Here is a 243,574-nt window from a genome sequence, read left to right as displayed (position 1 = left end):
TCCACGTAAATATTTAGTATTTCTAACTCTATTATACTATATATTAAAATTACGTTATTATTTTCTTAATTAATTTTAACTTATGGTTATAAGACTAATAACAAAAATGTATTTATTTGTTGAAGACTAAATTTAAAATAATTTTTTTATAAAAAAAAACGTATTTTTGAGAAAAGCCATAATAATTATATAACAAACGTGTTTGACCCATAACATAAGAGAGCTAATTATATAACAAATTAATATAAATTATTTACTAATTATTCGTCAATACTACTATAATAATTGGATTTATCGACTCACCAATTTGTCGAAAACCCTTTTTTTTGTCTAATAATGAAAACTTAGAAGTGTTTTTATTATAATAATGTTTTTTTTTTGTGCTCTCAATAAGTATGATTAATTATTCATATATTTATTCGAATGGTTGTAATAATATTAATTTAGTTAAAGAAGGGGAGAGAGTTTACTTTTTTACTCTTAACAATAAAAAATAAATACAGATAAATGAATAGAATATGAATTTACGGAATAAAGTTATAATGCATATTTTAAAAATAAAAATTGAGACCTTCTAAATTAAAGTAATAAAAATTGAGAAAAATAGATGTGACGGGTATAGATATGCAAATCAATATTTGAAAAATGAAGGTAGGTTAATTAACAATAAATATGAATATTTTGATTAAATCTTTTCTCAAAATTAAATATAAAAAATAAAATAAAATAGGATAATTATGAGATTATAAATGAGAAATATTATAAAGTTAGAGAATCCTTCCATTTTGGAAGCGTCTTCATAGAAGAAAGCATCGTTATACTTTTTAAAGAAATTATTTAAATTATAAATTATTTTCAACTTGACATATGTCAAAATATTAGTTATATAAATATTTGTCAATAATTAAATAAATATTAAAATTTAAAAATTATTAATTACATAGGTATGTAATAAATAAATAAAAATTATCAATCATGGAATATTATATCTAACATAAATATAACTCCTCATAAAATATTATAGATTATAGATTTGAATTTCTTTTAACTTCAACTCTTAAAAAACTCTCCTTTCTGATGGTGATAGCTAAGGGGTCTTCTAAACAGGACTCCTGGGTCGTAGGAACCCATCCCTAAGCGTGGGACGTGGAGCCACCTAGGATGACTCAGTAGCTGACCGGCACACAGGGGGTCGCACCCCGTTTAGTGGATGTATGGTCCTATGAGAGGGTCGTCAGCTAACCTTCATGGATGATGTTCAGACAGAGTCACGTTTTCAAATCCAGCCATACAATCCCCCTCAGATTTACTTATGAGGTCACGCCTCACCTCAGGACACTGATCATTTCACTGCTTAAGACGGGTAAGCCTCCTAAGATACAGGAAAGAGAGAGTCGCAGCTTAGATCTCTCTCCTTAGAAACTCAAGAAAGACCGTGGTTATACTCACCCCTTTCTCCTTTTTTTTTTTTTTTTTTTCAGGTACCAGTCGATACCGGAAGGTGTTCGAGAGCTGCACTGTCACAGAGGGGTGTCGTTCTGGAGCGTCAGTCCCTTGTCGGTCTTTTAGAGTCCTTTGTCCTTTTCATATTTAGAGTCTTTTGTATTTTTCTTCATAATTGTATTTTCCTTTTGAAATATTTGATTTTAATTTTGGTGACGTTGACTCCTATTTCTTGTTTTAAATTTTATCAAAATTTTCATCTCCAATTTTATCTTATTTCTTTTTATTTGTTTTCGATTTCGTCTTTTTAGTCACGATTCGGTATTTTCGAAACCTCGAAAATCAGGTCGTGACAGATTGCCTAATTTTAGAGGTCCTCCAAATAACGGTCCAAAAAAATTTAGTTAACCTACGGTACAATTAAATTGAATTTGTCTTTTATTTATTTATATATATATAATTTGCAACATATTTGAATATTTTTTAAGTTGAATATACATTTAGATGGAGATCTCAAATTTCTCGTATGTGGCCACTTTCATTTTTTAAAAAAATTAATGTTAAGATTTATTATGATTTTAGGTTTCTATATAATAATTAAATAAATACCAAAGTTTCCCATCCTATTATTATTATTATTTTTGTCTAATTTGCAAAATTTGGGGGATTGAATATAGGGTTTTAAGTTCTTCTTTCTAACCTTTTGACAAAATTATTTAGGATAGAAAAAAAAAAAATACACAAATTTTCTAGTTTGGTTCTCGGTGATGACATTAAAATTCAACGATTAAATTGCGAATTCGTATTTAATAATTAAAAAAGTTTACTTTTAAAATTGTCACGTTGTATCAATTTTCATTCGCTAATTCATTCCACCATTTTCAACAATTTTTTTTACAACATATGCTTAAGTTTGATCGATAAATAGATTAATCATTGAACAATTTTGTCAAAACCAACGAATTCGTATGAAGAAAAATTTGATCAATTTTGCACCTATAAGAATGTTTTTCTTTAACGAATTTTCAGACAAAAAAAAACTTATGAAAATGTAAAAATTGTAACATTCTTTTAACTTCGAGGTAGAAACGGCAACGTTTAACTAAATATAAAATCTAATCTCATGAATCGAAGAGTTTTATGGTAAAATTTTATATAACTTAATAATTTTAAGATAACATTATTTTTCTGTACGATGGACCAAATTCTATATGATCGAAATTAAATACGGAGATCCCATGCCTACTTGGAGGTCTCAAACAGAAAAAAAAAAAAAAAAAAAAATAGAAACTACATCATACATACATATATATATACATATATATATACATATATATATATATATATATATATATAACCAAGTAAGCTTCTTAATTCCCATGCAAATTATAGTAACCCAAAAATGGTAGGTACCTAATATATTCTTAAATTTAAAAAATATTTAATATATTTTTAAAATTTATATCGGGAGAATATCAATTAAATAAATGTTATACATTGTGACATTCATATGTAACTCTATCTTGGTATAACATGTAAACAATTTTTTTGTTTCGGTAACTGTAATAACATTTACCAAGTTTTTTTCGTACCTATTGCGACAAACCATACTTAACTACAAATGCGTAGAGGAGGAATACATAAACAAATCAAAACCACTTATAAATGAGAGCGATCTTGAGGATAAAACGATTAATTTTTTTTAAAGGAAATGAAAGTTACTAACTATATCAACGAGATACATTTTCCTTCTCGGTGTCTCAGTTATAAAAACTTTATAGTTAAACGTGCTCTTCACTTTTGAAGAGGCGAGAAATAAGTAATATGACCATATCGTAGGGGAATGTCGAGGTACACAGATTTAGTGGACAGATGTTCATTGTATTATAATTTAATAATGAAAGATAAGAAGTTTAACTTACGGTTACGGTTGAGTATACGTTTTCTAGAAGTTTCATTAAATTGTAACGTATGGAAGGAGTTAAAAGATTAATAAAATGATACCCACTTTAGCAACCTTCCATTTTTAAGCTAATTGAACCAAAAACCAACTTACAAGTATAGACTGATGGTCCATAGAAAGCAAGTTTAAGTAATTTCTTTAAAAAAAGAAAAATATTGTATAAACATGTGACTGTCCAAAAACTCGCCGATCTGGAAAACCGAGTGCCGATATTTTCAACCGCTGAATTCAGAAGCGCTTTGCCCCTGGGGCCCTACCTGCCCAGCTCGATTATTGTTGTTTTTATTTAATTACTTCATTTATTCCATATCTCTTCTTTCTCTTAAAAACCCAATTCATTTGCATCAAATCAAAGTCGCCTCCATTCATGTTTTCTGGAATTCTTATTAAATTCCAGAAATAATTAATTAATTATAATTATTTTTTTTTCTACTAGCGGCGACGGCGAGAGATTCGATCACGGGAACTCGGGCTGGATAATTAGTTGGATGCAGAGAAAAAAATAAAAAAAGAAAAAGAAATTTGTTACTGGAAAGCCCAAATCTGAACCTTCATCGTCAATCTCCATTTGGACTGCAACCTGAAATCCATCTCGATTCACTTTTCTGTGTGCTTCTTCTACATCTATTTTCGTTTGGAGTTCGATTTTAGCTTCCTGGCCTAACCCTAGGTACGTTTGACATTGTCGGAAAGTCAATTTCTGTGGTATTCTATCCTCGTCTGATTGTAATCTTCATCTGTTTATTGCAACCTGTTGTTGAGTTTGTTTTTTGTTCGTTTTAGCTGTTTTTTCTTGTGTAATATGTGTTTGTTTGTACTTTGTATTAAAGGAATTATAGCGCTAGTTGCTGTGTAGTGTTAATTGTGCATCGTGGAGTTTGAATTATGTTGGTTGTTAATTGAAGTTGAAATTCGTTGGGTTGTGGCATTTAAATGTGATTTTTGGATTGGGGAATTGGGTTTTTTTTTTTTTTTTCTTGTGTAAATTTGTGGTTTGAAGATTTGGAAATTGGAAGTTAAGTCTTTGTCGAAATTTTATTCATTTCTATTGTTGTTCTATCGGTAGTATGTATTTACTAGTTAGTTATTTTGAAAATCTAGCTTTGGGTTAGGGGCCATGGCCGAATTAGCATCTTAATTCTTGTAGCGTGCTTTTAGGAGAGCGTGTCGGAGTAGCAGTTCATGTCTAAGTCTGCTTCTTGTCTCTTGCATGAGATATCCAAGAAGGATTAAGCGTTTTTCTCCTTTTTTTTCCCTGCCTATTGTAATTAATATGAAATGAATGAAAAGGGGGTTCTTTCCCAAGATGAGTTCTTGCGATTTCATTTTGATAGGAGAAACGAACAGGCTTTAGTTGCGAACCGAAATCAGATCTCTGATTGACTGAAGTCGAAAAAAAGCCTATTTGGGGGAAGAGGCCAATTCTCATTTTGTCTAACTTTGCTAATGAACAGATGTGGAAAGTGGCCTATCAACCAATGAAAATTATTTGGACAAGTATTTGACGATTAAGATTTGCTAGAAACTATTTTGATCCCAGAGATTTGGGCCGAAGATCAACACAAATTTTGTCTTCTTTGGTCGGTGGCGGATGGAGAATTAGAAAAAGCATTCTTTAACACCTTCAATTAACAATGGAAGAATATAAAAAGAGGGATAGGATTTTGGTTATAAGTGAAATCAGAGAAACTTGTTGGGATGGGCATTTTGGTCTTGGATCTTTGGGCTTTACAATGTAAGAAAGAAATTACACTTGAGCTGTACGATTTGGGCTTAGTTATGATGATCAATGCTATAATTAGGGTTTGACTTTCAGCTTAAGCGGGAATTTAGCAACGCAATATACTACCAAAGGTTTGAATGAAGTTGAGGTTTCCACTTTCCAGGTGAGATGGATGCCATTGGAGGGCGTGTAGTGAATTTTGCAGGGGGTAGTGAATGTAAAATTAGGGAATCTTCCTAAGCAGGCAAACATACCAGGAAGGGTGGAACTGGGTGGGTTTCCAAGAAGGATGGAAGTTTAGGAGTTTGTGTTGGAAGCTTTGTTGAATTTGCTGTCTTTCTTTTCCTTCTGAGTTTGTTATCAAACTTGTTCCTTTTCCCTCTATAATGTCTAACCATTCTTTCTGTTTGTATGTGCAGAATTTTTTTCAGTGGTCTTGGGAGCTTTGTTGGTTGTTTGCTGGTAGATGGTCTTAGAATTTAACATGCTCGAGGCTAAAGAGATGGCTTGCTTATTGATATCAAATTTTTGGAGTTCATTGGATGTGCTCATTTTCCATTTGTCTTGATGCAGTTACAACTTATTTACAGTGTCCTGCTGATCTGAGAAAAATGCTATCAAAATGGAAGATTCCTTACATGGGTTTGAAGATTATTTCTTTGGAATATATTTTATTTAGTTTTACATCAGTTGGGACATCTTTGGGCAAAAAAGTTTTACTTCTGTAATGTAAAAGGAAAAATATGGAGATTCCTTCAGAAAAAAGATATCCAGTGAATGCCAAGGATTATAACTTGCATGAAGAAGTTGGTGAAGGCGTCAGTGCCACTGTGTACAAGGCACTGTGCATTCCACTAAAGGAGACTGTCGCTATAAAGGCTCTTGATTTGGAGAAGTGCAACAATGACCTAGTATGTTGATCAATCTCCTGTATATTTTTTCTTTCATTTCAAACGTTCCTGACATTTTTTCACCCTTTCAGTTCTTTTTTTTATATACTACACACACACACACATGTATATATATGGATTTTATATTGTACTTTAAGTGGTTTATTTTACCAAGTGGAGCTACCGTTTCTCAAGTAATCAGTGTCTTCATTTTGGGATCAAAATTCTAAAGGGCCATAAGAGCTGGGATTATTTTGTTCTACATTGATGGTTTTGTTAAGTTTACAGTCTACTATTGTTCCTCCTTCCACTTATTGTCTTTCTTGATCTGAACTGGCATTAGTGCATTATCCATTCAACTTACTTTGCAGAAATTTCTATGGTCACTGTATTAAGATTATCACTTTGAGGACATCATCTCTCTCCTTATTTCTTTTCTAATTTCCTCAAGTATTCTTCCTATATTTTTATATTTACATTCGGAACCTATTTGTAGACTTACTTACACAGTTTTATCAGATGTCCCCAAAGGGACTGTAGACTCACCTACTCATAATTTGGCATATTGGACAAACTCATTTTAAGCAAGCAGCTAGTGTGATAAATCGTCTTTATTTATTTATTTTTATATTTATTGTGTCTTTACAACTAATGTTGGAGGAAATTTGTTCAGGATGGTATTCGGCGAGAGGTTCAAACGATGACTTTGATTGATCATCCAAATTTGTTAAAAGCACATTGTTCCTTCACTGCTGGTCACCACCTCTGGGTTGTGATGCCATACATGTCTGGGGGATCTTGCCTTCATATTATGAAATCTGCTTTTTCTGAAGGTTTTGATGAGCCTGTCATAGCTACCCTATTGCGGGAGGTTCTGAAAGCTCTTGTTTATCTTCATGCTCATGGCCACATCCATAGAGATGTGAAGGTTGAGTATAGCTCCTAGATCTTATCATATTTTGACAAAAAATATTTTTAATAACTGCAGAGTTTTTTTCACTCCTTACTTGTGCTCTGCTGTATTCCAATGCAACGTTCAGTATAAGAAATGAAACAATAACATCATAGAAACTAATGTCCGAAGTATTTAATATAAATTGTTCAAAAAACATGCGAAGTGTTTGCAAGACTACATGTCTTCATTATGGAGGATGCAAAACTCTTTTTCTCTTCGAAATTTATTTTTTCAACTAACAAACTTTTTCTGGAGAAGAGCTAATTTCCTTCTTCATCCATACGAACTCCAGTAAGAAGGTGGGAGGTGAAAGACACAGAACCTTCTCATGTTAGAGATGATATAATTTTCAACTCCTTCCCACCTAAGATAACTGATGCCTCCATTGAACTACATCTCGCAATTGCTAGCAACAATGGTCGTTCCACATAAATCTAGCTCATTTTTGTAGTTTGTCCACTGGATGGCATTGGAGTTTCTTTTCCTGCATATCAAGACATTACACAGACATAATGTTGTTAGGTGATTTTCTCCTTTTTTTGGTTAAAGACATTCACAAGCCTTGTTTTTTTCGCAGGCTGGGAATATCTTGCTTGATTCTAATGGTACAGTAAAACTAGCTGATTTTGGAGTCTCGGCTTGCATGTTTGATACTGGAGATAGGCAACGCTCAAGAAACACATTTGTTGGAACTCCTTGCTGGTACCCTTCCATTCCTCACTTCTGTGCCTTGAGATTTTGGGGTTGTTCTGTTGTCCCTTGATCTAGATATAGAATTAAAAAGAATTGGAAGTGATTGTGGACAATGTTTTGAAATCCTCAGGATGGCACCGGAAGTTATGCAGCAATTACATGGATATGACTTCAAGTGAGTAGGTTGCTCATCTGCATGTGATGTGATATGTCATCACGTATATTATAGTATTTCTTTTCTTTTGATTTGTGTCATGCACAAACGTAAGCTAGAAGTTCTTTCTGCGATATGTTTTCTTTTATGTATCTTTTTCTTCCTCTCTGCAATAGGGCAGACATTTGGTCATTTGGAATAACAGCGCTTGAACTGGCTCATGGGCATGCTCCATTTTCTAAATACCCACCAATGAAAGTATGTTTTCAATGTCCTTATAAGTTTTTCCACGTGTAAACTTGTGAAATAACTGATGTATATGACTGGTGTAGTTGTCAAAGCTAAACTTCCTTATGTCACTCGTTCTTTGGCGTTATCATTTTTTGTGTGAACATGGAAACCTTATGAAATTAGTCCACGACTGCTGTAGTTGACCAAGTTGAACTTTTTTATGTCACTTGGTTCTTTGGCATTACAGGTTTTGCTAATGACATTACAAAATGCTCCTCCTGGTCTTGACTATGAAAGAGATAGGAAATTTTCTAAGGTATGTAATCTCGTAGGGAGCTTTAAGTACCCACCCAGTTGTATAGTTTTGTTAATTCAGGAGCTTCCATTTTTTTTTCTCCCTTCTCTTGCTTATATCTTCCTTTTGTAATACAAATTTCTTATACAACATGAGCATAGATCAACGGGAATTGATATTTACTCTTTCCTTGGAGGTCGGAGGTTCAAATCCCTATCCATTGCATTTGTTGTACCCAAAAATAAAAATTTCTTATCCAAAAACAAAATATTTATTTTGACTTCAGTCATTCAAAGAAATGGTCGCTACATGCCTAGTGAAGGATCCAAAGAAACGGCCAAGTTCAGAGAAGCTCTTAAAGCACCCTTTTTTTAAACATGCCCGTTCAGTTGATTATCTTGCTCGAACAATCCTGGATGGCCTTGATCCATTAGGGGAACGCTTTAAGAAGCTAAAGGTCTCACTGCTTATCTCAGGCCTTTCTTTTACCAGCTTTGATTACTTTCAGAAAGGCATTGATAGTTTGTTTAACGGTTCGTCTTGCCTCATCTTCTTTACAGGCAAAGGAGGCTGATCTTCTGGTGCAGAACAAGGCTTTGTATGGAGACAAGGAGCATTTGTCACAGGTGCTAATTATAAAAACTCATTACCTGAAATGTTGAAGGCATTACATATAAGTTTTCTAAGATGGTTTAAGATGCATGCTTGTGCTATTGTCTGGAGCCTTCGGGCTTTGGCCCCTAGATTTCAAGTGTGTTGCACCCAACACAAAAGCACATGGTGGATCGTTTTTTTTCCCCCTGTAAACTTTTCTTCCTATTAAATAATATTTCATTAAAGTGAGAAGAAAGTACCTAAGGAATGAAGACATCAACCCCAAGCTGCCTAAAGGATTACAAAAAACTCATCCAGTTGGTTTATGTTGAAAAGTGGCCAAATTAGAAGGAAGATTGGGAAAAAGAAAACCCTCATAGGATTAATGAAATGAATGATGTCCCTACACTTCTCAGAATTTCTAGAAGCATATTGAAGATTCTACAATTCTTTCATGCCACATCTCTCAAAACATGGCTAGCCCCACATTCTCTCAAATGTTTAGCTTCTTCTAAACGGATGTCCTTGTACAAGAGTTGCTCAATACAACTCAATAAACTTCTTTGGGAAGCACCAGGACATGCTAACTGTTCAAAATTTTCTTCCAACACCTGTATGCAAATGGCTCTTCAAAACATGGTCCAAAAGGTGGTGTTGGCTCCCCAGCTTATTTTTACACTTCATGGCATTAGGTAGAATGTACCATATCATGTTTTTGTGCCAAATCAGCCGTTTTTATCCCCTCTTGGATAAAAGTCCACGAGAAGAATCTCAATATTTTAAGGCTATTGTTTCCAAAAATCTTCTTCACGAATGTGTCACTGAAGATTTTCAGTTTTTTTGTCAGTTTACAGAAAGAGATGCTCATAAAATGTTGGGTAGGGTCTAGCTTTAAAATCCCTCTGTTTTTCCATACCATCCATCTCAGCTAGTGCATTTATTGCCTGAGATTCCCTCCTGGAAGGTCTCTGAAGGTAGCTTTGTTTCGTTCCTTAAGCTTATGTTCCAAAATTCTCAGCTTTTGGAATAATAGCCCTGTCCCATCCCACTACGTCACGAGTGTATTGATTTTGGGCAGAGGATGCCTTAGCCGGAAATTCTTTTATATAAAAGTAGTTGGACCACAGGAACATGACCCATGTCAAGGAGAACCCTAGTGATCCAAAGTAGTTCTTGTTTTTCTAGTAATTGGAATGATGAAACTTATTAGAGCATTGATGATAAACAAATTTTGTAAATGTAAGAGAAAAGAAAGGATAAATTAGTTATAATCCTTGATTTATTTATGCATCTCAAGTCCTTGCATTGAATATAGTTCTTGCTTTTCTAGTAATTGGGGATGATGTAATTTATCAGACCATTCATTGGAGAAATAATTTGTCAAAATAAGAGCAAACAGGAATGGCTAGTTTTCCAATCATTGGATTATTTGTACATCTCAAAGGCTTGCATTGAATGGGCATCAGTGTGTTAATTGTAAAAGTTAGTATCTGCCGTTTTGGCTTTGTGTCATTATCTAAACTCCGTTATTCTGTACAGCAAGAGTATATTCGAGGAATTAGTGCCTGGAACTTCAACCTTGAGGATTTAAAGAATCAGGCTGCCCTTGTAAGTATCATATTGCCTGGTTTAGTGTTTACATATATTTATTAGTTGCTTTGGTTGCAGCAGTATTCCTTTCATTTTGACTCCCGAGTTTCTTGCAGATTCAAGATGATGATATGTCAAACATGGAAGATCTAGATGTACATACAACAACGGAAAGAAACAAGAAGAATGATTTTAGCTTTCCAGTAGAGGGTTCATCCCTTGGAAGTCCGAATCACCGAACTGCTGCCGCTAGTCAGGAGGTTTTACTGTCTGTGATAACCTTTACTAAAATCTTTATTATTGACGTGGAAAAACTAGCATTGTTCCTTGAATCTATAGCGCTCAAATAGTCCTTTGACTAACTAACATTTTCTGGCATCTTTTTTCCTGTTATTTTGTTTTAGGATGGTTTCAGTGATCTTCATTATTTGGAGAGTTCCCTTGCTTCTTTCCCTACAAAACCTCTTGAAGCACTCAAGTATGGTTATTTTAAACTCCGAACAAATTGTCAGTTTTCCAGTTTATATTGCATTTGTATTTTACTTTATAGTTTTTTAAATTTTGAGGTGGATTTTGATATGATAATTTAAGGAGAAATTATGTAATTTTATGTCTTGATGCTCCAATGCAGAGATTGTTTTGACATCTATGAAGATATAAGCACGGACAGTGTAAGGCCAGTCGATAGGGAAAATGGAAGAATCGAGGGTGAGAGTTCAGGGCAAAGTGGTCCCCTACCACGTCATTACATGTCAGAGAATAAGAGGTCTTATAGTGGTTCATTAATTTCTGACAATGCTGTTTCTCCTAAAAAGATTGTTGTAGATGGTGATAGGTAAGATTTATTCTGATTAATATTTGTGTTTTTGTCCATGCATTATGTTTTTCTGGTCGTGGGAGAAGTCAACGTCCACCTTAGATGATAAGCTTGTTACTTGATGATGGGTTTTTTTTTCGTTCTTCTGGATATTTAAATTTGTGCTTCAAGTTCAAGTGGAATTTTATATTTTATGTTCTTTATCTCAAGTGTGAGGGATCCTTGACCATCTCCTCACACAACAAACGCTATTGATGCCAAAGACAAAACGCGGCCAGTATCTTAATGGAATCTATGGTGTTGCTTTTAGTTTTAAATTCGAAAATTAAATTTATCAGTCCAAGATACATGTTTTCTTTTGGTTGATTAAATGTTTCTGTTTTGGATGTTCACAATGTGGTTTAGGCAAGTCTGACATTATTATTATTTTTTTTTCAAACTTCAACGAAGGGATTATGTGCAGTCAAAATTTCCATCTGAACGTAATTTCAGTGGTCCATTATTATATCGCCAAAAAAGAGATACAAATAACATATCATCTGGTATGTCTTTAGGCTTCTATTTCTCTCTGGGCTTAAATTATTTCTATGCTAACAACTTTAAGGTCATAATATTCTTGCTTATCATATTCAGTTGAGGATACATCAGATGGAACAGTAGTTCAATGCAAGGGGCGTTTTAAAGTTACTTCAGCGGAGCTTAGTCCGAAGGTATTTTTGCATTATTTTGAAATCTTGTACAAAACAAAATCTCCTTTCTGGTTCTGATCATGTCAAGAAGGGAAGTATTGTAGAAGATATAATTTTAGTAATTTGCAGAGTGCTTATATGTAGTGCATTGGCCTATGATAGAAAGCAAACCAACTGTTATCTCAGTTTGTTTTTCTTCGCCGTCAAGTTTTATCCCTATTTTGTTTGACCAATTATGTGACCATATTAGGGAGAAAAAAAACTCAGGTTAGGTGGTTCGGTCTCGTTCTTTCTTCTTGTGCTTTCTGATTATTTTCAGAAAGATGAACTCTGTTTTTGCAAATTTTCATTATGCTCGTGAAAACATGCTAGCTTCTCAAGTTTAAGATAATTTTCCCCTAATTGTGATTTGTGAGTGATTTATTTGAATAATTTTAACAAAATTTTGACATTAAGATATTTCTCTTTACTTTGAAATTGGGGTTTATTCTCTTCTCAAATTTCTTTGTTTCCGTGAATAAATGTTATCTTTGGTTTTGTTGCCTGTTATTTCCATTTCATGTCACTCATGCTGATCACGGCCAATTGATATCTTTTGTTTGCTTCTGCATTATTGACTTTAGTTGAGGCTCTGGTACCTTTGATTGGTTGAAATTTTTCCCATCAAATCAATCCCTTCTTTTAAGTGAATTTTTCATCGTATCAATCTTCAATTCATTGTCCACTTTATCAAATTGGGTTTTGTGCAGCAACGTAGGATATGGCTACTGTAAACAAGTTGAGCAAATTTTTGTAACTTTAAACATGTATCATACACAGAATTTTGAGTATGTCATCTAAGTTTATATGTTATAATGAAGAAGTGGTGGCACCTCTGGATGGATTTATTACCCGTTATTTTGATTTTATACCATGCATGCATTCATTTTCACATTCGAGATTGGTCCCCTTTGTTCTGCATTTATCGACTTTTGGTACTTTTGGCTGGTAGAGAATTCTCCCGTCAAATATACCATTGCTTTTATGAGTTTTAATCTTAATTCCTATCTAATTGATTTAGATATTGTATGGCTTAGGATTTTGTGCATTCTGATTTCTCATATAACCAATGAACTCAGACATTTACCTTTTAGGCAATGGCCTTGTAACCATTGCCATTCTATTTCTGTATTTAGGGTCCTATGACGGGTTCATTTAGCCCAATCTGTGGAGGGACAATGAGCCCAACATCCCTGAACCTTACGCCTTCTTTACTCCTCCCATCAATGCAATGCATTCTGCAGCAGAACATCCTGCAACGGGTCTGCTTTGCTTATCCTTCTTACTTGTATTGGTAATGCTTCAAAATAAACATTTATTTTATTCATTATTGCTGACAGGAAGAAATCGTTAAATTGATCAAGTATTTGGAACAATTGACTGGTATTTCTCCTCTTTTTGTTTTTATACTTCCTCTTTTGGCACCTTCTCTTCTATTATATTTTTGTTGAGTCCTTGACTGACACAGGCAAGAATCCAGATGTACCAGAGACGGCCACTAATGACCCTCTGCAGGTATATAGATGAATTTGAATTCTTTATTAATTTTGCAAAAAACACTACTGGTACATAATTGAGCTTGTTTTTATAATTCCTGACCTCCTGCTGGTATATAGATGAATTTCATTTATTTATTAATTTTGCAAAGAGCTGCTAACTACTGGTACATAATTTAGCTTGTTTTTCTAAAAAAGAAATTATAAAGAAACCAACTTCCATTGAGAAGAAATAGAATACAAAAAGGAAAAAAAAAAAAAAAAAAGGAAATCCAATTACAAAAGGAGCAAACAACAAACAGCAGAGGGTAACAAACTATGCAATTACAGACAAGGCTCCAATTTAAAAGTACAAGAGATTAAGATTTTAGTCATAGAAATCCTTAGAAACTACTAAGAACAAGATATCTCATGCCAAAGGCTGCCCGAGCATGGCCATGGCTCATTGTTGAATCCAGTTATTTCTGCTTTTTATATTACATATTCTAGGCTACCCCATCAAGTGATGGTTTCTTTGATGTCCAGACACCACCGGCTTCCTTGAGGGAAAGAGAGTTACAGTCTCAGGTCGTCCATCTGCAGCAGAGGTGTAACTTCAAGTCCGATGAATTCAATTTGCCTTTTTACTTCAAAACCAGATTCTCGTGGAACTAATTATCTTTTATTTTCTAATTTCAGGATTGATAATCTCAACGAGGAATTAGAGAAGCAGAAGTTGAAAAATGCCGAGGTCTTTTTTCTTTATCATATTTGACTGGATATTCGAGTTAATTCTGTTTAATTGCCTTGAACCTGGTAGGATATGTGATGAAAGCAATCGGTCTTTATGTGTTTTCTCTTTTCATTTTCACAGTTTGAAAGACACATGATTTCTATGGCAAATAAAGAGAGAACATAAAAGAAAGCAAGTAAAGCGCAATGGTTAGATATCACCCTGATGCCTTCGCTCCTTGGTTATTCTTTAGTAATTCATGTGTGGCCGTCTCTGAAAGCAAGAAATCCCAGTGGATGATATGAGCCAATCTTTATTGTATTTGTAGTGTACTATAAATGTGATGTCAAAAGGCAGACACCGAAAATTTTGTGATGTTCTTTTATGTATTTCCCATGTATCTTGTAATGCTTATCTTGTAATATATTGCAATTTCTGTTTTCTTATAAAAATAAGTCAAACTTAACCTACAGTTAATTTACTGAATATTGAATGATATTCTTCTGTTCTTTTCATTTCAAATGATTGCTTATGACTTACATTCAAGATCATAGGTTGTACCAAGTATTTGTACTCTAAACAGCATTGGAATGTAATAAATTGTCCTCTCAAGAACCTGTTATGAAGGGCAACATTTGAAGCCAATAGCACGGCTATCATAGACAAATGTTACAGTTGGAGCTCGACCTTAAAACCTTGAAAATACCTTGAAAATAATTAATGTCATCATAATGGTTTGATTGCTTAGTGTATTGAGTTATGTTCAAATTGGTATCAACTATATTAACTTTGAAATCAATGAAATTTGTGTTTTTTTCCTTTGTTTTCTCCCGAAAGAAAAACTGTCCCAATTTTTTTAGCAGCGTTTCAAGTAACTAAACCCGGTATTTCTTTCAATCCAATTGTTTCATTGGGATAGTACTTTTAAATTTAATCAAAATCGGTAAATTTTACATTTTTCTGATTTATTTTTAGATTATGAATATCTCTATGTTCATACTTGAAATTATTTAGTAGTTTGAAATTTTTGGCTTTGGAACCTTTCGATTGTAATTCACACCTAGATGATTAACAACCAACTTCGGCATATTCTAGTTAGAGGTTCAAATTTTCATCATTGTTAAACTAAAAAAACAGCTACCTTGTACAATGTTCCATTAAAATCTCCTCCTTGTCTATCATCTATCATCTTATTGGTCGTGAAAAAGTCGAACAAGAGGGATGATTTACCAATAAAAGCTTCAAAACTATCCCTGCACCCACCCACCCACCAAAAGATATGCTAAAAGGTAGAAATATAAATATTAACTTACCAAAGGTGAATATGGTTCTAATGCAAATATCAAACATATTCTTTTCCCTTCTCTCTAAGGAGCAAAAGTCAAATACTACCAAAGTCTATTCTCAGACACAGCAGAAAGTATGCCTCTCATCGTCTCCTGCAAAGCAGAAAGAATTCATTTAAAACACACTCAGGTTACTAAAGATGGAAGAAAAACATGGTTGACTAATTACCACAGAATGGTCTTTGAGGCCAAGAGAGATTAATAATGGCTTGTATGAACCTGATAAACTGCAGAAACAAAGAATAATTTCAGCATGTTATATTATTTTATAGGAAACAGAACCCATTTCATTGATTGATGAAATAGATTACAAAAGAAAGTCTCATTCTAGCTGTAAATAATTACCTAAGAAAATACCTCCATTAGTCACGAGGGTCGATAAGCTATAGTTACAAAAAGGTGGAGAAAGTTTACTCCAAGATAAAACAAGAAACAATAAAATGTATGCTTTGTTGCGTATCAGTGAAGATGTGTGTGTTCCATTTCAGCTATAAATTCCAGTAAAAAGCAGAGAAAAAGTTGCATCAAAGGATTTTCTTCTCCTTCTTGAAGGAACTGCCAATGAGGGACATGTTAAGGAGGGTGAAGATCTCTTCGGGTCTTGTTACAAACAAACTGAATGAATCTTATAGGAAAGCTCAAAAAGAAGGCAAAGGGACAGTTGCTGAGAAGATGAATACAGAGTTTCTTGATCCTTAATACATAGGTAGCAGCAGCTCGGTGAAACAGCAATCCATAGGAACTTTCGTTGGAGTTTGTCTCCAGTATTAATGCAAGTATCACTAAGTTCCCAAATAAAGAATTTAAACTTTATGGGTGGGTGCCCCTTTGATTGTAAGCAACAGAAATTTCCAAATTTCAAGTGGATGCAAGCTTCTTAGTTCATGAGCTTGCAGTAAATATTCTATCCATCTCTAAAGCCATAGCCCAGTAGTCCTCTTGTTCCTTGAAGATGAAGGTTGGTAATAGATGGGAAAAGGATGCCCGTTCTCTAATATGATTACATGGTATTTGAATATCCATCTTGATGGGGCGTAAAAGTTCTAAGCTTCCAATATTCAACACATCAATAAATGCATCCTAAAAATCATACAGGTAGCTCTACTCCAAGTAAATGTCGGTAAGTAGCAGTCAAAATCCCTTCTTTCCATAAAGTTCTCCCTCCCAGAGAAACTGGAATTACCAAGCATCACTACAAAAAGATCCTACCCCTCTAGTTTCTCACAGTACCCACTTAAAAAGGTTAAAACCTCGGGCTGTTATGCCTCCCCGATCGCACAAACTTACCATAGGAGGGATAAGAATGGAGATTTACAGAAGACAGTTTGTTAGTGGGCAGGGGGGATTGTTCGTTGTATGGAAGAGGACGTTCAGTGAGTTTTTGTGAGAAACTTGAACTCTTGTTGGAATGTCTCAATAGAACAAATAACAGTGTTGTTTGTGTCCATTGTTGTCTTGTACGTGTTTTATCGACATTTGCAGGAAGTTTCAAAGGAGGGAACCAAGCACTCTCTCACTAAGCCTCAAGCCAGTTAAGGAAACAAATCTTTTAGATGCATCTCTTGAAGGACAACCAAGAAAGCTCAAAGCTCCCACATATGGAAAGAAGCATTTCCATAAATCAGAACCAGACAAGTCGAGATCCCAAACTTTTACAAGTAGCTATTGCTTTCACAGTAAGACAGGCTATCTATTTAATAGAAATATTGCATGTTTTGGTTATCGCAGATTCCAAAGTCCACGCGTATACATGTCCAGAAGTCAGATCTTCATATTCAGACCGTAAAGTTTGACAATGTTGAATTGGAAGGTTTACCTGATTTGTTCGATCAACTGACGTGCACAAGCGATCAGCATTGGCTGCAAATTTCATGTATCAGTCACAGCATAATCCAGTAACAAACTACAATAGCGTAACGGACTTGCCTCATTTCTTTTCCCAAAAACGGTCGACACTGAGAAGGTTGGATGAATTGCCATCCCCTCCTCCTTCCTGAAGAAGGTAACATATAAATGTCTAAGAAGCATCTAATGTAGCATAATATTTTAGCCTTTATTGCAATGTTTTATGTGTACCTATGAATCTCAATGTACTATTGTAACAGCTCAAGGCTACCGATAGCAGATATTGTCCGTTTTAGCCCGTTACGTATCGCCGTCATCCTCATGGTTTTAAAATGCATCTACTAGGGAGGGGTTTCCACACTCTTATAAGAAATGCTTTGTTCCCCTCTCCAACCAATGTGGGACCTCATAATCCACCACCCTTGGGGTCCAACGTCCTCGTTGGCACACAGCCCGGCGTTCGGCTCTGTTACCATTTGTAATAGCCCAAGGCTACCACTTGCAGATATTATCTACTTTGGCCCGTTAGGTATTGCCGTCAGCCTCATGATTTTTAAATGCGTCTACTAGGGAGAGGTTTTCACACCCTTATAAAAAAATGTTTCGTTCCCCCCTCCAACCAATGTGGGACCTCACAACTATCAAGTCATTAAAGCATGTCCTTCTCTCATACCATCTCAAGCATTTTTTTAGTTCAACAATTGTAGGGGTGGAGAATTGAACAAATGATCTTTGAGATGGTAATAAGCGTTTTATCTATGCTCAACATTTTATCACAAAAACCTTAAAATAGAATTGCTCACCTGGCTTGCAGCATAGTCCCCATTGCCCCAATTTGAGTTGCAATAACCTTAAATTTAGTTTCAAACATCAGAGATGGAAATAACACAAATCCCAAAAACCCATTTCCCCATCCACCCCCAACAAACATATGCACTAGTAGTAAAAAACCAAACTCCTACTGACGAGAAAATGATCATCATGGCGACAAATGACTATATCTGTTTTGATTCCCTGAAAGCAGAAGATATATGAATGAGGTTACTTACTGCCTGAGCTAACCAAAAATGACAAGTAAAATGCTTTGAACTAGAACTAGAACATAGGCACTGGAATCCACAGATGCCCAGAAAAATAGGGATACGATGTAAGTCGTAGAATATTGCAAGAGATGTAATGCTTCATCAAAATCAAATAACCATAGAATCGAGCATTTTCTTCAAAACCCCTTTACCCGATTCTACAACAACACGCAGGAAGAAGCTATCTACTTCAAATTCGTTTCTATATCATCAAAATTCAAACTACCCATCCGCAAACAGGCGACTCACTAGTCTGCTTGATAAAAGCCTAATAAAACTAGCAGCGGCATTAAAGCAAACAGGTTGTGGGCAAACGCGAATTCCTTTGAATTAACCCTTCAGAAAAAAGCTTCTAGTGGGGAAAATGAGAAAACCCAAATCCCGAATTCCTTCAAGAAATGTAGAGAATGGATTAATTGAATCCGGAGCAAGTAAACCATACCTTCATCTCCATTGACGCCTGCTTGTGGGAGACCGGAAAGCGGGCACCCGAAGTTTCCATGGGGAAGGAAGAATCAAAGCTGGGTGACTGGGGTCAATTGAATCGAGTTGCTTCCCGCACTAACTTACAAACTTTGAAGTCAATCCACCTCCCGCTCCCAGTTGCTTGTTTTTAGGCCCATTGCAAATACTAATTAAGATTGAACATAACCGTCCATTTATCAAATAATAAAATAATTAAACTGTATTAAAAGAAATTAATCAAGAAAGCCTTTGGCTAGTCAACGTTGCAAATTAATCAAGAAATAATAAATAAATAGTTTAAGTATTTATTTATTATTTATTTATACTTAAAAAATGATTAATACGTCATTAATCTATTAAATATATTTTAATTTTCATGTGCACAAAAGCACGTGCCTAAATTCACATAATTTTCTGTATTTATTTATTTATTTATTTATTTTCCTGCGCCTTCCCGGAAAATGAGTCGAAGAAGATTGGATTGAGCCGACGCCTAATAATTCCAACGACTTTTTAAAATATTTAATTTTAATATTATTTTCCCGCAGTCTAAATTGAACGCCCCCAAAAAAAAATTTTCTTTTTTTCTTTTTTTTTTTTTTTCCTTTCTATAAATAAGTGAATTCCACGCACTTAACGACCGCGAACAAATTTTCCCTCCCTATCTCACTCTCTCTGTCCTCTAGATTTTCAGTGTAATCGGCGAAATGGGTGTTTTATTTCGTCCCGAGGAAACCTTGGTATCGGAGTTGGAGCAGCTCCGCCGCAAGCTCGTTGCCTGCGGCGGCATCCAGAGGAGGAAGGACGGCGAAGAGTTCAAAAGTCTCAAGTCGAAGCTGATTGACGATGCAGAGGAGAAAGTCGTGTGTGTAACTAGCGGCGTTTCGTTTCTTGGTTCCGCCATCGTTAACGAGCTCTTAGTTCATGGATACTCTGTTCGAGTCATTGTTGATAATCCTGGTGAGTGATTGAAGCTCTTTGAGTATTCGATTTGAATTTAATTTCGTGTATCTTGTAGCGTAATCGATCAATTTCAATTGGTTTATGATTGATCGGAGTAGTTTTTTTGGATTAATAGACTAATGGAAACCCTAAATGGCAGAGGATGTGAACAAATTGGACGAGACGACGAGCGGCCGCCCTAATGTGACGGTAGTTGTGGCGAAGCTTACAGATGTAAATAGCTTAGTGGAAGCCTTCAATGGCTGCCGTGGCGTTTTTCACACCTCTTCTTCCATTGATCCTGCTGGTCTTTCTGGTTATACGGTGAGGGTTTTTTCCTTTACTTTTTCTTGGAGAGAAATTTGCTGCTATTTGATGAATGAACCATCCCTCCCCGTCGTCCTCACATCTGATAAGATCGTTTTGAATCTGTTTTCTGCATTGAGAGCAACGATTGCTTTTTATACTTCAAGAACTATAGATACAAACTTCATATTCAGCCTAATATAAGAATACATTTGTTTGATGAAGAAATTAAAAGAACATTGAATGTTGCAAACACTTATTCTTAGATATAATGCGATGAAAGTGATAGTTTAAGGTGAAGTTAAGTTTAGAGATTAAAATGGGTTAATTGTAACGGCCGTAATTCTTAGTAGATATTGTCCTCCTTTAGACTTTTCATTTCATGCTTAGAGAGGGTTTCACACCCTTAAAACGGGTATTTCGTTCTCCTCTTCAATTGATATGAGATCTTACAATCTACTCCCTTTGGGGTCAGCATCCTCGTTGGCATACCGCGCAGTGTCTACTCCATGTCGTTCTCCTAAGCTGAACCCTGAAGAGGAGTGGATTGTGAGATCCCACATCGATTGGAGAGGAGAACAAAACTTTTTTTACAAGGGTGTGGAAACGCGTCTCTAGTTTTAAACCTTGAAGATGAAAAGTCCAAAAATAATAGGTGTGGACTTTAAGGGTGTTATATTATTTCTCCCGAAACTATTGAAAGTTTTCTAAAGCTATTTGGGGATTGGACTTTTGTACACAGAAAGTAATGAGCGAAGTGGAAATGAGGAGCACTGAGAATGTGATGGAGGCGTGCGCAAGAACAGAAACAGTACGAAATTGTGTTCTTACATCTTCTCTCCTTGCTTGCATCTGGCGGGACCAACCTGAAAGTACTGGAACCTCACGAGTTGTCGACCATGGCTGCTGGAGCAGTTTCCAGCTCTGCCAAGATAAAAAGGTCGCTCCCTTTCTTTCTCCTTGGTCCACCATTATGAATTTAATTACTGTAGAAAGCTTTAGAATTGAGATTAGATGGAGCTCTAACAAACCAGTTGATGATTATGCAGCTATGGTTTGCATTGGGGAAGCTAAAATCTGAAAAAGTAGCATGGAAAATAGCACAAGAAAGTGGCCTAAAACTAGCCACCATCTGTTCACCTCTCATAACTGGCTCCAACTTCCATTCCAGAAATTCAACTCCAACGATGGCTTATCTCAAAGGTAAAACTTCAAGAACAAACAACCCAGCAGAAGCTTTCATTGATTCCATTTTCCATTAACAAGAACACATTATGCATATCAAACTCAAAGTCTCCATCGATATCAATGCAGGAGCTCGAGAGATGTACAAAAATGGTCTACTGGCAACAGTGGACGTGACCAAATTGGCCAAAGCACATGTATGTGTATATGAAGAATTAAAGGAAAATGGTTCCGGCAGATACATTTGCTTCGACCGAGTTATCTCAACAGTCGACGAGGCGACGAAGTTGGCAGCAGAGATCAGAGTCCCTGTCGGGACTATAGTCGAAACCACCCTTCCAATCGACTCGCCAATACCGTTTCAATTGTCGAACAAGAAGGTATCTGATCTAATGTCTAGAAGTAACGTTGGACGTAGCTGTTTGAATGTAAACAGATTTTATTGAAGGGAAGAAGAACTTGCAATCTTCACTTACTGTAGATTATTATAGCAATGAGCTTCTTGATGAGGAAGTATATGCTTTATTCTTTCTTTTAAATATCATTCATATAGAATGTAAAATGTATACCATTTTTTAAAATATCATTAATATAGAGTCCCTGTTGGGCTTACCTTGTTCCTGCTCCCTTTCCGTTGCTATCTCTGGTGGATGTTCTGTCTCGAGGGAGTCGTGCGCTCCCTACGCTTACTAAAATATTCATCCTCCTCTATTATAAATCAAATAAGAATTTCTCGCAAAAATTAATGATCAAAAGATCGGATCACTATGCTTATGTTGGTGGAGTAGCCTCCATCAATACTAGTCTATCTGCCTCTTCTTCATGTCTTTGCACGTTCTTATATATAGAACCTATTACTAAAATACTCCCGTCGGGAGACAGGGCTAAATCGAGAGAAAGATCTCTTTTTTATGACTTTCACATAGAATAGTTGGATTGAGAAAGAGAGGGTACTACGAGGGATCAAAAGTAGTGATGAGTTAATCAAAAGGAGAAAATTTGTAATTCCGTAGGTTTAGGTTTTCGTAAGGTTGGTTATAGACGTTAAATATTCTTAATATTGTTAAAAGTAGAATAGGGTATTGGGTTGGTCGAGTTAAACCTTTATGATTTGAATTGGGTACTTCAAATTGGTCGAGTTATTGAATCATATGAACACCCCTATGTACAATTAAAAAATCATGGTTCGATTTCACTAATCTAAATCTTATATAGAAAGTTGTCTCTAATAATAGTAACTCTAAGTAGAAAGGTCTTGATCGTTACTATTCGAACTTGCATTTTTTTAATGAAGGTTCGGGATCGAATTCAAATGTTGCCCAACACAATCCAATCAACAATTTGGGTGTAAATTCAAATGTGAAATACTATAATTATGAAAATGAAATGAATAGGAAAAGTTTTGTCATTGTTTTGTGTTACAGACACACCCATGTTGGGTCTGTTTTCCATATAAGTGGTCTTCATAACACCACATTTCATTATTTATATTTTAAAACATTGAGAGACTCAAATTAAAATGAACTTTTATAATAAAGTTGACATATTATTATTAAAAATAATAATTTGATTGGCTTAAGATTGAAAAGATATTTGACTTTACATTTCAACAATTTATGAAAACTACATTTATTATGCATTAATTATAACATAATGTCTAGTGAATGGTCTTATTCGTTATGGAACAATTTTGATTTGCTCTACTTTCTGTCTAATTTTTATGAATTTTAAAACTCTTTTGCATAGGGATTTGTTTTTTTTTTTTTTTTTTTTTTTTTTTTGTGGTTCAAAAATATTATTTAATTTTTTTCCCATTTATGAAAAATAAAATAAAATAAAATAAATAATTCAAAATATTTTTTACTAATAGTACTATATTAAAAAAAAATACTTATAAAATTTTAAAAGTAACGTTAACCCATTTGTGTTTATAATAAAAAATATTTTAAAAATATAATTGTCACGTACTTTGATATTACTTTAAAAAGTTTATGAGTATTTTTTTAACTATTTTAGTTCAAGTATATTATTAAAAAAAAATTTATGAGAATGGTATTTTTATTAATTTAAATTATTTTATTTTATTTTTATTAATTTAAACTTATATTATATATCAATATTTGTAGTAAATTTTTTAGCATGACTTTAGAAAGAAAAACAATTAGTGTTGAGATAATGTTAATAATTTATTATTGATTGTTAATGAATATATAAATATATTAAAGATTTAAATGTTTGTATGGGAAATCCACACTAATTAATAATTATTAATTAAGAAAGCTGTAAGTACCGATTTAAGCAAAGAAAAAGAGTGGGTCAAAAAAGCAAAGGCAAGGGGGTGGGTTGGCTGTGGGCGCACGTGCCGCGGCGTACCCTCCGAGTGCATCAGCCATGCACACTAAAATAATTTAACCCTCAATTACTTTATTTACATAATTAATTCTCTTACCTTACTTTTTTTAATCTTCATCTTTAATTCTTCCTCCATTAAAATATTAAATATTAACCGACAAAATATTTAAATCCCATTTTTTTATTATTTCAAACTTTAACCCATTAAAAATTAAATAAATATCTCTGATTTCACTTATTCGACATTAATTTATTTAACAAAAAAAAATTAAAAGATGTCATAATTTTAATATAGTCTAGCCTTTCCGCTCGAGTTTACGAGGTTCAGTCATGACTTAACCTACCTTAAAACACGACAAAATGTAGGCGAAAATTCAGTTAGGTGTTATTTGTAATGGTTTTTTACTTGGATGGTGGGGGAGTTTCAGTTATAATAAGTCCCCGAGACTCAACCCTTTTTCAAGCCGCTCATTTTCTCGTATAGCCTATCTTGCGGGTAGATCATGTCCCTGAGATTTGATAAAAGAAAGGTGCATTTGAAAACACATGCTACTTTTAAACGTAGAATAGATCATATCTGTACATAGTAAGATAATCTAGTGATTTACTAGTTTATTACCAAATTTATGAATTACTGGTTTGTTACCAAATCTATGATTTACAATGTAATCTTCATTATACACATTTATAAATACATGAGGTCGTAACTCATATAGGTCATAATGTCATTCAACCTAACATGGTATTAGAGTCATGCCGTAAACTTAGTCGTGCCAATAGATTGATAAATCCTCAAATGTCGAACAAAGGACTCCAAAAGAAAAGGAGTCAAGCCTCCTCGAAGGCAATAAAAAATGACTATGACTCCAAAGGAGTCTAGCCTCGATTAAGAGGAGACGTACTTTGTTCAAGGGGAAGTGTTAGATGATGGAAGTCCCACATCGACTAATTTAGGGAATAATCATGCGTTTATAAACAAAGAATACTCTTGGTACGAGGCTTCCCGAGCTTATGCTCAAAGTGGACAATATGTAACACTGCCTACATATAATTAAAATTTTATTATATTTACAGAAAATATTATTACTATAATTACTAGGAACTAAAAAAAAAAAAAAAAAAAACTAGATTCTCCTAAAATTGAGTGCATTTAAATTTAGAAAATGAATTAAAATGTTAAAATAAATAAATTAAAAGGAAAAAAAGAAAAAGAAATGAATCCGGGAGTGGAAGAGAAGTGAAGAGCGGGTATTTGAAGAGAGAAGCAGTTCCCAATATTCGCTGTCACTGCCCATCGGTACTCATGAATATCAACCCCAAAGATGCTTTTTCTCCTTCTTCTTCTTCTTCTTATTTTTTTTTTCCCCCTCTCTCTGTCTTCTTCAGTTCTTCAGTTTTTTAATGCAGCCTTCTCTTATTATAATCCCCAACCCTTCCTTCCTTCATCATCGTTTTAAAAATCCAAGAAATGCCTCTGATCAACATCAATTTCGATTCCATTTTTCCTTTTATTTTATTTAATTCCCGCACAGGGCAGACAAGCGGACTTCAGATTTAGACCAGATTCCACATTACTTACTTACTTATTCATCCGCAAACCACGATCCATCCATCCTCCATTCCAGATCGAACCATTTCCCCATCGACAAACCTCGCCGCCTTCATCTCCTTTCCGGTGAGTTCTCCGATCGCTCTGTTTCTTTTTTCTTTAACGATTTTCTTCAATTGTTAGGTTTTCGTGTTTGTGCGTTGAATTGTGAATGAGATTTGTTTCTCAGGAACGTTTTTGAATTTCAAATGAAATTCAAATTTCGTGAGATTGTTTCTGTTCTTTGCATCTTTTTTTTGAATTTGTGGTGTTTGGATGTTGGAGTGTTTTCTTCTCAAATATAGAAATGCTCGCCATGTCCAATCAATTTTTCTTTTCTACATTTTTGTTTATTCAACCATTTATTTTCTTATTTCCTTCTTTTTTTTTTTTTAAATTTGTTTTCTTTTTATATCTTATGTAGGAGTATTTTTTTTTTCTATATTATTGTTTATTGAATAAATATGTAGTTTTGAATGTATATATATATATATAGTTATCAGTAGTTACATAGTATCGAACAAATTAACCGAATAATAATAACAATAAAAAAGTTAAATTAATAAAAGTACCTAAAAATTATTATTTTTTAATCTAAAAATAGCTCTAAACTTTCAAAAGTTTTAAAATATACTTACGGTTTGTTTTGAAAGTAAACGGTTACTAGTGTTTAAAAAATATACTTGAACGTTAAAAAATTTTCATTGTTAAAAAAATTTAAAAGTGCCCTTACTATTAGTACTATATTTAAAAAAACATTAATGAAATTTTAAATTTAGCATCAATATCTTTACATTTATAAAATATATATATATATATATATATTTTTTGTCCGTTGATACCTCGTAGATTATTTCTAAATTTTTTAATGATATTTTTGAAAGTTCATGAGTATTTTGAAACCTTTTTAGTGTCAGTCTGAAATATTTTTGTTTTGAAAGTCAGGTATTTTTGAGACCCTTTTAAAAGTTAAATAGCATTTTTAAATAAAGTATTAACTATTTTAATCTCAATTATTTTTTTTTTTTTTTAAGGTTAAAGGCGTTATTGAAACTTTTTTGAAAATTTAAATAATTTAATTTTTTATATTTTGAAAATTAAAGTTATAATGGTTTGACCCCCATCATCCCATGTGAATAAGAAGAGAGCAGAAGCCAAGGCTTCCTCTTTATTCTTCAATGTTAATCAACAAAACCCCTTGTGTGCTGCTGCCCATAACAGACAAACTATCCACTTTAATTTCTTTTTCTTTTTTTTACATGAAATTCATAAACTATTTTTAAAAATATAATATTAAAAGTCAGTAACAATATGGTAAGAAGGGTAAAATAATAATTGCATTTACTAAGTAACAAAAGAAGGAATATTTTTCATAAACTTAGGGTCTGAACTCAACTGTGTGGTCTCACTCATATTCCCTATTTCATACCTCTTCTTTTTCATTCATGGAAATTTGTTATTAATGTCTTTTTTTTTTGGTTCTTTATATTAATTTCAGTGTCTTCATCGCATCTCACTTCATCTTCTAATTAATTAATACCTTAAATTGTTTTTACCCCCCCCCCCCCCCCCCCTTTTTTTTTTCTTTTTTTCTGTTCAACTGTTGGGGTAAAATTAGAACATCCATGGGCCCTCTTTCTTTTGATGGAACTATGCTTTCAATTCCTATACTTTCACTTTAAATATCATCATCAACCCATTTTCCTAGGGAATTTATGTTACTCCCCAACTCCCAAAACTTTTCAGCTAATCTTCATTTTCCCTTTCTGTTTTTTAGCCTTTAATCAAGAAAAATAACGTTTCACAACATGGAAGAAAGCCCATCTCCACCCACGCGCCGTCGGAGATTCCCCGTCGATGATGGGGTCGATCTAATTGACTGCTCCGGCAAGCATTGCCGGTCTTGTACTGCTGGCTTGGTGGCCGATTGTGTCGCTGTCTGCTGCTGCCCCTGTTCCGTGGTTAGCTTCTTGGCTCTGGCCCTCGTCAAATTGCCGTGGATGATTGGCCGGCGGTGTCTGCAACGGGCGAGGAAGAAGAGGAAGTTGATTCGCCGGAAAAGGGAATGCGATGGCGCTGCTGCTGCGTCGGAAATTGGTTTGGGTCCGGCGAGGGAGGAAGAGCTGCCGGAAATTATGCCGGGGTCCGGCGAGGAAGAAGAAGAAGAAGAAGAGGTGGGGAATTTTAGTGCGAGATTTGAAGCAGAAAGAATTTGGTTGCAGTTGTATCAACTGGGTCAGTTGGGTTTTGGAAGAGTTTCTTTCACTGGGAATTCAAATCAATGGCCAAATTCCAATTAAATCAAATTTAATCACTAATTTGTATAGTTATAAGGTAAATTATTAATTTAGTATCTTATTTTTCACCTTCTTTTTCTTTTTATTTATTTACTCCCTAAATTTTTTTTTTTAAAAAAAAAACATTTAATTGCGTTTTCAAAATCACAAATTTGTTTTTCTTTATATAAAAAATATTATTAGAGATGTCCATTTTTTAAAGAAATTTTCTTACTTTGTTATTTACTTTTATTAGAATGTGTATTGTGTTGTTTCTTATTCCAAGAGGTTTGATGATGTGAGCAACCAAGCAAGCATCTTCTCTTGCCTTTGAGTGTGCATTTCATCATCCAACCTTATTTTTGTACTTCAACAATTATTCGATAACATCACTATAATATGTCCAACAGTTTTATACGATTATTAAATTTATGAACGAAAAATAATAATAATAAAAAATACTTCAAATTTAATATCAACTATCATTAAGAGATATCAGTCATATTGTTTCAATTTCAGTACTTAGTTCTCTTTTTTTATTTTTATGATGTTTTTCAAATAAAATTGCTCGTGATAAGATTATGAATGAAGTTGTTTACTACTGAAAAAGAAATGTTTCTATTAATGTTAACTTTCGAGTTTTTACACTTGAAAAATTATTTTTTCTGTTATATTATGCATCATTTTCTTATGTATGAGATAATAGCAGGGACAAAGTGGACCAGTGTTGCACGTTACTCTTATTACTTATAATTGTCCAAATTTAAAGCACTAATAAACTTTTAAAGAATTTAAAATATATATATTTAAAATTGAAAATTATTTAGGTTGGGCTTAAAATAAATATACTTGGAACAAGACAATAAGTAATATCACAAAATTTTCCAAAATTTATTAGGAGTTGAAGTTTCATTAAATGTTAAAAAATGAAATTAAATATTGAACATGTGAAAGGATTAAAATAAAAACAAAATTGTTGGATAAAAGAAATGTGGGGGGTTGTCCACGTGGCAGAAGGCAGGGCATTAGGCATCGAGACTGGAGGGAAACAGAGATCGTTAGAAGAGAGAGGGGTTATCGCGAAAAATCGATTACAGAGACGACAATGGAGGGAGAACCGACTCGAATAATGCTTGCTGTGAATCAGTCAACCATCAAGGGCTATCCACACGCTTCCATAAGCAGCAGTAGGGCCTTCGAATGGACTCTCCAGAAGATCGTCCGTTCCAACACCTCTGGTTTCAAGTTTCTCTTCCTTCATGTTCAAGTGCCCGACGAAGACGGTTTGCTCTCCTTCTCTCGATTTCGTTATTTTGTGGTCTCTTTGCTTGATGCTGATTGACTTTGTTGAGATGCGATGTTGTTCTGTTCGTTGTTTCTTGTTTTGCTGAATCTTGAACTTGGTTAGATGAACTCCGACTTTTCATATGACGAAATATTGGCTGATTGGAAGCATATAAGGGAATTGTTGTTTTATTAAGTGGTGTACCAGGGCATTTAGTTTCGTATTTGATTCAAGAAGTGCGGCTTATATGTCTTTGTTGTGATCTATGCCCTAGAGTTTTGTTTTCTCCTTGATCTGAACTTGCAAATTAAACGCTAAAAAAATATAGAGATCGCACTGATGACTGATTTCGATAATTAGCATGTGCATGATGGATTATCTGCTTTAAAATTTCTTGAAGTTTCGAATCTACAAATAGGAAACGAGCTTCCTCTATCTTTTTCTTGGTGTATTTCACCGACGACTTTGTATGGTAGAGCGATCCAAGTTTTCTAACTCTTTTGAAAGTATCAGACTTTTGAACAATGATTTGAACTGTAGACTAATGCAAATTTTTACATTTCACTCGATCACATCTCTGTGAAATATCTTTTATATAATTATACACAACAAAATTCAGTACAACCAGTAAGTATAATACATGTATTCACGTTGCAATATTCAGTTTTAAGCAACTTTATTCCTCGAAGGAAGCGCTCTCCCCTACTTATATAATCATATGTCCTACAAATAAATAACAAGCATCTCAAACAAAAAACTTCCTGATCTAATATTACGGCTTGTTTGAATTTAAGTGTTTAAATAAGTGTTATGTGGAAAAAAAGAAATCTTTTATGCACTTAGAAAGTTTTTGAAACATGCTCTTAATCTTCAAGTCTTATCACACAACGATTCTAGTCCTTTGCCCCCTGTTTCGTTTCTACATAGTGTTTATTATTTCTCAGTACTACAATTATTAAATAATTGTTAGTGACTCCTTCCTTCATTTCTCTCCTGAGCATGTCTTCTATGTGCCTAAATGTGCCGGAGTTCCTTAGAACTTGAAGACACATAAACAGAGGTCACCTGTTATCCTGGTCTTGTAAGATCATGACATGCCATTTTCAAACATTCCCAAAATTTAAATTGAAAAAAGAAACAAATTAAAAGACATGCATCCAAATCACATGTAGAGCACGTTTTGTCTTATAAATATTCTGTACAAAAACAATTTGATGTTTGTGCTTCCCTCAACTCCTATTTGGTTTCTAATTTTTTTTGCCATAATTGGATGTTTTTTCTTAGAATGAGTTTGGATAGCTTTTGAGACGGTGGGAAGTACTTTAATCATTTTTAGTTTTTTGTTTGATTATCAAAGTAACTTTAAAAATTCTCGAAGCACTTGTCTTTAAGATAGCACATAATTATGCTCGAGGTAAATGGCGAATAGACTATTTTCTTGTGTGGTTTTATACATATATATGCACACACACATGTAGTTATGTATGTATAAACCATTTACCATCTTCTTGAAAATTTTAGATTCATTGCCATTTCTGAGAAAGATTATCTCCTTTTTGACTGTTTCATAATAGTTGTGAACATAATGTTTAGTGGTTTTGTTAGAAGGTACTATACTATACTATGACTCGAGGATGTGGATTATATTTTGTACAGTATTACTATGATGCTATATTTCTTGAAATAGTTTCGATAGTTTGACCTTCTTGATGACTTTTCCCATCTCTCTGATTTTTTCTTCTTTTTTACAAGGGAACTGAGGTGTGGGATGGCAGTGTACGCACCATATTTCAAAATGATACTGATTCCACATATCACATGTTAGAAAATAACTAGTAACCGAAACAGTACTCTGCTCATTTTATTTCTTGTAGGTTTTGACGACGTAGATAGTATCTTTGCATCACCTGATGATTTTAAAGACCTGAAGCAAAGGGACAATGCACGAGGGCTTCAACTACTGGAGTTCTTTGTCAATAGATGTCATGAAATTGGGGTAATCCTTGTTTATACGACTTTTTCTGCTGGATTGATCTATCAATGTAAATATGCAAAATTATGATCACACTTTACCTACTGTTGGTACACCAGAAAAATCAAACAATAATATTGTCTGTTTAAACACCAAAAAGAAGGCAATGTTAGGATAATCTTTTTTGGATAATTAGACATACTATTTTCTTTCCTGACATAGTTCTATTGCAATTGGTCGTGTTCATTGTTTGTTGCAATACTTTTTTGTAGGTTGCTTGTGAAGCTTGGCTTAAGAAGGGCGATCCCACTGAAGTAATTTGCCTCGAGGTGAAACGCGTGCAGCCTGATTTTCTAGTTGTGGGAAGCAGGGGCATTGGCCGGTTCAAAAGGTGTGCTTGAGTTGTATTAGCTCTTCGACATTACTGTTTCTAATATAAGACTCAATTTATCATTTCTTAGCCTGTTTTTACTTAATACCTTTATGGCATTGGAAGCCTAACTGCCTGGAAAATCCGCTTGTCGATGTCTGCAGGGTCTTTGTAGGCACTGTAAGTGAATTCTGTGCAAAACATGCCGAGTGCCCTGTAATTACAGTCAAACGCACGGTGGACGAGACACCTGAAGATCAAGTCGACGACTGACTTTCCAGCCATCATAACATGTAGTCGTGCCATTTTGATTTCATTTTATCTTGTTGATAAATAAGAAACTATTGGTGAGCGTGGTCGTGTGTATTTAGTGTGCAAAAGTTGTCAATTCGCCGTTGATTTGCATTTGTGTTGTTGGTTCATTGTTTGTTCAATTGATTGATGAACAGTTGGGAATTGGTAACAGACTTTCATGGGAGATAGCTAAACCATTCTCTCTGGAAAAAAACAGGTCTTTTGTATGAAATTTCAATACAAGTTTATGTAGTTTTACAGACCTGATGATCAAGGAATAAGAGGAAGACAACGATTTGGCGAACAGCAGCAACATAAAGCAAGCAATATGATTCTAATTGGAAATATGTCAGAACGACGAGTTCACAGTTCACATCAAGTAGAAAAAAAGGGGAAATTCAGCAAAGACTGAGTGAGTTAATCTAAAACAAACACTTCTTCCCCCAGCAGCATTAAACAATGGCGATTTTAGCTCCAGCTTCTTCAAGCTGTTTCTTGGCATCCTCAGCCTCTTCTTTCGAAATCCCTTCCTTGAACTTCTTGGGCAAACCTTCGATGAGTTCTTTGGCTTCCTTCAAAGCCAAGCTTGTCAATGCCCTCACTGCCTTAATCACTGCAATTCTAGCATTGCTTGGCACGTCCTCAATGACCACATCGAATTCCGTCTTCTCCTCCACCGCCTCCGCGGCCGCGTCCCCGGCTGCGGCGCCGGGTGCTGCGACGACGGCGGCGGGGGCGAATGCGGCAGCGGAGACCCCAAGCTTATCTTGAAGAAAGTCGACCAGAATGCGGGCTTCTTCGAGAGTGAGGTTGGAGATGTCGGCGCCGAGCTTTTCGATTTTCTCAGGGGCTGACACGGCGGCAATGGGACGGAGGTAGGTGGCACGGTGGGAGGTAGCGGTGGAGGAAGGGTTAAAGGGAAATTGGAGGGTTGTGGAAATGGAGGACTGAGTGGAAAAAGAGGAATGGGAATAAGAAAGGTGCGGTGGGGAACGGAGGGTGGTGAGAGTGGAGAGTGTGGAAGCCATTTTTCTTTCTTCTTCTGATGCGGAGAAGGAAGAAGAAGAAGAAGAAGAAGAAGATAGGATAAGGAAGTGGTTGGGAGAATTGGATTATAGATGGCGTTTTGTTTGATATTTTATTTTCCTCAAGTACCCCTCTTCTTTTTCACTTATTACTCCCAAGTGAGGGTTTGCTGCTCTGCTTCAGTTGAGGGTAAAATCGGTACATGGTCCTAAATAAAAAGTTGAAAAAGAAAAGGGGGCATTCCGAGAATCGAACTCGGGACCTCTCGCACCCAAAGCGAGAATCATACCACTAGACCAAATGCCCGATCTATGACAGAGTATTATATAGAATTTATTTATATACTAACCATAAAAAATAATTGCATCAAAAGTAGTATTCAATTATTAGAACCAACAAGTAATGGAACTCCCTGTTTCAAGTTAAGAGGAAAAGTTCGTTCACACATGAGAGAAGATGCGACTTAAAAAACTATGAAACTGAATCATCTTAAACTGTGTGAAACTCTTCATGGAATAAATGAATACACCGTCAAGTAAATTATAACTTACTATTTCTATAATTGAATATAACATTCAATATTCCCTACTATTATGAATGATACCAAGAACAAGATTGGTACATCATCACAACTTTAATGCTTGATGCTTCCTCAACTTGGTAAACGACTCTTCTTACCATCGGCGACGTCTCCTCCCGTACCAATATGCAAATGCAGCAATCGATCCAGCAAGGATAACCCCGGCAGTCGCATGCCATCTATACATTGGTGTTTCTAGAACAGGGTAAGGACCAGAACCAGAACCAGAACCAGAGCCAGAGCAAGAACTACCAACGTTAATGACTTGTGATGGAGGAGGTGGTTCGCGACTAACCGCCATAGCATAGCTCAGTCCTTGGCTTTCTAACTTGGCCAAATCCTCAATTGCAGGTTTCAGACTGGTGATCATCGCTATAGCTTCATACTCTTCTTTTGTTCCACCTTCAAGAAAAGATCCAACTAGGTGACCTTTGTTTACCCAATATGCTCCAAATGTGTTCCCTGAGAAATCCCCAAAATGTACAGCCTCCCCAACGTTGTCCCCGTAAAATTGCCACGAGAGTGTGAATACCCTGGAGTAGAAAAATGGTACATCGTCAAAGTCACCGGTTTTTTCTGGGTCCATAATGGCAGAAACCGCATGTCTAGCAGATTTTCTGGCAGAGTCGACATGCTCAAGTCTCCGGGTTTCACTGAAAAGCTTGACTGGAAATGCTGCTACATCTCCAACTGCATACACCGAGCTGTTACTCGACTGCATCTTTCCGTTTACCTTGATTCCGCCCTTTTCCATGGTCAGCTGGCCTTCAAAGAGGCTTGTGTTTGGGCGAATTCCTATTCCAACAACAACCATGTCTACAGGTAGCCGTTTTCCATCTCTTAGGTTGACAGCAACAACCTGAAAATGGTTAGATAATCAGTCAAATCTACAACTACACCGAAATCGGTATTCTGAATTCACAGTGTCTAGCCTGTCTGTCATTCATTCTCAAGGAATCTTCAGGAAAAACTTCAAGAAACAAACAATTCTATGGAATCCAGGATCAAAGAATGCTACAAAATTTTCATTGGGATTGGTTCCTCTTCCTCTCATCAAATGCATAATGTTTCACCTCATTATATCCTAATCACTAAAGAAGCGTCTGTAGTACCTTTCCATTAGAATCCATATCAAATGATGTCAAGACAGTTCCTTTGACAAACTCAACTCCTTTACCCTTGTAATAATCTTCATAAAAGCTTGCAATCTTGGGGGTAAATAGACGAGGCACTATAAAGACAAAAAGATCCTTAAGCTTAGGAATAATCTATAGTACAATGTAGGGCAAGATCAATAGTGCATACATCAAGAAGGGTTAAATGACTAAGTAATAAAAGAAAGCATCATAATTAAGTTACTTACTGCACTGTGCTTCAGGGAAAACCATTGTTACATTAATTTTGTTAATCACTAGAGATGCAGCACACTCCATTCCTATGTAGCCACCACCAATTATAACAGCATTACCCCGTGAACACGAATTCATCGCATCGACAAGCCTATTTGCATCCGTTAGGTTTCGTAGATAACATACATTTTCTGCATCTGATCCATTCACTCCAAATTCTTCTAGCTTCAAAGCCTTAAAAAAGAAAAAAAAGGACTTGAGCCAAGAACTATGATTCTATGAATATTACTAGACTACCATGAACTTTGAGATCTATTTAATTGGTGAAATGCGTCTCCATGATGCTTAACAAGTTTTGACCACTTAAACTCAGATATTAACTGAACAAAGGGAAAAAATTAGACTATCAGCAAATGTTAAAGGTGAATACAAGGAAATTTGTGTTATCGTTAAAAGATTGGTTCTATACCCGAGCACCTGTTGCAACGATGAGAATCTTGTAACTAATAGTTTCTCCAGCTGCTGTTAACAAGGTCCTACGCCTAACATCAGCTGATATAACTCGGGTCCCAAGAACTAATTCAATTCCTGAAAAGAAGACAGAAACATACATCTTACAAAAAGAGAATTGGTACCAGGCTGTACAACTTATATCTGCCTGAATCAAGAAATATACTAATGTCTACATGAAAAGGCAGAAAGGAGAACAAATGATCTAAACAATCGTATTCTCCTTTGATTTCTGGTTCTAAAGTCGCGTGCATTTCAATATACAAAGGGTAAAAGGTATAAATAGATATGAAATGACTCAATAAAAGGTGAACAGAAGTAAAAAATGATTAGCATGCTCAAATGGTTCGTAATATTTCTTCATCTACTTATATTAGAATTGCAGATCTAGCAAGGTAGATACGAATTACTTGCCATGTTCTTTGTACCATTTTGGCGTTAACCGTTCCTGATTAGCGCCAACACATGTGTGGAATGCTGGAAGGCGTGCTGGAGCTGCAAATTAGCATAAAATTCCACATTACAAATGTGTCCTATAGAGCAACAAACCAAAAAGCAAAAACACCGGCAAAAGGTTATTTCTGATGCCACTCAAGATGGAATATAAAAACTAGCATCCTGCTGAATGATAGATAGAACAAGGCTAGCTAGACAGAGCAACTGGCCTATGCCTGAGGAAACGTCTTGTTTTCAACAATTCTAGAAGAAATGTATCCTTAAAGGCCTTAGTCGTCTCAAACTTAAGACGTTTGTTCTATTTCCTTTTCTACCCTATGATACATAAATAACCAGCGATACAGCAAGATTAGAAGTCCTACCTTCTGGAAGTAAATACCCTTTACTTAAAGCAGGCCTCTCATAAGGTGCGACCTATCAGAGATTCAAAGAAACTTTGTGTCATAAAAAATGAAAGATAATTCCGACTTGACACACAGCTACCAGATGAAAGAAAACAACAAACATGCATCTTTTAATATAACCTTACTGCTTTTATAAAAAAAAAAGAAAAACACCAATTTATCCTCTAGTTACATGATTAATCCAACACAGATGCTCCACTACAACAGGGAATCAGCACTCAGCGGAGAAATTCCGTGTCATATATGGTAATTATTGATAATCAATCATACGGAAGAATTACGAGTACCAAAAACAGTCAAATCTGTAATCTGTTAGTTCCATATTAGGCTATAAAATTTCAATCAAGTTAATGGAATTTACTATATCTCCAGTTGATGACAAATACATACATACATACAAAACAGTATAAGAACAAAAACGATTAAATAAATCTTTCCATTTACAAAAGGAAGGCTGAATGGGTGAATTGAGTTGAGAAAAGTCGACTCCTATTTTGAACTAAAAGTGGAATCTCGTAAGTGCGTCCCTAAGAAACGCGATAATTCTTAAATGAAACATTGTAAGCAATAAAAGGAAATAGAGAGAGAGATGGAGGAAAGGAATTGCTGACAGTTTCCTCGGAAATTATGCAGAGTTCGCCATGAGAGACCCCCCTCTTCGTAAATTCAAGGGCTGCATATCCAGATGCTACACCTCCACCAAGAATCACATACACGAACGCCCTTCCCATCTCTCCCTCTCTTTTTCGTTATTGGTCTTCGGAGGTGCAGCCGATTCTGGACAACATAGCCCTCCCCTCCCTTGGAAGCACTCCAACAAACAAGATGATAAAAATACAATATTTTATTTGTTTTCTTTTCAAGCTCAAATTACCATTTTAGTCCCTCCAATCTCTCTCTACATAATCACAATTTATTATTTTATTATTCCATTATATCTTTCAAAATATCCTGAAAAACTTGCCATTATTTACTTCTTTTATTTATTTATTGACCCTATCTTCCAGATTTCATATTGGATGTCGAGGAGAATAAAATATATTTCATATAAGAGGTAAAAATTCATGTATTTTAAAATTGTGAAATTAATGATTATATGTAATGAGCTAAAACAAATAATATTTACTAGTAGTGGGATTGAATTGTTACTTTGGTATCAGAGCCAATCATGGAACATTGTGCCAGCCAAGACACCGAGTCTCCAATGGACACAAACCTACTTTATAAGGGTGTGAAAATCTAACATATGCGTTTTAAAATTGTAATGTTGATGATCATACGTAATGGATTAAACATACAATATCTACTAACGGTGAACTTAGACTCATAACTAATTAACTATATTTTAATGCCATAATTTCATATATATATTCTAATAAATTGATTAATTTAATTAGTTTTATGTTGAATAATTATCGAAATGTTTGGAGGTTACGATTTATATGAAAGAAAATAACTAAATAAAATTCGAGGCTAAAATGGTAATTTTACTTTCTTTTAAATATTATAAGGGATAATCGGTTTCCATTTCCAGCCATCCTACATTGGCGACATGTGGCAGTTAATGAAATGACTGAACTACCATTTTTATCCTTCTAATCCAGTGCTTCTGAGTGTACCAAAAACATAGATGATAGAGCAATCTCAGCCATCGATTATTTTTCAGGAGTGAGATTCCTTTTACGCCAAGAAAACCCGCAGAAGTGGGACCAAGGGCAGGTCAACAAAACAAAAGATGCCACGTGGATTGTCAGTAATTTAACGGATAACAAACGTCGTTTAAGATGGGCGCCGTCAGAGATCAAATCGAAGCATGGGCCCGAGGGGAAGGATAACGATACGGGGCCGACCACTGCCACATAATACCTGTCACTTTTGAATTAATATAATTCCATGAATAAATTGGTTTAAAATATTAATTTTTGTTCAGGAACAATAAATTGGGCCAAGCCCAACCCAAACGAAGATTGGCCCATTTATATGGAAAATAGGTTGTAGTATTTCTTGTGGGCTTTCTGTATTGTAGAGTTTCGGGATCCAATAAAAATTGGGCCAAGCCCAACCCAAAGGCAGATTGGCCCATTAAGGTAAAAAATGTTGTAGGGCGTCCTCCTAAGCATTTTAGGACACGACAGCATGGAGGACATGTCTGTACACATATGGCCGACCATAACATGTGAAGGAATTTTCCAAAATGTTCCACGTGCATGTCATGTATTTCATGGTTTTTATTTAACATGTGCTTATATAATAAGAGACAAGCACACTTTCACATATTTGCTTTATCATAGATCTATATATATATACACACACATATACATGCTTCTCTAGCACGATTTGCTTTTGAAGACTTTTTGCATTTGTAATTTTTTTAATGTTTGGCTCGTGATTTTAATAATTATAAATTTAAAATACAATGCAAGCAAAGGAAGAGAGTCGAGAGTTGCACAGTTAGGTAATGAAGTCAAGTTTACCTTCCTCTGCAACATGGTCAAGCTACTTACTCCTTACTTCTAAGAGTAAAGACTATTCTCACAAACCAACACGAGTCATTCAACTCACATGGATCCTAAAAAGTCACCCAATATATAATTTCTCAAAGTAAAACACGTTTCACCATGAAATTCCTATGATCGAGCCACTGAAAAGAAAGTTGCACCTTGTTAATATAAATAGAAATTTTCAGTTCTTTTCAGTTTTTTCTTAGTTATACTATACTCAGGATTGCTCTCGTTCAGATATGGTATTGGTTCATTCATGTATTACTCTTTTACTCGAGTATCACGTTAATCTCAAATCACTGTTTAGATAAATTTGAGTATCGAAATGAACCCAAACATAACTAAACTTTTGAGAGCCATTCTATCCTTTGATCAAAGGTGGTTGGTTTGATGGAAGAGAGTACGGTGTAACAACATAGGAGCACTTGTACAGGAACATTTAACTAAATTTTAAATTAATTAGTACTGTGTATATTTATTATCATTAAAAATATTAATTAAATGAGATTAAATTAGTCCAAAATGTAGTAAGTGAAGTTGTAGCATGAAGCTATGCTCTCATATTTTTCTCACATTTAAGTAAGGAAGTTGACGAAAATCTGTTTTCACTATAATAATTTATTTAATGTAAATTTATTTTCTTACTTTTTATCTCTATGGTCCCTAACTTTAAAATAATTTCACCTTTATTCCTTTTTTTTATTCCCATCTTTAATTTTTGCTTTTTCGAGTTTCTATACTTTTTAATTTGGTCCTTCAATATTTTACGAGAGTAATGATTCTTTTAAATTCACTTTAATAATATACATCGATTTGAAATTTAAAAATAAATAATTTCGAGTCCCATGTCGACTTCATGTTCAAAAGAGCTATGAAATTGTGATGAGTAAGCCACTTATGAACTTCTAGCTATTAGCAGGTTTCTTTTATATATGTTACCCGAAAGAAAGTACTATTCATTATTTGTTTGCCAAAATCGAAAGTAAAAATTTTGGTCGAAATAACAAGTCTCGTATAGTCATTGCTAGTTAAGTAAAATTTTGCTACTAGTAATGACACGTGTGAATCGAATGAGACCGCTCGGTTTGGCCGAGCCAAAGAAACTCATGTACTGATGAACATCCCATAAAAAAGATCAAAACTATAGAAGGAAAATTTTTATTTAAGGTTAAACTATACATAATTTAAACACAGCTCTTGTTCCTCCCTGCAAACATTTCAATTAAGTAATTGCATGGACCAGAGATCCTCCATGCTCCAGTAGTTGTCATTACTTGCCCCATTCTCACGAGGCCAAGTTGTGTGCTCATAGGCCATAGCCTCAATATCTCCTTGAGATGATGGGAGGTAGTCATGGCTGATCTCCATCGGCTCTGCAACATTATGAATGCTTGAAACTTGGCTACAAGGGCTGATGCCACCATCGTCGTTCGTCTCCAAACCGCTAGCGATCGATATCATCAGCTCACCAACTTTCTCGCCTTCCTCTTGCTGCTTCATATGCTTGTGTATCCTCGTCCTCCAGTAATTCTTTATCTCGTTGTCTGTTCTTCCAGGAAGCTGTCTCGCAATTTTTGACCACCTGCCAATTTTTGATTTTAGAATACCATGTTGTTATGAGTTTTCCACTATATTCATATTCTCCTTATTTGATCATGAAAAGAAAATGCTAACAACTGAGTAAAAATGGAAAGTTTTCATCACTTTAGTTTTCTTTTTAGCAGGTTTTTAAAACGTGCAATAAAGCTGTCCTAAATGGAATCTTGTACAGAGAGATGATCTTGCTTCCATGTCAAACATTCCAAAAAGAACATTCATAATCATCAGAGATATGTGGACTAGGAGCTGTTCTTAAAAACTTTTCTTTGTTTTCAGAATAGAATGTCATAAAGAATTCAGGTAACTTCTCTTTAAACATGACCACAAGATCAAGAAACTGACCTGTTGCCCCATTTAGAATGCAAGTCCATGATCAAGACCTGCTCTTCAGGAGTTATATTGCCTCTCCGAACGCCAGGCCGAAGATAGTTCAGCCATCGGAGGCGACAACTCTTCCCGGTACGTTTGAGACCTACAAATGCAGAAAAATACCATTCAGCATAAGAAAGCATGAAGCCAAAACATCCCATCTACAAGATTGCTGTCAAAAAGAAAAAGGAAGGTAAAAGAAACAGAGAGAATTTACCTGCAGCTTTGGCCAGTGAATTCCATACTCCTTCACCATGATTGGCAATGTAATTCATCAGAATCAAGTCTTCTTCCATTGTCCATGGCCCCTTCCTCAGTTCATTATCATCCTGAGAAGAGCTTAACCTCTCTGTACCCATCCTTTCTCACTACCTTGGAGTGGGAAGCTAATAAAATGTAAGGATGGATGAAGGCTTATATATAGTGAAACGGGCATGTTTATATGTATGTATGCATATATGTATGTATGAGGAATATAGAACATGTACATTGTTTTCCATTCTATGCATGACATGAATCAATTGGTCAATGAGGGGAATGAACATTTAGGGTAAGTAGAAGGGGAGGTGAGTTTGAAGGACAAATATGACTTTTTGATGTTTTTTAATAAAGTTATGGACCCAATCAATTTGTAATAGTCTTAGGTCACTAGGGTTTTAAATAATAGCTTACAGCAATCGTTTTCAACACTTGTGTATCATGATGCTTGTTTATGAATTATAAGAAAAGGGGATGGAAGCGATGTTAATGCATGGATATTGAATTCATTTGTAATAAATGTTGTTTAAATTCATGGACACCGTTTTGAAAAATAAATAAATATTTGAAAAATAAATAAATATAGTTTTTAAGAATCTGCATCAAGCGATGAGCAACACATCTTGGACAAGCATGATTGTGACCTATACACAAGAATCATCTGTCCAATTAAACACTCTAATAAGCTTATGCAACATCAAGAGCCACTAATTGAACTTCAACCTATATGGAACATAGCTACTGTCCAATTTTGTAGCTGGTTGGCTTCGAATTCAGAAAATGGAGCTTGTTAAATATCTATCTCCAAAAGTGCTACCTGATTAACAATTGGATATAGAATCATAATATTTGATGGGTCAAACCCAGATCAATCCGAAACACAAAAGTATAAACGACACGGGGTTGAATAAAGACAACGTCCTCATCTGTAGTCTAAAAAGTAGACGATATTCTAATATGTTTTGTACAAAATCTACTAAATCATGAAGCTCCCTAGGCATATATGGCTGTAGTTAAATGAAGGAAATAGTATTCAAAAGCAAAGGAAACCTGTGTTCTGGTTTGTAAATGACTCAAGGTTCAAGGGTTCAACTTCCTATATCCAATGTGTGTGGTGGCTATCTTTCCATGAGCCGAAAAGAAAGTGATCTTATGTTAAAAGATAAGAGAGCATTGGCAACAAGATCAAAATGGGACAACTTCGGATTGTACGTTTAACCGATCCTTGAAATTTCCTCCTATATTATTACACTTCAAGCAAAAAGTGAAAGCAAACCCATAAAGATAACCATTTTTCACTTGATTTTAAAACTTCACCAATTTTAAGGAGAGGGATGAGTTGAGGGTCAATCGGCCAGCATCAGATAGCCGCCAACCAGCCTAGCACAACATTTTGTAGAGGCGATTAATGATCCAGATGAGATTGTCCGACTGAACTCCATAGCCAAGTAGAAAGACAAAGGAGATCTCAAAAGGCAAAATAATATGATCACAAAGAAAATTATAACAAGGTTGACTTCTCAGAGAAACTATAACATGGTTTTGATCATTTTAGATCAAGTCACAAGTATACAAATAGAAAATACATATAGAAGTTTCAAACTGTTCTGCTGCTAATGACACTTCTTGAGAAAAGTGAACCATACCCCTATCATCGCCAAACTTTACCCACAGCTCAGTCTGACATTCAAGAGCCTCAACCGCTTCATGCCTGTAAAAAGAAGGGAGGCTTCCAGATTTACAAATGATCTTCCAAGTGAGTATTGCAGCACAGATTTCATTGATAAAATGAAATAAACAAAAGAGAGGGAGAGATAGAGCTCTCAAAGCAAAACGGATTACAAGATTTGGTTCTTTTAACAGTCTTTATTGGTGGTGTAAGTGTGTTATCCCTTTACTGCAAGTGTTTTATCCCTTTTTCGGATTAGTCTCAAATTCATCCGGCCAAGTGGAAATGTTTTTTGTGATTTTCAAAGTAAATACGCAGTTTCTACTATTCAAACATGAAGAAAAAATTTAAACTAAAATGTGGAAAAATGAGATTTCAGATCATGTCAACAGACTTTTGTGCTTACCTTGCTAGCAATATTGTTGGAAAGCCAGTCTAAACCCTCGTATAGACCCTCTCCAGATGTTGCACACGTGCTCTGGATGTACCTGAAATGAAGTGTCAATTTAAATATTAGCACAGCTGCTCAAACCACTTCTTTTGAGTGTAATTTATAGTCTTCAATCACTTCATTTCCAGTTGAGAAATTGTCAACCGTTCGTAAAATGCAATTTAAATAGGTTGATATGGAAACTTCTCTACCCATTTCTATAGTACTATCCTTCTCCCTTAAAATACTCTCATCAAAAGTACACTCAAAAGTAGAATTTTGATGGCACATCCATGCACATTTAGCAACTTCTGAGGTAGAAAGTTCCTAAGTCAACATTGTGGACAAATTTTTCAAAAGACCATACTTCCATAAAGAAAATGAAAGTATAAACTATGGGCAACACACACACACTCGCCTACAAGTTCAGTCTCCCACATCCAAAAAGGGAGCTGTCTTCTAGACAATATTTAGAAAGAATGGGTAGTTCAAAGTTGAAAGTAATCGAGACTAAAGTTGCTAGCAATTGGACTTTATATTCTAAAACTGAGGATGCTTATGAGGTTGGAGGATTTCTGGAGCTAATGTATATCTTTCCTAACCTAATCACACATGAAACATTTGTGAGAAACGAACTAGAATACAAGTGTATATAAAAGCTGATGAAATTCTAGATGAACCTAAAAAGAAGAATGAAAAGGAAGGAGAGCTTCATCCATGCAAGCCCTCTCCGCCCTTCTTACATTCCAAAAAAGCCAAATGAAAAGCTCATATCAAGTTTGGTCAAAGAATCTAGTTCCATCTTTAAACAGATGTTCTCTAAAAAGAAAGTAAAGTGATAATGCTGCTCGGAGTAGGAGAAGACAAGCCAAATTTCAAAACATGAAGCAAACTAGTGAACAGATGACACTGAGTCACATTGGCTTTGGTTAGAAAACAAAATAGAAGCATCCCCGATCAGTCTCTTTAATCCAATCTATGCACAACAGTAAGCATAGGTAATAGGTTCTGGAATATTTAAAAAATTGAGCCAGTGAAACACATAATTGAATAAAAAAAAAATCATATGCAGAAATAAAACAAAGCTTCAGAAGAAATAATAAATAAAGAAACAAACAATAATAAAAGAAATTTACCAGTGTCGTTGACGGAGTGAATGAAGACCAAGCTTGTCGGTAATTTCTGCAGCATTCATCGCATTAGGAAGATCTTGCTTGTTGGCAAATACGAGCAACACAGCATCTCTCAGTTCATCCTGAAAGCAGATTAGTTGGGAACTCAGCGTATATTTTCTATAAGATTGGCAGATGCCCACAAATTATGTATAAAGCTAAAAACAGAAATTTTCCATTTCTTTGGGGGAGGGTGATAAGAGAAATGCTTTAAATATTACAACAACGAAAGAGAATTCTACATCAATAAGAGGCTAAAACTGAAAAAATAAACGATTGGGTGGCAGGGGGATATGTAGAGAAAAAGAAAAGATAACAGATACAGCATCACCCAGTTTCCATTCGGTATAATATTAAGACCAAAAGAAGAAACATGCAGATCAGTAATTTCTAAATTTCCCATCATTAGCACCTGATGTGAGAAAGATGAAAAGTAACAATAAATATAATTAATATTGCCAACTTGAACATAGCTCAACTGGTTAAAACATATATCTTAAACTAAAAGGTTAGAGGTTCGAATCCCTCTACTCCTTGAACTCCAACAAAATAATAATAATAATAATAATAATAATAATAATAATAATAATATTACATCAGTACACAGAAATTTATCTTCACAAACAACAGGAAACAACCTATGATATTATAGCAAATACATTCAGTCTACTATTTTTATTCTAAAACAGAAAGCAGGTTCAACTGTATGGAAAGAAAAATCGAACAGGGCCACACCTCATTCAACATTCTGTGCAACTCATCTCTTGCTTCAACAACACGATCCCTGTCATTACTATCCACAACAAATATAAGACCCTGTGTGTTTTGGAAGTAATGCCTCCACAGCGGACGAATCTATTCAATTAATAAAACAAATAATGAATAAATCAGTTTCCATCAAATTTACCCGAAACAAAACAATATCTCATCATAGTCATGTAGAAAAATCAAACACATGAAATTAAAACAATATATAAATGGAGTCATCCCAAATCTCAATTATGACACTGACTAGCAAGTTGCAACCTAGAAGCTTGAAATTGACGCATAATGGATCCATGACACAAGCATTGAAAATTCCAAGCAATTATGAACAGCAACATCTTTTACTTATAAAAAAACACTCCTAAAGAAGAATTAAAGATTACAAAAAGGTGATGCAAAAACATAGGCAAAACAAGCCACGAAATATAAATTACAAGATAAAAAAGCCACAACTATGGAGGAGTACCAAAAACAAAGGAATAACACACACACACAACCAAAAAAAAAAAAAACCCAACAACTCAAATGAAGGCATTAAAGGAGGTCAAAATTCAAACAGCCTCCTCCAAGTTCCAAGACCCCTTGACACCCTAAAAAAAACCCTATGCTTTTGAGCCTCAATCTCCCTGCACGTGCAGGGGAGGGGAGTCTTGTAGCTCCTTTTTCCATTCTCCTGAGTATATCTCAGAAGTTAAGGCATACCTACTTCCTTTAAGAGATCTTAGGGTCAAATTCACTCACTCACATGTAATGTAATATTCTAAAACAAGAAAAATGTGCATCCGATATTTTGTCGGGTAGGAGATACTGCCATATCTAGATATCAAAACTTAATCTATACTCGAAGAGAAGGAAGATATGATAAGATGAACAAAATACTTCCAATTAAATTATTCAGACGTAATCAGCACAGCAGCACCAGACTGCTGAACACAGCCAGCAACCCCCACCAAGTTGTATATTCAGGTCCCTAAGGCCAAAGCCAACAACGCTGACAAGCACACATGGATGACAAGAGAGTAGAGAGAAAATACAGGTGTATACTTTGTCCTGACCACCAACATCCCATACGGTGAAGCTGATGTTCTTATATTCCACAGTCTCCACATTAAATCCTGAAAAAAAAAAAAAAAACACAGCACCTTCATGATCTATCTTATATTATTTGCTATAGTTTGTCAACATAATGCAAGGAACACATCGAGGGGCACACAATTAACAGCAATCAAAATGAGTAACAATAACTCGAATTAAGCAATCAAAATTTGACATTTCATGAAAAAGTCTTGCAAACCAAAGAACTCACCGATTGTAGGAATGGTCGTGACAATTTCTCCGAGCTTGAGCTTGTACAATATCGTGGTCTTACCGGCAGCATCAAGACCAACCATCAAAATGCGCATCTCTTTCTTAGCAAAAAGCTTGCTGAAGAGCTTGGTGAAGGTCAACCCCATTTCTGCTTTGCCTTAGCTGGCTATCTCTATTTGTCTGAGGAGCTGCACAAGAAACCGCAAAAGTGATCAAAACAAGCAGACAGTACAACAACCCGAAGAAGCCAAAAAAACAAGACATCAGGAAGGAAAAAGAAAAATGAAACGGATCAATTAGAAGAAACGTATATTTCGGGAAGATGAAATTGAGATCCTCATCTCAACATCCGCAACAAATCAAACAAAAATCCAAACAAAGATCGTCTCACAAACTACCAACATGAGAAAATCTGATCAATAAATCCCACTCGATTCCCCCTCCTAATCAAGAATACAAAATCAGTTTTCAAAAATTGAAAAGACAAAACAAAACAATCAACACCTCAAAACCCTGGAACAAATATCGCAAGAACATGAAATATTCTAACAGATTTCACATGCGATTACAACAGTCAAGGCATCAATTGGAAGAACATGTACAAAATCAATAGAGAGAGTTGAGAAAAATACTGGAGTTGGAAAGGTGGCGCTGTGGAAAGCTCTGAATGGGAGGAGGAGGGCCGAAGGGGCGAACAAAAGTTAACCGCGGTCCGTTTTATGCCCCCGCGGTTCCACTTTTTATTCCCTTTTATTCAGGTGTTCAGTTGAACAACTTTCGCTATATTATATTACCTTAAATTATATATTTATTTATTTATTTATTTATCTCTTTTTTTTTTTTTTTTTATAATTAAAATAACAATTTAATTGGTAAATATTTTTAAAAATCAATATCAACTAAACTCAAGAGATGTCTCTCCACCGTCCGATCATCCAGCTGTTTTTATAACTCTTTTTATTTATCATAATTATCAAATTAAGTTGCGATCTTAAGGGGGAAAAAACAATTATATATAATAATTATTTTCAAAACATGAAAGTTAACGAAGAACATAACAACGTCTTCCACGTCACCTTGGACATGCATGTCCCACAAATTTTCCTAAAATACAATAATTTATAACGACCTAATGATGATTAATTAATTAATTATATATTTTATATTTTTTCGCCATTTTAATTATTGCTTAAAAATACTAAAGAGAGGGAGCTGAACAGTCATAATCAACAAGCAACATGAACCGTTGGATCAAAAAGCATCCAATGGCTCAAGATCCAATGGGGTCCACTGCCTTTGCCTTTCCTCACTAATAAAACCCTGTAATAACATTACATTACATTACAGACATTTTCATATGAAAAAAGAGAGAAAAAATCAACCTTTGAAGCTTTCAACTTTTCTCTCTTCTTCTGCTTCTACCTTCGCTTCTGCTGCATGGAGTTCGATTCCAATTTCAAAGATGATCTCCCGCTCCTCTCGAGCTTCTTCTCCGATAAGCCAGAGTCGAAGCGGAAGCTCAACGACGACGACAACGACGATGACACCGGCGAATTTTCCGCCATGGAATTAGCCACCTCCCCATCATCATCCAAGGGTTTGTTCCATAATTTGCAGCTCCACAACTTCGATCGTGATCATGATCGTGATCGTAATCATAATCATAATCATAATCGGTATCATCAATATCTTCATCACTTCCCCATCAATGGATCTGATTCGTCGAGCCATCACGAGCTCGATCGTCATCAGTTTTCAATTGACGGGTCCTTACAAACCCTTCTTTCAGGCATGCCAAACCAAACCTTTGATCCAAATTTTCAACCTTTTGGCAATGAATTCTCTAAAGATCACACCTTTGAAAATGGGGCCAAGTTCATGCATGGGCTTCTAGGCTCAAGAGCCGTTTGGACAAATTTTCCCGGAAACTTTGTGCCTCAATTTTCTCAGCCGCCAAACAGTAATAGTAGTACTAGTAGTACTCATTTAGGGCTGGGACCAGCAACTGCAGGGCGGTGGTTTCTTGATGAGATCTCTTATAATACCGACAATGGATACGATCAGAACAAGAAGAAAAAAAGAATTCAGTCGAGAAAGGAGAACCGCCCTCCTCCGACCAAGCTGCCGAACATCGTAAAAGGACAGTGGACTCCTCAAGAAGACAGGTACCTTAAAAATTGAATTTTGATTTAATTTTATGTTCTTGAGCTAGGGTTTTTTTTTTTTTTTTTTTCTTGATGAGATTTAATCATGGCCGTTGATTGCATTTCCAGATTGTTGGTGCAGCTGGTTGATGAATATGGAGTCAAAAAATGGTCACAAATTGCAAAAATGCTGGAAGGGAGAGTTGGGAAGCAGTGCAGAGAGAGATGGCACAACCACCTCAGACCAGACATCAGGGTTTTTTTCTTTTTTCCCTCTCTTTTTTTTTTTTTCTTCATACATACATACATGCATACATACATACATGCTCGAGCGTATTAATTAAGAAATGTTAATAATTCCGTGTTTTGTTAGCGTAGAAAGCATGTCCATCACACATTACATGCGTATTCCTACCGGCATACCATACATTTTGCATATATGTCAACATGCAGTTTATAGCATATTATTTAATTTTCAAAACGAATGATTCGCTATCTCAACGCGTGTGGCGCGTTGTTTTGAGATATAGCGTGACGTTTTGGTCTTTCTTTGAAGACGCATGATCTTTTTCGACACATTTTTATGGATTTTTAAGTACTTACCATGTCTACCGTTTGTCTATATCTAGTTGACAACTCAGGAAGAAGCGGAAATTAGGCGCTATTTAATCAGAAAAATTGCCTTCATTTGTTTCTTAATTTGTTTATATAAGCAAAGAAAAATATGAGTGATTGAGTGATTATGTGAGTTTAATTTCAATTAGTGAAGATTTTATGTGAAAAATCCAATGATTTGAGCAAAGTTTTGTAACAGTAAATTGAGAATCATCTTTCCTTAGTTAATTAGCTTTTTTTTTTTTTTGGCATTTGGCCTTCATAAATTTTGGTCTAAAAATAAATAAATAACGCCCAAAACCCATTTTATTTTTAGTTATTAAAAATAAATCTATTTATTCATTAAATTTCTTTCTTTTCTAAATTAGTTTCTCTTTAAATGTGGTCAAAATTTTATTTTTTTAAATAAATTAAAGTTAATATAGTAAATTACCAGCTTAATTTTAAATTTTTTAATATTTATGTTTATGTCTATTTATTTATTTATTTTTGAACTGGTAGAGGTTTTATGTATAATGAGTCCCTAAATTTTTTTAATGAATTTTTAAAATATATTAAATAAGTTAATATAAAGTAAAATTTTGAAGTTTTTATATTTATTTTTTAAAAATTTAGAGCTAATTAAAAAATTCATTAACATTTCTTTGTTTGTTTGTTTGTTTTTTTTTTTTTTTTTTTAATTTATATTTATTTTTTTGGTTTGGGCTCTAAATTGAATTTATTATTGTTTATAAGAATTGTGATGAAAAAATGGTTTGTGGGTGCAGAAAGACACATGGAGTGAAGATGAAGACAGAATATTAATAGAAGCTCACAAAGACATCGGAAACAGATGGGCGGAGATTGCCCGGCGGCTGCCTGGAAGGACTGAAAACACCATAAAAAACCACTGGAACGCCACCAAACGCCGCCAGAATTCCAAGAAGCTGAAAGGAAAATACCGTGATTCCAATTCCAACGGCTCCATCCTTCAAAATTACATCAATTCCGTCACCGCCGGAGACCGCAAAATATCCGATTCCATGCCGCAGCTTGTGGACAGCCACAGCCCTGCGGCGGTGAACGGCGGAGGGTTCTACTTCGAGTTCGGGTCGGGTTCGGGTTCGGGTTCGGGTTCGGGTTCCGGTTCCGGGACGGAGATGGAGTGTTTGAATCTGATGCAGAATGATGCGATGAAATCGGAGATGGATCTGCTGGAGCTGATTTGTCAGGGAAATCTTTGATCCATATTACTATCTATATGTATCATCTAAATACAATACATGTTATAATATCATAATAATTAGGGTTTAAAACTGCAAAAACAAACTCGAAACTCCCGTGTGACACATGGAAGGGAAACTCTTTTTTTAGGGTTTCATTTCGGAGTTCAACTTTGAATGATCTTGTTTATGTTGGCTTGTATTTGATCTCGTGTGGATTTTTGTTTTCATCTTAAATGTTGAATGAGATATAAAAAATGTGAAGGTCAGGTTCGGGAACAGGTTGAGTTTATCTTTGGTATATAACTTGTAGATTACGTTGTTACTTAATGTTTAAATTTTAAATTCAAAGTGAAGTTCAGGAACAGATTGAGTTCTTTGTAATAGAACATGGTGAATCGGGCGTGCTACTTCCCAACTTTCTGCCTCAAGCTTTTGGGTACTGATTTTTGCTTGGGCTTCTCTTTTGTGCATCGGATCCTACGTATTATTTGCTATTTGAATGATCTTATTTATGTTTAATTTGCTGTGGATTTTTGTTTCCTCTCCTAAATGAGATTAAAAATGTGAAGGTCAAGTTCGGAAACAGGTTGAGTTTATCTTCAGTGCATAACTTGTGGATTAAGCTGTTATTTAATGTTTAAATTTTAAATTTAGGGTGAAGTTCGGGAACAAATTGCGTTCGTTGTGATAGAACATGGTGAACCGAGCATACTACTTCCCAATCTTCTACCTCAAGCTTTCGAGTGTCGATCTTCGCTTGGGCTCGCTCCGAGGCTTCTCTTTCGTTCATTGGATCCTACATACTATTACTATTTGTTACTAGACGACTGGTAAATTTCTTGAGTTCAATTTTGAATAATCTTGTTTAGGTTTAATTTGCGGTAGATTTTTGTTTCCTCTCCTAAATGTGGAATGAGATTAAAAATGTGAATGCCATGTTCAGGATCTTCAATATATAACTCGTGGATTACGCTCTTACTTAATGTTTAAATTTTAAATTTAAGGTCAAGTTCATGAACCGGTTAGGTTAAGTTTGTTGTAGTAGAACTTGGTGGAGTGGGCACACTATTTTCCAACCTTCTACCTCAAGCCTTCGAGTGGCAATCACTGCTTGGGTTGGTTTCGAGGCTTCTCTTCCGTTCATCAAATCCTACGTACTATTGTTATTTGTTACTCGACCACCGACAAATTTCTTGAAATAATATATATAAAAAAAAAAAAAAAGAGGAACAAAATTATAAATACAAACACAAGAAAGGAAAAAAAGAAAAAAAAAATCTAATCATAAACTAAACTGTGTTTGTATTTAGATTCATCTATAGAGTCTTCAGCTTAGAGTTCATACGCTTAGCCCTTGAATACAAAAAGACTCCCATGAGAGCTATCCCAGTTCCTGCAACCAAAGATTCTCACGCCCATAAGCCTTCCATTTCCTTTCCCTAATAACAATAATAATAATGCTATGGTCATCAGAAGCCTTCCATTCAAGAAGGGTATGAGAACAATACCGAGGGCGTTTAGATGTGAGACGGCTGTTTGGAAGAAAATAACAGAGGACACTATCACCACCACCCGCTTCAGAGAGTTCCCTACAGCATGGGTTACTGGTGAAATTTCCTGTAGTATTGAATAAGAAACCTGCCCACCAAAAACCCACCAAAACGCAGCCGTTTTTAACGTTCGAAGTTTGAATCTCTGACCTCTTAGTCGAGCGTACGTGACAGTTAACGCTAAGTTATGTCTACTTTATTACTAACCTGCTGGTAGCTATGAAAACAAATGCCAGATAGAAGCAACCTAATGCATAACTCGCTGACATTCAATCCTTGATTTGCCTGAAATTAAGAAGATTAGGGACAGACCCATCAATGGCAATGTTGTAAATGAAGCATGGAAACTAGTTTAATGTATGTTTGGTGACTTACAGCTAATTGCAGGTATGAAGGACTGAATTTAGTGCCTTCAAGGAGAAGAGCTGAGGGAACCAGCAGGATAAATGAAATGATAGTAATTACAGAGAAGAGATTGATATTGTCCAGTGCCTACTCAACAGCCAAAGTCAAAGAGAAAAGACATTCACTGATATTATTGTAAATACTGAAGTGTAAGCAGTAGAAGAACGAAATGGTTGAAAGTTGGTACCTCTTTGTGGACCATGAGCTTTTTACTGAAGATATTACGTGATTGATTTGTGAGATTTGAAGCCATGGCACTGCTGAACCCAATCCTGTAACCAAAGCTCAATGATATGCAGCCCAAAATGAGGAACAAAGTTATGCAGCCCAAAGAAATGATATGACATGTGATCTTACCAATTAAATGAGGCTTCAGTAAAAGATGCGAGTGCCACTCCTCCTACAACGGGTACCAGCGAAAGAACAACCCAAAATGTTGGCCTCTGCGTATGGATCCAGTGGAACAATTTATGTGTAACAGCTCAAGCTCAAGCCCAAGCCCATTACTAGCAGATATTGTCCTCTCTCGACTTTAAAACGCGACTACTAAGGAGAGATTTCCACATTCTTATAGGGAATGTTTCATTCCCCTCTCCAATCAATGTGGGATCTCACAATCCACCCTCTGGGAGCCAGCGTCCTCACTGGCACACCGTTCGGTGTCTAGCTCTGATACCAATTGTAACAACCCAATTCCACCATTAGCCGATATTGTTTTCTTTAGACTTTCTCTTCTGGGCTTCCCCTCAAGGCTTTAAAACGCGTCTGCTAGAGAGAGGTTTCCACACCCTTGGAAGAATGCTTCGTTCCCCTCTCCAACTAATGTGGGATCTCATAATCCACTCCCTTGAGACCTAACGTCCTCACTGACACACCGGACAGTGCGAGACACTGGTTGGAGTAGGAGTAGACTCCTTCCATAATAGACACGTTTTAAAGCCTTTAGGGGAAGTTCAGAAGGGAAAGCTCAAAGAGGACATCGGCTAGTGATGAGCTTGGACGGAAATAGAAAAAATAGAGGAGGATTGAAGTTGAGGTACCTCAGCCAAGAAAAAAGCAGAGAGAAGGACAGTGAAAAATGGCTCCATTGCTTTGATGGTGTGAGTGAAGGAAACCGCAACTTTGCCAAGACTCACATTGGTCAATATGTTGCCCATGGTGTGCGCTACAGCCAGCGGAAGGATGGCAGCAAACTGAAGAACAAGTATTGAATACAAACCAATTCATCTAATACGTTAAGAGTACTAGTTTCACATTACTCAGTTAAAGGTAATATAAGATAATACCTGGGAGCGATTGACGTTGGGTCTGGGATGAAAATTGAGAGCCCACATTAAGCTTACTATGACCGTCCCACACGCGAATTGAAAAGCGGTCACCGTAGTTGGAAAGGGGAAGGCTTTCAGAACCTGCACATTATAATATCTTTTTTTTCATTCAAATATATATATATAAAAAAAGAAGATATTTATCACATTAATTAATTAATTAATAGTTTATCAGTGTTTACATCGAGCCTAAAATCTTTTTCTTTTTTTTTTTTTTTCAATTATGAATATTTAGTGAAATTTAATTTATAGAATTGAAAGTATTATGGTGCAATAATAACGACCTTTCGTAGTTCAATGTGTAGCTTTCGATTAGTGGGGTTATTATTATTATTTTTTTTTTGGTGGACGTTGACCTTACAATTATCTTTTCAATAAAATTATGAATATTTAGGAATTCACATATTTTTCATATGGAATATTATATATATATAACACTTCAAATATTTAAAATGAAAAAAAAAAAAATAGAAAAATAGTAAATTGACCGACTAGAAATATTCTCCCTCGTCAGTATTAATCCAATCTCAATCTGTGTTAATGGACAAAACTACCCCCACAAACCGCCGACCTTGTACGGCTCCTTAATATTAATGGGATTTTTATCATTAAAAATTTATGACTAAAAGTACTAAATTAATAAAAAATATCTCTATATTTTGTATTTGACTTTAAAAAATATTAACTTTTTTAATTTTAATGATAACTTTAAATTTAAAAAAATTAAAATTACAAACTATTAGTAGTTTGTTTCAAAATAGTATTTTTAAAATATGCTTCAACAAAGTTCAAAAATATATTTATTATTAAAAATACCTATAAAATTTTAAAATTACTTTAAAATCTTTTACTCTTGTATAAGGACGAAAGCTGTCTATCGATACATCATAGATTATCTCGATACAAATTTAAGAGTATTTTTTTTTTAGATGAATAGGATTTTTATTTCTATCCAAAATTAATAATAATTGAACATTTTTTAGTTATTGAAAATTTTGAGAATTTAGGATTATGATTAGAAAATCAAACGAGCAGAACAAGAACAGTGCAGAAACAAAAAGCAAAAAGGAGAATCAGAACCTGTTTGTTGAAAATGTTGTAGTAGATATTCAAAAGGTACCAAACACCAAACATTGAACCAAGCCGCAGATTGTTAACGAAATCGGCCGATTCCTCAGCCTCGCCAGCGCTCTCCGGCAAGGAAGCCGCAGTTCTCGTGAATTTCTGGAGCCTCGAACTGAATCCGGAGCAAGAAACAGCGATCGAGGATGGGAAGGAACGAAACGGAACAATGTGAGGAAAGTGAGGGAAATTAGGGCTTCGAAGTCGGCATGAAATTAGAGGCAATGGAAAAGAAGTAGCCCTAGCAGGAGTGCTAGGGGAAAAACACATGGCCAAAGCCAATACAGCGCTCTGCATTTCTCTCGAATGCCAATGACTCCCAGAGAGCGAACAAGTAACAGAAGACGTTCGTTTATTCCCGTGGAAGGAGGTCCGGTTGCCGGAGAGTGGACGGAGGAATGAAAAGAAGAGACAGAATCAAGATGTTACGGTGGAAGATGTCTAATTGAGATCTGGATATCGGCCATGGAAATTAATGGCTGAAATGGAATGCCGTTTGGGAAATCAAGAGCAGTGGGGTTTGCAAACACGGAATTTGGCGCCATGAATTACTGGTTCAGAAGTAAACAAGGCCCACTCAACAATGACTAACTTCGAAATTTGAATCGAGCTTTCCTAAAACACATCAATTCTCTGCTTACTTCGAACAATATAAAAGTGGTGTGAAAAACAATGAATTATTAACGGATTTAAAAGTTATGTTTCACAACTAAAATAAGTTCCTATCGAATATGGTATTGATATTAGTCTGGTCTACATCTCGTGATTTGATTTTAGAGAGTGGATAAGAATGGGGCAAGAAATTGTGGATGGGATTTCCCCACCTAAATTTCTCTTTTTTTAATTTACATATTTCATGAATTAAAATAATTGTGAGACCGATAAAGTTCGAACGTATCAAATTTGCATATAGACATTGATAAATTTACCCCAAAAAATGTCACATAATGGAAATTTACATGTTATAAAACCTTAACAATTTTATTCTGATATGGATATGACATATAAATATATAAGCTAATTGCATTTAGCAATGTAACCCAATGTAAACGTTAACACATTACACCAATTTCATTGAAATTATTTTTAAATATTATGAGAGATGATGTAACAAGAATTGGTGCAATAAAGTATTTGGTTAAAAAAAAAAAAAAAAAAAAAAAACAACCCTTTTTATAGAACATGAGAATCTGGATAGATACTCACCTCGTGATATCAAAGATTCCTATGAAATAAACAACCCTTGCTCGTGGACGAATATGAAAAGGATCTGCAACAAGAGATTATAGGAACTTGAGAAGGGTCCATCATGGGGTCACCCATATTTTAAAAACGTCCATCAAATTGTTTAATAAAATGCTTCTGGTTTTCAGTTCTATTAACATATCAAGGAGAGGAATTGATTAAACAACATAATGTAAAACCATAAACGGCCATGGAATCAGTCCTACAGCAATTCATTACATTCATAGCTAAGTATTCAATTATTTTGAAATCATTCAGCCATTCATTAACTTCTGTTTCTGTAGAAAAGGTAGTAAAGAATCTTTGTACCTGGAAATCAAATCTCCATCTTCAATAACTAGTCATTTAGTTGACCATTACAGGAGGTCGCTGGAGTTTTGCCACCAGATTCTGTGCTACGGCATCAATAAATTCCTCTGTGTTTAAGTAAAACTCCCTTGATACCCTGCAAGTATAGTACGAATCTAAATAATTCTAAGCTTGAAAAATGAGAGTAGTGAATGAGATGAAATGTTTAAACTGTTACTTGGGTCCGTGTATCAGTAAGGCAAGATCCTTGGTCATTTTCCCAGATTCCACTGTCTCAACGCATGAAGCCTCCAACTTCTGAACAAAATCCAGTAGCCTCTCATTTTGATCTAGCTTGGCCCTGAAACCATTTAATCATAGTTAAAAATGGTCAGTTCCTACCTAGTTTACTACTTCACAATTCCCCATTACAAATATGTATCCAAATTATAGAGTTGCAGCAGTTCAGTTAAACGATGGTTGGTTTAGGTGCCTCTAGTGAAGACAGAATTAGATTCCATAAACGCTACTTAGAAGGAACAAGAAACACAAATTTATGCACACCATTGTAAACCCCGAGCAATATTGGGAACGAAGAAATATTTGTCAGGATTACATTAACCCTACCTCGAGAAGGGAAAAAGGAAGAAGAGATCGCAACTTACCTCGATACTTTAAACCAAGGTTAACTACATTGAAGTATCAAATAATCGAAAAAACAACTATCATGGATTGACTTAGTAGTCAAATAAGGACCATGAGATTAATAAAGGGCTTAAAAGGAATAAGTCCCATCCATGGTGGCTACCTACCTAGGATACCATAGCAACCAAATGTAAAAGAGAAATGATTGCCAAGATTAGTTGAGACACTCATGGTCATAAAAAAAAAAAAAAAAAAAGATCTAAAACCCTTGAAAGGAAAATACTAGAGAGCAGTAACAATGGACACTTTCAACATCATCCGGGCAAAGCTACAAATTGGGATAATACCTATGCTCAAGCCCCCGTGACCATGCAAAAATAGAAGCAATACTATTTGTACTGGTTTCTTGTCCCTTTTGATGTAATCGGTAGTGCCGTGTTACAGTGCCATGAGCCGCCTCAGCTTCCAACGTCTTCCCATCAGATGACAACTGCAATAAGTTTCAATTTTTAAGGCGTTTGTCAAGGTTATGAGTCCATAAATTTCATATTCGCAGGTGTTTACCAATACAGAAGTCATTAGCCCCAGAGAACCAAATCCTGCCGATGGAAAAGAAGCATTCATACTCAATACAAACAATAAAGACAAGAACAAAGATTATTTATATTAACAACAAAATACGTGATGTTAATGTCCAAAAGTAACTTGCATATTCTGATCAAATAGAGACATCAAGAATGAAAATGATAGAAGTATGACCGAGTAGAAGTATTTAAATTATTAAAGCACGTGTTATTAATAGACACCAGACAATAGAAAAGTTGATGGCATTACCTTGTGCAAGCAAATCACTCTGAACGTCCCCATCATAATTTTTGCAAGCCCAAACGTATCCACCTTCACTTTTTACAGCATAGGCTACCATATCATCAATAAGCCGATGTTCATACCTAAACGCCATACCAAAATACATTCAGCCATGGGCAATAGATTAGGCATAACTACAGAGAACCGAGTAGGTTAAAAATGTATTGAACCATATCGAATATTCTTCAAACTTCTGCTTCCACTTCTCCTCATACACTTCTTGAAATATGTCTTTAAACCTGCAGGCCAGTACTAAAATAAACTCACTTTGACAATTTCTAGGAAACTGAAAGTAGATATCAACAGTACAATCAACTAGATATAGGGAAACAAGTAAAAATTACCTGCCGTCATATTTCTTGAGAATTGTATTTTTGGTGCTCAAATACAGGGGCCACTTCTTCTCAAATGCCAGTGACATTGATGACTCTGCAAATGCTTGAATAGACTACCAATTGTATAGGAACGTGTTAAAAGGGTAATTTATGTGATGCAAAAATTGAACAAGTTTGATGGAAGTAGACAAAATAACCAACCTCGTCAACATTGTACATAGCAAGTGCTATGCCTGGTCCTTTGAAGTCATAAACCTCGAGCTCTCTTGGTGTCTCCCCATTTTCTGGAACTGAATAGAAACAAAAATAAATAAATAAGAATAATTTTCCCAGAGAAATACATGAGAATGAGTGAAGAAAAGAAAATTTTCTCACCAAACACCATTTTAAGCTTTCCAGGCCCTGGGATGATGGTATCAGTGGCACGGTATTGATCACCAAAAGCATGCCTACCAATACATATGGGCTTCTTCCAACCTGTATCCAACCAAGTACTGTAAAATGTTCCATAATGGATTATGTATTACAAGACAAGATTAGACAATGAAAGTTACCAGGAACAATTCTCGGGATGTTTTGGCATAAGATAGGTTCTCTGAAGACGGTACCTGTACAAAATATATTATTATTATGATGAAGCTCATACTTTTCTCATAATAGGACATTAAAAATATATTAACATAAAGGTAAAAATCCAACATAAATAGAGCTCACAGAAAAGGTCTCCAATTGGTATAGCCACCAAAAGGATTGGAAATTCCCAAAATCCTAAGAATGGGTACCTCAACTAGAAGCCAACCATTTGATCAAGTCCAAAACCTTTTCTCGCCCTCTTATTTCTACAGCCAAAATACTAAGGTCCGTCTCAACCCTAATTTCCCAATTACAAAATCTTAACCACATTAGACTAAGATTTTCGAACTTCCAAAAAAAAAAAGACTGTAAGATTTTTCTTCTTTATTCTTTTTAGGTAGTATCGTGTCCAAATAACACTTGCACTAATTGTTAAGAATGTTCCTTGAAAAATAAGGTAGTATATTTAGCCAACAAACCGTTAAGAATGTTCCTAATTGTGCCATTGGGACTTCTCCACATGGCTTTAAGTCCAAACTCTTTAACTCTGGCCTCATCTGAAAAATGAGATAAAGATCAAGAGAAATCAATTAAAGCTGATAATTATTGCAAATATTACATCAATGAAGAAAATTCAATCGGGATGCTCTATGATTTAGTGACTGTAAAATATCAGATTGGCATGGATACAAATGACGCACCTGGAGTGATTGTAGCACATTTTACAGCAACATTGTACCTGCATTCACAATGTTCGAAGGAGGACAAAAAGAACAACTCTGAGATAAGCACAAGAACTCAAGTAATGTGTACTCCATTATTGAGCGGATGTTTAGTTCTAATTGCTTTTCTAGACCTGAAATTAATGATACTATCTTCACCAACTAATTGTTTCTCCGTCCTCGTCTCAATTAGAAAATTACACCTCATATAAGCATCAACAAGCTATAAAGTATGCCAATCCAGTAGAAACTCATAGCCATGTTCCCTATGCAATCAATTATCAGCTAATTTGTTTGCTTCTTGTCTCAGCCTTCCACCCAAAAATACATTATCTATAATTTGAACAGCTTCTGACCAATTTTGAAAGAACACGCCATTGAGCACAAGCAAATAAACATTGTTGAATCCAAAATAAGAAAATCCCCAAATAAATTAGCTGAAATTCTACCAGTAGAACATACTTAAGAGTGGCTTCTGCACTCTCTACAGTAACTCTGTCATCAGTAGCGTCCCGGTTCAGTATCCCCAAGTCATAATACTTTATATCCAAATCCAGGAACGGGAAAATAAGCTACAATGTAATTGAAAACAAGAAACAGTATCAGAACAAATCATCTCCCTCGAAAAGATTAAAATCGAAACAATTTCGTGTAGGAGTAACCATACTTTCTCTTTTATCATTGTCCATATGATCCTCGTCATTTCATCACCTAATAGTAAAAAATCATCAAAATCAGTCAAGCCGTAACAAGCATCCAAATGAAAAATATAAGTTCACAGCACATGAATCTGATCAATTCAATAATCAGAACTAGATAAAGACCAGACAAGTCAAGCTCAAGTTGAAATATTTGAAGCGACAGGAAACTGAGTTCACATGCAAACAACATTCACTCTGTAATCAACACTCCTAGGTTTTCAAACTGAGTTCTAGCCAAAAAAAAAAAAATAATAATAATAATAAAATACAGCCAGAAACGCATTCCAAAATCATCCTCAATTCAATTCGATTAGAACAGATTGATTAAGAAGCCACAAACACGATATATTACCGTCCATTTCGACAACAGGATTCAAGACGCGCACTCGATCAACACCAGAAGAAGATGCATAGCATCGAAGCGAAACGGCAGGGAAGCGAATTGGGCAGGGGAGCTGATTCTTGAGAAGACGTCCATTGAAAGGAGTAGAAAAGGTGGAGGAGAAGTGGAAGGAAGGGTTCTTGAGAGCAAGAGATGAAGACAACAGTGTGGCACTTGACATGGCGGTTCGAATGAGTCTGGCTTTCATCTCATCGCCGAGGTTTGGGCGTTATAGGGAAGGAACCTAAATATGTGGGGTTTAATTAACCGTCTTTTTTCTATTTATTTAGTAAAGTTTGCCAATGAATTTATATAAATCACTTCCTAAAACATGTTAAACCTAATTAGATGCTCAGACATGGAAAATAAAATATATAGTTTTTTTTTTCCCAGTAAATAACATATTATTTTTAATTTATTTTATTTTATAATAAACGATAATTAACCATTTTAGTAATGAACCTTTTAAACCTCTACCATCTATTAAATTTTCAATAATTTATTACTTATTTACCAAAAAGTAATGTGAAATTCTTAGTAATTCATTAATTTCAATAAATTTAAGGTTGATTAATGCACAAATTAACTCTTCAACAATTTTGCAAGAACTCACAATATGTAACTCAATAGGTCTTTCAAATCCTTACCAATTGTTGTAGGAAAATATATAGGAATATTGGGACAAGTTCAATATTTTTTCAAGTTTGGATTTAAAATTGAAATGCCTATTTTAAGTTCTAAGAAAAAATTAATGAAAACAAACTTTGTGGTAAAAAGATACAACAAACAAATATGGCGGTAAAAATTGGTATTTTTCCTAAATTTTAAAAGATTATTCCGAAACAATTTAAAGAAATGCATCTAGGAAATGACACAACTCTCCATATACGATCAAGCAAGAAGGAAAATAAAAGAATGAATCGGTGTTAAGATAAGAAAGGAGTCAAAGGAAAGAAAAAACGCTCTTAAATCCAACGAAAGGATCTACTTCCCTGGTCTCGGTGGCAGTTTCTAGCGAGCAGCAGTTCTTTTTGGTTTCTACAGGTGGGCTCTGGTGGTTCCAGGTGTTGCTGATATTAGGGCTCGCTGGACGTGGCCGCTTGTTTTCCTTCACCATGGAGATATCAAAAGACAGCATTTGCATGGATGCCACTTCTGCATCTGAAGCCCGATTCAATTTGCTGTATGCACCTGGTGTATTCACACAAATTTGGGATACTACAGGAAAACTGTTACCTTTTCTTATTATATCATCAAATATGGTTTCCTCCGTTATGATGATTTCACTTTCTTCTGTCTGGAGACCCATTTCCCCTGAAATTTTTTTGGCAATCGTTAGAATATGTCTATAACAAAGTATAAGAATAAATTGGAGATGGGCTGAAAAGGCATTCTTGATCCAATATACACCATCCAAGCTATCATAAAAATGTGTTAAATTATCAGTTTTATTTCTATACTCAACTAAATTGTATGTCTAATAGATTAAAAATATAATGTAATCTCATTCAATATCTAGAGATCTACATGAGCACTTTTACAATGAAGATTAGAGGTAAACTTTAGCCGTAGATTTAAACTACATTGAAACTTAGAATGTTAAATTGGGAGTATCAATAGAAAGTTAAATAAATTTTTGACCCAAATAAAACTTTCATTCAAGCTTACTTTTGAGCCAAATAGATACGTACCTTTTTCGTCATCCATGAAATGTGGTCCAGAGGGGAAGTGGTTTTGTAGAGTCGGAAATTCATTTCCAACTTCCTCTCTGAAGCCTGAAAACGACTCCACTTTAGTATGTGGGGAAAGTTCATTTCTCTGTTTCTCTTCCAAAGCTTCAACCTGGAATTCTAGCGGCTGCGTGTTTCTAGTGAAACTATATGTCTCTGGTGCTGGTGAATAAGCACTATTTTTTGAAGCAGCCAACACAGGGAAGCTTTTGGCTTTCTTACGTATGTGGTCAAATACAGTTCGTTCAGTGATGATTCTGCATTCATCTTCGTCGTTGCCAGTTGCAGGCTCGGCTGCAATAATTTTAAGTTACTTTCAGAAAGAAATCAAGGAGAGAAATTTGATACAAAGCACATGAGTTGCGCTCTGACTCTCAGGAATTTACGTACCGTCCTCAAACTCTTCATCTAGGAGGTTGAAACTCGGCCTGAAAAGTTTTGTTAGGAGCAAAAAGTACTAAATAGATTACTAAATTTACGTACTCCAAACTCATCGTTGTATACTTTTTAAACACTCAAATTAAGATACAGATTTCAAGGTCTCCTATTCAGTTCTTGAAGAGTTCAGGGATCTAGGAGAAGATCACTCACATGGAATCTAGTAACGAGTTCGAGTCGCCAGATTTGGGAGGCTCTTTTACTGCAGCTTGTGGTAGAGGTTCACTGTCATTGTCTATGATGTATACTTCCTCTGGTGGAGGAAAGGAGGACGGCGGCATTCTTCCCCATTTGCTTCTCGCGTTTGAATTTCGTTCCATTAGTTGAAGTTTTCGGTGGAGATCAATGCCAACTACGTGAAGAAACTCTTAAAAGTCTATCCAAGGGAACTAGGAATTTTGTCCATGCAAGAGGGTCTATGAACTTTTGAAACGGCATAGATTCTTACTGTATTCATCAAAAATAAGGTCAGCTTTAATCGTCAACTTTCCTTGTTGAGGATGTGAGACAAGAACAACTGCACTGTAAGGGCTGCAGAAAGAGCAAAATAGTAGTGAGATAAGGTTGTATTGATGCTATAGTTACTATTTTCTGGTCAAGTTCGATATATTTGAACAAAAAGGTTGACTTTTCCCCAACAAAAATTCATATGGGGTAAGGAAATGTTTGCCCTCTCAATAACCTTATGGAATTAGGAAAGAAATAGCAACGCTCAAAATAAGCTCAATGTAAACTCACCATTTGATGCCTCTGAATCTTAATACAATGGACTCATGACTTATATGACACATAAGAAAACTTTGTTGGTTAATGAGCTACAAAAAGATTAGTCTCGAGTACCTGGAGAATTCATCTACTCTGCTGCACCAAAAAAGAAATCTAGTTAAACAGAGTAGGGTAATTTGGAACAATGAAATCAAACACGATAAGTTTAAACATACCCAAAAAAGTAGTTAAATTTATAAATATCCAAAGCTCGAAACTCTATCCTTTTTCTCGATTAAATCCACGCCCAGTCTTTTTCTTAAATTTATACATCAAAGTTTCAAAAGTAATCACCTTATTTTTTCATGAAAGAGAATGTGGTTATCTTCTTCTAAGCCAACAATCTGCAAGACAGAGTTCTCTGTTGCAACAGTCAACTCCTAGTGAAAAATAGACAGATATTTAAGTCAACAAACCATTTCAGCGTAATGTCGTTTATTTGGTCGGTAAGACTGGGGCAATCTTGTTAATGTTACGATGAGCTTGGCCTTCCCTTGTCTACCGCATTCAGCTTCCTCGAGCTTCAGGTCCACTTCCGGTGGTAAGGATGATAATGACTCCTTGATATGATTCCCAAATGGGTACTTTCTGCCTGTGACTATCTCTATTTTCCTCGGATCCGCTTCAGCAAGTGCCTCAAATGATTTGATTCCCATAGAATGCAACGCCTGAAAAGAACAATTGAAAGGATTCTCTCACGAGGGAGTTTCACCTACAACCTAATAAACATTTTTCAGAAAGCAATAAAAGATGAAGTAAAAACCTTTGCAGTCACCATTCCAATTCCAGGTAGTTGTTTGAGCAAAAATGGACTGTCATCCCAGAGTTTTTGATATAGAGATTTTGCTAGAAGCATTGAGCTGAAGGTTCCTGTATAGTTCTTTCTGTATACAAAATATTCTTTCATGCATTTGGCAATTCTGCATCCATTTGAGCAAATAGAATTCATGTCCTGTGCAAGGATACCGGTTGTAATGACTTTTTACAAGGACAATATGATTTAAAAGCCGTTTGCTTTATGAGAAAATGAACCTGACTGAGGGATAAATCGTGAATTGAAGGATCACCAGTCAAGCAATCGTTTGCTAAAATAAATATTTTTTCTTCTCTCGTCTGTATACGTTTTTTCTTCTTCCCCTTTTCACCAAGAATGTGAAAACGCAGCCTCCCATCTTTATCATTGTTTACATCATTAAGAAGCTTCTTCTCAGTGCGCCTAAGCTGAATCCCTTCAGTTCCCCAAATTGTTTATAGCCTCCTTCAGCTGAATTCTAAACAACCAGCAATATTCTTAAGGTAAAAGGTCAAAGGAACATACAAGCGATTTCCTCGGCATGGCAAATGATATGTAGCGCCTCCTCTAGACTGCAATTTTCAGGGGCATGCATAATGTGTTTCATGGTATCAAACTTCAAATAATATTTTGTCATCAACCTCCCGGGATCTGCTTACCGAAAAGAAAGGAAATCAGGAATTTTCATTTCATTAAATAGTAGAAAATAGTTGATGTCATTACTCCCTAAAGTGTACCTAGTGGCTTCAAGAGGAAGCCATCTTCATCCATCCAAATCATCTGATGTCGAGATAATTCATTCACTTTCTCAATGCAAATGTCTGATCATAAAATATCATAGATTATAGTTTCTAAAAAGAGCTCATGAGGGGTTAAGTGCAAAAAATTACTTTAACAATTTAAACAAATTTATATCATAGAGAATGTGATAGTACCTTCCATGTGCTTCTCCGTATTGTGATAAGAAATTCCATTCCTGATAGCATATTTCTGCGGATTCTAGCTTGCAAATAAAAAAAACCAGTTAAGATGAAAACAAAAATATCTGGACTATATAATCAAGAGGATAGCATGACAAAACGTACACACCTTTTTCATTCTTACGTATAAATACGAACACTTCATCCATTCAATTGCCTTTACTATATCTGAGATGGTCATTTGAACTATCTCCGCAGTTAAATGCTCCGTCACACACGAAAGCAGTCTAAAGTTGGAAAAGCATATGTAAAACAAAACATTTGAAGTGTTCCGATGTAACAAGTGCACTGAATTAAATACATACTGCGATTCCACAGTTTCACATCCATTTAGGAGATTCTCATACAAATGGACCTGGGATAAAAAATGAAAATGGTATTGTTGAAAACTATTTCGTATAGCAATAAGAAAAAAAAAACAATGCTTAAACCAATAAATTCTGTAAACTTCCAAGTAAACAAAGAAAATTAGAGAAATGAAGCTTAGATATCGTGGCATTACTGTGTCTCTTCTTGTCATGATTATGACAATTCCCGTATCATCGAATGGAGGCCGACCTGCCCTCCCGCACATCTGCGTATAACAAAGCAGACCAGATATGTGGGACCATAAGACAATTTCCAGAAAGATAGAAATTACGAAATATCCATTCTTATATGTTGGGTAGATTGCGGGACTTTTCTGTTCATTCCACCGGATTTCAGAAAGACACCCAACTTACATTTTGAATCACAACAAAACGTGAAAACATAGCCCGGGATGAAAGGATATTGTGACAATGAAGAACCTGTAGTATTGTGGAACGGTCATATTCCATGTAAAGGCCCTTCTCCTTGTTACTGCATTAAGGTAGAAATTAGATGTGTGGGTCAGAAGATTTCAGTTAACTTTCTTGCATGTTTTTCTTCTAGAATCCCCAAAACAAGTAGAATAGAAAGAGGTGCAGAACATACAAGTGCTGAGTTGATTTTATTATTACTGTATGTGCTGGCAAGTTGATTCCATGAGCAAGAGTATTTGTAGTGCAAATAACTCGAATATCACCCTTGAGAAAAAGGCTTTCAATGAGATTGCGATCCTTCAAGCAAAGCCCACCATTGTGATACCCAACTGTCAACGTGAGATGTTTATTTCAACAATACGAGCTTTGCAATAAATGCAGGATGATATGAGTGCATTAAAAAAAGAAGTCGGCCTTCTACCACCATAAAGAATATTAGATTGCATTTGCTTATCACTGCATGATAGTGAAGCTTCTCGTAACCTTTCCAGCTGTTCCTTGCTTTTAATAAAAGGATTTGAATAACCAAAGGTCATTGCTGTTTGCGAGAGCCGTTGAGCTGCTTCTTGCGCTCCTTTTCTAGTTGAGCAAAACACTAATGCAGATTTTCCTTTTGAATATTGCATGAGAACATCTGCGAACTCATTTGAACATCTACATTTCTCAGTATGACAATACTAGAAGGGCGAAAACTGAAGCAAATAAAATAATATTGGTAAAGCAAAATACAATTCATGGTTCCACTGACCAAAAATGTAGTTCTGAAGGCGCTGTAATACACAATGAAATAAAGTTGGGAACTGTTAGATAATTCCAAACATATTTTGTGCTGGTTGTGATTTCTTGAAAACAATCTATTCTATGTTGAATTTCGATCAAATACCTTCTCAAACATGAAATCATTTTTAGCAGGGGCATAGCCTGCAGAAGGATTACATAATTAAGAGTAGAACAGCAAAAAATACAAAATGTGTCATATACTTCACACTTATTCGTATTCCCATTTACCATAAGCACTTAACCATCACAATTCGTACTTGCATTCTACATTTATAAAATAGTAGACTGCATCAGACAAAGAAGCAAACCACAGAACTGGTAATTTCAGACATCAATTACCAAATACTTTGCTGGTTAACTTAACAGGCCTCATTTCTTCTCCGAACCTGATGAGCATTGAAAACTATATGAAATCTGCTTGATCCTGCAATGAAAATACTTGGTGCCTGTTATATCATACGAAAAGCATACCTTTTGACTCCTTGAACAGGGACGTTAAGCCATTCTGCTGCAATGGTTTAAATCGATCATAAAATTTGGAAGTTCACTCACTTTTAGGCGAGTAAAACTAGTAATAACAAACTAAAGTAAATTTACCAAGATCCCCAATGTTTGGGATTGTAGCAGATACAGCTAAGAAACGAACATGAGAGAGAGGACTGGATTTCATTTCAGGGTTGCGAGAAATCATTTTAATTCTACTAACTATGGCTTCCAAGGCTGCTCCACGTGGATCATTCAAAAGATGAACTTCATCAATAAGTACAAGGGCTATGTCACTGAAAAAGCCTAAACCACCATCCTTTATGTGATACCGAGTTACTGCATCAAATTTCTTCAATGCAAAAAATAAAAGGAGTAGGTATTTAGCCATTCAGAAAAGTACTGCTAACAGTGAAACCAATGCAGCTTGGAGAAATCATGTTAGGCAAGAAGCATCACTCTCTTGAAAGTAACGATTGACATGGAAATAATAAACTTACGAGAATTGTGTGACTAATAGTGTTATTAGCATTCAATTGCATGTGGACTTAACTTTGTATGAGCATTGATACATGAAATAAGGGTTCTGCGTTTAAAGTCCTGACCTCAGGCGTTGTTAGAATAATGTCAGCTTCTTGTATATGTTTCATATTGTAAGTTTCATTATCTCCTGTTAGCTCCAAACAGCTGACCCCCCAAGAACCAAATTTCTGATTCCAATCACGGAGCTTCTCCTGTACTAAAGCCTTAGATGGGGCAATATATATCTGCATAAATGTAAAAGGAAGATGGAAACCATGTAATGTAATATCGGATGCACATAAAATTGTAATTTTCCCTCTCAATTATGTTTTAAAACGTGATGCAAATAATAGTTGCATCTTTGTGTATATGTATATGGGATATGCACACAGAATAAAAGAGAGAAGGAGAAATTAAACTTGGAATAAATTGTTGAAGAGAAACGATGCATGCATATGAATTGTATAAACATAATGCAATGCTCTCCAATATTACTACATGAATAAATTTAGCACTCTTTTTACATCTGTCCGATGGCATAATTGCATGGGAGACTTACGCTTTTTAGAGTTCCCTTTTCGTGGATGAACTTCCCCTCGGCAATAAATTTTGAAAGAAGCCTCAAAATGCAAAGCTCAAACAGTACAGTTTTACCACTCCCAGTAGGGGCTGAAATGACCATGTTCGAATCGGAGTTGAAACAAACAGGAAAACATTCACTCTGTAATGAATTGAAGTACCTGAACGTAGAGACTACTAAGTGAGAAAATGGATTAGCTTAGTCTACAACTTGAGTCGGAGAGGACAGCTTATATAAGAGGAAATAGTCGAGTGAGCTGTATCCTTAAATTTCAAATTTCGATTTTATATCGCATCCTTAGAATTAAAAAAGCGTCAATTGTACATCAATTAAGAAGTTAAGATGGTCGATTTTTTCTCCAACTTGGAATTTCCTTATCACTAGTCTCTAATTTTTCTTTTCCTTACCACTAGTTTTGCAACAAATTCTCGTGACAGTCTCCATGAGAAATAATGAGAAAGTAAATACAGGCTCAATCACACAACAGATGCTGCTAAGAAGATTGATAGAAAGCGAGGATCAGCTCATTCTATTACAAGAAGCAAACGACTAAAGATGAGATGCAATAGACAAAATACGAATAAGTCTAACAAATACAAGATTTACAGAGATATTCAAAAATTTAGAAGTATACATATCTTTCAATTTTAGACGCTTGTTCAGTTTGAAATCAATCATGGAAAAATCATAATTGCGATTACTGTAGTGTCTAAAAATACTAGAGCTAAAATTTCTACAGAATTGGCTTGTTACCTAAAACTAAAAGTCGAGCGAAGTGGTGCGGGTAAATCTGATACGGATTTCAGTGAATATGAGTCCATGATCGCGTTCGGACTTCTGGACACTGATGTAGAATAATCGAGCTTGATTGATACTGATGCAAGAAAAACATTATAATCAGTAGTAAGAACTGCACAATTAACAAGCAGATAATTAAATGAATACGAATTGTTTAAACTTTATGAAGAAGAAGTTGACATTTGCACGATCGTTAGTGTCAATCCCGACCACACACATTCAGATATCCAGACGGAGAAGTCTTAAAAAACAAATACAATGTCATAGAACAAGAAATACAAAGAACACAAATGCTCAATCAAGCATAGGCATCCAAATTTAGCAATTAAATCATCACCGGCAAGCTCAAATGCAGAACCGTCCTTCACGAAATCCTTCGAGAATCTCCAGAAAAATTTAATGCACACTTTTGTAATATAACCGAATTAAAAACGATGTGATACCGAACTTGTCCCGAGATAAAAACCTTATCAGAAATGCTTCGTAACAGTGTGATCAGGCATAATCAATGATAAAACTAGCATTCCATTGTATGTGCACCTCTTCTCTTGGCAGTTGAACGAACAGATTCTGAATTGAAGCCTCGATATTCAGATCGTGAACGCGAGTGAAGCCTTCCTAAGCGACGGCAAGAATGAAAACGAACACAGAATTCAACTGAAGCGAGATAACATATAGAATACTTGGCGATGAAAAATGAAATTTGCACCGCATATTTATATGCACCCAAGTTGAAATGGCGGGAATTTGGAGGCCGCGGCGCTTAGAAATCCATTTTTTATGGCATTGTTTTTCTTTTCTTTTCATGGCATTAGAATATAAATTTTATTATTGTCCTCCAAATTATTTATAGTATAAATTTGATTGATTTTTTTTATTTTTTATTTTTTATTTTTTTTATATACTTGTTCATATGGGATGGGATAAGGATTATATGTATTAAGAGAGAATAAAACAAAAATTGAGATACTCACGGAAGAGAATATTCCGCTAAAGGCGGAAATAATTTTCCAATATAAAAGCGACTTGGTGGCACTTCAGAAATATCTCGAATCCCGAGAAATATCTCATCCATTTCGTACTCTTTGATCTTCATTCCTCCACTGGACTGTCGATTGGCGGCGAAGTTGCAGTTTCATTCGTCCTCATGGCCATCTCCATTGTTCCATCTATTCAACGCTCGGTGCCAATGGCTTCTTCATCTTTTGCGCATCCTAATGAACCTAAGCATATCATAAGGTAATTTTCTTTACAGAGATCGATCATATTGTCAAGAGTTCTATCTTCTTCATCTTTTTAGTCTTTTATTTTGGAGTGGAAGAGATCTTTTACATTTGACGAGCTTTGCGGCTCCAATTTTCTTCTATATAATACTTCTGACGAACAATTTTGGCCTGAAGGAAGCCGAGATGGACGGCGATTAGATGCAGCGCAAGAGAAAGAGCGAACGAGACGAACTATTACGAGCTGCTTGGAGTTTCTGCAGATTCAAATGCTAAAGAAATCAAAGAAGCTTACAGAAAGTTACAGAAGAAATTTCATCCGGATATTGCAGGCCAAGAGGTTGTTCATTTGTACCAGAATTCATTGTAAACAAACTACCTTCTGATGATTTTTTTAAAATTGCCAGGGCCACGAGCGTACGTTGAGATTGAACGAGGCTTATCGAGTTCTGATGAGAGAGGATCAAAGGAAGGAATATGATTCTTCCATGGGTGAGACGAGGGTGAGATTTGGGAATTATAACCCTGGATTAGGTTACAGCTCCTGGAAAGGACCTCTGCGATCTCAGGCTTTGTTTGTGGACGGAAACGCCTGCATTGGTATGGTTGTGTTCATCCTTTACTATTCATTTTGTTAATGAACTCTGCCAAGTAACAATATTGCGAAAAGATCTCGAAGCCTGGAGAGACTTTTGTCGATTATGCAGTTTGATTTTGTGGCGACATATACGCATGATTATGATTGGATTTGGATGTTCTTATTGTTGTACTCGAGTTTCTTGATGTCTAAAATTTTTGTGAATGTTGACTTCGAACACGATCTTTTTAGCTTAGATTCATCACTAGTTCGACTTAAACTCGCCAAGTTACATGGATAAGAAATAGTAAAAAGGATTGGAACTCGTTATTATTTATCTGAAACCACTTTCAAATATGAAGATGAGAAGCTTGCATAATTTCTCACAGGTTGCAGGGAATGTGTACACCATGCAAGTAATACATTCACCATGGACGAGACTCTTGGTCGTGCACGAGTTAAGGTTCAGTATGGAGACAATGATCAGAAAATTCAGGTAAAACGGGGGAAAATGTAAATTACGAGTAGAAAAAGAACACTAAACAGCTTCGCTTCATTCTTACAGGTTTCAGTGGAATCATGTCCCGTAAATTGCATATATTGGGTAGAAAAGGAGGAACTGGCTGTGTTGGAGTATCTGATGCAGCCACTGCCCAAGGAAGAATATGGCGTGTTTGGAGGCGGCTGGGAAATTCCGGCCAATGTCTTCATGGCGGCCAAAGCCTTCACCCAGCAGCTGAAACGACAGAAACAGGACACAAAATTTGGTGAGTTATGAAGCTATTCTCAACTGGCTTTTAGTTCAATTCGATCACTTATGTGAAGATTTACAGGAAAGGAAACGGTTGAAGAAACCCCAGCTCAAGCAGAGGCTCGAGCTAATGCGAGCATGAAAATACAGATGGAGAAGATCAGTGGAATTTGGAATTGGGTAAAACAAGTTTTTGGGACACACAGGTAGATTCATGAAAAGCTATGAATTTCAATCACTATATCCAATAGTTTGTTTGGAAAACTGTTCTCAAAACCTTTCTGAGAACTAATATTATTGTGCATATTGTAGTCATTTGTGAAAATAGAATGAAGATCAAGCTTACAAACTTAGATACCAAACAAAGATAGATTCTAAAGCCTTCAGTAGTCACTGATATACAAACCCATCCAATCCTCACCACCGAACACGTTCACTCGAAACGAAACTACGTCGTTTCATCCCAAGTCCCTACTTTCATAGACTCATTAATTAAATCTGCATTTGCCTGTTCCAGCACAAACTTCACATTCATCTGCAACTCCAGCAGCATGACTCAAGCAGTGATTCATTCTATCATTCACAACATCCTGCCAGTGCAAACAGAACACCTCACATTTCAATACTAACAAATACAGTCTTTTTTTTTTTTTTTTTCTTTGATCATTTATGAACCTGTTTCTTCACTATACTGGGAAAAGAAATCTACTTGAGAAATTCCTACCACAAGCTTTTCATGAAGACCAAGAGGAGCAGTTACTATGTATGATATTCCTGGGTGGTCCTTTGCTGCCTCAGCTGTTAAGGAAGGAATATCCTACAAAATTCCAGCCATTGCTATCAATCCACTTACTGAAAGAGTCATTTCATCAAATCAACTGCCTTACAGCAAGTTACCTGTTGCCAATGTCGACCGGGGAAGAGGAAGAACGGGCTTATGATGATGCGATTGGCCCCTTGTTCAACGCACGATTTGAATGCGTCTCTTATCGAAGGTTTAGCCAGCTCCTGTGGTTTTTAGAGCAAAGTAAAAGAGAATTCATTACAGCCCCACAAGAAAAATGCAGTTAAGAAGAACATACCATGTGAGCAGGCTCCACAATAGGGTAACCAGTGTTATCCCTAAACATAGCAACGAACTCATCTGAAATTCACAATGAAATTAGATTGCGTAGAATTTCTAATCTCACCCAAGTTCCAAAACCCTAACTTACTCAGCATGAGGTTAGATTCCTGCCGCCGGGAGCCATGGTCGACGATAATGACTGCATCTCCAGCACCAATCCGATCTCGGCTCCGACTCGAGCCTCCATTATCGACACTCATGCGGAATCGCGAGGTGGAATTTCCGAATCTCAAGTGCCGTCCGATAGGAATGGCAGATTTCTGAGATGTGCTGATTGTGTATGTTCGTCTTCTAGTGTCGCCGGACGAGAAACTTCAATGGCGAAACGAACGGCCATTAGAGGCAGATTAAGCAAATTGAAAAGGGCAAAATTAGAGGGAAGATTTTGCAGACCTCTTCACAGTGATTTGAGGAGTGATGGATAACGATCTCATGGTTTCTGAATCTTGGAAGGACTGTCCCTGCAAACGACGTCGTCCGGAAATCTACTTGGATGGTTTGGCCTATAAAAGAATTATAATTCTGAGGCTGATTATAAAAAGATATTTATTTAATTATACTTTTACACCAATAACTTCAATATTTTAAAACTACCTTTCAATCAAAAAATGTATTCTTTTAAGTCATAACATTTCAACTAATTACTACACAAATGATAATATTGAAACTTATAAAGTTTTGACATAGAGATATTAATTATATTACTTCCAAAAATTGCAACACAATCAGTAGCAGTTGGGTTGCTTGGATTTTAAAATACTACTAACCCTTATTTATGAAAGATTATAATTAAAAAGAGTGTGCTTCAAGATTTCATAATTATTATTTTTTTCACAAGAAACTCCCATGTTCTATTTTTCCTACAATTCTAAGTTTGGCTTTCCATCATTTTCTTTCCATTTCTACTCCTCTCATTTTAAATTAAATATATGTTTTTTTTTTGTTTAAGTACAAATTTAATTTCAATAATTTGAACAAACTATAAGTAATATGAATAATATTTATGACGTGTTATGATGAATGCTGAAACTTAAAATTATAGTAATTTAACTATATTTTTTTTTTTTTTTGATATTATAAATAAACATCTAACACAAAATTATGAAATAAGAAATATAAATTAGTGTAAAAAATCACTTTGTTCCTAAGCTAATTTTTAATAAAGGTATAAAAAAGAATTTTACATTTTTCTCTTAAAAAATGAATGTATTATTTGATGTTGACAATTTAAATAATAAAGTTAAGTCTCATAATATATTTTAACATTTAACGGTTAACCTACGTATATAATAATTTTATAGCTAAATGATAAATTAAATTAATTAGTATTATAATTAGCCCTTATAATTTAATTATTGACTATTTATGAAAGAATAAAATTCTAATTTTTAAATTTTAAGTTTCACCCAAAAGAACAAAAGGGCAAATTGGAAATATAGAATTAGAAAGGAAGGGAATATCCAGCTTTGCACGCAAAGATGAGCATATATAAATAAATACTAAACCAAACTAGAATTTAATGGAGGAAACTAAACTGCCTACACAAAGCACCTAAACTGAAGTTACTCTCTCTCTCTCTACTTTCCCGTTCCCACGCTGCCGCCGGAGAAAACTCTGCTTTCACGAGTATTCTTTCTCTTCTCAAGCATCTCGATCTCTATTACCCGCACTACCACGCAATTTTCTGTTTCAATTTGCTAACAATTTCCACTTAATTTTGCTGCTCGTACGATCCAAAAATTTGCTTCACCCTGTCGATGGATCGCGCTGGGTTTCAATGGGAGAAACGATGATACATATCGCGAAGAGCTTGTTGATGTCCTGCTTTTTCTTCCGTGCTTGAAATGGTGGAGAAATTTGGCTGAACAGGAGAGGAAGCCTCATGAAGCAGAAGGTTGGGCAGCGGAAGGCGCTCTTCAAATGGAAAAGGAAGCTCGCTCTTGCTCTATTGCTTGTATTTTGCTTTGGGAGCTTAGTTATAATGCAGTCTCAGTATGGTCGGGTTATGATGTTGGCGTCGTTGCGTCCTCAAGCGGTGCAGGAACCAAAAATCGCGTTTCTGTTCATAGCTCGGAACCGGCTTCCATTGGACATAGTTTGGGATGCGTTTTTTCAGGTAGTGTTTTTGGTATCGTGCTAAATAGTTATGGATGTTTATTGGCTTTTTTTTTTTTTTTTTTTTTTTTTTTACTGATACTTGGCATTTGATCGGATTTAATGTTCTATCGTTTTTTCGAAATTGTGGAGCACATAGGAACAATTTCATAATTTCTTTGTTTTCACTGCGTAATGAAGTTAGTATACATTTTTAGCAGGAAGGGGAGAATAAGTTTTCGATCTTCGTTCATTCGAGGCCAGGATTTTTGTTTAACAAGGCGACGACAAGATCGATCTATTTTTTGAATCGTCAAGTTAACGGTAGTATACAGGTAACAATTCTTATGATGGAATGAGAAATTCAAAATTGTCAACAAATTGATACTATAGGTAGAGTAATTGGGGTGTGAGTCCTAATTTAGTGGCTAATATATGTATAATTCCTCAAGTATATGTAGTTGTTACTTGTTTGTGCCTTTGCTGCTTACCGAAGATTCCGGCAAGAGCATCAAAGGAATTTCATCATAAGGAGTAATAGTCAATCATTTGCTCGAAAACTACATCTCATGAAATGCGATACAATTGAAGACTTACTTCTACCTCAGCCTGTTTTTCTTTCCCGGAGTACCAAAATGCATTGTTCTACAGCGCTTTGCATTTATTTGTGCACAAATAAAAATGTTTAGAGGGTTATCGAGATTCTTTGGCCTTCCCTTTAAAGTATACGTAAATATATTACATCAATGAGGATAAGGAAATTTCATTTAGTCGTTTGTGTTGCTTCACTGCAAAGTTCATTTCCATTTGTGTGTTTATCTTGATGCTAATGTTTTGTATATCAGGTAGACTGGGGCGAGGCAAGTATGATTGAGGCAGAACGTATCTTGCTTAGACATGCACTTACCGATACTTCAAATCAACGATTTATTTTTCTTTCTGACAGGTGAGACTTGATATGGTTAGCCTGTGTATCCTCTTACGCTGTCATTTTGTCCTTCAATTCATAAAAGTTTTGAGTGCATTTAGTAATGATTTAAGATATATTTTTTAATAATTGAGTGAAGGAAGATTAATGTGTTATATTTTCTTTCCAAAATATTTTGAAGGTTGTTTTAATGGGATTAGTCAATCCTTACAATGTTTCAGTTAATTGATCTTTTCTCAGCTGCATACCATTATACAACTTCAGCTACACATATGACTACGTCATGTCTACTTCAACTAGTTTTGTGGACAGGTAAACGGACTAATTTATACATACATTATAGCGCTATTTCTGCATTAATGGTCTTTCTTGCTCGACCCTTTTTCATCCTCATCTAACGCTATCTAAAATATAAACAGCATTCTTGTGAAAATGTCTCCTACAACTATAGTTAATTGGTTCTGAATCCAACGACCATAATTCTCCTAGTGATTCTAAAGTTGGAAGGCATGTAGAAAATATCGAAGTGTTGTTTTCTATTGGACATTGAAGTTTCGACAATAATTATGTTGTGTTTTATCCTATACAGATTGCAGACTACAAAGAAGCTAATCTACCAGTTTTTGTATTGTGAATCATCCAAATTTTGATATATTCTAGCTTATGGACTTTAAACATGTCATCGTGTATGTTGTCAAAGTTTTATAGCTTTGGGTGGTAAATTGTTTAACAAGTAAATGGTTGAACCAGTTTTGCTGATACAAAAGAAGGGCGTTACAATCCTAAAATGGATCCGGTAATTCCTGTTCGCAACTGGAGAAAAGGGTCTCAGGTAATCATTCTATCTAATAACCCAATTAAATCATATAATTTTTTTCTTGTAATTTCTGCAGACTACAAATGACCTTCATTATCCTCTTGTAGTGGGTTGTATTGACTAGGAAGCATGCAGAGGTTGTAGTGAAGGACAATACAGTCTTTCCAATGTTTCAACAGCATTGCAAGGCAAGTAATCTTGCCGCAGTTTTATCATCCTTTCATATGTGTTCACTTCTATGGTCACTTGTTTTCATTTTGTTGTATATATTTCCATGTCCCTTTTATTACAATTCAGGAATAGTATTAATTATTCAGCTGAATGTTTGATGGTTATGCAGAGGAAATCACTACCAGAGTTTTGGCGGGATCACCCATTTGTAAGAATTTCAATCATAAGCAGTTTCTTGTTATCATTTCGCAAATGTTATTGGGCCTCACATTAACAATATAATCATGGCATGTATTATATAGACATTAGATTTAAAATAAAGGAACTAGTGCTAATTTAGACTGCTTAACTTGCTATACTAATGTCTTGAATACATTGTTGTGCAGCCTAGCGATGGATCCAAGGAACACAATTGCATACCTGATGAACATTATGTTCAGACTTTATTGGCCGTATGATTTTCAACCATTTCAATATATTAAAGCTATTTCTATTTCTAGAAAAACTTGGCTGATTATCTATAGAGGAATAGAAAATCGAACATTCTATAAGCATGCAATGATCCTTTGTTTTACCATTGCATGCACTCTTTTTCCACAAACTGGCTTTAATTCGATCATTCTTCTGGTTGATTTTAATCCCATTAGCTTTTATGCATATTATTTCATGTAATATAATAGTTGAGCGTTATACTTCTGAACATTGACATCATTGCTGGAAACTTGGAACACTTCTTGTTTGCTAATAATCTGAAAATGCAGCTTTGTATTAAAACTTATTCGCGTGGTAATGAATCCTGTGATCCTAACTTTCAAATTTCAACATAAACTATGAGTTTCTAGCAGATAATGAAAAGAAATCCACGTGAAACTTTCTTGAACAACAATTGCCTATGCAGTCAAGATTTTACACAATTCACATAATAAAACGCCATTATATGTATAAATTTGTTGGTCAGATTACTAATCATTTATTTTTAATGATTCAGCAAGAAGGGCTTGAAGAAGAACTCACACGAAGATCACTTACATATTCAGCATGGGATCTCTCACACTCCAGAGACCATGAACGTCGTAATTGGCATCCTGTAACATACAAATTTTCAGATGCTACTCTTGATCTTATACAATCTATAAAGGTGCTTTATTTTTTGTTCATACCACGTTTTAATTGAGTGGTTAGCTCCATTTTGCACCTCCCTAGTAAAGTGGAACTTCCAAATATTGCATCCAATACTGTGTTAATGGGCAATTTCCTCATCTTTTGTAAATCATTGAACCACTCGCTCAAGGTTTTAAAGAACGAAAATTCTTTTAACTGTATTTACCAACTATTCTCCCCATTCCCTTAGGTTCCTCTGTAACACACTGATAAGGATGCGATTCTTCACTTTACTCCTTAATACAAATGAAAGTTGAATCTGATTTATTATTCGTTCAGTCAGCAACTGAAACTGAGTATTCTGCTCATCTTTTCAGTTGACCTTTTCATTGGTTAAAGAACATTCGTCTTGTGCAGGGTATTGATAATATCTACTACGAAACTGAATATCGAAGAGAATGGTGCACCAGTAAGGGAAAACCATCCACATGTTTCCTTTTTGCGAGGAAGTTCACCCGTCCCGCTGCCCTCCGCCTTCTTAATATGGTGAGTTTTGCATCTCTCCATATCTCCTTGGAACTAAAATGCTTGAAAACCATTGAACTGGTAGCCCATATGCTGATCTCTTTTTTTCCTTTGCATACTTTCAATTCTTACAAGCCTCTCTACTTTCATATTTTGACAGTCTGCGCAGGTAGTAAAGCCTCAGTAACATTTGTAAAGGCACCAAGTCTCAGTCAGGAACCCGCTACAATTATGCAGAAAATACAAACTCCCTGTAGATAAAGGGAAAGGCTGGCATTAGCAGTCGCGCTGAATAATTTCTCGATATAGAGGTGTGTGTTTACAATTACCATGGTGTATATTGTCAATTTTTTTTATACAGAAAATAAATGAGAGTGATAGAGAATTGTTTTTATTCACTTTGTTGTGCATGGAACTAACTTCTAGAGAACTAAGAGCAGTAGGAGTTTAGGATGACCCAAAATCAGGAATTCTGTTTTCTGAACATTAAGAGTTTGAAACTATAATGTGATGCATAGTTTATTAGATATCTATGTCCATTGGATTCAAGCTATGGTTTGATTTAGAAGCTCAGCGTCATGCCTTAATCAAGAATGATGGTTATTAGAGTAATTAATAATTTTTAGTCTTTCTTCATTTCTTCATAATCTTCACGTTCAGAGATGCTTTTAGGTGGTAAATATTTAGTGAGATAGAACTGAATGACCCATTTGTCTTTGCATGCTATGAATCCTTAGCTTCATTATTATTTACCATACTATTTTCTATTAGATACAAAATTAAAAGTTTAGCGATCTATGATTACAAAAGTTATCAAGACAGTTTTTTCAAACAGGATTTGAGTGAATAAGAAAGTTTCTTGTCCATTTTGCATGCCAATTAATTTCAAAATTTAGAAACTAAACTTATAAACACGATAAAGTTGGTAGGAAGAAGACCAGTCAACTTATAAACACTTCACCCCTGACAAGAAGTGTGTTGCATTTGATAGAATTTGTGTGAATAGGAAAATCAACCAAATGGATTTTTTTAATCTTCTTTAGTTTTAGACAAATTTGTCAAGAAAAAACCAATGGGACACAAAAAGAGGTCCAAAATACTAAAAAAAAAAAAAAAAAAAAGGTTCAAAGATATCAAGGAGGGAAGAGATTTGAAGAAAAGTTGTTCAAAAGTGATTTGGAGGGCTGATTTATTTAAATTACGATAAAATACATTAATTCTTTTCTAGAACAAAAAAAAAATAAAACGACATAATGTAATTAAGAATTTGATAGGTCTATGTATTGCAAATTAAACCTAACAAGAACGAAGAAAAAGCATATGATATATTTGGGAATAACGAAAATTGTCGATTTATATTTCATGACACATAAAAAAAATATATGAAGTAAAAAAAGTTAGATTTTTTTTTTTTTTTTTTTTTTTTTTTTTTTTTTTTTTTTTTTTTAAGAGTGGTATGTGAATGTGAGAAAAGAAAAGGCAATGGAAGGGAAATAATGTGAAAAATGAACCCCCCAAAAAAAATGCAAAAACACAAAATTAAATAGTTATCAAATCATTAAAAAAAAAAAAAGTGAAATTTTAGGAAAAAGAAAATTTATAATTGAATAAAAACAATGAATAACGTTACCAAAATTTTGAACCAAATTTTGTGAGTTAGTTAATGTGTCGATTCAGTTTGGAGAAGAGGTCTCTCCAAATTCACTTAATTTTTCCTATTCACTCTTTTTTTTTTTTAGGAATATTTTCTGTTCAATACTTAATTCCATGGACCCATATGCCCTCTTTCATGTTTGTTGAAATTTATTTGAATTATTGAATTTCATTTTCTCTTCTCACCTCTACTTTTCTTTCTAATAATGCATTTTCCCATACTTGTCATCTCTTTATAAATTTTAAAATTCTTTTGTTGTATAATTGCATTCTCTACCCACATTAAATCATTGACCAAAAAAAAAAAAAAAAAAAAAAACATTTTCATTTTTTCACACCCGAGTAAATGAGAAGTACATGAATAAACTGAGACCACATCTGAATGAGAGCGATCCCGAGAATAGGATGCCTAATAAAAACTTTAAGGAAATGAAAGTTACCTCCTATACTTACAAGGTGCACCTTCCTTTTCAATAACTTAACTATAGAAACTTCATAGTTAAGCGTGTTTTACTTAGATCAATTCTATATTATGTGACCTCTTATGAATTTTTCTGAGATGCATGTGAGTGAGGACAAACTATGCGGGAATGACTCATGTTGGTTTGTGAGGATGATCTTTACTCTTAAGAAACGATGAGTAGGTAATAAGATCATGTTGCAGGGAATGTAAGGGAACGTCGGGGCCATCAAGTACCGAATCTGAATTTCTAATCATGATCTGAGTCTTAGACATGGGGTGTTCCACCCGTACTTTTTCTCTTTGTTGTCAATTACATACATGAATGAAATGATTTGAAAAGTGATGTGACATTAAAATAAAAAAAAAAATTAATATAGATTTCAAATCTAATAATATGACAAAATTACATCATCACCCCCTTACCAAATATGTTAGGGAACTCCCTCAATTGTTTGGCCAAAATCATGAATAATATGGAACTTATTTTTTTTTAAATATATATATATATATATGTTCTTTAACAAAGTATTATTATTATTTATTTAAATTTAGGAACACTCAAATACAATATTGCCGACATATTATATAATTCATTTTAATAATTGACGAGGGACTTTTTTTTTTTTTTAAAAAAATTATTTGTGGTCTTACAAAAAAACGTATCGTAATCCTGTCCAACTACAAAAACCCATTTTCTCCATTTCCACTAAAACTGAATTAAGGTCACAGAGAAATGAAGAAGAAGAAGGGTTTAAGCTTTAGTTGCAGAGCTCCATTTGAATATGTCGTTTTTCTTCTGCTTCTGCTTCAAATCTTCGCCATCAGCTCTTCTTTCTGTTCCGCCCGCGACCATTTGGGAAGAAGGGTAGTTCTTAATTCCATGTCCCACTCTGTTTCTCAAACTGGTACTTCCGCCATTAAAGAGCCCAAGAAAGCTGTGGAACAGAGCTTCAGAAACCTGCCGCCCACCGGAGCAAATCCCATCCAGAATTAGCACACACCTCATGTCCCGGCTCTAAATTAATCGAAAGCATTCAGCTACTTTAGAGAATAATCATGAGTTTATTCTTTCCATTCGGGTGAGGCCTTTTCGGAAGTCCAAAAGCAAAGCAATGATTATAAAATTATATTCAAAGTGCACAATATCGTAGCATTGAAGAGTCATGTTCGTCTAACAGATCAATAACAGAAGTTTCAGTTCACAATTTTTTTTTTTTTTTTTTTTTGTTTTTAGATTTTTTTAATTGGGTTATTATTTCGTTTTAATCGCATAAATTGAGGATAATTATTCCTATAATTCAGTGAATAATATACTAACTAATATTTTATTTTATTTAAATAATAAATCATTATAAAATTAACATCTAAAATATAAAACCAAAAAAAAAAAAAAAAAGTCGATAATTAGGCCGAGCTGCTTTGGTATGGGCTTGAATTATGGGCCTACTTGAAAAAAAAGCCCATCCGTAATTAATAATATATATTTTTAATTAATTAGTTAATTTTGTATAAATATTAACTCTTAATTAATTAGACTTAAAAGCCTTTAAAAAATGAAATATTGTAAAGTAATATAAAAAAGTGGAATTGTATTCCATAAACTCATTTATATTATTGGTTTAAAGAGGTTAAAAAGTAATTAAGAATCTAATTAAACTCCTAAGCTGACGTGGAATATTAAAAATAGGGAGAGAACAAAATCGGAAGAAAATAATTTTATGCCTCACTTTTTCTTACATTAAGGCATCACTTGCAAGAAGGAATTAGATTCTCCATGAAATTACCCAAAAAAAAAAAAAAAAAAAAAAAAAAAAAAAAAAAAAAAAAAGCAAGTAAAGAGAGAGGTAGGGAATAAAGAACAAAACATTGCTCAGAAAGCAAGATTCTTTCCAAATCCACACCCTTCTTTTTTATAATTTTAAATTTTAAATTTTAAAATTAAAACAAAAAGTATATTAAAATATTTGACCGGTCTATCTTATGTGATCCACTCCTATCACTTTCAAAAGTCTTCGTCCCAGATAAGTTAATTATTTACGAGAGTTTTATCAGATATGAAAATATTAATTATTCGTTGAGATATAAAAAATTTAAATTTAAATTTAATTCGACCCATCACTCCTTTATAATTATAAAATATATCAAATCCGATTTAACTCAAATTTTAGAGGTGAATTAATTAAATTAAAATTTTAAAAGTGTAATTATAATACAAAAAAAAGCAAAAATTAATTAGTCATTCAAATTATGTTCTTAAAAAGAGTAATCTCCAAAATTAAAAAGTTTAGATAATTAAATTTTATAAATTCTACCCGTTTTTTTTTTTTTTTTTTTTTTTTTTTTTTTTTTTAATGAAAAGAAAAGAAAGGTTTGATTGGGGACTTTGTTGAAACAGATTGAGAGCATTGATTGATTTAGTTAGAACAATGTGAAGATGAAAAAGCAATTACTTTAGGATGGTGGAAAAAGATGCCGTAGCCGTTTGCTAAGGCATTGGTCAATGATCTCGAGAGTTCGTTTATAATTATGATGTTAAAAAGAACCGGTCATTTAAGCACAACTTTTATAAATTGAGATCATATGATACGCTAATATAATTTAATTCTAATTATGTATAAAAAAAAATTATACGAACGTTAGTCGAAAATTATTAGAATAACTCTTATTTAGATGTATGTACCTTTTCTTTACTTTGATGTCACATGCTCGATTACTTAAATTAAGGTTTTTTTATGATTTCATTAAATTGCTTAGTCACACTGGTTGTGTGTGTGATTTTGGTTGAAAATGATTGGAATAGATGAAGTGTATCCGAGCATGATTAGAGCTGACGATGTCGTGTGAGACTACTACATCTACACTTACCAATGTATTTCCAAGAAAATAAACTATTAAGACACGTCTATACGTGTCAAGTGGGTGCCTGACGTTCAGAGCTTATTTTTTATACCAAATTTTAGAAAAATGATCAAGATACTCTCACACTCTACCTTCACGTTTATCATGGTGGTCGTCAACGTCCACCGTCCATGCCCACTTAGACGTTGCCCATCTCTAGTGATTATTTGTAACAGTCTAAGCAAACTGCTTTAACCCATCATGGTTTTAAAATGTGTCTATTAAGAAAAAGTTTCCAGAAACTGATATGAGATCTCACACTATAGTCTACCACCTATCTTCAATGACCATTGTCGTTGTCCATTTCCAGCTACTACTCCAACGACTCTCTAATGCCAGATTTTTAATCCGAACATAAATTTATTAGGTTATAACGTTTTAAACTCGTCATTTACAAGCCGAACAAGGGATCAAAAAAAGCGAACCATTAAACAGAACAAAACCCACAGGCAGACTCTGTTTCTCTTCCACTGTCTTTTGATTTTTGGTCACTCTTAAGGCCTTTCCGACATGAGGAATTGTCTGTAGTGTTCAATTAAACGACACCGTATAATCCCAAAAAAGCTGGAAAACAGAATCACTACCTGCCAACCTCCAAAATGAAACTTGAAAGCGATGCATCCATCCAATACTCCTCTCTCTCTCACATTATTCTCTCTATTTTTTTTTTTTTTTAAATATGAAAAATAAAAAGTAAAAGCACAATTTTCTATTCTAACTATAATCTGTTCATAGTATCATCATTTCACTTTTTTTTTTTTTTTTTTTTTTTTTTTTTTTTTTTTTTTTTTTTTGCTTTTTAAATACACTTTTTAAATAATTATCAACCAAATTTCAAAAGAAAAAACAACATATTTTCAAAAAAATTAATAAAGTAATATATATATATATATATATAAAATCAGAGTAAAGTAATTAATTAAGCATAATTTTGGATATAATTTTGGATATAATGATGAAAATTTTAATTCCACCCAAAATAATATACATTAAGACGAAGAATTTCAACCCAAAAAAGAAAAAAAAAAAAAAGAAAAAAAACATTGCCACCCCAACACCATCAAACCCACCTTGTCCCATCAAATTTTCTTCACATGCTTCTTGCCATCATCTCTTGAAATCTTCTAGCGGATTCCTGTTTCTCCAGCCTAAATTTCTCATGGCAGCTTGCTATGAACATCTCCGCCAATTTGTCGATCTCATTCATCTCCGTTGCCATCGTCGTCGTCACCCCCGCCACCGTCTCGCTCTCTAATTTCCTCTCCTCCAACCATTGCAAATACCCGGACAGCTGCGAGCTGTCCGCAGTGGCAGCGTCGTAGTAAAAATGACCTTCCCACACGGGGTCAGGCACAGGCATCACATGGGAAGAACACCAATTATAATGAAGTCTAAACGACCCGAAAAAGATCTTGTTCTTGTTTCTATTCGTGTAGTGATAATTTTTCTTCAAAACCCGAACCACCGTCGACTTAGCTCGGGAAATCGCCCGAGCCAACCGACACAAATGAGAGAAGATGATAGTGTGAAGGAAAGATTTGAATTTGACAAGAAATAAGGTAGAAGAATTAGAGGATTTGAGGGAGAAAACTTGGAGAGAAGGAAGGATGTTTGGTGAAGATGGAGCAGCCATCTTGATTTGAGATGTGGGTGTGTGTTTTTAATTCAAGTGTTGTTGTTATATAGAAAGTTGATTACGAAAATACCCCTGAGCTTTTTGAGTAATTAAAGTGAATGCCATGCACTTTGTGGATGGGAATGGATTATGATGCTAAGCTTTTGCTGCCTTTTTGGATTTAGAATTTCGTTAAGTGATTCTTAAAATACTCAAAAAACAAAACACTTATCCCCAACTTTTCTCCTTTTCTCTATGCTTTAAACGCGGTTGCATGTTTTGAAATCGTGGTATTTCTGTAAATATGCTCAACTACACTGCCTTTTTGGTAATTTACACCCTTCATTTTTAATCGGTCTTTGAACATTTTAAATTAATTTCTAATTAATTAAATTAAAATATGGTTGCTAAATTATATATAAATTATAAAAATCATCGACTTGTGACAATATCTATTAATATATAAATTATAAAAATATGGTGAATTTATTGTATAGTTATATTAAGAAGGAAAAGAGTATAATAATACAAAAACCATAGCTTTCTCGCCTTTAATATATTCCTTGCTATAAGAATCATTTGTCACAGTCAAAGAAAGAGCCCTATTGTTATTTATTTATTTTATTTATTTATTTATTTATTTATTTATTTATTTGAGTTTTGAATTTACTTTTTTTTTTTTTTTGTTGCAATACATTTGGTAGTACAGACAGCTCTTCCAAGGCTCATTGTATTGACCTACTCAAACCTAATTTTCCACACTAACTTTACTGACTACTTGCCCCTTTCGGTTTCGCTATCGTACTTCACAATATTCACGATCAACAAAAAAAAAAAAAAAAATTAAAAATTATTATTTTTTATTTATTATAATAATTAATTTTAAAAAATATAATTATTATTTTTAAATTTAATAAATAAATTATTAATATAAACCCAGCTCAACTGATCTAGCAATTTGGGTAAAGTGGGAGCGCAATGATTGAAAGGTTTACAAGTCATTTGAGCAATGATTTGGAGAAGGACTCTCATTGCTTGCGTTTATCACCAACCAACCCATGCAATCCTTGTGGGCTTCTATTTATACTTTTTCTTCTTTATTTATTATTCTTATTAGTTTACATTAAAGTTGTTGGGAAATAAACACGTCAGACTATACTTTTTTTTCTTTTTTTTTTTTAAATTAAATTTAATTAATTGTTAAGACTATATTATTCTTATTAGTTTACATTAAAGTTTTGGAGAATTTATAAAAAGTTAGATTATTTCAACCAAAATTATCGTTCACAATAAAACGTGACACAATTTCACACTATAAAACCTACAAAATAATAATAATAAAATAGATAATTTTTTTTTAATAACATATCAATTTTCACTTATTTATAATAGTTACTCACGATTTAATTTAGTCCAATTTACTCATAAATTTCAATAAAAATCTATAATTTTATTTTACATGTAATTATAGATTTAATAAATAAATAAAATACTTTTTTTTAATAATACTTCGTGGCTTAAATTGAACACTTGAAGGTGTAATTGGATGAAATTAAAAAAATTTAGAATGAAAATGACAAATTATATGTATAAATTAAATATTTCATAAAAAAAGTATTATGACACGATGTGTAACGAAAATATCATTTGAAAATAAATTAAATCATATTATCTTATTAAATAAAATAATTGTAGATTTTTTTTTTAAAAAGTGTATTTTTTAAATAATTACTGTTTTATTTTTAAAATTAAATATTTTATTAATTGGATTTGGGTTAGTTTGTATGTGTCCATTTCAATTGAAGGAGAGTAAAGCAAATGACCTAACCTTAAGCCACCGGTGGGAAGTATTTTATGTTCCGTCTCGGTGTTTTGCCGATATTTGCGGCGGCGCTCCGACGAGAGAAGAAGAGGTATGGCGGATATACCATAGAAATTCTCCCGCTGTGCCGAGTTTTTGTATTTCTAATCGCGCTCTTCCCTGCGATTTCCTTTCATCCAACACCAATGCATCGAATTCCCGCTTCGAATCTCACCAAACTCTCGAAGCCCTTCTTCTTCCTCGCTTCAATTCCCAAATCAAATTTCTCTTCGGCTTCATCCTCAACATTTTTACAATCAATTCCTCGGTCCGAAACTAAATTAATCGTCAACCCTCTTTACCATTTTCTCCCACAAAACCAAAACCCCTTCAACATCGTCGAACTCGTCTCCTCGCACCTCAAAACCAGCAACACGCACTTATCCCTTCTTCAATCCGACATTAAGGAGCTTCTTCCCCACTTGGGTCATCGTGAAATCTCCAAGATTATATTGAGGTGCCAATCTAATTTCGTCTCTGTTCTTGCTTTTTTCAATTGGGTTAAATTTGATTTGGGGATTACACTTAATTCCCAAAACTATTGTCTTATTATCCATATATTGGCATGGTCCCGACAATTTTCCATGGCGATGAAATTCTTGTCTGAATTGATTGAGTTGTCTAAGGATAATGCCTTAGGTAGTGAGGATGTTTTTCATAATCTGGTATTGTGCACTGAGCACTGTAATTGGAATCCTGTTATCTTTGAAATGCTTATGAAGGCGTATGTGAAAGTTCATATGATTCAGGAAAGTTATGAGAGCTTTAAGAAGATGGTGAAGATGGGTTTTGTTCCAAGTGTGATTGCTTGTAATTGTATTCTAAATGGACTGGCGAAGATGAAGTGTGATGCTCAATGTTGGGAGCTCTATGAAGAAATGGGAAGGATTGGAGTTCATTCAAATGCATATACTTTTAATATTTTGACTTATGTTTTGTGTAGAGCTGGGGATGTAAATAAGGTTAATGAGTTCTTAGAAAAGATGGAAGAAGAGGGATTCGATCCCGACGTCGTGACATACAATACTTTGATCGATAGCTATTGTCGAAGAGGAAGATTAGATGATGCATTCTATTTATATAGGATAATGTTTAGAAGGGGTGTGATGCCTGATCTTGTTTCATATACTTCCTTGATGAATGGTCTTTGTAAGTTAGGAAGGGTAAGAGAGGCCCATCAGCTATTTCATCGAATGATCGATCGAGAATTGGATCCCGATGTCGTATTGTATAATACGCTAATTAATGCATATTGCAAGGATGGAAGGCTGCAAGAGGCAAGATCATTGCTACACGATATGACTCGAATTGGCATTTGCCCTGATAGTTTCACTTGTAGGATTATGGTGGAAGGATATGGAAGAGGAGGTAGCTTGATCTCAGCTTTGAATTTGGTTGTCGAACTTCGGAAACTTGGAACGATTGTTACTTACGAGATATATGATTATCTTATCGTGTCGTTGTGTCTGGAAGATCGTCCATTTGCAGCTAAGAGTGTTCTTGAAAGAATCATTAAAGATGGTTTCCAACCTAATGCTTGTATCTACAACAAGCTGATTGAATGTTTCTGTAGAGTTCATAATGTTTCTGAGGCACTGCTTTTGAAATCTGAAATGATAAAGAGAAATTTTAAACTTAGCATTGATTCATACAAGCCTCTTATATCCTGTTTGTGTGGAGTCAATAGAAGTGTAGATGGTGAAGGTTTAATGGTAGAAATGGTTGAATCTGGAGTGCTTCCGGATCATCAAATATGCAGAGTATTGATAAATGGATACTGCAAAGAAGGGAATGTTTATAAAGCAGAATCATTATTGGTATCATTTGCTAAAGATTTTGAGTTCTTTGACACTGAAAGTTTCAATGCCTTGGTTAAATTTCATCGCGATTTTGGTAATGAAACGGAGTTGATGCAGCTGCAAGATCGAATGCTGAAAGTCGGTTTCGTTCCGAATAGCTTAACGTGCCGATACGTTATCCATGGATTATGGAAATCTGCAAGGCTCGACAAGCGGAGAGTTCAGGCTCCTCTCTGCCAAAGAGGGTGGCATATGGATATGTGATTTGGTAAGTTGAAGCAGTCGTCGGCACTGGAATTGTAGCAGCGACACAACAGGAGGGTCGACGTCCAAGTGACCATGAGAATGCCAGAGAGCTCACAAGTAGAATCACAGCAGTCGCGGGCACACCAGGGAGGGTCAACGTCCAAGTGACCATTTGAATGCCAGAGAGCTCAGAAGCAGAATCACTGCAGTCGCCGGCACACCAAGAGGGGCAACGTCCAAGTGACCATTTGAATGGTGATATGAACCAAGGCATTTCAATCATAGAATATGAGCTTGAAGGAAGTTGTGAAGAATGTTGTTTAAATTACCACAAGATATAGCCAAAGATCTATTAAACTTGAACTCAAGTGCAATTAATTTCGCACTAATTTATGCAACAAGGGTTTCAAGATGCTTCAAATGCAGCTTGTATTTTAAGGCTTATTTACATAGTGGCTAATTATGGTCACAAAGTATCCCTGAAAGTTACAACCTTGGAATGCTCCTGAGGCTATATAAAGTCATGTACGTTGTTTTTGTCCGGAGACTTAGAATATGTAGTAAAATGAGCATGTGTGCTCTCATTCTAGCCAATTCTAGCCAATGATTTAGTTTCTTTGCAAATCTATGTCATTTAAGTTGCTGTATGGAGAATCATTTAAACTTGACATAATCAATCTCAAACAAGTATTTTTGACGTGAGATATTCGGACAAGCCAATAGCGATTCTTCAGTTAGATTGATTCTTTGTTATTGGTAGGCCATTCAAGAATTACAAGACTGGGCCGCTTAGTGTCTGGGCCCAATAAAAATTGTAATGGGCCAAAAGTGTGTGGGCCCAAGAAAGATTGTAATGGGCCAAAGAATGTGAAGAGGAGGGTGAGTTTAAAAGGTGGGCGAGGGAGGGCGGTATGTTTGGAGGCGTCATGCAGCGGCGTGGGTGGGCAGAGGGGACTTTTTGGACGGTGGGCGTGGGAGCCCCACACGCACTTGCTACAATCACCAATCCTTATACATATAATTAGGGTTTAGATTATACCCCTTACACGACTCCCCTTTTCCATCCATTTCCCAAAAAGGACAACACATTCTTTCCTTTCACCTCGGATCTTGTCTCGTTTTAACTTTTTAGATTTAGTCCTTGTTTCATGTCGTGCTGGTATTGAGTAGATTACGGTTCCTGTCCCTGTTCATTCACGAGTTCTACTATTATCGTTTGCTTTTCATAAACGCTCCAAAACTACTCTATACTGTTAAAAGATCGTTCTTTAATACTTTTAATAAGAAAAACACACTTTTTATTAAACGTTTTCGTGAACTTAGCTAAAAAAAACATAAGGAATCTTAAGATTATTTATTTATTTAAAAGTAGAGGAAATATACAATGTAACACTAATGACACGCAAAGAAAGTCGTAGAAAAAAGACGCACCGAAAGCACTTAAAAAAATAAAACTAAATAAAAGAAGGCAACAATTGGATTTAATATTATATGAACAAAACACATTACCATCAAAAGGTTGTGCAAATTTAGGGGGACAAATTTCTTGTGTTCTCACTAACTACCGATTCAAATCCCTATGAATATATTTAGGTTATAAGTTGGATGAGGTAAATGCTGATTTTCAGTCATTTTAACCCCCCCAAAATATTGGATGAAATTAACCCTTTTAATTTCTATGGTTACTTTTTTTTTTAAATTAGCTCTAAAAATGCTTAGCATAATGGTTATATGAAACAATACTAAATTTAGACATTTAGAAAGTATATAGACAAAAATATAACTGTAACGGCCCAAGAACACTCATAGCACTAGTCTTTAGGCTTTTCTTTTCGGGTTTTTCCTCATACTTCGGGGTCCAGCGTCTTGGCACAACGCTTGGTGTCCACCCCTTTCGGAATTCAGCCTTCTCGCTGGTATACCATTGGGTATTCTTCCCTTTGGAGCTCAGCCTCCACACTAGCACATTGTCGAGTGTCTGACTCTGTTACCATTTGTAAGAGTCCAAACCCACTGCTAGCAGATATTGTCCTCTTTGAGCTTTTCCTCCCGAGCTTTCCCACAAGGTTTTAAAAGGTATCTGTTAAGGGGACGTTTTTACATTCTTATAAAGAATACTCCGTTTCCCTCTCCAACCAATGAGATCTCCAAAAGTACTAATTTTTCACCCCTCGTATACTATATAGTATATAGTGTGTGTATATATATATAAACAAGCTAATTTAATTAGAAAAAAGTAATACACCAAAAACACCAACTTTATGATAGATGAAGAGGGGAAAAAAAAGTAGCCAAAAAAGCTTAGAAGAACATGGGATGAACAGATTGGAGAGCTCTCAAAGAAGAGAAGGTTCAATTTTCTTCCTCTTTATCACGGCAATATGGATCATGACGATCATTACTATTCAAGGGGGAAATAAAACACACACCAGACTGCGCTGCTGCCCTCCGTCCATACGGGCGAGCGCCCCCGCTAGCATATCGTACCAAATCAGCATTCGTAGCGTCAAGCTCCTTCTGGAGGCGAATGACTTGTCGCTGAAGGATAGAGATGGCTCCGACGCAGCCATAGACGGGGTCTTTCATACGAGCCTCGGCCTCGTAGGCAAGAGAATTGACGGCGTCCTCGCGCTGATGGGGGTGGACCTCATGGAGGAGCTTGCTCACATTGCTGGCTCCAAAGATCTTGTGAACATTGGCAAATTTGGTGGGCTCTTCGGGTGGAAAGTAGGGCGCAAATATGCAATCCGCTAAGCATTTTCTTCGGAGGAACTTGCATGCTGCACATGGTGAATTGGAGTAGCTGGATGAAGAAGCCATTTTTTGCCTTGTACATAAAATAATATAAATATTTATCAAATGGGGTTTTAAATATTAAATATTTGGACCCAATTGGGGTTTTAATTATATTATTGAATTAGGGTTTACCTTTGTTTGTTGATTGTTGAAGAAGGGAGAAGGGGTAAGTAAGTGATAGTGAAACCCTAAAACAAGGAGAGGAGAGGAGAGGAGAGGAGAGGAGAAGAGAGAGGGGGGGGGGGGGGGGCCTCCAAAAACCTAAGGCAAAAGGTATGGAAGATGAGAGAAAAAAGAGGGACAAACAGAATTTTCAATATTGCAAACCCAAAACAGACAACCAAAAGGTGACAACCACACCCTCCCTTTCAAATAATGTCCAAAACACTGTTCCAATAACCCCACATTCTTATTATTATTTTAATTCAACCACCCAGTCCGAGTCTCCAATCATCACTTTTTTTAATTATAATTAGCGTTTTATTTACTATGTTATTGGAGACAACATGTTTTGCTCTTACGTCATTCTACGTTGCCCTTTAAGACGCTTGTTTTAGTACAATGAATGTGGGTGTACAGTGGTTTTAACTTTTGATTTTTAGAGAGTACGTATCATCCGTTACCATTCCTTATGCCTAATTTAATAAAAAAAAGGTTAAATTCTTAGTATATTGGAAATGTAGAGTCAGTAGTTCCATAGCTAATGACAGTCGCTTAATTTATTTTTTTGCTTTTTTTCGGGTTTCTTCTCTTTCTTCTTTGGCACCCACGATCGCTTAAGTTATATATTTGAGTATAATTTAATGAGTGAAAAATAATGAGTGAAAAATGTATATTTTTATTCGAAAAAGATAATTTGGGGCTAAAATTGTAGCTCATAAGTTAAACAAATTAGTTTAAAGTGCCAATGACATTAATTTTTTTATATATATATAAAATTTCCATGTCATCCAAATATTTATGGTATTTTAGTAAATTTGCATTTTTTTTTTCAACGTGAATGATATACGTGGCTATATGTAAATGAGATTAGGAGGCCCAAAATATTAGTCGACCCGGCCCATTTATTTTCCATTATTGGGCCCTCCGTGAATTAGCCCACGTACAGTTTGCGATTTGCGACTTGTATTGAGAAAATCAATAAATTAGAATGAATCACCAACCTAATATTTCTCCATTATTATTATTATTATGTATAATAACTCCTCAAATTATTATTTAAATATTTTTAATTAAATAGTATTAAAATGGATTTAATTTCTATTTTTATTGAATTTATTTAAAAACATTTATTTGATAATGGATAATAATTATATGCAAAAATTATTTAAAAATAAATTTTAAATAAAATAGAAGCACTAAAAGATACTGTATCTAAAACAAATCACGTGGAGATATGGGTGAATAATAAGGACCGGTCAATGGTACTATTGTAATACAAAATATTTGCGGTGAGGTCCTCCTCCATTTTCCAGTTTGCAGTCAGGCCCTTACTGTTTGGTGGGCCCACCATTATAACAACCATTAGATGTTAGATATTTATTTTAATCTGGTGACGTGGGAAACAAGTTTTCCTCCACGTGGGTTACATCAGTGATGATGTCATATCACGTCAGATTTGAGGATGGGGGCTTTCACATGGTCCTCTTCTGTCTTAGCATAGCCAACCCAACCGCCCATGTGGACCCCACACTTTTTACAAAAAAAAAAAAAAAAAAAAAAAAAGAAATCATCTCGAAGCATTTTTCTTATTATTTCTAAAAAATATTTTAAATAATTAAACAAAATTATTTTTTTAAAATACCGCATCTAACCCTCTCTAGGCATTTTAAAGACATACCAAATAGTTAATCCTTGTAATTATTTATTAAAATTCACAGTATATCTAATTTATAGATCTTGATATAATTGTCCACGTCAGAAGTACAGTGTATTTATATAATTTTAGAAAAATAAGTTACCAAATTTAATTATTTATTCCAATTTTTTTAATAAAATTTTTTTGTTGCAAATAGAGAGATAATTATTATTATTATTTCATTTTTCCTAAACGCAGGACGAATCATGGGCTAGTCAAAATTATAGCCCATTAAGAGAGAAACTGGGCCCAGGCCCATTTTACGATGGGCTGTATTTGGAAGAAAATCCGGGTTTTTATCCGACTGGTAAAAGCCCTGACAAGCAGAGAGTTCCCACTCCCTGAGACCAGAAAAACGACAAGGGATAAAACCGTAAAACAATACCCCCAAAAATATTTAGGCGGGAGAAAGAGCCGTTGGATACCAAAGCCTCAATTGTTGGCGGCAAAACCTCGCGTCTCAGCAGACCTGCCCGTAAAAAAAACGCGGGCAGCCTCCTTTCCAAAAAATAAATAATTAATTGATAAAAAAAATAATTTAAAAAACCCCTCTGTTTGTCCTGCCGCCTTCACTTTCTTATTTATTTTTCCACAAAATCCTCTTTTCTCCTCCATTTTTATTTCGAAGTCCCACTTTCAGTCCTTTTTCCCACCTCCTTTCCTCTGTTTCTTCTTCTTATTCTCCAATTCCTCTGTTTTTTTTTTTTAAAATCTTTTCATCGATTTCCCTTTTGATTTCCCCTTTTGTGGGTTTTATGTTTGGATTTCAAATGGGGTTTTCAAAGAAGTCCCAAATCGACGGCGGATTTGAAGCAGAGACCAAAAAATGGGTAATCGCTGGCTTGCCGGCGAGGTCGTCGTTGAAGCAGATAAACACAAAACCGAAGGTGAAAGACGGCGATGACGACGGCGAGAGGTCGTGTTCGACGACGCCGACAGCGAAAGAAGCAAGAATACCGGAGAAACTGAGCTGTCCGCCGGCGCCGAGAAAGCGGAGATCTCGAAAATTAAGCTCGAATCAAAATCACGTGAGGGAGTTCTTCCAACCGTCGGATTTAGAATCCGTCTTCAAACTCCTAGTTTAGAAGTAGCTGAGAATTTAGGGGTTTCAAACTCTCACTATGTTTTTTTTTTTTTTTTTTTTTGGAATTACTATATTTATGTTGTTGGTAGTTCTTAGGAGTAAGGTGATGATGATGTACAAAGTATATATAATATTTGTTATCTAAATGAGTATTCTAGTTTATCTGTATGTTCAAAATTCTGTGAATTCTTGAATATTTTCCCGGGAAACAAACAGACCCAGATGAGAAAATTTGGAGGAATATGAATGAATGAATGTGCATGGATGGGAAAATGTTTTTGTTTTTGTTGTTGTTCTTGTTGTTGTTTGGAGGGCTTTGACGTGACCCACCTCATTTGGAGGCCTATGGTTTGTAGCGCTTTGATTTATAAAAAGACAGGCGCATATTGGGTGAGAATATATTAGAATCCAATGTGGGGTTGGAGGCTTTCTTTGGATCACTTCAAAATTCTTTCACATATTTTTCAATAAACCTATGGTTCCCAAAATCCCGCATTCAAATGGATAACTTTCAATTATGATTCGTATAATCTTAACTTGTCAATGTATAGTTTGAACGGACAAAAGTAAGATGTTACGCAGGAAATAGTATGATTTAGTGATATTTGACATGTAATTCTTCTTATAACGTTGAAATTTAGTACTTTCGTTCTCTAAATGTGAGATCCCATGTCAACGGACTTGTTTTAAAAACCATGAGACTGTGAGATCCCACGTCGGTTGGAGAGAATGGAGTATTCTTTATAAAGGTGTTGAAACGTGAAGCTGATTACGGTACGTAACAAGCCAAAACGACAACACCCATCCGAAAAGAATGATAATTCATAAAGTTTGGTCAGAAAGTGGAATGATAAGCTTTGAAGTTTGGAAGGATTGGATAAGCATAAGTTTTTGACTGTGATGAGTGGGTTGGATTCCTTTGGATCAGAAAGAGGAACCTCAACTTTATTATTATTATTATTATTATTATTATTATTATTATTATTATTATTATTATTATTATTATTTTGTATTTATTTATATTTATCTTGAAATTTGCATGTGCTTCCTAATAGGAAACAAATTCAAAATTGCTCTATTCTTTATGGGTTTAATATTTTTCAAACCCCATTTAGTTTTATCTAAACTACATTAATTAAACTTAAACTTAGGATACAATAATTATGTAACCAAATATAATATCTATTTATATACCAACCATAATAATATATTTAAAATGTACTTAAACTAAACAGATTTCCAAATATTTCCTTCAATAATCATTTAATTTTTACTTTAATATGCTATTATTATTATTATTATTATTATTTAAATTCATTTAATAAAATTTTAAAAAATTGTTTTGCGGCCCTGATTCAGTACGATCACTGTCGGCTATCGATTGCGGCTTAAGATAGGTTTACGTTGGCCCACTCCAATTATATATATAATTTTTTTTTATTTTTTTTATAATAAATAAAATACCATATGGATAATGAAGTTTATAAATTTTATATTATTTATTAACGACGAAGCACAATTTGCCTAATTTATTATGTTTTCTTAATAGAATTAATAATAAATTAAAGGGAAACATTTTTCATAATAATATGTTTTTTTTTAATTATTCGTGTTGGTTTGATGCATCATGTCATTAAATTAGCCAATTAATTAGATTTTTATGAGCATGCAAATCATGTGTTACGTGGTTAGTTTGACTATGTAATCGGTATACATGTGGTTAGTTTTGGTAATGAACATCATGTAAGTGATACAGAGTTGGGAGTCGACCTAAAAGAAAATCAATATTAGAGGTGATCAACTCGGACTTTCCAATCTAAACCATAAAAATTGGGTCAAATTAATTTTTTTTTTTTTTTTTTTTTTTTTGGTTTGGTTGAATTTTGTAAATACGGGCAAATTCTGGTAAGTTCGTGGGTTGACATCTTTTTAATTAGATCAACTCGACCAATTAAAAAAATAAGGTTACAACCCAATTAAACCCTATCATACTTTTAAATTATTACGAAAATTAAGAACCCAATAAAACTTAGGTCGGATTAAGTTATAAACTCTATTCAAATTGTTCGGAGTCACGAATTCAAAGATGATGAGAGAGAACATGAGACAATGGTTGTGAGGAACATTGTTGTTAACTAGGTTGTTGCCTTTTTCTGACACGACATAATTTTGAAAGATTTTGGTCAATACATTTGTTTGAATGCTTACTAATTTGGTGTGGTGATATCAAATTTTGACTGTCTGTGTTATTACTAAATGCATGTCTGATAGAGCCATTCCTGCAACGGCATCGTAACTAAGAGAAGTATTTTCTATTTTGAGGGAGTGGCAAAGGGTGTGATTCGTAAATACCCATGCATTCATCTTTGCATGTTTTTCATGTCACGCTCTGCCTCTTGTCTAAGAATTAAACATCGATACCTAATGATTCTACGAGTGATGAAAACTATTACCACAAATCAACACAAACGGTAACATCCTAATCCCATCGCTAATAGATATTGCCCACTTTGACACAAATCAACACAGATGATAACATCTCAAGTTTATCGCCAGTAGATATTGTCTGCTTTGACACAAACCAACACATACTGTGACATCTCAAGCCCACCGCTAGTAGATATTGTTCGTTTTGGCCCGTTATAATAAATTTTTTGGCAAACACTTTTAGTATAAGCTTTCTTGGCTTTGATTTGTACTTTTTCAAAAGCCTTCGTACCAATAAAGATAGTATTATTTGATTATAAACTCATATTAAAGAAATATTGATTGATTGGGGGAATTAAATTGGACTAAAGAAAGACTGCAAATTTTGTGATGGAGACGCCACGAAGGCTGTATCATATCTCATTTCAAATTTCAACCCCTTCGCATGGGGTTGGATTATATTCTACCTCACTAACTTTTTCCACTTTTTTCTCTCTCTACTTTTAGAGAGAGAATACAAACATACGTGTAAAATGAGGTCTAGTGAAGAGGGTTGGATAAGATTGAGTTGATGTCGCTTAAATTTATATATCATACACGACGAGACAAGTTTTACAATTTCTAAGCTTAAAAGTGAACGATGAACCGTGTAAATTCAATTTTTTTAGTTTATTATAATTATGAGATAAACAGAGTGGAAAGGGAGCGAGCTAAATCGAGAGAGTAAGTGCTTTCTTACGTGTAAAGTTGAACAAATGAAAGCTGACTTTACATCACATATGACGAATCTTTCGAAAGAACGAAACAACTAAACCCGAAACCAAATCCCACCAAATATTCGATTTAGTTCTTAAAATTTTGCTAAAAGCGGATTACAAAATGGAGAAGAATATATAAAGTTAAATTCTAGAGTTGAGCACTTATTTTAGGACATCTCAATAATCTTAGCTCAATATTTTAGTTTCTTGTCATAAAAAGGTAAAACATCTTAAATAGAATTAGAATTCAAAAGTTAGTAATAAATATACAATATAGTAAGCTAAATACTACACATAAGTACGGTTCGACTAGCTCAACTATATACCTTCGATTAAAATTTTAGAGATTTGAATTATTCCATTCTCGTTAAATTAATAAACAATAAAATCATTATTCTTAATTCTCTTGAGAATTGTTGGGAGTGAGTCAACGCTAATTTAGAGAATGATCATGTGTTTATAAGTAGAGGAATACATCTCCATTAGTACAAGGCTTCTTGGGGAAGCTCGAAGCAAAGTCATGAGAGCTTATGTTCAAAGTGGACAATATCATACCATTGTAGAGAGTCGTGATTCCTAACATGGTATCAGAACAATGACAATAGAATCCTCAAATATCGAACAAAGATTGTGAGCCTCAAAAGTGTAGTAAAAAAGAGGCTTTTGGGAAGCCCAAATCAAAGTCATCAGAGCTTATGTTCAAAGTGGACAATATAAACGGTAATAATATAAAATATTGATTTTTTTTTTTTGAGAGGTATAAAATTATTAATTTAAATAAAAGGAAATATATAAATGAAAAAATAGGTAAGAATAAATATAATAGAGAGGAGGGAGGTGAATTATAAGTGAGTATATAATTTATGAAAAAGAGATATTATTGTAAGGAAGTTGGGATTTGGGTGTGAATTAATTGTCACTAATTTAATATCCATTTTTCTTTTTTTTTTTTTTAATTAAAAAAAGGAATCCAATGTAAGAGAGAGAAAGTGTTTGGTTTGGTAGACATACACACATGGGCATTTAAGGGAATCCAAAGACAAATAAGAAAAATATTCTTTTTTTTCTTTTTAAATAAATAAAAATAATTTAAAATCTTAAGAAACAGACACATCCTTCAATCATCGGTTTTGACCTACCCTTTGACGCTGCCCAAGCTGCCCGGAGAATTTGGCGGGAAAGGAAAATTTTCCTATTTTTTTTTAATAAATTATTTATTCGAAACTATGTTTTTTTGTTGAAACCCTATGGTTTTGGCGCCAAAAGGAAATGTTTAGCCCGCGAAAACCGGGGGCTGCGGCGGTTATTAACCACTCGTTTTTTCGACTTAACACGTGCGTCTCCGTCATCTCCCACGTGTGTCTCTCTAATGGGGTTCCACTTTTTAGTTTTTATTTTGGAAATAATTTTTTCGTTTTAAAAAAATAAATAAGAAAAGAAGTTAAGAAAGGAAAAATAAAAAATAAAAAACCAATTTCTCTCGTAATTATTCTCCGTCTCTTATTTTATAATTTTATTTTCTATCATTTAACCTTAATATTATAAATAACAAATTAAAAGTCAACGGAGACTTATTTTTTGATTGTTTAACAAAAGAATATTTATTATTCCTTTAGTCATTTCTAAGTTAGTGTTCATATTTTAAATTAGTTCCTTTTTTTAATTTTACCTATTTTATTTGGGATATTCTTTTAATATATTAATTAATAACTTAGTTTTAAAATATTAGAGCTCTAAGTAAATGTCCAATCATCTAACCTCAACCTTAAAATAGGAAATAAATAGGTAAATTACCCTCAACCTTAAAATAAGGAAATAAATAGGTTTTCTTAATTAACGCTAGTTACAAGCTCATACAAATACGGGGAATGATGAGTTATATCATTAAAAGTATTTGTATGAGGATCCGAGTTAAAATAGGAAAAGGGCTAACATAGAATTGTTTTAAACTAAGCACATTTAACTTTGAAGTTCATGTGATTGAGCAACCGAAAATGAATTTTCCTAAAAAGCATGTGAGTGATAACAAAACACGCTAAAATAACTCATCGGAATAGTATTCACTCTTAGCAATACTTCAAAACAAAATGACATCGTGATCATAACATAAAGGATGTAGGAAATGTCGGAACCATTAATCATCAAATCTAGATTCTAAATCATAACATGAATTATGGGCACGAGGCATTATAAATGAATTGTCTATTCCATCATCATTTCTTATACGGGATACGTTCATACCCACCTAAAATAAAAATATATGTTGTGTTGTGCTTACAAAATGACATAAAACGAGGCAAGGCCTATTGGCTAACACAAGTTCCAAAACATACATAAATCAAAGCAAATGATGCTTCCATGTGTGATAACCTTACATTAAACGTCATGTCTGAAAGTCTACTGATTTACTTGTAAATTTATGTGACACTCATATTTGTTCCATCTTCCATTCGAAATGATGAAACACTACGGATGAGCATAGTCGACAAAGAATGACCTCAACTGCTAATTTGTTCATCAATTCCAGCACTGCCTATGTGGTATACAACCTTTAGATGCAGTAATTGGAGAAAGAAATTCAAGAGACTGAGCATTGGTTCTACAGAGGGTAATGACCCAATTAATCCTAAAGGAAAAATAGCTAGAAAATTCCAAGAGGGTTAAAGTTTACTGTATTAATCGTACACTATAAACATCAGTAACAAAGTAGGCTTTAAGACCTGCTTACAGGAGCTAACATACAAGGGATGAACGTGTAATTTGTTCCAATACAGTTCAAAGTGAAAACTATTTCTCAGGACTAATGAAAGTTCAATAAACTAGATGTTCAGACTACAGGGCAAGGACAAAAGTTAACTCTTTCCTAATTGGCTGGTCTAACCAAATTCCACACAAAAGACTAATCAATGTACCTCAACAAGAATGAAGTAAAATTTCTGTACATAATACCCAGCATGGCAAGTGAACCATACCTAAGTAGAGGAAAGTAGCACTGTTCCATGCCCAGAGGGTCTCCATCCAGTTCCAGAAGTCGCCGATATGTAGATCGTCTAAACCTTGCAAAGCAGCTTTAAACAAAAAGAAAGTAACAGGCGGAAAAGCTATGAATCCCAAAACAAGGTTACAGGCTGCCCTTGAAAGAGCTTTAAAGCTCCCAGGCACTAGATCAAGCTTCAGGGGATGTACCAACAAGCACATGGACACTACCAAAAAAGCTCCAAGTTCTGCGGTAGCAAAGTTAATTACTGACATGAGGCACAAACCAATAAAGGCCGCTGAGGTGGTCATTGCTTTCAAGAAAGCCCACTCTTGAATCTGCTGTTCAGAAGATTTGGTGGAACTAAGTGGAGAGCACAATACCACTGACAAAATTAGTAGCGTGAGCAGTGAAAGCAGCGCCCAAATAATAGATCTTGTTGTAGGACTGTAACCAGGTATTTGGCAGATGAAGTATGGAAGTAAAGAAACAACAGCACCCCATACATGAACAACAAAAACTCTTTTTGCAGCACTAACCCATTTCCATGATCTTAAAGAGACAATAAGCTCATCATCAGAATTTGCTGAAGCTGCAGGTTCAACCTTTTCCACGGTCAAATTCAAGTTATTGGCATAAGAATAGAGAGAAGCCGCAACTGCTGGTAATGGAGCAACAAGGAGTGCAAAAGCAATCATATATACACCAACGGATACAAATTTGCTGGTAGATACCATAAGATACAGAAAGAATGACTGATGGAACTTCTCCAGGAGGTTGTTTACTGATCGCACAACTCCTTCAATTAGCCTGCACAACCAACTCGAAATCCTTAGCCAAATCACAAGGATCAGAAGAATTTAATTCCTAGTCCATAATTAACTCAGGCTGGGCGTAAATTGTCAATTCAAATTTACTGAATTGAGAAGGACACAGATGTACAACTTATCAAACAGATTCTATTCGTTTTAAAAAAGAAACTCAGTCCAAATTCATTTTAGTGAAAAGGAAGCATTTTCTCTTACCCCCATTAAAACTATTTACAAATGAAAATTTAAACATTTGGCAATACCCGTGGGAAGTGGGAAATGACAAAATAATAGAAAAGCAGAAAATGTAGTGAGCCCTGAAAAGTTAATGGTGGGAGGAGGATGTATTATAAATTTCTTGGGGCATAAATGAGCACTGACCGGCCGCCTCGCAATATGAATTCATCATGCCTGACATTGACACCAGAAGGAAATTTGGGGGACATCTCCACAGTAATTGCATCAATTTGGAAATCTCGAAAAGCCCCATGGGAACCAGTAGGAATACCCACAGCCTAATGGCAAGAAGAACATGGATAATTTTAGTGAAAATAATCTCTGTTGTTAACATAAATGGAAACTAGTTCGTTATCCTAGCCCATTAAAGGAAACCATAAACAACAATCTCTTAGAAAATGAATTAAAGAGAAAACTACCTGGTAGTACAATGAACTTGCGAGTGTGGCGGTGCCATCAACATAGTCAGAAGCTGCCATGCCAAACTTCCATTCAGGGTTCACGCTTCTGATAAATTTTCCTATCGACTCAAGCACTTCGCCCAAAACCTTGAGCCATTTGCAGTCTAGTAAAGGCAAAAACTTCTCAATCTTAATCCGAAAACCTTGCCTGTATAGTGCTAGATAATTCACAATATTGATGAGGTCCAGATTTGGCATCTGACCATTGGATGCTTCAGCATAGACACTGAGACTATCCTCAAAGTGTTCGCTTCTATTTGAAACCTTAATAACTAGGGCTGCACCCATCGTTCCAGCACGTTTAAAATCACCTAGACTCATTTTTTCTGTCATATGGTTTGCTTCAAATTCATAAAGGACATTTGTCTCTGGACAAGCATCTGTGTCAATCATGATGGAACGACCAAATGCAGGAGTGTGATAGTCTCTAAGCCAAGCTGAAACTGCCGCATATTCCCCATATCGTGAATCCGCGATAAGCCATACAATGTCTTTGGCCAACCAAGTTACTTGGGCAAGCAAAGAAAACACTGAATAAGCAATACCAAGAGACAGAGTCTCATGAAGACTAGTCTTAACAGGATTGTAAGGTGTCACCAAAACAATGGCTTCCTTTCCATCGGCTTGTGGTGCTCTTATTATGCCAATAGTGTTAATACCCTGTGTCATGCAACTAACATTGTCCCGAATGATCCCAGGATCAGGGCTAGAGAAAAAGTGCACTGGATGGAACTGACTCAATTGCGGGTGGAACCTGTGGTAATTAACTTCAGCACCCAAGTTCAATATATATTGTGCTATAATCTTCTGGCTTCCACTGAAAAATGAAAAGAAAGACAAATTTCTTTATCATAGGTTAAGTAGAACAAAGAACGGTAATAGAGGCAAGGGGAGCAAGAAGATAATGCTTATGGAAATGCGAAAAATATGCTATTGATAAGTTCGAGGGGAAAGATGAATTGGATAACCATGAAATACATTGCAATATAAGGGAAAAGAATTACACACAATTACGTTTATGGTCATCTCTACACACCAACGCTCCTCCTGACCGACATAAAATGACATGCCAATCCACATGCACAGATTAATGGCCATAGATAATACCAAACTCACGCAGACATCACATCTCAGGAAACAAGACTATATACCACATTTTGATGAAAGCCTTCATTTGATACATGTAACTTGTATGAGAACTTTAGAACTAATTGTCTAATACCTTTCCATACAAGAACTATCCTCAGCAAATGTCTCAAGATTGCAAATGAAGGAGGCTAATACTATATTCAGAAGTTCATATTGAAATCCAAAGTCGGATAATATATCCAAATCTTCCTCCAATTGGGTCCATGAATTCCTTGATATTTTCATGGGAATATAGGATACAAGTGAACTTCAAAGTTCAGCCCTACCACCGACGGATTAAAATTCTTGTAATTAGCAAAATAGTTCACCGAGTTAAAATGCGTAGATACCTTTAAAGCATGCAAATGCACGAAAGCATTAATGTCAGGGCATATAAAACATAAATCACTCGGACAAAATTTTCACTTAATTGGTAATTCTCAAAATCATAAGCATACAAGTTCAGCATAAAAAAAAATTCCATTATGGTTTTAAAGGAGAAAAAGGGGGATAAAGCCGGTGCAGTGAGTGCATACAAGACTGTTGAGCCAGGCTGTGAATTCAAGCTCTTCAGATCCTTCACCAAGTTGTTCGAGTCTGAGACTTCCTGACCCGAAAGCATAGTATTTGCAGAGCCTGTGAGAAAATATATGCCACCAGATAGGATTACTGTCTATCCAAATAAAGTAAAATGAATAGATCACTGCAGAAGAACAAGGATACATAAATTTGATGATCCGATAATTTCAGATACTTCCGCAACTTCTAGTGAATCTTAATTTGTAATTAATCTACCAGGAGATCAATCAAGAAAGCACAAAAATGATGAATAATGAATCAAACAAATTAGATAATGATAAGCAAGCTAAGCAAGAAGCCAAATTGACCTGGCATGAGAGCGTTCTCGGAAATGTAAGTGTTCATGGAGAACATAGGTAGTAGCAGAAGAGCTAAGACCCCTGCGGAGAAGCAAATCACGCTAGAAAACACCCAAAAAAGAAAAGAACAGGGCATTCATCAATGACTAGATTCTGATCCAAACTGTGAGTCAAATCCATGTAAAATCAACAACAGCACACCTGAAGAAAATACTGTGAGAAATAAGGAAAATCCCCAGGCGCACTATTGGCCGCGCCTTCATTTTTGGTTCCTCGGTCTCAGCCATCGGAAGAGGAGAGCTTCACGGTGGCGTTTTAGCTCTGAATCTGCTGCTCAATTGAAAAACCAAGTTCAGCAAAAGAAGAAGAAGAAGAAACGTGAGCTCAGTTAACCCGGAAGTATTTGGGTTGAACGGTCGGTTCGGTTTGTCAAAATGATATGAACCGGATGCTTCGGCTTGATCGGTTCGGGTCTCGCTTGATTCTGCACCACGTACATCAAAGATATTTCTTATGCAAACATGGAAATTGCCCGCCAGAATCTTCGCATTTTCCTTTCTCCGTATTTTCCACCGGCAAAATTTTCTCCTAGTTCAAGCTTTCGATCGTCTGGTTTTAAGCCGACGGTGAAGCTTCAATTCTCGATTATCATCCTCTCTAGCAGTTTTGGAAGTAAGGAATTCAAATGCTATCGTCATCGAGTGCGGAAATCTTCATTGATGCTCCGATACATGGTGCTTGAAAATGACGGAAACGGAAATGAGAAATTCAAATCATTTGGAAATTCGATTCATGTTTCGCGTTCGCTGTTTCCTGGTGGTAGTTGGTGGAACTTAGATGAGCGTATGAAAGTAGAAATTGAAGCTTCGAAGCCGCTTATACTTTATTTAGCTCTTCATCAGGTATGGAAATTGGTTTGGGATATTAATCAATGGCTTCTCCTCGTTCCTTCTGTAGCTTCAACGCTGCTGAGGCGCAGTTACTAAGCTGTTCTGTATTATCACTGTGCTGATATTTAGTTTTAGCGTTCTCTATACATCTGAAATTGATTTATCTTTACATGTTGACCACTGCACTAATTAGAAAAATCTTTCAAGAAAGATTCCATTCCCGCTTCTTCTTTTTTTTCTTCCTTCTTTTGATGATAACAAGAAGCTTTTCATCAGGTAAATTGAAAAGAATTACATCATAGCCAGCCCAAAAAAAGCCTCTCCAATTGGTTGGTCCCAGGCTTGGAAGTTTTCTGAATGGGAAGATTGTTACTCGATTGAACAATGTGGGGTTGAAAGTAGATCCGGGAAGATTGAGGTTAGTTCATGAACTAGTTGCTTATTAAAAAGTGGGATTTGATTTAGTAGGTTATGAGGAATCCTTGTATGTCTTTTGTGGTTAAATTGTTGCGTGATCACGATGGTTATATATATTACTTAATCGTTGATAGCCATGATTAGCACCTTTAGCAGATGTGTTCAATTTTCTTTAGAAGCCGATACCTTAATTTGTCAAGTCTTCCTATGAACACTGTGTATAACAATGTTCGTATGAGATCCCACATCGGTTGGGAAGGAAAACGAAGTATTCTTTATAAGGGTGTGAAAACCTTCCCCTAGCAAACGTGTTTTAAAACCTTGAAGGAAAGTCTGAAAGGGGAAGCCCAAAGAGGACAATATTTGCTAGTGGTAGGTTTGAGCGGTTACAAATGGTATCAGAGCCAGACACTGGGCGATGTGCCAATGAAGAGGATGAGCCTCAGGGGTGGACACGAGGCGGTGTGCCAGTAAGGACGCTGGGCCCCGAAGGGGGTGGATTGGGGAGTCCCACATCGATTAGAGAAGGGAACGAGCGCCAGCGAAGACACTGGACTTCGAAGGGGGGTGAATTGTGAGATCTCACATCAGTTGGGGAGGAAACAAAGCATTCTTTATAAGGGTGTGGAAACCTTCTCCTAGCAGACGCGTTTTAAAAACCTTGAGGGAAAGCCTAAAGAAAACAATATCTATTGGCGGTGGGCTTGGGCCGTTACAGTTCGAATAGTTCGAATTGTCAAAGTATATATAGTATTGTGTTTACTTGAATCTCTGTTGAGCTTCTGGATTGATATCAGCTTACATTTGCTGCTTTTGCAGTTCAGTTGTCTGGTAAATTGCTTTGTTAATTTGTCTTTATTCAAATTCTTTGCTCACTTTTTGTCTGTGCAGCATAGTTGGCATTCGTTTCCATTTAAAAAGGAGAATAGTAGAACCCATAATTCTCTCAAATACAGGTTTGTACTGACAACTTGTCCATTAAGAAACAATAACGTCATCAAACAAGTTCAAATTTGTTCATAAAATGGTCATATCCACGTCTTCCTCTTGAATTGCAATAAGAATCATCTCTTAATTGCTTGAAGATCAGAGGCAATCAAGAAGCGAACCAGGTATAAGCTAAATGACTATGGACTGATTTTTCCACACTTGAAAGGTCCAACAATGGTGAGCTTGGCGAGAACATCAATTGAGATGCTTGCTAAAGCAATGTACAATGCAAAACATTTGCCCCACCTTGCTGTGCTCCATAGGCACGCACATAAAACTGCCTATGGACTGATTTTTTGTGAGATCCAATTTTGGTTGGGGAGGGGAACGAAGGATTCCTTATAAGGGTGTGGAAACTTCTCTCTAGTAGACACGTTTTAAAACCGTGAAGTTGACGGCGATACGTTAACAAGCCAAAGCGGACAATATCTACTAGCAACGGGTTTGAATTATTATATCTTTACTCTGTATGTTCTTATATAGTTCACTTACCAAAATAGTCTTGTTTGTTATCTGTAGGGGGAAAGAAACGTGAATCATTTTTGTCTTGATTTCAATTGAGTTTTGTTTCAGAACTCGCAATGTGGGGGAGATTGTGACAGTAGAAGGCCAGACATACACTATCTTAGCTGTAACTCTAGGGGAAGTATGAACCAAGTGAAGAGAGACTTGATGTTTTGTTCACGGGAAGGTACGTCTTCAATTTGTAAATAAACCAATGATATTTCTAAACTTAATTTTTAGGGAAAAAATTCATTTTTAGTTCTTGAGTTTGTTAGTTTCTGAAGGGACCAGCCAAACCAACTCCTAAAAAGTTGTTGGATCAAAGTATCTCGAACATTCCTCATAGACTCGACGGCTACTTTACCTTCTTCGAGGTCAGGAAATAGAAGTTTAGGTTTTGGTTCAAGTTCAGGTGCTTTACCTCATTCAATAAAGTCGTAAAAGAGAGGTTGAGGTGTAGGGAAAAAGTAAGTATTAAGAATGAAAATAAAAACTAAATTAAAAATTTAGAAATAAAAATGTAATATTTTGAAATTGATGACTAAACCTAAATTAAAAAATTAGATAAAAAAAAAATTAATATTATAAATATATATATATATTTTTTAAAAAACTAATTCTTGAAACCCAAATCTAAAATGTTAGTATGTTTACAGCTAAAAAAATATAAACTTCCGTTGGCGCGTGTTGCAAGCACCACTGTCGCGTGGCTCAAGTCGTTGTCCAAAGCACTCATAAAGCGTCACCAAATGGGATTCAGAACCAGAAGAAATCCGATCCCTTCTCGTTTCCCGCTCCCCGCTCCACCCGCTACCTCCTCTCCGCTATCTCTTTCCACCATTACCACTTTCTTCACTATTCTCATTCTCTGACCTCGTTTCGTCGATCTCTCTATGGCTTCCGATACTCTCGACACCGTTTCCGGCGCCGACGACGAGAAGTTTGGATTCCGACGAGAGGAGATGTATCAGAGCAGCCTCGCTGGCACCGTCAGCGCCTATGATCGCCACGTTTTTCTCTGCTACAAGACTCCGGAGGCCTGGCCATCGCATCTCGAAGCATCTGATTCCGACGCCCTCCCTAGGCTCCTCTCTGCCGCTCTCAAAGCTCGCAAGGATGATATCTCCGTTAAGGTTTGCAAATCGATGCTGTTTGTTTCTGTATTCGGAAATCCTATTCTTCGGAATTTGGCGTTTTCGATTTGGTTTTGTTAGGAGTTGTTGAATGCCGTGGATTTTAGTGGATGCTTTTGTGTGCAACTTTGTCTTTTAATTGGTTTTGTCAGACGAAGCTGACAATGTTCGCTGGACGAGAGGAAACTGGATTTTCGGATGGAGATGTGTTGATTTTTCCTGAAATGGTCAAATACAGGTAACTTTTGAGAATCAGGTGGAATCTTGTTGTGGTTTTCGAAAATTTTCCGGCAGCTGATAAGCTGCTGGAAATATGCTTTGCCACTTCTCAAGGATATAATAATGTATTTATCAAATATTATGAAATTCTTGCGTTCATCTTTATTTCTTCTGGTGTTGACTTTAACTTCTTTGGTTTCCATGCACATAATGAAACTTTGGGTATTCTTCTTTGCTACCTTCCTGGATCGTTATTTTTTTATAATTAATCTGATCGCTAGCAAATTACTACGATTGTGGTTTCTGTATCTAGTATATTTTATCAATTTTGAGGCCAAACAAGTTTTAGATCAGTAAGATTTTGGAGTAATTGGAATGTTCTTTTCCTGTTATTTGTGCCGCTGTTCCGTTTTCCTTCCTTTCATTTCCATTTTCATTTTCATATTTCGTCCTCTTGATTTGATGATAATAGGGGTTTAAAAGAGTCAGATGTGGATGGCTTCGTGGATGATGTGCTTGTGAATGATAAACAGTGGGCATCCGGAGTGCCAGAGGCTTTCACTGGCTCTCACGTGTTTGTGTGTGTTCATGCTAGTCGAGATCGGAGATGTGGTGTCTGTGGACCCGTTCTTGTTCAGAAGTTGGATGAGGAGATTGAGTTACGAGGACTTAAGGAACGGGTTTTTGTCAGTGCATGTTCACACATTGGAGGACACAAGTATGCCGGAAACTTGATCATATATCAACCTGGTGTGGATGGGAAGACAACTGGTCACTGGTAAGGTTCTTCAAAGCTAGCATAAACATTTACTGGAAAACGAAATCCTTAGCTGAATATTTAGTGTCTACTTGGGTTGAATTTGGGGTTCAATTTCCTTGTTTATAGGTACGGATATGTAACTCCTGAAGATGTCTCTGAATTGTTTGAACTTCACATTGCAAAGGGCGAGGTCGTGGAAAGGCTTTTAAGGTTTGTGCTTCTCCAGTTGCATTTTATTTCCTGAACTGGATAGTGAATTTATTTTGTATTGCTGGTATTAATAATTAATAGTGAGTTTTAAGGAGAAGCATTCTTTTTTATTGTTTTTTTGGGATATACATTTTTGTATCAATAATCAATTTTTTCTTCTGAACTTTTAGACCCTGTAATTTACAGATCATGGACATATCATCCTCCTCTCCATTTTCTATATGTACTTCGTATTGAGTATTGTGAACAATTTTTATTTTTCTTATCATCCCCTTGTTGCTGTGGAAAACTTTGAGTAGACCTGAGTGTTTGAGATCTAAAGCTGGAACTATACGTTGTTATCAATTACAAGATCTTAATTGATATCTTGAACCTTTAGGCCGTTGGCTTTTGCCTTACTTTTGAGCATCAGATTCCCCGGTTCAAGTCTTGATGCCTCCTGTAAGAGTGGACATACTATTGTTAGTATTCATCGTTCCTGTTAACTATTCACCAAATTGCAACTCACTTTAGCCCTCTGCATCGCACAGTATATGACCTAAATGTTTGAAATGCAATATGTTCATTGACTACTTGACCGACCTACTTTTGGCTTCACTGTAGCTACCTCAATCACCTTTGCTTGATTGTTGATTCCGAAGAGCTACCTCTTAAACCTTATGTTGTTCCCCAAAGAATAAATTATATATTTAGAAGTGAAATGGATGCAATTGTTTGGTTCTTCTTTGTCATTTATTTTCCACCCAATAGTAGAACATTAAATTGGCATTCCAATTCCAGAGGGCAAATGGGCACAAATCCCGAGGAAGGCAAAAAGGAAGATGAACTAAAGATTCCAAATGGAGAAGATATTAAGAAAAGTAAGGTTGAAATTGAAGAAAACAGCGGTCAAAGCAAAGTGGAAACAATAGCAGGTTGTTGCCAGGGCAGTAATGGATTCACTTGTTGCAGAGATGAAAGTTCAGGGAAAAGTAGTAGAATTGAAAACCAGTCGAAAGAAGCTTCAGAAGAGCAGGTACCAAAGAAAGCTAATAAATTTTCTTGCTGGACAGGACAATGGGAACAAAGTGAAATTCTGGCTGCTGCTGCGATAATTGGAGCAGTGGCCTCTGTCGCTGTTGCCTACAGCCTCTACAGGAGATCAGGATAAAATATAAATGGTATGTCTATGTTTGTTTGCTCATAAAAGTATCTATGCCCTGTTTTCTGGTAGAATATTTGGTGATATTAGTAAAGATAGAGCAATTTGCTGAATTAGATTTATAGAATAGTGTAATGATACCAACAGAACTCTTAGAGCAAAGACTAGACAAAATCTTCTTCTACCTCTATTTACTTTATCTACAGATACAAATTATTTGTTTCTTTCAATACGCATACAAATGATGAATATCATGTTGTAGGATGATGAGGGATTATTTTCTGCTTGTTGCTTATTCAATGTTAAATGATTTTTTTAGTTCAATAAATGTGGTGTGGATGATTTAACTTCCTACCTTGGAGAATGTAATCAATATTTTGTTTAACCATACTATCTCTGGATTGACCATCAATCTAGTTTGAGTGTTTTATTTTGGCTTGGTTTAAGGTCTTGTTACATAATGTGACAATTAAATTCCTAGAACCTAAATTCCTAGAACCTGTCTAGAACCACTCATTCGTATCATTAAATTTCTTTTCCAAATTTCATTTTGACCATTGAGATTGGAAAAGAAATCGCAATCGACACCCACTCAGCTTCCATCTTTTGAATCTGAAGTGAAGTGCAGCAAAAGCAAAATCAATCAAGTGAACATCCTAACTTCTTTGTTTGAAGTTTGAAACTCGAGCTTTATCGAGGTGCGACTGACTTGTTGAAGCTTTGTTTTTCTTATTCCAAAACAATAGATTTGCAATTTTCATATGGGAAAAAGCTTCTCGTGGTAAGATGGTCTCTAGAGTAGTTTGGTAGTGTTTATGTTTCTCTTTTTTTTTTTTGTTAGTTTTTTCTTTTAGGAATGAAAATTGTTTTAAGTGTTAAAATATTATTTTAGGGTATGTTTTGGGAGTAATTAAATTCTTAAAATTACTTTTTTTTTTTCATATTCAAAATAAATTTTAAAAACATGTTCACATTGTGTCATGGAAAAAATAAAAACTAGATATAATTTTAAACTTTTAGTGAAAGGATCAAAATAAAAACTAATTTTTAATATTTGAAAGTATTGAAAACTAAAATAGAATAAAATTTAAAATATATGATCATCCATTTTTTTTTTTTCTTTTTTATTTCTTTCATCCAATAATTTATTTCACGCAAAAGTTTAGGTCCGTCCAGGGTGAAAATTAGCACCAACTGGAACAAAAAAACCGAACCAGATCAGAGACGGTTTGTTCCATTAAATAAACCGAATGCAGTCGGTTCGGATCAGTTTTACTTCCATAGAATCAACTATTAACCGAACCGAACCGAACTTTCGGCCTCCCTTGAGGTGGGTTTTGCTAAACTCCTAACACAACGCGCACGCCCTAGTTCCAGTTACAGCATTCGTTCTGCTTCCTCTGCTTCGCTCTTTTCGATCTCCCCTCTTCTCAACGCGAGTTTGTTCTTCAAGGTTTCCTCGTACAACAATGGTGGGCGAGGGCCGCTCAAGCAAAAAGCGCAAGAGGGCGATGCGTCGTGGAGCAGACAAAAGCCAAGACATCGTTGTTTCTGGTTCTTCCGACGCCACAAAATCTCAGAGGCTTTCCGGTTCGTCTAGTTTTCTCGATAAGGTTCGACTGATTTTTTAAACTAATCTCGTTCTGAAATCAATTGGTTTTGGGAATTTAAGGATTAACTGAATGGTTGGGTGATGTTGCAGATGCGAGCTCGTTTGTCAGGAGGGCATTTCAGGATGCTTAATGAGAAATTGTATACCTGCACGTAATGGTTTTGTCTTCTATTCTTTTATTTTTCGTCTTTTGTTCTAGTTTTTACTGATGAGTTTGTGTGTTTCTTTATGTGTGCACTAAATTTTGAGTCTCAAGTTTATGTTATCTCAAAATTTTCAGTTTTCTATCAGCTGAATCTTGAAACAGAGTTATTGAACTTGAGTTTTATCAATTTATTTTTAAATCAGACCCACATTGTTTGAAACCAATTGATCTTTTTTTTTTTTGTGTGTGTGTGTGTGTGTGTGTGTTTCAGAGGGGAAGAGGCGCTTAGTTATTTCAAAGAAGACCAGGTTCTGTTTGATGTTGTAAGTTCTGCCCGTCTGTTCTTGCTTCCTAAACGTAGTTTCTGTTACTATTTAAGAACTAGTTTCTTCACGCGATGCTCACATCAGAAGTTTATCTCTTTCTTCACAGCAAAGTATTTTCAATAGATGAAGCTTTAATGTTGAGTATATAATCATGAATATGGAATTTCTATGCACTGATCCTTGAGAAAGTTTTAGACGTAAATTGCATGTACCAGGCCTAGGACTAGGGTTAATTAACGTTTTGATGGGTAGTATCATACAGGATACCAAGAGCAAATGTCGCATTGGCCTGAGCTGCCTGTGAATTTAATCATAAAATGGCTGAAAGAGCACGATCCTTCATTTATGGTAGCTGATTTTGGCTGTGGTGAGTGTTAGAAAAAAATCTTTTGTTTGCCTTTCGTTACTAAATATTGATCAAGTATTTGATCCTTTAAGAACATTCATTCTTATTTGTTCATTTATCTCTCTTCTTTCCTTCAAACTGAATTACAGGGGATGCACGCCTTGCTAAAAATGTGAAGAATAAAGTTTTCTCGTTTGATCTGGTTTCCAAAGATCCTTCTGTTGTTGCTTGTGATATGTCAAATGTGCGCACTCTATTTGAACTCATTGTCATCAGATGCATTGAGACATATAACTGCATTTCATGCATGAAAGTTAGCCATATTGTTATCATTTTCCCCTTGCAGGAGATCGTGCAGCTGTCTTATAAAGTAGTATTGGTTTTGCTAAAGCTCAGTTGTTACTTTTTACTTTTTAACAACTAGCAAGTTGTTTTAAAAAAAAAATTACACTCCTATGGTATTAAATTTATTTTATTTTTACATTTGGCAACACATGGTGACAGCCCAAGCTCACCGTTAGCAGATATTGTCCTCTTTGGGCTTTCCCTTTTGAGCTTCCCCTCAAGGTTTTTAAAATGCGTCTACTAGGGAGAGGTTTCCACACCCTTGTAAAGGATGCTTAGTTCCTTCTCCAACTAATGCCCTTTGGGCCCCAGCGTCCTTGCTAGCACTCGTTCCCCACTTGATCTCACAATCCACCTCCCTTCAGGGCCAACGTCCTTGCTAGCACTCATTCCTCTCTCCAATCGATGTGAGATCTCTAAATCCACCCCCTTCGATACCCAGCGTTCTCGTTGGCACACCACTCGATGTCTGGTTCTAATACTATTTGTAATCGCTCATGCCCACTACTAGCAGATATTGTCCTTTTTGGACTTTCTCTTTTGGGCTTCATCTCAAGGTTTTGAAAACATGTCTACTAGGGAGAGGTTTCCACACCCTTCATAGAGAATGCCTAGTTCCTTCTCCAACCGATGTGAGATCTCACAATCCACCCCCTTCGGGGCCCAGCGTCCTCGCTGGCACTCGTTCCTCTCTTCAATCGATGTGGGATCTCACACATTGGTTAGAATCAACCTTGGGAGATGAGTCATGACTCTCATGGTAAATTGCTATTAGTGATTGGAGTGAGACGTAAAGAAGATGATAACTTGTATGGTACATAAATGTCAAGTATCACACTCCTTATTACATACAGCTATAGTTTCGAGTAATTGGATGATATAATCTATTTCATCTCAACAGGTGCAGCTTTAGAATGATATTAGCTATCTATATTAAAAAAAATTGAGGACTTGTCGAGGTTAGTTGGATAATTGATATAACAGTGCTTTGAAACATATGCCATTTATTTCTAATCGTGTTATTTGAGCAACCATTGTTGCTATCCTGTTCTACCAATAATCCCCGTGCTGATGATTATATATATATGTCCATAGGAGCATTACATCATACCCATCACTTTAATTTTTCTGTCCATGAAATTTATATTAATCTCATTGGCTGTTATCTTCGAGAAAGAAACCTCTAAACTCTGGCTAATGTTTATGACCTATGGCAGACACCTCTGGACTCTTCATCTGTGGATGTTGCTGTGTTTTGTCTTTCACTTATGGGGATCAATTATGAAAGTTACTTGGCAGAAGCACAAAGAGTACTTAAACCACGGTTGGTGGGCTACTTTGTGGCCCTCTATTTGTGTAATTGTCTTTCACTTGGCGGCTGAACTTTCTGTTTCTATGCGCAGTGGATGGCTTCTAATAGCAGAAGTCAAAAGCAGATTTGACCCAAGCAATGGAGGAGCCGATCCCAAAAAGTTCATAAAGGCTGTTTGTGAGCTAGGTTTTGTCTCAGCTTTGAAGGTATATTACTTCTCTGTTGCTAATTATCCTTTTCTTTCTTGCTGCTAATTTATAAGTATCAATCATGTGCAGGACTTCTCAAACAAGATGTTTATCTTGTTATACTTCAAGAAAAAGGTCTGTAAATCCTCACGTTCTGCCTCTCATTTGTACTCCACCACTGGGTTTAATCATCATTTTGCTTTGTGTTCTACAGGATGAGAAAATTTCTACAGGGAAAGCCATCGATTGGCCACAGCTAAAACCTTGTTTATACAAACGTCGCTGAGTTTGCTATTATTTCTTTGTCGTGTTCAAAAAATTCTATATTATATAATCTTAATGGAAATCAATCTGTAGTTCATTGTTTTACAGTGGAATGTTTGTCTTAGTTGAGCAATTACTGAAGCCTGAAGCTTTCTTGGGCGGTTCTTCATCTCTTCAAAAAGTGTGTTCAGTGTCGGTGGGCGATTCATCCCTTGTTTGGTAATCTGTTAGATTGGGATTCATCCTTTTTTTAGAATTTTTTTTGTTAGTTTCTGAATTTTCAAAGTTTTAATCATCATTGACGATGATTTTTAAAATTTTAATTAATACTTTATGTACATTTGAATTAAATACTCCATTAGTGTTTTCTTTTTCCTATAATAATATTCATTAAAAACTAGTTTACTCTAAGTAAATATTTAATTAAGACCCCATGTGATTCATAATCCTTTTCTTAATTATAAAAAAAAAAAATACAAGAAAAACGATGAAAATAGGTTTTGTATAATTATTTTAAAAATTATTTTAAGAAACTTCTAAAATAGACTAAATTTAAAAACAACCAATTGTAGTTTTTAGGTATTTGCTATGTTTATGTGAAAATATGAAAAAGAAAGGTAGCAACCATGTCTAATTCAAGAATCTCCTCTCTTCGACGGTGGTAACTTTAATTTATGTCTAATAGATTGCTGCACTTATAATTTGTAAACTATCTTATCGACCAACACAAATTCTTTTGAGCATACTTTGCCCTTCATTCATATGCGTCACCCATCATATAATTGCTCTAAATAAAGTATGTTTAATAGTGCACATGGTTGGTAGAGGTAATAACTTGCATTTCTTTGAAGTTTTTCTTAGTCATTCTATTTTCATTATGGCTCTTATTCGGTTCTTGTTCATTCATTTATTCTTTATTTACTTGGTATCACATATTATACCTTTAAAAAAGACAAAAGCTAAATTTTAATTTTATCAAAATTATAAGGACTACTTTTGTAATTTAACTACCCAAATTAATCAGTGAAATGAATGAGACATTTATAAGGTAGTTTAAGCACACAACACCTCATGTCTAATGCATCCCCCCATTTTCTCATCTACCGCCACCTGCATCCTTTAAATCACTTCATCCTCCTCCTCCTCTCCTTTTCAATTTCCTTGAAACAAAAACCAAGCACGTGAATCCATGTCTTAATCCACATTCCCATTTCGATTTCGATTTTGATTTTTGACCCTTTTCCGCCATTACGTTTTCAAAGAAGAAACTCCACAGTTTACCAAAAATTTGGTGTGGAAATTGTTGTTTGACGATGGAGTTGCGTTTCTCACTTCATTCAACTCTCTTTCGTAATCTCTCTTACCCATTTGTCAAGCATGCGCGCCTCTCTTCTTCACCCAATGAGCTTACTTTAATGCCCATTTATTTTCTTACTTACTGTTCATCTTTTTCCTCTTTTACGTTTCTGCGAGAGTTGAATTTTAACCTACCAATGGTTGAAATGGGTTCCCAATTGGGTGTTTTTCTATTTGTTTTTATATTGATGGAAAAGTCAAGCACCCGGTGGCCAAACCATCTTACTTTCTTTTGACGCATTCCAAGTGTTTGAGAAAATGTCTGTACTAACTTCCCAGCAGGGGGAGACGCTTTCTGAGATATTAATCCGTGTAGTGAAAGCTACCCAAGCATTTTTTTCTCTCTTTTGGGTGCGTTTTGAAGAGGATTCTTCACGGCCCCACTTGAAATTTTTTAAGAAAGCGATCGAATTGATTGAATTATCGCAGAATATTGTTTCATTTCTTTTCAGCCCGTCAGATTTCCTTCCCCACGTATCCGTTGCTCTGTTTCCCTCTCTGTCTTTCTCCCTTTCCTTTCAACATTTGAGTTGTTTCTTACTGTTCTATGACACAGACCCAGTTCCTTCCGCGGTGTTCTTTTGCTGATACAGGGCTTGTCATGTTCCTTACTCGGAGGAGACTTGAAAGCACAAATTTTGGGTGCTTAAGCTCTAGGGACGACTTGGATCTTTCAGCCTTTTTTCAACTGAACTTTGTTATTTTGCTAGCTACCCTTTAAAGTTATTTTATTGGTGCATTTGTTTAGCCTTTTCCTTTCCTTGTTCTCTATTTCGCTTCATTTTTCATCCCTGCCAAGGCAGAGCTGCAAGAATTTCGAGCCTTTGATTTTTCTTTCACAGTATCTACCAAACACTGAGTTGGGTCTTCGAGTCTGGTCCGCGGCGAGTTACAGAGATCGAATCATGCAGAATCAAGCAGATATTTTCATAGTCCTTTAACTTAATCTGCTTGCTGTTTGATTCATCTAATTCTCTCTCTGAAGTAATAGCTGTGCTTCAAAAACCTTTTGTTTTTCTTATTATTATGTCTTAAAGAGTCTTGTTTAGTAAAATAAATGGAGTCCGGTGATGGGTTATGTTTAAAAGAGTTTGATTTGGATGCTAAGTGGCTGGTCGATCCGAAGCAAATCCTTGTTGGGCCAAGGATTGGGGAGGGTGCACATGGCAAAGTGCACAAGGGGAAGTAAGTTGTTCTAACCTTGATACCTTTCTCTTAGCGTTGAATTCTTGGGTTTGAAGCTTCTTATGTTCTATTCAACTCTGATTTCAGAATTCTTGGTTTGTAATCGTTTTGTTCTTTCTTTCTTTCTTTCTTTCTTTCCCTCTTTCTCTATTTTCTTTGTTTAATTACAATCAGGCATGCATATTTTTATGGCTTGTGTTTGTTTAACAGCAGCTCGTCTCAGTGCAATTATATTTCTTTTTCACAATCCAGATACAAAAACGAAAATGTTGCTATTAAAATAATTCGAAGAGGTGAAACTCCAGAAGAAATTGCAAAAACTGAGGCACGCTTTGCTCGAGAGGTTGCAATGTTATCCAAAGTTCAGCACAAGAATCTTGCAAAGGTTGTCGATACAGTGTTTAGTTAATAACTTTAATTGCCGAGTAATTTGATTGTTCTATTAGTTTTTTTTTTTTTGGATTCTCTTTTTTTGGTGCCTTTTGCAGTCTTCTTTGTACTCTTATGGCACTTAATGATTATTTAGTTTCCTGAAAAAGAAAGGGTAGTAATCAGCTTAACGAAATGAACTGAGTTGTATAGTAACTTGTGGGATGTTGGGGCGGTTTGTCTCAGTTTATAGGTGCTTGCAAGGAGCCCATTATGGTGATAGTGACTGAGCTTCTTTTAGGCGGTACATTACGAAAGTACTTGTTGAGTATACGGCCAAGGTGCTTGGACTTGCACGAAGCAGCTTGTTTTGCACTTGATATAGCACGCGCAATGGAATGCCTGCATTCCCATGGTATCATTCACCGCGATCTCAAACCTGGTATACTTCTGCTAACTGTACTTTGAAGCCTAATAAATCAAAATTCTTCAGGTAGTATAGAGTATAATTTACTCTTGAAAAGAGATATGATAGTACAAGGCTGCTGGAATTATTTCAAGATGATTGTATATAGTTTTATTGTCAATATTGTTCATTTCATTTCTGTGCCACTATATGTAACGGCCCAAGCCTACCGCTAGTAGATATTGTCTTCTTTAGGCTTTCCCTTCCAAGCTTCCTCTCAAAGTTTTTAAAACGCGTCTGCTAGGGAGAGGTTTCCACACCCTTATAAAGAATGTTTCGTTCTCCTCTCCAACCGAGGTGGGATCTCACAATGCATCTATATTTAGATTTTAGATTTCCTTTTACTATATACTGGTTTAAGCTTGATCGGACGGACAGCAATATGCTACTTCTGAGGATGATCGATCATTCTAATTCTAAGGATATCGTTTTTTGTCCCCCAGAGAATTTGATCTTGACCGGAGACCACAAAACTGTTAAGCTTACAGACTTTGGTTTGGCTAGAGAAGAGTCAGTAACAGAAATGATGACAGCTGAAACTGGGACTTACAGATGGATGGCTCCAGAGGTGAAATTTTGGTTAATGTATTATTTCATGTCAATGGGGCTGTTTTGTGGTAGTTCTCTATATCACCTATTATACTTTGTGGCAGCTATACAGTACGGTCACTTTAAGAAATGGAGAGAAGAAGCATTACAATCACAAGGTGGACGTTTATAGCTTTGGAATTGTATTTTGGGAGATCGTCCAAAATAAGTTGCCTTTCGAAGGCATGTCGAATCTACAAGCAGCATATGCAGCTGCTTTTAAGGTGATTTCTCTCGAGTATGTATCTGTTGCCAAGTTGTTAGTTAGAGAAACTTAATGTAACAGTTTAAGCCCAACGATAGTAGATATTGTCTGCTCTGGCCCGTTACGTATCACCTCAGTCTCATTGTTTTAAAAAGTGTTTGTTAGGGAGAGATTTCCTCCACACCCTTATAAGAAATGTTTCATTCTCCTCTCCAACTGATATAGGATCTCACACTTAACCCTAAACTGATAAGTAAGCGGCTTGGTTTCCATTTCTTAGGTCTCTCTCGAGTTGAGAAGAAGAAAATTGAAAACAATTGCCACCATCTTCATTATAGCGTAGGAGCAGATTAATGTTACATTACATGTTCTTATTGTTGTTTTGCCTTTTGTTGATTGAATAGAGCTATACGTACACGACTAATAGTTGTATCATCTCCATCATTTTATCCTCTGGACATTGTTGATACAGAATTTCCGACCGAATGCCGAGAACCTCCCGGAGGATTTGGCCCCGATTATAACTTCCTGTTGGACAGAGGATCCGAATACTCGGCCGAACTTCAGCGAAATCATACAGATGCTCTTGAAATATCTCTCCACCATTCCACAGCCAGAGTATGTTACACCACCAACAATGCAGGCACCTGAGAATGCAGTCCTGCCACCAGAGTCTCCTGGAACTAGTTCTTTGATGGCAGCCACAAGACGTGGCACGGGGGATGTCCCGAAAAGCGAGATAGAAGAGAAACCAAGCAGTTTCTTCTCATGTTTCTCTGATTGCTGTTACTGATCCTTCTGTTAAGAAATGAACTCATGGAATTAGAGTTGGAGATCCTTGCAAATTGTATAATAACGGAAGTTTACTTCAAAAAGAATAAGCAGTGAAAGAATAAGCAGTGTAGTTCAAAAGATAAATTGTGATGCAGATTCCATTAGTGATATCTGTTCAAGTTGAATCCATAAGAGAGTGTGGAGTTGGGGTTGCTGTGATGTCAACTGTAAGAACAATGATTCATCCAAATGCCTTCCTCTCCTGCTTGCTTCTTCTTCTCGCTTTCTTTATTGTTCGAGTTTTTCATACCGGAACTTTCATTTGAATTCAGCATTTTTTTTTTTTTTTTAAGTGGGAGCATTCGAACTTTTGACCTTTTAGTCAAGGTTACACGACAATTACGTTTGAACTATGCTTACTTTGACAATATTTATACATGTATTTGACATTTTTTAAAAGAAATTTGTGAACATATTTGCAACAATCCAAGTCTACTCTAGTACATATTGTCCTATTTCGACTTTCCCTTTAAAGCTTCCCTTCAATGTTTTAAAATGCATCAGTGAAAAAATTTCACACTCCTATAAAAAAAAATATTTCGTTATGAACAACTTATGTGGGATCTCATAATTCACCCCCTCAGGGTCTAGCATTCTCGTTAGTACTTGTTTTCTCTCCCATCGATGTGGGACCTCCCAATCCATTTTTTTGGGTCTCAGCGTCTTCACTGGTACACTGCCTGTTTTGTAAGTAACTTGGAACTTTTGACACTGGAGTTGTATGTCTTTTAAAACTGCTCGAAATTTTAATATATTTTCTACATTCTCAAAGTTTTGCTTTATCGTGATTTTGTTTTTGTTGGTGTACGTTCCTGAACTAAAAAAAAATTCAATATATATATACATATATGAGAAAACAAAAGGAACATAAAGAGGTATCCAAAGAGTGGACCAAGTCGAAGTATTTAGTGATATTACTTGGGGCGCAAGTATATCTCTATGTCCCCCCACCTGAAATTTGCCGGACATGACATTTACTCGCTTTTCGAAGTTACAATGCTTCCACTAGACACCTCAGCTTCGTCTTCCATTACTTAGCCTCGGTCCTAGCTTCCGTCAACGTTGGGCCCCACACCCATGTACAACAATTCCCCCAAACCTTCTTCAACGTATTCTTCCGAGCCTATGATCTTGTACCCGAGGCTTTGCCGAGCCAGGAACTCAGTTTTTCCCGCTCACACTGGGCACCGTTGGGACTTAGGACTGCACAACGCTTTCTTTTTCCGCGCACTCTTCTCTTTCACTAAGACTTAGCGTAGCGGACTAAAATCTGAAGCTCAAACGCGCTGAACCATTATATTATATCTCTCCCCTTACTCGCTGAAATGCGATTCCTCTTCTTCTTCCACCACTTCTGATCGTTTTTGTTTTTGATCTCAAGCTCTTGATGATTATGGCGAGGTGAGTCTACTTTCTTCATGTAATTTCTTTAATCCCTGTGGAGTGTTCTTGAGTTCTTTCAATCCCTGATACCAAAATGTGTGTGTGTGTTTTCTCTTCTGTTTCTCTGTTCATTGTGTTTCTGGGTCGATTCAATTATTGTGCCAAGATTATGGGTTTTTTTGTTCATTGTTGCCCTTTTGTTTAATCGAAAATATAAGTCTAGCTCTTGGAGTTTTACCTTCTTTTACTCGTAATGCTCTGCTGATTTTGAGAAAACGCCGATACAGAGGATGTGGTTAATACTCGAGATTGAAAGGGAAACACAACTTAATATCTTTTAAGCTATATTATTACTGTTTGTTGCTTGAGAGCTCGTTTATTCGTGTTAATGGCAGAGCTGAACATGCCCCACTAGCCCAACATGATCCTTTGTGGTTAAGAAATTGGGGGAATATCCTGTTTTCGACATTTGGGTCTTAGACTCAAAATCTTTTGCCATGGTTCGAGTTAACCAGGCGCAAAATAGACAACATATTTAGGATGGTTTTGCTTTTATTTCCTGCCAATGCACCAAAAACCATCGTTTTGGATCATTTTAAGAATTTACTTGACCAACCTGGTAAATGAATATACCATCCATGTTCAAGTTTTCTTTCCTCAGAGACCAATATTTTTCAAATATTTAACCACCACTGTTTGACCTAGTTATAATGGAGTTTGGAGAAGGAACTTGGTGATTTTGGGGGACAAATTCTCAAATCTTAGGTGTAACAGCCCAAACTCATCGGAGTAGATATTGTCCTCTTTGGGCTTTCCCTTCCAGGCTTTCCTTCAAGGTTTTAAAACGTGTCTTCTAGGGAGAGGTTTCCACACCCTTATAAGGAATGTTTCATTCCCTCTCCAACCGATGTGGGATCACACGATCCACACCACTTGGGGGCCCAGCATCCTCACTGGCACACCCCCCGGTGTGTGGCTTTGATCCCATTTGTAACAGCCCAAGCCCACCGTTAGCAAATATTGTCTTCTTTGGACTTTCCCTTTCGGGCTTCCCCTCAAAGTTTTAAAACACGTCTTCTATGGAGAGGTTTCCACATTCTTATGAAGAATGCTTTGTTCCCCTCTCCAGCCAATATGGGATCTCACAATCCACCCTACTTGGGGTCTCAGGGTCCTCGTAGACACATTGCCCGGTGTATGGCTTTGATACCATTTGTAACAGCCTAAGCCCATTAGCAAATATTTTCCTATTTAAGCTTTCCCTTCTGGGCTTCCCCTCAAGATTTTAAAACGCATCTTCTAGAGAGAGGTTTTTACACCTTTATAAGTAATGTTTCGTTCCCTCTCCAACCGATGTGGGATCTCACAATCCACCCTGTTTGGGGCCCAGCATCCTCGTGGCACATTGCTCAATGTTTGGCTCTGATACCATTTGTAACAACCCAAGCTCATCATTAGCAAATATTGTCCTCTTTCGGCCTTTCCTTCCAAGTTTCCCCTCAAGGTTTTAAAACGCATCTTCTAGGGAGAAGTTTTCACACCCTTATAAGAAATACTTCGTTACTCTCTCCAACCCACGTGGGATGTCACACTAGGATAAGTAAAAAAAAAATTGTGTTTTTTTTACTACTGTATGTTGTAGGTTCTTGCAATTTTGTTCGTGAGATTATCATGTGTGTGTGGGCCTGGAAACTCAAGGTACCATAAATGAAAAGTTTGCAAATAATTTAATTCTTCATCTTTAAGGACTCAGTTTCACTTGAATGCTTATTTGTTTATTCCAATGAATTAGATGTTCCTTTTAAAAGCTAAGCGATTGAATTTTAACTGTTAGCAACTCATTCTTGTAGGGCTTGGATCCTTGATAGCCGAACATTTGCAAGAAAAGTCAGAAACATCAGCCAATCCTCTTCCCAAGTAATTAAAGATTGTGATGCCAAACGAGAATGCCCAAACTGTCACTTTATTATTGATAATACAGATGTAAGTTTGAACTCCATTCAGTGTGTTCATAATTGTTCTTATAGTGATAGTTCAATTTAATATGGACTAAAACATCACTCTTCATATGCAGTAAATGGTCCATTCATATTTAAGGAGAAATTTAACGTTTGTTAGAAATCACGGACCTCCATAAGGGTATGATATCGTCCACTTTGAGCATAAGCTCACATGACTTTACTTTTGGTTTCCCCAAAAGGCCTCGTACCAATGGAGATATATATTTTTTTTTACTTATAAACTCATGATCAACCCCTTAATTAGTCGAGGTGGGACTCCTCTCCCAACAATTCTCAACAATCCTCCTCTCGAACAAAGTACACCATAGAACCTCCCCTAAGACCTATGGAGCCCTCGAACAACCTCCTCTTAATCGAAGCTTGACTCCCTCTCTGGAGCCCTCAAACAAAGTACACCCTTTATTCGATAGTTGAGTCACTTTTGACTACACATTCGAGGCTAGCAACTTCTTTATTCGACACTTGAGAATTCAATTAGCATGACTAAGTTAAGGGCATAGTTCTGATACCATGTTAGGAATCACGGACCTCTACAATGGTATGGTATTGTCCACTTTGAACATAAGCTCTCATGACTTTGCTTTTGGTTCTCCAGAAGGCCTCATACCAATGGAGATATATTATTTACTTATAAACCCATGATCAACCCCTTAATTAGCCGATATGAGACTCCTCCCCCAAGTTGTGTCGTGCCTTAATTTGAATATCTCTCAATTGCATTTTCTTTTCAGGTGTCTCCTGAATGGCCTGGTTTGCCTGCTGGTGTTAAGTTTGATCCAACTGATGAAGAAATAATGGATCACTTAGCAGCAAAGTGTGCCGTTGGGAACTTAAAACTACATGCATTAATTGATGAATTCATCCCCACAATAGAAACAGATCAAGGAATCTGCTACACTCATCCAGAAAATCTCCCCGGTTAGGAATTCATCTGTGTTGCTCTTTTCATTTCCCATACTATAATGTTCTCTTACTTAGAATCATAACATTTTCAAGTATTCAGGTGTTAGTAAAGATGGAAATGATATCCATTTCTTTCACAAAACAAGCAATGCATATGCCACGGGCCAAAGGAAGCGCCGCAAAATTGAAAGTGAAGATAGTTCAAGCATGGAACATTTCCGGTGGCACAAGACTGGTAAAACCAAAGCTGTGATAGAAAAGGGTGTTCATAAGGGATGGAAAAAGATCTTCTCTCTGTACCGAAGTTCGAAGGGCGGCTCGAAACGCGAAAGGTCGAGCTGGGTGATACATCAATATCATTTGGGAGTTGAAGAAGATGAGAAGGAAGGTGAATATGTTTTGTCAAAGATTTCTTATCAGCAACCAAAGCAATGTAGTAAGAGCAATGATAATATGCTGATTGAGGATTTTGATGCTTTGGTCCATCAAACTAGTCCTAGAACTCCCAAGTCGAATCCTCCGATACCTCCTCGATCGGGGAAATCATTTGTTTCCAATGATGTTGCTGAAAATGGTCTGCCTCAATCATTTGCAAAGGTATCTTATCGTTTAAATTAGTTTCATTGTCTATTTGTGTGAGATCCCATATCGGTTGAAGAGGAGAACGAAACATTTCTTATAAGGGGGTGGAAACCTCTTCCTAAGATACGTGTTTTTAAAACCTTGAGGGGAAACCCGAAAGGAAAAGTCCAAAGAGGACAATATCTACTAGCGGTGAGCTTTGGCTGTTATAAATGATATCAGAGCCAAACACCAGGCGGTGTGCCAGTGAAGACGCTGGCCCCCAAGGGGTGTGGACTGGGAGTTCCCACATCAGTTGGAGAGGAGAACAATGCATTCTTATAAGGATGGGAAAACCTCTCCCTAACAGACGAATTTAGGAAAGTCCAAAAAGGACAGTATCTGCTAGCGGTGGGCTTAGGCTGTTGATGTGTGTGGATAAGTGGAGTTTCTATGACAACTGCGTTCATGCCTTGACCCTATACTGTGTTCATGTCGAATTCTCACTTTAGTATGCTTTGTTGATTAGGAAGAAGAGCTGACTCCAGAAGCAGCTCATATTTCATTGGAGAACGACGTCGGATTCCCGGGATGGTTGGCCGGAGAATCTCAGGGTATAGATGATGCTGAATTACATTACTTGGAAGACAACTTATTGTGCAATGAAGTCCTGGATTCTAATGTTCTTACAAGTAACAGCCAACTAACTCAAATGTCTTTCCCGCTCTCCGGTAGCAACGGTTGCCACGAGATCGTGAACGATAACGTTACGTGTGGAATTGCAGACCTTGAGAACCTTGAATTGGATACTTCACCTGATTTTCATCTTGCTGTAAGTTAGCCTCACTCCCAAGTTTCAAATGCTTGCTTTCCTTTGATCTATATAACTCAACTTTGATCATTGCTTGCAGGACCTGCAGTTTGGTTCTCAAGAGAGCATTTTCGACTGGCTCGACAGGATATGAAGCGAAATCTCGTAAGAACGACATGTTACAATCTGGCTTTTCGGCCAGAATCTTCCTCAAAAATTCACCATATTTCGTCGTCGAACTCTTTGCTGTCATTTGGCTTTCATTTGTATGGAGAATGCCATGCATATCACCCCCACCTGCATGGCACATAACAATTTACATTCACATATATCAGTTGTTTTATTGTCAAGTCGTCGAATCAAGAACGAATATGACCGATCTCGTGATCGAGCTGGTTATTGCTCAAATTTTGTGTTAAATGCACCATGAAGATGGGTGGCTGGGTGCAAAATGTAGAAACTGATTACTATTTGTTATGGGATGTATGAAAACTGATATTCATGACCGTGTAGTGGTGGTGATGTATTTTGAGAATGGTATTTGGTCTTATATTTATTTCCCTTCTCCATTTTTTCATATCCTTCTATGTTTCTTCACGAATTACGTTTCTATCCTTTAAGAAATCGAGCTCGTGTTCATGACAAGATTTCTTTTTGTCAACTAGAAACGAAGCTATTTTATCGGGTAGAATAGAGAGAAGGTAGAAAAAGTACATAAAGGAGATTTCTTGTCTCTGTACAATCCTAACTTATCGAGAATTGTAACTTGACATTTCTATCAAGAACCTTACTCGTTGACAAAAAAAAAAAAATTAAAATAGAAATTATTAAATTTCGTCTTCAAATTTATATTATATTAATTGTATCTATTAAGAGAATATATATTTTTAATTATTAATATTAATATTTTATTAAGTAATCACTTCAGTTAAATAATTAACATTAAATCCACATTTGTTGTATAAAAACAATAAATAAATAAAGGCAGGGGTAAAATGGTCAAATCTGAAAGAACGTTAAACCCTGCAGGCTGCAGCGCCAAACCCTGATAGATCGGCGGTGTTTAGTAATGGAGATGAGCGATTGATCGTCATCTCTTCCATTCATCAATGTTTTCTGCTACTCGAAGGCTCTGTTTCACTAGGGTTTCCACTCTCCTTCTATCAAATCGCTACAAGTATCGTCTCTCTCTCTCCCTCGCTCTCATTCCGTTGCATTTGGTTGCTGGGTGCTGTGAATTAGGTTCTTGTTTCCATGTTGTGGCTTCAGTTATAGAGTCTCAGGGGAGCCAGTTTGGCGCTTCGTCTCTCCGGCAGTCATTCAATCATCAATTCCTTTTTTTATAATCGATTTGATTGCTTCCTATATTTTCTTTGAGAACCCTAATGAATTTCCTCTCTTTCGGTTTTCTAGTGTGTTTTCTTTTCCCTTGTTAAGAAATTTATACAGCTTTTTGAAAAACTCGCTTTCTCCGTAAGTCTATGCTTTTATTGTTTTTTCATTCCCTTTGATGAACTGCGTTAAAAAAGTGCATCCATTCTGCTATTGCTTATGGAATTCATCACTCTTGCAAATTTTCTCAGCCAGAGCGAAGGTTTGGTTTTCCTAAAAAAAGATCGTGATTTTACCTTTTAGATATGACGCTCTTTCATAGTTGAATCTGTTCAGGAAATATATGACATTATTTAACTTCGTTTGTACTGCTTCTCTCATTTGCCAAGTATCCAATTGAATGCATACTTTGATTCTGTGGGTATTGTTCCTCAGCATATATCCAAGGCATTTAGATGTAATGATAGCATCCACTTTGTTCAATGCAGTTGGAACAAAGATTCTGATAGGATATAATTTTTTTCTTTTTAATGTGTGCAGCAATGTCGTATCATTAGCAGATTTTCATTCAGAGATTGCTTCAAGCAATGTGGCCCTTAGAAGCATTCGTAGTGAATATGTATTGCCTTCTAAGTCAAAGGTTGTTGGTTCTTTCAATGGGTTGTCCCGTTGTATGTCGACATCGAAGGGAAGGAGTATGCGTAGTAAGGTGGAGAGGAGAATGAGGAAAGAGTCTGGTAAGACCTTAAGGGAGATCCGAAGAGCTAAGAAAATTAAGAAAAAGCTGATGACAGAGGAAGAAAGGCTCCTTTACAACCTCAAAAGAGTATGCCATTTCGAAGTTATAATCTATGTTGTCGATTTTGATGACATACTTGCATCTGTTTTTAATCTTGATGAATATTGTGATTGAAGAGATATTTTATGAATTACAGCCTTCTCTGGGAAATCTGAATTTGACATTTGATGTTCAATTTAAGTCACTATACTGCTGCCTTTGTTTTAAATAAAAATATAATTCTACACCCACATAATTTAAATTTGATTGATTAGTATGACCACATTTGTCTCATATCTTTCATAGGCCAAGAAGAAAGTAGCATTACTTTTACAACAACTCAAGAAGTATGAGCTCCCAGAGTTGCCACCCCCTCGTCATGACCCAGAGCTCCTGACCCCTGAACAGCTTCAAGCTTATAAAAAAATAGGCTTTAGAAATAAGAATTACGTCCCAGTTGGTGTTCGTGGAGTGTTTGGAGGAGTGGTCCAGAATATGCATCTCCATTGGAAGTTTCATGAGACTGTGCAAGTGTGTTGTGATAACTTCCCCAAAGAAAAAATCAAGGAAATGGCAATCATGCTTGCAAGACTTAGCGGTGGGATTGTCGTGAATGTACATAACGTGAAAACAATCATCATGTTTCGTGGAAGAAACTATCGTCAACCTAAAAATTTGATACCAATCAACACCCTTACTAAGAGAAAGGTACGCATGCTGGATCACAGTGTTTGTTCTTTCAGTTTCTTTGCCTTGTTTCTAAAAATAAGTACTTCTTTTGGGTTGCTCCCCCACCCCACCCCACCCCACCCACCCACACACACACACACACACACCCCATATTTCTTAAAAAGGGATAGGCTGAATTTTTGTCCCTTAATTTTATGGCAACCTTCATTCTGTATTCTTTTGAAAGCTTGGTTTTAGATCTTAACTCTTTCCTAGCCACTATGTTAGTCCCTTTGGTGAAACTGACTAGATGTGATTGAATAAACTGACTAACTAGATTTGGTGGAAATTATTTCTTCCATTGGGTGAATGGAGATCATAATTAATGTTGTTGGATAAAGGAAGACAAGAAAACAGTAGAATAACAGTTGTTTGTTCTCTTACGTAGGCGTTATTCAAGGCCAGATTTGAACAAGCTCTCGATTCTCAGAAGCTAAACATAAAGAAGATAGAACAAGAGCTCAGACGTAAGGGTATAAACCCAGAGGATCCAGTTGCTATGGCCAGCATCCAGAGAGTAGCTTCAACATTTTTTAATGCCATTGACAAAAAAGAAGGTACCCCGTATGTCTTCTACGGTGATAAGCAGACAGCGACAGAGATCGAGCGTAACATGGAAGAAGAGGAATCTCATAGTGACAGTGACCAGGAAGAGTTAGACAGATTCATAGCTGAGATAGAGGATGCAGCAGATCGAGATTGGGTTGCTGAGGAAGCAGCAGAGAAAGAAGAGCTTAGCCAAATTAGGTATAGGAATAGAGAAGAACACGGTGGGAGATTAAGAAAATCCGATATGCGTACAAATAACAGTTCTGATGACGAGATTGAAAAGCCAAGTGTTTGGAGACAGCGAGATAGTAAGCAAAGATTATACGATAGTGAAGAGGAAGATGATGAACACGCAAATGAGGAGGAATGGGATTCTGATGATGGTCAGAATGCTAACGATGCAGATGATTCTGATGGAGCTCATCGGATTGTCAAAACGACTCGAGGAGCTGGAGGGAGGCATGATTTGGCCAAAAATAGAAGTTTTAAGAGAAATGTCGAGCCCTTTGTCAGAAAAAGGATGGATTCAGAAGGTTCTGAGCCTGAAACTATGCTTAGTGATCTTGAAAGTGCCATGTGGCAATCAGAAGAAGAGGAAGAAGACGAAGAAGATGACATGAAAGTTTTAAGCTGCGCAAATGATGATTACAGGAGCAATGAAGTTGATTTGCATCACATCAAGAAAGATAAGAAGAATAATAAGCTGAATGATTATGACTCTAGCATTGATGAATCCAATGAAGCTTATGAACACACAGACACTAAAAGAAAGGAGAATAGAATGAGAAAATCAAAGAATAGTTACAACTTTGTATCGAAAAATACTGATTCAGGAAAGACATTGTGGGATTCAGATGAAGAAGATGAATCAGGGACATCGAGACCGCAGAGACACGATTACTGGAGTGGTAGTGATGAAGATGATTCTCGTAGAAAATAGATAAATAGACAGTAAAATGGATGAAATTTATGGAAGAAAACCATGGCTGCAAACTTGGTGCAATAATCTTCTGTTGCTTCAATGCCCTGTCTGATTGTGTGCGAGAGAAAAGGGCACTTTTTGGTAACTTTGGTCGCAGTAGCCCCATGAAACAAACGATTTTACGGTAACTTAAAGATGATTCATTTTATCTACTGCGATTGTTCATCATTTTTCAGTTTAGACTTCTTGTGCTGATGCTTTTGATACTATTAGTCCAAATAATTGATGCTGCAATGTCCAAAGATTAGCACCATGGTGCTCGTGCCGGTGTTTGTGCTCGTAAAATAGCCATAGGCTGAACTGAGAGAGACCAAAAAGGCCATCTAAGATCGTTGAATTAAGCTAGAATGGAGAATGTTAAGAATCCAAAATGTAAGAAAAATTACTGTGCTTCAAGGATGTGGCTCTTATTCTAGTCATGGTTTTTTTTTTTTTTTTTTTTTTTTTTTTAATCAATGAATTTTTAATTTTCCTTAACAGCCTATTGGTTTAATGCTTGTGGATGTAAAAATTTTAGTCGGGTCACATCAATTAGCTCACTTGGAATCATGTCTTTTTAGGACTCACTTAGAATCATTTCTTTTTAGGACTCCCCTGAAACGCTGGAAGTAGAAATTCATTGTCGAACCCTTAAAGCAACAAGCAAAAATGGATAAGAAAAAGAACCTTTCCCCTTTTCTAGTAACGTTTTTTTTTTCTTTAATCAAAATCCATCTGTGTAGCCTTTCCGTAAACTAGGTCTAACACTTCAAGGAAATATTCTTTATATGACTTCAATAGTGCACATAAGGAAAATAAAGTTATTTTTTATGTTAAGTTCTTAGAACCGATCTTAATTAGTTGAATTATGCTCTGAGAAGTAAATAGAGCCAACTTATCTATAATCATTTTATACGAAAACTCGACTTTGATGACTATTCTAAATTGGTGATGACTCCATTCAAATCCATAAATAAGAATCCACCATGTGAAGTGCCACCAACCAACGTGGAAGGTGATGAAGTCAACTCATCTCTTATCTACACAATTATTAGATTCTTCCTCCCAAGTAAACATGTTTGAATTTAATATATTTGAGATAAAATATTACAAAAATAACAACTAAAAAATAATTATAAAAGCAAAATAAAAAATATAAAAATACATGTTAAATGATTTCATTAAAATTAATAACCGATATCTATCCGAATAATCAGTTATGAAAATTAATAATTATTACACAAAATAAAAAGAATTGGATTATTATTATATTATAATTATTATCATTATTACTAAAGTCAATAAGTGTTGATCATAATAATCTTTTGAAGAACATTATTCATAGTATTTTTGGAAAAATGGGTTACCCACTCAAAGTTTTAATTTTAATATATAAAGGCATAAAGAGAGTGGAAGATCAATTGAATTTTGAAGTGGTGAGGCTGAAAATCGTTGACCAAAACCCACTTGTTTATTTGAATGGTGACAAATTGTTTGGAAATGAAGTTGAATTTAGGTTTGAGAATTAGAACAATGAAGAAGCATTTTACAGCTATGACTATGATGGTCTTGCATTGTTGAAAAGGTTCTTGGCATAACTTGTGGGAGACTCTAAGCTTTTCATCTGTTCGTCTCTTTCGGGCTAAGTCCATAGTTAGTTACTTTACGAACACTTTGACTTTTATAATTATAATATTTTTCTTTTTCTCAAAATAAGAGGAAATTCAAACATTTACATAAAAATAATACGCTTTAACGAGTTGAATTAAACTTAAGTTTACGGACTGCAGAAAAATGAAAGTGAAAACAGCAGATAATAAAGAAGATTTTACCTCTAGGAACTTTATAGTTCAGGATATTTTTCTTTATTCTGGTGAAATGGAAGATTCTTTGGTCTTTAGGGAGAGTGGTGGGCACCATGATTGAATGCTTAGAGGAAGAAATGTCCACATGCTTCCCACTTTCCATGTTTCATCACAACCTCATATGAAATCCCAATTCGAAATGAAATCCCAATTCGAAGTTTCGTGAGATCCCACGTAAAAAAGAGAACAAGTATCAGCTGACCTCAAAGAAGGGTGAATTGTGAGATTCTATAGCAATTGGAAAAGGGAACGAGTGCCAACGAGAACGCTGGGATCCGAAGAGAACTGGATTGTGAGATCCCCACATTCGTTGAAGAGGAGAACGAAGCAAACCTCTCCCCAGCAGACATGTTTTAATTAAAAATTTTGAGGGAAAATTCGAAAAAGAAAGCTCAAATAGGACAATATCTACTAACGGTGAGAAAACTGAAGAGTAAGCTATTCTTGGCGCTGTGACTTAAACCAGGACCACACAAAATTGATTTGGTCCGTTTTCTTGGTTCTTTAGGTTTAAACTTGCATCCCAAAGAGGTACAGGAAAACAAGAAGAACAGTATGCATTTTCAAAGGTCACACCACAAATTACACATTAAGAAGAGAAAAAAAAGGAGAAAACAGATATCTAAGACCATTAGCATTTCTATTCACTTCCAGAAAAAACAATTGAGAAAGGAACAAATGAGCACTGTGACAGTGTTCTAAGATCAATACAGAGAGAGATGGTGGAAATTACAGTGTTACCTAATAAGCAATACCTATAAGACAAGCTTGGATATGTGATTCAACTTTGAAGAGATATGGTGGTTTGTGCCTAATAACCCAATATAGCAATTACAATCAGTTCCCTCAGCTGCAACAGTATGGAGCCTCTGCCCTCAGTTTCCATTTCAGCCTCAACTTCATTGGACACACAACCTTTAACTACCTCCACATTACAGCCATCAAATTTCAAAATAGGTATCTGTTTATGTTCAACATTTACAAAGTCATTTCTTCGTTCTTGTTCTTTCATAATTTAGCCACTTTCTCTTCTGCAGTTACCTGGTAACAAGTATTTGTACTGCTGAGCATTGTTTAGAAGGAATGATGGGAGATGAACGGCCGAGTAAGACCGAGGGATTGGTCCCATCTTCCCGATTATGTCCCGAAACGTGTACTCTTCTGGAAGCATGTCGAATAGGTCTTCTCCTTTGCATATTTTGTCCTGAATTCTGTTGGGGTTCAAGTAATGAGAAAATCTTACTCTATCATAATGGCTGTATGCTTTCATCTTGAATATGAACTCACTGATACGGCGAAAGCAAAAGCTACAATGCCACCCCGAATCTGATAAGATTTCTTCGGATTGGCGATAATGAGCATACCGTGTTTTACCATGTTTGTACTGATGGACAGAAGCTCTCCAGCTCTTGTCATCTGTATAAAACTCGAAGGAGTACAGGTAGTTCCTTAGTCGCAGATGGAGTATGGGCGGAGTATTGTCGCACCACCTCAAGAGGTTTATCGTGTGAGCGCTTGGGATCTCGTCGACATCAGACATGATCAATAAGTCATCATCCTGTATCCCTGCAATCCTAAGAAGTTGATCCAAAGCCAATCTTTGATATGCCTCTTCAACAAATGGATTCTCTCCTTTCTTAAACCTTCCCCCTATCATCCCATAGGTCAACCGTGGCTCAATGAAGCTAAAGTGCTCCCTGTTGTTTGCAAAAGCCAACTGCTTTGGCAGACCGGTGAACGTAGAGTTCGACTCGAGAAGCACAAACTGAGTCACATAAGGATACAGTTCGTTCCATCTAACGGTCAGGATATCAACTTCATTACTAAACAGAACGGCATCGAAGACTCGTCTCGGCGATTCACGCATTTCCCAACCATGAAGTTTGCAGAGAGACTCCATTGATACATTCTCATGATAGTAATGAGGGATTTCATTAAATGCCTTAGGAGGAGACTCCCATAAGGGTCTAAGGAAATAAGAGATCTTCTGGCCATGGAGATATATGAACAATATCAAGAGTGGAACAGCGAAAAAGAAAGAAAGTAGTGTCTTCAAATCCCATCCTCGAAGAATACATCGAAATCTAGACAAGATAAAAGCTCCACGAGGCCCCTGGTACAACCAACAACAACAACAACAAACATTGAAGAACATAATCAACGATCAAAGGACATGTCGATCTAAAAGATTCAAGACACCAATTCATTTCCAGACGCAAAAACAAGAGGAAAATTAAGAGTGGGGACGACAGGACGTTGAAAAACGAAGCGATTCGTTTGCTAAGGTGAAATTCGAACACCTAGAAAAGGAAATTTTAGCTATAAATTGAAAAGGACGGCAAAATTTGATTGAATCCCAAATCAATGCACACTTCAAATCAAACCATTGTGCTCATAAACAGAAGGAACACGAAGAATAACAATCATTAGACAATTGCAGATAACCGTACCTTTCTCGCCATTCATGGGTATTTCACGAAGGACAAGTTCAATCAAAAGGGTTTAGAAGAAGGTACAAAACAAACAAGTTTCTCATCCCAAAAAGTGGAATACAGCAGATTCAAAACAAGCGAAGAAACAGAAACAGAGAGGATTGAAACTAACAGACCTGGCCACAAACGTCTTCACAAATATCATCGGTCTTCTTGGAGCTGTAATACCCATCAGACATGATAAACAACAAAAATACTCGTAAAATTACAGAAAATGCGGGATAAATCCTCAAATTCTGAATCAAAACTCCACAAAATCAGATCCTAGAGGGTGAGATTAAGAAAAGAAAAAAAAAAAACCCCACAAAAGAGGCGAAGCAAAACAAAAAATGGATGAGATATTTTGGAGCAGTGGGTATATAAAAATGGAAATGGGGCTTAGTTTAAACGCTTTGATTCATCGCCGAAATAGCGCGGTTGTAGCCGTTGGTGGGCCTTTTGATGGCTCTCCGCTGTTTCACAAAAGCAACTCTAAATTCCAGAATTCCAGAGGTGAGAGAGATAGGCCGCAAAAGAGAGAGCGGACTGAAAGATTGATATACAGAAATGGTGCTTAACCTCAATTTTCTTTTTCTTTTTCTTTTCTTTTTTCTTTTTCTTTTTCTTTTTATTTTATTTTATCCCTCAAATTTCCAAAAAAAAATCCCAAAAATTCAGAAACCTTTTCAACAAAAGGGAATAACTTGTGTGCTCTCGTCTTGGTCCCTTTTTAACCGTTGGATCCAATCCCAGATGCTGATCCAATGGACTGCCAGCTATGGGGATATTTGGTAAACCGTTATATATATTATTTTTCTTTTATTCCATTTATAATTAAATTAATAGTTACGAAAACTTTGTTTTTAATTAAATTAAGGGGATATTTTTCTTTTATTATTATTAAATTTTTTATTTGGGGTTGAAATTGTCTTCCATAAATTTTAGGATAAAAAATGTATTTTTAAAAATTTTAAATACTAAATAACAAACAAATTATTAAAAGTGACCATGGTACACGTTGTTCTTAGTTATTATTATTATTATTATTATTTTATAAATGGTTGACATGTGCTTTTTTTCAGTTAAATAAATTATTGAATTCGTGTTGGTCTGTAGAGATTATTTTAAAAAAAAAAATAATTAAATTATGAAAAGAAGTGAAATATTTAACATAAAATATTGTCAAATAAAAAGAGAAACGTGAAACTTGTCGTTTCTTCTTTGTTGGTTGCATAACTCAAGCCTATTTTTCTTTTTCTTTTTTAGGTAACTTTTTATTGTTGCCTTTTTTAAGTAAATTAAAAATAGTTTCGGCCTTCTTTTAAAATATTGATAACTGGTTGTTACTATATTAATTTATTTTAAACCAAAGTTTTTATATGTAAATTTATCATATTGTATAAAAAAAAAAAAAATTCATTTAAAATATATTGTAATTTTTATTTATAGTTTAATTTAAAAATCTATTAAAACTCGTTAATAAAATTTTGAATAATTTATGGGTAAAAACATGAATGCATGTTAAAATTAAGCCGGGCGCATTAGATGCCATGTGGATTCTGCTGACGTAGGATGGCCACGTGTTAGACCCGTTACCAAGAGAAGTTGGGTCCGCTGTGTTTGTGAAGCGAGCTCTTCTTTGACAGCTAAGTCCACATGGTTTTGGCTATCGCGGGGATTGTGAAATCTCAGTACTCTCCCGTTGACTTGTTCTCCCCATTTCTTATCTTTAAATTTAATTTTTAATAGTTAATTAGCTTTTTTTTTTTAATTAATTATTACTCCAAGAGGCACCAAATTTTGTTGGGTTTTTTAATATAATAATTCAACACATTTAAATGAATATTTATGGCTTGAATTATCGTATTATATATGAGTTATTTCTATACTAAAAATATCTAGATTTTTTAAAAATAAATATATAAATTATGCATCATGCATCTGACGTTAGTTTGAATGATGCAAAATTATTGACTTTAAAAGAGACTTTAAGAATATTAAATTTTATTGTCAAAATAACATATTTAATTTTAAATTAAAAAATAGATAAAAATAGAAAAAAAAAAAAAACAAATAAAGGCAAAGTTTATTTATAAATTTAATTCAATTGATGACAAAAGGAGTTTAGAAAAACCAAACTATATTTACCATTATTATATGAAATAGATATACATATGTTTTAATAATAGAAGTCAGCCCATAATTTTCTATTAGCAAAAAAAACATAGCAATCAATGTAAAATACTCATTTTATAAAAGACTCGGGATTTAAATTTTTTTATATTCTCGATTATGTGACCAAAATTGAGTAAAAGTGATATGTGGATAAATAGTGATATAAACAATTATTCAGTTACTCTGTCGAAGATGAATGAAGTTAAGAGATCTTCTGAAATTGTGGGATGTAAAAATGCATCGGTAAGAGAGCGTTATGCCTTAGAGGAAAGCACCCGCACAAGCAGTGGTGGACGAAACGGAAGCAAGATTGTTAGAGTAACACAAACATTGGTGAGAATTCAATGCCCAAAAAATTGAAGGGTTCCTCTGCAAGGTTCGTCCACGGAGGTTGAGTTAGACCCTAAGATTAAGTCGAAAGACGTAATTGGGCTGAAAGATGATTAACAATTCAAGGACGCAAGGTGCCTCTATTTTTTTAGGGTAAGAAGGAGTAAAGAAAATATATATTAATGGTTAATACATATTTTATTAGTAAAATGTTTAATAATTTTAATGTAATTTCTTGAAAAAATATTAATTGTAAAAATGTGTATAATTCAACAATCAATTCTAATAACGTTTTATGTGGAGCAAATATTATAATTGTTATTTCAAATATGAACAAAAATTAATTTTAGAACCCGTTTTATTTAATGGCAAATTTGTCTTTTTCGTTATATATGGGCCGGAACGTGTTTGTCTGGAGGCCCAAAATCTCAATCACAGGCCTGAATATGTGGGCCTCCCCTCGAAGCCCAGCTCTTCTAATTATAATTACAGAAATCCCTAATATATATAAAATGAATTAAAAAAAACCGAAAAATAAGGCTCCGTATTTCCGTTTTGGTCAAAAGACACAGAGCGCTTGTGAAGGAAATAGCAATACCACTCCATCGCTGTCAACCGGAAATCGCCAGACGCCGAGATCAGCCACTCTGTTTCTAACTTCTGGTTCGTTTCTTTTCTTTTAATCGGGATTCTGTTCCCTTTTGGGCGGCTATTTGTTCGATCGATTTCATGTATCGTTGCATTTTTTTCATCTCTAGGATTTTTAATGATTGGGTTAGAGCTCTCACTATTAGGGATTGCGTGTTAGACATTTCCGAAGGTTGTATTGGGTTCGGGGCGATTGCGCCGGCTTCTGTTTCTGGATTATCGAGATTCTTACTCGAATATGGATCTGGTTTCTGGTTACAAGGTGATCTCCTTCTCCTCTTTGTCCTAATTTTCGTGGATTACGAGGTTTAGAGTAATAATGTGGGGCTTTTTTGTTGTTGTTTATACGTTTATAGCATTGTGTTTTATCTTTGTATTTAAATAATCTTCAATTGGTTTTCTTCTCCTGTGTAATTGATTGCGTTGTTCGTGCAGGGTATGGTTGGGCTTGTTTTCGGTAATGAGAATTCTTCATCCAATGAAGACAGGTAAGCAGATGCCACGTGCTTCTAATAGGATGATGGATAAGTTGCATAACGTGCGCTTGCGCCAACTGCTAATTCCTGTTCCTGAATCTTAATGTTTACATTTACTGTAACTTTTCGTATATATTATGGTTAATTGTGTTGCCCCTTTCCATAGCTATGTTGAACGTGTATTGGATCGCATTAGCAATGGTCAGCTTGCAGAGGACAGGAGGACTGCCATGGTGGAGCTTCAGTCTGTTGTAGCTGAAAGTCGTGCTGCCCAGCTAGCTTTCGGTGCAATGGGTATGTGCTTGTGCTTTGATTGTCATCTGACTTTACTTATATGGATTATGTGAAATTTACAAATAAAAGATATATTTGATATGTTTTTGTAGGATTTCCTGTGCTCATGAGTGTTCTGAAGGAGGAACGAGATGATGTTGAAATGGTTGCAGTTCCTTAACTGTCCTTTGCTTCCCTGTTGTTGAGAAATTAAATCTTGCTTTATGACGCTTAGTTATGCTTTCATTCTGGAAAAAAAGTATATGTTATTGCCTGTTTCAAGAAGTTTTGGAGGAATTTAAAGATAATATTATATGGTAATTCTATGGTTATTTCTATGCAGTGAAAACTTTAATCAATTATTATACGCTGCTAGTTTACTTAAATGCTTCTGTTCTAGTTCAATTTGACCAGCTGCACGAAGTCATTATTTATTTATATATAATTTTTTTTATAATTATACTCTCAACACTGTCTGTCTTAGTTGGAGAGCTTTTGTTGTTATATTGTCTTGTGTATATTCCATCTATCAATGAAATTTTTATGTCTCAAAAAGAAAGAAACTTTTAAATTTTTCAGCGTGTCTAGTAATATGTTCCATTTCTTGAGTCCAGGTTCGGGGGGCCCTGGAAACTCTTGTGAGTGCATTAACTCCTATCAATCATGCTAAAGGGTCCAAGGATCAAGTCCAACCAGCTCTGATGAACTCCGATTTGCTTTCAAGGGAATCAGACAGCATCTCTCTTCTTTTGAGTCTTTTGGTCAGTCATTCCTCTTATGTTTAAATATATTTTGATATCTATAGGTTTATTTATGCATTTGTGCTACTCAATTCCATATGTGACCACTTTTCCCCTCCCTTCTTTGGGTTTCTTTCTGAACTTTTGCAGTCAGAAGAGGATTTTTATGTCAGATATTATACTCTTCAACTGTTGACAGCTCTTCTTACGAATTCTCCCACGAGGTATATTTATTTACTCAGTTTGTTAATTTTATTTTATTTCTCTTTTTCTACTTTTTATAGTTCTCATTAATTGAATTGCGGACTTTCCCCTTAAGGCTGCAGGAAGCCATTCTCAGCATTCCTCGTGGTATAACTCGACTTATGGACATGCTTATGGATCGTGAGGTATACTTTTTTAACCTTCTGTTTTGAAAGATCAACTCTTCAAATAAGATTTATTTTTCTCCAAATAATCCATCAATATATTTTCAGTGAGTGGAATACCTTGCCACATGGTATCACATTTTCCCCCTCACGTTTCCTGTTGGTATTTGTATTTGGTAATTCCAATACCTATTTAAATAATTAGTTAGTTTGAAAACAATGCTGACTTATTTTCAAAATATTGACACCAATATTAAACTGAACGAATATATTTATGATGGACAAATTAAAGCAATACTAAATAGTGTTATATTGACTTCAGATTTATGATTAATTTTCTTTAATAAAAACAATGGGAGCACAATGTTGTCCTTTTTGTAAGGCACCTTTAGGTGCTGGGGCACTATGAAATTTGTTTCCCTCTAAAAAAAAAACAATTAGGGCAGAATTGTAAAGAGGATATCATATGATATTTCCATCAACAGGCCAGAGAAAAAAGGTACATGAACTTTGCTAGAAGGAGTCCAAATCTTGTGGCGGCCACCTATCTCGATATTAAAATTTCTTTTTAGAAGTTTCTTCTTGACAACCACCTGTAGAGTTAACGTTGTTGTCCTATGAGATTAATTGAGATAGACATAAGCATGTTGGCCATTTATGGATTTAAAAGAAAATATATCATAGGGTGTGAGGACTTGAACTTTTCAATTAGAAGTAAAATGTTGAACATTTAGACTCTTGTGTGGGAAGGCATAGATGTTTTTACCAGTGGACACACTCTTTTGGTGCCCCTGAGAATAATACTTTTTTGCTTAATTTCTCTCCACTGAACTTTCATTGCATTTGGAGCTACAACGAAAAGTAGTTAAAAGCTTCATTTCTATACCATTCTTATATTAGAATCATTCATGAAAATATTGTTATGGTTTCCTTTTAGGTTATACGGAATGAGGCGCTGTTATTGCTTACTTACTTGACCCGTGAAGCTGAGGTTTGATCTTTCTTCAGTTATATGGTTTATAGTTATTTTTGTACTTAAATATCTTTCTTGATGAGAATTTTTCTATTGAAATATCAAAGTTGTAAGTATTTAATAATTTATAATTTTATTTATCCATTAATAGTTGACATTATTATGTAAAATCTATCGCACATTTTTTCCCAAAAGAAAAAAATTTTGGACTCAAGATTGATTTCTAGTTAATCAATAATAAACCATTTTCCATAAAATAAAATTCGATTTTGGAGAAACGAAGTTTTCATTCTATTATGTCTTAAGAATAATATTTTAAACTTATGATACTACATTTTAAATTAAAAATTGAAAAACTTGTTGTAAATTTAGTTTACCTTCTTTAAATATACATAAAATTTATTTATGTAATATTAATTGTAATAATAACTTATCACTGAAATGGGTGGTTAAATTGAAAAGGTCTAGATTAGACTAAACAATGTAGGAAGGCTTGAAAGGAATTCAATAGCTTCTTCCCTAAACTCTCTTTCTCATGTATGATATAGATTTAAAATTCATATTTTATTAATGATGGTTCGAAAGGCGACTTGGCCTTCACTAACCAATAATTCTATTGTATTTTAGGAAATTCAAAAAATTGTGGTTTTCGAAGGTGCATTTGAGAAGGTTTTTAGCATCATTAAAGAGGAAGGAGGTTCTGATGGTGGTGTTGTTGTGCAGGTAGTTCATGAATGAAAACTTCATTTTCTTTACCGATATACCTTGTGTGCATTATCGTTGTTTTTCCTCTTCTGGGATCTATTGTTTTCTTCATGTGATAAAATATGGTCCCCATTTTTTTTTCCTTTTGCTCAAAAGTTCATGACCTTTCTCACATTTGGAAGTGATAGCCTGAAACTTTCCTATCCCTTTGAAAAACTGATATTTTTTTTCAGAAAATAAATATTTTTTATATTTCTTCTTTTTCAAAATTAAATTGAATTTGTGTAAATGTTGAAATTTTAAATCATTTTGGACAAAAATATTGGTCACTTGCCACTTACACCCACTCTCAATTTTGACAAAGAAAATGTTATAGAGCTCTTGAACAACTCACTTAAGGTTTTGATGTTGTGTGTTTGAGAATTTTAAATTAATTTTAGGAATAGTTAGTAATAGTTATTAAATAGTTTTCTAGTTTAACTGTTTTAGTTATTTAGGAAAGTGATGAGTTCTCTATAAAAAGAGGCTTTGTGGTTGAAAGTATACACTAGACTTTTTGGAGGAAATGCTAGACTTCTTAGGGAGAGGTTTTGGGCCTCTTTCTCATACGTTGGTCTGTGGGAAGTCACTATGCTTGACATAATTTAGATCTCTTCTGGTCGTTTCCTCAAGAACAAAGTTTTCAATTCTGTGTACTGATATGTTTGACACATTATTTTAATTTGCCAAGAATTTCCTGGTGATAGAAATATATTGACTTTGCTATGGGTTTAATTAATTAGTACATTTTAAACAGGATTGCCTAGAATTGTTGAGCAACCTTTTAAGGAAAAATGCATCAAATCAGGTGTGCGGCTTTTTTCCACTGTATTTTGTTAATATCTTGCTTTTTGTTTATTAGTTTTTTTAAAAGGGTTTAAGAATGTTATACTCAGGTATTGCTGAGGGAAACTATTGGATTTGATCCGTTAATATCAATTCTTAAGTCAAGAGGAAGTACTTACAGTTTCACACAACAAAAGGTTAGATAATTGTGCACTTGTATATCACATGAAGTCATTTTTATTGTTATGTCCATGAAGTCTTATCAGTGACTTTTCTTGAAACATCTTGCCAGTAGACAGTAAATCTACTCAGTGCGTTAGAAACACTAAACTTGCTAATAATGGGAGATCCCAAGGTTGATCCTGCAAAAGATGGAAATAAGCTGACTAATAAAACAACTCTGGTTCAGGTTTGCAATAGAAAACAATTACTTTATCTATGTTTTCTTCAATTGAAAAACTGGGGTTCTCTGATGAAGAATTTTCTCTTTGCCCTTAATTTTTTTTGCAGAAAAAGGTTTTGGATCATCTTTTACTGTTAGGTGTTGAAAGCCAGTGGGCCCCTGTTCCTGTCCGTTGTGCGGTAAGACAGCATATTATCTGTCAATCACATATACACACAAACACTTTCATCTTATGGACTTACACTGATGGACAGAAACATGTCTAGAAATTATTCTTCTAGCTGCTTTGGTTTTTTGCCCCAACGATATTGATTAATGTAATCTTTTGCCTCCAGTTATTAAAATCTATTAGCAATTTCACAGAAAATACAGAATTCATTTATTCACTGCTATAAGACTTTTCAGTTGTCAATATTTTTTTTCTAGGATGATTGTTGTGGTGCACTTCTGCATAATAATGTTTTCATCGTCTTTAGAACTGAAGCTGAAGCTTCTCTCTGTCTCTTACTTCTTGTAGCTTTTACGGTACCTACCTGGATTCATTCTTGCTCTTCAACTGGAATTTGTCTTATCTACACTATTGATATGATAATGTTAGGAACGCCTATGATGCAGAGATCTGCTCAGATTTCGATATTTCTATTTTTGTGCAGTTATAGTTTCACAAATCTTTTGTGCCTACAAATATGTGCAGGCATATATTAGATAAGAGTTTTCTGTGGCTTGTTCTTCAATACATTACTCGATTTGTTACTGTAAGCCTGATTTTTGTAACCATTAGCTGTTATTTACAGCCGTGGGAATGCATAGTTTTTATCGTGGTTGTGTGACAGAGGATCTGCTACCTTGTTAACTATTGAACTATGTCATTATAATAACCATTATGAGTTCAATTAGAGATCTATGGAACAAGTGATAAAGCTCAAATACCTTCGAGATCATAAAGTTGTAGTTATGGGGTTAATTGAGATGTGCATAAGCTGGGCTAAATGCCATGGTTCTCCAATAGAAAAAAAAAAAAAAAGATAGGTCAATCTATTAGATGCTCAAATATCAAATTATCTTTATTTTAGCTTACTTCAGTTTGTTTGCATTTAGCTATAGCTGATGCATGAGTGGACACCAGTTAACCATTTAATATATTTATTTTCCTGCATATTGTTAGGCATTACAATGCATTGGCAATCTGATCACTGAGCATCCCAAAAATCTTGATGCTATTGCTAGCAAATTCCTTGGAGATGATGTGCAAGAACCTGCCCTCAATTCAATTCTTCGGATCATTTTGCGGACATCAAGTACCCAAGAATTCTTTGCTGCTGATTATGTTTTTAAGTGCTTTTGTGAGGTTATTTTTGCCTTAACTTTTTATTTTTTCTTCACAAAAAAATATAATGGATTTTCTTCCATATTTATTTTGTTTTTTTGTTTTTAATTTCAAAATTCTACTATGTTATTATTCTTTTTAACATGTTTTCGGAAACAGAAAAACTCTGATGGGCAAACAATGTTGGCGTCCACTTTAATTCCTCAACCACAATCAATGATCCATGCACCACTTGAGGAGGATGTTAACATGTCATTTGGAAGGTTTATTCACACATCCATCCTGCATTGTTCTTTTGGTGTCCTATTAAATGCACCCTTTCTTTGGTTACTGCTGTAGAAGATGAGTTGAAAGTCGATTAGTGTAGTTAGCGGACATATTCTAGTTTTTGGTGAAAGATAATATCTGAATAAGTTTTTCTTGCAGCATGCTGCTTCGCAGTCTTACTTTGAGCGAAAACGATGGCGATCTAGAGGTAATATATGTTTTAATATCAAAGAAATGCTTAAATGTTTTATATGGTGTGAGTGTCTGCATTACAAAATATCATAAGTTCTCGGATGTTCCCTAAGGGACACATAGCATGAGCTCTATTATTGACAATCTGGGTAATATGTTTGCAGACATGTTGCAGAGCTGCCAGTGTTCTTTCTCACGTGATTAAGAACAACAGTCAGTGCAAGGAAAGGGTATGCAACTAGGTGCCTTTCATTCTAATTTTTTTTATTGACTGTAAAGCATGAATGTTTGGTTTGCGTAACTACTGCATGAATGAAAAGTATCTTTTCAGTTCTCAATTAAAGTTCGGTTTCTTTAAAAATTAATTAATTAAAAAAAAAAAAAAAAAAAAAAAAAAAAAAAAAAAAAAAAAAAACTTCGACTAAATTGGTGATGAAAATAAAACTTGAAAATATTTTTTTCTTTTACTTCTATGTCCCAGGTATTGAAAATAAAACTTGAAGCACCCATGCATTCCTTGGGAAATCCTGAACCTCTGATGCATCGAATGGTGAAGTATTTGGCTGTTGCCTCTTCTATGAAAAATAGAAATGGGAAGTCGGCCTTGAGCAGCAATTCATATCTTCAACTAATCATATTGAAATTGCTAATCATTTGGTTGGCTGATTGCCCCAGTGCAGTGCAGTGCTTCCTAGATTCACGTCCCCACCTCACATATCTGCTTGAGTTGGTTGCAGATTCTACCGCAACTGTTTTCATGAGGGGTTTAGCAGCTGTTATCTTGGGGGAGTGTGTAATCTATAATAAATCAAGTGATAGTGAGAAAGATGCTTTTACCATTGTTGATACCTTTAGCCAGAAGATTGGGCTTACATCATACTTTCTGAAGTTTGATGAGCTGCAGAAAAGCTTTCTTTTTGCCTCCAAGTCATTAGAACCACGGAAAGTGTTGACAAGGTCTACAGCTGCTAGTATGGCTGAAGTTGAAGATGTTGATGAGGATGCTTCTTCTAATCAGAAAGACGAGGAGCTTCCCATTCTCTCATCTGTTTTCGATTCTCATTTTATCAACACTGTTAAGAGACTTGAAGCAGATATTAGAGAGAGTATTGTTATAGTATATAGTCAACCAAAGAGCAAGGTGGCTGTGGTGCCAGCAGAACTAGAGCAGAGGAAAGGAGAAACTGATGGTGAGTACATCAAGCGGCTTAAAGCATTTGTAGAGAAGCAATGCACCGAGATACAGGTAAACTATTTGCATGCATTGCTTATATTCTTTGTGACTAATTCTTAAATAATTAATAAATTTGGAATGTTATAGTGGCATACTGCTATTGAATTCTATGTTTTTGGCACACTTTTAGGAGTGTATGGGCAAAATTTTGGGACCTGATCTTTAGTTAAATTGGAGCTGCTTTTGGATGCAACACATTGTCTGTTGTAGACTCATTTCTAGATCTACATGCTCTTTATATATTTTGCATATCTAAAAAAGCTTATAGAATTTAATCATCCTTCATGTTCCACCATTTTTTAGACCAAGATATGAATGTAACTGTAATCCGATCCATTTTTAGGACCTTCTTGGTAGAAATGCAACTTTGGCCGAGGACCTGTCTAAAACTGGAGGGAGTGAGTCCTCAAGTGAGCAGAGAGTTAGTGGGCCATCCAACCGAGTACAACTAGAGACGCTTCAAAGAGATCTCCAAGAAGTATCTAAACGGCTGGAACTGCTCAAGGAAGAGAAAGTGAAAGCTGAATCTGACGCATCTTACTACCAAAACTTAGCTAGCAAGATGGAATCTGATCTCAAGAGCCTCTCCGATGCGTATAACAGTCTTGAACAGGCAAACTTCCATTTAGAAAAAGAGGCAAAAGCTTTGAAGAGTGGAGGAGTTTCCATTAGCCCAGATATCGAGGCCATTAAGGCAGAAGCAAGGGAGGAAGCTCAGAAGGAGAGTGAGACAGAACTGAATGACTTGCTTGTGTGCCTCGGTCAAGAACAAAGTAAAGTGGAAAGATTAAGCGCAAGGTTGATGGAGTTAGGAGAGGATGTTGATACACTTCTTGAGGGAATTGGAGATGACCTGGGGCTGCCTGAAGAGATCGACGACGAGGACGAGGACGAGTGATATGCTCCTTGAGAGATGTTCCCGTGGCACTTTTTCTCTTTATAGGTCTGATTGATTGTGGTTGATCCTCTATTTGTACATTTCTTGTTGAATTGTACAGTTTGAGACTTGTCATTATACTCATTCTGGAGCAGCAGGATGTGTTCTGTTTAAATTATGATGATTCTCTAGACTCCAACTCCTTTGAGTGCTTACTTGCAGCCTATATTATACATATTCCTATCCAAATTTCTGAGTTTTTCCTTAGGAGAGGATGAAATTAACTTCCCTTTAGGGAAAGGCAGAATCACAAATTTCAAATTTTGGACTTCAAAAATCTTACTGTTCATGGTGTTTCACGGTTAGTATTGAAAATGAATGGAGAAGTGGTGGAACGTGTGGAACCACATATTGAATTTACTCTAGTATGGCAAGAAGCTACTGATGTCGAGTCGGCTCCTATGTCACTAGCCATGTCCTTCTTGGTCCCTCGATTTGGTGAAGGTTCTGTAGCATGTCATGAGTATTGGACTAAGGGGTGGTTGAGCTACTCAAGCGAACCGCCCTACCTTGCTACAACATAAGGACAAAAGGGTGTGAAGGTGGCCTCGGTATCCACACATCTAGTAAGATGAATGGAGGTTCGACCTGAGTTTTCATGAGCATTGATAAATCCTAATTGCCATGAGTTTTGTTGGTTGAATGGAAGTTACGTCTATAACCACTTGTATAGTTGTTTTATGCGAAACATAATTCCTAAATGTATTAGAGTATAGGTATATTTAATAATATAAGATATATATTTTGTATACAAACTTTAGAAAATATATAATATAAGTATGTTTGTAAATGATACGATGATATTGAGAAGGAAATATATTAAATATATATTTATAAATAAATGTATCGAAGGAGATCCATAAAATATAATTGAGGGAAAAAGATGAAAGATGAAAGATGAAATAGTATATAAATTCAATCTTCTGTAAAATCCATATTGCGTCTTCTTCATTTCAACAGACAAAGTTCCATCCGACTTCCGAGGACTCTCGACGCGGGAACAAGACGGCGACGCAAACTGAAGTTCCCAAAGAAGAAGAGTGAGAGAGTATAATGGAATCGAAGACATCGTCATCTCCTTCCTCCTCCTCCTCCTCCTCTGTAATTGAGCACGAGGCCTATGCCAGAGTGGGACTACTGGGAAATCCGAGCGACGTTTACTACGGCCGGACCATTTCTTTTGCGTTTTCGAATTTCAAGGCCTCCGTCCAACTCCGGCCCTCTGATGAGCTTGTCATCACTCCTCATCCCACCCACGATCTTGTCCAGTTCAGATCCCTTGATCATCTGGTACGTTTTTTCTCATATGCTATTGAAGTTGTCCATTGTTTGGGTTAGATCTGGTTTTTTATTAGATCAGGTTAATTTCTCTGCAATGCACCTGGAGGGATTTGCAAATAACACCTTGCATTGTGGAGAATTCAATGAGCGATTGAAATTTTAGAATGTCTATTAAATTTGTGGTTTCCTTTTTCGGTGGCTGATTAATAGTATTTTTGTATTTCCTGTTCTTATTGCTATTTCATTTTTAGATATCTAAAGATGAAATCGCCATAAAATTACATAGCACTGTATTTTGTTGATGCGTTGGAGTTATTTAAATTTCATTTAATGAAATTCAATTGAGTTGTGATTTCGAAGTTTAAGTTAGCCAATATGTTTATGAATTCAACGGAGATTAAAAGTTGTTTGTTCTTTTACAGGTAAATCGATTGTCCAATGAAGGCTACTATGGTGGGGTGCGATTGCTTATGGCAATTTGTAAAGTTTTTTATAATTATTGCAGAGAAAACGGGATTAATCTTCATGCAAGGAATTTTACTTTGTCTTACGACACTAATATTCCTCGACAGGTATAGTGCCTTGCAATATTGCTGATTCATGATTATTTGTGGTCATTGAAGTAGATGCTCTTGTTTCATGCTTAGTTGGTAAAATAGCAATGTATCAAGCTTACTAAACCTTTGGTAGTGTAGCCAATATGGATTTGTGTTCTTTTAATGGAAATGAAAAAGGTTCCTTCCTGAATTTTTGACTTAATTAATACTCAAATTTATAAAACCCAACAGACCTGCCTATATTAAGCTATAAATCAACTCTTAGATTTGCGTAGTTCACTTTGATCTGTGATTTGCACACCAATGCATTCTTGCTTTACTTGGCTAGTGCATTTTTAATGGTCATCGAGCTGAAGACTTCAGTTATTTCATGATATGATCGATTATTTTTAGCCTGCTTGTGTTTGTACCTATGCTAAAACTCATATTCCCTTATTCTGCAAATGGTTTGTTGACACGAACCAAATGGCTGACGCTTTGATTTTGGCATTCCAGGCAGGACTTTCAGGTTCCAGTGCTATTGTATGTGCTGCCTTGAGTTGCTTGCTAGACTTCTTTGATGTCAGGCATCTGATTAAAGTAGAGGTCAGACCTAACCTAGTTCTTGCTGCAGAGAAAGAACTTGGCATTGTTGCTGGTCTTCAAGATCGTGTTGCGCAGGTTTACGGTGGCCTTGTTTACATGGTATAGCTACTAAAAACGTTGATATATTTATGAATATGGAAATAGATTGAATTTTTAATGATGTTTCTATCTGTTTCTGTAGGATTTTAGCCAGGAACACATGGAGAAGCTTGGGCATGGCATATACACACCCATGGATATTAATCTTCTTCCTCCACTATATCTAATATATGCTGATAATCCAAGTGATTCTGGAAAGGTTTATATCTTAGTGGACCCCATAGTACATTTGTTCTCTACCTTTATTCATGTTCTAGCAGCTTGTTTGCTCTTGCATGAATAGGTTTTTTTATCGAAGCCTAAAACTAATGCCATATTGCATCAGTAAAAATACTGGAGGAGTCCAACAATACTTTTCTGTTCTCCCCCCACCCCCCAATTATATGTTGTCATAAGCCTGCTAAGCATTCAATAGAACAGCAAGGAACATCAAAATGAACCGTAAACAATTAAATTTTGTTTGTCAGAGAGAGAATTTTCACATTCTTCAAATCTTACAGTTCCTCTGTAGATGGACTAAATCTTATGACTGCTGGAAATATGATCTCCAATACTAATCACTGTCATCCATGACCAATGCAAATGCAGGTCCACAGTACAGTACGGCAGAGGTGGCTTGATGGTGACAAATTCATTATATCATCAATGCAAGAAGTTGCTAGGGTTGCAGAAGAAGGAAGAACGGTTTTACTTGAGAAGGACTATTCAAAACTTGCAGCACTTATGAACCGCAATTTCGATCTTCGCAGGTTAGTGTCTACTTACTCAACAAATTTTAGACCCAATATTAGAACAATATATGTCTCTCAAGTAAATTTTCAACTCCTAAACTATAAATAAGTTGCTTGTCTTCCCTTGGAATATTAATTGTACTTGGAGAAAATAATTTATGTTTATATGAGAATACCTTTTACAAGTTCAGTAATTTGGCCTACTACGCTGTTCTGAAATTAGTTGGATGGCCCAGTTGTTTATTTGAGATTTGCCCTCCAGGATGTCATCACTCTACAATCATGGAATTTCCACAAATAGTATTATTCTTTTTCAAGTCTCATTTTTAAACCATGTAACTTGGCTGGTTATTGCAACAGTTGCGATATCTGATCTTTACTTTTAGGGTGAGTTTGCCACGACTCATGATGATAGTGTCTTCTGAAACACTTCTCTTGAAAAGATCACTAATTGAGTGCTTTTAGTGCTTTCTGTATACGCTTTCAAGTACTTTTTCAAGAACACTCTCAACAATTTAACCAAGCACATCAAATCCCTTTCCCTCAACCGAAAATTATGCTAACTCACCCTTACTCTTAGATAGCACGAGTTATTTACCGCTGTTTTTCCCTCCTAATATCTGAACTCACAGGAGTATGTTTGGAGATGATGTTCTGGGTGCTTTAAACATTGAAATGGTGGAAATAGCCCGAAGAGTAGGTGCCTCTTCAAAGTTCACAGGCAGTGGAGGAGCAATCGTGGTATTCTGCCCTGATGGGCGTTCACAGGTGGAGCTTCTGGAGGAAAATTGCCAGAAAGCTGGTTTTTTTATTCAACCAATTCAGGTGGTTCCTTCATGCTTAAATGAGGTTGATCTTAGAACACTTTCCAGTTAGATTAGAAGAGGTTGCAATGAGTTTGGTAATTTTGGTTTGTTGAGGAAATATTCAAGTTGAATACATTATCAGTGAATATTTTGAATAAGTTACAGGAGCCTTTTTTAAATTCTTTTGGGAAGATTATAGGAACTGCTAAACTTGATAAATTGGTATTGGGCGTCTTGAAATCTTTCACTTTATGATGTATGTTCAACGTTCATTTGATCAATGAATCAATACACTCACTTTCATTTACAGACATTAATGTGCAAATTTGTGATATAGAGTTCAGAAAATAGTGGAAATTATATCAATTACTATCCAAGGGGTTGATCATTCCATCTCCAATCTTGAACCTGCAAAAAAAAAAAAAAAAAAAAGAACCAACTACGAACATCCCCTCCCGCCCAACCCAACCCACCGGAAATGTTCAGTGTGTCACAAACTAGCTCAGCCCACTTCAATGGCGAAGTCATCTTCTCCAAACCTATTTCATGCCCTCCCTCCCATTTCCTCATTGGCTCTACACTCATGACTTCTTCCAAATCACTCACTCTCAAACCTCAACCTTCTCCACAGATTCCGTAATTCACTCTCCCTCTTCGCTCCGCAGATTCTCGACTACGATATGAATCATCAACCGACCGTCTTATCCTCCTCCGCCGCCCTCTCAGAGTCGATGAACACCCGCCTGAATCAGCTCCGACAACTCTCCCCAGCTCGAGTCCTCTGAGGATCCCACTTCCGATTGTCTGGTAAGGCAGGGGCGTGGTCATGGATAAGGCTATAAAAAGGAAATATTATAAGTAAAGAAGGAAGAGGATGTATGTGTCCGATTCCGAGTAAGATAAGCGGCCACAGGGTGATGAGGGATTTGTGGAATTAAAGCCTGAGGTGGTTGGTTGAGTTTAACGCATTGTATAAGAGAGAGGAGGAATTGTTCAGACGGATCCCCATGCCTTTTGACCGAGGCATACAGAGCCCCCCCTCCCAAATGGGACAGTGGTTTTGCTGAACAAACCTAAAGGTCAGTGTGTGGTTTATGCCCTCCTCAGTTTATAATCACTAATTTGGTATCATGCTGATATTTTGTATCCATTCTTATGTTGGAAGTAAATTGCTCACCATTTTTTATTTTTACAGAAATCAATATGATCATTGAACGTAGGGTGGACCTCATTTGCTATATGTGGAATACTTCGACGCCTAATCACTTCGACGCCTAATCTGTTAGGCTATGGAGCCTGATACTTATTTATAGCTTGGTCAACGGTTATATCCGGTAAAGCTATATTTGGTAAAGCTATATATAGTAAAGCTATATATGGTAAAGCTATATCCGGTAAAGCTATATCTGGTAAATAGCTATATATAGTAGATGACTAAATCTGGTAAAGCTATATATAGTAAACTAAACCATATATATATCTGGTCCGGTAGAGCTTTGAAAATGTACTTTTCTATTCTCTGTACTCTCTCTTGTTGTACATATCTGAAGTCATCAATACAAAATCCTTTTAGCCAAGTTCTCCTTGCAAATTCTCTCTATCCTTCTCTTTGTGTTCATCTAGATCGAGCGTGTGCGTTGTTGTGCGATCCTAACAACTGGTATTGATCCTAACAACTGGTATCAGAGCCAGGCGGCAGTCAGAGCCAGGCGGAAGTCAGAGCTAGGCGAAATTCACCACGATCTGTGAAGATGGAAAGTTCAAAGATTGGAATTGAGAAGTTCGATGGATCCGATTTCGGTTTCTGAAAGATGCAGATTGAAGATTATCTGTACCAGAAAGATCTTCACGAACCTCTGTTGGGGGTGAAGCCGGATACCATGACCACGGAACAGTGGAAGCTCAAGGATCGACAAGCCTTGGGGCTGATCCGATTGACGCTATCCAGAAACGTGGCGTTCAACATTATCAAGGAGAAGACAACGTCAGGTCTGTTGAAGACACTGTCGAATATGTACGAAAAACCGTCGGCTATGAATAAGGTGTATTTAATGCGGAGATTGTTATGAGTCCTTGTGAGAACTGCGTTATGAGCAAACATAAACGAGTTAGCTTCACAAAGACTGTTAGAGAATTGAAGAAAAGTACCGAAAGCGTCGCTGAAACTCCAAAGGAGGTTGTGTCAGCCGGAAGCGTCGCTGAAACTCTAGAGGGGGTTGCGTCGGCCGGAAGCGTCGCTGAAACTCCAGAGGAGGTTGCGTCGCCCGGAAGCGTCGCTGAAGCTCTAGAGGTGGTTGCGTCGTCCGGAAGCGTCGCTGAAGCTCCAGAGGGGGTTGCGTCGTCCGGAAGCGTCGCTGAAGCTCCAGAGGGGGTTGCGTCGTCCGGAAGCGTCGCTGAAGCTCCAGAGGGGGTTGCGTCGTCCGGAAGCGTCGCTGAAGCTCCAGAGGGGGTTGCGTCGTCCGGAAGCGTCGCTGAAGCTCCAGAGGGGGTTGCGTCGTCCGGAAGCGTCGCTGAAGCTCCAGAGGGGGTTGTGTCGTCCGGAAGCGTCGCTGAAGCTCCAGAGGGGGTTGCGTCGGCTGGAAGCGTCGCTGAAGCTCCAAAGGGGGTTGCGTCGTCCGGAAGCGTCGCTGAAGCTCCAGAGGGGGTTGCGTCGTCCGGAAGCGTCGCTGAAGCTCCAGAGGGGGTTGCGTCGTCCGGAAGCGTCGCTGAAGCTCCAGAGGGGGTTGCGTCGTCCAGAAGCGTCGCTGAAGCTCCAGAGGGGGTTGCGTCGTCCAGAAGCGTCGCTGAAGCTCCAGAGGGGGTTGCGTCGTCCGGAAGCGTCGCTGAAGCTCCAGAGGGGGTTGCGTCGTCCGAAAGCGTCGCTGAAGCTCCAGAGGGGGTTGCGTCGGCCGGAAGCGTCGCTGAAGCTCCAAAGGGGGTTGCGTCGGCCGGAAGCGTCGCTGAAGCTCTAGAGGGGGTTGCGTCGGCCGAAAGCGTCGCTGAAACTCCAGAGGAGGTTGCGTCGGCTGGAAGCGTCGCTGAAACTCCAGAGGAGGTTGCATGGGCTGGAAGACTCTTGCTAAGAAACCAGAGGTGAAGCAAGTGGGAGTTGATGTTGAGTTGCTCAAGGATTCACAGAGTGATGTTGTAGCAGATACTCAAGAAACTCCTGAGACTCTTGCTGAGAAACCAGAGGTGAAGCAAGTGGGAGTTGAGGTTGAGTTGCTCAAAGATTCACAGACTGATGTTGTAGCGGATACTCATGAAACTCCTGAGACTCTTGCTGAGAAACCAGAGGTGAAGCAAGTGGGAGTTGATGTTGAGTTGCTCAAGGATTCACGGAGTGATGTTGTAGCAGATACTCAAGAAACTCCTGAGACTCTTGCTGAGAAACCAGAGGTGAAGCAAGTGGGAGTTGAGGTTGAGTTGCTCAAAGATTCACAGAGTGATGTTGTAGCGGATACTCATGAAACTCCTGAGACTCTTGCTGAGAAACCAGAGGGAAGCAAGTGGGAGTTGAGGTTGAGTTTCTAAAAGATTCACATAGTGATGTTGTAGCAGATACTCAAGAAACTCCTGAGACTCATGCTGTTGGCGAGGAACTCGGTCTATCATTCAAAACACAGAAGGCGATACCATTTCACTCGGAGGTTAGTTGAAGATGGTGATGTGTTTTGAGAAGATAGAGGGTGCAAAGAATCCAGCAAACATGTTGACAAAATGTGTTGATGTTGGAATATTGAGGTTGTGCAAAACCTCAATTGGTATGGTGCAGTGAAGATGCTCATGGTCGTTTGAGAGTGAAATTCTTGGTTGACTAGATCAGTCTCCAAGTGGGAGAATTGTTAGGCTATGGAGCCTGATACTTATTTATAGCTTGGTCAACGGTTATATCCGGTAAAGCTATATTTGGTAAAGCTATATATAGTAAAGCTATATATGGTAAAGCTATATCCGGTAAAGCTATATCTGGTAAATAGCTATATATAGTAGATGACTAAATCTGGTAAAGCTATATATAGTAAACTAAACCATATATATATCTGGTCCGGTAGAGCTTTGAAAATGTACTTTTCTATTCTCTGTACTCTCTCTTGTTGTACATATCTGAAGTCATCAATACAAAATCCTTTTAGCCAAGTTCTCCTTGCAAATTCGAAGTCATCAATACAAAATCCTTTTAGCCAAGTTCTCCTTGCAAATTCTCTCTATCCTTCTCTTTGTGTTCATCTAGATCGAGCGTGTGCGTTGTTGTGCGATCCTAACAACTGGTATTGATCCTAACATAATCAACATGAAAAAGGTACATTTCAGCTGTTTCATCTGCATACTCCGACGATTCACGATTTTATATTCAAACATTTGCCTATGGACTGAACTTTTCATTTTCTCAATCATTAGCATAATGTTTCTCAACACAGTTTTGAGTTATTAAGCTAATTGCAAGGCGAAGTTTCACTGTCTCAAAGGTCCATAAAAAATTTCAATTTGGTTTCGTTCCTGATGAAAATTTATTTGAATAGCATCCAAATAAGAATCAATGGTCAGGTACCTCAGCGATAGCCCTGGGAGCACATCAACAGCTCTCCGAAGGAGTCAATAGTAGGTCAGTTCAAGATTGTCTTTACATTTTATTTATTTAATTATATTAGCTCAACGCTCAAATTCTTTTGGAAAGCTCATTCTGATTGTCTCTTTGGGTATATTAATCTCTAACAGTCTCCAAAAAGAAAAACTTTAACAAGTAAAGCTGATCATATCAAAGTATATCCCCTTTTAAGTTCTTATACAAAGTATTTGCACTGGCTGTAGCTGAAATTTAGTATCCTAGACAATGTGATATTAGTATTATGATGTTGTAAAAGGTTCAAATTATGTACTCAGGGAGTCTTTTCTTTTTGTATGAAGATGTGCTTTTTTGAATATGCAGCCACGGAATTACAAAATTCCCAAAAACTTAGTTCGTCAATCTTCATCACTGCAGCTTTGACGCTACGGTACCTACTAGCTTTCAGTCTATGAATTCCTCGCTCAGGACAAATAGTTCCTTATCTAGTTGTCACGAAAATATATATTAAAACATGTCAGTCATGAAGCTACATGATTATCAAGAAGATTTCTTCAGCAACTTCAGCAATAAACTAATGAGGGTTGAAGAATATTTATGAGGTTTGCCAGATTAGATGCAAAATCGTTCAATTGAATTAAATGAGAGCCAAGAACATCTAAAGAAAAATGGTTTAGAAGGCAACATAGAGAATTAAAGGGCTTGTCCATGCCTTCATAGATTCCTCCACACATCTGACATGACAAAGCACCTTTTTAAGACTTTCATATAAATAGAGACCGTAATTCTCCTCTCACATGGAAGTCTTTTAGAGCTTAAAAAAAGACTGCCCAGTGGTATCAATTTTCCTAAACTGACTATTCAAATTCCAAGACTACCAGAGAAACAATTACCAGTGCCATTACACATGATTTCTTCCAGTAGAAAGGGAAAGAATAGTTGCGGCCTTTTTCCTACGCTTGAGTTGAATTTGGCGGATCAATCCCCATTCCACGATAATAGGCATTCTCAGCATCAGACATCCGGATCCTAAAAATGTCCCATTCTTTTTTACATCTCTCTCTTACCTGAAAAATTCAAATTTACTATTCACATTAATTCTTAATGTTGTAAGGTGGGGGTGGGGTTGGAGGATGGAAGGCATCAGCTACTTACCCCTTCCCATGGTGCTCTCCCACCTTCTGCTTTCCCCTGTTGGAAGAGAACAGTTAAAGAGTAACGTCTTTGTTATGGAATGGTAGAGAAGAGAGTTGAATGCGTCGGATTACCTGATTCCCAAGAGAAGGAATACTTTGATGAACAATCCACTGAGAATCCACAACCCCTATTTTCTCATGAGCGGGTTGCTTTAAAAAACCAACAAGTGATGAGTCTATGAAAAAGATGAATATGTGAAATAATACAGGCAAGTGATCATACTTACTTCCACACATCTTCTTAAAGCAAAATCAAGACCCCAACCGTGAACCAAATCATTCTACAATATCCAAAAGGAAAAATTATTTTAAACAAGCCAAAAACAAAATGAACTCAAGGCAACAGATCAGCGTATAAGTAGAAGAATCCAAACTTGAATCAAATGCCAAACACAGCGCCATGCATCGCGAGAAAACACAGTTGCCATGATTTCAACAAAACTGCATGGGAGTGAAGGTAAGAAAGAACTTAAGTGTATCTGTTAATATGAATACGGCAAAAGGTGAACATAAGTAAAAGAACTATGTAAATAAAATCATTGATTACACACGCTGCACATGGTGGAAGATGTGGATGAGTGCACCAACCGGGTTTCTCCTCGGTCTCCCTGCATTTAACCGAAGAGAAATAAGAATGATCATGGATGCATTTCAATAAAACTACACGTGTACGGATATTTAAATGAATGATTAATTTGTAATTAAAATGAAAACGAGTTCTTCTTACTTGTGAACTTCACTGTCACCTCTCCTTTTAGTCATCTGCCACGTTAACCCTTGATTTGGTTCTAAGCCAGGTTGCGAAATCTCCAAACCATGTTTTCTCACAAGTTTTAAATATCTGGAACAGACAGAAAATTATAACTTTTTTGGGTTTTCCCATAAAATTAGAGTGTGAGGTTTCGAACTTACTCTTCTGCGTTAAAATGCTCTACTCCTAGATCCTCATCCCAAACAAATATGTAGTCATAGGATGCCACAATGTCAGGATGCAGAAAACGCTTAGCATACCACCTAGGATTGAGTATGCATAGTTTAGATGAGATCAAATAAAATTCTTTGCTACCTTGTATGGAAGATTATTGTCGTAAGGAGACGGTAACTGACCATTTAGTTTGCTTGCGGACACTCACATGGATTGCCTGCTTCGACCACTCTAAATCTTCCCAATCACTTGCTCGTCCATCATAGTGAAACAACAGAACCGTGAAGTTCTCTGAGAACTGTCAAAATACATCAGATATGAAGAGAGAAATGCAATAACATGCACACCTTCCAAACCCACCTTTTTAACTGCTGCATCAATATTCTTTTTCTGACCAAAACCAACCGTAAATGTTAACAGATACTTCGGTTTGATGGTCAAATCCTGGAAGTGAAACCACCAATAATAAATTCAGTTTGAAAACTAAAGAAATTTTGATAAACAGATGAGTGAAATATTTCATTAGTAAGATAAGGTCACACACGACTTCCCCTTTTCTAGCAATCATATTTATCATAATGATCTCAGATGTGCTAATCTTAACTTTGTGCTACCCATTCTAACATCTTTGTCCAAAAAGGGTAACATGATGATCTTTTGTATTCCATGAAATGTATCAGCCAAAACGTTGTGAAAGGACACATGGGAAAATATAATTCAAATCTTCTATTTAATGGATAAGAAAAAACATATTGGGAATCAACTTCACTCTTTGATGAAACTTCCAATCATTTCTCCCATTGAAGAACAGGCATACACGAAACAGGAATTGTTGCATATAAAAGGAGGTCGATCTGTGAATGGTGTCAAGCAGCATCCATAACCCCCCACCCCCCACCCCCAAAAAAAACATTATATATATATATATAACTTTTAACATAGTACATAAATCCACACAAAATATAGTACATAAATCCACACAAAATTGGTCACTAATTTAATATCAATGAGCAACTTACTCCTATCTCATAATTCTCCACTTTTTGTCAAATCTACAGTCAGACTATCAGTCCATTGGTCGAGTTTAAACTATTAAGCTAATACAAGTAAACAACATTAAAGCTACTCACTAGTTTCACACACAAGATTATTAGGCCAATTGCAAGTTGCAAAGCTTTTCTAGACAATGAGTACCTCGTTTGGCATGCCCCACAAACGCCGAAGGTTAAAATCAGATTCAGGCTCAACAATACCAGGTGGTAATCTTTCAGCTCCTCTTGGATTTGTAGGAACCCATATCTGCATCATCATCAAAATTTCAACTTTCAATAGCCAGCTCTAGCAGAAGAAATCAGAAATTAAGCACACACAAAGTTCTCCAGATTGCCATCTCATGCCAAAGTATGTACATGAATAAAGATATCCACAATTAATTTTCAACTAAGAAAACAAAGTTAATAAAAGTTCGATCACAACAGTATATAGTACTTTGTCACAGTGCGTAGTAACTAAGGAGACTGTTTATCTACTCTGTCCATGGAGCATTGTGCTTCAAGGGGAAAGTTAAGAAATCATAAATTTTTTGGGTTAAGATACAAAATTAATAATATGAAGAATCTCACTTATTAAGCAGCCTTCCATCTCCAGAAGAATTTAGTCAAGTGTCTTAGAATTGCCTCCTTGTTGTCAAACAAATGATTGCACATGGATGTGCAAGAGTATGACAAGTTTCCTTCCAAACTCTAAATCCTTGGTTTGATTGGGAGAAAAATCTCGAATAAGTACAGAGAGATTTCTCCATCCTATAGCTTATCTATAGTAAAATTATTTTGCTTCACATTACTTTAATCTCCTTGATACTTTTATGCTAGCTAGCAGTAAGATTGTAAAGCCTCAGAAAGTACCAGTACTTTAGTCACAATGATCAAATCATTCTCAAGTCCAAGAATAAAATTTGAAGTGAAATATGATAATCAAATTCCTTATCTTCAAAAAATATATATATATATATATAATTTCAAAACAGACATGTCTCCCATAGTTAACATCATGTTCAGTCATAACTCAGTTTTAAAGTTCTAAAGAATACAAATAATTAATATCTTTATGTGAAACATATAAAAAATAGCTTGAAGATAAAACTTGCGTAAATAAATTATGCTTGCATTCTACAGAAAAACAATAACTAAGTCAACGGTGCACCTTTGTCTCGTTCAGTGAATACTGAAAGGAGCCGCCTCTGCTACCCTTCAAAGAAGACCAAGCATTCAAGAATGCTTCAGTGGAGAGGCCTGAGTACTTGTCCTCAATGTAAGTGAGATCAATAGAAGGAATCAGGCTGGATGGGAAGTTTAGCTGCCAGAATTAAAAATAATAATAATAAGCTTTCTCACCTTCTAAAAATATGTGAGCCAAATCAATATGGATGAAATTAAATATATCATAATTAATAGAAAATGCCGAAAATAAAGCTTTCTACCTGGGATAATGAGAGTGTGGGAAAGGATACCCCTAAAAAGAAACCAAAAACGCCTCCAACAAATGTTGTAACTAGAATCCTCATTATCTCATTAGGATTTCTCATGTTTCCACTGCACATTAATACAAGTTGAAAATAAATATTCCAAATGAAAAAAAATAAAAAATTGCAAACAATCAATGGCTACAGGAAGCAAAAGCCCACATAATCTAATAAGAAAATAAGAGGTTGATTATGATTTAACCTGCGTGTAGGGTTCACCATACTGTCCAAAACGTTCAAGTTCCACGTTTAAAAAGTATGTCTCTGAAATCTATCAGTGTAGGAACTAGGAATGACATTGAGTAATCAATTTACAGTTTCCAGAACGCCAAGCTTGAATCTGATGTCAAACCACGCCTGAAAAGATGAAAAAAGAGAGAAACCAACCTCTTAAGCAAAAAGTTGAATAATTAAACAAAGAGTTCGCAACTTGTCTACACTAGAGTTTCAGAAAAGTCGTGGCGACACCACAACGTATACGGCAAGCATCAAACGCGGTCACAATTGCCGGACGTCGCCCTGGTCTACAATTCACATGCTTAATTTTGTAGCCACTATAAATTCACTTGAACCGCCAACATTGCAATAACTAAGATTAACAACCAAACTGGAAAAGACAGCTCGAAGAAACAGCCCTCCACATTTAAACTCAATATTTGAAGACAGGCAAAAACACTAATGATGCCATTAATACTGATTCTAAGGAAAAATAAATCACGGCAGGGAACAAATTTCGGGTCGTCCCATCAAGAAAACCAGGAATTGACAAACTCCATAGTTAGAAATTAGAAAACATGGGCGAAATCAGTTGGTGCAAAACGAAAGTAGAGCGAAATAATTCTGTGAAAGGAAAACCTGGAACGAGAAATACTTCCAAACGGCCGATCTACGTCTACGAACAGGTGGAAAACCACCGATCTGATTGAAAAATGTGAACAGCGGTCAGAAATGCACAGCCAGCGACGCAAATGAAAAGAACGGTGAAAGAAGAGAAATGGTTGTTGATCTCCGAAGAAATCGAAGAAACAGTGGGAATTTTGAATTTAGGCCAACTTTGGTTATAACAACTTAGGCAAAAAATTTAATGCCAATTTGTAATAATTTAATTTGGTCCCAAGTTTTTTTTAATTAGATTTGACTATTACATATTTTTTTACTATTTAATAATTTGGACTTTATAACTTATAAATTGATTGCCTTAGTTTATTAATTATTAATTCGTAACAAAAATTTAAATGGTTACAAATTTGAAGTCCATTGTTATACGAAAATTGAAAGTATCAAATAGATATAAACATGTGAGACCAAAAAAAATTATTTTTATATTCTTGAAAAGCTCTTTTATTTTGATCAAAATTTTAGATAGATTGTAGATGTTTTAGATGATCATTGATGTATTTTGTTACGAGCCCAAATCTGCGATCAAGTTATAAGTCTCTTGTAAGTGGAGGTAAACGTAGTAAACGATGTTTGCATGAAAGAAGATGTAGAATTCTTCATTCGACATAATTTGAATAAATGTATATAATGCGTGTACACATAGAGTGACATGGTATCATATTAGTTCGCTAAAATATGTTTGGATGGATAGTATTATAATTTTATGCAGCATATATTGTGTTAGCCAATGTGAAAAATATTCTTCACCATTAGACTCAAAACAATTAAATTAAAAACATTTAGTCAACCATATTAATGACATTAAATGCATGAAATAACATTTCAACAATTTTAATTAAGAACTTTTCAAGATTGTAAGACTTAAAAAGAGGGAATTAAAGCTTGAAGACTGAATAGATAACCATTCAAACTCATGAATTAAATCTATAGTTCAACCAAAATTTTGGCAATTGACTTCTTAGTTGAGAAAAATTAAAGCTTGAAGACTGAATAGATAACCATTCAAACTCATGAATTAAATCTATAGTTCAACCAAAATTTTGGCAATTGACTTCTTAGTTGAGAAAAATTAAAGCTTGAAGACTGAATAGATAACCATTCAAACTCATGAATTAAATCTATAGTTCAACCAAAATTTTGGCAATTGACTTCTTAGTTGAGAAAAATTAAAGCTTGAAGACTGAATAGATAACCATTCAAACTCATGAATTAAATCTATAGTTCAACCAAAATTTTGGCAATTGACTTCTTAGTTGAGAAAAATTAAAGCTTGAAGACTGAATAGATAACCATTCAAACTCATGAATTAAATCTATAGTTCAACCAAAATTTTGGCAATTGACTTCTTAGTTGAGAAAAATTAAAGCTTGAAGACTGAATAGATAACCATTCAAACTCATGAATTAAATCTATAGTTCAACCAAAATTTTGGCAATTGACTTCTTAGTTGAGAAAAATTAAAGCTTGAAGACTGAATAGATAACCATTCAAACTCATGAATTAAATCTATAGTTCAACCAAAATTTTGGCAATTGACTTCTTAGTTGGTTCTCGACTCTTTCGCCCATTTTTTAATGAACTACAAGCTTCTGCCAATCAATTTGCTAACTTAGGAGCTATGTAGAATCCCTACATTTCTTTATATATGTATATCGACCACCGTATAGCCTAACATGAATATAACTCAATCCATAATATTCTAAAAATATTAGTGTTCAGATAAAAGAAATGTAAATGACAAAATAAAGACGTGGTTACTCATTAACAATGAAAATAAAATAGCTATCCGTCGACTCCGACCTAAAATTATTTGTTAAAAAAAAAAAAGGAAAATCTTCTTGTATGCAACTGAGCCAAAAAAGGATTTTTTTTTTTTTTTTTTTTTTTTTAATGACTATTGTCATGGTATTGCCTCAATCTGGTGCATTCTGCAAAATGACTATTTTCGTGGAGTACTTACTTGTATCATTCCATATTCATCTTCTTCATCATCTTCAGCAACAATTACTGGGGAAGTCATTGGGAAAATGGCCACTGCAAATATATCTGTGGATCCAAGCTGCTCTCCAATCTTCATTTTCAACTCGGAGCTGAGGGCTAATAAATTATGTAATACTTGGTTTTCCTACAAGGGTAGACAAAAATGGCATTTTACAGAGAACAGAAACAGCCTTGAAGTATAAATTCATAATCTACCAGTGACCAAAAACGATCCTACTAATGAAGATGAAAAGGAGAGATTCAAGGTTTCAAGTTGAAGTGCTTCTTTGGGATTCTCTCAATGGGAGCTTCTCTTATCTAAATAAAGAAAGTTTCCATCAAATTTCTTCTTTGGGATTCTCCAATGGGATCTCATCCTTTCTGGCAATTGTATTCTGATATAACCATATGATTTTTGTCGTCACACCTTATTGGATAAAAGAAGCAGGCAGAACACAAGCTAACAGTCTGCTTGATTGACGATGGAAGTGTGAGATCCCTCATTGGTTGGAAAGGAGAACGAAGCATTCTTTACAAGAGTGTGAAACCTCTCCCTACACGTTTTAAAATCCTTGAGAGGAAGCCCGAAAAAGAGAGGTTAAAGAGCATAATATCTGCTAGCAGTGGACTTGGCCCGTTATCGGAAGTGTTTCTTAAGACATACTAGAATTGAAGTACAGCAATCACTAAGCCTGTTTTACTACAATTGTTCTCCTGCATTTGGGTATTCATCTGTCATTAATCTTCTTTTTAACTTCAAATCTAAAGAATGAGGAGCATTGTTTTAAGTGGGTGTGCCCTATAAGATAAAAGCCCCTGCAGAAGCCAATAAGCTAAAAACGAGAGTTCGAGTTTGCGTAGTGACAAGCTGCAGAAAAGGGGGGAAAATATATGCATATATATCTACCTGAAAAGTGCAGCAAAATCAAACTGTTGCTAATTCCTTCCCCCACAGCTTCTTTCTTGCAATTAGAACTCTTTCTTCTACTTTGGAAAGAGCATCAATCCTAGGTTCCACTTCTGATAACCATTCATCCCATCTTAAGGCTGTAACATACTTCCGTATATAGTTTATGACAGAAGGAACATCTCGTATAATGATAAATCCATCTGGCCTTAGAATCCGATCCATTTCGATTATTAGATCCTCCATACTGCAGCCACGAGCACTAATTTCCGAAAATACAGCCCATGCATGAAGAAGATCATAGGTGCGAGGATATGTGGAAAATGCTTCACACCTGTAAAACAAAGGAATCTGGATAAGGAAGGAACACAGACAGCAAAGGTAGCAAATAATATGTTTCGAAGTATTACGTCCATCTACTGCCAGGTAACTCTGGTTTCTATGAATAACATAGTCAATTTGATCCATAACTCAAAGTAAAAAAAATGCATGTTGATCGGTAGACTAATCCAAGTAACCAAGTGCATACAAGATGCAGCTAAGAAACAAGTAGATTTCTATTAGTTAGGGATTAAAATTAAGACACCACATTTGAAGCCTCCAAAGAATGAGATTATAAAACAAAAGAAAGAAAAAAAATTACTCAAATATGAGCGGATGAAGAATCTTGATAAGGTTGAAAATATAGACGTCGAAGAAACGGTTCTATGCGAAGTTGAATGATAAGTGATTACAACTTCACACATTAAAATGTAAGGCCAGATAACTACAGACTTTATGTCAAGATTACACGCATCAGCAACATTGTGTCTACGACCAAAACTGTCGAATGTCGAACCACCAATCTTGGTACCCACTGAATGATCCAAAGTCAACATGCATGCAATTTTTCAATTACTAAAACACAAAGCCAGATGACTGCAGACCTTTTTAAGATCAATGGTACTTAGAAAATCATACATAAATACATCCAGCTTTATCAAGCTATTTATGCTAACCTAGAAGTTCCTTTTATTTCATTCATCAATTTTCCATTGTTAGAAAAAAAATATTAAACTAGAAGCTTGGTGTGGCATGCATCATATTTGCCTTAATGTTGCTGCATTCTTCACTAAATGTTTCAGTAAAAGAACAAATCATATTTGCCTTAATGTTGCTGCATTCTTCACTAAATGTTTCAGTAAAAGAACAATCCAACAATTTTCAGGATAGACAAATAATTCAGATTCATAGTATGATAAGATAGAATCAGTGAAAATAAGACAGCAAGACGCAGTGAAAGAAGCTATTGTATTTAATAATCGATAAAAAAAAAAGTAATAAAATAACATAAGTAAATTGAATAACCAAAAACCAATTTGGTGTCGAGAAAAAGGAATGGAAAGAAGATAACGTAGCAGATTTAGGTCCAAATTCAAGCTAGGAGTGACCAGGTAAAGTGCATACCAATCATGAACAGTTCCCAACAAGCCTCTATCATAAACAATCTTTAATTTTGCAGATGAATTGACAGGAGCAACATTCATCACCCAGACAGCTTCATTAACTAGTGCAGCAGCAAACCCCCCAAGATTGGAATTCATATCCATTACATTTCTGATGGAGTTCCTCTGTAAAACAACTCTCATTTCTTTCCAATATTCTGCCACTCTAAGTTGCCAAACATTCTGCATAAATTGAATATTCCCCTTAGGCTTCTAGAATGTCATAAGAAACAGTAAATAATAGAATAGCATTTGTTGCTGCTAATGTTTAAAAACAATGGACGACATTGGCACCTTTAAAAAAACTTACACTGTCGTCTTTGAATTCTTCTGCACTGACACCAACATCTTCAAGACGGGGAGGAGCTGAAGTAAGTCTACGTGGCCAAGGAATTAGTCCACTTCCTTTTAGCCTGTGCATTTCTGTTCCAGTGATATGTTCAAAGAGAAGAATATAAATGAACATCGAGATATACACAAAAAAGCCATATGCTTACGAAAAGAAAGTGAAATAAGCATACACAGCTATAGTTGATAGAAAGTCAAGGAAGACTCTGTTGAAATATGCAACTCCATTGCTTAATGACAGTCATATTCTTGTGTATGTATAAATCAGAACATTTTTACAAAACCTTAAGAAAAAGAAAAAAGAATGAAACCACCTAAAACTGTGAGGATCAGTTAAGTAGAAAATTCGTAACAGTAAGTAAGAGTAGAGGGAATGTGGCTGAAAAGCATATTGACACTCACTTTTAGAGTATCGGGAAATGCATGCTTTCATTGACACGTTCCAAGTCAAATCTGGATCATCTTCCAAATCACACAAAGGTGGAAGAGTCCCAGGAGCCCTTTTCAAATAACAGCTGTTAGACACTGGCTTAGCCCATACAACAGTTTGATCCTTTTTAGCAACAACTTTCCAGCACATTCTCCTCAGGAGGTCATTCATAGCAATTCCGATCCTTCTATTTTCTGGATCATGTGCATAAGCTTCAGGGGAGGAGTAAGCAAAATAACCTCCAGGTCTCAATAACCTGTCAAGTTCTAATAAGAGGATTCCATCTCTCTGTAGCCAATCAATTCGACATCGAGAACAATGAACCAACTCAAATGATCTACTAGGATAAGGGAGTCTTTTTGTTCCCAAAACACCAAGAGCTGATGGAATACCCCTCTCAAGTGCAAATTGTATTTGATTCTCGTGCACATCATTAGGAGCCAGAGACATAGCAATAATATCGTGTGAAAGAAGATATGCTCCAAAACTTGCAACCCCACAGCCCACATCTAGGACATTCCGTAAATTTCCACCATTGTGGAGCTTATCACCAGGGAACTTAAGCATCTACACGCATAAGAAGAATAGTAAGCATTTTACAAAGAGAAATGAATCTCATGCCCGTGGGTTGGGTTACCACACATTATCCATTCATTTGCAGAAAAAAAAAAATGAACATAGAAGCAAATTCTGCCACTTGGGAAGTTGTCAAATTACTCAAATTTGAGATTAATATTTACTCTACGACACATCGAGGATTGACAATGGAGAGAAAAAAAAAGCAACTCGCCTTCGCAAGTGCAATGATATACTTATCAGCTCCATAGTGAAAATGAGTGCCACCTCCAGGAAAATTGATCTTATCCCCATTCACAACCATCCAGTTCTGGTCTGATTTTTCTTGTGCAAGGTGTGTATGCGGTATGTTTGCCTTCCACACTTCATCCCTACTCGCTGGCCATCTTATTGGGATCTGAAACTCTAATTATAATTACGTTGGAATCAAACTATTCTATAAGTAGCTATTGTTTACATTACTACAAATAACCAACCTTGTAACCAGTAGGAGGAGGAATGAGACAATTATAGCGGCGTTCAGGAGGGGGGCAATGCCGCTCATAGTGCTCCATCAAACTCAAATTGAGCTTCAATTTCAATTGATAAATAAGGTTTCTATCCAAACAAGGTATCAACTCTGAATACCGTTCATCACAGATCTGAAAGGGCATAAAGAAGCAAACATTTCAGCTCAAAACAAAGCACAACAAGAAAACCGATTCAAGAAGCGAAGCACATTTCCAGGGTTCCACTTCACCAAAATTGCAAAAACAAGAATTCAAGGAAGTGATGCTTACAGGAATGCTCCCAGGGACCTCGAGATTGAGCTCCGGAAGTTCATGCAAGTGACCCACATCGCGACTGACACCGACCGCACCAAGAACCGGATCAGAGCCGAAGGAATCCTCGGCATCAGATCTACGCGAACTGGGTGCGAGAGAGGATCCATAATAGAGACAGAGGAGGGCGAGAAGAAGGATGAGGCAGAGTAGAAGGAGCTTAAGTCGGCGAGTGGGGGAAAGGGAGTGGGTCTTGTGCTTCATTGCTAGAGGTACAGGGCGAAAGAGATGAATCAGGGGAAACAGAGTGAAGATTCAGAATCAGAGAAAGGAAAAGGCGTGAAGAAGAAGGGTGAGAGGCATGAGATTTCGCTATCGTTGGGATGCCGAAGAGATTGAATGGATTCGCGTGTACAGTACGTACTTAATTCTCACTGTTGAATGTTCATCGTATTTTCGCCATGCCAGAGGGCCCCTAATTGCAACACTTATCACAGACTTAATTCAAAGTATTTAATTTTATTTATAATGCTAACTTAAATTCATAATATTTAACTTTATTAATAATTCTCTTAAATTCACAATATTTAATTTTATTCAAGGAAAAAAAATAAAAGTTACTAGTTATCAATCATTTTTCCTATTATTCTAAATTGCATATTTGGAAAAAGAAAAAATAAATAAATGTTTTACCAAAACATATATATCAATTTTAATTGAATTACATTTAATATATCACGACGAACCAGAAGATACTAATAAATACAGCCTCATTGGTAATCGCTACATTGGTAATTGCTATCTCTCATTCTGCCTTACCAATTCTAGGAAAATTTCGAATATAGGTTGAACTAAAAAACGTCTTGATTTGACTGATTTGGCCTTGGGAGTTGTCAACTACTACTAAAACCCAAAACCTCTATTACCTATTGTACTAGACCTCCGACCAGTTTGAGGTTAAAAAAAACATATCCATTTACATGAAGTACGAAGTGAGAACATAAAGATCTCTTATAATAAACATCTTCGTTTGTTTAAGTATATTAAAAAAATTAAATTTTTTAAAAATTAGTTTAACTACGTTGTATATTAAACTTTAAATTTTTAGAAATTAAAAATTTCTAGTACAAAATTCTCACCCTAACCCACACAAACGTAAATAGAAAACTTCACGAGAATGAAGATTGACATAGGTAGAAGACGAGGACGAGGAGTCCTTAATGTATAACCTATACATTCTCATATTGGAAACTAACTGGACCCAATTTTTTCAAAGAATATAATCTTAAACCAAGATTGCAATGGCATATACGAAATTAGGAACTTGGAAAGTTCTTCATTTTTTCTTAACTACACAAATCAATGGCCAACTCGCATAGTGTATATGAAGAACATAACCCAAACATCTCATATGAACCAATGCATTCAGAGATTGGACATGATTTCGGATAAATTAAGGAATAGATTACAAAAAATTTCAACAAAGCAGGAAACCAAGACGCCTCAGTAAAGCTTTATCCTGGTGTGAATGGCGCTCCTACATATGGGACATGTCTGGAGGTCTTGTCCACATTCACAACACGTCTGTAATGAACAAAACATTCATCATTCAAAAGCAAATTCAGTTCAGGATTATTGATTCATGTTCTGTTCCGTAATATGTCAAACAAAAGTTGAGAGAGAAACAACATTAATCTCACCTGGTGTCCACAGCCAAAAGCCATGTCCTTTGGATTGCTGAGGCAAATGGGGCAGAGCTGTTCAAGATCAGTAGAAAGCTAGTCTCGTTAAACTTCATAAAAAACTAGTTTTTTCATTCATTTTTCAAAAAATACTACTTTGATGAACACTTTTTGCCTATGTCATCAATTAGGAAAGATCCCAATCAAAATCTAAAAACAAAAAGGATAGACAGGAAGAAATAAGTAATGGATCGTGACAATCTCACATGCGAACATGCGACACGAAAAATGGTTACTGTTGCACAATTCAAAGCAACAAGGATGCTTTATTTGGATTGATGTTGAAGTGCAATTAGTATTCTTTTCAAACTATTCACTTGCAGGAAAATGTCATTTTCTTTCAGGCTAAAAGTTGCGCCCACTATGAAACTGATATTACATTGTATGATAAGCATGATTCGTTTGATTCTAGATATTAAGAAAATGGGTGAAGAAAACATGACAGACGAGATAAAAGTTGACAGACCTGATTATCATAAGTTGAGCTTGCTATAGAAGGCGCTGTACTAGTTCTAGTAAGATTTCGGTGTTCGGGGAAAGATGGCACACTTGGCTCATAACTGGAAGACAAGGTAGGCTTTGAATTACTGAAAGATTTTGAACTACCAAAAGAAGCTGCTGCGCCATAGACTGGTGGAGGAAGTGCAACTCTCTGAGGCGACACGCTTTTGTGATCACTGCTTGAGTAAACAAAAACGTCATCAATAGGAAAAATAGAAAACAGGAGACATTAGGATTGTTTCTGAGACCCATCAAAGATTTTATAGTTCTAATACAAGTTCTGGATCAAAACTGAGGCACAGAATTAAAAGATGACAATAAACAATTACTTCAGATGCAAAAGAAAAACTGAAGCAGGAAATAACCTCTTACCCCAAAACACCAAGCTCCATCGTAGCCTTGTACTGGGAGGGAATCTCCATTAGTGCAGCAAGAGCAAACTCAGTTTCTTTCCGAGATGTAGGTATATTCTTTGACATAATTTCTGAGAAATTTACAAACTAGACAGCGGAAGAGAGAGTTAATGAAAAATAAAACGGAACCTCGATGGCAGAGAGGACGAAAGAGGAAAATATAGAACTGCAAAGTCTGCATCCGTGCATATAAGTGTATGTATGCATATACATGTATATATAGGTATGTAAGTATGCATGTAGAGATGAATGAAACTAATAACACCAACCTGAAAATTATCAAATGCGCGTGATGGGATATTGTCGTCAAATTCTCTCATCATATCCCAGGGGCCATCTCCAACTCCAACTAAAACAATTGACAGAGGGAACTTGCTGCAGTGAAATGAAAGCATATACTATTATTGCACGGAGAGACGTAGTGCTTAGAGCTGTGGAGAGTAAAAGCAGGGAGCAGGAGGAATGTAAGAGCTCCATTTTCACCTTGCTTCAACAATGGCATCAACAGTCTTTTGTTCCTGTGGACTAAGTGTCCCGCGTTCTGTATCTACACTTCTAGTCACCTGAGCATAGGGAAACACTTAAAAAATATATGAAGTAGCAAACAGATAATCTAATAATTTAAACGGTAACTGCTCAAGCCCACCGCTGACAGATATTGTCCTCCTTGAGCTTTCCCTTTCGGACTTTCCCTCAAGGTTTTTAAAACACGTCTGCTAGGGAGAGGTTTCCACACCCTTATAAAGAATGTTTTGTTCCCCTCTCCTACTGACGTGGAATCTCACATAAACGCAGGAAATCAGACATTTAGACCTACCTGTCCATCTGCAATTATTAGCAAGACATGGTATTGACCTCCACTCTGCTCGACAATGGTCATGGCCATTTCAATAACAGGTGCAAATGAAGTCGGTCCTACCACAAAGCCAGGAGAATTAAAGATCAAATTGGATATCAAAGAGACAAGTCCTTCAAATATCAGAAAGGCATTGTAGATGTATTAAACAAACCTGCAAGTCGTAGATGTGGGGCAATTTCTTGGTAACGACTCAATACTTCTTCAAATCCATTGCAAACTTTCTCCTCATCTGGGAAGAAACTGAAGACCTCTTGATCATGAGTTGATACTGCCAATTCAGTAAAGTGAGCGGCAACCCTTTTAATGTGTCAAGAGCTTTGCAAAGAAAAGAAAAGATACCAACCATCTCCAAATCCAAAGCAGGGAATTAAGCTATCATCGTCAAAAGCAGCCAATGTTTTTCCAATAATTGATATGGCCTGTTGATAAGGATTTGGGTGGTCTCCAATATGATGTAGGCTCCGTCTATTAAACGACCTTGCACCTATTTGAAAATGTATATGCCAAATTGGAATGACCCACTACAAACATTAGCCCATATATTGTACGCAAAAAAGAAAAGAATTAATGCTTCACCTGTCCACTCATTGCTCTTGGTGAAATCAATGCCAACAATAAGATTGGAAGACTCGAGGCCAGCAACTCTAAGAGCCTGTGTTACCTGAAAAAGACTGAAGATTACTTCATCTCTCTAAGAAGCGAAGCAAAGCAAATCCCCTGATTAAAGGGTCGATTTTCTTTTAAAGTTCCTTTATAAATGAGATAAACAACAGATGTAAATGAAGCGTAAAGAAGAAGATTCAACAGACCACTCCATAAATGTTAAGTATGCATCAATTCCCATTCAAATCCTAAACCCATTTACAAATTACCTCTTCTAACGAGAAGAAGATTCAACAGACCATTCCATAAATGTAAAGTATGCATCAATTCCCATTCAAATCCTAAACCCATTTACAAATTACCTCTTCTAACGAATGGTAATCATCAGCAATCATCGAGTATCTCCTATCCAATCTCCTGCCATTATCGACGTTCCCATAGGCCTCTTGAGGAGGGGATGTATAATACTGCTGGGAAGGATAGGTTGGCTGAGGCATATAACTTGGGGTCTCATGTCCATATGAAGATTGAGAATACGATTGCTGAGGCCTATGACTTGGGGTTTCATGTCCGTATGACGAATGAGAATACCCACCGCGATCCCACGAAGAAGAAGAAGAAGGAGTTGAGCGATAGAACGAGGCCTCCCTTGAACTTTTGGCCCCCATCAAGCAAAATAAAAGGTCTATACAGAAGAACCCAACAAAATCCTGCTATATGAATCTCAATGCAAGATACAAAGATCGCAGGCAAATCAAAATCCAAGGAATTATTACAATATAGTGGACAGAAAAGAAAATACACCTCCTAATTAAACACTGCAGATGCGTGTAGGAATCGAAGGACGAGGTGTGTGGGAATGAATTGAAAACGAATTCAACAAATCAAAACAAACGGCGGCACCTATGACTTGTTCATGTAAACCCGTGAAACCGAGCCGACGTAGAAGATAGTCTTATCTGCAGACAACTCAGCTACATCCCTTAATTTACGACATTGAAAACAGCCAAATATAGGACGTAAACAAACACAAATTTCACTCAACACAGCACAACCTAAACAGAAAAAGGAACGCCCCCCAAAAACATTGGTGGGGTTTTCTAATTTTCCATCAACGATTTGAGTTTTGTGACCAGCATAGCCAATTATTAGCGATCACTCCGAGTAAGCCTTGGCAAATCGAGAACCCAAAATCCCAAATTGAGAATAGTGTCTAGAATAAGCATTTTAACAAACATCTTGTTGACGATTTTCTAAGAATTGATGCAAAACATAACCAAAAAATGAAAATACCTCAGCAGGGAGCAGATGAAAATTGGAGCAACCTTCAAAAATGGATGCACGGGTTACACAGTTCTAGAAGAAAAAACAATGGATTTCAATGGCGGATTTGTGTAGTGGAGGGAGGTATCTTTTAAAATACGGGATTCTGGATTAAATTATAACTGTCGCTCGGCGCGAAATCAGAAGAGAACAAAAAAAAAAATTAATATTGATCTCAAATTTTCTTTTTGTTTTTTGTTTTTGTTTGGTTTAATTAATGAAGAAGAATCTTGATAAAACTAATTAATTGATTAGCTAGAAATTAAAATTTATTAAAATTTTACAAAAGGACTAAATTTAAATTATTGAAGACATGGGATGCTTCATAATATAAAAATGGAAAGATTTAGGCTTAGTGGAGTGTCACCGTCGATTCAATTAAAATATTTATAAAGAGAGATTAAATATTTTATGGAATAGTTTTATACAAACTTATTATATAGAATACTCATACTTACATGTGTTCGTGACAATGATTTGAATCAAATCATTTATAGCAATTACGAAATATGTCGTACTAACAGAATTATTAGGCATGACATCCAACTTTATCCATATATTATAGATCATTTAAGTTATTAGTTGAACTTACATATTATTCAATATTACATTAATAAATTTGACTTTTTATAAAAAGAATAATATTATATTAAAAATAAAATTATTAAAATTAAATCATTAATTAATGAAAAAAATCCAACAAAATTCTCCTTCGGTCAAAGGTACACTTACAATCATTTGAGGCTAAGAAAATTTATGGTTCATTTTAATATAAGTGAAAATTTAATGAATCTTAGGGTTAGGATGGATATGTATGATTTATTGTGATTCATAATTTGCATTTAATTATACGATAAATGTGACGCTTGAACATGCTTATATGTCGTGTATTATGAAGTCAGTCCAAAACGTCATGCAAGTGTGCGAGTACATGTCGATACGTAAATGATGATAGTATAACAATTAGTCTAACTTTACTAATTGGGGCCAGTTTCCCTCTCGATTAAGCACCACTAGATAATTAACACATCAGCAATAGTTGGATAAATTTAGTATTATGGGCACGAGGGTATTTAAGATTGTGTCCATATGTGGTCTCCAAGAACAAAGGAAATGAAAGGCATAGTGTTGGTGTGAATATTAATGATTGCAATTAATATGCATGACCATAATATAAGACGCGTAATACTAATGCTTGGTTTGGTTTGGTTGGCCTTCTATATTATGCTTAGCGTTAACGTGATTAATTATTGATTTTCTTTCTTTCTTATCTAATATTATTGTCTCTTTTATTTAATTAATCCAAATTAATACTAATCAACTTTCACAGTGATTATCGTTGATGCATAGATTTAGTTAAAGTGAATAGCTCTAATCAGCATCATCTCGCTCAAAGAAGATGAAAAGGTCTATAAAATAAGCAAATTGCACATTTGTTTGGTGTTTGCTAACAAATGCCCAATCAAATATTTAGTTCGATTTAAAGAGTGTCAATATGTTGCACGTCCTAGGAGCCTTGATCCACATGCTAGGCTTGTCTTTAGGGGTCCTCGCCTGACTTGGACTTTGGTCGACCATGTGGGTTTGGCCTCGACCAACAAAGTTGATCATGCCCGTGTCGGGCATTGGTTCATCTAAGCTAATTTCAAAATTTCTATAATAGACCATAGTTATGGCTTCTCCAACTACAAATAAATAAATAATGGCTTATATATATATAAAGAAAATGAATTCAAGAAATGCATGTGAATTGACTTTCTTAAAAGAAAGAGAAAATAAATATATATATATATATATAAAAGAAAGCAAAACCCTCCGCACCATATGAATCCCAACGTCCAGTTGCGAAGCCATAAATGCACTCAACGATCGATCTCTCTTCCTATTAATGCCCTCTCACTCACTGCTTCTCTTCTCAAACTCATCGAAACCGCCATGCCGGACCTCGACACCACCGCGGCGCCAGGCAAGTTCCGGTACCGGAGGCTGAGATACAGCGAGGAATTTGAGGAGGCGTTTGGAAGATCGAGACGAGGAGAAGAGAGGAGGAGGAGGAGGAGGAGATTCGTCGGAAGATCGAAGCGGTGGTTCAGAATCAGAAGGGCTTCGATTGGGAGGAGGTTGAAGAAACTCAGAGTTCCAAGCCTGAGAAAGCTGTTGAGAAGGAAATCGCGGCTGGTGACGGCCATGAGAGGCTCGATTGCGAAGGTTGTGAAGAGGTTTAGGGAAGGGGAAGCGTATTTGGGGGATCTTTTTGCTGGAAATTATTTGTTTCTTCAGGTGAATCCCAGCTCCATCAAATGCCATAAAAATCACCATTCTACCCTTCAAAATTTCGCCCCAACTTATTCCCTCAACCTCTAACTAAATATTTGTATTTGTATTTTTTTTCCATTTAAATTATGTTTTCTTATGATTTATCAGATCTCTGCTTTGAATGTGAAGAAATTTGAATCCTGATTTTATTATGAGTTTGGTTCACATTAATTTGTTTATTTTCAATTTCATAAATATTATCCAATTAGACGGATATTACTTTTAAACTTTTTATCACAATAACTTTGACATAAAGAACTATTTGATTTCTCCTTTGAATTTAATCATACGGAAATTAGCTATTTTCTCTTACACATATTTTATTTTATGCTTATTATTGAACTTTTAGTTCAACAAGTAGGAATGGAGATTTAATATCTAACTTATGTGTGAGGATGAGAATGTAACATCTTAATCAATAAACTTAGGTTGGATAGTACATTATTACAGTAAGCGTGTAAGTTTATATTTCTCATTTATTGTTTTAATTATAAAGTGACTATGGTTATATGAGGAGAGAGAGCATTAAATTATATTTGAACAAACATAAAAATTTCTGGTGGGAGTTTGGACGTAGGACTTTAATTTGTATTGTTCATGACTCAACCATCAAATTAATGCAAATGAGACATAATAGCTTGATCGATATATGCCACCCTCCCTTTGTTTTTACTTTTCTTTAACTTTTCTTGTGAATCAACTTACTTTTAATAATTACATGAAAATATTATTTTCCTTGTATTCAAATATTTAATCTTTTCGTCAAAGATATATATTTTAATCAATCGATCAAACTAAGTTTAGATTTCTAGACGTGAATTTGTGCATTTGTGCGCATAAATCAACGGTCTAGCCGCCTTTGGGCTATGAGACTACCATAAATACTAACATCCACAAATAAATAGATGGACCTATATGCTTCACAAATTATGAAATGCAAAAAGAATTGATTCAAATATAGAATGCTACAACAACTCCTCCACATTCTTGCATCCACAAATAAATTGATATGTCAAAGATTTGATTGGCTCTGCCTACCAAAAAGCCATAGTGTCCCTACGTAGTAAACCCCTCGGCGTACATCTCTTTACTAGCATTCGGAAATTGGAGGACTAGGAACCTCCAAACACCTGCAGAAGAGGAGAAAATAGCCAAGACCTTGGTGTTATAAAAAGGTATAAATAAATTCTAACAGATTCAATGAAGAGAGATTTCTGGTAGGTTATAAGAGGTTATCATTTAATGAGAGTTTGACATGCTTTTAAATAACATACTTTTGAATACAGAACTAATTGACCACTACTACTACTAATAGGAACATTATTTCATTTTTTTGAATTCAATGGGTGAACCTTTGACCTCTTATAGTTGAGTTGCCGACAAGTGGGCAATACAAACACTATTTGTAGAATTTGGAAAAATATAGAGTTAAAAATACGTATTACCATTTCAAAGATGATACCAAACGAACAAAGATTCACAAGATAAAATCTGATAACATGACTGTAGGTAAAACATGAGAATGAGACGAGGTTTGGTTGTAAATAATACGTTATTACTTACCTCAGCAAGGAAATTTGTAGATAGTTTTGGTTTGTCTTGTACTGCAGAACCTGCAACTGGTTGTGTTTGTGGGAAGTTGCGGATCAGTTTTGGGAGTTTCTGGCTATCAGCAAGTTCAGAATTCATTTCTGAATCTTCTCGCAACTTCTGCTTCTGTAGACCATCATAAAAAGAGGGTAAGTGTTTGTATTTCCCAAGCTCACTATGATGAACAAACTCAATTGATAGTTACAAGGCCGGTTTAGCGGGCACTTTGGAGCCTTTTTTATGTCTTCAAATTCAATGAGTTAACTTAGGTGAATGGGCATTTAAAAAATGTATTTTTTAAAATTGTTTTCGAATTATATGATCTAAGTAGTGAAAATTCTGAAAACAACGTTTCTATATTTTCTTTGTATCAAGGTTTTGATTTAAATCATATTAAAAAAATATAAATTTCAAGTAAATATAGTATTTCATGTTATAAACTCAATTACTTTTGTTAAATTAAAATATGTATATTAATATTATAAATTATATGATATAATAAAATAATAACTAGGAAAGAACATGTTCATAACATTCAATGTAATATTTGTTTTTGCAACTTCATCTAGTTTCATAGTCGACAAAAATATTAAAGAACGCATTTTGAGTCGTTGTTTAAATTGGAATCCAATTTTTAAATCTGTTACAAAACACATCTGAAAAATACGAAATACAATTCTATTTTTATTGAATCCCTTGTTTTCAAAATTTTGTTTTCAGATTGCCTACCAAACCAACCCTAAATCCCCAAAATGTCAAAGATATTAAGAGTGCATGCTGAGATAGTGATGCATGTAATATTTCAGAGAGGCTTTTCAATGTACCTTCTTTAGCCGTTCTTCAATGGATTTCAATGCTCGAGATTTATCAACTTTAGAAAGATAGAAATCCCTCTCCCTCTTCGCGGCAGAAATTTCTAAAGCCATTTTCTGCTCCCGAATGGCATGCTTGTAAGCTGCAAAATATTCAACATCAGTAACAGTGTTGTAAACTAAAATGGGGCAGGATCAAGTCTTTGAGGTGTGTACCAGTTTCTTCAGTAAGATCATCCCACTTGAATTTACTCAAATATTTGATATTCCAGAGATCATAGTAGAAAGATGACCTCTTCCTTCCTCCTAAGAAAATGTAAAACAGGTAGAGAAACGACTAAGAACATAAAGAAACTTCAGAAATCTTTTATTATAAAAATGTTCAAGAGCAGGGCATGGTAATTGGTAAACATAACCCCGATCAAATTGATTATGAAGCACCTAATGCATGCCATAGGAGAATTAATTTTCTTATGCTGAAGAACAGGGCTCTCTAGACCAGCCCAATACGACTTCCATCATCCCCCAAAGAGAAAGCAGAAGTCATGTATCGAGCCAGGATGTCAGATACAAGCATGCATATACGAATAAAAGTTTACCTATTTGTTCGCCATTTAACATATTAGCCACCTTCTTGGCAACTCTTTTATCAGTAAATTCAACCCATCTGCATAGCACGTATAAGGAAAATACAGATCAGTAACTAAAACTAACCCCTTTGACAAGCCAAGCATCTTCAAGGGCATGCACTAACCATTAACTTCATATAAATTTGAAAAAATAAAAGTTGTCAGAAATGTGAGTATACCCTTCTGAAAAAAATTGTCCTCGAAACCCTCCTGCACGCTTTCGTTTTACTTGATTTGCAGCGTCTGAACATGAATGCATGAATTACCTTGAATGAGTAAAATAGAATACAATTCCTTCTAAACTAAATGACAGAAATTGAACAAAAGAACAAACGAATATGCAACCCAAATTTTGAAGCAACAGTAAAACTAAGAGAAAAGGCAAATATTTGTATAATTATTCATTACCTTCGGGTGCAAGATAAATTCTTTGTATTTCCCCATACTGTGAGAGGATCTGACGAAGTTTCAAAGGATCCATATGTGGAGGAACACGGCTCAAGTAACAAATTCCACGCATGTCCGCATTTGCAACTTCCTTTAAGAGTCGTTTCTTCCTCTTTATATTCCTTTGATCTGTTCTACCATTGTTAGTCTCTAAAATCTTCTCTCCAGATGTTTCTCTAACTGTGCTGTCTGCCCTTTCATTCTCATCATCTTCGAACGCAAATTGCCTCTCCTCAAGAATTTCATTTTTCTCACTTCCACCATCAGACAAAGGACTGCCCTCTTTCACAGATCTCTCTGCTTTAATTTCATATTCTCCTGCCTCAGCCTGGATAGAGTTCTCCACTACACATTGTTTAGTACTCTTCTTTCTCTTTTTCTTATTTTTCACTTCAGAGTTTATGTTGCTTTCCCACAGCTCAACAGATCCTTCCACATTCCTTTCCATGACATCTACACCTTCCACCAATAACTGCTTCTTCTTCTTTTTACTTCCCTTTAATTTCTTACTAGATTCCGGGCTACAATCAGTTGTTAAATTAACTTCAAAGCTCTCCTCCTTGGGCATCCTAACTACAAGACAAGATAAACAACCTCAAGTAACAAATACAATAACTAAAAAAGCATTGCAGCTATAAGAAAAATATGTATAACATCAGAGCTCTATTGTCGCACACATGAATTACTCACACTACACAAACTACCTTTCATTAATCCACTGCTGATTTTTCTAATCGAACAGAACCCTAATTAAGACATTCAGTTCAGAATCCAATTCTGCTACCAAATATGTTTACTGCGCGTAAGCCTAGAGGAACATTAAGAGATAGTGAGTTCCGAACAACAGAGAGAGATTTATGAGAAGAACCTGTTACGCGTGCGAGGGACAGAAACAATGGTCGACAGTGAGCGGCGCGAATGAAGAGACGAAACAAGTTCTGCAACTGTTTCGGATGAACAAACGAACAACGGAGATTGAGTTGATTCCGATGAAACTACTGCAGCAATCGGATTGCAATGCGGAGATAAAAGAGCTAGCAGCCGCCCGAGATTAAGAACAAGGGCACCGCAAAGTGAATGAGCGAAGAAAACCCCGGGAAAATCGGCTTAATTTGAAGCGGTTCGATTCAATATATTTATATAGAACCGAATCTAGCGGTTTTAGTAATCGGGATCAACTGAACGTGAACCGCTTCGGTCGGTTGCCGCGCCCCTCGATTTTTAATTTTTCTTTTCTTAATTTTACAATTTTCAAATATTTTATCCAACATATTTCAAATAATTATTTAAATTTATATATATTTACCAAAAACGAAAACATAAAATATAATTTTTGTTTCACTATATTTATATTTTGAATATTTATATCTTTTATTAGACAAGATTTAGAAAATTCACCATTTAAAACTTCTCTAATTAATCTTTCCCCCTAAATTTATATTAAATTTACCTTCTTTAAGTTTAATCATAAAATGAGCGTGTCCAACCCCACGGTCGAAAATCAATTTTTCTATAAATGGGTAGAAATCTCCCCTTAGTAGAAGGGTTATAGTCCTAAGAGCAGTGGATGGTAAGATCTGACTGTCGATTGGAGAGGGGAAAAAAACATTTTTTAGAAGGATGTATAAACATCTCCCAATACGTTTTAGAATCATTTTAAAATCTTGAGGCTGACGGCAATACGTAATAGGCTAAAGCCAACAATATCGGCTAACGGTCATGCTAGGGATAAATTTTCACACTTTTACAAGGAATGTTCCATTCTTCTCTCCACCCGATGTTGTGTAGAAATAACAAACAAGTATTAACTAATTTGATGAATATATATATTCGGACACCATTACATTATTACAAGATATATCATAGCATACAAAAGCTTAGGACAATAGAATTCCCTTAATTAATCAGCCTTTGATTTCAGCAACTACAGGGCTCAATCTCAAGCAATAAGTCCCTTTTAAATTCAACATATGGGTAAGCCAGTGGACATTCATCAGCGCTTGTCTTCCACCTAAGAACTCACCAAAAAGAAACAAAAAGCCATATTCATCTGCGCTTGTTTTGAATGGAAGTGTATAAATTAAACACTGACCTATAATTCAGGACAAGATGATGGAGGAAGAACGCTATCTCTAGCTTGGCAAGCTCAATCCCAGGACAGAGCCTTGGGCCTCCACCAAAGGGCGTCACCTTCTTGCTCATTTCTTTATCATCCCTCCATCTCCATGGATTGAACTGTTGAGGATATGGGTGAAGGGTTGGATCCAGATGAATGGCTGAGAAGACTGGATGAACTTTCCATCCCGAAGGAATGAAAATGTCTGTCCCATAAATCAAATTCAATAGCTGCTGCTGCTGCTGCTGCTGCAAGTAATTATATTAAAAATTAGGATTATGAATTTTACCTTTGAATTTGACATCTTTAATGGCTTCTCTATGTAAGAATTTGACCACATTTCCACATCTCATGGCTTCATATATCACCTGTGTTAAGAGTTATGAATCTAATATTGGTTTAGAAAAAGAAAGAAAAAAGCACTTTAAAAAGCTCCCATAGTTATGTTTTTACATTGCATGTGAACTCCATTTGCTTGTAATCTTCTAAATTCAGATACTCTCCCTTCCCTTTACCATTTCTTATTGCTTCATGTTCTTCCTGCATCATCATCATCATATTATCATCGTTTTAACGACTTCGTTAGATGCATGAGAATTTAAAATATACGTGTGAGGTCCCACATCGATTGGGGAGGAGAACGAATCATTTTTTTTTTATAAGGGTGTGGAAATCACTCCCTAACGTATGCGTTTTAAAAACTTTGAGTGGAAGCTCAAAAAGGAAAGCCCAAGAAGGACAATACGTGCGAGTAGTGAGCTTTGACTATTACAAATGGTATCAGAGCCAGACACCACCATACGCGATTTGTCAGTGAGGAGACTGAGACTTGAAAGGAGATGAACATGAGGCGGTGTGCCAACAAGGATGCTGGGCCCTCGAAGGGAGGTAGATTGGAGGGTCCCACATCGATTGGAGAAGGGAACAAGTGTCGACACTGAGCCTCGAAAAGAGGAGAATTGTGAGATCCTATATCGTTAAGGTTGTGGAAACCTCTCCCTAATATACGCGTATTAAACGTCTTGAGAGGTATTACGGAGATATCTACTAACGCTGAGCTTGGACTGTTACAATATGTCACAACATTAGAATTGAACGATCTTATTCATGATTTTAGATACCTTTAAGTTTGCAAGAACATTGGGAGGTGAATGTGCAAGAAAGTAGACAATCAATCCCATAAGAGTAGCTGTTGTCTCGTATCCTCCGAGCAATATGTCCAACACAACGCTCACAATCTCTTCCTCATCAAGCTTCCAATTTGACATTATCACGTCTAGAAAGTTCTCATGATCATCCCCTTCCTTTTCCACCCCTACCACTAATCCCTTCTTTTTCCTCTCTCTCATAATCTCTTTCACGATGCCCGAAAGCTTCGCACGGGCCTGAATCATGTAGCAGTTTTATACGGTTAGATGTACGAATCAAAATTTGAAGAAATATATTGGATATAGAAGAAAGAGATTGAGAACAACCTTAACAGCTTTATAGTATGGAGTTCCAGGGAGATTCAGAGGTAAAGAAACAAAGCCTTTCATATAAGTTTCGAACTCGTCCAATATTCTCGACCCGATCGACTCGTTCGCGTCAATGCCCAACAATTCCTTCACCATAACACTCAAAGCAAACTGTAATAAAAAAATAATAATTCAAAATTTTGTAGAAATATTCAATTTTTATGTCATAATTTATTTGTATTTTTTATTTATTTTTACCATTTTCACTTCTTTGCAGAAAAGCACACGAGTTTGGGATCTCCACGAGTCCATTAAAGAGACAGAGAGCTTGTCCACGCAGTGAAGGAAAGTGGGGTTGGACTTGCACCAGCTGACAAAGCTAACGACGACGTTTCTGAGCTTCCGGTGGGTGTCTCCGGCGGCGATGATCAAAGAATTACTGCCGAGAATGCCATGCATGGCCTTGGGATAACTCACTTTGAAAAGTTTGTCGTCGTTTTGAAGAATGAACATGTTAAGCTCTCGATCACATGACACTATCGCCCGCGAACCAAATAGATGAGACTTGAAAACCTTCCCAAACCTATACACAATGCCAACGGTGTATGTAAGTACACAAGTCGGCTAGTAAATATTGTCCTCTTTTTGGGCTTTCCCACAATATTTTAAAACGTGTTAAGGAGAGTTTCCACTCCATTATAAATAATGTTTCGCTCTCTTTCTCAATCAATGTGGGATCTCACAATCCACTCCAACTCTTTGGGAGAGGTTTCCGCACTCTTATAAACAATGTTTCGTTCTCCTCCTCAACCGATGTGGGATCTCACAATCCACCCCGACTCTATGGACTTTCCCACAAGGTTTTAAAATGCAGGTTTCCACACCCTTATAAAGAATGTTTTGTTCTCCTCTTCAACCGGTATGAGATCTCACAATCCACCCCCCTTCGGAGCTCAGCCTCCTTGCTAGCACATCATCCAATGTCTGGTTCTGATATCATTTGTAAAAACTCAAGTTCATGCACCTCCCTTTGGGACTCAGCTTCCTTGCTAGCACATGTCCAGTGTTTGAGTTTGGTTCTGATACCATGTGTAAAAACTTAAGTTCATCGCTAACATATATTTTCCTCCTTGGACTTTCTCTCAAGGTTTTTAAAACGCACTTGCTAGAGAGGTTTTCACACCCTTATAAAGAATGTTTTGTTCTCCTCCCCAACCGGTATAGGATCTCACAATCCATCCCGCTTCAGGACTCAACAAATATTTTCCTCCTTGGACTTTCCTTTAAGGTTTTTAAAACGCATTTGTTAGAAAGGTTCCACACGCTTATAAAGAATACTTCGTTCCCTTCCTAACCAATGTAGGATCTCACACTAGAATTTACCTGGAACAGTGACGCTGGAGGAAGGTCCCAATGGAGTTAGAATGATGGGGCTTGAGGAAGCTGAGAGTCTCTCCAACGAAGGGGAAGCCCATGCAGCCAGGAGGCAAGCTAGGGCTTGGCGTTGCAGCTGCAAAGAGTTTCAGCAGCAACTGACAGAGGATGACTGCTGCCATGGCTAAGCTCAAAGCAATAGTAAGAGGGCTGAAACTTGCAGGAGCTTCCATGGCATATATGAACTGAGCTTAAGCCAATGGTTTGGTCCCATTTTCCCCCCTCTTCTTTGCCTTCTTTATATAGAAAGCGAATCCCATTGTTTGAGTTTGTTTTTTACAACTTTATGTGCAATGCATTATTACTTATTCCACTAATAATATACATTTATTAAACATAAAATTTAACTACAAACATACTTTACCTAACTTAATCAAATAAAAAGCATCACCAAACTTGTTTTCATTCACGTTTATCCATTCTTTACGATCCCATTTGGAAGTTTTAAACACTTTGGGTCATTCCTTTTCTTCTTTTATGTAGTAAAAAGTCAAAACATCATTAGCAAAAAATTGGTGAATTGTTCCCTAAACAAACAACACATACCCATTTAATTTTTGAACTCCGTCTCTAACCATTGGTTTCCAATCGTGCGGCCAAGATCTGAACTTGACATTCTAAGAAGTCTCTGTTCATCTTTGTTCAAGGCAGGACACATTTGACTCTAATGTTGTGTAACGATGGCAGATTGGAAAGGCCAAGATCCAAACTTGACATTCTAAGGAGTCTCTGTTCATCTTTGTTCAAGGCATGACACATTTGACTCTAATGTTATGTAACGACCTAGATCCCATCACTAGCAAATATTGGTTTGTTCTCCTCCCCAACTAATGTGGGACATCACAATCCACCCCCTTCAGGGCCTAGCGTCCTCGCTGACACTCTTTCCTTCCTCCAATCGATGTGGGCCGCCCCCAAATCCACCCCCCTTTAGGGCCAGCGTCCTTACTGGCACACCACCTCGTGTCTACCCCCCTTCGGGAAACAACGAGAAAGCTAGCACATAGTCCGGTGTTTGGCTCTGATACCATTTGTAACGACCTAGATCCCACTGCTAGCTGATATTGTGTCTGGTAGGGGAAGGTTTCCACACTCTTATAAATGGTGATTTGTTCTCCTCCCCAACCAATGTGGGACATCACATGTTACGTAAATTGGTTCTAGCTAAGACTATCAGTAGTTTAGATAAGGCACAGCAAATGACTCCTAATTGAAATAAGCTATGACTCTCCAATAAGGACAACACAACAATCCAACTCTTAAGACAAAGTCTATGGTCAGAAGGCGGCAGAAGATCGTCCGAAAACAAATAGTTAAGACCCCAATTTAGGAAAAACGTCTGAAGAACAAGATAGAAAGAAAGATAAGATAGCGTAAACATTAAAAAAAATATGATATTAAAATTTTTATTTTTGTGTCTAATAATCAATCATTTAATTTATTTAATTTATTGATCTAATCAAAAGTTTAAGAAATAAATCCAATTTTTAAGTTTGAAATATATTAAATATATTTTTTGTAAAGTTAAGAGAAAGACATAAAATTAGAATTTAAGAAATAAATTTTAATTTAATCATTAATTATTAAAAAAAAAAAAAAAAGAAAAAAAAAAAAAGAATGAGTTGGATTTGCTTTTGGGTTGTGCGGTAGCTGATGTGGATGTTTCCATTTGGCAATCCGACACATGTGCATAATTAAAATCCTTCTTTTTAAGACAGCAAAGAAAGAGTCCTATGGCCAACAAAAGAGGCTGAGTGGACAAATTACATGATGCACACGTGCCATGCTTATGGGACCCTCTCATATGTGTTCGGCCCGAGGTATGGGCTAGCTACGTTCATCACGTACTCCTACTTTAGCTAAGTGATTATGGCTAACATATTCTTCCAACTTGAACCACAATAGTAAATGGCTCGATCCTTCTGTCAAGCTAGAGACCTCACCTTGAGTAAGTGCATTGACTTATCATTTTAATGTCTTCACTTGTCCAAGTGATAGCTGGAACAATCATGGCTGATGTTTCGAATTCCTTTTTTATTTTTCTTGGATTTAATATATACTTTCGTCCCTTGAAAATAAGAATAACAACAATAGCTTAGGTGTGAATGATTAGGATTTATATAATGCATATTACCAACAAATTTGTAGCCCTAATTAGACTTAGGCTTAACATTCCCGACTCCAAAATTAATCATATGAACCTAACCCTATGAATCTAATACCATAATTGTAGCCTTAATTAGAGTTAGACATATTGTCCCTCTGGTAGGGTAATCCCATTATTACGGAAGAGAAACTCTTTTTAAAAATTTAAAATGTGTGACAGTATTTCTTGATGTTTTTGTTAATCATGATCATATTGCACGTATGGAAGAAGAAACATTATTGCTCTTGTCTCTTCTTTTAGAATATAATCATATCATGCCGAAACTTTATTATTATTATTTTTCACTTTATGAATTTGGCTATTGATAATTATTTTGTCCTCGTTTGGTTTAGGGCCTACACATTTATGATCACTAATTGTTTTCTTTTTTAAATAGGAATGTGAATTTGAAGACAGCTAAAAATTAAAAACTCTTTTATTTTCGTCGTGGATAAGAATTATTTTGTTGCCTTCGAGATTATAATGATGAACCATTATTTTTTATTTTTATTTATCATATTTTTATAATTTTATAATAAGATGATTAAATTTTGATCTTATGAAAAAAAGTATAAATGTCTTAACTACTTAATATAATTAATTATATTGGCTGTCTTAATTTATTTAAAAAGATTTTGGGCCAGATTTTCCAAGTTCGGAGTGTAAGAAACTAGATCAGATGGGCATGAACACCAAAAGGAGATTTTGGGCCAGATTTTTGGCCCATTTCCAATTCTCTCAATATTTACCCAGAAATTCCATTTGGGTATTTTCCAAACACAATTTTACAAATTGGGTCGCCGGCATCTGAGGCGGATGAAGTGGGTCGGATAATTCTGGGTTGATTTGGTTTGACACTTTGAAGAACAAGAGGAAGAACACGTTGAACAAGCACAAGAAACTGAGGAAGCAGCTTTGACGACAGATTTGGATGGTTTACTCGGTGAGATTTTAAAGTTTTTGAGGGATTATGCTATTGAATTGATCTTTATGGTTTGCCTTATGTTATAATTGGAACTAAGAATGATCATTCTCCTCTTTCATGGGAACTATGGTGGAAACATTGTTCGTTCTGACTAGTAATGGCACTGCACTGAGTTTTGCAGTTTATTCATTTCCAGACTAGTTTTCTTGGGTGATATCGATATCTTTTATTACATATGGATACAATCTGTTTATGCATTTCAACCTTTGTTCTTAAGAAGGATAATAAGGTTTAAATAAGGTTTCCTCGCCCAACAAATTCATTCTCAAAGGCATAGTCCTACTCGTGCCATCTCCACTCCTGAATCTGTCTTTAACCCCTTTGCAACTGATTACCCTTCTGAAGATTCTTGGATATTTCTCCATTAATCAAGCTAAAATTTGATTCTTGTTCTAGTTCATAGTTCAAAGTTTCTATAGTATTTGGTAATAAAGGAACAAAGGGGTTTAACTATTTTGTTGTGTTGTCAACTTAAACACAGATCAATTGATTATTCTCGATCAAGGGGTCAAAATTTTCAATCCTTCACTTACCATGTTCTTGAACTCAAAAAATTTCATGTTTGAAGAATTTTTGCCGGTGTTTTTTTATAGCCTGGTTTTGTACACTTTCTCTTAATTCAACGGTTTCCTATAAAATAGAAAAACCTGTTATGAAGTTCATTTCATGTTTGAAGAACTTAGATTGAGAGTTATGTCCTCAAGTTAATGTCCAGAATGTTTCACCTTCTAAATTAGAGGACAATCAGTGGCTTTGGATGAATAAAATGGGTTTAGAGTTCTTATGAAGCTGTCGATGTATACATAGTTATTGATCCAGTGGTTTCTCTGGTTCACGGTTCGAGAAATGGTACAGTTTTCAAGACTTCCAGATTTTGTACCTATGTAATCGCCCAAGTCCACCACTAGTAGATATTGTCTTCCTTTGGCTTTTCCTTCTGAGCTTCTCTTCAAGGTTTTAAAACGAATCTATTAAAGGAGAGGTTTCCACACTCTTAGAAGGAATGCTTCCCCTCTCCAATCGATGTATTTTCTCACAATCCACCTCCCTTGGGGTCAGCGTCCTTGCTGGCACACCACTGGCACACCGCTCGATGATTGACTCTGATACCATTTGTAATCGCTTAAGCCCACCACTAGCTGATATTGTCTATTTGGGCTTTCCCTTCAAGGTTTTAAAACGCGTCTATTTGGGAGAGGTTTCCACACTCTTATAAGGAATGCTTCCCCTCTCCGACCGATGTGGGATTCATAGACTAAGTTTCTGATTTTTGGAGTGAGAGTACATTTGCGTGGAATTTCACTTGCACTTAATCCCCTTACGACAGAGATTGAGGAGCTGATCAATTTCCTTATTTTGAAAAATCAAAACTCAGAAATCCAGTGATCATTAGCTCATTTTATTGTTCTTAACTTTGATAATGGGGACCAACCTGTGTTTCTAGAATTTCATATTGGCAGTATATCTGGCGTTACTGAAATGACATCATCTTTGACCAAGCATGTCTTTTATCTAGCCCTTTACCCCTTGTATTCCATGAGGGTATCTTCATGGACAGAACAAGCCTATCTTTCAATGTACAAATAAAAGGTTCTCAGCTCTCCATTTCCGATTTTTTCTTAACGATTCGGCCTCAATGTGTTCTAAGGAGGTGCGAGCAGTAAGCCGAGGAATAGTAAAGCTTTTCAAGACCACAAAAGCAACAAGATCTACCACAATAAAAAAATTTAAAATAACAGAACTTTTGTTGAACTGAAGGCCTTTATCCACTTTCCATTCTACATTCTTATTACACTGCAAGCAGGAAATATCTTATTAGATTATTTATCAGTAAATGGTTCTGTTTAAATGGATGCTTCATTATTTTCTTGCTTCTAATTCTTGTCCTTCTATTTGGTCTCTTATGGCTTGGCTGATATAATTATATGTTGAACTTTTGATGTGGGGTCCTGGCTGCCTGGCATATCACATCTATCATTGGGAGATCCATGTGATTAGCTTGACTAAAGAAATTGTTGGCCAATGAAATCTGCTATTAAATCTTTTGTTGGCATTTTCTTGTTGGCTACTTTTTTTTTTTTTTTCTTTTTATGATTGTGAATTGTGATTAACATGGTTCAAAGTATTGCGATATTGATGATGAACACGGTTATACGATCATAGTTAGTGATAATCATAGTCGTGTGTCTTACACGAGAGTAATGATAAAAGAGGGCTGAATGCACCTTATGTATTCCATCTAGTAATGATAAGAGGCCAGAATGTTGTTTCTTTAGGAAAGAACAGAGAACTCCTTCATTTTCCTCCTTCCTAATTGAGAATAGGAGTTTCTTATGTATTCCATCTAGTAATGATAAGAGGCCAGAATGTTGTTTCTTTAGGAAAGAACAGAGAACTCCTTCATTTTCCTCCTTCCTAATTGAGAATAGGAGTTCAAAACTCATTGGAAAGAGTGACTCAATCCAAAAGAACAAGCTAGCTTAAAAGAAACCAATTGAAATCTTGGTTGATTCAAAATTGTTAACTTGAGCATAGGTCAACTCGTTAAGATCATATATATCGACCAAGAGCTAACTACACATGCTATAGCTAAGAAATCAACGCTTTTATTAACGGAAATCCCATGGAAAGAACCTAGGAAAGTGACCAAAAAGGGTCTCTATTGGTTAGGATAAGAAAGGAGGATAATTACAAAACCTTTTATGATGAAAATATGGGTTGAACCATTATTGGACATAAGTCTTCTTAATCTCTTGCTTTTGGATTTAAGTGTTTGGTTCTTATACCTCCTATAATGGATCTACATCAAGGATCAACATTCACCGCCATTTCAGTGTAGGAAATAAGATACCTACGAGATGTGTAAGTTAGGTTGAAAACAGTTTAATGCATGTTTGTGGCTCCTTTTTCTACTTTTTTGCTAAATTTTCTATTCACATTTGACGTTGTCGTTGATACTAAAAATATTGAAAAATGTAGATCTTATGACACCATTATTGTAACGACTCATATCCACCGCTAGTAGATATTGTCCTCTTTAGGCTTTTCATTCCTCCTCAAGGCTTTAAAACGTCTGCTACGGAAAGATTTTCACGTCCTTATAAAGAGTATTTTGTTCTCCTCCCCCACCAATGTAGGACATCACAATTATTTTGCCATTCAGATGGGTAAGTAGCATAATTATTAGTTTAATGTTTTAATTGATGGGCGTGACAAAATTAAAAATTTTAAAAATAAAAGCAATGATAAGAGACCTCCAAAAGGAATAATAATGATAATAATAAAAGGATTAGATAGGAAAATTGATAGATAAATATAGGGTTCTAAGCTGAAGCATACAAGGATCTCTTACAACCAACAATGGCCACCTTCAAGTTCAGCTCTCTCTCTCTCTAAGAATGCCATGATTGACACACTATATAATTTCAGTGAAGATGAGAAAGAAGTAAACCATTTTCTTCTTTTGTATTGTCCACGCCACGCCTCTCAGGTCCACTGGCCACGCTCTCTTCTCTGACCCACCATCATCACAGACGCCATTAAACCTCTCTCTCTCTCTCTCTCTCTCTCTCTCTCTCTCTCTCTCTCTCTCTCTTCCATTTATGTGCCTGTTACCCACCGCTACAATCTCTCTGTTCTTCTCTTTTTTCCTCACCGAATGTTTGTAAACCAATCCCAACTCTCGAATTTTCTGGAATGTCGATTTCTTACTGATAATTTTGCGCCGTTAGACCAAAGGGTTTTGTTGAATTTCTTGCTCGTTCTTCTTTTGGGTTTTTAATTTGGGGTTTCGTCAAATGATGGGTTGTTGGTTCGCTTAATCGGGGTTAGATTCGTTCACAGTGGCGGGCCGAGAAGATGGGTGGTGTTACTTCGTCCATGGCGGCGAAACTCGCTTTTTTCCCACCGAATCCGCCTTCTTACAAACTTGTTACCGATGAATATACCGGTCTTTTGCTTCTAAGCCCTTTTCCTCATCGTGAAAATGTTGAGATTCTTAAGCTGCCCACTCGTCGTGGTACTGAGATTGTTGCTGTCTTCATTCGCTACCCTATGGCCACCTCGACGTTGCTTTACTCTCATGGAAACGCCGCTGATCTGGGCCAGATGTACGAGCTTTTCATTGAATTGAGCATTCACCTTCGTGTTAACATCATGGGGTATTGCTCTGTTCTCTTCTGAGTTTCGGTGCTTTCCTTTGTTTTTGCGGTCAACTTCTGCATATGGATCGTCTGAATTTACCAGATTTCCGTAGGAATTCGGGACTTAACTGTGATTGTGTCTGATAGCAGCTTCATGAATGCCAATTATAGTCAGTCTAGGTTTAATACAGTTCTTACATCATCATCCAAACTATTAGTGGTAGAATTTAAGTCTTGAATGAATTTGGCGCTGGAAATCTTATCTGACCCATAGACGGATGATTCTTCGATTGAATAAGGACTGTGTTAGCTAGAGAATCTGAGCTGATATTATCATCAGAACTCATAGAATATTGAGAGTTAATGAATCCTTATTAGCATCAAGCTTTCTATATCTGGATTGCTCGATGATAAATCTCATTTCATCAATGATTCTCCTTCTTCCCCTGAATTGGTTTGCAAGGTCTGTGATCGTTCCCCTGTCAAAATCGAGACTTACGCTGCACTTTAATTGCTCGTCCATGAAATGGTTGATTACTATAGAAAAAAGTTGTAGCATTCTAATAAGGAAATGGTTGTGCAGGTATGACTATTCAGGGTATGGCCAATCAACTGGAAAGGTGTGTTTGTCATAAGCGATTTAGATTGAATTGAAATTGCTTGTGATGTTCGTATCGATCCTAATCCAAGATTCAACGTCTGTTCTACATTGCAGCCAAGTGAGCAGAATACATATGCAGATATTGAAGCTGTATACAAGTGTCTTGAAGAAAGTTATGGTACTAAGCAGGAAGATATCATCCTGTATGGCCAATCAGTTGGAAGTGGCCCCACTTTGGATCTTGCAGCTCGGCTGCCTCTTTTAAGAGCTGTAATTCTTCATAGTCCTATACTTTCTGGTTTAAGAGTCATGTATCCAGTGAAGCGTTCGTACTGGTTCGACATTTATAAGGTAAAATAACCCTTTTTGTTTCTACTGTGATAGATTTATTTTCTTTATATGCATCATTCACATGCTGTATTTGTTGTTTTCTTTCTGTGCAGAATATTGACAAAATTCCTTTGGTTGATTGTCCTGTTCTTATCATCCACGTAAGAATTCCCTGTTGCATATTTTTCGATTGTCGTCTTACCATGATAAACTAATGTGCATGTACAGATTGAAATCGCTGTTCATAAATCCATGACTTTTAAAGAAACCGAACCATTCTATGCCCGTTTATACAAGGCAAATCAGAGGAAGGAAGTTTTGAAAAATAGAATTGTCTAATCATGTGGTTGATTGCTTGAATGGTTGCTCACTTGAGAACTATAGTCTTAATTGGTCATATGGGTCTCTTTTACCAGGGAACTTCAGATGATGTGGTTGATTGCTCACATGGTAAGCAACTCTGGGAATTATGCAAAGAAAAGTATGAACCACTGTGGATTAAAGGAGGAAACCACTGTGATCTGGAGCTCTATCCGGAGTATATTAAGCACCTGAAGAAGTTCATATCAACGGTGGAGAAATCCCCATCCCAGAGATACAGTTCCAGGAAGAGCACAGACCAGTTAGAGAAACCTCGAAGGAGTGTTGACTTTTTCGAAGTTTCGAGGAAGAGCACAGATAGGCGAGAGAAACCAAGGCAGAGCACCGATAGGCATGAAAAAAAGAAGAGCCAGTATGGTACTACAGATAAATTAGAGAAAACGAGAATGTCAGTTGACCATAAAGAAAGGTCACGCAAGAGCGTCGATTGTCACGAGAAGTCTAGAAAAAGTGTTGATCATCAGTTTGAACGAGCAAGAAAGAGTGTCGAACGACTTGACAGAATACACACCGGATAATTGTTGTTGGGTATAGCAAAATTGTTTCTAAGGAACAGGAGTGGGATTGTAAGAATTTCACAGATCTTTTTTTTTTATGTTCTATGTATTAACTTATGGTCCTTTTGATGTGTAGTTTACCTTCTGAAAGTTTGAATTAACTATCATGAAATGAGAAAAGGACATGGTGTCCTGTTTGTTCTTGTTTCCATTACCAATCTCCATACCCTCTCAGTATCAATGCAAATATTGAATGGAAACTAATCAATGTTATTGGAGAATTTTTTAGAATCTAAGCTGCCTCAGGAAACACATCTCAATCTCTCAAATGCTGTGCCTGCTGTAACCAACCTGCCATGCGTTTTACTTCTAAAGATCAAGCAAAGTTCAGTCAGATATTGACCGAATACTCAAATTTCTTCAATGTACAAAAACGATGCAACTACCTTCATGAACACACTACATCTGAAATAGGCGAGAGCCAGTCTTGTTAAAACTACTGAGCTTGGCCATTAATAACAGAGAAGTTGGGTCTGCGCTCACTATATTCGACGATGGCTGATGGTGAAAGATGACCGATACAGATCTCGTGGACTGATGCAAACAATGGAAACAGCTCGAGCCACCCACGGTGACTTAAAACCTCGTACATCTCCTTTGCTGTGGAGACACCCTTCAAAATGTAAAATGAGCTGTTAGGAGAAACTACAACAACTTTACTTGATAATGTAACTAGAATGTTTATACATGCCTGCATCACTGGTTTTTAGGATGAACACAATCTAATATTTGTTTATCAGGGAATTGGTGAATATTTAAGCAAGAAACAAGCATCTTGCTTCCCCAAGAACGAAGCTCAACTAGTTCAACTCTCTATCCTTGACTAAGATGTCAGATATTCAAATTCTCTCGCTCCACAAACAAAGACATTAACTATTCAACCTCATCCAACCCGAGGTTCAAATCCCCTACACCACATGTTGAATTCAAAACTAAAAGGAAAAGAAGGGTAACGATTCATTTACGAAAGCTACGAGTTAATCATGTCATTGGGAAATAGAAACCTGCAATTTTTGGCCCTGCAGCATCTCTGCCTCAAGTTCATCAAAAGACCTACATGGGAGAAGGTAAAATCATATACAGCAACAATGTTACGTAGCATCCATATAAAAAATCCATGTTTCAGGGTAGCAATATGAACCTCTTCCCTCCATGCTTTGCAAAAGCTGCTGCTACCTTCCTGTTTCTTCCTCCCACTGCCAAATATAAATTGGTTCGACTGAGACAGTGAAAGAAAGTAAAGGAAGAAGCACAAAAGAATGAAGAATTTATCCTTACAGCACGTTGTAATCAGATCAGCAACTCCACAACTCTCAAAGAAAGTACTGTCCTTAACAGATGAAAACAGAAGCTTGGAGATCATCCTCATCTCTCTCAGACCGATTCTCATTATCGCAGCCTACCGAATCAAAATGAAAATAGTCTGAGATAAAGAAGACATGTAATCTACCTTTTGAATGTTGAGAACTAAGTTTTGTACCTTTGTGTTATTTCCCATCTCCAAACCATCAACAAAACCTGTCATGTCAAATTGTTTAAAGACTGTTCTTCATCAAAAGCAGAAAAAAAGAAGCGAATTGATAAAGGTTTATGAGTAACCTGCTGCTAATGCCACAACGTTTTTAAGGGTTCCACACATTTCAACTCCTTCAACGTCTTGGACCTTTCAATATTTCACAATTAGAAAGGTAATAAGAAGCCCTTTCACCAGTCAATTTGAAATAGCTATGATTAATGCAAGAAATCAATCACAACGACTAAAACAGTGTAACAGCCCAAGCCCAAGCCCACCGCTAGAAGATATTGTCCTCTTTAAACTTTTCCTTTCGGGGTTTCCCTTAAGGTTTTTAAAACGTGTCTACTAGGGAGAGATTTTCACACCCTTATAAGGAATGCTCCGTTCCCCTCTCTAACCGATGTGGGATCTCACAAATAGTTTAGATGCAAAATTTAGAGACGAAAAATACAAAATTCAAAAACTTAAGTAGGAGTTAAACCAAGTTTTACACATAATTTGTGAGTGATATATCAGTATTGAACAGAATCAAACTCTTCATAATTGGGATTGACAGAGATTGCTTAAATAATATACATGAGATCATGAACTGTACTCACAGGTGAAACAACAAAATAGGGAGTACTGAAAAGTTGAACCCATTTTTCAGCAATCTCCCGCATGTTCTCCCTGTATCCCACCGTTGCTTCACTAAACTTCTCTACAGCAATCTACATGAACAGTTCAACAATCTTGAAACAAAACGAAATAAAACATAACTGAACTTTAAAATCAAGCAAAATTAGGACAAAAGCTTCTAATGATTACTTGTTTATCAACCTGAAAACAGAGTCATGAACAGTTTTCATAATCTTAATACATATGAACATACATAACAAATTGTCATACAAGGCTTTAAATCTGTAAAAGTAACCTCGTTTGCTATGTTAGCGCCCATTAGAACACAACAATTGATACCCAATTCCTGGGAGATGAGGGAAGAAATCATGCATGGACCTTCCTTCTTCATCTCCATCCCCTTAATGAGGGAAATAGCTTCCACTTCTTTCATTATCTTTCCCACAAGTCTCTTGCATATCCCCTCCACAAATTGGTGGGGTGTCACAAACACCAACATATTAGCATCCTTCACTGATAATTCAACCCATTAGACTATGCTAAGTGAGAAAGATTTGAATGAGATCAACAAAAAAATCAGAAGAACTTGAATGGAATACCTGCATTTTCAAGGTCTGGATCTGCAATAACATTCTTGCCAAGCTTTATACCAGGGAGATACTTAACATTCTCCTGTTAATTAAGATTCAAGAATCACTAATATATAACGCTCTAAATTTCCTAACACGGAAATGGGTCGTAATTAATCGATAGAACATTACGTTGTTGAGATTGATAACATCAGTTAACTTCTCACCAGTAGGCAAAGTTTCCTCAAACACCCACATTCGAACCTCATCTGAAATCCAATAAATTCAAGAAAACGGATATCAAAATGCAACGAAAATGGCGCAAATCGAAATCCAGTAGCATAACGAACAAATCCCATGTTTCAGAAGTTGAAGAAAATACCATGGAAGGAACTCAGCCTAGCCGCATTAGAGGCGATGAGTTTAGCCGCAACACTGCCCCAATTTCCACTTCCAACGATGGTAACTTTGGATTTTCGAGAAACCCCATCATCGGAGAAATGGGAATCGGGACGAACAGAGCCCCCATTGCTAGAACGCTGTGGAGCTTCGATCCCGGGAGCCATGGAAGAAATGGGAGGGAGAGAATGGAGAAAAGAGGAAAGAAAATGGGGGCGAGCGGTGGAGAGAAGTAGAAGGGAAGAGGAAGAAGAAATAGAATATAAAGAGAAATTGAGAGAGCGGAGAAGCCATACACGTTTCGTGAGAAACAAAGCGCATCCGTGCATTTTGTTAAATCTGGCGATCCAAACTAAGGTCTGCTATATTTCATGGAGTTCATTTATTCATTGTTTTTACATATTGTTCTCGAATTTTCAGAAACGAAACGCATAATCATTGTATTAATCTCAAATGTCAGATAGTTGCAACATTTTTGGGTCTGAAAATGAGGAAAATCTAAAAATAGAAAGCTCCATGGAGATGGGTATTATCTGGATTCCCAGAGATACCCATAACCAAAATTAAATCTTTGGGCTCTTCCAAAAATGGCGTGATTACAAAATAATGATGGGTATTAGAAATGGGATCAGAATAAAGCACAAACGTTGGTCAGTTATTCCAAGGTAACTTTTTTAGCACCTGGTTCATCGGTTCTTTCGAATTACTTTTACGAATATAATGCTTCAAATACTTATTTAATTATCTAAAAACTTTGATATTAAGAAATTGCAAATAAAATAAAATAAAATTTGAAGTTAGATAATTTAGGTAGGAAGGGGTTGTTTTTATTTTTATCTAAAAGGATGAAAGTGTGACAAAAATATATATATATATATATATTAAGCGGATGTTTAGTCCACCAACACGAAAATGGATGGTGGCCTAAAAACCAAGTATCTCACTCCCAATTTGGCTCACATACTGTGAAATTTCTTATAATAATGTGTAAACCTCTCCATAGTAACGCGTTTTAAGACCGTAAGGCTGATAGCAATACATAATGGGCCAAAGTGGATAATATCTACTACTAGCGGTGGACTTGGACGACCTCTACCCTACAAGTTCAACCGTGTTCACAATTGAAGTTTACATATTTATCGAATGATCTCATCATCTTCTCTTAGTATTTAAAAAGTATAAATAGAATTATCTTCGACATCAATATTTTAGCCATGATATTAGCATAAAATCGAGATCTCGATATTAACATAAAATCGAGATCTCGATATTTCTATCGATATCCAATGAGGAACATCAGTGTTACCTGGCATTCTTTGGTAGTATTGGGTGCACAAGAACAGATATCTATCGTTGTCCTTGTGGGTCTTTTCAAACACCATACCCTTATTCCACTTGCCATTGCCATTGCCATTGCCACTAAGGATGAAAGACACAAGAGCAACAAAATTTAATGGGAGGGGACCTTAAAACTATGCTGTCTTCCAACTATCTTCATCTTATCCATACAATGGTTAAAATGAATAAGAGAATACTGTTTTCACACGGACATAGCTAACCAATTAATATGGTAATTTAGAAGTATTATACAATAAGGTTATCAATATGAAAAGGGTATTGGAACAGATGCAAGCAAAAAATGAGAATGTCTGTATCCGAATAAAATCATCGATCGTTCGTGTAATTGATCGAACTGCTTGTGACAATGAACTTACTCTATAGTTTATGGAATCCAAATTTTGGGCAAAAAAACCTGTCTCTTTTGGGCACAGCACCATTAAAATAGGAGCAGTGGCTGCTTTGTTCTCTGCAGAGGACATTACAATGTTCCATTTGTTCAGGGAGCTCTATCAAATGGTTGTGTATCATTATAACAAACATCCCAGACAGATTCCATGGCATCCCTTGCAGCAGCTTCCGAGCAATAAGGATTAGCAATCACTGATTTCATCACTCTTCTTCTCACACACTCCTTCACAAATTGAGAAAAGAATGTCAACAAATAGCGAACCGAAAGAGCCCAACAGAAATGCACCAAGAAGAAAAAGAATCCGAGCGAGAGTAGGGTAATAATATTGTTGACAAAAAGAAAATGAAATGCTGGTTTGTATCATATCACACATGCACATGTTGTTCAATCATTAGTGCATCGCCTTCGATCATATCCTCACCGACATCTACATCGAGAAGAGTTTTGTTTTTTTTTCCTAGGACTGTGAGAAAAGTTACAATGGCCCCCAATTGCAGCCATACATTCAGGGTTGAACAAACCTAGATCTCTTAGAAATATTGGCCAGTAAGGAAAGAAAGAAACGAATGCAATCACATGACTTCAAGATTAGAGCCTTCCTAAAATGTTCTGTTAATATTATGTTTCTTTCATGAAGAACTTTGACTCTCACTGCTCATATATAAGCTAGTTTAGCAAAGGGCTGAGGGAAAAGCAAATTCTTAAGCACAAAAAAATCCATTGCCAAGAGCGATTATCAGCGAAAAGTTACAAGAAAGAATGGTTAAATCAACTATATTCATGGCCAAGATCAGCTTCAAGTAGACATGAGCATACACAGAGATTTTAGATTCTACCATGAAAAAAGTTCTTTAATGTAACACAATAACATGGGACATGTTAAGTTGTTAATCATATAACTAATCTATCAGTAGAGAACACTAAAACTTTTCAACTGTCCTGTGGTTCATGTTCATTAGTCCTTGATCCGCTGAGAATATATTTATAATTACTCTAAGCACACTTCATGGATGTTTTTCACCTTTTTAAGCAAGAGGCTATGAACAATGTCAGAAATTCAAAAATCTCAAACATGAAGGATGAAACTTATACTCATTTTTAGATGCCAACAAGAGAATTAAACTACAATTTTCTAGAAATCATACTTGCTCGTGTCCTCGTAATTTGACAAAACCTCGCAGTAGTTCTCGTTTATAGTGGCAATCACCACTTAGATGACCAGCTCGAATCTAAATTCCAAATACATGTGTTAGAAAATTACCAGAAGGAAACCAGAACAAAAGAAACTCAATCTGGGAAAAAAATGGCTATTTGCAGATTCATACCTCACTGCAAGCATGATGTGCACAATTAGCCCAATCCAAGTTTGCCGCACGACAATCATCAAAAGCATGAATAAGCTCATGAATTACAACTTGGTTAACCTCATCTTGAATGTTCATATGATTCCTACATACCATTATCTACAAGCAAGAAGTAGACACAATAAAGAAATCAGTCTTCAACATTCTCATCCAGATCCAAATTCATCAACAAACCATAAGCAGAAACAAAGAGAGGAAAGTATAATGAGTATTACCCCTTCACCACGAACATAGCCACCACTGATCTGCTTATCGCAATGAACAGCCTTAATAAACTTATCCCCAATCCCACATCCAGATTTCTCCAAATGCTCCATCAAGAATTTCACCATCGGAGCTGAGAGACACAGAAATACAATCATTTTGACCCATTTGAGTCGCAGAGAACGGTTAAGAAGGTACGAGAAAAACAAAAGAAGGCTCTCATTTTCAAATTCTCAGCAAATAAACAAAAGTCGCAAAACCCTAAACCCTGCAATTTTATACGCGGGTTCCAAATTTTGAGGAGACGAGTAGAACAGGAAATAAATGATTTGTTGTTCATACTTCGGAGACTTCTTCGAATCATATCCTCGCATTCTTCCTTCGTCCGGCCGCCGTTGACGGCAGAATACAAGCGATTCGATCCAGGTTCCGGGGTGGATTCTTCCGCCATTCTTCTTAGTTTCAAGTGTCAACACGGCGTCGCTGCAGCACTATCTACAAGCGGGTTTCGGGGTTTTGTACGAACAACGGTTCGCATCATTGGTTTTTCACTGAACTCGAACCAGGAGAAACCGGGTTCAATTAAAGAAATCATAAAGCCACGATCAAAATCGATATGATCTAGAACTAAAAATTGATTTTTTTAAGATTAAACTATTTTCCCTCTCCCGCCATTGTAGGGAAGAGATCCCAACTGAAAATGGCGAAATCCGGCAAATCCGGCGAGCCTCTGAACCCAAAACTGAATCCTCCGCCGTTGGGCCCTGAAGTCCTTTAAATACTCTTCCCCTTCCCTCCTTCAAACTCATTCTCTGGTGTTGCAGTCTTTCTCCATATACCTTACAGAGGATTTCTGCGACCTTCAGAATCCTATTTAAATAAAACTTCCTCTCTTTTTCTCTTCGATTCTCCTCATCTCTTTACCGATTCAGCATTAATGGCCCGCCAATTGCTTCTCCTCGCTCTTCTCTTCGCCGCCGTCCTCGGCACTGCCTTTGCTGCCAAGGCCCCAGCCCCTGACGCCGACTCTTCCGCAGCCAAGACCCCGGCTGCTGCTCCATCCAACTCTTCCTCCGCTGCCGATGCACCCAAGGCCGAAGCCGGAGCCCCAAAAGCCGAAGCCGGAGCCCCAAAGGCCGATGCCGGAGCCCCAAAGGCAGAAGCCGGTGCTCCCGAGGCCGATGCCGGAGCCCCAAAGGCAGAAGCCGGTGCCCCCGAGGCCGATGCCGGAGCCCCAAAGGCAGAAGCCGGAGCCCCCGAGGCCGAAGCCGGAGCCCCCGAGGCCGAAGCCGGAGCCCCGAAGGCCGATGCCGGAGCCCCGAAGGCCGATGCCGGAGCCCCGAAGGCCGATGCCGGAGCCCCTAATGCTGATGCCCCTGCCGGCAGCCCTGCATCCGGGCCGGCCAGCGATGAGTCTCCCTCCGCAGCCCCTGAATCCGATGCAGAAGCGTCATCTCCACCTTCCCCAAGCGGACCTGCGGAAGGACCAGCCAGCGAGGAGGAAGCTGCTGATGCACCGGCCCCTGATGCTTCTGCCAGTGGATCTTCGTTCCTGAAGATGTCTGCTGCCACGGTTGCGACCATTGCTGGAGTCATTGTGTTCTAAATTCTTTTTAATGTAATGAGATGAGGTGGAATTAAGAGATTATTATTCTATTATTTATTATTATCTTATTTCTAAGTCACTTTTTCATTCATTTAAATCATTAAATAATTAATCTAAACATGAATATAGACAAAATAGTATTAAAAATATTGAAATTAATAACTAACCATTTCACTTTTTTTCTTTATATAAAAATGATTTAGAAACTGAAAAAAAATTAACGCTTAATTGCAACAATTTTGTTATAAATATTTTTAGTCAAAAAATAATAATAAAATTTACCAGTTGTAATATAGTAAAAAATAAAACTTTTTTTACCTTATTTTCAATGGAGCTTTTTGGGGAAGCTCAAAGCAAAGCCATGAGAGGAGGTGCACTTTGTTTGAGGGGGAGTGATGGATGATGGAAGTCCCACATCGGCAGCACTTTGTTGGGGGGAGTACGAAACAGTAAAAAATGACTAAGACTCCAAAGGAGCCGAGCCTCCATTAAGGGAATGCGTGCTTTGTTGAGGGGAGGTGTTGGATGATAAAAGTCCCACATTGGGTTTATAAACAAATGATGAAAGTCCTGGCTAAGCCATGAGCGCTTATGCTCAAAGTGGACATACCATTTCATCTAACAATCACAATTAATTTAATGAACGCCCATAAGTTAGATAGACCTAATTTGTGGTATATTGATTTGAAAGTCAACAAACTCCAAACATTACATTTAGAATTCAACCTACCTAAACCGTAATTCATTAGAAAAAGAAGAAAATTAATTATAATATAACGATAATAATTCTTTTTAAATATTGAAGCAAATTCAAACACAAAAATAAATTATTTTTAGAATATCTCATATTTGTGGACCATATTATGTGGTGCGGCCTCCCATAAACATGTTTCTCCATTCTCCCATACGTTTTAAGCAAAACCCTAAAACAGTTGCAGAATGGGAGGTTTGGTGTGAATCTAAAGCCAAAAATTCTCGAGTTGATGGCTGAAAACCCGTCGAAAGTCACCCAAGGAAAAAAGGGTGGAGCTTAATTTGATCCAAAACCTTAATAATAACATAAAAATTTGACCTTTTTAAACTAGAGAGGGAGGGAGGGAGGGAGGGAGGAGAGAGAAGGACAGAAAGTCAAAAGAGTTTGACTTGAGAGGTTTGAAGAGATGATTGAAAACCTGAAATTACGATCATGTTTGTGACCCCACTTGGGTGTAATCTATGGTACAATCACGCCTCTACTGACGGCTTTATATTTCTATATAATGCTACTCATCCCATTATGGCTAAACCCACCACTTCTTCTTCTTCTTCTTCTTCTTCTTCTTCAACCTTTTTCTTTGATTTGTTCTCCAATGGCGGCTTCCTTTTTCTTTTTGCTTCTTTTACCACTCTCTTTCTTCTTCACTGATTCCTCCTTGGCTTCTGTTCAAGATCCTCATCTTGTCGTTCAAGAAGTTCAAAGGTATACATGTTTTTGTTTTTCATTTGTTGTTTGTGGTTCAGTTTTGAGGAAGATTTCGACCCTTTTAACAAAATGTGGTTTTTTCTAACATGTTTTTAGTGTTTCAAATACAAAAGTTATGTGAATCTTCATTTTCTACTCGATATTATTCACTTTCAACATTTTAATAGTTCTACTTTTGATTTTTCTAAAAGGTCTCCAACTAATGGAGATATATTCCTTATTTATAAACTTATGATCATCTGTAAGAACCCAAACTCATTGTTAGTAGATATGATCCGTTTTGACCCGTCACGTATTGTCGTCAGACTCACGATTTTAAAACACGTTTGTTAGGAAGAGATTTCCACACCTTTATAAGAAATGTTTCGTTCCCCTTTTTAACCAATGTGGAATCAGAGCTAAACACCGAGCGGTGTGCCAGCGAGCACATCCTTATAAGAAATGTTTCGTTCTCCTTTCTAACCAATGTAGGATCAAAGCTAAACACTGAGCGGTGTGCCAGCGAGCACATCCTTATAAGAAATGTTTCGTTCCCCTTTCTAACCAATGTGGGATCAGAGCTAAACACCGAGCGGTGTGCCAGCGAGGGGGTGGATTGTGAGATCCCACATCGGTTGGAGAGGAGAACGAAACATTTCTATAAGGGTAGGGAGACTCCCTAACAAACGTTTTAAAATCATAAGACTGACGGCGATACATATGCTAACAGTGAATAGTAAGTATATTTCATACCTACAACTTTAAGATATTGTCGTTTTTGGGTTTTCCCTTACGGACTTTCCCAAGACTTTAAAACCAAAGGGTGTTTGTTCTCCTCTCCAACCAACCAATGTGGGACACACAAGCACACTCATAAGGTTCTCTTTAATAATATGTTCAGGAGCATCAATGAATCAAGAACAAGAAGAAACTTGGGATATTTGTCATGTAGAACAGGAAACCCAATAGACGACTGCTGGAGATGCGACCCCAATTGGGAAACCAACCGAAAGCGCTTAGCCGACTGCGCCATTGGGTTCGGCAAAAACGCCATCGGCGGCAGAAACGGCCGCTTCTACATCGTCACAGACGCCGGCGACGACGACCCAATCAACCCCAGACCAGGAACCCTCCGCCACGCCGTCATCCAAAACGAGCCCTTATGGATCATCTTCAAGCGTGACATGGTAATCCAACTCAGACAAGAACTAGTGATGAACTCGTTCAAGACCATCGACGGGCGTGGGGCCAGCGTGCATGTGGCAGGTGGGCCATGCATCACCATCCACTACGCCACAAACATCATAATCCACGGCATCCACATACATGACTGTAAGAGAGGGGGGAATGGTAACATACGGGACTCCCCACAGCACTCCGGGTGGTGGACTATATCGGACGGTGATGGAGTGTCGATCTTTGGTGGCAAGAATATTTGGGTTGACCATTGTTCTTTGTCTAATTGTAACGATGGGTTGATCGACGCGATTCATGGTTCGACCGCGATCACGGTTTCGAATAATTACATGACACATCATGATAAAGTGATGCTGTTGGGACATAGTGACTCTTACACTCAAGACAAGAATATGCAAGTTACTATTGCCTTCAACCATTTTGGTGAGGGCCTTGTTCAACGAATGCCCAGGTAAATCAAATTAATTTGTAGTACATATTATTCTATTTGACCTTTTCACACCCATTCTTGAATGCTTAGTTCGTTCTCTCTCCAACCCTAGTATCTTACAATCCACTCTTTTGGAGTCTCCTCACATACCATCTAGAACCGCTCTGATACCATTCGTAACAGTCCAAACTCACTGTTAGCAAACATTGTCCTAAGCTATAAGCTTGGACGGCCACAAATAGTATCAGAGCCAGATACCGGGTGGTGTAAACGCTGGGTTCCGAAGAAAACGCGTCTGCTACGGGGAAGGTTTCCACACCCTTATAAAGGGTAGTTTGAAGGGTGGTTTGTTCTCTTCCCCCAACCAATGTGTGACATCACAATCCACCCCCTTCGGGGCCTAGCGTCCTCGCACGACTCTTTCCTTCCTCCAATCGATGTGGGACCGCAACCAAATCCACCCCCTTTGGGGCCCAGCGTCCTCGCTGGCACACCGCCTCGTATCTACCCCTTTGGGGAACAGCGAGAAGGTTGACACATCTTCCAGTGTCTGGTTCTGATACCATTTGTAACGACACAGGCCCACCGCTAGCAGATATTGTCCTCTTTGGGCTTTCCCTTTCGAACTCCCCTAAATGCTTTAAAACAGTTCTGCTAGGGTAAGGTTTCCACACCTTTATAAAGAGTGGTTTGTTCTCCTCCTCTATCAATGTGTGACAACACAAAACCTCACCTCCTTCAGCAGTGCGGAGGTTGCATAATTCAATTCATCTTTAAAAGCATCAAAATTTTGATGTGGGTATTTTTGTTTCCATCTAAAAATGGTGTCTTTGAATTGTGGGAATGATTTTGCAGATGCAGGCATGGGTATTTCCATGTGGTGAACAACGATTACACCCACTGGGAAATGTACGCAATTGGAGGGAGTGCTTCACCGACAATATACAGTCAAGGCAACAGATTTTTGGCGCCGGACGTCCGATACCGAAAGGAGGTGACAAAGCACGAGGACGCGCCGGAGAGTGAGTGGCGTCACTGGAACTGGCGGTCAGAGGGCGACATGATGTTGAACGGCGCCTATTTTCGCCAGTCCGGCGCCGGCGCTGCGTCCAGCTACGCAAGAGCTTACAGTCTCAGCGCTAGACCCTCCTCCCTCGTTGGTTCGATTACCGTCACAGCCGGCGCCCTCAACTGCCGCAGAGGCTCCCGTTGCTAGTTAGTATTAACAGGAAAGGTCATATAACTGCAAGTACCGAAAATGAAGGACGAAAAGGCCTTTGTTTATGAAGAGCAGTTGAATTATTATTAGTTTATGAAGATCTGAATTTTTGTGTTGGTTTAATTTCCATCCAACTTTTTGGTTTGCCAAAGCAGAGTATTTGGTTAAACTCGGATGTTTGTGATTGTGAAAGGTAATGGGAAAAGTACGAGGAATTATGTTTTCGAGTCACCAATCACGCTGACAAAAACGGAATGAGTACTATATATTTTACCCGTCAATCATGCTCCTTTAGAGTCGAACTACTTATTCCTTAACCTAGTTAATTTGGTCAAGCCTTATAACGAGCAGCAATAGTATGGGGCTTTATACCCGTCAATCATTGTAACGACCCAAGTTCACTGCTAGCAGATATTATCTTCTTTAGGTTTTCCCTTTCAAGCTTCCCGTCAAGGTTTTAAAACGAGTATACTAAGAAAAGGTCTCCACACCTTGTAGAGGGTGTTTCATTCTCCTCTCCAACCAATGCGGGATATCACAATCCACCCCTTTCAGGGCCCAACATCCTCGCTGACACTCGTTCCTTTCTCCAATCGATGTGAGACCCCCCGCCAAATCCATCCCCTTCAGGACCCAACGTTCTTACTGGCACACCGCCTTGTGTCTACCCCATTTGGGGAACAGCCTCCTCGCTGGCACACCACCCCGTGTCTGACTCTAATATCATTTGTAATGGCTTAAGCTCACTGCTAGCAGATATTGTCCGGGCTTTCCCTTTCGAGCTTCCCTTGTAAAAGGTGTTTCGTTCTCCTCTCCAAATCATTCTACATATTTTTATAGGTCATCAACATGTGAAGGCAGACATTTAAACTTCAAAACTTTTTTTTTTTTTTTTTTTTTTTTATCAACGTGATCATTTATAAATTCGTTGGTTTATATTTAAATTAACATGAACAACATTATTTCATTGTTAATTTGATGTATTGCACTCTTTGAGTAAATCGTATATACTTGTCAACCTTACTAACGCATGATGCAAGAGTGAATAGACATGTGAATGAACCATTTCGTTAGAATACCATATTGGGAACAACATATTTTCTCCTAAAGCATTGGAGAATATTGAGAACCCCACAGTTACAAGATATTTATGTTATTCCAATGAAAGAAAGAAACCAAAATGTCACCAAAACACAACGTTATCTTAGTGAAAAAATATGGACGTAGGAGTGTGACTATGCGACAGGTGCATCTACGAGCCCGTAGCACTGTGGAAGGAAGGAAGAATGAAGAAAATGAAGGACTAGGTAGGAACGGTGGGGGGAAGAACGAATAAGTCAATGGGTGTGTAAATTACTCGAAAATTATTCAATAACGGAGGGTTATGATATGATTATCTCCTTAAAATTGTCGAATATAAAATTTAAATTAGTGTGGGCCCGAGCAATTCTCCCAAAGTAGATACTGAAATAATTTGTCCATAGGGGAGGGAGTGAAAGCAACCATCCTGTGAATACTATTATTACTTCTAAGATCTACAAATATTTATCATGTATGAAGGAAATTACGAAAACACCCTCCTACATTCTATCCACAGGCACAAAGGGAAATCTGGATAACAATACAAAATCCACTAGGACACCCAATGGCGTGAGTCCACGTGTGAAGAGACCAAATGCATCACATCATGTTTTAATATCAGATGGCTGACTCATCTCCATTCAACCCATTTCCTTTTCGCTTTTTCCCCAAAGTGGGTCCGTCTCTTATTGCCTCCATGGCTTCGCTTTTTCTTCCCCCGTTTTTAAACCTATTTTGATTACCCAAAAGAGCTAAATTTGTTTGTCCATCAGTTTTTTGGACTCTGGAGGCTCAGAAATGTGCATCACCAACACAATCAACAACGAAAACACTCACGATTCTGTAATCCAACGCCCAATTCGTAAATCCAGAACCAAGACAAGACGACCCAAATTTCTCAGCCTTCGATCGGAGCTTATTTCGCCCAGAATTTCCCAAATTTCCCCGATGACACACGACCCATCAGCACCGCCGCCGCCGCCGCCGCAGAAACAGCTTACTCTGTTTCCCCTGCATCCGGAGAATTTGGTGGAGGACAGAGAGGAGAACGTGGCGTTGATGTTCGAGAACGACGTCGTGAGCAGTTGCTGCAGCTTAGGGAGTTTCCTTCCGACTTACCACAACGACATGTCGTCAGAGGAAGAGTCGCGTAATTTAGCAGAGGAGGCGGCGCTTGTACGGACGGCGATGAGGAGTCGGGAGAGGGAGACAGGGGGAGAGGAGAAGTGGGTTTGTTATTCGGAGGTAGTGGAGAAGAAGGAGGAGCCGTCATGGACGGCGGCGGCGGAGGAGGAGGAGGAGGAGGAGGAGGAGGAGGAGGAGGAGGTAGAGGAAGTGACGAGCACGGCGACAAAGAAGAAGAAGAAGAAGAAGAAGGTGGAGATGAGGGGGAAACAGCTAAGGTTGAAGCTTGATTACGAGGGGATTTTGAACGCTTGGTCGGATAAAGCTCCGCTTTTTATCAATGGGGAATCGCCGCAGACTGTGCCGAATCTTCACGATGATGGGAGTGTTTGGGAGGAGAATCGGAGATCAAAAATGGGGAGCGAAGGAGGAGGGAATGTGTGGAAAGTGCCGGAGATTGGATGGAAAGTGGGTGGCAGAGAGGCAAGTGTCTTGAGATACAAAGAGAAAAGGCAGAGCAGGCTGTTCTCCAAGCGCATTCGGTATCAAGTTAGAAAACTCAATGCTGAGAAACGTCCAAGAATGAAGGTACTTTCAACTCATATCATACACTCATTATTGCATCATTTTCCACTATTTAATCTATCTGATACAAACCCAATATTACTTTGAATTTAATAAAATGATTAGTTTAGTAGCTAGAATTTGGTGGTTTGTGGATTAATTTTGAAGTTTTTTATAGGTTAAAATTGGTGCAATTCTTTAGTTGGTTTTCTAGCTATTTTCCAATTTGATTATTAAGAATGTGTATGAATAAACTAAGATCACGTCATAATGGAGTAATCTCGAAGATAGAATGACTAAAAAAAACTTACAAAATTGACCATCAAGTTGCACATTCCTTTCGATGGCTTAAAATGACTACAATATGTTGGAATGACTCGTATTGATCTGTGGGGATAATCTTCCAAGTGGAAAGTATATAAAGGGACCATGACACACAGGAGATGTCATAGGTATTACATTTTGAATTATGATCCCAATTCTGAACCTCAATGGTTACCTAAAAAGATATTAATTAATTCTTTTTTTATTTACTGATTTGTTTTTTATTTATTTATTTTATATATGGATTAGAAACTGATTCCTTTTATCCAAGTGTGAATTGACGTTCCTCTCCCTCCCTCTTGCAGGGTCGCTTTGTGAAAAGAAACTGAGAAGGTTTAGAGACATTATTTGGAGATAAGGGCATTTAGGGAAATGTCTTCTCTTTTATTTATTTTCCACAATTTCAATGTCTTTTTTTCCCCTCTTAAAGATCATGTTGCTTTAAGAAAATATAATTAATGTTAAATAAAAATGTTTATCAAGAAAAACTTCCCCAATAGTATTAACTAGAAATGAATTTCCGTACACGTTAAAAAAAAAAAAAACTATTATAGATATTCAAGATTTTTATGTTCTATGTCTGAATTATGAGGTCGAAAATTAATAACAACACCACTGATTACTCGATAGAGATGCCGACCATCTCAGCTCAATAATAGAGTGACTACTCCATCTTTGAATTTATACATGCTCGAGTAATTTCAGAATTTTCTATACTTCGAAAAATGAATTTTAGATATTATTGATTTTTTTTAGACAGAAATAATTTTTTTTAATGAAAAAATGAAAAATAAAAAACGAAGATGAAAATCATTGTTTCATAAATTGGATCGATTTTCAACCCATTTTACAAAAAATGGAATAATGATTAAAGAAAAAAAAAATGAAAGATATTAATTAATTATTGATCTGAATTAAAATTTTTATGAGAGCAATTTAGAAATAGGGAAAAGGCATTAAATAAAAATATCAGCGTTATTTTATGACAGCTGACAACTTTAACCCCCGCACGCGTGCACGTGTGGGTCACTGCAAATTACACTCACAACAAACAAAACTAAAAGCATTACTTATTTTTAATCATTAAATAAAAGAAAAGAACTTATTTTAAATTTACTTTTGTCTGCCTTTACATGCTTCCCTTTTGCTTAAGATTTAATTCTTTAAATTTTATATTAAGTTGTTGGGTTTAATATTATTATTAAAAACCAACCCTTTAAGCATATCAAACTATTAGCTACCCGTTCGTTACAACTAAAGATGTCTACGTGGCCAAGCGGGACGAGGAAGTCTTACCCAGCATTGTCTCTGTTTCCTATTTAATTACTCGTCATTGTAAAAAAATTCATTTTTTTTTTACGAGAATCGGATTCTTCTCTATTTCACATTTAGCTAAGGAAAAAAGTTTCTCCCCCTCATCCTTCACTTCTCGTTTAAATAGAGATTTACCGTGAAATCTCACATTAGTTGGAGAGGAGAAAGAATGGTGTGAAAACCTCTTCTTAACAGACACATTTTAAAACCGTGACGGCGATATGTAACGTACCAAAGCGGACAATATCTATTAGTGGTGGGCTTGGGTTGTTACACATGGTATTAGAGTCAGACACCGAGCGGTGTGCTAACAAGGACGCTCAATCCAAGGAGAGTGGATTGTGAGATCTCACGATCAATTAGAGAGGAGAACCAAACATTCTTTATAAACAAGTGAAACCTCTCCCTAATACACACATTTAGAGTAGAGTTGGATTATTTGTCAAGTTCTAATACTTTATTGATTCGAACACATCTACTCGTTACAAAATCGGAGATCCAAATGCTTACAATTGTTGTACTAAACAAATTTTAATATTAATTTCATGAGAGAGATGTTAGAAGAACAGAGAGGTATAGGAGATCTGGAGATGCATTCTTTCAGAATCAATCTTTGTTTGGATACAAAAATCAACAAACATAATGACTCAGACAAGCATCAACACATTACAGACGAGCCATTTTGTATTATAGCTCAAACATTATACTTAAAAACCACCACAATTCTTACAAAACAAAACAAAAGGCCTTCAAGGACGAACAGTTTGGCATTTTCTTGAGGGTTAGTGGTATCAAAAACATGCATGTTTTTGGATTAATTAATACTAATTGTATTATTATTATACACTAATTGGCTGCCCTGCTGCCAAGCCATGAAGCTTCCTGTCTTTGATCGCTGGATCTTGGAGAAGAAGAACTTTGTCTTTGTCTCCCACTCCAACCATGTGTAGATACTCACCGTCCTCTCTCTCTTTCCCTTTGAATAGCAATCTTTGCTCTCTTGGTTCTAACCCACTCACCATTGATAGAATCATCTTCAATTCCCCTGAAAAAATCACACAATTAAACCCATCAATTACTTTATAATCCAAATTGAAATTCAAACAAAACCCATCAAAATTTTCAAGAAAGTTTTGATTTTTATTGAAATTCAAACAAAACCCATCAAATTTTTCACCAAAGTTTTGGTTTTTATTCGAGCAGAGTTTCTTAAGAATCATGGATCTCCACGATAGTATGATATTGTCCATTTTTAGCGTAAGCTTTCATAATTTTGCTTTGGGCTTTCCCAAAAAGTCTTGAGATGTATTCCTAAATCCATGATTATTCCCTAAATTAGTTAATGTGGAATTGAAACTTACCAAAAGTTGAGGTGGGTTCGACCGAAATGTGATGGAATTGCGAGACAGTTGAGACTCTAATAGTGATTGTTTCTTCTCCGGTCAAAGTGGATCCACCGGCGATCTCTCTCCTCTGCACCAGCATGCCTCCGGGCCGGAGCTCCCACTTGATTTCCGTCAGGCTGCCGTCGTCCTCGTCGTGGTCATCGGCGACTTTGATCTTGTTGTTGCAGCTGCTGACAAAGCTTCCAAACCTGAAAGTGGAGCTTCTGCAGAACCTCTTTGACCTGAGCTTCATCATCTTTGCTTCTTTATCCTTTTGCTCTCAACTCAAAAGGATGGAGATGGTGAAGGTTATTATATAATGGGAGATAACACATGTGACGACAAACGAAGAGCAAAAAAAAAGAAGAATTGATTAAAGTATCACATTTTCTATTTAATTCTTAGATTTTTTTAAATATTTTCAAATGCCCATGTTACACGAACATTAACAATTCGCTTATTATAACAAACGACAATCAACCAAAAGATTAAAGGTTCGAATTCTCGTATCTTCATTGTTTTCAAATACCCATGTTACATGGATATTAACCATTGAACGGTAATTAACATGTATCATCAAACAAAAGGTCAAAAGCTCGACTTCTAACAGTCCAAGCTCACTACTAGTAAATATTGTTTTCTTTATGCTTTCCCATTTGACTTTCTCCCTCAAGTTCTTAAAACCTATCTGCTAAGGAAAGGTTTGTACATGCTTATAAAGAATAATTCATTCTCCTCTCTAACCGACGTGGGATCTCACACGAATTCTCACATCCCCGTAAAGAATGTTACATAAAGATAAAGTCGGACGACCCAAATCATGGAGTTTGAAATGACGAAACACCGATAAGAAGAGATAAGAAGGGACGATGTGGACGGCGAAGAGATTGATAAGCAAATGACGAATGAGAAAACGACATGTGGAGTTTTGATAGAGGAATATAGAGCTGATTTCATGGAGAGTGAAAGCAGCACATGGGGGTGGGTACTTGGGAACACGCTTGCTTGATTAGCGGGCCATATATAAATCACTTTTGGGGTTTGATAGCTCTTGTTTACAACCCAAACAACCCTCATGTATTGGGGTCTCAAAATATATTTTAGGTCAAGGTTAGGAAACCCGTCTTTTTTTTTCTAGTGTTTGAATTCGAACCATCGCTATCAATCTTAAAAGAAAGAAGTATAAACAAAGATCGAAAAACTATTGAATCATGTTTATGTTAGAAGCGCTTGTTTGAGCTGAACAGCTCAAAAGAAGACGAGATTCTGAATTTCTTTCTTGTAGCATACTCGATAGTTTTTTTATATCTATACCAAACCCGAATTTAGGGGTTTTGTGTGAGTTGTACATACAATATAATTAGTTTTAGCATAAAGTTGGGTTTTTGGTATAATTAGGTGATTTTGATTTGTTTATAAAGGTGGTTGGGTAATGAAAAGGGTATCAACCCATGTGAGATAGGAAAGCAAAAAACTCCACTTTCTTTCACCTTTAAAGACAATCACCAAGTCCACTCCTATGTCTTTACTTGCAACCTTCAAAATCTTTACTTATATAGCTTTTACAATCAATGCTTTGTTCTTCATAATTACAACCAACATCAAGTAATTTTGAAGCCAACTTCACAAATTGATACCCTAACTAACAACAGTCTAGATGTTATATATATAATTATAAAACTGTAAAACGAAGTATTCGTTATAAGGGTATGGAAACCTCTTTCTAGTAGACTTGTTTTAAGAATTTTGAGGGAAAACTCTAAAGGGAAAGTACAAAGAGGACAATATCTGTTAGTAGTGGACTTGAGCTGTTACAAAAACCCACCAACCGTTCTTGTGGGTTTATTAAGGACGTGATTTATCTTGTGTTTGAAGGAGAATTGATGGGATGAAATTTAGAAAAGAAGTTTGTTTAAGGTTTGAGGACAAAAAGGAGAGGGAGGAAGAGCTTAAAAGAGCATGGGATGTTTTGTTTTTTAAGGAAAAGGAGAAGAGATGATGAGATTTGAGGACCCATATGTTGGGATTGTGGGCATACTTTTTGCAGCTACTACCTCCATCATTGTTAACACCAAAATTACAACACTAAATGCCTTAATCATCATCAATTATTGTCCTTCTCCTTGCTTGTTCTTCAATTTTTTTTAAGCTAAGAACAACCAAAGAACATTCGGTGGTGGAACGACATGAATGTTGTCCATTGCCTCACACCCTCAAAACCCTTTTTCGTTACGATATCAGTAACGATATGAATATTAAAGAATAGGATTATATGAAGTAATAATTAAAGCATTAATTGAGAGACAAAAATCTGGAGATACCTAAGAATATATGGAGAGAAGAAATGAAATGAAATAAAAACAAGATTCTGAAAAACACATGAACATAATTGAAATTTGGAAAGAGAGCACGTGTATGAAAAAATGGAAGAACAAGAAGGATCCCATTTTACGTATCCCATAAGATTTGGTTGTTGTTGTTTGATTATGATTATAGCTTTTTTGTTTCTGTTTTCAAAAGATTTTTGGCGTTCTTCAGCTACTGGGGAAGATGGGTTTTGGGTTTGAAATTGTTTAGTTTAATGTGTATCTTTCTTGGAATCTACGGTTGAATGCAATTGTTTTCATGATGGATCTGTCATTTTGTGTTCTTCTTTGGATCTTATTGTGATCCATCATAGATGTGTTCATTAAATATACTTAATTACAATATTTCTTTTGTGATACGAGATTTTAAGTACATAAAAAAAGACAGTTTTTGCATTTTTCAGAAAAATAAATTTGGCATTTTGTGTATTATACATATAATATATAGTTTAACCATAGGAGATTTGAATATCTATACTATATGTTATACAGACGAAGGAAACTTTGTCTCATTAGAGCTATTCTCTTATTTTAATTCATTTGTTGTGTTGTTTTATTTTTTAATTTTTTTTATTATTATTATTTGATGTTTTGGTTTCATTAGATTGGGAAGAAAAAGTATATGTTTATGAAAAGTCTAGATTTTTAATTAATACATTTTTTTGGAATTTTTCATTTCTTCTTTAATCTTCTTCTTATTATTTTTTTTTTTTTTTTACATTAAATGGGCTAAGTTTGAATAAATATAGCTTAAGAAGAGTAGGATTATCGTAAGTTATGTGGAGCGCAAACTAGTTGAATTCTAGAAATGTCAACCTAACAAACTAAGTCGAACCCATTTGACATATTCCTCACGAAGTGGGCCACCTTCAAGGTTCAGCCGAAAAGCTTAGAAGGTTGATCCTTTAAGCCTAGGTTGGAAGGGTGACCTTTAATGAGTTGAACTAAGTTGGCTTGAATGACTCTTTGAGGGGTCGACTTAGACTAATTTGGCTTAATTGGGCGGGTCTATTTCAACTAATACCTCGTAGAGTTAATCAGCAGACACTTGACAAAACTTGAAACAAAACCAACCTTTAGGATGAGAAAGAAAATCAAGTGTTGGCATTCAAGGACTCATTGAGCTGATCAAAGGGGAATGATTGAGTAGAAGCGTTTTGTAATAATAAAGATCCAAGAACCCAGTGAAATTCTCAATGAGTGTCAAAACAGAGTAGAAAATACAAATTGTGATGATATTCCAAGGTATTCTGCCAACACATACTTTACACTTCTTAAGCTCGATTCCTAGTTCTAACTTTAGTGTGAAAGTGTAGGTAGCTTAGTGTCACTATATCACTCTTGCGGTAGTAATTGTGTGATACTTGTTTTAACTCGAAGAATAAGTCAACTGTGTGAAAATCTATTTTTGCGATCAATTTTGATGTATAATCAAGTCTCGAGTCACATTTGATAGAAAATATTTTATAAAATGTGAACGAAGAAATGTGTTGAAAACAATTTGAAAGAAAGCAATGTTATAGGCTAAAAACGAATAAGCAACAACCATAACTTTGATAGCATATTACCCAAGTAAGAAAAATTGACAACTAGTCACATCATATTTATAGTACAATTTGGAGCATTTTAGCCTAACAGGTGTAGACATGATTTCGGTGAACGATCTTACACTCCTATATAGACATGACAAAAATAATAATGACCTAACTACACATAAAAGTAGGTAGAATGGGTTTGGAATGGGCATGCGGATATGAACAACACGTCTTGGACAAACATGATTGGGACATCCGACACACGACTATAGATAACACACCTTAAACAAACATGACCATGACACTTAGCACTACCAAAGCTAGTTACTCTTGTTTTTTTGGTAAGTTACTCTTAATACCATATACCAAATTTGGGTATCAACAAAGCTCATCATCTCTTTAAAAAATTCAAAGTGAGATTATTTTAGTTTTGATGGAAAGTGAGATTTAAAGCTAAACATTCAAGGGCTACCAATATGGTTGAACTCAATTATAATAAGGCTTATGGAAATGGATGGGGCTGTTTGAACTATTCACAAAGATGAGCATGTTGCTTACTTATGCTAGGATGTTTGAATTCAAATCGTTACTTGTTCGATAAACAAACAGATAATTCGTTGAGAAACGAGCATTGAATTGATTGATCCTCCCTAGAGTGACTGCGCTGTAGCTACGTGCTTGCAATGCCATCCCTTTCCCAGCTCGTGATCTTGAATAGTTTCTTTCATGGCTCGATCTGGGTGTTTCTCAAATTATGGTCTTTAAAACCCATGTCTAATCACCATCACTAATGAATGAAACAAGGTCTTCTTCAATGGAGCTCCACGTGATTGGGTTTCTGAAACAGAGTAACTTGCGAACTGTGCAAGTTCTGTTCAAATGTGCTGGAAACCTTCTTTCTTTCGTTCTTCTTCTTCTTCTTCATTTCTCTTCTGCCCTTTCGCTTTCGTATATTTCCCTTCAAATGCTTGCAATGGCGGAGGAATTGTAACTTGGGTTTGAGGGAAGATTTTTGGTTAATTCCTCAATGGAGGGCAGAGATTTGGAGACGTCCGAGGGGATTGAGGAGTTGGGGAAGAAGGTAGCCATTGAAGCTCCCAATGGAGCTGTGCCCTTTATGTGGAGCTTCATTTGCAATCTACCTAGTTTCACTGTTCTTTTTCTTCTCGGTATTACCAAAGGTGAGCTTCGATTACTTTCTTTTGGGGATTCTGTGCAGTTTCATGATTGAATCCTGCCACTCAACATTTCAGGTGCGATGTTTAGTCCATTAACAAGCCTTATCATGACATTGGCAAATTCTTCTTTAATAATGGTTCTTTGGCCAATCCAAACTTTCTGGACATATCACTGCATTCTAAGGTCTTATCTCTAAACCCTTTGCTTTCCATTCTTAAAATGGATTGAGGAAAAAAGAGTGGTCTTTCTAATGTTACAATCCTCTATTTCGCAGAGCTCAACAACTTGGTTGGGGTCTTAAACTCATTCTATGCCTTTGTGTACTGCCTGTTTTACTGCTTCTGTGGCCTGAATTTGGTGCTGTTATAAGCACTATAGGTGGAGCAGTTTACGGCTTTCTTTCTCCATTAATGGCAACATTTAATGCTGCTAAAGAAGACAAGCCTGATAAAGTATTCCACTGTCTATATGTACGTATTTCTGCTCGAACTTTGTTACTTTCTATGAGATCCCATATCGATTGGAGAGAGAAACGAAACATTTCTTATAAGGGTGTGAAAACCTCCCCTTAGCAGACACGTTTTAAAACCTTGAGGGGAAGCCCAAAAAGGAAAGCTCAAAGAGGACAATATCTGCTAGCGGTGGGCTTAGGTTGTTACAAATGGTATCAGAGCTAGACACCGGGTGGTGTGCCAGCGTGAAAGCTGGCCTCCAAGGGGGTGGATTGTGAGATCCCACATCGATTGGAGAGGGGAATGAAACATTCCTTATAAGGGTGCGAAAATCTCTCCCTAGCATACGCGTTTTAAAACCTAGGGGGAAGCCTAGAAGGGAAAGTCCAAAAAGAGGATAATGTCTGCTAATAGTGGGCTTAGGTTGTTATACTTTCACATAATTCGTTCGTGATTCTTCCCTTATTTTATGTTACTTTCGCTTGTTTGATTTCATTTCTCCAATGAATTTCAGGATGGAACTTGGGATACCATAAAAGGGTCCTTCATGGTTATCGGTGATTTTCGGGATGTTTGTTTACATTCTTACTTCTCCACTTTGGAGGAACTGCTACAAAAGGGAAACCCGGAGGCTGGATACTATGATATCAGGTTTGTTGGTGTCATTCGTATAGGGAACCCGGAGGCTGTTTACTTCTGATTATCTCAGCTACTTCCAAAAGACTAATGATAAAATTAAAAGTCAGGGCTTAACCTTTTCGTTGGTTTCTTGCAGACTGTTTGATTTCCTTTGTGCTTCCATAGTTGGAGTTCTTGGTTCCGTGGTTGATACACCAATCATCTTACTCATTGCCCTGTATAAATGCCCCTTTATGCTAATCAAGGGGTGGCGTCGTTTATTCCATGATCTTATCGGTCGAAAAGGTCCATTCTCGGAGACAATCTGTGTTCCATTTGCAGGGCTTGCTATCTTACTCTGGCCATTAGCTGTTGTGGGTGCACTGGTTGGATCTATCATCTCCAGCATTTTCCTTGGTGCTTATGCAGGAGTGATCGTTTATCAGGTTCCAAATAGTTTCCTTGATCCTTTAATAGTTCTTTCCATCTTTGATAAGTTTAACGTCGATGGTACTCACGGCTGAGATGTTGGTAAGATTCTCTCCTCTTGCTGCGAAGTTAATTCTACTAGTCTTCAGCTCCTGTGTAATTCAGTCTTAAGCTCACCGCTAGCAGATATTGTCCTCTTTAGGAGTTTTCTTTTGAGCTTTTTCTCAAAGTTTCTAACACACGTCTACTAGGGAGAGATTTTCATACTCTTATAAGGAATATTTCATTCCCCTCTCCAACCGATCTGCGATCTCACAATCCACCTCCCTTGGGGCACAGCGTCCTTGCTAGCACACCACCTAATGTCTGACTCTAATACTATTTATAACCGCTCAAGCCCACCGCTAATAGATATTGTCCTCTTTGGGCTTTCCCTCAAGATTTTTAGAACGTGTCTGTTAGGGAGAGGTTTCCACACCCTTATAAGAAATGCTTCGTTCTACTCTCCAACCAACGTGGGATCTCACACAATCAATCTCTCTTTTCTCAATCATTATACTTGAGTCAGTGAATGCCGCAGAAGTCATTGTTAGATTCGTTATTAACTGCTAGTGTTTGAGTTGTAGGAATCTTCTTTTTGGTTGGGGCTTTGCTATATTCTGGCATCCATCTCCATTTACGACGAATACAGCAATGACTTCCTAGACATGGCCAATGGCTCCTGTTTTCCCAGGTATTCTCCTACCCTAAAAAAACCACTCTTTTAACTGCACAACAGCACATAATATTGTTTCCATGTTTTTTTCAATACGAAAAGACCGATATATCGGAAGAAGGACATGCAGCCACCGGATAAGTCACAAGAAGCTCAATCTGTTAGACGTTGTCCCTCTCTTACAGATTTGGTCAAGAACATCATGCTTGAGCTAAAACCTTTGGAGGTACTTAGTTTTCATTATGAATACTTGAGTAATGTTGTTCTTTAGAGCTCAGAAGTCGCTCCCTGCTCTCTTCTGTAGCTTCTCGATAATTTTTCTAAGGAGTGTAAGCGGCAAGGGATACTTATTGTCTCCAAGGGATTAATAACGCTTGAAGATATTGAACATGCCAAATCCAATAATGACACCACAGTTCTTAGCATTGGCTTACCAGCTTACTGTCTTCTTCAGATGATCATTCGATCAGCAAAAGCCGATTCAGCTGGATTACTTCTGAGTAAGTTTCATTTCTCCTTTTTGGTGACTTTGGGAATCTCAAAATGTTCAAAACTATTCGGGTTTCCATTGATTTAGGTGATGAAGCTACGGAGATTACTAGTGAAAACAGACCTCAAGACATATTCTATGATTGGTTTCTGAACCCTCTTCTAATCATCAAAGAACAAATAAAGGCAATAAATATGTCTGAGCAGGAAGAGGAGTACCTCTCTAGATTAGTTCTGCTGGGCGATGATCCCATCAGAATGAAAGATTCGAACCTCAGCCTGCCACCAGAGTCCAAATGCAAGTGTGCCGAACTCGAGGCTTTGGCTCGAAGGTAAGTACCTGCAAAATCTTGCTACATCATACAATGAAATCTGGTAATACTCAGTAATAACAGGAGCTATTTCTGTCCATCATGAAGGCTTCGAGGGATTACCAGATTGATATCGAGGTTTCCGACATTTAAACGCCGGTTTGCTAGTCTTGTCGATGCTGTTTATGAAGATATCATCAAGAAGAATGATAGAAGCAGACCAAGTAGTAGAAGGAAAATTTCAAAATCACAGAGTGCCATTGGGAGGTTCCTAAGCCAGATATCCTTCAAAAACAAAACAGGAAATGATGAGACCGATCAAGAACCAAATGTAGTTGAAAAAGATGTGGAAAGCAAACTAACTTAGCTTTCTTCAACTGTAATCTTTTCAGTTTCTGCTATCTATCTTAGCTTTGTTCTAGAAGATTGACTATTAGAATTGTATTACATAATAAATATGATTAAGCCATTGTCTTCTCAGGGTAAGTGTTCATCAGTTCATATCTATCTATATACAGCATTTTCAGTAAAATTGTTACGAACCCAGAAAGTCTGAAATTCTCTGAAAGAAGAAGAAGATGAGGAAGAAGAAGAATTACTCTGATTTTCTTCAGCTTTCCCACGATCCGAACAGGAAAAGCCAGAACGATTCGTAGCCCATTTCCCGAAATTGTAGCCAGAACGTGCCATCAGCCATGGATGAACAAACTCAAGCACACTTCCAAAACCGCCAACTGCCCTGTTTCTCCATCACTAGCAATATTCAAACTCCCCCCAACTGCCATTTTCTTGACTATAAATTCCCTCCTCCCCTAAGCTTCCATCATCATACACTGTTCTATTCGCTCCAAGTTTCAACTCCTTAGAGCTACCATCAATGGCTTCCAACTCGATGAATTTCTTCACAACTCTGCTCCTTATCACCACCTGCCTCTCCTATGTCGCTTCTTTTGAGTTTCAAGTGGGTGACACCAAAGGCTGGGTGGTTCCGCCGGCCAACGACACCAGAATCTACAACGACTGGGCCTCAGAAAACAGATTCCGAGCTGAAGACTCCGTCCGTGAGTCCCGATCATCTCAACAACACCGTCCGATTAAACTTCCCTTCTGCATTAACATTTTCTATGTTTGTTTCTTGTTTTGCGGATTAGGTTTCCGGTACAAGAAGGACTCGGTGATGGAAGTGACAGAAGAAGAGTACAAGAGATGCAACTCCACACAGCCGAGCTTCTTCTCCAACACCGGCAACACTGTGTTCCATTTCGGCCGATCGGGAACCTTCTACTTCATCAGCGGCGCCAATGGACACTGCGAGAGGGGACAGAGAATGATCGTGAAGGTGATGGCCCAAGATGAAGCTTCCTCCACCTCCTCTAATTCCGAGAAATCCTCTGCTGCTAGGATTCGAACTTCGTCACTAGGGTCTCTGAAATTCGTATTCACTCCATTAGCTGTGTGGGGTTTTGCTTCAATCCTGTTGTAGTTTGGGATTTGTCGGATCGATGGCTTCTTGTTTCTTCGTGATCTTGAAGATTTCGTGTTATTTGTGATAGAATGCGTTTGTTTTGATTATGGATTATTGTTGAAATTTCATATTGATTTCTTCTTATATCTCTCCGTCTCTCTCTCTCTCTCTCTAGAATTTATTGAAAAATAATTAAATCAAAAAATAGATGGATAAGTACTCACTGAACAAAATCGATCCATCAGTGAAGCTCCGTTCAATTGCGCCACCGATGAGCTCAGTTCCATCGCCTCCATCTCCATTCCAATCGCCTCTCAGTTTCAACCACAAGAAATCTGCTCCTCCTCCTCCTCTTCTAATCTCCCAATCTTTCACTCTCACTCGAACTCGAACTCCCAGAACCACGCTCTGTTTCCCTCTTCGCGTCTCATCTTCGTCTTCTTCTTCAAATAATCCGGTCGACACCCTTCAATCCGCTTCTGATGTCGTCAGGGGATTCTACGATGGCGTCAACCGCCACGACCTCGCCTCCGTCGAGGATCTCATCGCTGAGAATTGCGTTTACGAGGACCTTATCTTTTCTCGCCCTTTCGTCGGCCGCAAGGTACGTATCTGTTGGTCTTCTCAATCTCTTCTGCCATTGTATCGTTTGGGATTTTTGCGATTCTCTGTCCAATTACTGCAGGACATTCTGATTTTCTTCAAAAAGTTCAACGATTCCATCAGTAAGGATCTCCAGTTTGTTATTGACAATATATCCACCCAAGATTCATCAGCTGTGGGTGTTCTTTGGCATTTAGGTATTTCTTTTCCTTTGCTCTTCGGATACAGTTCAAATTATAGAATCATTATGAAAAATGTTGGAATTGATTACAGAATGGAAAGGGAAAGAGTTTCCTTTCAGCAAGGGATGCAGCTTTTATCGCTTGGTTGTTGGTGATGCCAAGAAGAGACAAATAATGTAAGTTGCATGAGATAGTGTTGAGTATACAAAGATGAAGCTTGAAATTGGTCTCTACTGGTACTAACTTCATCCTTTTTACTTCGCCGTTGTCTCAATTAACAGCTATGCACGAGACAGCGTTGAGCCTGCGTTGAAGCCTGGAGAGATGGCTTTGGTATGTTAATGTTGCTTGCTTTCTTTCTTTCTTGTTCATAAATATTGGTCAGCTGTGCCTCCTGTGTTTATCTTATCGTAGTTGTTAGATTAGATTGTGACGAGGGAAACAAATCGTACATCTTACCTTCTCATTTACCGAAGCATTATTTATAAGAGTGTGGAAACTTTGCTGTAGCAAACGTGTTTTAAAAACCTTAAAGGAAGTCCGAAAGGGTAATCTAAAACCTTGGGCTTGGACTGTTACAAGTAAGCCCGAGCTCGGTTGAAGGAGGCTTTGATATGGAGTGTTTCGTCTTTATGAAGTGTTTGTAGTTATGGTTTTAGATTACTAGCATCATAACTTCGATGGAAACTTGAAAAAATACTTTTTAAGCCCTTAGAAAGTTGTTCTAGTTCGAGTGCCAACAAAATTTTACATTGGTTAGGGAATGAAACGATCCCTACCACTTCATACCCATCTTAGTTTGCAATTGCTATCTCACTCAACTTATCCTTGTTTCTCTTTGCATCACATGGATCTGGATGATAATTCACAGTGTAAATACCCATTTAGAAGCTACCTTCTGAGTTCTTGTGCTTCTAGTAATTTGGTTCATTTTCTTACCATACAGACAATCATTAGAGGTGTGACTTGGCTTCTGGAACGATTCCCCCAGCTAGCAGATCGTATATAATCCTACTCTCTCTTTGAAGGAACAATTCATTAACGTATTACGAATTTTCAATCGATATTCTTCAGTACATAGTTCTATTAAGCAAGGTCGAATTGTATAAATCCTTACAATATCTATAAATATTAATAAGGATTTCACTTACCCTCAAACATCTATCTATGCATTAAATTAGAATCAGTCAACCTTCAATGCCAACCTTCACAGATTCTAATTTTATTATTAGAAAAAGGAGGCAACTTTGAAGGCATAATGGTTCATGGTCGGCAGGCCAACTCCAGAAATTGGTCTGATCTGATCCATTTATCTTTAAAATTTTCATTTTGTTTACATAAAATATATACAAAAAGAAGTTGAGATGTCAACTATCAAGGGCTTGGTCGACGCGCTATTTAGAGTGGGTCGCAATCAAAGTCCTTGCCTCCCAAGTATCTTTCCTTGACCAAAATTTATATAACTCCAAACCATTCCTCTTCTTTCCTTCAAACCTTTCTTTCCTCAGCTCAATTTTAGCAGTCCAAAATGAAGAGGGAAGGTCGCCAACATGGCATGGTAAGAACCTACCGGATCATCCCATCCCCATGGAACCCAAGACCCAAAACTCGGTTCGTTAACGAACTCGATTTCCCTCCTACTGCTGGCCTTTTCACAAAGGTTTCATCCAAGCCTACCAATCACTCCAAGTTCACTGGAAAATGTGGCAAGCCCCGATGCTCCGGCTGCAGGCTACACCCAGTTCAAAAGGCCAAGGATAAAGCTAAGGGATCTAATAAGTTCAAGGCGCACCATCTCCTCAATGACTGCTCGCTGGTGGTTCCCTTTGATGAATGCCCCAGCTTCATCGAGGACGACGATGATCAGACGCAGAAAGTAACAGATTTCGAATCAAGGGTCGAAGATATTCGTCGTCATGTGGATGATGACGATGAAATGAGTTATTGCGAAGTTGAGTTCGTTGTGGACGAAGCCATGGAGGGAGGTGATATTTGGTGTTTGGTAGAAGAAAGACCAGCAATCTAACAGACAACAAGGCAGATAAAAGTAAAAGACACCCTCCATTCATGGCTTTAATGTGCTTTTATCAATGTGGATATGAATAATGGTTTCACTTTGTATATCTAACTCTGTTCTTTGGATACCAATGTCACTATTTTCTATTTTGACAACTTCTGTTGTAACTCTTTGTTGAATTCTGATGAATAAATGATATCTTCATAGCAATCAAATCATTGTTCTCTACATATACTGATATTTTTAACAAGGCTTTGTTACATAAAAATTAGACAGATATACCCAAAAATGGATCCACTGTGATTTAGAGGACGTCAAGATCTGGTAACCTCATGAAAAATATTGAGAAGGCTTCTGCAGCTTGACTTTCACTGCTGAATGTTAGGACATGTATTCTCATGAGCAGACATTAAAGTCTGTAATGACGTAGAACGAGCCTTTCCCTGCACATTCTTATTCATGCTTCTGCTGCTCTTAACGGGAGGCTTATGGCAAGAATGGGCCATCGTAGCTTCTCCAGCTTGGGAGTTGGAGTTTCTTCCTAGTTTTGGTGATGGAGGATGAGGCTTGGGAACCTCCTAAGAAAGAAAGGGACAGGTGTTTATACCAATTCATCGCACGTTGTATTAAGGTATTAGCAAATGGGATTTACCTCGTTCTTATGAGCTTTTCGCTCCTTGTAAAAGCTCGGCAGTGGCCTGGCTTTGAAGCAGAAGCTTTGACGCAATTTTGTTATCTCTGTTTCGGCTTTCTCCTGCAGGAATATTAGTCCGTTGAGTCATGACTTGCAGTAAATGTTGAGGATTGTTGGGAGGGAGTCCCACGTCAGCAAGTAAGGAATACATTTCCATTGATACGAGGCTTTTTGGAAAAACTAAAAGTAATGTCACGAGAGCTTGTGCTCAAAGTGGACAATATCATACTAGTGTGAAGCTTCGTAGTTTCTAACTGTAAATAAGATACCTTTAGTTTTGTTTGAAGTTGCACCTTTTTCTGTGACTCGTTTTTGTTGAACTTCTCTTCAAGTTTCTGTAGGTATTAAGAAGAAACAAGCAACCAAAATTAGCACTTGAAGGGACAGAGTTTAAGGTACATGAGAAGTATGCAGCAAAAGCTTACCTCCTTTCGTCTCGCTGCTCTTTCATCGGTTCTCAAGCTGAAAGTGGAGAATGAAAATGGGGAGTACAATTTGTTTCTGCAGTTAATAACACAAGAATGTTGATCAGCTATCTCCAAACAAAATGAATACAATAAGATGACACTTCAGTTATTGCAGATTCATGAGAAAAGCAACCTCTTCGTTTCTGAGCAGGGAGTAGCAGAAGGATGGTTTTGGTACTCATTCTTCAATGCCTGCAGATAACCAAATATTACAGAAAGATTTAGAACAAAATCCCCATATTCAGAAGATAAATTCATAGACAAAAAGTGTGGCAACCATATCCGGGGTCCTAAGAGGAGTTGAGCAATCTTTAGCTGGTTTTGAAGAACTGGACCCAACTCTTGAACGTTCAATCTTTCTCATCACCGTTGAAGTTAACTTGTTGAGCTCTCGAATGGGTGAAAAGTTAGCCATCCTAAGAGATTTAGGAGTAGATTTCCTTTTTGGAGTGGCATTGTTGAGAGAGGAAGCTGGAGCCATTGGATGGGCTGGTGTAGTAGGTGGGATCGCAGATGATCTACTGAAAAATGGAAGCTTTGAAGACGAAGCAGCTACTTTCTTCTTGCTAATGGTGGTCGATTGCTCCAAATTCTCAACCTTTTGACGAATTCCCTCGTTCACTTGGTGGGTAATGGCCGAACCACCTCCCTCAACCTCCCGGCTATCAGTTTTCTCCTCCTTAAGATCAGAAGGGTCGCCGCAGCCATTGCCATTGTCATTGGCAGCAAAATGTTGTGCAGTTTCAGTTGCAGCCACAACCTCTTGATGCTCAACATCATCAACATTCTGTTTTGTGTCAGTTTCTTCGGCGGCTTTCGCAGCAGCTCGCTGAGCAGCAAGGTTCTTGTAATGAGCTTCAAAGAAAGCTTTCTTCTGCGCAACAGATCCAGGACGAGCGAACTTCTCGGCCTCTTCCACATAACGATTGTGGGAAAAAGTGGACCATTTCTCCCAATCTAATGACTCCGACATGAATCTCCCGAAGGAGACCGATTGAGCAAGACCATGAGTCGGACGATTACCCTATAAGAAACAGAGAAAAACAGAGATGAAACGATCGAAATCGAATCGAATTCAAACCAAATCCACAAAATTAACTGAGTGACTGAGTGACCTCCATGGATTCATTGGGAAAACCAGAAGTATAAGAGAAAGGGTGCTGCATGATGCAAGTTGAATCCGCCATGGAAGCTCCAACTGCAAGAAAGAATCCAAGCTCAAGAAATGCTTGCTTGGGGTTCCAAATTTGAATTTCAAACCAGAGAAAAAGAAGATCGGGTACAAGAGTAAAAAAAGTGAAAAGCAAAAACAGGAAGATCTGGTTCTGCAATTTTCTTTATCTATACAGTAAACAATGAGTTGTATGATAAAACAATACTTTTTTCTGTAAATTATTTTTCATAACTTGTTAAGATTGAAGACCCATTTAAAATTTCCAGATATAAATGAACAAAGTTGCATTAAATTTCAGTCAAATTGTTTGATTACAATTTAGGGAAAAAGATGAGCTCAAATGTTTTTATTAAAAATTTGTACACTCAGATAAGATTAAGAAAATTATGGGTATTACTTTATTTGGAAATGGGTCCCATCCAACACCTTACTTCAACGGCCACATTTTTTTTAGGACAATTGAAATTTAAATCTCTTCAACGGCTCTACTCAACCTAATAAATAAAGAAGTCCAGTGGAAATTGTCCTTTTTTTTTTTTTTTTTATTATTATTGGGTTTTTAATTTTTGGGTTTATTTTTGTTAAAAAAGAGTTGGTATACCATTTAGATTCGAGAATTCCGACCCCATGTAACCAATTTCTTAAAAAGATCGACCTACATTCTAAACTATGCATATTTAAAATATATATATATATATATATATATCAAATTTAGCGACGAATGAACTATAGTTATACAAAATAAAAGATAAAGAATACTTAAAAAGTTGTTACATTATTAAACAGATTGAAGTTTATACTTAGATCACACATATAATTTCAATGGAAAAAGAATGAATTGTTGACATTTAAGTGCATATTTTCTTACAAAAATATAAACTTTGGGCTGAGTTGTAGCACTTATGTTCCTGTTGATATCCAGCAACATGCATAGGCTTATTAGGCCTTTGATATTTGTGTGGAAGGGCCATTTTAGTAGCCCATGGACATAGTAATAGAGGATGAACAACCAAATGTTTTAGCCCAGTTGAAGGGTAGTAGCTACGGTTAGACGAACACGATTCTCTACAATGTTATGATATTATCCACTTTGAGCATAAGCTCTCGTGGCTTTGCTTTGGACTTCCCAAAATGTCTCATATCAATAGAGAGAGTATTGATTGATTATAAATCCATGATCATTCCCTAAATTAGCCGAGGTAGGACTTTCATCCTCCAATAGCTAGTAGCTTTTAAATGAAATGAAATTTACTATCGAACAGTTAATAAGAAATGAAATTTCTTGACATTGTATGATCATATCGAATCGAAAAGAGAAAATCATTCTTTATAAAAATGTAGAAACGACATGAAATGGGATAGGAATAAGGCAGCCAAAGCATTTATCATGTCATTCTTGCTGGCGTGCCACTGATTGTGACTCTTTACCAAACCCCCCACGATGGCCCCATCCGCCGTTTCCCACTTTTCTCTCTAATTTTTTTTTTTTTTTTTTACTTAATTACTTCTACTCTCTCCTTAATAATAATAATAATTATTATTATTATTATTATTATTTACCTTTTTATAATCTTGTTGTAATGATATATATATTCTTTCCCACCGAAAGTCGCCTTCATCTTACTCAACAAACAAAATTGCTGTTCTTCCTCTTTTTTTATATTATAATTATTCTTATTTAATTCAAAATAACACGTCACCAATTTTTTCCTTTTCATATATAATATATTATTATAAAGGGTATAAAGGGTTTACTTCAATTTTGTGATTTTTTTTATTTATCCATTCATTTAATAAAATATATATATATATATATATTTAAGAATTAAAAACAAAATTTAATTATTAAATAATTATTAATTTTTTTACCTGTTTGGTAAGGAAGGATAGGATATCACTCTTTTCCCAAGGATGATAGAAAGCCTCAAAAGATAAGAATTGAGAGTGGGGCCCACACAGCGATGAAATATTTGGATTTTAGTATTAAATTGGGGTTTGGAGTGGGCCCCACTTTCAACTCTTCAAGAATCTCGTACGTGCTTCCTTTTGACCTTTTGAATTTCCCCCCTTCTTTTTTTTCCTCAATAAATAAATAAATAAATAAATATTTTTTAGAATACATTTTAAAATTTTCATTAAAATTAATTCTTAATAGTTTCACCAAATTCTTATATTGAAACTTGATGAGTTCTTCTTTTTATTTATGTTTTTTTTTAACTATCCATAAATTTATTTTTAAAAAATTAAATAGAATATATTGTGATATAGTCATCCTTAACATATTTCTTTAATATTAAATAAATAATCATGTACCTAACTTTGCATTAATTAATATTATAAATTGAACTCTAAACCCGCCTCCATTCACTAGTTACTCATGGATAGTAATTGAATATCATATTAAATTTTTAAAGTCACTAATCATTCGGTTAGTTATTAAAATAGTCAACTCTCACATCTTATAGCAACATTCTTTCGATCGACTTTAAAACGGTAGTTTATTGGAGTTTTTTAAGAAGCCTAGTGTCCTCGTTCATTAATATATAGTGTTTGACTTGATACCATTTATAACATTCTAAGTCTATCGCTAGTAGATATTTTCTACTTTGGAGCATTATATATTAACGTCAGTCTCATGATTTTAAAAATAAGTTATTACAAAAATGAACAATTAAAAAGCACCGACTTTAGGAAATGGAGATTTATTTATTTTTAGTATTATATTATTTGGGTCAAATGGAGCACCCATATTGATAGCCAATAAAGGATGAACCTACTACAATTTTAAAACGTTATATAAAGTTTTTTTTTTTTAAAAAAAAACACTATAATATTTTAAATTTTTTAAAAGAAGATAATGTTATGGTTCAACATTAATTTCTTCAAACTAATTATCAACCCAACTTTATTCTTCTAATAAAACAAACTTTAGAATTTTGGTGGGTGAAAAAAGTAAAAAAAAAAAAAAATGCATCTTTGACACAATGTTCTATCATATATTATTAAACCTAAGTCTTAGATTAAGAATGATTCCAATCTTTTTACCTTTTTTTTCTCGTAAAAAAAAAAAAAAAAAACCTTTAGTTATAAGTTGAAATAACGTATTGAAAATGTTACAGTTTATTTGTAAGACAGTTCGAGTACGTTTTTACAAGTTAGCTTGGGATGTGATGTGCTAAGTAGGTATAGATTGTCAAGCATGCCATAAAAGACAGGTTTCATACACTAGTTGGGTTTGATATTTGTCTACCCTATACTATAAAATGATTCAAACACTTAAAGTGACATTCTTAGATATGTTTCGATGCTTGAGTTAAATAAGTTAATTAGGTAAAGGCAGCGTGTTCTGATGCTCCAATTTACCTAACTTAGGTGGGCTTATCATTCCTCCCTCGATTAACATTAATTAGGCGAGTGTTAGCCGTTTTATTGGTCTGAGTAATTTGAGCTAAAATAGCTTAGCTTGTAATAAAACATGTATTAAACTAAAAATGTAACGGCCTAGATCCACTGCTAGCAGATATTGTCATTTTTTAGCTTTCTCTCAAGGCTTTAAAACACGTCTGTTAGGGGAAGATTTCCACACTCTTATAAATGGTGGTTTGTTCTCCTCCCCAACCAATGTGAGACATCACAATTCACTCCCTTCGGGGCCCAGCGTCCTTGCTGGCACTCTTTCCTTCCTCCAGTCGATGTGGGACCGCTCCCAAATCCACCCATTTGGGGCCCAGCATCCTTACTGGCACACCGCCTCGTGTCTACCCCCTTTGGGGAACAACCTCATGTCTACCCCCCTTCGGGGAACAGCGAAAAGGCTGACACATCATCCGAAACTTAGCTCTGTTACCATTTGTAATGGCCCAAATCCGCCGCTACCCGATATTGTGCTCAAGATTGTAATATCTCACATTGATAAGAGAGGAGAACAAACCACCATTTATAAGGGTGTGGAAACCTTCCCCTAGCAAACGTGTTTTAAAGCCTTAAGGGAAAACCCGAAAGGGAAAGTCCAAAGAAGATAATATCTAATAGCGATGAATCTAAGCCGTTACATAGAAAAGTTAATATCGAAATGAGGGAAGAAAAAGGCATATGAATTTGTGCATTATTTTATGATTATTCATAATTTTAATGATTAAGGAAAAGACAAAATGTTGTTAGAAAAAATAATAATGATATAAAGAAATGAAAGATTCTTCTCTTTTCGGTTGCTTTTGGACTTCCTTCCTCACTTGCATTCCAAGTCAAAATCCTCTAATCATTTCCCAAATCTTATTTCCATTAACTCATAAATATTATTAATCTTTTATTTAATTATTCCTTAAATAATTCTTCAATTTAACTTTCCACAATTAATATTTTTTTTAAAATAATTTATAACGAATTTAGCCTTGTCATGTAACTCAATCATTATAGGAAACGTGGTCGGGCCATAACTTGAACACACGAAGACGAGATAATACCGAAATTAAATAGATTGAGACGAAGGCTTGCATGTAGGGACAACATTGACGTAATCCAAAGTGAACTATTTCATTCATTATCAAAAGGTACGTAATCTTACTTTAGCTTACGTCATACAAGCTCAAACTTAATATTGTATCGAGGAGATTCTATTTCAAGTTAACACCTCAAACAACACGTCAATCGTGCCCTCTAGCTCAAAACCCGACACCAAACATTCAAAGTGAACTATTTCATTCATGCACGAAAGAAATTCAATCGATAAGGGAAATGTGAGGCGAAACCCAATAACTTGAAAAAAAAAAAGTAGTAGGTCCAAGTGGTCCAGAATAGGTCAAAAAGACCAGCTCAACGTACGAGGGTAAAATAGTAATTTAACTCCAAAATTACTTTTACCAGCTACCTGTCTACTATAATAGAAGTCACTGTCTCTCTCTCTCTCTCTCTATTTTTTAGTTACAATTCTTTTTTTTCAATATTTTTACCGCCAGAGGAAATTACGATAAATAGTTAAATTTTAATTTAACTTTTTCATTCAAGGGTTGTTAAAGTCTTTTTACTAATTAATTAGCATATAAAATATCACATCATATATCTAGTTTTGTTGACAAGATATACTAATTATTGGATTAATAAAAGTTGACAAGTAATCGATTAATATAATAATTAATAATTAATAATTTTGCGTAGCATATAATAAATAAATAATATATTTTAATAATTATTACGCATGGTATTGAACATAATTGTATTCATATATTATTTGAAATGAATAAATAAATTCTTTTATGAATATATCCCACTTTGTGAATATAGAGCTTAGATTTAAGAATTGAATTCAAGCAGGCGGCTCTCTCTGTCTCTCTCTTGCTCTCTGGTGCTCTGTTTCCCACACCCCACGTTGATCCATGTTGTTGGAACTCTGTTTTGTTTATATATATATATGTTGTATGCTCTGAGTAATTTCTAATTAAACAATTGGAACAAAGGTTAATTAATTGATTGTTTGGTGTCAGCCAAGCACACTAGATCCATAAAATACTCACCTTCAAACAGGTTTTACAATCTTCTCTCTCTTTAAACAAACCCATCTTCTGATGAAATCGAGAGAGAAACAGAGAGAAACAGAGAGAGAGAGAGACCTGTCATTCAATTCAATCATCGAAAACCATGTACAAAAACAGCCTTCAAAATGGAAGTGGATTCAAATCCATACAGCGAAAGCAGTTTCGTTTCTTTTTCTTTTTGAGATCACAAAGATTCACAAACACACACACAGTGGAACCCTCTTTAATCTGATTCTTCTACTTTTTCCTTTTCATACTCTGTTTTCTTTCTTTCTTTCTTCTCTCTGTTTTCATACAACAGTTTAAAGTTACACCCAACAACAGTGACATCCGTCCAGATTCATTAGCCCCCAACTCATTGAATGAGAGATTCGGGGGAAAAAAAGTGACGCATCAAGCAGGGGAAAAACAGAGCAAAAAGAAGAAAAAAAAAAAAAAAACAGAGCATGAAAAGACAAAATATCCACAAACGATTGCGTTTCCATTTCTTCTTCGATCTCGTCCACGAGTCTTCTTTGAGATTTGGCACCTCATAGATAGCCCAGCTTAAAAAGGGATCATCTTGTTTTCTCGCCGGTGTCTTCTCCATCAGGCAAAACTGGGAGTTGTTCTGTTCTGAAGCTTGCTTCTGAAACTGACCCATCTGATGAAAACAACGAAATTTGAATTTCTATCATTTGGGTTTGTTAGAGTTGCGAGTTTCTCCATCTGGGTCACTTCAAGAATCGGTGTAATCGTTCCAGCAGATGAGCATGGTGACGCATCGTCTCATGATGTAGAATCGAGCCCTCTGTTCTTTGACCAATCTGGCGCACTTTCTAGTGAACGAACACCTTCTAAGAGAGGAGTTTTTCATGAGAGGGAAAGAGGAGGAGCGGGTTCTGGTTAAGCCTTCTTTCTTGGACATCTTCCATTTCTCGTCGAAATAGAAAGGGGGATCGTTGGCAGTAGGAGCTGAAGCAGTTGCAGAAGCACCGACCAGAGCAGCCATGGATGAGCAAGATACAAGCTCTCTCCGTTCCTCCCAACTTTGCGTGTTTCTGAAAGATGAGGGTTGGATTGAAGGAGAGAGAAAAAGGAAGATACTTTTAAGAGTGAGGAAATTTGGGAAAGCATTGGGGTTAGTATTTATAAAAGTATTGGAAAAGAGAAGAGAAACAGAGGGGTGTAGCAGTGGATATCACCTGGGCCTTCCATAGGCCCACAAACCGCTTTCAAGTGTAAACTTAAACCAAAAAGTTCATGTGTTTTCAAATATGAGCTTCAAAACTTTCCATATCGTCGTGTCTCGTAAGTTCTTGAAGCTTTAATCTTGTTTGAATGACATATCTTTTCATGTTTGGTTGTAATCTGTCCACACTTGAGCAAGTATCCAAGGATTGAGGGGCATGTGCCCTTAAATTAACTGTTCTTAGGGAATCATTTCATTTATTTTATAGGCAAATGGTTGAAGACATTTGAACTATATTACTATTGGGATTCAATTGTTTTGTGCATTATTGAAAAGGGCTAAAAATCTCATACTGTTTGAACTAAATTGTGAAAACCCCATGTGTTTGTCTTCTTCTTCTTCATGTTCTCTTCTCCTCTCCTAAGGAAGAATTGTGTCTTTTCACACACATACACCTATCTCTTCTCTAAACACTCTTTTACAACAGGCTCACTCCTTTCGATACCCAACCATTCTACTCGGTGTCTACTCAATATACTTTGACTGTTATCAACCTCTCGACTCGTAACCTAACTTCGAATCGAATTTCTCAACATTGGTAACGGTGATTATAATAGCTCAACCCCATCACTAACAAACATTGTCTACTTTACCCCATTACATATCACCGTCAATCTCACGGTTTTATGCGTCTATTATGGATAGAGTATACCCTACTCCGACCTAGACCCTCTCCATAGTAGACGTGTTTTGATAATAGTGGCTTTGAGCGATTACAAACAGTATCAGAGCCAAACATTAGGTTGTGTGCCAATGAAGACATTGAGTCCTAAAGGGGGTGTGGAAAAGCTCTCCCTAACAGTCGTGTTTTAAAAAATCGTGAGACTGACAACAATGCGTAACGAGTCAAAGCTGACACTGTCTTCTAGTAGTGGGCTTGAACCGTTAAAGTGAGATGTTAGCTTTCTTCGGGCGGCGAGCTGATTGAGCACATGGGTGTGGTCGGTAATAATACTAATAGGTTTGTTCTATTCAACTATTACTCCAAATTCAAGTTCTCACACACTCTTCTTAGGACTTTCCAGCTTTCCCACTTGGAATGCAAAGTTTTGAGGGTGATTTAGAATGAGATATTGAGGGGAGAGGAGTCCAAGAAAAACAGAGCTCTGTAGAGATGGGTTTGCATTGAGAATGGAGAAACCCCAAAGTTGAAGGCTTCGAGATAGCTCTGTTGTGTGCAGTGCAGGAACTCACCGACCAAGACAACTACCAACCCATGTGTGACATTAATTAAACATATGAATGTACCCATCATCACATAAACGCAAAGCTATGAAAGAAAAAGAAGAATATGGTACAAAGGTGAAAGAAGCAGAAACTTGGGTATTAAAATGCAACACCCTGCACTGATGCCAACCCCTCTTTCATCTTTGTATGCAGTGCACGAACTCCTCCACCAAACACAAACAAAGTGGCAAAAAAGGCATTTACATGGAGGACAACCCCTTTTTCTTACTGGGTTTCAAACTTGAATATCATTCAGTGTGATGTGATTGTACGAAATCATGGTGTGAGTATCAAATTCATGAATGGTGTGTGACGTGGGCTTGGTGATGGGTCGATCAAAAGAGTGAGGGATTTAGGCCAACACCACTGTGGCTTATGAGCCATCATGAAGGAGGAACCATTAATTATAAATAGCAATCCCCATTTTAGCCTTTTCTTTTTGTGTACTATTAACATCAAACCCATTCTTCTAATAATGTGTCACCCATCAATTCATTGTAACATAAAGTTAATTTTCATAAACTAGTTTATGTTTGTAATATTATAATAAGCTCAATTATTAGTAGCTTAATTAATATATTCCCCAATCATATATTTTATTTTCTGATATGGTTAGTATGTACTTATCAATCGAATAATATTTATTTAATCCAACTTATAACTATAAATCATTAAATATTATTCTAATATTGTTAATATGTACTTGTCAATCTTGTATTTGTTTTTTAATTTTAATTATTTAAGTGTGACGAATGGTTGTAGTATGATATTTTGTTGGATTTGTTGAATAGTTGACCAGGCAGCCCAACATGAAGGTTGGAGCCCAAGCCCAATTCATAGTTGCTAACCGGCCCAATAAGCCTTCTAGCTCATCAAATCATGTTCAACATCTTGGCATACATTTATTTTTTAAAATTTTATTAATTAATGATGTAGTGATAAATTTAGAATTATAATTGCCTACCATGCATTTTATAATTTTGTTAAAAAAAAATAATATTATTTTAAAAAAAACAAGACACTGTTAGAGTAAGTGAAAGACCTTAGTAAACATTAGTAAACAATACCACACGGCATTTTTTCTTGCACTTATATTTATATTTATTTAGCTATGTCAATAGAATCTGCCGGGTCAAACAAAAAAGCTGTGAACCTTGAAGAAATAGTTATAGTGACTCATGCATTGAATAAATTGTGTATTTTGTTCAATGGCTCTAGAGAAGTCGAGCCTCAATTAAGAAATGAGATTGAAAGTCATATTTGATATGAAGCCATCATAGCACTTATCTTCATTCAATTGTTGAAATGAATCAGTCATATTTACCTTTCATTGTACCCTGCTTAAGACAGACAGACCCACAATCAAAAACAAAAGTGAGATTGAAAGTCCACCATGTTAAGAATAAGAAACGGAAGTTAAGAATGAGAAACATGAGTGAGTTGAAAGTTGAATCTTCATTAATGTGTTCCGAGATGTTTAAATAGAATACAAGCTACTAACAAACATCTAACAATAACATAAAATATACTACCAACTAAATACCAAATCTAAAAAAAAAAGATAGACGTGAAGCATCTTAAATCAAATATATAAAATATATTTCATAACTAAGTTTATAAACGGGAAGAACACAAAAGAAACAAGTTTTCGAGATCAAAACGTAGAAATTATTTGATATATATAATAGCGAGGTAGTTAGAGAAGGAAAGGAGAAGAAGAAAAGGAGGAGGAGGGGGGGTGTAAGCCATTGATTGCGGCTGCAGCATCATCAAGATTCTCATATCCATGGCACCCAAAAGAGGGCAGCTTGTGAATCTTAATGATACTGCAGCTGCAAGCAGTGGCTGTGGGAAAGCACCAGTTTTTGGAATAATAATAAAACAAAGAAGGAAGAGTAAGGTGGTGGTGGGTGGTGGGTGGTGAGAGAGAAGGGTTTGGAATGTTACTGTTAAACCTAAAATAGATCATAACTGTATATACTAAAATAGTCTAAGATTTACTAGTTTATGATTTGAAGGGTTTGTTACCAAATCTATGATTTTATGGTTTGTTACCAAATCATAGATTTGGAATGTAATCTTCATTATACGCATCTATAAATACATGAGGTCGTGACCCATATAGGTTATCGTGCCATTCAATCTAACATGGTATCAGAGCCAAGGTTTATTTTTTAAACTCCTCGCCATGTCTTCTTCCTCCTCTCCATCCACCATCTCCAACACCGTCTCAACTACCATGGCGACTTTTGGCCTTAAACAATATCCAATCCCTCTACACCATGTTGTCACAATTCGTCTAACCAAAAACAACTTCATCATATGGCGTGCCCAGCTCCTCCCCTACCTACGGAGTACGAAGCTTATGGGCTACCTCGATGGCACCAATGTTGCACCTGCCAAGCTGATCCCTTCCTCAACTGCTGCTGGTGCTGAGCTGGTCTCTAATCCGGCCTATAATCAGTGGTATGATCAGGATCAACAAGTCCTTAGCGGCCTTCTCTCCTCCATGTCTGAGGAGATTCTTCATGATGTGGTTGCCGCTACTACGTCCAAGGAGGCGTGGGATACCCTGCAGCGGATGTTTTCATCGTCAACTCGTGCTCGCACTACTCAGATTCGTGTTGAGCTTGCCACGTCCAAGAAACGAGATCAATCTGCTGCAAATTATTTTTGCAAGATCAAAGGGCTAGCCACCGAGCTGGCCGCCGCCGGCTCTGCCTTGCAGGATGATGATGTGATCGCGTATCTTCTCGCTGGTCTTGGCCCTGACTATGATCCCTTCGTCACCTCAATGACTACCAAGAGTGAAGCCCTCACCCTTGATGATGTGTTTGCACATCTAATGACGTATGAAGCTCGCCAACTACAACACCAGGCTGAACTTCAGTTAAATCTTGGATCTTCTGCCAATTATGCTAGTCGTGGTGGTCAGCAGAAGAATCGTGGGCGTAGGGATCGCGGTCGTGGTCGTTCTCAAGGTTATGCACCCTCTCGTCCTGCTGGTGATCGTCGTGGCCCTTCTGCTCGTCCTTCCTGCCAGATCTGCGGCAAAGTGGGGCATACTGCTATCCGCTGCTGGCATAGGATGGATGAGTCCTATCAAGATGAACCTTCTTCTGCTCCTCCTACGGCACTGGCGGCTACTTCCTCTTACAAGATTGACCCAAATTGGTACAGCGACACAGGCGCTACGGACCATATCACCAGTGACCTGGATCGTCTCGCTGTGCGTGAACGTTATCATGGAGGTGAACAAGTTCAAGTCGGCAATGGAGCAGGTTTGCGTGTTTTGCATACTGGTCATTCTCTAATTAATACTGCTACTCGTCCTCTTGCGTTGCGTAATATTTTGCATGTGCCTGAAATTTCCAAACATCTTCTTTCTGTTCATAAATTTTCTCGTGATAATGACGTATTTTTTGAATTCCATCCTTGGCATTTTTCTATAAAGGATCGACAGTCGAGGAAAAGTCTCCTAAATGGGAGGTGTGAATCTGGTCTTTATCCTATTAAGCCATCCGATGTCGATAATCTCAAGCACGCCTTGGTGAGCAGATCTACTACTCACGCCCAATGGCATGCTCGTCTTGGACATCCTTCATCTCAAGTAATAAAATTCATTTTGCGTCTAAATAATATTTCGTGTGCTAGTGAGTCATCTTTGTCAGTTTGTAATGCGTGTCAGTTAGCAAAGAGTCATCGATTACCATATACTAGTTTTTCCCATAGGTCTTCGTCACCTTTGGAACTTATTTTTTCGGATGTTTGGGGCCCTGCACCTCCATCTGTTGGGGGTTTTAAATATTATATTAGTTTCATTGATGATTTCAGTAAATTTTCGTGGATCTATTTGATGCATGATCGTACAGAAGCTCCTCGTATATTTTTGCAATTCCAAGCTCATGTTGAGCGCCTCCTAGATACTAAAATCAAGTGGGTTCAATCTGATTGGGGTGGGGAATATCAGAAAATTCATAACACATTTTTTCGTTCCCTTGGAATTGGTCATCGTGTTTCGTGCCCTCACACACATCAACAAAATGGGTCTGCTGAACGCAAGCATCGTCATATTGTTGAAACTGGCCTAGCCCTTCTAGCTCATGCTCATGTACCTATTAAATTTTGGGACGACGCGTTTCTTACAGCCACATATCTCATCAATCGTCTTCCTACTCGTGTCATCGATAAAAAATGCCCCTTAGAGCTTCTTTTTCATACCCCACCAAATTACTCCTTATTAAAAATTTTTGGGTGTGCCTGTTGGCCTCATCTTCGTCCTTATAACAAACAAAAGCTCTCTTTTCGATCAAAGGAATGTGTCTTTCTAGGCTACAGTTCTTCACATAAAGGGTATAAGTGTCTTGACACCGATTCTGGTCGTGTCTATATGTCTAGAGATGTCATATTTGATGAAAATGTTTTTCCATTCAAGAGAGCCTCACCTAATTCTTCCCCAATCATGCAGTCGACGCATAATGCCCCTGATTTGTGCACCTTGCATTTGGGTAATAGCAGTACTAATTTGGAGAATGATCACATGCATATGTCTGGGCCTACTAACTCTTTGGATGCAGAAAATTTGGTGTCTACATCAGCTTCGGAATTGCCGCAACAATCCTCCGCGTCGCTGCCATTCGAATCGGCGTTGGTTGTTCCGCCAATGATTGAGGCATCGGCTTCTCCGCCAGCAGATGATATTGCGCAATGCCCGGTCGAATCCTCGGCCGTTGGTCAACCAACTGCTGTAGCATCGGTTGCTCCCCTCGCAACGGCTGATACGGCCGTCCCCTCAAATGTGGATCCTGCACCTACTACTCATCCGTATGGTACTCGATTGAAGCACAATATCAAAAAACCCAAGGTGCGTACAGATGGAACAGTAACATATCTTGTAGCTCGGTCTTCTGCCTCTGAACCTACTTCACATATTACTGCTATGGAGCATCCCCTCTGGCGTCAGGCAATGAATGATGAATTTCAGGCACTTCAAAAAAATAAGACATGGCACTTAGTTCCTCCTCGTGCTGGTCTTAACGTTATTGATTGCAAATGGGTTTTCAAACTCAAACAAAAGCCAGATGGCTCTATTGATCGCTACAAAGCACGCCTGGTTGCTAAAGGTTTTAAACAGCAGTATGGCGTCGATTATGATGATACCTTTAGTCCAGTTGTTAAGCCCACTACCATTCGGCTCTTATTATCTCTTGCTATTTCTCGTGGTTGGGCTATTCGGCAGATTGATATTCAAAATGCTTTTCTTCATGGCCTTCTTAATGAAGATGTTTATATGAAGCAGCCCCCTGGATTTGTGGATTCTCAACACCCTGGTTATCTCTGCAAGCTGGATAAGTCGCTTTATGGCCTTAAACAAGCTCCGCGTGCCTGGTTTTCTCGCCTTAGCTCCAAACTATTACAGCTGGATTTTACACCTTCAAAGGCTGATGTCTCTCTTTTTATTTTTAACAAAACGGGCATTCAGATGTATATTCTCATCTACGTTGATGATATTATTATCATCAGCTCATCTTCTACGGCTACTGAGAAACTTCTTACACAGCTTCAGGATGATTTTGCCGTCAAGGATCTTGGTATTTTGAGTTATTTTCTTGGGATTGAGGTCCGCCATACTTCTAGTGGACTTATTCTGACACAACATAAATACATTCGAGATTTATTAGCCAGAACCAATATGCTCACCTCCAAAGGTGTGCCCACACCTATGCTTCCCAGTGAGAAGTTGTTATTGAATGGTGGTGAAAAGCTCTCACCTGAGGATACTACTCGCTATCGAAGTGTCGTTGGTGCTCTCCAATATTTGTCTCTGACACGTCCTGATATATCCTTCTGTGTCAACAGAGTGTGTCAGTTCATGTCCTCTCCGACTTCTATACATTGGGCGGCAGTCAAACGAATTCTCCGTTATCTACATGACACTATTGATATGGGTTTGTGTCTTACAAAGTCCAGCACTGATTTGTTGAGTGCCTTTTCAGATGCTGATTGGGCTGGGAATCCTGATGATCGTCGAAGCACTGGAGGCTATGTGATCTTCTTTGGTGGCAATCTTATCTCTTGGAGTTCGAGGAAACAATCGACAGTTTCTCGTTCTAGTACGGAAGCCGAATATAAGGCGGTTGCTGATGCCACTGCCGAATTAATTTGGATCCAAGTTCTCTTGCGTGAGCTCGGGATCTCGCAAGCGCGAGCGCCTAGCCTATGGTGTGACAACATTGGTGCCACCTACCTATCCGCCAATCCAATCTTTCATCGACGGACGAAGCATGTTGAGGTTGATTATCACTTCGTTCGTGAACGAGTATCGACTCGTCAGCTTGATGTTCGACTCATATCTTCCAAGGATCAGCTCGCCGATATCATGACAAAGCCACTGCCAGCTCCTTCTTTTAGCTATTTTAGGCGCAATCTGAACTTAGTAGTACATCGTCCAGATTGAGGGGGGGTGTTAAACCTAAAATAGATCATAACTGTATATACTAAAATAGTCTAAGATTTACTAGTTTATGATTTGAAGGGTTTGTTACCAAATCTATGATTTTATGGTTTGTTACCAAATCATAGATTTGGAATGTAATCTTCATTATACGCATCTATAAATACATGAGGTCGTGACCCATATAGGTTATCGTGCCATTCAATCTAACAGTTACTATATATAGAGATGTTGTGGAGGAGGAGGAGGAGGCGGCGGAGGAGGAGGAGGAGGGTTTTATGATCTAAAAGTGGAAGAGAAACACAAGGAACAGTTATGTATCGCGATCCTAGGTACCACATTTACCAACATATCTAATCCTCCTCTCATCAGCCACGCCCAGGTTTCTTTATTTAGGTTCAACCATTTGTTGCATCCTCAAAAAAAAAAAAAAGTCTTCTCAAAAAGAGAGGCGTGCTTTGTTCGAGAGAAGGTGTTGGATGAAAGTGTCCCACATTGATTAATTTAGGGGATGATCACGGGCTTATAATCAAAGAATACACTCTCCGTTGGCGTGAAGCCTTTTGGGGAAGCCCAAAGCAAAGCTACGAAAGCTTACACTCAAAGTGGACAATATCATACTATTGTGGAGAGTCGTGTTTGTCTGAGCATAAGCTCTCGTGGTTTGTTTACCATGACAATAAGAAATTTAAATTATATACGTTCAAAAGAGTGATCGAGTATATATTGGGTTGTGGATGTGATAATGTGAAAGCATTATGAATTTGTAATGTAATGCAAAGTAATGTAGTGTAAGGTTGAAGACAGGAAGGGGAGGTGGGAGCGGGAGCCACAATCACGTCCCCCTTCGTACGCCCATCTGCCCCTTGTTCTCACATTTTCAAGTTGCCCATTGTCCTTTCCATTCACCATTAGTGTCTTTCTCCTTTTCCTTTACATACCACATCAACCAACCACATCAGTTAGAGGAGAACAAAACGTAGACGCATGACTACATGACTTATTAGCTAAGGGTTTTATTCGTTATCATATGATGATGAGAACGATGAACCGAACGATGAACCGAAACACGGGTTTGTAAGAAGGAGATTCACAAGTTACTAAAAATTGGATCTTTATAATTTTGAGAAAGAAAGAAAAGAAAAATGGATGCACAATAATGAGAGAATGGCAATGATAATCGCCCTGCGCCAACTGGGAATACGAAAAGGGTACCCTACAAATGCTTTGCATCTTCCACACATCCCTTTCATTGTGGGGTTAGGCAGCCCTACACAATTTGATGAGCTAGCTTCTCATAAAACCAATGCAAAAATGGTAATGATATTAAACGCCAACACACGGCATTTGTTTTTCCATGTAAGAATCTAAGTCAGGCAGTGAGGTACCTGAGCTTAGGTAGCAGTAAAAAAAGGTGTTGTGAAGATATAATACCCCAGAAATCTCGCTTACTCAAACCCCTTACTTCAATTGGAAACTCTCTCAGTACATGCTTCCCCCTTACGCCTTTCCCATTTCACACATCATGTAAAACAATATGAACTAATATTGTAGATTGTGGATGGATTATCAAGAACAGTGGAAGAATATTGTAAATGAGGGAAACCACCTCAAAGTTTGAAACTTTGTGGAATCCAATGCACAAGTGTGTGTAAATAGGAGATTCACACAAACTCAGAGATGCCCCAAACCACTTGAGGGTTGATTAGTACATTGGGGCAGTGCCCTTTTTTCATGGATTCCTGCCTCCTCCTCCTCCTCCTCCTCCTCTTTCCCACCACGTACCACGTACAATAATTCTGCCTCGAACCATACTCGTTTTCGTATCTCCGAATATCCCTTCTGATCGACAATTTTACATTGTTAGATGTATGAACGAGGAGTGGAAACTTGAAACTGGGGGTGAGGAGTGATGATGAATGTGAGTTGTTGGGGAATAGTGTAGGGTATGTGGTTGGGAAATGATGGTGTGATGAGATGAGATGATGAGAAGGGCAATTTGAGTGTGAGGAGAAAAAGTTTGAAAATAATTATAATAATTTGGTGAAAAGAGGGGTCATGCATGCATAGAGTAAACAGGAGCCAACGTCCCTACTACATCTGCACAACATGGTCACCGTCCCCACTATGCTTCAAAATCACACACACCACATAAATACGTATGCATTCTAGGTTAAACTTCAACTACTAGCTTGGTTCAGCTTGAATGATTCTCCTTGTGATATCAAACTTTTGGTTGTATTAGTATGTTGTTATCTACTTAGACATGTGCTTGGACTCTTACCTATGATATTAGAGCCAGACATCAAGCAGTGTATGCCAGTGAGAACGTTGGCCTTCAAGGAGGTGGATTGTGAGATCCCACATTGATTGTACAAGGAAACGAATCATTCTTTACAAGAGTGTTGAAACGTCTCCCTAGTAGTGGGGGATTATGAGATCCCACATTGATTGCAGAGGGTAATAATCATTCTTTACAAGAGTGTGGAAACCTCTCCTTAGCGGTGGGGGGACTGTGAGATCGCAGAGGGAACAAATCATTCCTTACAAGAGTGTGAAACCGAGATCCCACATTAATTGCTGAGGGGAACAAATCATTCTTTACAATAGTGGAAAACCGAGATCCCACATTGATTGCAGAGGGAAACCAATCATTCCTTACAATAATGGGAAACCTCTCCCTAGCAGGGGTGGATTGTGAGATCTCACATTAATTAAAGAATGGAATGAATCATTCATTATAAGTGTGTTTGAGTGGTTACGTAAAAGACCTAAAAGAAGATAATTATATGCTCTTCGGAGTTGAGCTGGGTTCGATTTGTCAATGTCGAGTCCATAAATTAGTCCATAAATTAGTCCATTCATTTGATTTTCATACATTATATGCTCTTCGGAGTTGAGCTGGGTTCGATTTTCATACAAACTTTAAGAGCTTTTCATGAAATTTTCAGTAAGTAAAGAAAAAAGGGTTTGTTCATGAGCTGGGGTCCATAAATGGCAGATCCATATGAACTCACTCGCCACACAACATCATCATTCATCTCTTTTTGCTAAAACCTGGTGAAACCCTAAAAGAAGGAAATTAGAATCAGATTAAACAAGAGTTCAAACCAAAAACCCAGTTGAAAGATCCATGAGAGGAAAAAGGCAGTGTGAAAGGAATAATGGTACCTGCAAATATATCTGAAAAGCTTACACTTACCCAACCATGAACAAATCAAAATGGTGTAAGGCTGATGGTGATGATGATGATGATGGAGGTAACAAAAGAACCTGAAAAAGCAACACATTAATCAACTTATTTTTATTTCTCTTCTCTTATGCTACCAAATGGGTAGCAAAGTAGACACATTTCTGGGCCTCCACCATGAGAAAAAGATCAAAAAATGTGCACAACAACAAGCCTTAACATAACAAAAGCACTCAAAATTGAAGATGGGTGTGATAGAGCCATTGATGGCGACTGCAGCATCATCAAGATTCTCAAATGTCAAGGGGGTTGGAGCCAGAAGAGCCCAACAAGATGACCCCAAAAGGGTGTGAATCTTGAAGATGCAGCAACAGCTAACAATGGCTGATGACTCTGAGCCAATAGAACAGGAGAGAGATGTAGGGTTTAAGAGAAGAAAGGGTATATATAGAGTTCCAATGAGGAAGAAGGGTTCGTTTGGTGTCATTTTTTTTATCAAGAAAATGAGAGAGAAGATGATGTAGGTTGAACTACATCGGTTAGGCATCGTAATCATAGGTACCAGATTTACCAAAACCTTTAATCCCCTCTGACCCCTTCTTCCTTCCACACATGTCAATGCACTTATAAAAGGAAACCCTTCCACATTTCATCAATATAAAACTATCCAAAAATGGATTACCCTCTTCCTATCATTAATCACTCAAATCCACATGTTACCAATTCAAAGTTTCAAACTTTAACGCGTTACGAATTTAAAGCTTTGAACTTTTGATCGGGACTACGTTGTTTATGTCGATTAAGCGCGACCCATTAAAGGTTAGGGGATGGAAAGAAGAGGAGAAGAGTGGGATAATTGTGTGGTTGAGGGGTTAGGGTGTCCTTTGAAATGGAGGGGGGGACGGGTCCGAATTGACATGACCCTGACCCAGCCATGAACCAAAAGGTACACACTTCAATTTCCTCTTTTCTCTCCTTTAAAGTAAATACCCTTTTCCTTCTTATGCCTTCCTCCTCGTAGTTTCCTCACCTCTGGATTGTTAAACATCTAATA

The 243,574-nt window shown here is 36.4% G+C and overlaps 46 protein-coding genes, 2 long non-coding RNA genes, 2 other non-coding genes and 2 pseudogenes across 86 annotated transcripts; 27 read left to right on the top strand and 25 right to left on the bottom strand.

Moving 5' to 3' along the window:
• The first annotated feature begins 3,772 nt into the window (after positions 1-3,772).
• LOC111795737 (serine/threonine-protein kinase BLUS1) lies at positions 3,773-14,799 on the top strand. 2 transcript variants are annotated; one of them, XM_023678304.2, is made up of 21 exons: positions 3,779-4,076; positions 5,549-6,040; positions 6,693-6,947; positions 7,552-7,676; positions 7,798-7,842; positions 7,998-8,079; positions 8,300-8,368; positions 8,634-8,804; positions 8,908-8,973; positions 10,481-10,549; positions 10,648-10,791; positions 10,936-11,009; positions 11,163-11,366; positions 11,799-11,890; positions 11,982-12,058; positions 13,213-13,338; positions 13,417-13,459; positions 13,545-13,591; positions 14,098-14,159; positions 14,251-14,302; positions 14,426-14,799. In XM_023678304.2, the coding sequence occupies exons 2-21, from the start codon at positions 5,873-5,875 to the stop codon at positions 14,468-14,470; spliced, it is 2,016 nt and encodes a 671-aa protein (XP_023534072.2). In that variant the 5' UTR covers positions 3,779-4,076; positions 5,549-5,872; the 3' UTR covers positions 14,471-14,799. The 2 variants fall into 2 exon arrangements, with proteins under 2 accessions (XP_023534078.2, XP_023534072.2); XM_023678310.2 differs by lacking the exons at positions 13,417-13,459; positions 13,545-13,591; positions 14,098-14,159; positions 14,251-14,302; positions 14,426-14,799 and having other exon boundaries at positions 3,773-4,076; positions 13,171-13,339.
• A 765-nt stretch (positions 14,800-15,564) lies between these two features.
• LOC111789023 (uncharacterized) lies at positions 15,565-19,272 on the bottom strand. 5 transcript variants are annotated; one of them, XM_087128648.1, is made up of 8 exons: positions 19,133-19,272; positions 19,000-19,084; positions 18,442-18,489; positions 18,279-18,325; positions 17,557-17,623; positions 17,447-17,490; positions 15,800-15,857; positions 15,565-15,723 (listed from the first exon to the last, which is right to left on the bottom strand). In XM_087128648.1, exons 2-8 carry the CDS (start codon positions 19,057-19,059, stop codon positions 15,673-15,675), a joined length of 375 nt encoding a protein of 124 aa, XP_086984774.1. In that variant the 5' UTR covers positions 19,060-19,084; positions 19,133-19,272; the 3' UTR covers positions 15,565-15,672. The 5 variants fall into 5 exon arrangements, with proteins under 5 accessions (XP_086984774.1, XP_023525414.2, XP_086984832.1 ...); XM_023669646.2 differs by having other exon boundaries at positions 17,447-17,463; XM_087128706.1 differs by lacking the exon at positions 18,442-18,489.
• A 385-nt stretch (positions 19,273-19,657) lies between these two features.
• Positions 19,658-22,074, top strand: LOC111791163 (cinnamoyl-CoA reductase-like SNL6). The gene is made up of 5 exons (XM_023672407.2): positions 19,658-19,982; positions 20,125-20,288; positions 21,013-21,210; positions 21,320-21,473; positions 21,585-22,074. Exons 1-5 carry the CDS (start codon positions 19,730-19,732, stop codon positions 21,899-21,901), a joined length of 1,086 nt encoding a protein of 361 aa, XP_023528175.2. The 5' UTR covers positions 19,658-19,729; the 3' UTR covers positions 21,902-22,074.
• A 3,006-nt stretch (positions 22,075-25,080) lies between these two features.
• Positions 25,081-27,797, top strand: LOC111797691 (uncharacterized). Its single transcript, XM_023680790.2, has 2 exons — positions 25,081-25,482; positions 27,173-27,797. The coding sequence occupies exon 2, from the start codon at positions 27,204-27,206 to the stop codon at positions 27,693-27,695; it is 492 nt and encodes a 163-aa protein (XP_023536558.2). The 5' UTR covers positions 25,081-25,482; positions 27,173-27,203; the 3' UTR covers positions 27,696-27,797.
• A 912-nt stretch (positions 27,798-28,709) lies between these two features.
• Positions 28,710-31,852, top strand: LOC111797680 (Adenine nucleotide alpha hydrolases-like superfamily protein). Its single transcript, XM_023680778.2, has 4 exons — positions 28,710-28,954; positions 30,831-30,952; positions 31,201-31,319; positions 31,463-31,852. Exons 1-4 carry the CDS (start codon positions 28,777-28,779, stop codon positions 31,569-31,571), a joined length of 528 nt encoding a protein of 175 aa, XP_023536546.2. The 5' UTR covers positions 28,710-28,776; the 3' UTR covers positions 31,572-31,852.
• A 35-nt stretch (positions 31,853-31,887) lies between these two features.
• LOC111797677 (large ribosomal subunit protein bL12c-like) lies at positions 31,888-32,686 on the bottom strand. The gene has a single exon (XM_023680764.2). The coding sequence runs from the start codon at positions 32,618-32,620 to the stop codon at positions 32,045-32,047; it is 576 nt and encodes a 191-aa protein (XP_023536532.2). The 5' UTR covers positions 32,621-32,686; the 3' UTR covers positions 31,888-32,044.
• Positions 32,687-32,852: 166 nt separating this feature from the next.
• Positions 32,853-32,924, bottom strand: TRNAP-UGG (transfer RNA proline (anticodon UGG)). Its single transcript has one exon. It is a non-coding gene; the product is annotated as a tRNA-Pro (tRNA).
• Positions 32,925-33,081: 157 nt separating this feature from the next.
• Positions 33,082-36,744, bottom strand: LOC111779821 (monodehydroascorbate reductase 4, peroxisomal). The gene is made up of 7 exons (XM_023659983.2): positions 36,529-36,744; positions 35,876-35,927; positions 35,472-35,552; positions 35,017-35,135; positions 34,562-34,781; positions 34,311-34,429; positions 33,082-34,057 (listed from the first exon to the last, which is right to left on the bottom strand). The coding sequence occupies exons 1-7, from the start codon at positions 36,646-36,648 to the stop codon at positions 33,293-33,295; spliced, it is 1,476 nt and encodes a 491-aa protein (XP_023515751.2). The 5' UTR covers positions 36,649-36,744; the 3' UTR covers positions 33,082-33,292.
• A 2,663-nt stretch (positions 36,745-39,407) lies between these two features.
• LOC111800696 (MYB-like transcription factor EOBII) lies at positions 39,408-41,178 on the bottom strand. Its single transcript, XM_023684509.2, has 3 exons — positions 40,604-41,178; positions 40,360-40,489; positions 39,408-40,000 (listed from the first exon to the last, which is right to left on the bottom strand). Exons 1-3 carry the CDS (start codon positions 40,743-40,745, stop codon positions 39,637-39,639), a joined length of 636 nt encoding a protein of 211 aa, XP_023540277.2. The 5' UTR covers positions 40,746-41,178; the 3' UTR covers positions 39,408-39,636.
• A 932-nt stretch (positions 41,179-42,110) lies between these two features.
• LOC111800705 (ADP-ribosylation factor 1) lies at positions 42,111-46,762 on the bottom strand. The gene is made up of 7 exons (XM_023684520.2): positions 46,621-46,762; positions 45,987-46,176; positions 45,725-45,795; positions 44,651-44,770; positions 43,880-43,998; positions 42,720-42,801; positions 42,111-42,355 (listed from the first exon to the last, which is right to left on the bottom strand). Exons 2-7 carry the CDS (start codon positions 46,132-46,134, stop codon positions 42,350-42,352), a joined length of 546 nt encoding a protein of 181 aa, XP_023540288.1. The 5' UTR covers positions 46,135-46,176; positions 46,621-46,762; the 3' UTR covers positions 42,111-42,349.
• A 566-nt stretch (positions 46,763-47,328) lies between these two features.
• Positions 47,329-50,218, top strand: LOC111800687 (uncharacterized). The gene is made up of 3 exons (XM_023684497.2): positions 47,329-48,153; positions 48,262-48,388; positions 49,515-50,218. The coding sequence occupies exons 1-3, from the start codon at positions 47,426-47,428 to the stop codon at positions 49,968-49,970; spliced, it is 1,311 nt and encodes a 436-aa protein (XP_023540265.2). The 5' UTR covers positions 47,329-47,425; the 3' UTR covers positions 49,971-50,218.
• A 991-nt stretch (positions 50,219-51,209) lies between these two features.
• Positions 51,210-55,036, bottom strand: LOC111808174 (phosphoenolpyruvate/phosphate translocator 2, chloroplastic). Its single transcript, XM_023694006.2, has 9 exons — positions 54,316-55,036; positions 53,194-53,316; positions 52,948-53,100; positions 52,265-52,350; positions 52,095-52,179; positions 51,878-51,994; positions 51,710-51,787; positions 51,461-51,590; positions 51,210-51,345 (listed from the first exon to the last, which is right to left on the bottom strand). Exons 1-9 carry the CDS (start codon positions 54,652-54,654, stop codon positions 51,269-51,271), a joined length of 1,188 nt encoding a protein of 395 aa, XP_023549774.2. The 5' UTR covers positions 54,655-55,036; the 3' UTR covers positions 51,210-51,268.
• Positions 55,037-55,319: 283 nt separating this feature from the next.
• LOC111779489 (isocitrate dehydrogenase [NADP]) lies at positions 55,320-60,323 on the bottom strand. Its single transcript, XM_023659596.2, has 16 exons — positions 60,086-60,323; positions 59,700-59,743; positions 59,495-59,604; positions 59,012-59,049; positions 58,790-58,867; positions 58,292-58,345; positions 58,113-58,214; positions 57,939-58,027; positions 57,747-57,850; positions 57,573-57,641; positions 57,370-57,485; positions 57,100-57,134; positions 56,883-57,025; positions 56,129-56,251; positions 55,912-56,047; positions 55,320-55,627 (listed from the first exon to the last, which is right to left on the bottom strand). The coding sequence occupies exons 1-15, from the start codon at positions 60,321-60,323 to the stop codon at positions 55,948-55,950; spliced, it is 1,443 nt and encodes a 480-aa protein (XP_023515364.1). The 3' UTR covers positions 55,320-55,627; positions 55,912-55,947.
• A 191-nt stretch (positions 60,324-60,514) lies between these two features.
• RCK (DNA helicase ROCK-N-ROLLERS) lies at positions 60,515-69,564 on the bottom strand. The gene is made up of 29 exons (XM_087125004.1): positions 69,307-69,564; positions 68,722-68,842; positions 67,948-68,128; positions 67,472-67,633; positions 66,981-67,218; positions 66,855-66,891; positions 66,723-66,769; positions 66,487-66,524; positions 66,352-66,373; positions 66,025-66,237; positions 65,776-65,932; positions 65,544-65,661; positions 65,324-65,395; positions 65,127-65,176; positions 64,931-65,048; positions 64,777-64,840; positions 64,579-64,662; positions 64,367-64,492; positions 64,081-64,277; positions 63,812-64,000; positions 63,465-63,716; positions 63,343-63,392; positions 63,124-63,144; positions 62,732-62,814; positions 62,437-62,635; positions 62,236-62,273; positions 61,807-62,139; positions 61,352-61,429; positions 60,515-61,276 (listed from the first exon to the last, which is right to left on the bottom strand). Exons 2-29 carry the CDS (start codon positions 68,787-68,789, stop codon positions 61,059-61,061), a joined length of 3,453 nt encoding a protein of 1,150 aa, XP_086981130.1. The 5' UTR covers positions 68,790-68,842; positions 69,307-69,564; the 3' UTR covers positions 60,515-61,058.
• Positions 69,565-69,801: 237 nt separating this feature from the next.
• Positions 69,802-71,670, top strand: LOC111807138 (chaperone protein dnaJ C76, chloroplastic). Its single transcript, XM_023692722.2, has 6 exons — positions 69,802-70,005; positions 70,167-70,329; positions 70,397-70,589; positions 70,956-71,062; positions 71,132-71,333; positions 71,400-71,670. Exons 1-6 carry the CDS (start codon positions 69,914-69,916, stop codon positions 71,525-71,527), a joined length of 885 nt encoding a protein of 294 aa, XP_023548490.2. The 5' UTR covers positions 69,802-69,913; the 3' UTR covers positions 71,528-71,670.
• LOC111807148 (sirohydrochlorin ferrochelatase, chloroplastic) lies at positions 70,872-73,029 on the bottom strand. Of its 3 annotated transcripts, none has more exons than XR_015412126.1 (7): positions 72,837-73,029; positions 72,532-72,755; positions 72,400-72,461; positions 72,215-72,325; positions 72,042-72,134; positions 71,739-71,907; positions 70,872-71,302 (listed from the first exon to the last, which is right to left on the bottom strand). XR_015412126.1 is itself a non-coding variant. In XM_023692739.2 (6 exons), the coding sequence occupies exons 1-6, from the start codon at positions 72,875-72,877 to the stop codon at positions 71,806-71,808; spliced, it is 633 nt and encodes a 210-aa protein (XP_023548507.1). In that variant the 5' UTR covers positions 72,878-73,027; the 3' UTR covers positions 70,872-71,805. The 3 variants fall into 3 exon arrangements, 1 of the variants encoding a protein (XP_023548507.1); XR_002816915.2 differs by having other exon boundaries at positions 71,724-71,907; positions 72,837-73,028; XM_023692739.2 differs by having other exon boundaries at positions 70,872-71,907; positions 72,837-73,027.
• Positions 73,030-73,958: 929 nt separating this feature from the next.
• Positions 73,959-78,606, top strand: LOC111806501 (glycosyltransferase BC10). 3 transcript variants are annotated; one of them, XM_023691855.2, is made up of 11 exons: positions 73,959-74,559; positions 74,759-74,872; positions 75,383-75,483; positions 75,706-75,777; positions 76,216-76,297; positions 76,390-76,470; positions 76,623-76,661; positions 76,840-76,905; positions 77,442-77,591; positions 77,972-78,100; positions 78,240-78,606. In XM_023691855.2, the coding sequence occupies exons 1-11, from the start codon at positions 74,326-74,328 to the stop codon at positions 78,264-78,266; spliced, it is 1,095 nt and encodes a 364-aa protein (XP_023547623.1). In that variant the 5' UTR covers positions 73,959-74,325; the 3' UTR covers positions 78,267-78,606. The 3 variants fall into 3 exon arrangements, with proteins under 3 accessions (XP_023547623.1, XP_023547615.1, XP_086974616.1); XM_023691847.2 differs by having other exon boundaries at positions 74,756-74,872; XM_087118490.1 differs by lacking the exon at positions 74,759-74,872.
• Positions 78,607-84,008: 5,402 nt separating this feature from the next.
• On the bottom strand, positions 84,009-84,758 carry LOC111806908 (uncharacterized). Its single transcript, XM_087123707.1, has one exon. The coding sequence runs from the start codon at positions 84,724-84,726 to the stop codon at positions 84,184-84,186; it is 543 nt and encodes a 180-aa protein (XP_086979833.1). The 5' UTR covers positions 84,727-84,758; the 3' UTR covers positions 84,009-84,183.
• Positions 84,759-86,491: 1,733 nt separating this feature from the next.
• On the top strand, positions 86,492-89,026 carry LOC111796882 (Pentatricopeptide repeat (PPR) superfamily protein). 2 transcript variants are annotated; one of them, XM_087128905.1, is made up of 2 exons: positions 86,891-87,026; positions 87,319-89,026. In XM_087128905.1, the coding sequence occupies exon 2, from the start codon at positions 87,343-87,345 to the stop codon at positions 88,630-88,632; it is 1,290 nt and encodes a 429-aa protein (XP_086985031.1). In that variant the 5' UTR covers positions 86,891-87,026; positions 87,319-87,342; the 3' UTR covers positions 88,633-89,026. The 2 variants fall into 2 exon arrangements, with proteins under 2 accessions (XP_023535833.2, XP_086985031.1); XM_023680065.2 differs by having other exon boundaries at positions 86,492-89,026.
• Positions 89,027-90,817: 1,791 nt separating this feature from the next.
• Positions 90,818-91,790, bottom strand: LOC111809122 (LOB domain-containing protein 25). The gene is made up of 2 exons (XM_023695479.2): positions 91,543-91,790; positions 90,818-91,441 (listed from the first exon to the last, which is right to left on the bottom strand). Exon 2 carries the CDS (start codon positions 91,432-91,434, stop codon positions 90,967-90,969), a length of 468 nt encoding a protein of 155 aa, XP_023551247.1. The 5' UTR covers positions 91,435-91,441; positions 91,543-91,790; the 3' UTR covers positions 90,818-90,966.
• Positions 91,791-93,871: 2,081 nt separating this feature from the next.
• LOC147794934 (cyclin-dependent protein kinase inhibitor SMR6 pseudogene) lies at positions 93,872-94,520 on the top strand (annotated as a pseudogene).
• A 5,673-nt stretch (positions 94,521-100,193) lies between these two features.
• LOC111797441 (uncharacterized) lies at positions 100,194-104,399 on the bottom strand. Its single transcript, XM_023680435.2, has 6 exons — positions 104,229-104,399; positions 104,037-104,128; positions 103,686-103,785; positions 101,980-102,838; positions 101,705-101,838; positions 100,194-101,324 (listed from the first exon to the last, which is right to left on the bottom strand). The coding sequence occupies exons 1-6, from the start codon at positions 104,312-104,314 to the stop codon at positions 100,451-100,453; spliced, it is 2,145 nt and encodes a 714-aa protein (XP_023536203.2). The 5' UTR covers positions 104,315-104,399; the 3' UTR covers positions 100,194-100,450.
• Positions 104,400-104,563: 164 nt separating this feature from the next.
• On the top strand, positions 104,564-110,643 carry LOC111797450 (altered inheritance of mitochondria protein 32). 7 transcript variants are annotated; one of them, XM_087123504.1, is made up of 9 exons: positions 104,564-104,929; positions 105,194-105,335; positions 106,898-107,015; positions 107,104-107,202; positions 107,485-107,961; positions 108,114-108,199; positions 108,653-108,958; positions 109,067-109,150; positions 109,931-110,643. In XM_087123504.1, the coding sequence occupies exons 5-9, from the start codon at positions 107,722-107,724 to the stop codon at positions 110,298-110,300; spliced, it is 1,086 nt and encodes a 361-aa protein (XP_086979630.1). In that variant the 5' UTR covers positions 104,564-104,929; positions 105,194-105,335; positions 106,898-107,015; positions 107,104-107,202; positions 107,485-107,721; the 3' UTR covers positions 110,301-110,643. The 7 variants fall into 7 exon arrangements, with proteins under 7 accessions (XP_086979630.1, XP_023536238.2, XP_023536231.2 ...); XM_023680470.2 differs by lacking the exon at positions 107,104-107,202 and adding an exon at positions 106,226-106,290; XM_023680463.2 differs by lacking the exon at positions 107,104-107,202 and adding an exon at positions 106,226-106,290 and having other exon boundaries at positions 106,491-107,015.
• An 834-nt stretch (positions 110,644-111,477) lies between these two features.
• LOC111810982 (ribosomal RNA-processing protein 8) lies at positions 111,478-114,936 on the top strand. Its single transcript, XM_087123506.1, has 10 exons — positions 111,478-111,621; positions 111,745-111,904; positions 111,994-112,055; positions 112,320-112,371; positions 112,627-112,741; positions 112,870-112,964; positions 114,283-114,389; positions 114,469-114,583; positions 114,656-114,700; positions 114,780-114,936. The coding sequence occupies exons 1-10, from the start codon at positions 111,542-111,544 to the stop codon at positions 114,849-114,851; spliced, it is 903 nt and encodes a 300-aa protein (XP_086979632.1). The 5' UTR covers positions 111,478-111,541; the 3' UTR covers positions 114,852-114,936.
• Positions 114,937-115,974: 1,038 nt separating this feature from the next.
• On the top strand, positions 115,975-120,045 carry ATN1 (Protein kinase superfamily protein). Of its 2 annotated transcripts, none has more exons than XM_087117273.1 (6): positions 115,975-117,370; positions 117,581-117,755; positions 117,986-118,181; positions 118,649-118,773; positions 118,859-119,017; positions 119,471-120,045. In XM_087117273.1, exons 1-6 carry the CDS (start codon positions 117,243-117,245, stop codon positions 119,789-119,791), a joined length of 1,104 nt encoding a protein of 367 aa, XP_086973399.1. In that variant the 5' UTR covers positions 115,975-117,242; the 3' UTR covers positions 119,792-120,045. The 2 variants fall into 2 exon arrangements, with proteins under 2 accessions (XP_086973399.1, XP_023515449.2); XM_023659681.2 differs by having other exon boundaries at positions 115,979-117,370; positions 117,623-117,755.
• Positions 120,046-120,869: 824 nt separating this feature from the next.
• Positions 120,870-126,069, top strand: LOC111809472 (SUPPRESSOR OF GAMMA RESPONSE 1). Of its 2 annotated transcripts, XM_023695934.2 has the most exons (6): positions 120,870-121,233; positions 123,066-123,198; positions 123,968-124,154; positions 124,240-124,736; positions 125,230-125,532; positions 125,612-126,069. In XM_023695934.2, the coding sequence occupies exons 1-6, from the start codon at positions 121,220-121,222 to the stop codon at positions 125,663-125,665; spliced, it is 1,188 nt and encodes a 395-aa protein (XP_023551702.2). In that variant the 5' UTR covers positions 120,870-121,219; the 3' UTR covers positions 125,666-126,069. The 2 variants fall into 2 exon arrangements, with proteins under 2 accessions (XP_023551702.2, XP_086978638.1); XM_087122512.1 differs by lacking the exons at positions 120,870-121,233; positions 123,066-123,198 and adding an exon at positions 123,305-123,354.
• Positions 126,070-126,527: 458 nt separating this feature from the next.
• Positions 126,528-130,049, top strand: LOC111808768 (RNA-binding CRS1 / YhbY (CRM) domain protein). Its single transcript, XM_023694935.2, has 4 exons — positions 126,528-126,688; positions 127,384-127,669; positions 127,928-128,329; positions 128,739-130,049. Exons 1-4 carry the CDS (start codon positions 126,621-126,623, stop codon positions 129,837-129,839), a joined length of 1,857 nt encoding a protein of 618 aa, XP_023550703.2. The 5' UTR covers positions 126,528-126,620; the 3' UTR covers positions 129,840-130,049.
• A 2,295-nt stretch (positions 130,050-132,344) lies between these two features.
• LOC111778753 (beta-1,4-N-acetylglucosaminyltransferase family protein) lies at positions 132,345-134,750 on the bottom strand. 2 transcript variants are annotated; one of them, XM_023658728.2, is made up of 2 exons: positions 134,334-134,750; positions 132,345-133,838 (listed from the first exon to the last, which is right to left on the bottom strand). In XM_023658728.2, exons 1-2 carry the CDS (start codon positions 134,394-134,396, stop codon positions 132,741-132,743), a joined length of 1,161 nt encoding a protein of 386 aa, XP_023514496.1. In that variant the 5' UTR covers positions 134,397-134,750; the 3' UTR covers positions 132,345-132,740. The 2 variants fall into 2 exon arrangements, with proteins under 2 accessions (XP_023514496.1, XP_086975613.1); XM_087119487.1 differs by lacking the exon at positions 134,334-134,750 and adding an exon at positions 134,176-134,330.
• A 2,478-nt stretch (positions 134,751-137,228) lies between these two features.
• On the top strand, positions 137,229-146,208 carry GC6 (golgin Putative 6). Of its 3 annotated transcripts, none has more exons than XM_023679382.2 (20): positions 137,229-137,364; positions 137,496-137,611; positions 137,785-137,837; positions 137,992-138,119; positions 138,212-138,264; positions 138,713-138,859; positions 138,989-139,062; positions 139,158-139,227; positions 140,144-140,197; positions 140,807-140,902; positions 141,681-141,731; positions 141,820-141,906; positions 142,005-142,118; positions 142,220-142,291; positions 143,278-143,460; positions 143,599-143,702; positions 143,866-143,914; positions 144,063-144,128; positions 144,380-145,144; positions 145,476-146,208. In XM_023679382.2, the coding sequence occupies exons 2-20, from the start codon at positions 137,588-137,590 to the stop codon at positions 146,028-146,030; spliced, it is 2,745 nt and encodes a 914-aa protein (XP_023535150.2). In that variant the 5' UTR covers positions 137,229-137,364; positions 137,496-137,587; the 3' UTR covers positions 146,031-146,208. The 3 variants fall into 3 exon arrangements, with proteins under 3 accessions (XP_023535150.2, XP_023535146.2, XP_023535157.2); XM_023679378.2 differs by having other exon boundaries at positions 137,460-137,611; XM_023679389.2 differs by having other exon boundaries at positions 137,235-137,364; positions 137,510-137,611.
• An 847-nt stretch (positions 146,209-147,055) lies between these two features.
• Positions 147,056-151,393, top strand: LOC111776387 (glucuronokinase 1). Of its 2 annotated transcripts, XR_015418616.1 has the most exons (8): positions 147,056-147,359; positions 147,773-147,922; positions 148,403-148,591; positions 148,674-148,790; positions 149,180-149,340; positions 149,955-150,147; positions 150,794-151,207; positions 151,324-151,393. XR_015418616.1 is itself a non-coding variant. In XM_023655856.2 (6 exons), exons 1-6 carry the CDS (start codon positions 147,123-147,125, stop codon positions 150,196-150,198), a joined length of 1,098 nt encoding a protein of 365 aa, XP_023511624.1. In that variant the 5' UTR covers positions 147,056-147,122; the 3' UTR covers positions 150,199-150,441. The 2 variants fall into 2 exon arrangements, 1 of the variants encoding a protein (XP_023511624.1); XM_023655856.2 differs by lacking the exons at positions 150,794-151,207; positions 151,324-151,393 and having other exon boundaries at positions 149,955-150,441.
• A 3,379-nt stretch (positions 151,394-154,772) lies between these two features.
• LOC111781815 (uncharacterized) lies at positions 154,773-160,365 on the bottom strand. Of its 4 annotated transcripts, XR_015421463.1 has the most exons (16): positions 160,172-160,365; positions 159,519-159,673; positions 159,275-159,386; positions 158,998-159,150; positions 157,990-158,094; positions 157,156-157,239; positions 156,978-157,093; positions 156,783-156,884; positions 156,598-156,711; positions 156,422-156,478; positions 156,245-156,311; positions 156,098-156,151; positions 155,943-156,020; positions 155,830-155,865; positions 155,568-155,741; positions 154,773-155,159 (listed from the first exon to the last, which is right to left on the bottom strand). XR_015421463.1 is itself a non-coding variant. In XM_087124844.1 (15 exons), exons 2-15 carry the CDS (start codon positions 159,536-159,538, stop codon positions 155,628-155,630), a joined length of 1,212 nt encoding a protein of 403 aa, XP_086980970.1. In that variant the 5' UTR covers positions 159,539-159,673; positions 160,172-160,364; the 3' UTR covers positions 155,287-155,627. The 4 variants fall into 4 exon arrangements, 3 of the variants coding, with proteins under 3 accessions (XP_086980970.1, XP_086980975.1, XP_086980977.1); XM_087124844.1 differs by lacking the exon at positions 154,773-155,159 and having other exon boundaries at positions 155,287-155,741; positions 160,172-160,364; XM_087124849.1 differs by lacking the exon at positions 154,773-155,159 and having other exon boundaries at positions 155,287-155,741; positions 160,188-160,364.
• A 1,520-nt stretch (positions 160,366-161,885) lies between these two features.
• On the bottom strand, positions 161,886-167,078 carry LOC111804693 (putative methyltransferase PMT9). 2 transcript variants are annotated; one of them, XM_023689450.2, is made up of 8 exons: positions 166,721-167,078; positions 166,418-166,582; positions 166,156-166,338; positions 165,338-165,932; positions 164,898-165,010; positions 164,550-164,770; positions 163,104-163,437; positions 161,886-162,341 (listed from the first exon to the last, which is right to left on the bottom strand). In XM_023689450.2, the coding sequence occupies exons 1-7, from the start codon at positions 166,964-166,966 to the stop codon at positions 163,122-163,124; spliced, it is 1,839 nt and encodes a 612-aa protein (XP_023545218.1). In that variant the 5' UTR covers positions 166,967-167,078; the 3' UTR covers positions 161,886-162,341; positions 163,104-163,121. The 2 variants fall into 2 exon arrangements, with proteins under 2 accessions (XP_023545218.1, XP_086980967.1); XM_087124841.1 differs by lacking the exon at positions 161,886-162,341 and adding an exon at positions 162,826-162,958.
• A 933-nt stretch (positions 167,079-168,011) lies between these two features.
• LOC111779754 (E3 ubiquitin-protein ligase RGLG2) lies at positions 168,012-172,089 on the bottom strand. Its single transcript, XM_087129360.1, has 11 exons — positions 171,183-172,089; positions 170,794-170,878; positions 170,561-170,701; positions 170,369-170,485; positions 170,176-170,273; positions 169,842-169,921; positions 169,628-169,733; positions 169,318-169,445; positions 168,911-169,121; positions 168,403-168,459; positions 168,012-168,286 (listed from the first exon to the last, which is right to left on the bottom strand). The coding sequence occupies exons 1-11, from the start codon at positions 171,486-171,488 to the stop codon at positions 168,206-168,208; spliced, it is 1,410 nt and encodes a 469-aa protein (XP_086985486.1). The 5' UTR covers positions 171,489-172,089; the 3' UTR covers positions 168,012-168,205.
• Positions 172,090-173,957: 1,868 nt separating this feature from the next.
• On the top strand, positions 173,958-174,624 carry LOC111809563 (uncharacterized). The gene has a single exon (XM_023695941.2). The coding sequence runs from the start codon at positions 173,968-173,970 to the stop codon at positions 174,505-174,507; it is 540 nt and encodes a 179-aa protein (XP_023551709.2). The 5' UTR covers positions 173,958-173,967; the 3' UTR covers positions 174,508-174,624.
• Positions 174,625-175,339: 715 nt separating this feature from the next.
• Positions 175,340-179,051, bottom strand: LOC111791131 (RNA-binding (RRM/RBD/RNP motifs) family protein). Of its 2 annotated transcripts, none has more exons than XM_023673436.2 (8): positions 178,806-179,051; positions 177,899-178,510; positions 177,670-177,733; positions 177,461-177,528; positions 177,078-177,167; positions 176,874-177,004; positions 176,023-176,175; positions 175,340-175,589 (listed from the first exon to the last, which is right to left on the bottom strand). In XM_023673436.2, the coding sequence occupies exons 2-8, from the start codon at positions 178,503-178,505 to the stop codon at positions 175,572-175,574; spliced, it is 1,131 nt and encodes a 376-aa protein (XP_023529204.2). In that variant the 5' UTR covers positions 178,506-178,510; positions 178,806-179,051; the 3' UTR covers positions 175,340-175,571. The 2 variants fall into 2 exon arrangements, with proteins under 2 accessions (XP_023529204.2, XP_023529919.2); XM_023674151.2 differs by having other exon boundaries at positions 177,899-178,506.
• A 513-nt stretch (positions 179,052-179,564) lies between these two features.
• CYP724A1 (cytochrome P450, family 724, subfamily A, polypeptide 1) lies at positions 179,565-183,176 on the bottom strand. Of its 3 annotated transcripts, XM_023694812.2 has the most exons (8): positions 182,894-183,175; positions 181,769-182,093; positions 181,529-181,681; positions 181,175-181,438; positions 180,507-180,593; positions 180,343-180,421; positions 180,030-180,258; positions 179,570-179,948 (listed from the first exon to the last, which is right to left on the bottom strand). In XM_023694812.2, the coding sequence occupies exons 1-8, from the start codon at positions 183,115-183,117 to the stop codon at positions 179,855-179,857; spliced, it is 1,455 nt and encodes a 484-aa protein (XP_023550580.1). In that variant the 5' UTR covers positions 183,118-183,175; the 3' UTR covers positions 179,570-179,854. The 3 variants fall into 3 exon arrangements, with proteins under 3 accessions (XP_086979592.1, XP_086979588.1, XP_023550580.1); XM_087123462.1 differs by lacking the exon at positions 180,343-180,421 and having other exon boundaries at positions 179,566-179,948; positions 180,030-180,301; positions 182,894-183,176; XM_087123466.1 differs by lacking the exons at positions 180,343-180,421; positions 180,507-180,593 and having other exon boundaries at positions 179,565-179,948; positions 180,030-180,301; positions 182,894-183,176.
• A 2,585-nt stretch (positions 183,177-185,761) lies between these two features.
• LOC147794933 (uncharacterized) lies at positions 185,762-187,948 on the top strand. The gene is made up of 2 exons (XR_015421437.1): positions 185,762-186,033; positions 187,724-187,948. It is a non-coding gene; the product is annotated as an uncharacterized LOC147794933 (long non-coding RNA).
• Positions 187,949-189,457: 1,509 nt separating this feature from the next.
• Positions 189,458-192,237, top strand: LOC111797332 (uncharacterized). Its single transcript, XM_023680314.2, has 5 exons — positions 189,458-190,235; positions 190,801-190,837; positions 190,933-191,169; positions 191,262-191,309; positions 191,565-192,237. The coding sequence occupies exons 1-5, from the start codon at positions 189,934-189,936 to the stop codon at positions 192,045-192,047; spliced, it is 1,107 nt and encodes a 368-aa protein (XP_023536082.1). The 5' UTR covers positions 189,458-189,933; the 3' UTR covers positions 192,048-192,237.
• Positions 192,238-192,275: 38 nt separating this feature from the next.
• LOC111797319 (glycerol-3-phosphate dehydrogenase [NAD(+)]) lies at positions 192,276-195,654 on the bottom strand. 3 transcript variants are annotated; one of them, XR_002815527.2, is made up of 12 exons: positions 195,172-195,654; positions 194,982-195,058; positions 194,820-194,892; positions 194,516-194,733; positions 194,202-194,312; positions 193,686-193,749; positions 193,567-193,604; positions 193,365-193,485; positions 193,228-193,282; positions 193,091-193,139; positions 192,473-192,699; positions 192,276-192,395 (listed from the first exon to the last, which is right to left on the bottom strand). XR_002815527.2 is itself a non-coding variant. In XM_023680301.2 (11 exons), the coding sequence occupies exons 1-11, from the start codon at positions 195,515-195,517 to the stop codon at positions 192,523-192,525; spliced, it is 1,329 nt and encodes a 442-aa protein (XP_023536069.2). In that variant the 5' UTR covers positions 195,518-195,653; the 3' UTR covers positions 192,368-192,522. The 3 variants fall into 3 exon arrangements, 1 of the variants encoding a protein (XP_023536069.2); XR_002815528.2 differs by having other exon boundaries at positions 192,276-192,377; XM_023680301.2 differs by having other exon boundaries at positions 192,368-192,699; positions 195,172-195,653.
• Positions 195,655-196,666: 1,012 nt separating this feature from the next.
• Positions 196,667-199,322, bottom strand: LOC111789651 (Ku70-binding family protein). Its single transcript, XM_023670291.2, has 5 exons — positions 198,849-199,322; positions 198,518-198,639; positions 198,264-198,401; positions 198,084-198,167; positions 196,667-197,160 (listed from the first exon to the last, which is right to left on the bottom strand). Exons 1-5 carry the CDS (start codon positions 198,955-198,957, stop codon positions 197,026-197,028), a joined length of 588 nt encoding a protein of 195 aa, XP_023526059.1. The 5' UTR covers positions 198,958-199,322; the 3' UTR covers positions 196,667-197,025.
• On the top strand, positions 199,322-200,165 carry LOC111803578 (uncharacterized). 2 transcript variants are annotated; one of them, XM_087127105.1, is made up of 3 exons: positions 199,322-199,599; positions 199,684-199,809; positions 199,852-200,165. In XM_087127105.1, exons 1-3 carry the CDS (start codon positions 199,444-199,446, stop codon positions 200,110-200,112), a joined length of 543 nt encoding a protein of 180 aa, XP_086983231.1. In that variant the 5' UTR covers positions 199,322-199,443; the 3' UTR covers positions 200,113-200,165. The 2 variants fall into 2 exon arrangements, with proteins under 2 accessions (XP_086983231.1, XP_086983230.1); XM_087127104.1 differs by having other exon boundaries at positions 199,684-200,165.
• Positions 200,166-201,403: 1,238 nt separating this feature from the next.
• On the top strand, positions 201,404-204,634 carry LOC111789661 (pectate lyase-like). Its single transcript, XM_023670303.2, has 3 exons — positions 201,404-201,571; positions 202,455-203,201; positions 204,036-204,634. Exons 1-3 carry the CDS (start codon positions 201,462-201,464, stop codon positions 204,394-204,396), a joined length of 1,218 nt encoding a protein of 405 aa, XP_023526071.2. The 5' UTR covers positions 201,404-201,461; the 3' UTR covers positions 204,397-204,634.
• A 1,290-nt stretch (positions 204,635-205,924) lies between these two features.
• LOC111789671 (uncharacterized) lies at positions 205,925-207,980 on the top strand. The gene is made up of 2 exons (XM_023670314.2): positions 205,925-207,192; positions 207,798-207,980. The coding sequence occupies exons 1-2, from the start codon at positions 206,278-206,280 to the stop codon at positions 207,819-207,821; spliced, it is 939 nt and encodes a 312-aa protein (XP_023526082.2). The 5' UTR covers positions 205,925-206,277; the 3' UTR covers positions 207,822-207,980.
• A 1,400-nt stretch (positions 207,981-209,380) lies between these two features.
• Positions 209,381-210,564, bottom strand: LOC111781726 (BAG family molecular chaperone regulator 2). The gene is made up of 2 exons (XM_023662417.2): positions 210,168-210,564; positions 209,381-209,851 (listed from the first exon to the last, which is right to left on the bottom strand). The coding sequence occupies exons 1-2, from the start codon at positions 210,445-210,447 to the stop codon at positions 209,646-209,648; spliced, it is 486 nt and encodes a 161-aa protein (XP_023518185.1). The 5' UTR covers positions 210,448-210,564; the 3' UTR covers positions 209,381-209,645.
• Positions 210,565-215,098: 4,534 nt separating this feature from the next.
• On the top strand, positions 215,099-218,762 carry LOC111781736 (putative membrane protein At3g27390). The gene is made up of 10 exons (XM_023662429.2): positions 215,099-215,273; positions 215,346-215,454; positions 215,546-215,741; positions 216,238-216,374; positions 216,499-216,787; positions 217,397-217,503; positions 217,588-217,711; positions 217,790-217,985; positions 218,063-218,306; positions 218,394-218,762. Exons 1-10 carry the CDS (start codon positions 215,120-215,122, stop codon positions 218,650-218,652), a joined length of 1,815 nt encoding a protein of 604 aa, XP_023518197.2. The 5' UTR covers positions 215,099-215,119; the 3' UTR covers positions 218,653-218,762.
• Positions 218,763-219,162: 400 nt separating this feature from the next.
• ENODL21 (early nodulin-like protein 21) lies at positions 219,163-219,896 on the top strand. The gene is made up of 2 exons (XM_023662396.2): positions 219,163-219,346; positions 219,437-219,896. The coding sequence occupies exons 1-2, from the start codon at positions 219,163-219,165 to the stop codon at positions 219,766-219,768; spliced, it is 516 nt and encodes a 171-aa protein (XP_023518164.2). The 3' UTR covers positions 219,769-219,896.
• Positions 219,894-223,655, top strand: LOC111781680 (Nuclear transport factor 2 (NTF2) family protein). Of its 5 annotated transcripts, none has more exons than XR_015412324.1 (6): positions 219,894-220,354; positions 220,436-220,550; positions 220,627-220,711; positions 220,817-220,868; positions 223,313-223,384; positions 223,588-223,655. XR_015412324.1 is itself a non-coding variant. In XM_087118815.1 (5 exons), exons 1-5 carry the CDS (start codon positions 219,959-219,961, stop codon positions 223,319-223,321), a joined length of 657 nt encoding a protein of 218 aa, XP_086974941.1. In that variant the 5' UTR covers positions 219,894-219,958; the 3' UTR covers positions 223,322-223,532. The 5 variants fall into 5 exon arrangements, 2 of the variants coding, with proteins under 2 accessions (XP_086974941.1, XP_023518153.2); XR_015412330.1 differs by having other exon boundaries at positions 223,579-223,641; XR_015412308.1 differs by lacking the exon at positions 223,588-223,655 and adding an exon at positions 222,829-223,183 and having other exon boundaries at positions 223,313-223,532.
• Positions 221,846-223,532, top strand: LOC111781716 (histone-lysine N-methyltransferase trithorax-like protein). Its single transcript, XM_023662406.2, has 2 exons — positions 221,846-223,183; positions 223,313-223,532. Exon 1 carries the CDS (start codon positions 222,064-222,066, stop codon positions 222,559-222,561), a length of 498 nt encoding a protein of 165 aa, XP_023518174.2. The 5' UTR covers positions 221,846-222,063; the 3' UTR covers positions 222,562-223,183; positions 223,313-223,532.
• Positions 222,732-224,963, bottom strand: LOC111781670 (protein WVD2-like 7). The gene is made up of 7 exons (XM_087118814.1): positions 224,829-224,963; positions 223,991-224,737; positions 223,847-223,905; positions 223,672-223,747; positions 223,516-223,581; positions 223,205-223,306; positions 222,732-223,130 (listed from the first exon to the last, which is right to left on the bottom strand). Exons 1-7 carry the CDS (start codon positions 224,898-224,900, stop codon positions 222,921-222,923), a joined length of 1,332 nt encoding a protein of 443 aa, XP_086974940.1. The 5' UTR covers positions 224,901-224,963; the 3' UTR covers positions 222,732-222,920.
• Positions 224,964-230,474: 5,511 nt separating this feature from the next.
• Positions 230,475-231,497, bottom strand: LOC147794932 (small polypeptide DEVIL 11 pseudogene; annotated as a pseudogene).
• A 4,098-nt stretch (positions 231,498-235,595) lies between these two features.
• Positions 235,596-235,735, top strand: LOC111780753 (small nucleolar RNA Z247). Its single transcript, XR_002812896.1, has one exon. It is a non-coding gene; the product is annotated as a small nucleolar RNA Z247 (small nucleolar RNA).
• Positions 235,736-242,170: 6,435 nt separating this feature from the next.
• Positions 242,171-243,006, bottom strand: LOC111811020 (uncharacterized). Its single transcript, XR_002817493.2, has 2 exons — positions 242,502-243,006; positions 242,171-242,398 (listed from the first exon to the last, which is right to left on the bottom strand). It is a non-coding gene; the product is annotated as an uncharacterized LOC111811020 (long non-coding RNA).
• Between the last annotated feature and the right edge of the window lie 568 nt (positions 243,007-243,574).

Source organism: Cucurbita pepo, chromosome 1 (genome assembly GCF_057944985.1).
Source record: "Cucurbita pepo subsp. pepo isolate OVF chromosome 1, ASM5794498v1, whole genome shotgun sequence".
In the NCBI taxonomy this organism is placed as follows: Eukaryota; Viridiplantae; Streptophyta; class Magnoliopsida; order Cucurbitales; family Cucurbitaceae; genus Cucurbita; species Cucurbita pepo.
Note: the sequence above shows the minus strand (reverse complement) of the source record. Positions and strands in the feature narration are given on the sequence as shown.

What these genes read in the sequence shown, in the direction of transcription:
- LOC111797441 (XM_023680435.2), bottom strand. Translation starts at nt 104,314, where the DNA reads ATGGCTGAGACCGAGGAACCAAAAATGAAGGCGCGGCCAATAGTGCGC. An exon ending in CAGCCTGGCTCAACAGTCTT is followed by an intron (nt 102,839 to 103,685) that starts GTATGCACTCAC and finishes TTCATTTTTCAG; the next exon opens with TGGAAGCCAGAAGATTATAG. An exon ending in CAAGTTCATTGTACTACCAG is followed by an intron (nt 101,839 to 101,979) that starts GTAGTTTTCTCT and finishes TCTTGCCATTAG; the next exon opens with GCTGTGGGTATTCCTACTGG.
- LOC111797319 (XM_023680301.2), bottom strand. Translation starts at nt 195,517, where the DNA reads ATGCACGGATGCGCTTTGTTTCTCACGAAACGTGTATGGCTTCTCCGC. An exon ending in ATGTTATCAATCTCAACAAC is followed by an intron (nt 194,893 to 194,981) that starts GTAATGTTCTAT and finishes CTTAATTAACAG; the next exon opens with GAGAATGTTAAGTATCTCCC. An exon ending in GCGCTAACATAGCAAACGAG is followed by an intron (nt 194,313 to 194,515) that starts GTTACTTTTACA and finishes CTGTTCATGTAG; the next exon opens with ATTGCTGTAGAGAAGTTTAG.
- LOC111800687 (XM_023684497.2), top strand. Translation starts at nt 47,426, where the DNA reads ATGGAGTTCGATTCCAATTTCAAAGATGATCTCCCGCTCCTCTCGAGC. An exon ending in TGGACTCCTCAAGAAGACAG is followed by an intron (nt 48,154 to 48,261) that starts GTACCTTAAAAA and finishes TTGCATTTCCAG; the next exon opens with ATTGTTGGTGCAGCTGGTTG. An exon ending in ACCTCAGACCAGACATCAGG is followed by an intron (nt 48,389 to 49,514) that starts GTTTTTTTCTTT and finishes TTGTGGGTGCAG; the next exon opens with AAAGACACATGGAGTGAAGA.
- LOC111809563 (XM_023695941.2), top strand. Translation starts at nt 173,968, where the DNA reads ATGAATCCCAACGTCCAGTTGCGAAGCCATAAATGCACTCAACGATCG.
- LOC111806501 (XM_023691847.2), top strand. Translation starts at nt 74,326, where the DNA reads ATGAAGCAGAAGGTTGGGCAGCGGAAGGCGCTCTTCAAATGGAAAAGG. An exon ending in TTTGGGATGCGTTTTTTCAG is followed by an intron (nt 74,560 to 74,755) that starts GTAGTGTTTTTG and finishes ATACATTTTTAG; the next exon opens with CAGGAAGGGGAGAATAAGTT. An exon ending in ACTGGAGAAAAGGGTCTCAG is followed by an intron (nt 76,298 to 76,389) that starts GTAATCATTCTA and finishes ATCCTCTTGTAG; the next exon opens with TGGGTTGTATTGACTAGGAA.
- LOC111791131 (XM_023673436.2), bottom strand. Translation starts at nt 178,505, where the DNA reads ATGCCCAAGGAGGAGAGCTTTGAAGTTAATTTAACAACTGATTGTAGC. An exon ending in GTTAAATGGCGAACAAATAG is followed by an intron (nt 177,168 to 177,460) that starts GTAAACTTTTAT and finishes ACATTTTCTTAG; the next exon opens with GAGGAAGGAAGAGGTCATCT. An exon ending in TTGAAGAACGGCTAAAGAAG is followed by an intron (nt 176,176 to 176,873) that starts GTACATTGAAAA and finishes GATGGTCTACAG; the next exon opens with AAGCAGAAGTTGCGAGAAGA.
- LOC111778753 (XM_023658728.2), bottom strand. Translation starts at nt 134,396, where the DNA reads ATGTCTGATGGGTATTACAGCTCCAAGAAGACCGATGATATTTGTGAA. An exon ending in GTGAAGACGTTTGTGGCCAG is followed by an intron (nt 133,839 to 134,333) that starts GTCTGTTAGTTT and finishes TGGTTGTACCAG; the next exon opens with GGGCCTCGTGGAGCTTTTAT.
- LOC111806908 (XM_087123707.1), bottom strand. Translation starts at nt 84,726, where the DNA reads ATGGCTGCTCCATCTTCACCAAACATCCTTCCTTCTCTCCAAGTTTTC.
- LOC111807138 (XM_023692722.2), top strand. Translation starts at nt 69,914, where the DNA reads ATGGCCATCTCCATTGTTCCATCTATTCAACGCTCGGTGCCAATGGCT. An exon ending in CGGATATTGCAGGCCAAGAG is followed by an intron (nt 70,330 to 70,396) that starts GTTGTTCATTTG and finishes TAAAATTGCCAG; the next exon opens with GGCCACGAGCGTACGTTGAG. An exon ending in GGACGGAAACGCCTGCATTG is followed by an intron (nt 70,590 to 70,955) that starts GTATGGTTGTGT and finishes AATTTCTCACAG; the next exon opens with GTTGCAGGGAATGTGTACAC.
- CYP724A1 (XM_023694812.2), bottom strand. Translation starts at nt 183,117, where the DNA reads ATGGAAGCTCCTGCAAGTTTCAGCCCTCTTACTATTGCTTTGAGCTTA. An exon ending in TCTGCAAAGAAGTGAAAATG is followed by an intron (nt 181,682 to 181,768) that starts GTAAAAATAAAT and finishes TTTTTATTACAG; the next exon opens with TTTGCTTTGAGTGTTATGGT. An exon ending in AAATGGAGTTCACATGCAAT is followed by an intron (nt 180,422 to 180,506) that starts GTAAAAACATAA and finishes CTCTTAACACAG; the next exon opens with GTGATATATGAAGCCATGAG.
- LOC111776387 (XM_023655856.2), top strand. Translation starts at nt 147,123, where the DNA reads ATGGAATCGAAGACATCGTCATCTCCTTCCTCCTCCTCCTCCTCCTCT. An exon ending in TCAGATCCCTTGATCATCTG is followed by an intron (nt 147,360 to 147,772) that starts GTACGTTTTTTC and finishes GTTCTTTTACAG; the next exon opens with GTAAATCGATTGTCCAATGA. An exon ending in ACACTAATATTCCTCGACAG is followed by an intron (nt 147,923 to 148,402) that starts GTATAGTGCCTT and finishes TTGGCATTCCAG; the next exon opens with GCAGGACTTTCAGGTTCCAG.
- LOC111808174 (XM_023694006.2), bottom strand. Translation starts at nt 54,654, where the DNA reads ATGCAGAGCGCTGTATTGGCTTTGGCCATGTGTTTTTCCCCTAGCACT. An exon ending in CTGCTTTTTTCTTGGCTGAG is followed by an intron (nt 52,351 to 52,947) that starts GTACCTCAACTT and finishes ATCCATACGCAG; the next exon opens with AGGCCAACATTTTGGGTTGT. An exon ending in CTCACATCTAAACGCCCTCG is followed by an intron (nt 51,346 to 51,460) that starts GTATTGTTCTCA and finishes CTTTGGTTGCAG; the next exon opens with GAACTGGGATAGCTCTCATG.
- LOC111779821 (XM_023659983.2), bottom strand. Translation starts at nt 36,648, where the DNA reads ATGGGAAGGGCGTTCGTGTATGTGATTCTTGGTGGAGGTGTAGCATCT. An exon ending in TCGTTGCAACAGGTGCTCGG is followed by an intron (nt 34,782 to 35,016) that starts GTATAGAACCAA and finishes TTCTTTTTTAAG; the next exon opens with GCTTTGAAGCTAGAAGAATT. An exon ending in ATATGGATTCTAATGGAAAG is followed by an intron (nt 34,058 to 34,310) that starts GTACTACAGACG and finishes AACCATTTTCAG; the next exon opens with GTTGTTGCTGTCAACCTAAG.
- LOC111789661 (XM_023670303.2), top strand. Translation starts at nt 201,462, where the DNA reads ATGGCGGCTTCCTTTTTCTTTTTGCTTCTTTTACCACTCTCTTTCTTC. An exon ending in GTCGTTCAAGAAGTTCAAAG is followed by an intron (nt 201,572 to 202,454) that starts GTATACATGTTT and finishes TAATATGTTCAG; the next exon opens with GAGCATCAATGAATCAAGAA. An exon ending in CTTGTTCAACGAATGCCCAG is followed by an intron (nt 203,202 to 204,035) that starts GTAAATCAAATT and finishes ATGATTTTGCAG; the next exon opens with ATGCAGGCATGGGTATTTCC.
- GC6 (XM_023679382.2), top strand. Translation starts at nt 137,588, where the DNA reads ATGGATCTGGTTTCTGGTTACAAG. An exon ending in CTCTTCTTTTGAGTCTTTTG is followed by an intron (nt 138,860 to 138,988) that starts GTCAGTCATTCC and finishes GAACTTTTGCAG; the next exon opens with TCAGAAGAGGATTTTTATGT. An exon ending in GTTAACATGTCATTTGGAAG is followed by an intron (nt 143,703 to 143,865) that starts GTTTATTCACAC and finishes TTTTTCTTGCAG; the next exon opens with CATGCTGCTTCGCAGTCTTA.
- LOC111795737 (XM_023678304.2), top strand. Translation starts at nt 5,873, where the DNA reads ATGGAGATTCCTTCAGAAAAAAGATATCCAGTGAATGCCAAGGATTAT. An exon ending in TTTGTTGGAACTCCTTGCTG is followed by an intron (nt 7,677 to 7,797) that starts GTACCCTTCCAT and finishes TGAAATCCTCAG; the next exon opens with GATGGCACCGGAAGTTATGC. An exon ending in AAACCTCTTGAAGCACTCAA is followed by an intron (nt 11,010 to 11,162) that starts GTATGGTTATTT and finishes GCTCCAATGCAG; the next exon opens with AGATTGTTTTGACATCTATG.
- LOC111803578 (XM_087127104.1), top strand. Translation starts at nt 199,444, where the DNA reads ATGGCCCGCCAATTGCTTCTCCTCGCTCTTCTCTTCGCCGCCGTCCTC. An exon ending in CCGCTGCCGATGCACCCAAG is followed by an intron (nt 199,600 to 199,683) that starts GCCGAAGCCGGA and finishes GGTGCTCCCGAG; the next exon opens with GCCGATGCCGGAGCCCCAAA.
- LOC111781716 (XM_023662406.2), top strand. Translation starts at nt 222,064, where the DNA reads ATGAAGAGGGAAGGTCGCCAACATGGCATGGTAAGAACCTACCGGATC.
- LOC111809472 (XM_023695934.2), top strand. An exon ending in TCATCCAGAAAATCTCCCCG is followed by an intron (nt 124,155 to 124,239) that starts GTTAGGAATTCA and finishes TCAAGTATTCAG; the next exon opens with GTGTTAGTAAAGATGGAAAT. An exon ending in CACCTGATTTTCATCTTGCT is followed by an intron (nt 125,533 to 125,611) that starts GTAAGTTAGCCT and finishes CATTGCTTGCAG; the next exon opens with GACCTGCAGTTTGGTTCTCA.
- LOC111781736 (XM_023662429.2), top strand. Translation starts at nt 215,120, where the DNA reads ATGGAGGGCAGAGATTTGGAGACGTCCGAGGGGATTGAGGAGTTGGGG. An exon ending in AAGTATTCCACTGTCTATAT is followed by an intron (nt 215,742 to 216,237) that starts GTACGTATTTCT and finishes AATGAATTTCAG; the next exon opens with GATGGAACTTGGGATACCAT. An exon ending in TTGAGCTAAAACCTTTGGAG is followed by an intron (nt 217,712 to 217,789) that starts GTACTTAGTTTT and finishes TCTCTTCTGTAG; the next exon opens with CTTCTCGATAATTTTTCTAA.
- LOC111779489 (XM_023659596.2), bottom strand. Translation starts at nt 60,323, where the DNA reads ATGAAAGCCAGACTCATTCGAACCGCCATGTCAAGTGCCACACTGTTG. An exon ending in TTTGAAGAATATTCGATATG is followed by an intron (nt 57,486 to 57,572) that starts GTTCAATACATT and finishes TATGGCGTTTAG; the next exon opens with GTATGAACATCGGCTTATTG. An exon ending in TCACGGGGGCTTGAGCATAG is followed by an intron (nt 56,252 to 56,882) that starts GTATTATCCCAA and finishes AAATGGTTTCAG; the next exon opens with GGCCAAGCTAGATCAAAATG.
- LOC111797332 (XM_023680314.2), top strand. Translation starts at nt 189,934, where the DNA reads ATGGGTGGTGTTACTTCGTCCATGGCGGCGAAACTCGCTTTTTTCCCA. An exon ending in CTTCGTGTTAACATCATGGG is followed by an intron (nt 190,236 to 190,800) that starts GTATTGCTCTGT and finishes ATGGTTGTGCAG; the next exon opens with GTATGACTATTCAGGGTATG. An exon ending in ACTGGTTCGACATTTATAAG is followed by an intron (nt 191,170 to 191,261) that starts GTAAAATAACCC and finishes CTTTCTGTGCAG; the next exon opens with AATATTGACAAAATTCCTTT.
- LOC111797677 (XM_023680764.2), bottom strand. Translation starts at nt 32,620, where the DNA reads ATGGCTTCCACACTCTCCACTCTCACCACCCTCCGTTCCCCACCGCAC.
- LOC111808768 (XM_023694935.2), top strand. Translation starts at nt 126,621, where the DNA reads ATGTTTTCTGCTACTCGAAGGCTCTGTTTCACTAGGGTTTCCACTCTC. An exon ending in CTTCTATCAAATCGCTACAA is followed by an intron (nt 126,689 to 127,383) that starts GTATCGTCTCTC and finishes TAATGTGTGCAG; the next exon opens with CAATGTCGTATCATTAGCAG. An exon ending in ACACCCTTACTAAGAGAAAG is followed by an intron (nt 128,330 to 128,738) that starts GTACGCATGCTG and finishes TCTCTTACGTAG; the next exon opens with GCGTTATTCAAGGCCAGATT.
- LOC111789651 (XM_023670291.2), bottom strand. Translation starts at nt 198,957, where the DNA reads ATGGCGGAAGAATCCACCCCGGAACCTGGATCGAATCGCTTGTATTCT. An exon ending in GATTCGAAGAAGTCTCCGAA is followed by an intron (nt 198,640 to 198,848) that starts GTATGAACAACA and finishes TGTGTCTCTCAG; the next exon opens with CTCCGATGGTGAAATTCTTG. An exon ending in CACATCATGCTTGCAGTGAG is followed by an intron (nt 198,168 to 198,263) that starts GTATGAATCTGC and finishes TTTGGAATTTAG; the next exon opens with ATTCGAGCTGGTCATCTAAG.
- LOC111781680 (XM_023662385.2), top strand. Translation starts at nt 219,959, where the DNA reads ATGGATAAGTACTCACTGAACAAAATCGATCCATCAGTGAAGCTCCGT. An exon ending in GCCCTTTCGTCGGCCGCAAG is followed by an intron (nt 220,355 to 220,435) that starts GTACGTATCTGT and finishes CAATTACTGCAG; the next exon opens with GACATTCTGATTTTCTTCAA. An exon ending in GCCAAGAAGAGACAAATAAT is followed by an intron (nt 220,712 to 220,816) that starts GTAAGTTGCATG and finishes CTCAATTAACAG; the next exon opens with CTATGCACGAGACAGCGTTG.
- LOC111809122 (XM_023695479.2), bottom strand. Translation starts at nt 91,434, where the DNA reads ATGGCTTCTTCATCCAGCTACTCCAATTCACCATGTGCAGCATGCAAG.
- LOC111789023 (XM_087128648.1), bottom strand. Translation starts at nt 19,059, where the DNA reads ATGGAAACTTCGGGTGCCCGCTTTCCGGTCTCCCACAAGCAGGCGTCA. An exon ending in AGGCGTCAATGGAGATGAAG is followed by an intron (nt 18,490 to 18,999) that starts GTATGGTTTACT and finishes TTCTGCTTTCAG; the next exon opens with GGAATCAAAACAGATATAGT. An exon ending in GCCTCAAAGACCATTCTGTG is followed by an intron (nt 15,724 to 15,799) that starts GTAATTAGTCAA and finishes TCTGCTTTGCAG; the next exon opens with GAGACGATGAGAGGCATACT.
- LOC111797691 (XM_023680790.2), top strand. Translation starts at nt 27,204, where the DNA reads ATGGAAGAAAGCCCATCTCCACCCACGCGCCGTCGGAGATTCCCCGTC.
- LOC111797680 (XM_023680778.2), top strand. Translation starts at nt 28,777, where the DNA reads ATGGAGGGAGAACCGACTCGAATAATGCTTGCTGTGAATCAGTCAACC. An exon ending in ATAGATGTCATGAAATTGGG is followed by an intron (nt 30,953 to 31,200) that starts GTAATCCTTGTT and finishes ACTTTTTTGTAG; the next exon opens with GTTGCTTGTGAAGCTTGGCT. An exon ending in GGCATTGGCCGGTTCAAAAG is followed by an intron (nt 31,320 to 31,462) that starts GTGTGCTTGAGT and finishes CGATGTCTGCAG; the next exon opens with GGTCTTTGTAGGCACTGTAA.
- LOC111797450 (XM_023680479.2), top strand. Translation starts at nt 107,722, where the DNA reads ATGGCTTCCGATACTCTCGACACCGTTTCCGGCGCCGACGACGAGAAG. An exon ending in AGGATGATATCTCCGTTAAG is followed by an intron (nt 107,962 to 108,113) that starts GTTTGCAAATCG and finishes TGGTTTTGTCAG; the next exon opens with ACGAAGCTGACAATGTTCGC. An exon ending in GGGAAGACAACTGGTCACTG is followed by an intron (nt 108,959 to 109,066) that starts GTAAGGTTCTTC and finishes CCTTGTTTATAG; the next exon opens with GTACGGATATGTAACTCCTG.
- LOC111781726 (XM_023662417.2), bottom strand. Translation starts at nt 210,447, where the DNA reads ATGATGAAGCTCAGGTCAAAGAGGTTCTGCAGAAGCTCCACTTTCAGG. An exon ending in CGAACCCACCTCAACTTTTG is followed by an intron (nt 209,852 to 210,167) that starts GTAAGTTTCAAT and finishes TGATTTTTTCAG; the next exon opens with GGGAATTGAAGATGATTCTA.
- RCK (XM_087125004.1), bottom strand. Translation starts at nt 68,789, where the DNA reads ATGGACTCATATTCACTGAAATCCGTATCAGATTTACCCGCACCACTT. An exon ending in AACGACATTACGCTGAAATG is followed by an intron (nt 63,393 to 63,464) that starts GTTTGTTGACTT and finishes TCTGTCTTGCAG; the next exon opens with ATTGTTGGCTTAGAAGAAGA. An exon ending in CTCTTTCATGAAAAAATAAG is followed by an intron (nt 63,145 to 63,342) that starts GTGATTACTTTT and finishes TTTTTGGTGCAG; the next exon opens with CAGAGTAGATGAATTCTCCA.
- ATN1 (XM_087117273.1), top strand. Translation starts at nt 117,243, where the DNA reads ATGGAGTCCGGTGATGGGTTATGTTTAAAAGAGTTTGATTTGGATGCT. An exon ending in GGCAAAGTGCACAAGGGGAA is followed by an intron (nt 117,371 to 117,580) that starts GTAAGTTGTTCT and finishes TTTGTTTAACAG; the next exon opens with CAGCTCGTCTCAGTGCAATT. An exon ending in ACAGATGGATGGCTCCAGAG is followed by an intron (nt 118,774 to 118,858) that starts GTGAAATTTTGG and finishes ACTTTGTGGCAG; the next exon opens with CTATACAGTACGGTCACTTT.
- LOC111800696 (XM_023684509.2), bottom strand. Translation starts at nt 40,745, where the DNA reads ATGGGTACAGAGAGGTTAAGCTCTTCTCAGGATGATAATGAACTGAGG. An exon ending in TTCACTGGCCAAAGCTGCAG is followed by an intron (nt 40,490 to 40,603) that starts GTAAATTCTCTC and finishes CTGCATTTGTAG; the next exon opens with GTCTCAAACGTACCGGGAAG. An exon ending in CATTCTAAATGGGGCAACAG is followed by an intron (nt 40,001 to 40,359) that starts GTCAGTTTCTTG and finishes AAAAATTGGCAG; the next exon opens with GTGGTCAAAAATTGCGAGAC.
- ENODL21 (XM_023662396.2), top strand. Translation starts at nt 219,163, where the DNA reads ATGGCTTCCAACTCGATGAATTTCTTCACAACTCTGCTCCTTATCACC. An exon ending in CCGAGCTGAAGACTCCGTCC is followed by an intron (nt 219,347 to 219,436) that starts GTGAGTCCCGAT and finishes TTTGCGGATTAG; the next exon opens with GTTTCCGGTACAAGAAGGAC.
- LOC111807148 (XM_023692739.2), bottom strand. Translation starts at nt 72,877, where the DNA reads ATGAGATCGTTATCCATCACTCCTCAAATCACTGTGAAGAG. An exon ending in CCTCAAATCACTGTGAAGAG is followed by an intron (nt 72,756 to 72,836) that starts GTCTGCAAAATC and finishes TCGCCATTGAAG; the next exon opens with TTTCTCGTCCGGCGACACTA. An exon ending in TTGTGGAGCCTGCTCACATG is followed by an intron (nt 72,326 to 72,399) that starts GTATGTTCTTCT and finishes TAAAAACCACAG; the next exon opens with GAGCTGGCTAAACCTTCGAT.
- LOC111810982 (XM_087123506.1), top strand. Translation starts at nt 111,542, where the DNA reads ATGCAGTCGGTTCGGATCAGTTTTACTTCCATAGAATCAACTATTAAC. An exon ending in GAGAAATTGTATACCTGCAC is followed by an intron (nt 112,056 to 112,319) that starts GTAATGGTTTTG and finishes TGTGTGTTTCAG; the next exon opens with AGGGGAAGAGGCGCTTAGTT. An exon ending in CAAAGAGTACTTAAACCACG is followed by an intron (nt 114,390 to 114,468) that starts GTTGGTGGGCTA and finishes TTCTATGCGCAG; the next exon opens with TGGATGGCTTCTAATAGCAG.
- LOC111781670 (XM_087118814.1), bottom strand. Translation starts at nt 224,900, where the DNA reads ATGGCGGATTCAACTTGCATCATGCAGCACCCTTTCTCTTATACTTCT. An exon ending in GAGCAGCGAGACGAAAGGAG is followed by an intron (nt 223,582 to 223,671) that starts GTAAGCTTTTGC and finishes TAATACCTACAG; the next exon opens with AAACTTGAAGAGAAGTTCAA. An exon ending in GAAAAGCTCATAAGAACGAG is followed by an intron (nt 223,131 to 223,204) that starts GTAAATCCCATT and finishes TTTCTTTCTTAG; the next exon opens with GAGGTTCCCAAGCCTCATCC.
- LOC111804693 (XM_023689450.2), bottom strand. Translation starts at nt 166,966, where the DNA reads ATGAAGCACAAGACCCACTCCCTTTCCCCCACTCGCCGACTTAAGCTC. An exon ending in AGGTCCCTGGGAGCATTCCT is followed by an intron (nt 166,583 to 166,720) that starts GTAAGCATCACT and finishes ATGCCCTTTCAG; the next exon opens with ATCTGTGATGAACGGTATTC. An exon ending in CATTTCCCGATACTCTAAAA is followed by an intron (nt 165,011 to 165,337) that starts GTGAGTGTCAAT and finishes TCACTGGAACAG; the next exon opens with AAATGCACAGGCTAAAAGGA.
- LOC111791163 (XM_023672407.2), top strand. Translation starts at nt 19,730, where the DNA reads ATGGGTGTTTTATTTCGTCCCGAGGAAACCTTGGTATCGGAGTTGGAG. An exon ending in CTGGTCTTTCTGGTTATACG is followed by an intron (nt 20,289 to 21,012) that starts GTGAGGGTTTTT and finishes TTTTGTACACAG; the next exon opens with AAAGTAATGAGCGAAGTGGA. An exon ending in AACGATGGCTTATCTCAAAG is followed by an intron (nt 21,474 to 21,584) that starts GTAAAACTTCAA and finishes ATATCAATGCAG; the next exon opens with GAGCTCGAGAGATGTACAAA.
- LOC111789671 (XM_023670314.2), top strand. Translation starts at nt 206,278, where the DNA reads ATGTGCATCACCAACACAATCAACAACGAAAACACTCACGATTCTGTA. An exon ending in AGAAACGTCCAAGAATGAAG is followed by an intron (nt 207,193 to 207,797) that starts GTACTTTCAACT and finishes TCCCTCTTGCAG; the next exon opens with GGTCGCTTTGTGAAAAGAAA.
- LOC111800705 (XM_023684520.2), bottom strand. Translation starts at nt 46,134, where the DNA reads ATGGGGTTGACCTTCACCAAGCTCTTCAGCAAGCTTTTTGCTAAGAAA. An exon ending in CACGACCATTCCTACAATCG is followed by an intron (nt 45,796 to 45,986) that starts GTGAGTTCTTTG and finishes TTTTTTTTTCAG; the next exon opens with GATTTAATGTGGAGACTGTG. An exon ending in TCACTCCGTCAACGACACTG is followed by an intron (nt 42,802 to 43,879) that starts GTAAATTTCTTT and finishes ACTTCATTTCAG; the next exon opens with GTACATCCAGAGCACGTGTG.
- LOC111796882 (XM_023680065.2), top strand. Translation starts at nt 86,563, where the DNA reads ATGTTCCGTCTCGGTGTTTTGCCGATATTTGCGGCGGCGCTCCGACGA.
- LOC111779754 (XM_087129360.1), bottom strand. Translation starts at nt 171,488, where the DNA reads ATGGGGGCCAAAAGTTCAAGGGAGGCCTCGTTCTATCGCTCAACTCCT. An exon ending in CCCACATCTACGACTTGCAG is followed by an intron (nt 170,274 to 170,368) that starts GTTTGTTTAATA and finishes GCTTTGTGGTAG; the next exon opens with GACCGACTTCATTTGCACCT. An exon ending in ATGGAGCTTGGTGTTTTGGG is followed by an intron (nt 169,122 to 169,317) that starts GTAAGAGGTTAT and finishes TTACTCAAGCAG; the next exon opens with TGATCACAAAAGCGTGTCGC.
- LOC111781815 (XM_087124844.1), bottom strand. Translation starts at nt 159,538, where the DNA reads ATGGTGAACCCTACACGCAG. An exon ending in CCACACTCTCATTATCCCAG is followed by an intron (nt 159,151 to 159,274) that starts GTAGAAAGCTTT and finishes TAATTCTGGCAG; the next exon opens with CTAAACTTCCCATCCAGCCT. An exon ending in GAGCATTTTAACGCAGAAGA is followed by an intron (nt 156,712 to 156,782) that starts GTAAGTTCGAAA and finishes TGTCTGTTCCAG; the next exon opens with ATATTTAAAACTTGTGAGAA.